The following is a 284,216-nucleotide window of genomic DNA, read 5'->3' on the forward strand; positions in this document are numbered from 1 at the left end:
GGGAGCGACGTGCACACACTGTGTCGCCAGGGCGTCTCTTCAGGGTGAACCCCATAAGGGGTGCGGGGTCAGCGTATGCTCAGTTGTGCTGACCTTCCGGGGGCTCTGGGCCCCGAGCGGCGGGGGGCCCGTCCTCACAGCCTCACCGGCCCACGGGGTTGACAGGGAGGCGTTCATGTGCTGTGCTCTCACTGTCAGTGGTGATTTTCCAGAAACGTGCCGACATTATTCAAGGAAAGCTTTAAAACTCCTGCGCAGGAGGGGGAGAGATGGGAGATCATAACAGGGCAAGATGGGCGTTTACTGTAGGATTCTTTCAACTTTTGTTCGTATTTGAATATTTTTATTATGAACGTTAGAGGGATAAAGATCTGAAAAACACAAAAGTACATTTGGACAGGTGGAAAGTGTTTGTTGAGACGGTGACTGCCTTCCTCAGATGCACACGTGGCTTCTGATCTGCCCGTGTGATCAACGCGGCTGCTGTGTGCATTTGATCTCGTGATGGTGTGTGCGAGGGATCGCGTGATGTGTGTGTGCGTGTGTGATCAGCATGATGGGGTGTGTGATCGCGTGATGTGTGTGCGCGTGTGTGATCAGCATGATGGGGTGTGTGATCACGTGATGTGTGTGCGCGTGTGTGATCAGCATGATGGGGTGTGTGATCGCGTGATGTGTGTGTGCGTGTGTGATCAGCATGATGGGGTGTGTGATCGCGTGATGTGTGTGTGCGTGTGTGATCAGCATGATGGGGTGTGTGATCGCGTGATGTGTGTGTGCGTGTGTGATCAGCATGATGGGGTGTGTGATCGCGTGATGTGTGTGTGCGTGTGTGATCAGCATGATGGGGTGTGTGATCGCGTGATGTGTGTGTGCGTGCGATCAGCGTGCCTGCCGTGTGTGCTGCAGGAGCCAGGATGTCTGCGTGGGAGTCTAGGCTCTACACACCCAGGCTGTGTGATGTTGGGCTGGCGACCTAGCCTCTCTGAGCCACATCCCTCATCTGTCCATCTGCAGAGAGCACCTGAGTGAGTTATTCATATAAAGCACTGAGAGCGTTGCCCGGCACGCGGTAAGCGCCGTGTGTTCCTTCTTTCCTTTCCCGCTAGTCCACCGGTCGGCTCCACAAAGCATTGTAGCTCCTGCCCCTCGTACGTAGGATGATATTCCTATCTGTGGAGCACGTGTCTGGCAGCTCAGTCCTGGTGTTCAGGGCTCACGAGAACCCCTCCTGCTCTAGATTAAGATGTTTTATGAGGAGCATTTACACCTGGATGATGAGATCCGCTACATCCTGGACGGCAGTGGGTACTTCGACGTGAGGGATAAAGAGGACAGGTGGATCCGGATCTTCATGGAGAAAGGAGACATGATCACTCTCCCCGCCGGGATATACCACCGCTTCACGCTGGACGAGAAGGTGGGCCTTTCGTCTTCTCTGCTGGGGCCTGGTCTGTGCACGGACGTGGACACTCAGCCCTGCGGCGGGAGGCGAGGATGCTACCTACCTCTGAGCGAGTGGCCGGCGCCACAGGGCCCCCCGCCCGCCCGGGCCCGTGCACGCAGGTCAGCGGGAGGCATCCGTCCAGGGGTCCGGCTTTGTGCGGGTCTCAGGGTCACTGCTCCCTCGTCATTTTAAGAGCATTTCAGTTGGGCCTTAACAGTCGTGCACTAGAGCCACCGAGACCGGCCACAGAAGCGGGACTAGGGTGGCTCTGAGGGTCTCTGGGTGTGATTCGGACGAATCTGAGATTGAAGCACGATTTTTGGCTGGGAACTGAACGCGCTAGGTTTAGAACTCAGGATTATGAGGCGGTGTGTGAAGAAGGGTCGCCTTGTCACCCCTGTTCCCAGCGCCCAGTATCTCTCCCTGAAAGTAACCACTGTATGTCCTTAAAAATCTCCTTAGCGTGCTGTCACGCATATCAGGCGACCGTGAGCCAGTATCCTTTCCCTTTTCCTCGGGAGGCAGCCGACTGCCGCAGGCGGGGCTGCATTTTCCTTCTTTCTGCTCGTCGTGCTTTGGGATCGTTTCGTTTCAGGATGTAAAGGGCCTCGTTCCTGTTTACAGCTGCCTGGTGTCCACTGTGGGACGTACCCTGATTTAGCCCATTGACGGCTGACCCCTAAAGATGGGTACGCCAACTGTTTCCAGTTTTTTGCCGTTGTAAACGGTGCCGTAATAAGTAACCTCACACATTCGTCATTTTGTACTTATGTGAGTGTACCTGAGGGATAAATTGCTGAAGGTGAACCCTGGATGGACAGGTGTGCACGTTTCTACTGTGACGCAGGCTGCCCTCCCTTCTAATTCGTGGGAAACCGGTACCAAAGGAAGCAGGAGGGGAGGAGGGGCACACGCCCAGGCGGGGTCAGCGCTCACGGCTGGGGTGTTTGCCGAGAGAGTGCAGGGTCAGCGCTGAGCTGGAGCCGCAGATGCTTTGGCCGCCCGAGCACGAGGCCTTCTCGCCGTGGCACCGACGCTGCCTCTCAGAAGATGGAAGAAAGTGCTAAGACCCAGGGATAAAACAGCAAGGAGCGTTAACCTCCGTAGCTGGTCTAACCGTTGCTGCTGTGTTTGCTTGTTTTCTAGAACTACGTGAAGGCCATGCGGCTGTTTGTGGGAGACCCAGTGTGGACGGCGTACAACCGGCCGGCTGACCACTTCGAGGCCCGCGGGCAGTACCTAGAGTTTCTGGCGCAGACGGCCTAGCGGTGCCCTGGGGTCTGGCGCACCCCGGCCCCTCTTGTGAAGGTCTCAGGCCTGATGCAGCAGAAAAGCAGTCGTATTCTCTTTGCTTTTGTGTTGTAGACTTGAGGCTAGGTGAGCTTTCCTCTGCGAGACTGTTGGATCAGAATACGTTTTAATGGGAGCAGCTATAGAACCGGTTTGCACGTGGAAGCACCTGTGGAGATCTGGGCAAATCCGCTCATTTTCTCTGATTCAGGATCAGTGGTCAGTGGCCCTGTGTCAGCTCATGCCTTCAGCTGCGACCCAGTGAGTTTCAGCGCCCCAAACGCAGCCACTTAGCTGCCCCATCTGGACCCGATTCTTGGACTTTAAGCAGATACCAGGCGAGGCCACGCCTGCCCTGTGCGAAGGAGTGACAGTGGATGACAGGAGTGAGCAGAGAGAAGACGCTTTTCTCCCAAAACACGGGGGGTGCCATGGGGGATGCGCGGGCGTGTTAGGGGGACCCTCGCTTGATTATGCCACGTTTCTGTTCACGATAAAGTAGCTGCCTCAGCGTTACGCTTGTGGCTTGGAGTTACCTTATGTTCTGGTACATGTGGTTCCTTAAAATCACCCCCGTTAGATCCTTTGTGGGATTGTATGTGTGTATAATTAATTTTTATTTTATCTGGGTTATTACTTGTTCCAGGTGAGATTTCTAGGTTAAACTCCCTACAGTAAATCTCTTTTACAATCAAGCCTTTGAATTTTAACAGAAACACTTGTACCTTTTTTTTTAGTTAACAATTCTGAGATACAATTATACCTAATTCGTTATAATCATAGAAAAACCCTAAATTAACCTCATATTTGAAGGGCAGTTTGCTTTAAGTATTTCTTTTAAACTGGATTAAAAATCTTTATGTTAAAAGTGATCTGTCAGGACTTCCCTGGTGGTCCAGTGGTTAAGACTCTGCGCTCCCAATGCAGGGGACACGGGTTCGATTCCTGGTCCGGTCTAAGATCGAACTGGGAGCTAAGATCCCACATGCTGCGCAGTGCGGCCAAATTAAAAAAAAAAAAGAAAAGCGATCTGTCATCACTTCCACATTGTTCTTGGGGGCGTGTCCACGGCACAGAGGAAATTCTGAATTTTAGGATTAAGGTGTGCGCTGGCAGCACGATGATAACACCACCAGCCCCCCAGGGCCTTGCGTGCTGCTGTCCTCGTTCTTCCCTTGATGGGCCTCCAGGGACGCCCCGGAGCAAGGGCGGCTCCTTCTGCAGGCCTGGCACAGCGCTAGAGAGCACGGTCCTTCGTGCGTTCACAGTCGTCAGGACGCTACGTCGGGGTCTCCCAGGAGCACACGGCTGTGAGCTGAGCTGTCCGTCTGGAGCCAGGTGCACCCGCTTGTTGAGTAAGACACGACTCCACGTGTGTTATTTTACAAACGTGTCCTCTCTTGAAAGGCATGTAGCACTTACTGGAGGGTGGCTGCGGCTGGGATGTGATGAGCCAGAACGTGAATTAATTGCCCTTGGGGGTAGCTTCACACTGGTTCACGTGTCGGCACTTTAAAGCAATGCCCGCTTTCCCCTTGTTCCTACTGAGGGTGTCTGCCGTGCACCCCGACCGTGTGAGGAGACAGCCGGGTTTGGGCCCGTGCCGTGGTTTCCGTCCAGAGGCAGGCGTGGCCAAGCCAGGAAACGGCCAACCTTGTCCTGCCTTGATCCAGGTTAAACATGTAGCAAACTGACGTTTTAGCCGCTCGGTACTTTCCCTGCTCGAAATCCAGCCTTTAAGGCTCCTGCCTTCCTAGGGTGTTCCGCTCTGTGTGCTTCGTCCGTGTGTCCTGAGTGGGCGTGGCTCCGTCGTCTCTGACGTTTATCCAGAAGGAAGGGTGGTGGGCGAGCAGGGCAGCCCCCGCCCCTGCTGCAGATAGCCTCCCGGCCAGGTGCTCCACTGACTGTCGCTAATTAGAAGCAGGTAGAGCGCTGCGGGCGTTTAGCTGTTTCTGCCCTTCAGATAAGAGTTCTCATCTACTCGTTCCGTCCACACCCACAGAGAAGTTGTAAGTATATTACAGCGAATTTCCCTATATTTACTTTCATCTGTGTTCACTCACGTACCAATGATATTACTGTATACGTTTTGAAATGTAAGCTATTTATAATCTATTGAGAGAAAAAATACAGTCTCCTTTCGGTAACAATATACATACATTACACCCCAAAAAATATTCTCAGTAGCTTTCTCTGGATAGTAAAATTATAGATTACTGGTTACGTTTTTAGTTTTGTCCATATATAGTTGATAATTTGTCTACAAAGAACACAGTAAGCTACTCGTCTGAACTCTCAACATTAAGACTCCTAAGTCGGTCTCTAACAGAAGGGAGTGTGGTGGTCTCGTCAGGACTGGAACCGGGGTGAAGCAGGAAGGGCTGCGGGGGGCTTGGGGCGCAGCCACCCCACGTCTCTCTCGGTTTGCTTTCTGGGTCCCTGTTTCTCGTGTCTTGTCCCCGGCTCCCGTGTCCTAAGTTTTGGTTGAGAAAACACGGCTGCTAGGTTGAATTCTTGCACCAAAGCAGCGCTTTAAAATATGGAAGTGTCGGATGCCGATCTTGCCAGAACGAGGCAGTCGCATGTGCGAAGCCCGGGTGCAGCCTCCTGTCTGTCTAGTGTGGCTTCCCTGCCACTCGGCCGACGCCCTTACGGGGGCTGCTCACCGGCCGCCTCTCACCCCCCACCCTCCGGTTCCCACCAGGCTCAGGAAAACCAGACGTTCACACCCGGAAGCTGGTGGCAGTCCTTAGTGAACTGCGAGGAAGCGTTCGTTCGGACCAAATTGCTGGTAAGCCCCAGACGGCTTTTCAGTTTCCTTGGGAGGAGTCATCCTGAGTGGAGGTGGAGTCAGTCTCTTTAAGGAGGTACTGATGGGGTGACTGGTAGGAACGCGAGCGGGGGCGGTGCCCAGCCACAGCAGGTGGTGGTGCGGGCTGATTGGCCGGAAGTCAGGAGCAGAGCCCCCCACCCTGCAGGCAGAGCCCCCCGACCCTGCAGGCAGAGCCAGAGCTCAGACACGCGAGCAGGACAGGAGGAGGTGGTGCCCGCGGCTGGCGGGGGGTCACGTGGAGGCTGGTGGGCAGGTGCTGAGGGGAGGGCTGACGCCTGCTGCTAACGAGGCTTAGCCCAGGTGATGGGCCTCGTCCCACCGGGGACCCCGATCCTGTGCTGCTCCCTGGAGCTCAGGCCTCGCAGGGCTGGCGGGAGTGCATCCGGGTGACGGGCAGGTGCCTGACCCTCAGTCCCGCAGGTCAGCCCCGCCGGGGAACTCGGTGCAGACGGGTTTGGGGCCTCGCTGCTCGCAGCCCACTGCCCGGGAGGGGTGGGTCTCTGCCCAGCTCCCGCCGCACGCTTCCCGGGGCTGGCGTTCTGGGTCGGGAGCTCAGAGGAGAGGCGGCGGGCGTCTCCCACGTGCGGAAGGAGCCGCGCGGTTCCCGGATGTGGGGCGGAGCCGCTCGGGCTCCACGCCAGGGCGAGGAACCGCGGCCTATATCGCTTGAAGAGGGAGCCCGTCTCCCCGGGTTCTAACACACCTCCCCGGCAGCCCGCGGGCGAGGCAGCAGCCCCTGGAGGCGGATCAGAGCAGGGTTCACGCTTACTTTGCGGGTTGCAGCTCCTCAGAAGTGAGGGCTGCCGCAAGCCTTGCCGCGGGGAACAGCCGCTCCGGAGCCGGCGGGCCGAGCTCTGTGTCTCCGTCCGTCCCCGCCACCAGCGCGGGACGCAGCACAGGCCCCGAGTTCCCGCAGCTCAGGGGCTGCAGACCAGGAGCAGGGGCCGGCAGGTCGGGTTCTGGGGGGCCCCTTCCTGGCGCAGAGGGAGAGCCAGCCCTGGGGTCTGCGGCACCGACCCCTCGTGGGCCCCTCCTGACGCCACCCCACTGCGGCCGCCCGGTCCATGGCACACTGACAGCGGAAGCTGAAGAGCTTTCCCTTGGAAAATGAAGTCAGGCTCCTCGTGTTGGCGCAGAACACCGGCCTCCGGCATCCAGGAGCGGTGGAGAGCCCTCCGCTGACCGAGGGGGCTCCCCTGGCTGCCGAGGCCGCCAGGCAGCTCAGCACCGGGACTGAATCGCACAGCCCTAATCCTGCTGACGAAGATGGGAAATCGGCCTCCAAAGATGTTTGAGCGTGGGCGCGCGCGCCCCAGCCCCGGACAAGGGTGCTGCAAGCTCCCAGCGTGCATCCTCCCGGTGTGCTTGGGGGCCTTGGGGCGGGAGGGGCCCTTCTGGAGGCAGGGGAGGAGCCTGGGGGGCTGGGGCCGCTTGTTGGCATAGCCGCGCCCTGCTGCTTTGGGAGAACCTTCGGCAGCTTCCCAGGGAGCAGGTGCTGCTTCTCTGAGTTCCCAGGTGTTCTCACGTCTCTGCCTTAGGAAGTCGTTATTTTTCGAAGCACCCTCTGAAATGCGGTAGCGGCCAGGGTCCTGATGGGAGGAGGGCACCCAGGTCGGTGGGTCTGGGGCTGGCTCGTCCTGCAGCTCAGCACCCTGGGCCTGTGTGCACAGCGACCTGTTGTGGAATGAGGTCTGATCTTCCAAGGAAAGCAGCCCTCCGCTCAGACCCCCTCCTTTGCCTTCGTCTTGTTACTGTGTTTTAATGCCTTTTATTTTCCAGGTGTAAGATGCTTGTGCTTGTTTTGCACAAACTCTTCCAAGAAATCCCCAGTTCTAAAACCCGAAGGGGGTCTCATCTGCGTGCTACAGGAGCCGAGCAAAGGATACAATGAAATCAATGCGATTTGCTTTTGCACCCATGTTTTCGGGCCCGCCCCATCGTTAATTAACCCTGATGGCTGTCTGGTGAGGCAGGACGTGGGGTGCCCCGACGTTATCGATGGCCCCTGCGGGGCACGGAGGGGGCACACAAGGACACGCTGGCAGAGCCACACTCCCTGGGGGCTGTAGAGGGTGTAAGGCAGAGGGGCTGCCCGCGCGGACCCAGAAGCACGGCAGGTGGTTTGTTCCCGGGTATCTAACAAATCCACTTTAATCCTCCCGAGAGTGCTACCGGCAGGGGTCATGGGCTGGATACTAACGACCGAAAATTCACGTCAGCTGGGAGCTCAGAGCGTGACTTTATTTGGAAATAGGGCCTTTGCAGATGTGATTGGACAGGGCGCTCGGTGAGGTCCTCCTGGGTGAGGGCGGGCCCTGAACCGAGGCCTGGGGCCCTTACAAGAAGAGCAGCCACGGAGGTAGACGTGTGAGGACCCCTGAGGACCGAGGAGGGGGCTGCAGCCGGAGCCCCCAGAGGAGCCGGGCTCACAGACGCCTGGGGTGCGCACCGCTGGCCTGCACGTGAGGTGGGGGACACGGGTGGTGTCCAGCTGCCCTGTCCGTGGTGATTTGCTGCGGCAGCTTCGGGAAACTAACCCAGTCTTTCAGATGAGACCCTGGGGCTGGGAGGGTTCAGCTTTCCACCCACAGTCGTGCAGGCGGTGAGCAAGGGCTGGCCCCAGGCCGGCGTCTCCCCAGTGCTGGGTGTGGGGAGGACCCGGCACACCCGTGGGCCAGGATGGAGCCCTGGGCACCGTCCGCACTGCTCGCAGGTGTCCCAGGTTGTCGTCCTGGTGGACGGCGCCTGTCTCTGAAACCAAAACCCTTTCCCTGTTGCCGCCGGCCCTGCTGGTCCTGCCCCAGGAACGTGTCTGTCGGTGCCCCCGTCGCTGTCCCCCGGCTCCGCTGGTCCCCGGCCCCCCCCCCCCCCGCATGGGTGCACCCGGGTCACGTCCTCCCGGAGGGATCCTTAGTTGAAGGCTCCTGACTGGTGGCCGGAGTCCACCCTGCTGTCTGGCCGCACGTGGCCACCTGGCATCGCAGTCACCCTGGGCGCCTGTGTTGTCTGCTGGCCACATCGGCGCCGTCTCGAGGGGGCATCCTCCGTGGGCTGTTCCGTCGTCTTCCTGGCTGGAGCGAGTCTCTCCCGTGCCTTCTCCCACCTTGCCCGGCACCCGCCAGATGCCCCGCTGTTGGGAGTGCCTGGGGTTGGCCGTGAGCACCAGGCGAGGGGACCCAAGGCCGTGGAAGCTGCACCGGATCACAGCGCTGGTGGCCCAGCGGACCTCGCTGAATGAGCGGCCCTCTCCCCCAGGTGGCGGCCGGGGTCTCGGGGCCGCAGCCCAGCTCCGTGCCGGCCGGGCCTGGTCCTCACGCGCAGCTGGCAGCGTGCGCTGCGTGGGGTCCAGGGCGAGTGGCCGCTCCGGCCCTGGGCGAGCCTCACGGGGACGGAGGGACCGTCCCGGGCTCCACAGGTCTATTTGAGGGAATCGTCCTGCACGGCCTGTCCTGTGTGTGCGTGTGTGTTGTGTGCATGTGCACATGCAGGTGAGTGTCACAGAACATGAACACACGCGTCGCTAACCCGAACAATTCCGAGGCAGCGTGTGAAGCCCCCTTCCCGCGATGGGCCCCAGCCACGCCCCTGGAAAACGCACTGTAGACCTTGGGTGTGGCCCCAGCACTGCTTTCCTGAACGGCACATCTTGTTAGCGTCAGCACGTGAAAGGAATGACTGACGTTTTCTCTGTGGCTCGAGTATACGGTATGGGTTGAAGTATTTGTATCCCGGACGGGGGGACACTTAACGCTGTGGCCCGGTTTTTGGTTTGGCTTTGCTTTCCGCGATCGCGAAGGGTGCCGCACACCCTTGTGGGCCGTGGGTCTCGGGCGCCTGCGGTCCAGCAGCATCAGCGCTCCCGCCAAGGCTGTTGGTGAAGCGACCCTCCTCACTCTGCTCCCCTCGCTCCTGTGTGCTCTCTCCTCCCCGGGCCCTGAGGGTTGTGGAGCCTGGAAAGCCCTGCACTGCGGCTCCCACTGCCAGGCCAGGCCTCGCCCCTCCCAGGGCACTAGCGCTGTTCCCCGTGGGCCGCTGAGGCCCCAGGATGACGAGGTTGTCTGAGTGTCCCTGTGTCATGACACCCGACCCGCAGGGACCGGCTGGCCTTCCGTGGCAGCAGTGGGAACCATCTGCAACCAGGTGTCAATTACTTTGTATTTCCAGAAATCGAGAGACAGCATAAAGGATGACATTAAAAAACCACCATTCTAAAAAAAGGCCTGGCGCTCTGCAGACACTGGTGAGTCTCCCAGGACCATCCCCCAGCCCCTTCCTCGCTCCCCTGGGACACTCACTGAGCCACGTGGTTCCTGCACCTGTTTTTCTCCAGTTCTGCAGACGTGTACCTACAAACAATGTTTGTATTTTAAAAATAAATGGCATTTCATTGTATATACAATCCTAATCTTGATTATTTGAGCAGGTTTGGGGTATGTCCATGTGGATACATGTCCAGCCCGTTCCTTTTAATTGCTGTATATACTGGTCAATTACAGAGCATGTCACACTATCACTATAATTTTTAAATCACTTTTTATTTTTTAAAGGCAAAACATTTACCAATTTTGATGATTTTTCCCCCTCTGGTTATAAAAACAACACACACACACACACAATGTGGAAAAATGTGAGGTTCAGAGTCACAGAAGGGCAAATAAAAATGCCATTGTGCTCATCCTTTTGCTGTGACTGATTTAACATCTAGTATTACTTTTCAGTCCCTTCCGTTAACATATGCACGTATTATGTAAATATACATTTCTTTTGCGTACTTTTCCATGTCATTAACTTTTTAAACATGGTCTTGCATAAACGCGTCTTAGGAATATGGGGCAATTAGTGAAACCACTCCCCTACTGTAAAATTTTGACTCGGTTGCAAACTTCTTTTCCAGAAAAGCTCATCTCTTTCTGCTCCTACAAGCCAGGTCTGGGTGTGCATCCCCACGAGGTTCATGGCTGTCAGGTCTCCCGCCTGGTGAGCATTTGGCTGGGGGTTGGGGGGGCTGGCCCCGTCTTGGACTGGCTCAGACTGGCTCGTGCTGGCTCAGTCACTCCTGGGCTCACCGGCTGCAGGGCCGTCCCAGGCCCGAGGGTGCCACAGCGGACAGGCCGCCCCGCGCCGTCCAGGACACAGGTCATGGAAGGGCGGAGGCGAGCGGTGGCAGGGGCCCTGCTCCCCCGCGGGCTGCCCACAGCATTGGCGCAGGGAGCGCAGGAAGGGGAGTGGGTGTCTTGCCAGCTCAGCTGCTGTGACAGATGCCACCAATAGTGGCTCTGGGGCCTGGATGTCCAAGCTCCAGGTGCCACAGGGCTGGCCACTCCCAAGCCTCACTCCATGACCGAGTCCGCACGTGGCCTCTCCTCCCCACCCTGTGACTTCACCTCACCTGCGTCACCTCCTCGAAGGCCCGTCTCCACAGACGGTCACGCTGGGGTGAGGGCTTCAAACTGTGAGTTTTGGGGAGCCTGTGCGGGAAGAGCTTTCTGGGCGCTTCCCAGGAGTCTGTGATGGGCGGAGGGAAAACGGAGTGCGAACTAGATAAGGTACAGCTGTTACCCCAGACCTTACAGACACCCGGGGCACGCTTCCCTCGCTGCCTCTGAGGATCTGCAAACGTGCGGAGCCTCAGCGAGCCCCGGACGGCAGGGGTTTAGTGCTCTCCCTGCCTGTCTCGACGCCCCCGGAGGGAATGGGGGTCGGGGAGGGTGCGTCCAGGATGCAAATACTGATTTACTGGGGAACCTGGAGTCCGGTTTCTGACTGGCTTGGCCTCCGCCCCCAGGAGCCTGTGCAGTGTTACCCGCTCTGTACACAGCGGACCCGGGAAGGATGGTTCCGGAATCCGAGGGGATCCGAGCGGACGCCTCCCGCCCCGCGCAGGTTCAAGGTGGAGGCCGAGCCTTGTAAACCAGCACCTCTGCCCCCCGCACCCGCCGCCAGACTTGAAGGAAAACCCTCAAGGTGAAGAAACTAAAATGGCGTATTTTGGGGCTTTTGAAACATAAGGAGTTCTGATTTTTCTTCTTGAAAAGAGACGATTTTAGAACCTCCTTGGCATCCCACAGTCCTCTTGGTGGTCTCATCTTTTTCTCCTATTTTAATGTGTAATGAAGGTGTACTTCAACAGTTGCATTGGGACCATCTGCCCAGTAGACGCTGCGCTTGTATTTTTACTTTATGTTACAAAAATGACCCGAAATACAGCTTCGCTCTGCTCTACGCAATAGATGTTTATCTCAGAGTCTTTAAAGTGAATTCCATTTTAAAGTGTATTAGAATAGCTGGATATTTAAAGGACCCTGGCCAGAGTTCTTTAGTGAAGAAGCACTCAGGTACTTCAGAGACTTTGAAAGCAGGAGTGACCGTGTAAACAGGACCGCAGACGCCCTGACCCTCAGACCTGAGAGGACAGTGTCCGCGCTGTGAGGCCCGCCCTCGTTCTGTGCAGTAGGGCCCCGAGTTCTCCGGAACCCACCCCCAGGCGTCCCCGCCCCCGCTCTCTCTGATGTGCAAATGCAGGAGGAGGAAGGACGGGTTCGTTCACCCTTCACCAGGCCGCCCGAGGTGAGCAGCACGGGCTGGGAAAGGAGCTGAGTGGACGCGGTTCGCTTTGGGCCGCCGGCGGGGACGAATGGTCTCTCTTGCCCCTTATCTATCTACCTGTGAATCCTCTAGAACATTCAGGCTCGGAGCGAGAACGGTTTGTGTTACGTGGCTCAGCTTAGCACACGAAGCAGGTCAGCTTCCAGGAATGCACAGGAGGGGCCGAGGCGCCCTGGACCCCCTCCCTCCCTTGGGTTATGTTCACCCCGTACATGCAAAAGGCCGGAGCGGCCTGGGCCTCGGCTGGATGGAGAAGGCCGGCTCGCAGACGCCGGGGCGGGGTTTGTCGGCTCGGGCGTCAGGTGGGAACTAGGCCAGCTTGAGGCACTGTGTGTTGAAGCAGTCCCCCTCCTTGCTGGCCACGGCCTCGAGCAGAGCCTGCTTCTTCTGCAGACTCCGGGACGACTCCAGCTCGTACATGGTGGTCAGGTTGAAGAGTGCGCTCTCGTGCAGGCAGTGCCGCGGGTCCTGCTGGGTCATGGCCTCCAGCTGCCGCAGCGAGTCCTTGAGTCGGCCCAGGTAGAGCAGGCACACGGCCGCGTTGTTGTTGGCCTGGAGGGGGACACGCGGGACTGGATGCGGCCTCACAGGGCCCGAGGACCTCCCTGGCCCCCATGAGAGTGCCTGATGCCGGCAGACTTGTTGGGAGGGGCGGGGGGCACGGGGTGGGGGGAGCCGCCTCTGCTCGGGTGTCTTACCACCGCATTTGCTGGGTCAATCCTTAGAATCTCTGTGAAGCATCGGTGGGCTTCTGCAAAGTTGTTCTGACCGAGGTGAAGGAAAGCTCTGGAAATAAGCAACGCACAGAGGATTAACCAGGAAAGTCAGGATGCGGGCAGGTGCGTGGCAGCAGCACTGATGGGGCAGCTTCCAGAACTGGAACCCCACAGGGAGGACCAGGCAGCATTGGCCCCTCAGGCGTCACCCGAGCCAGGTGGTGTCAGTGCTTTCCAGATATGGCAGGGGACAGGGCATTCTGGGGAGCAAACTGCACTGGGTCTGACATCTGTTAGTTTAATTCAATCCCTATCAAAATACCGATGGCATTTTTCACAGAACTGGGACAAAAGAATTTTAAATTTGTAGGGAAACACAAAAGACCCCGAATAGCCAAAACTATCTTGAGAAAGAAAACTGGAGCTGGAGGAATCACGCTTTCTGACTTCCGACTATACTACAAATCTACAATGATCAAAACGGTATGGTACTGGCACAAAAACTGACATAGATCAATGGAACAGGAAAGAAAGCCCTGAGGCAAACCCACACACCTATGGTCGACTAATCTATGACAAAGGAGGCAAGAATATACAGCAGAGAAAAGTCTCTTCAGCAAGTGGTGTTGGGAAGACTGGACAGCCTCATGTAAAAGAATGAAATTAGAGGGAATTCCCTGGCAGTCCAGTGGTTAGGACTCGGCTCTTTCACTGCTGGGGCCCAGGTTCGACCCCTGATCAGGGAACTAAGATCCTGCAAGCCCTGTGCCCTGTGGCATGGCCCCAGGCGCCCCCCCCCCAAAAAGAATGCAATTACAATATCCCTTCATGCCATACAAAAAAATAAGTAAACTCAAAATGGATTAAAAACCTAAATATAAGACCAGAAACCAAAAAACTCCTAGAGGAAATCGTAGGCAGTACACTCTGTGACATAAATAGTAGCAATATTTTTTTTGGATCCGTCTCCTAAAGCAAAGGAAATAAAAGAAAAAATAAACAAATGGGACCTAATTAAACTTAAAAGCTTTTGTATAGCAAAGGAAACCATCGATAAAATGAAAAGGCAGTCTACTGAGTGGGAGAAAATATTTGCAAGTGATATGACCTATAAGGAGTTAATATCCAACATATATAAACAGCTCATTCAGGGACTTCCCTGGTGGTCCAGTGGTTAAGAATCCGCCTTCCAATGCAGGGGATGCGGGTTCGATCCCTGGTTGGGGAACTAAGATCCCACATGCCACGGGATGCCTCAACTAGAGAGCCCGTGCACTGCAACGAGGAGCCCACTTGCTGCAACGAAGATCCCGTGTGCCACAACAACCAAGACCCAATGCAGCCAAATAAATAAATAAATACTAAAAAAAAATAAACAGCTCATTCAATTCAACATAAAAAAAGATTAAAACCTGGGCAGAAGACCTGAATAAACCCCTACTTACATGGTCGATTAATCTGTGACAAAGGAGGCAAGAATATACAATGAGGCAAAGACTCTTCAATAAATGGTGTTGGATAAACAGGACAGCTACATGCAAGAGAATCAGACTAGACTCCTAACTCACACCAAAGTAAATTCAAAATGAATTTAAAACTTAAATGTAAGACCTGAAACCATACAACTTCTAGAGGAAGATGCAGGCAGTATTCTTTGACATCAGTCTTAGCAATAGTTTTTTGGATCTGTCTCCTCAAGCAAGAGAAACAAAAGCAAACCAACAGCCAGGACGACATCAAACCAAGAAGCTCTTGCACAGTGAAGGAAACTCAGCAAAATGAACGGGCAGCCAGCCGAATGGGAGAAGATATTTGCAACTGGTATATATCAAATAGGGGTTAACAAAGAACTCAAACAACTCAACATCAAAAATACCTGATTAAAAAATGGGCAGAGGACCTGAATACACAATTTTCCAAGGAAGACATACAGATGGCCAGACACATGGAAAGATGCGCAATGTCACTAATCATCGGGGAAATGCAAACGAAAACCACAATAAGATATCACCTCACACCTGACAGAATGGCTGTTATCAAAACGACAACAAGTAACAAGTGGTGGTGAGGCTGTGGAGAAAGGGGACCCTTGTGCCCTGTTGGTGGGAATGTAAACTGGTGCAGCCGCTGTGGAGAACAGTATGGAGCGTCCTCAAAAAACTAGAAATAGAGCTGCCATATGAGCCAGCAATTCCACTCCTGGGTATTTATCCAAAGAAAATAAAAACACTAATTAGAAAAAAATACATGCACCCCTACGTTCACTGCAGCATTATTTACAATTGCCAAGATACAGAAAGCAATCTAAGTGTCCATCAACAGATGAATGGATAAAGGGGTGTGCGTGCAGTGCATGGAATATTACTTGGTCATAAAAAAGAATGAAATCTTACCATTTGTGACAACATGGATGGACCTAGAGGGCATTATGCTAAGTGAAATAAGTCAGAGAAAAACAAATACTGTACGATTTCACTTATATGTGGAATCTAAAAACGAACAAACACAGAACAGAAACAGAGTTACAGACACAGAGAACAAACAGGTGGTTGCCAGAAGTGGGGTGTGTGAGGGGAGGACAGAAACAGGTGATTAAGGGAGGGGGATATAGAGGGACAAACTTCAGGTGCAAAATAAACATGTCACGGGTCTGAAATGCACAGTGTGAGGAATGCAGTCAGTGATAATGTGAGAACTGTGTGTGGAGACACGTCATAATTAGACTAATGGTGGTGATAGTTTGAAAGCTATAGAAATATCAAGTCCCTATGTTGTACAACAGAAACTAACACAGTGTTGCAAGGCAATTATACTTCAAACAAACAGAAAAAGATCAGATTTGTGGTTGCCCGTGGAGGGGAAGGGGGAGGGGGGATTAGATGAAGGTGGTCAAAAGGTACAAACTTCCAGTTATAAATAAGTACTAGGGATGCAGTGTGCAACACGATGAACATAGTTAACACGGCCGTACGTTACATGTGAGATGATGGATGTTCAGTGAACTTACTGTGGTCCTCACTCCATGATGTCACTATGGAAATCAGATAGATCACCATGCTGCACACCTTACACTTACACCGGCTGTAAGTTAATTATATCTCAGTAAAACTGGAAGGAAAAATAAAGGAAAAATACATACCTGTTCATTAAAACCATTATTTTACCCTGCAGTCCATCCAGTTTCTGTGTTACTTTCTCTACGTCTTGAAAGTACTTTTCGGCTGTCTTTATGTCTCCAATCTGCTTTGACAAAATTATGTAGTCAGTTCAGCTGACAAACGTTAAATCTAAACCCACATACACAGTTTCCTCATGTTGTGTATCAGGCAGGGTAAAACTCTGGTATAACCATTTACTGATGATCACTTTTTGTTACCAAAAAAAAGTAAGAGCCATTTAGGATACAGCAGGACGTCAACATCTATCTCTACGTCAGCAAGTGAGTGGTTAATACACCTGCATGTTAGCAAGTCTCTTACAGTTTTTAATTTGTACCCTTCAAAAGGAATCCTGGCATAGCATTATGAAAACTAAAAATACCTCCCGACTCTGGCCAGGCCCCGGGCCCGTTCTTAAACCTGCCCGTGGATCATTTCAAGAAACCTCTGCCTTGTAGCACCCAGGCAAAATATGCTCCACAAGTCCAACTTGTATATTTGGCAAATTAAACTTGATATCATCGTTAAAAAAAAAAGAAAAAAAAAAGAATGACTAAAAAAGTACAACATTTACCTTTTGGTATAATATTACAGTCTCCCAGTCAATTATTGGGGGGTTATTTGTGACCAGTAAAATGACAGAGATCATCAAACTAACAGATTTCAGTCCTATTCTGACCCAATAATACAGAATTCTATCGTGCGAACAAATGGCCGCGCTCTTAGCGAACGGTTACGGAGACCTCCTCAGCTCCCTCTAAAATGAAGCCAGAGCCCTGGGGGTCCTGATGGCTAAACCCCCTCCCCCGTCCTGCCATCGCTGCGGACCACAGCCTGGGGGGCGGGGGGTTAAGAGGGAATCGGGTCTCCTTCTGCACGAGGAAGGAGATCAGTGATCTAAGGCTTAGACTGCAAAATACAGGAAAAATGAAAACCCTGTGACAACAAAGACCTTACGACCAGGGTGAAGGAAGAACAAAGGCCTCTGTGTTCCAGGCCTAAAGGAGCAGCTCTGGAGCAGCTGACTCCAGGGCATCTCGTTACAACACACCACGAGGTGTCTCTGCATCTGCCGAGGGGACAGCATCGCAGCTGCAGTGTCAGCGCCCTCTTCTGCACACTCACCTCCATCCCGATTCCCGGGGTCCTCCAGCCACCTGTCGGGAGCGCTTGTTCCCTTCCCCTTCCTTCCAGGGAAGCCCGCGTACTACCTCCCTGCAGCCGAGGGCAGGCGTGCCCACCACCCAGCACCAAGGGTCTGGGTTACTCTCCACAGTGAGACCCCTGCAGGCAGCACCCGGCCCCTTCACGGTACCCTGGGAAACCAGGGCCTGGTGTTTGGTGACACAAAGACACTGGCTGCACTGCTGCTGCTGTGAGTAATGAGCGCCCTTCATCGCCGACCCGGGGATCTCGAGTCCTCAGCCAGCGCCCATCAGGCTACCCTCACGGTCTCCGGCCCCTCTCTGTTGTCAATGCTGCCCCGAAAAACACCCCGCCAGGAGGAGGAAACAAAGTGGCACCATCCGCGCGTCTACCGGCCCCGCCCTCACGCACACGGTGGGAGCACCCGCGGTCCCCCACAGAGGCCTGAACATCTGCGTCCCCCGCAGTGCGCTCACTTACCCTGCATCCTCCAGGGCCCAGGGGCATACTGATGGAGATACTGACGCTCACCAGCTGATAACAAAGGTGCACCAAGCCCTAAATGTCTGCTGGGTGCTGTGCTAAGTGCTTCCCACCGCTCACAACTTCTAACAAGCTGTGCTGTTGGTCCCACTCCTTTCTTCACTCTCTGGATTAAAAAGATGAGGCTCAAAAAGGCTGGGCGGTTTCCTCAGGTCACAAAGCTAACATAACAGAATGGGACTGTCCAACTCCCAGACCACGTGCTGGCCCTCTGCACCGCACGGCCTCAAGGAGCTGGTACAGGACTTGCGCTGAAACTATTTTCTAGTGGGGGATAACGAAGGAATCTTAGAATTTTCTTTGCCACCTACTGATTTTTCTGGTCATTAGAAGGTAAGTTCACATCCTTGTATTTCTTTTTTTTTTTTTTTAAAGAATTAATTTATTTTTGGCTGCATTGGGTCTTCGTTGCTGTGCACGGGCTTTCTCTAGTTGAGGCAAGCGGGGGCTACTCTTCGTTGCGGTGCGCAGGCTTCTCACTGCGGTGGCTTCTCTTGTTGCGGAGCACGGGCTCTAGGCACGCGGGCTCTGGTAGTTGTGGCTCGCGGGCTTTAGAGCGCAGGCTCAGTACTTGTGGCACACAGGCTTAGCTGCTCCGCGGTGTGTGGGATCTTCCCGGACCAGGGCTCGAACCCGTGTCCCCTGCATTGGCAGGCGGATTCTTAACCACTGTGCCACCAGGGAAGTCCACATCTTCATAATTATTGAAACGTAATTAGGATTTAAAATCCTACTGATTTTCTAAGACTTAGAGGCAGCGTAAAAAATTAAACAATATAAAAAGGCAATTAAAAATATTGCCAAGTATCTAGTAAGCAAATAAACAAACCCAAACTAGTTATTTGAAGAAAACAACAGATAAGTGGATGAACTAATCAAGGAAAAGAAAGCATGAGTAAACAATTATAAATGTAAAAGGAGAAATAACTATAGTTAAAGTGAAATTGAAGTAATTATGAAAGAAGACTATATTTTACAGAACTCTAAGCAAAAACATATGTGAATACACAGACCAAACAGGTGATCTTCTTGGCACTCTAAATTGCCAAAATTGATGCCAGAAACAGAGAGAAAAAACCTCACGCGTGGAACACTAAAGCCATTAGTAACAGTATTAAGTTACCCAACAAATCCTAGGAGGGTGGCTGAGGCCTCTTTGAGGTCAGTTATTCAAATCTCCCAGGAACATGTAATTCCAGAGTGGCCAAAATATCCCAGAGGACAGAGAAAGCAAGCAAGCAGCTATGTTTATGAAGACAGAACACAGCTACCAAATGCTTTGAGAAGGGCATGCTCACACACACACACACACACACACACACACACACACACACGCATACGCACGCACAAACCCAGACCAATTTCACTTATAACGATAACTGCAGAGATCTGGGGGCACTTCCCCGGGGAGCCCAACGTATTGGAGGCGCAAATGTGAATACTTCTGTGGCCAGAAACGTCTCCACGGAAGCACCGACCAAGCCCCAGTCTGACCGTCAGGGTCCCTCCCCTGGGCCGTCAGGTCCATGACTGTCACAGAAAGACTGTGCTTTCATATTTCAGGGTTCCTAGATGGACCTCCAGCATACATTTCTCAAATTATGCAAATTAAGACAGAAATGAAGTTTCTGAGATCGTCCTGAGTAGTGAGAAATTAGAGCAGATACAGAGCATTCTTTTAGTACGAGAATCAGGACAATAACCGGGCACCACGAGATCCCGGGCACGGCATTCTTTACACGGCTGCCTCGTTTCATCAGCACAAGGACCCCAAGAGGCAGCCACGAGCGTCCCTGGTGCACAGAGGAGAGGATGCAGCTCAGGAGGGTGGCCAGCCCAGGGTCAAGGCTAGGTAAGCACCAAGGACAAACAGAAACCCGGGTCTTTCAGATGCTAGAACACGCGTTCTTCGACATCCATGAGTTACTCAGTGAAGGTCAAGCTTCAGAGACTGGGGCAGGGACCCCGGGCATCCTGGGAGGGACTTGGACGACACACAGGCGGCCTTCACTGTTGGGTTGTCTCTGGATGCCCCCCGGGGAGCGGCGTGTGTGCGCTTGTGTGTGTGCGCGCGCTTGCGTCTGTGCGTGGCGTGGAGGACAGGGTGGAGGTGGGGTGCGTGTGTGCACGCATTCGTGTGTGTAGTGGCCAGGAGGTGCAGGAGGACAGGACCAACATCAGTGAAGAGAACCTGGGCTCTGGGTGACCTTGTTCAAATTCCTCCTGTGGGCCTGACCTCTGGGACCTCAGGCAGGTCACTTGAGCCCCGGGAAGCCTCAGTCTGCTCCTCTGTAAAGTGGGCCGGTCACACGGCGGAGGAGGATGGCCCAGCAGGGCACCCGCTCAGGGCCAGCGCCTCCCCACATCCATCCCCCTTGCTTTGACCACCACGGATGGCCCCATCAGGCTCCCGCCCAGGCTGCGGGTGCTACGGTTGACACTCTTTGAGACTGAGGGTGCGGGGCTGAGGCACCCGCGCTCGGCCTGCGAGTGTGGGCCTGCCGTCGTGGGGAGGACAGGAGCGAGGACGGGCGCCTGGCACCCTGGCACCAAATGCGCCCCGGCTTCAGCGCCATCCCTGGCAAAGCGGGTACGTCCCGGCTTCCTGCACTGTCGGGACCATGGCTCCAAGCGGGACCTCCTTTGTCCACGCACGTGGATTCAAGCGCGCTTTGGCTATGTTATCAGCCACTTACAATAAGACTACTGACGGTTTTGTCAACACACTTCTACCTGCAACAGGGCAATTTCTCAAGGAATCCATCTCAGCGCTTCCCAGATGAAAATCTACGAAAATGCAGGTCTAGCAATTGGCTTCCTAATCACGTCAAAGCCCGGAGCACCGTCAAGCCAGGACCAAGAAAACTACCCCTTCTACAGCCACAGAAGTCTGACTTGATGTACTTCCTGTTCTCTTTCTGGAATCTACAGCATCCACGCTAAGGCGACCCCGGCCCACCCTGCCAGCCGCGCGGCTCACCTGGAGGAAGATCCGGCCAATGCAGCTCAGCAGCTGGGGCTCCTGGTGGGGGTAGTACTGGACGACCGAGCGGTACGCGTCCACGGCCAGCACGTAATCCTGCGGGGGACCCAGAGAGCATCCCAGAGTTAGGAGGAGCACGCTGTTTTACACGTTACAGGAGCGCAGGTACCTGCAGACTCGCACGTGAAGCGGGAACACGAATGCGTGGGCAGGTGGGACGTGGCACCGCCGTGAGGGCGGCAGATGGCCCAGCAAACCAGGCTCTGAGTTCTGTGTGTAACCACGGTCCTGAGCGCCTTCCTCTCCCCGGGGGGCTCTGGTTGTGCACTGAGGGCAGAGGGGCTTTCTTCTTCCAGCTTCTGAGTAGCAACTAGTATTTCACCTGGACTCACTCTTTCTTTTCTGACAAAATCCTTAATTGGTGAATTTTGTCTTGCCTCCATCTGCCAGACACAGAGACTGAATTTATTAATAGCATCTCTTAAACATTTTCTTTACTAAAACTCGAGGTAAAGTTCTTAAACGTAGACAAACATAAGCCCCGTAAAACAGCTGGGCCGGGAGAGCTCGCTGGCTCTGGCGGGAGGAGGCCATCCGGGGCACCTGGCCGTCTTGCCAGGGTCACAAGGACAAATCCCCAACAGCCCCGAGCTCAGACGGCAGGGTCACCGTCCCGCCTGCTGGTGGGCACTGTCCCGGGCTGGTGTGAACCGCTCCCTGCGTCTCCCGGGTCAGCAAACAGCAGGCCGCGCGGCAGTGTTCTCCTCACTGAGTCTTCGTAAAACCCCACAAGGTGCTTTTCTTTCTTTCGTCGTCTACGTTTTCAATCTCATGAAAACTGGGACAGGCGTTACTAGTTCGCTAACTGGGATGTTATGAAGACAGACAGACGACAAGAAACATTCCAGTTTAGCAGGAAAAAAAATGGGAAGACTCTGGCAGCTTCGAGAGCAGCTCTTCACGACGAACTGGACTTGCTGGTGCAGGTGGCGAGCCGGCAGCACCTGCCTGTCCCCCTCGGCTCCTGGCACCGCTGCCCGTGCCCTGCCCAGCGGGAGCGCGCGGGTGAGGGTGTGCCGAGAGCCCGCTCTCGGGGCGGCAGGGACCCCCGGTGCCTGGGGCCCGAGGGACGCTGAGGCCCGGCTTGGGGTCCGGCGCTGCTGAGCCCTGGACTTCTGCGGGGAGACGGGGGCACCTCGGAGCATCTGAGAATCACCCACTGTGCTGAACGTCTACGCCTCACTTCAGGTTTAGGGCGAACGAAAGGCCACCTCGCCGTTCGTGTCCGGCGGCGCCCAAGTGTCACCGGGTCAGGCCAGTGCACACGCCCCGATCCCGGCCCGCGTCTCCGGGTGGCTCTGTGGCCGGCGTCGCCGCCTGACACCTCCACGTCTCGGCGCTCCGGCCTGCTACGGAGAGGCATGCGGCCGCTGTCCCGCCGGAGCGGCGCTCCTGGGAGAGCACGGCTGGGGACCCCGTGCGGAGGCTTTCAGACGAGGCGCCGGACCCGGGTGGCAGCCCCGGGTGGCTGCAGCCTCGGGCCCGGGCCCTGGCGGTTCCAAGGAGCCCGGCCTCCAGTAAACCAGAGCGGAGCGCGGCCCAGAGCTTGTCAGCGGACGACCATTTAACGAAATCGTTTATTTACCGGAGGAAACGAGGAAATGCGGCCCCGGCTGAAGGGCGCTCTCGAGGGCGAGCGCCGTCCAGGCCGCGGTCAGGCGGGCGCGGCCCGCTCGCAGGGACCGATTGCTCTAGCTCCGTCTTCCCCCTCTTCTTTCAGCAGCTGCACCGTCTGGAGGGGCACCGAGGCGGGCGGCGCGGCGCCCTGAGTCTCCCAGATGGGCTGGGGTGCCCAGGCTGCGACAGTGTTTCAGGCACACGTTCGGGCTGAAGCGTGTGGACAGACTTCTCATCGTTAAAAAGGTGAATCAGCGTTCACGTCGCCGTAGCAGAAATGTTATTCAGAATAAGAAGCGGCTGCTGAAGTAACCCAGCGTCGCCCACACGCGAACGGAAGGGACGGGACGCGCCGGTGAGGCCGACGCTGCTGTAATTCCGGGCTCGCTCACTAGGTGGCGACAGGATGCGCACGCGTGCTGGCGCCTCAGCCGCAAAATTTTTCATTCCTTTTTTTAACTCGTGGAAATGAAAGCATAATCTAAAATCTCAAATTAAACTGCACTTGTGGTAAAAGTATTTTTGAAGCACAGTGATCTGTTCTGTACTGAGTCCCGACAACGTAGGTACAAGACTTAGTCTGGCGCCTGGTGGTATCATCACTCCAGCAGTAGACAAAGGGTGTTCTTATCCCACAATTTTCTATTAATGTGCCTTAAAAATGCACACAGGAAGCCACCAGTGGAACAGGAGACCCTCCTGAGGTGTCCCAGCCTGTGACCAAGGAGACACCGATCCGCCCGTGACCTTACGATGTGTCCTTTGTTTCTGCGCGTGAGCCGGCGAGCTCCGCGGAAGGAAGGCGGCAGTGGCCCTGGGCGGCTCCCTCCACCCGCGGGAGGGACGGGGCAACGTGTCAGGGGTCACGGTGGCAGGAAGGGAGGAGCTGAGAGAACCAGAGCGCCTTAACTCCAATGCGCTGTCCAAGGGAGGCTGCAAGTGCATCCCTTCTGGGCCTTCGTTTCAGGGGAGGTCCCCGGGGCTCGGGGGTGGGAGGGGCACGCGAGGCAGTCTGCACCCCAGGGTCACAGCGATGCACGGAAGGCAGGGCCCTGGAGCAGGAGCCGAGTGCACACCCAGCGTGGCCTTCTGCACGGGACCCACAGCTGGCCCGGGATGCGGTCCCCTCGCGGGGCTGCCCTGTCAGGGTTAGACACCAGCTCCCGGAGCCCGCTTCTCCCCTCGGCCATTTGCCTGCTCTGCTCTGCTAAAACCAAGCTCAGGAGTGACTCTGGGCTGGCCCGTGGGAGGGCCACGATCTGGCCTCTTAATGGCCCAGAAGATGTTAACGGAGCTGCTCTGGGTGTCTGCGGCTCACTGATTCGGGCAGCAGCCTCCAGCCCCTGCCGCTGGGCCCTGCCAGGGAGGCATGGATGGAGGAACAAAGGAGCGACGCCCTCGGTTCAGCCTCCTCGTCCCCCAGCCACCTCCCCGGGGGCTGGCAGTGGGAGGGGGGCGGGGCTAAGGAGCAGGTCTCCCGGGGAAGCCTGTCCCCAGATGCCATGGCCATTGAGCGCAAGTCAGGCCAGGATGAGGGAAACCACCTCCTCTAATGGGGGGAACAGAGGCCAACTCTGGGACTGAATCCAGAGAAAAACAGGAGGGAGAGAGAATTGAGAGCATGAGGAGGATTTCAATTAAATCATCTCGACCCCTGTTTGAACAATTAAACTTGGCAGTGTAAATTCTACATTCTATTGACATTTCTTTCAGTAGAAATTAAAGCACGTTTATCCCGAGTGTCTCACTGGCCTCTCTGCTCGATAACTGCCCCCGCATGCACACCACCTCGGGGTCCCAGCAGTTCCCCCCGCCCCCCACGCCCTGAGAACATCATACCTTCATGAGCAGCAGACAATTGGCCATGGAGCACGTCACCCGTCCCAGGCGGGACCGCCACAGCTGCACGGAGGCTGCAAGAGCGGAGTACGGTGAGTGCATGGGGAGCGGGTCCTGCTGCCGGCCCGACCCAGACAGATGGACGCCCCGCCCCCGTCACCCGGCTAGGCCACCGCTCCCCGTGCTGCTCAGCCCACACCTTGGGCTGTGCTCTTGGCGACCTGCTCAGCCTCGGGGAGGACAGATCCCATGAGCCGACCAGGGCCATGTCCCCAGGTTGGCACGTCCAAAAGATGGGAAAAGCCGGCCAAGACGACAGCCCTCGCCCTGCAGTGGGGCCACTCCTGGTGTGACCTGGATGGGCTGAAGGCCTCCCGGATGCAGGGCTGGTGGACGGTCACACCCCGGTGTCAGCAGCTGCGCCCTGGTAACAGCGGCCTGCCTGCCCAAGGCCTAGGTGTTGTGACCTTTTAAGTGGAAGCAACAATTCCTAACCCATCTGCCTCAGCAGGCTCTGAGGGCAGGGGGAGTGGAGCGGATGCGGGGCGGGGAGGCTGGAGAGGCCGGTGCTTGGTCAGATGTTGAATCTGCCATCCAGCTCAGGCCCAGGGAGAAGCACGTCCCAGACGCATGTGAATGGTGACCACTGGGCGAGCTTGCCTTAAGCTGACCTTCCTCCCGCTGCCGGGACCAAGGGTCAATTTTGGGATAACAGTCTCCTAGAAATGACGCTTATTCCTGGAGTGCTTGAGAAAAGGACACAAAACTTAATTGTCAGAATTAAGAACGTAACTCACTTTGCCTTTCAGCAATTAAATATACATTAGCTGCTTACACTCCCCTTATGACATCATTTTTGTGAAAAGAAAAATTCTGAATATCTTTCCTTAACCAGTGTAAAATGTGGATTCTCAGTGAACTGAATTTGATTTTGACTATCTTTGAGGACTTCCTAGTGCTTTCTTCCCCTCTTTGCCTATAAATCTGTTGATCTGCTGTGAGTTGTCAGGTTTCTGGGCACTGCTTCCTGAGCTCCAACAACTACCTGCTCTCTGCTACCAAAACACGGACCCCCCGTGGGATGACATGGCCAGACTGGGAAAGATGCTGAGGGCGGGATGTCCCAGGGCACGGAGATGCCCACGTCAGACCCCTGTTATCTACCGGCACTTACATCACTGAGAAGGACGCACGAACATCGCACCTACAGACCTGGTCTCCTGGGATTTCTCAAAGAAAGGGATCTGTGTTTAAAGCACAAACGCAGCCAGAGCTGTTGGTCCTCGAGGATGGACATCTCCTGCCTGGGATGCTTCCCCCTTTCCCATAGTCACGAGCGCGTCTGGGGTGCACGGCGCCCGGGGCCCCGCCGTGCCCGAGGCATGGGCACAGGTCTCTGCCCCGGGGGGTTCTCCTCTCAGGCCACCTCTCCTGCTTCTGGCACATCCGTCTCCTCACAGCGTGGCTTCAGAGGAAGCCCACCCCTTGCCCACATCATCCGTGCTCGCCCGTGGTCACCGACAGCCGCTCCAAGTCAGGCGCAGAGCGGGGGACCACCGAGCCCCTGGAGACCACATAAGCCCACAGGCTCATGTGCAGAGGTGCCAGCCTCTTAGGGAGGTCCCATCTGAGCTGGGTTTTGAAGCATCATTAGAAGTTCTTCTCTCTAACGTTCTCAAGAAATCTCAGCCAGGATAATCTTTTCAAAACGCAGTTCGGCCCCTGCCCGCCCAGCACTCACATAACGACCCATTTCCATGGCCTGGCCCCCGAGGCTCCACACGCAGGGCCCCGTCTTCCTTTCCTCTCCAGCTCCGCCCAGGCCTCAGGCTCCCCACGGGCGGGCGGGCCAGGCACCCACCTTGCTGTGGATGCTCACGTTGATTTCTGGGGTTATTTGCTGTAGGCGGGTCTCGGCCTGACGGGGCTCCCCGAGAGCGGGGTTCGTGCCTTATGCCAGCACCAACCACGGTGCCTGGCTTGGTCCAAGAAAGGACTGAGGAGATGAATGCATGAGAGGATGAGTGCATTACGGAGTGAGAAGGAAAAGAATGAGACAGAGAAACCTCTGGGGCCGAGCCCGCTGACGATGCCGGCTGACTGTCTAAGGAAGGCGAGTCCGGCACTGACCTTGTCTGTTCTCCGGGGCCATGCTGTTCATGCTGCCATCCTCGGCCAGGCCCTGCTCCAAGTTCGTCAGGATCTGCGGGAAATGGAAGGAAGAACAACAGAAGTGAATTTGCTTCTAGACGTTGTCACAATATACTCCAGGAGAAGCAGATTTCTCTGTATGGAAACCCATTTGTCAAGCAGCGTTTCGCAGGGACACGCTTTAAGCTTCGCTGCCCACAAGGCACGGAGATGACGGCAAACAGGGAGCTGCTCTCTGACTGGTGGGGGGTTTGGGTTTATGACGCTCGTAAAGCATCAGAGACCCCAGACGAGGGGCAGATATTCTCTGTCTGTCAGGAAAGCACCGGGAATGTTACACAAGAGGACGATTATTAACTTCTGTGAAAACATCAGGCTCGCTCCTCGAGGGCACCTGAGATGTGCAGCCTTTTTAAATGTATCAGATAAATTCTGAGCATCTGTCACTTTACATAGTTTTTACTGTTCGGCTAATAACCTTGAGTTGCTTCCTCTGTGATTTGGTTTCCCTGAAAGGAAAAAAGTTGCTACCACAGTGATCTGAGCAGAGCCTATGTTCTTTTGGAGGGCAGGGTGAGGAGAAAAACGTGTTAATAGTAAAGGCTGTTTGCAGGGAAGGAAAAGAAAGACGCGCTAAGTGAAAACGGGGGTCTCATGCTTCCCTGACGGCCGACTTCAGGCCACGTGCTTTGGGGAGACACCCCCTTGTGTAGTGGGCCACTCTGCAAGGCAGCACTGCCCCAAACGGCCCACCCTCAAGAGGCGAAGCTCACGACCAGCGAAGCAGCTGCTCCGGGCTTTCACTGGCCTCGTCCCATCCACACAGAGACAGGCCAGCTGGGCCTCCTCTGCCGCCAAGGGTCAGCGCTTCACGAAAGGTGGACGACAGTTCGCTGTGAACACGAAGGCCTGTCCTACCGTGACCACTCAGGACACACCCGGGCTTCAAAACTGTAACCTCAAAGGTGAGCTAGTTGGTCCAAACGAGGTCAAATGACATTTTTCAGCCAATCGGTCTTCTGATAAATAATCATAAAAACAGACACTGACCAGGAAAGAAGGTCTCGAAGGTACCATTGAGGAGGGACAGGAACAAAGAGAAGGACTAAGCGATTCTGAAGAAGAAACGCGGGAGGCCTGGCTCTTCCTAGCCCCGGGGGCCACGCACAGTGCAGAAGGCCCGAGGCCTGGCCCCGACTCACGACTCACGGGCTGACGGATGGGACGTGGGGGGAGGGGCAGGCCTGACAGCAAAACCAACCACAACAAAAGAGCATGAGAGAATCATCGGAAGCACAGACTCCAGGAGGGCGGGGTCGGGGAGTGGTCCTGGCCCCCTGCAGGGCCTCTCCACACATCTGGGCAACCCACCTGGGGGGCCAGTTACCTCCAGCCTGAGCTAAATTGCAGGAGAGCAGTGTCTGGGGGAGAGAGTTCCCACCCGTATGACTTCACACAGTCACAGTAACAGCACGCTGATCTACCGAAGGTCGTTTCCGTAAAGTACAGAAACGCTCCCACCCAAAGCCTGAGCTACTCGGATGGCAAACGTGGCCGCATGCCCCTCCTGTCCCTCCTGTCCAGGTGCAGGTCGGACGCCCGTGAGCAGTTCTGGGTCTGCTTCCCAGAACGACCAAGATGGGCCGCGCCCACGGCACCCATTCTGGAAGATGCTCCGGAAACGCGAGCGTGGGGTGGCGGGTCGGCAGCAGCTGGGCTCTGGGCAAGCCACGTACTTCCGAAAGTAACTAAATACTGAAATGACAGTGGTTTTGAGTGTGTGAAGATGCTGCTTGGACATGAATAGGGAGCAGCCAGGAGGAAATGTGGGCCTGGGAGACGGTTCTGGACCCGGTGTTCTTTCGGCAGGTGGGTGTGACCAGAGCTGAGAGGCTGCATCGACACCCCCCGCCCCACCTGTGGGTCCTGGGCTGTCCTGGATTGGTTCTGCGACGGGCAGCGTCACTCCAGCAATGCAGACGCCGTCAACACTCTGGACAGCAGCGGAGGGAAGACAAAGGACTCAGAAGGCCCGGGCTCGGTTGTTTTGTCCAAGGAGAAAACTATACGCCTCGTACGAATATCCCAGCTGCCTGACTCCATATGTAACCAAGACCACTTGATCTCAGGGCTTCCCTGGTGGCGCAGTGGATAAGAATCCACCTGCCAATGCAGGGGACACGGGTTCGAGCCCTGGTCCAGGAAGATCCCACATGCTGCAGAGAAACAAAGCCCGTGCGCCACAACTACTGAGCCTGCGCTCTAGAGCCCACGAGCCGCAGCTACTGAGCCCAAGTGCTGCAACTACTGAAGCCTGTGTACCTACAGCCCGTGATCCGCAATAAGAGAAGCCACCACAACAAGAAGCCCACGCCCCGCAACGAAGAGTAGCCCCCGCTCGCCGCAACTGGTGAACGCCCGCGCGCAGCAACGAAGACCCAATGCAGCCATAGATAGATAGATAGATAGATAGATAGATAAATAAAGGACCACTTGATCTCAAACAGGCAATGTGGTCACCTACTCATATTTAAAGGGAACAAACCCATGCCCTGACTTCTCTGCAGTTACCCTGGGTTTGGAAGATCACTTACAAACATTTTTGGGTTCGTGGGCCCTGGTGCATACGCATGACCCTGGACTCCGGTATTTTAAACTTCAGGTTCTGAGTCCTATGCAGGGCGCAGCCCAAACCCGGCCCTTCTGATGGGCTCCAGGCAGCACCAGTATGGGTGGTCTGGGGACCTCGGTTTGTGGGAAAGCTCTCATGGAAGGAGCCCTGGTCCTGTCCTTTGTCAGCCTGTCACGGGGCTGTGGGTGGGCTGTGGCTGTAGCGACCGCGTTTATGCACAAAGCGTCCAATCTTTGGACCCCTGGGGGCCGGCCCTAACTCAAGGACCCAAGGACTCACTAATGACCTGTGGTGTTCAGACTGAGGTGAGAGCAGGTCTCCCTAGAGGGGCTTAGATTTCTCTGGAAAGTTCTGGGACCTTCTCAGCCCTACCAGTCTCCTAGGGGACCTTCTGGAAAAAAGGCTTTTCAAAGTGAAAAGAGGCTTCTCGGAGTTGCTCCAAGCCACTGCAGGAATATTAAACACTCCCGTGGACCACGCACTGTGCCAGGTTGCTGGTCATCTAACCCACACAGCAGCCTGGAGGTGGCTGGTGACACCACTCCTCCCCAGGCTTCCACAGGCTGGTCACCCCACCAGGAAGAGTCAGGGTCACACCTGGAAACACCCGTCTGCCTGACTCCCAAGCCCCTCCAGCCGCGGCCTGTGGACACCCCCCGGCAGGGCATCACACCTTGACGCAATGCTCTCTCTTTCCATGCAGGTCAGAGAGTGAGAACCTTCGATGCCAAGGTAAACGATGCCAGGATGGAGATTCCAGACCTCTCTGTTCCACCGAGGGCTGCCTGTTGCTGGGCTATCATGCAGGTGTCGGGCGGGACCGCCTGCCAACTCGGGTGACCTTACGGCACGCTGTGGGTCACCTCTGGCACATCAGATTTCACACGGGGCTGGGGCTGCTGAGGGGTGAGGTCGACATTCCCAAGTCTCTGTTCTGGGATCTGCAACGACCCTGCCGACAGGGACGCTCCTGTCACCTCCTCCTTCTGGGCCCTCTGAGCACACCCGGGCCCAGGGATTAGGAGCCATCACCTCCCCTTCTCCACCACCTGCCCTCACTTGCCAGCCACTCCCATCTTATCTGATGAAGCCACCGTCAATGTTTTCTCTGCTGGAGCGGGCAGGACAGAGGGGCGTGGGGACCATGGGCGTCTGGTGAAGCCGGGCAGCGGCGGGCGTGGTCACGCCGGATGGCCCGCCCAGCTGGGTGCTTCCCAGAGCGGCTGGCAGGGGGAGGGCGGACAATGTCTGTTCTCTCTTCCGTTCTTAACTTCGTTTACAAGTAAAACAGTATAACCGAGCAGGTCCATCTGTTGGAATTCCTTTTTAGTAAAGATATGAACCTTTCCTAGAAACGCCCCTCTCACCTCTGCCTCATTAGGGTGTCCAACCAAGAACAGAGCAAACCGACGTCCCTTCCCGAGGGGCTCCTTCGGCAGTGAGGGTCTCTGAAGGGGCACTTCCTTACCTGGTGCCCCGAGCCGGGCTAAGGTGGGGCGGGCAGAGGCTGCAGAAATCGAATTGTAGGGCAGGGCAGCACTGAACTTAAACCCACGCGGCACGTCCCCATCAGCGGCGACCCAAACCCCACGCTGATCTGGCATCATGACGCATGCAAACGGGCTTAGAAACGTGTTCCCTGGCTCTTTGCCGACGGGACCCAGAGGTGCAGTGGCCCGCAGAGAAGCCGAGGGGCAGGGATGGTGAGCAGAGGTACCGCTGCTGTGGCGTGACAGGGATGGCTCTCCTAAGCCACGGGGCATGCTTATTTTAAATCGAGGTATATTTTGTTCTTCATCAATACCACTACATCTGAACCAAACATTTACTACTTCACCACGTGGTTCTTACTTGTCACCTTCTATTTCAAAGACAGCAGAGAAAACCCTGAACCGTTTTGTAAAGGTCATGAGTAATGTTCTGCTAAAACTGGGCCGCACCTAAAAAATCGAGAGAGTGCTCTCATCAGGTTGAATACACAGGCTCTAACCATTCTCCAGTGAATCTTCTGTATAAGGAAAAGCTCAGCTTCTTCTGAGCAAACGATGCCGGGGATTCCATAACTGGTGTTATGTCCCTCTCTGCTCTGCTTACCTGGACCCTCAGCGCCAACCTGTGTGTGGCATAAACCTTGTACGTTACCGACCGTACTGCTGTCTGAATTTTATCTTCCCTTTGCCCCGTTGTCCTCATTTAATTTTTTTTCAATAGAAAAATATTCTACTTATAAAACTAACACGTGCATTGTTAAGACCTGGACAGAGAATAAAAATGACCATTAAGCCCATTACCCACACCTCTAACGTACTGGAGTGTTTTTCCTTCAGGGCATATTACTTCCTTCACAGAGGCCGTCCTGTAATTGTAATTCTGCAGACTGGCTTGGACAGCGGATGTCACATCCTAAACACTTCCCACGTGACGGCTGTGGAGACGAGACACCCATCTGGAGCCCGTGTCGTGTCCCCACACCCCAGCCCGGCGCCCTGGGACACCCGGCTCTGTGCCCTGCTGCTCTGGTCGGGGCGGCACAGACTGGAAGCAGTGGGAGACCTCTATCCCAGTGTGTCCCTTTGCAGGGGGGACACTGGCTGCCCGGGCCGAGGGCCACCGGGTGGCAGGTGTCTGCTTCTCACCCACCCTGGCTGCCCCGGGCCCGCCCTCATCTCACTCTAGCTGCCACCCCGGGTCGTCCCCTTTCACTTGGGAAACCCGCGCTGGGGCTGAACCTGTGAACACCTGACGTGTGCTAGAGAGGCAGCGACCAACAGCGGGCTCCGAGCACATCTGCACACACACCTGCACCCGCGACAAGCGTGTGCACTTCCCAAGCACCGAGCGGGGCCTCGGCCGGCTTTCTCACTAAGGACGGAAACCTTCGTGCTCTCTTCTTTACCCCCTTCCCAGGCGCGGCTTCCACGCCCACCCCTGACCTCCAGAGCAACGAGAGACGCCACACGCGCAACGAAACCGACGGGCACAGAGCGCTTCGGGGGTGTGGACCACGCCGCTGCTTTCCTTCCGGAAATGACGCCCTGGTTTCGCTGCCTGCGTGGAGTGAAGCCCTCGATCGCCGTCAAGGCGCTGGCCGGTCGGCGGCTCCAGAGGGTAGCCCCGGCGCGGCCTCCTGTCCGCCCCAGCCCCCGTGACGACCCCAGGGCGGCCCGGGTGGGCCCTGCTCGACGCCGCAGCTGCACCCCAGCAGGCAGTTGCGTCTGGGAGGCCTGGTGGGCGCTGGCTGAGCCTGGGCCCCCTGGGTCTGGGGCGGGCAGGAGGCCAGGCCCGGCGAGCAGGCTGGGGAGGGGAAGCTGAGGCGGGGGGCCGGGTGCGAGCATCACCCTGGGAGAGACTATTTCACAGGCTGACTCATCTCCTTCCTTGCTGGACTCGCCCCCCCCCCGCCCCCAGTGAGGAGCCCAGCGCCCCCTGACCCACTGAGAGCAGCTCTTGGCAGAGGAAGCGCGGCTGGCGCTCTCTGGCACCGGAGGGTGACGCACGAGGCCGAAGCCGCGTTCCAAGGCTTCCGGGCACACGCTGCACGTGCGGGGAAAAGGGCTGCGGCGGCCGGGTCACAGCCGGCGACCTGCTCTCGTTCAGGCCCCTCGCGGCCGGACCTCAGCTGTACTTAACCCTCGGAGGCTCCGTCTCCTTGTCTGTACATCAGGCATGGCGCCGCCTTGTACAGCCGTCGTGAGCACTTACGGAGCTTCAGCATAAAGCACGGAGCACAGCACCCATCGTGTAGGCGGGAGCACTGAGCACAGCCCCGTGGCCACCGCCGCCATCACCGCCACCCCCGTGTCCGACCTCCGAGCCCGTGGCGTCAAGGGCAGCACCACGTGGCAGCAGGCGTGGCAGGCGGGCACCCGGAGACGCATGGAGAACGTGGAGCCCGCCGGGCAGGCCTTGGGAGACAGCCTTAGGGTTAAAGCCTTAGAATTCATATGCACGTCCCCTGTGACACGGAGGTGAGTGAAAAGCAATAAAAACAATCATCTGTGTGTGATTTAGAACATCACTGATTCAGTACCAATTACAAGTTTTGTTTTCCTATTTCTGGAAATAACTATTTTAACCATGTTTTAAGAGTCAAGGAAAGGAGTGTTAGACTCTAAAAAATAGCGATGACACAATTTCCCCCATCAACGGATCAAATTATAAGAGAGCAAAGTTTTTCTTTTTATCTTTTAAGCTATAAAAGCCAAAAACCGATGCAAAGCTTAAGAGTGTCAGGTGGCCTGCTGTGGCGTCCACTCTGCGAGGGCGGAAGCCCTGCCACTTCCCTGCCGGGAACACAGAGGACCCCCCAGGAGCTCCAGGAACGTCCACCATAGAGCAGCTGGGGACTGAAGCAGGAACTCGACAAGTACAAATAACCTCGTTTAAAAACCTGTCACATGCTGCCGCTCCTAACTGCTTGCTGTTACAGCTATGGAAGCCCTTCCACAGATGACGCTGCAGCTAAGCTACACAGCAAGGCTGCCAGGAGGGTAGGAAAGGCAGGCTCACTTCCAGTCTGAAGACGGAGGCTCTCGGGGGCGCGGCTGCCCGCTGCCTGGAGATGGGGAGACTCTGAACCCCACATCTCTCCTTCCCATCACTCAGTGCAGTAAATCTCATCTTCTGTTGATACAACTTGATGCCTTCCACGTAATTGTTACTTTACAACCCAGAATAACTCGGGAAGCACTTCGGAACCTTGTCTGCCTTTGGAGTCAGTATTACGAGTGACACTTGTCATGATACACTATAATTTGCTTTGATTCTGGAACATTTTAAACCATTATCTCTTTAAATGCTGCTCTGATGCTCCGTTTGACATGAAGCAGGTGCACGTAGCCTTTTGCAGGATGCGTGAGTGGTCGGGCAGCCCGGCACGTGTCCACGTGTGTGATTTCTACACAAGAGGGGACGCTCCTGCTTTTCATTTACTAATAATACCGGGAAGAAATATTTCAGGCTTCAAGCTTTGCCGAAAACCACCCACCGCCCCCCCAGAATAATTCAGCAAGAACAGTGAATTGCACGGTCACAAGGAACCGGGTCAGTCTGCCTTTCAGGAGGGGGAAGCACAGTGGTGGGAAGGGTACAGGGTGGCGTGATGTGCTTCTCGTGAGGGCGGGAAAGTCTGGGTGAGCCCTCCATCAGGAGGGGAGGGGTCAGCGGCCCAATTTGGTGCGACGGTTACCTTGCTGCAGACGGCCTTCACCCTGTGCAGCCGGTCCAGCGACTCCTGGGGGTTCCCCAGGTACTGCTGAAGCTCCGCGTGTAGGATCCGCATCGAAAAGGGGACCATGGAGCCTAGAACCAAAGTCAAAGCAGAGTGAGTCTGTTTGCTGTAACTGAGCACAACTAAGCACCCTCTCAGAGTGAGCACCCATGCAGCAGGGAATCTGCAGATGTTCTAGCAGAAGGGATGACGGAATCCCTTATGTCTTGGTAAAGTATGCGATGATGCCAATTATAAAACGTGTCTTGGTTTTCTCTGTACAGCTGTATGTTCTAGACAATGACCAAAGGAGAAAGCTGGCTGTCACTGCTTTTCCAGAGTTACGCCACAATCGTGTAGAAATTATCACAAAATGAGTAGAATGGTAGAGACCACTGCCTGCTCCAGTAAAAAAAAACAGAACACTCATGGATTCTCTGTACTCCTTTGGGATGTTGAACTCCTGTAGAAGGTTGCATAGGTCGGGTTATCGGGGAGGGAAATGAGAGAGGGTGCGCCTCGGGCCCAGGTCCTGAGGACGGAGCGTCAGCCTGACTCGGGACGTGTGTGTGTGTGTGGGGGGGGGGGGGGGGGCTCTGGAGTGAAAGTTCTGTGTGTGTGTGTGTGTGGCTCTGGAGTGAAAGTTCTACTCAGAGCTGTCCCAGCGGAAGGAAGGCATGGCAGCTGGCCTTGCAGACTCCACTGCCCAGGGCTGCCCCGGAGGGAGGGAGTTCTGGGCAGTGCCACCTCCATCAGCGTGCTGGGGGCATGAGAGCAGTGATCCGAAAAGGACTGCAGTTGAAATGAGCTTTTGCACAGTGTCTGAACGTGGCTGTGTTCTCTCAGGGTGAGGGAATCTTTCTGTTAGTGTCGCGTTCCCCTCTGACATGACTTGGATGTTTATCTGTATCAGTATATATCGTAATTTAGTAAGTATGTAAGTATGTAAATGCCGTCAAATAATCAAACAGCCTGTGCTGACTATGAACGACTTGAAGGATGTGACAAAGCCAGCACAGGGCAACCTCACAGATTCAGAAGGGGCCTCTCAATACTTAGGTCTGGACTACACTTTATTATTATTTTATTTTTTGGCTGCGTTGGGTCCTCGTTGCTGCGCGTGCACTTTCTCTAGTTGTGGTGAGTAGGGGCTGCTCTTCGTTGCGATGTGTGGGCTTCTCATCGTGGTGGCTTGTTGCGGAGCACGGGCTCTAGGCATGCGGGCTTCAGTAGGTGCAGCACACAGGGCTCAGAAGTTGCGGCGTGTGAGCTCTAGGGCTCGCGGGCTCTAGAGCACAGGCTCAGTAGTTGTGGCGCAGGGGCTTAGTTGCTCCGCGGCATGTGGGATCTTCCCGGACCAGGGATTGAACCCGTGTCCCCTGCATTGGCAGGTGGATTCTTAACCACTGCGCCACCAGGGAAGCCCCTGGACTACACTTTAAAGATGGTTAGAAGCAAGCTGTGTGACAGCTGCAAGCTGCTCAGCCTCTCTGTGCCTCAGCCTGTCCATCGTCCATCCAGCAACCATCAGCGAGGGCCTACCATGTGCCACACTGAGGTGGCTTCATGTTTGTGCTTCTTAGCTTGAAAAACTGTATGATGCTCTATGGTCTTCAGTAAGGATAGGAAGAAGAAAGGTCAAGAGGACAAACAAAACTAAGGAATACTATGGAAAATCGTTTCTATTGTGATTGTGAGCCTAGAGAAAAGAAAGATGACAATTATTCAATTTAAATGTTAGAATTTTTTTTTGATGACACTAAATAATTGCCACGTCTGAAGAAGACGGATGACTGAGTTGACATCCTGGCATCAGTCATTTCAGCTTCCTAGAAACCATTTCTTGACCGTTGGCATCACTAAAATGGGATCGCGCTAACATGGTAAGTCACACATAAGTTGTGTCTGTCATCCCTATACATCAGAGAACAGGCAGTAGTCGTTCCCACGTGGTTTAGAATTTACCTGCAGGGAGAGAATCTCTACAACACTTTAAGCTTTATAAGATAATTGCAGAAACAAAACGTCTGTGAAGTTCCCAAGCCCAATTTATAAATGAGCTGAATATATGACAAGGTGGTCGGGAGTTACTTGCTCTTTGCCCTGGAAACTGCCCATGGACCTGGGGAAGTTTTTGCATTTAAAAGAACATATGAAAATATTTCAAACTAAATGAAAATGAAAATACTATTTATCAAAATTCGTGGGATGCAGCAAAAGCAGTGCTAAGAGGGAATTTTACAGTGTTAAATGCATATATTTAAAAGACCTAAAATTAATCATCTAAGCTTCTACTGTAGGATACGAGATAAAAACAAGCAATATAAAAGCAGAAGAAAAGAAAGAAAAGTTAGAGCAGAAAGCAATGACATTGGAAACAGGAAATCAAGAGAGAAAATCATCAAAATCCAAATCTAGTTCTTTGACAAAAATCAATAAAATTTATAAAACTCTAGCCAGGCTCACCAAGAAAGAAGAGAGAAGACATGAATTACTAATATCAGAAATGAAAAAGGGGTCATCACTACTGATCACGTGGACATTAAAAGGAAAATAAAGGAATATTATGAACAAATCTATGTCAACAAATTTTATAACCTAGATGAAATGGACCAATTCCTTGAAAGACACAACCTACTTACTACAACTCATACAAGGAGAAATAGATAATCTAAATAGGCCAATATCTACTTAAGAAATGAAATCGATAAATAGTAACCTTCCAAAACTAGAAGGCACCAGGCCCAGGCCCAGATGGTTTCACTGGTGAATTCTACACAACATTTAAGGAGGAAGTGGTACCAATTCTCTACAGCCTCTTCCAGAAAACAGAAGTGGAGGGGATGCTCCCTCATTTATTCTATGAGGCCAGCATTATAGAAAAATCAGGAAAAAATCAGTATTATAAGAAAGGAAAACTATAGATGAACATAGCTAATGAACATAGATACAAAAATCCTCCACAAAATTAGCAAGTCAACTCCAACTAGATCAAATCCAACAAAAAATTAGCAAATCAAAACTAACAGTGTATAAAAGAAATTATCCACCATGACCAACTGGGATTTATTCCAGGTATGCAAGGTTGGTTCAACATTCAAAAATGAATTAACGTAACCCATCACATCAAACAAGCTAAACAAGAAAAATCACACAATAAATCAAGAGAAGCAGAAGAAGCATTTGACAAAATATACCACCCATTCATGACTAAAACTCTCAGCAAACTATGAATAGAGGGAAACGTCCTCAATTTGATAAAGAACATCTATAAACACCTACAGCTAAAAACATCTATAAACACCTACGGTGAGAAGCCAGGTGCCTCCCCCTAAGGTCCTGAATCGTGCCGAGATGCCCCTCCCCTTTTTACCACTCCTACTGAACATGCTGCTGGAAGTCCTAACTAACGCAGACAGAACAAAGACCCTTTGGAAGACCAGAAGAACGTGCCTGCAGTTCTGTCTTCTCTGGGCCCTCACACCGTCTTCTCTCCAGGCACCGTCTTCTATGGAGTAACAGACATCCCTGTCCCAAACTGTCGAGCTTTCCACCAGAGCCTGTCTGTGCTGGACTGGACTCCCGCAGCTCTGGGAGGTGGACGCAGGCAGACGCCGGCGACAGGTGACACTCCACGTGCCTCCCTGTGACTTGCATCTGGAGTTGGGACTCTATCCAGACGGCCGAGAGCAGGAAGAGAAGAGCCAGCACCGATCCTCCTTAACCACGTCACCCTTGCCCGTGGCTTTCCTGGGAGTGTCCGGGAGAAAGCCAGGGCTAAAGTGGGCAGCAGTTTCCCCCTCTTCTCTCTTGGTACCACTGGGAAGGTCTCATACTGCTTAAAAATCTCATAGAGCAGAAATCGAGAGGGAAGCACACACACAGCCTCATGACACATCAGAAAGAGGAATGCCCCTCTCTAGAAAAATATACTGTTCATACAGCCACAACAAGAAAAGCAGCTGGAGAAACGCTGTCTATTAATCCCAGCTTGAACAGGTTAACAGCCAGTCACTCAGTGGGTTTCAGGTGCCAATGCAGGCACAGGCGCTGGACGTACGCTGGTCACGAAGGGGATGTGACCACTGTTCCCAAGCAAACCCCACAACCTCGCCAGTAAAACACAACAGAAACTGTTTCAACGTAACTCAGGCCTTTCCTGCTTTTGTTTGTTTGTTTTAAAGAAATGCAAATAAAAGTACCTTTAAACTGATTCTCTCAGTCTAGCAAACCCAGCCTTGCTCTGTGTGAAGAGTCACTGGGAATCGGTGAAGCCCTTCATGCCAGAAGAATCCAGCAACATGAAATACGCAGCAGCTCCACAGCAGCCAGAAGCCTGTCTCCCCTGCATGGAGAGCACGCCTTGAAAAAGAGGGCAAGTCAGAATCTGGAAGGAAACGTATTTCCCAGTGGCTCTGTTTTTCTGGAAAGTTCCCACATATAGTCATGGCCTGCCAAAATCTAGGTCGGTATAAATACGGTAGAAGTGCTCTCATTAATCATTTAGAAAACATTAAATGAAAACACTCCTACACAATTCATGTTATCGAGTCCCCTGCAGTACTGCAGACCCACTCGGCAGCCAGAGAATCAGAGCGGGATGCACCAGAAATCACACAGGCCCCGTGCTGGGCAGCGAACTTGAAAGAAAAAGCAAAAGGAGGAATGTCAGCTTGACTCCAGCGGGGCACACAGGCACGGGACTTCCCTGGCGTGGAGACGGTCTGGCCCTCCCGCCACCCACTCGCCTGTGTGCTGGGTGGGTGGCATCCTCTCTCCACTTTCCTGGCCACCTGCCCAGCCGGACAGGGGACTGGGACATGGCCAGGCTGCTGGGAGGCCCGAGCATGCTGACGCGATGGTGCCTGGTGGACGCCCAGCAGAGCGCAGACTCCGTGGACCCTCTGCCCACGGTCAGCAGGCTCAGCTCCCCCCCTTGGGGCCTGGCAGTTCCTCTCGCTGTCAAGGCAAGCAGGACCCGGTGCCTGACTGCTGCTCTGCACTTGCTTCCCTGGACCCGGCACCCACCCCCGTCCTTCCCCGACCCCTGCGACCCTGCGGCACGCGAGGAGTGGAGCCCCTGCTTCCTCTGCTCTGCCATGAGGACACAGGTCGGGGGACACCCGTGCCTGGCAGAGAGCACAGAGTCCCTCACCTGCCACGAAACAACCCTCAAAGAGACACTTCCAACTTCAAGGCTGCATCTGAAAACAAAACACCAGCCTGAGTGAGTCCTAGACGACTTATTAGTAAAGGGGTAATTCGGTGCTGCCCCAGAGCCCTGAGGCAGGAAGGGGAATTCAGGATGGTCCATACTGCCTCTGCATGAGCCTGAAACGCTGAGTCTGATGCAGGTGGCGCTGGGAACGCACATGTCTCCCACGTTTCTCACGTGAGACGGGTTACAGGAGGCTTCGCTTGGGTGTCCTGACGATAGAGGTGGCGCCCCGAACTGCACATGTTCGTCTCTCTTAACCATCTGTTCCAGTAAACACTGGACGTGCCAGAGTTCACTAGGAGAGTGAGCAACGTGAAGAGCTGTAGGATTTGCTAACCAGCCTTCTCAGACCGAGGAAAATAGGCTTAAGTGATAAACTCGGAGGAGTTCTGGCACAGAGGAAAGTAAACTGGAAATCTAACCTAAGCAGCAGATGTTAACTCTGAGACATGAGTTAATTTTCTCATGGAAAACAAAGTAAGACATCTGAAATGTGCTGAACAATTCTGAACCACCATGTATGGTTATGTGTTGATAAAAAGTTTCTGAATTTAGTCTGAGAACTAGAAACGTGAGTTGCATGATTCTGGAGGGAGGGCAGAAAAGGACGGAGGACCCAGTGACAGTTCACCTTTGCTGACCCAGGCGGGGAGGGAGCTGATGGGAGCCAGAGGGTCAGTCAGAGTGTATGTCTCATCAGCTTTGGTCTGACTCGGTAATTCATAAGGATTAAGTTCTGAAATAAGACTTCACATGAAATCATTATAGCTCTATTAACTTAAACTAAACACACAGATTTGAATTTAGTATTAGAAGAGGCACTGCTATCTGTGCGTTTCTTAAACAACAATCAAAATGTTTTTCATTTCTAACAGAGGGATCTGTGGCTTCACAGTTTTCCTCCAGTTGCACAGAAAGCTGGAGTGAGCTGTCCTACGCAGAGGTGCACTTTGACAGCCTGAAGCTCACTTCCAACATTATGCTTTCTTTCGAACAGGAGACAGAATTCCAACAAAAGACAGAAAAGATGGTGCTGGGATGGGAAACCTTAGTGTCCTACAAGAGGCTGAAAAGAACTCCATCAGGAATGGGTATGTTAACGACATCAGGAATGGACATTTCATCTGTTTTGAAGATAAAATTTCAATGAATATGCATAACTTAAAGAGTGAACCCAAATGTAATGTTAATAATAATGTATCAACACTGGTTATCAATTGTAACAAAGGCACCAGACCAGAGCAAGACGTTCATAAAAAAACACAGTAAATGATCTCGTAATATTATCCATGGATACAATCCCTCTAAACAGTTCTCAAGAATACAAACCCAATAGGAGAAGCAATCTGTGTTAGTGTAACAATTACAATATCAAAAATAATTTGATTAAAAGCAAATTAAAGGGAGAAGGCTATTATAAACATATGAAGAATGGCTCTCAAAAGAGAAACAATGTGAAGGGTTTTGAAAAGGTACTTTAAAGCCTTAACAGGAACAGTAATCCTGAACTTGTCAACATTAAAGACAAACAAAACCCAAAACACTTATTTGGGAAAAGGCTGGCATCCGTGACCCTCTTGTTTTCTCCCCGGGAGCTGAGGTGGGAGCAGGTTTCCAGGGAGGGGTGGATGCTCCGCGGGCTGTGTAGGGTGGTACAGGGGTGTCTGTGTTCAGGGCCAAAGACGATGTGGGCAGGGAGCGTGGGGAACCCTTGCTAAGCTGACAAAAAGGTTATGTTGGTATTTTTTAGGGTTAGAAACGATATTTCCCAGAATGGGAGAAGATATTTGCAAGATTCATAACAAATAAAGGATTAAATACCTAAAATATGTAAAGAACTACAACAAATCAATAACAAAAAATAGCCCAATGGAAATGTGGGCAAAGATTATGAAGGAGTGGGTCCCCTCAGAGGAAACTGCAACAGCCAGTAACACACAAAAGCCATTTAACCCTAGAAGATGTAATGAGAGGTAGAATTTCAGACCCACCAGATAGAAGTCTTATTGATAAGACTTATTCACAGGTGGGGAAACAAAAACTTGAATACACTGGTTTTGGGAATCTAAATTAGTATAACTACTTTGGAAAGTAATTTGACCATTTCTTGTAAGATTGGAAATACGACCACCACACAGCCTGGCACTGACACTTTTAATTTATAGAGAAATGCAGGAACATGTGGCCAAAGAGAAACACGCACCACAATGCATCGTTCATTAGGGTCTGGAGCTGGAAAGATCCTACCTGCTCACCTTATGGATACAAATAATGTTACGTGGGACAAAGAGGCAAAATGAAGAAAGATACGCTCCTCATGTACATTTCAAAAGCCTGCGGTTCTCTCTGTATTGTGTGTGTGTGTATGTGTGTGTATGCAGTGGAAATGTCAAAACATGACATGGAAACACAAATTCACGCTAAGCTGCTTTAGGAGGGGATGGAAATGGGGAGCTTTAAAGGCTGAATCAATAATACTTGAGCTTATGACAAAAAAAGTCTGAAGTAAATATGAAAAACATGTTAATATTTGTTAACTATCTGAGTGCTTAATAAAACTCTTTTTTGACATTTAAAAAAATTTAATTTTTGTTGAGTAAAGAGTGGATTCAACCAGGAGGCATCCCCACATAGGACTTCCCAAAAAGGACAGAACTGGGTGGGTAAGAGTACCCAGGACGTGCGTGACAGAACTATCAAGCATCCCCACCTGCGGAAACCATTCCAGCAGCCCGGTGACATCTGGTTCCACAAAACTGTGTGTGAGGGCCCTGCGGGAAGCACAGTCAGAGCTCTAGACAGGGGCCTGCCATCCCTCAAGCAGCGGGACGCCGACAGGAAAGACAGCCTTGCCCGGCAGAGGGGACGGGTTCTCACGGGGCCGCTGAGGCTCCGGGCTCAGGCCACTGTCTCGATATCTTCTACTGGCACGACCGGCGCTGAAGCTCTGGGTTTCCCGAGCTGTGTGACAGTTACAGGTGGAGAAGCTCGGTGGCCGGGTGTCACCCTAGCGTATCACATCTGGGTGTGTCCTGCTGGGGTGTGGGGACCACACGTCAAGGAGGAGACGCGAGCTGTCTGTTCACAGCCCCCCGCCAGGGCTTCTAAACCCCACACCTGAGAATGAGCTCTGCTCACCACGCTGTGGGCAGTCTGAGATGCTTGATGCGAGCAGCTTCTGGCCCAGCCTCTCGGGCCTGGAATTACAGGGCTGAACATACAGCAAAGAGGGGAGCAGCAACCAACGGAGAGCGCGAAGAGGGAGGACACAGGTGAGGGACGAGCAAGGAGAGTTCAAGGAAGGGGGCTTCTCCAGCCTCCGGTGGCCTGTTCAACAACCACTGCCGTCATTCTTTCTTGCGAACAAGAGTGAGAATTCCAAACAACTGATTAAAAGGCGGCCTGAGTGTGTGAAAACACACACTCCCTGAAAGTAACTCCATGAAAACTGCTAGAGGGCTTCCCTGGTGGTGCAGTGGTTGGGAGTCCGCCTGCCAATGCAGCGGACACGGGTTCGTGCCCCGGTCCGGGAGGATCCCACATGCCGCGGAGCGGCTGGGCCCGTGAGCCACGGCCGCTGAGCCTGCGCGTCCGGAGCCTGTGCTTCGCAACGGGAGAGGCCACAGCAGTGAGAGACCCGTGTACCGCAAAAAACAAACAAAAAACTGCTAGAAATGTTAGAGGATTTATAAGACCACAATACTCTTCCTTTCTTAGATGAAAATTAAAAAAGAAAATTTCATGATTTTTACTTATGACTCATTATGACTTGTTATGAATATTCTGAATGGGTAAAAATTATGCCCAATATTTAAATAAAATATATTAAAGCTCATTCATAAATGTTATTTATTTGTTTATATCATTATAGCTTCCTTTTAAAAGCACATTTTAATGACCTGCTTTGCTTATACACTGGAAGCTAAAATGAAATGAATGAACCAAAATCTCACATTTAGGCTTGTTACACCACAAAATGAGAAGAAAAATGAGTAAACATTCAGCGTGTCATCATGGATGAACGTTCACACGCTTAGCTCAAGTATACGTAGGATTTCTGCCTATTCTATAATCTACCTGAGCTGCTTAGTGACGCAGGGCCACCAGCTGCTCTTTATCCCCATCCCAGTGCAATGTAATTCCAGGCAGAATCAGAAGCCTGCATTCAGTGTGTACATCCTCAGGACGAGATGTTCTAAGAGTTGAGGGGAAGGATGACAGAGCCCTACACTTGGACCCGAGGACCTGATTCCTCATTTTACAGGAAACTCGGCGTCGCCTCCGTGAACCTCTGTCCGTGAGGAGAACCAGCAGGGCCGCAGTGGCCACAGGACAGAGCCACTGGGCGATGGCCTGCGCGCTCAGAGTTCTGAGCTTTTGTCAGCAGCAGACAAAACACCTGTCGGCACCAGCTGCCAATCCCCGGACCCAGCGGAGGGTCCCGCGCTCTGCCGTGAGCGTGACCAGGCCCGGGGGTGGGGGAGAGGCCGTGGGCAGGCCGGTACGGGAGCCGCCAGGCCACAGTCAGCCACGGTGGGAAGAAACATTTTTTTCCTATGCTGAAGGGAAACATAGCTGCTCCTAACCAGAAGCATGGGAACAGCTGTCTCTTGATTATCAAGGCTGCCAGGTAGAATTTATTGAACAGAAATATCCCCACACTTCCCCACGTAACATGCCTTTAACCTTTCCATCGAACACCTTTCTACTATTAAGAAGTGGCAACAGAGACACATCCTCATTTGGGGTAGAAGCCCGCTCATCGCCTTCTGCGGAAGGGATGGACCACAAATGGCTAGGAAGTGTCAGTGAGAAAGGGACGCAGGACCTCCCACGCTGGGGGAGTAGCCCCCGGACAACCAGGGGATGCTGGGCCTCTCCAGACGAGCACGGGAGGACGTGGACGCCCCTACAACGCCAGGCACACGGATGAACCTTACGGAGTGAGAGGACGGATACAGCCCTGCTCCCCAGTGCTGGGGGCTTCCTGGCACAAGTGTGGGAGGGTGACCTTCCGAGAGAGGAGGCGGACGTGTCTGCCTGCCCTGTGCAGACACCACGGGGCCCCAGAGCAGGAAGCATGGGCGGGAGAGCAAGGCCGGGGGGCCTCCCACCCACTTCTAACCTGTGGAGCCGCCACTGCTGCTGGGGCCACACCCTGAACGCTTGCTCACCAGGGCTCCTGGCTTTGGGCCCTTCTCGCATGGTCCTCCGGAGACTAGCTGGACCCGATAGGCCACTGGCTGGTAAGAAGTTTCACAAATTTGGGGCGGGAGCCCTGCCACCCGCTTCCTGACTCCGAGCAGTATAGCACGGCTAGTTCACTTCCACTCAGTCGAGCCAACCTCATTGAGACAACCAGTCTGATTTCTGCCCTGTGGTAGGTTTTAAAACCTACCTTTTTTCCCCCTTTTCTACAAGGGGTGAGTTCCTTTAGTCAAAAAGAAGAAAAAGAATTTTTACACTAGTGAAGCTAAAAGTCTAACAGTACCTCATGTTGAAAATCCTCCTTCAAGCCTGGGAAAACTCAGGGCAATACAGACCAACTCCCATTACGTGAAAAGTGAAGATGATGAAGGATGAAGCACTGAGGACTAAGAAAGCCTAACCCCCCAACCTTCCCTGTGTCCCCCAAAGAAACAGGATCTGAGATTTAAGGAAAAACAACACAAAAAGAAGTTGAGAAACGTGTTTTCACTTCTAGTCTTCTTAGTTCATCATTTACCTACCAAGTTAAGGAAGATGTTGACTTTTGATTTTTTGAAACTTCTACAAAAATTACCATCTTTTTTATTAATTGGGCCTTTGTAGTCTCTTGTTCTGTTTTTATATTTTCTTCCCCAATCAGGCTCTGCATTTCCTGGCAACCAGGACCTTTCTTTGTCGCTCCACTGCTGCCTCCAACAGACGATGACCAGCCAATCTTACAAAAGATGGCAGCGATCTACGGTTTGTCACTGGTGAATCAAGAACAGATGAGAAAAACAGCCAGTGCAGTGATTACTACGTGCGGCCACTTCTAAGCAACTTACACATACGACCTCATTCACTCTTCATGACTCTCCAGGAAGAAGCACGATTACCACCCTGTTGTACTGATAAGGACACCAGGGCAGAGATGCCGAACCACTGGCCCAAGGTCACACAGCAGTAAGAGGAGGGGCCCGGATGTAACAGGGAGTGCGGCTCCAGAGCCCGGGCTTTCAGTACCCATGCTCATGCTGCCCCTCAGAGGTCCTTCCAAATTGTTTTACATTTAATACAAACATTCGATGGGTTTCAAACATATTTACAAGGTTCTCCACCAGGAGATGTTCATTCTGCCTCAAGGCTACTCCAGAAGGCTCTTTGTAACCGGCCCTCTCCCTTCCCCAAGTCTTATTTCTGGCCACCTCCCGACAATTACCCCATGCTGCAGCCCAGTGTCTCCAAATGATGGTCCTGACCCATTGGTGGGCTGCAACCAGACTTTTAAATAAATTAAATAAATCAGAATGGAAATTAGGAGAAAACGGCACAGAATCATTGGCACAGTATTGCTGCATGACTGTCTGTCTGTTTCATTTCTGTGTGTACGTTTGCACTAGGTCACGATACAGGATTGTTTTTTACTCCGCAGCACAGTCTGAATGTCACCACCTAATCCTCATACCAGATCTTAGTGCCATGGCACATCAGGTGCCCGAGAACGGGCAGATGGATGCGTCAGTGGGTCTGTCCAGCTCAGTGTGTTCAGGAGCCAGAGTGAGGTCACCCTGTAGGTCAAGGCCCACTGCGGGCCGCTTGTCTGATGACCAGGACTGGATATAAGTGCAGGCAAAGCATAGCACATGCAGAAGCACTGACGTTCACCCTAGCCTTACCCCTACGCCCAGGGTACACGTGAGGGTAGTACTCGTAATAGAGATCTGGCTGATCCAGGTTTCCGAAGGGCTCAAACTCCATCTCGGCATTCTGGAAAAGGCCCAGCTTCACCAGCAGTGCCAGCCTCACAAACCAAAGCTAAAAACCAAAACATAATTGAAATAATCGGTTATCTGTGTGTCACAGGGTCAGAGACTCCTATTCCCTTTTAATTTGATATTAGAGCTCGATTTCAAATACATTAAAACAAGAGCTAAACTAACTTTCTTTCTTGGCACGTTTGCATAATTACAGGTTTATAAAAACGGATTTGAAAAGGGACACCGCCTCCCGGAAGGAGAGCAGAATCCAGGGCCTGGGGTGAAGGAGGAGGGAGGCCGTGAGCGCAGGGGGAGCGGGCGGCGGAGCTGTGTCGGGGGAGCAGCGAAGGGCGTGGCATCTCGCGGGGAGGGGCATGGGGGAGCAGCCGGTTCCAGTGGCCAGAACACACGGCACCTTCAGGAAACCAGCGGAGGCCACGTGAGAGGGCAGGGTTGGGGCCTCGGAAGTGACCCAAGTCAACCTCGTTCCACCATGGAGAGAAACGAGGTGTAAAAGCAGTGACCGCGTGGTAAGGGCCGGACTGAAAAGCCGGGCACCGCTCCGAGCGAGCGAAGGCCGCCCTGCTCCGGTCCGCCGTGCGTGCACGGCCGCCTGTAACCTGGGGGCGGCGGGTGGGGCTCGCAGCTGCAGAGCAGGAAGGTGGCGGCGGTCTGTGGGACGACCGTGAAGAGGGAACAGGGGTCGGTTCACGCGGGAAGCGGAGCCCTGTCCGGGGAGGGCCACCCTGGCCGTGCGGACGGGCTTCAGAGATGAGGAAGAAAAACCTGCCCCGCTTGGGCCAGAGGCCGGGGGACGCAGCGCGTGTAACGTGGCCGTGCGCTCCTGACCGCGCCCCGCCGGCTCCCGGCGGGCAGACTGAGAACCAGGAGCACAGCCCAGACCGCTGCGCCCGGAGGCCTCCAGGGTCCCTCCTTTCACCAGCTCTTCGCGGACTTGGAGAATCTGGAGGCTGGCTCGATTTGGGGGGGGCGGTTCCTACAGAATTTCGAATAAAAGTCAGCAAACGCCCCGTGGAGAGGCGGGAATTTAAGGACTTCTGCGCTGCACCTTCTCGTCAGAGGAGCTTCCCGTCGTTCAGAACTCTCCTTTCCGCGCTCCTCCCTCCTCCTTAAGAACTTAAGGCCCTTCCAGCCCCCAGACGCTGCTGAAGCCAAGAAGGCTCAGGGCAGTACCTGCAGGGAGTCGGCGGTGTGGCTGGTCGGCAGCCCGCTCTTGCCATAGCCTTGGCCGTGGGCCGTAAGGAGCCGCCCGCACAGGTCCACGGCTGCCCTCCAGTTCTTGCAGCTCTGAAAGACACGGGGACAAGTCACCAAGGGCTGGGCGGCTCACACGCGAAGGCCTGACGGGCGTTAGGCAGGAAGCGTGCCGAGCCGGAGACGCGCTTCAAGACGAGCGAAAGGGAGTATCTTACCAGTTAACCGCTGACAGCGCGGGGCAGAATTCTCTACGAAAGCTCCCCGACCACAAATCCGTAAGGCTGCTTTCCTTTTTAGCAAGACACCTCTATCTTGTGATTTTTTTTATCAAATTACAATCGAATATTTAATTTTAATCTGTGTGCTGGGTATATCTGTATCTAAGGTCTGTGTGTGACTGTAAGTGGTTTATATGTTTAACATGATTCTATGTTCTCAATATGAAAAATAAATCAATGAACTACGCCGACGCAACATGTTCTAGGCCATGTATCCACATGCAGCGCTTCATGTTGTAACTAGAGGGATGCTGGCTTATACCGACACACGGGCTCGGGGACTCGGCCTCACCGTGCCCATCTCTGCCCTCATGCGACACAGAAAGGAGGGCCACCAGGCAAATGGGCGGGGAAACATCACCAGAGGGACCGTTTGACCCTTTAAGAAGCTAGAAGTGGATGCTGGACGCAGGCTCTCCCGACAGAACAGGCACCACCCATCGCCGCGTCAGCGCACGGCCCAGTCCACACGGCAGAGGCAGGTCAGGTCTGCGGAGCAGGGGGTGGAGCAGGGGGTGAGCACACATCTTTGCACCTGTTAACCTTGGCTCCAGCGAGGAAGGGGGACAGTAAACTGCTGTTTTCAAGGACGCACGAAGTGCTTCTTGAACAAGAAGCCGGGGGTGCCGGGGGAGCGTGTCCAGCCTGTTCTTTCCTCAGTTAGAATTCACATTTCTTTTTATGACACAGTCAGCGAGGACCAGCTCCTCGTGGAGGACCCCCCATTCCTCTTCTTCCTCTCTCACGTGCGTGTGTGCATGCCCAGCCCGCTTAGTGCAACTGGGCCGGGAAGGACGTTGGTGTGGCACGAGTCCAGGCTCCACGGTGAACTGGCCGTGTGCCCTAACGCAAGCCGCCTGCCTGCCCCAGCCACGGGCACCTCAGGCTCCTCGCGGCTCCTCGTGACCTGACAGGTCATGGCTTTTTAGTGCTGAGTGATATTCCAGCGTCTGGACGAACCACCGTTACCCATTCACCTGCTGAAGGGCACCTTGGCCACATCCAATCTTTGGCCACGATGAATAAAGGTGCTATGAACATGCAAGTGCAGGCTTCTGTGTGGACATGAGTTTGAAATTCTCTGGGCAGAGCGAGCAGCAGGACTGCCGGACTGGATGGCAGGCTCATCTGGCTTTACAAGGACCCTCAAGGCTGTGCACACCTGCTCTCCACCAGCAGAGAGTGGAGCCTGCTGGCCGCATGCCCGCTGGCACCTGCGGGGTCAGAGCCTGGATTCCAGCCGCTCTCATAGGCGTGCAGTGGTCTCTCAGTGTTGCATGGGCTTCTCAACACTTTCTCGCGTTATTTTCCTCCCGCGTTATTTTCCTCACTGGCCCGACAGCCAGCACCAGCTATCGGATTCCTGTCTGCAGGCTGCAGCTGTAACCGGATGATGCAAACCCGATTTCTTAAGATATATCTTGCAGCCTTCCCTTTCCATGATGAGGAGACTGGCACAGAGACAGCGCACCGTCAGGCCTCCTGCTCCGGGGCCATGTGCTGTCCAGCTCTGAGAGCCACTGGTCCATCCTGAGATCAGACTGGAGCCACTTCCCTCGAAACGGTCCCAAGCACGACAGAAACGATTTCCAGGAACACAGGCCTTCCACATTCTGGTGGGTAGCTCAGAATTATTTTTAGGCTGGTTAAGATAATTTATACTACAACTATCTTCAGATGCTTTCTCCGGTCTAAACTCAGTGCAATAATCCCTTTCTATGGTAACAGCGGCCGTGTATATCCTCCTTGAGCTGCAAACGTGGAAAGGGACAGGGAAGGGTGTTCCGCTGAGTTCGGACCAGCTCTGTGTGTACATCTCAGCGGGTCCCGTGTGCAGGACTTGGTGATGGCCTCTTCCTGCCCACCTGCATCACACACGCTGACCCCTCCTGCTGGTGACACTAGATCGCAACAGAGCGCATGGGGCAGTCTTCCCAGGAAAGGACTTCAGCTGAGAGCGAGGAAGGGATGACCCAGTGAGGAGGGCAGGTGTGAGCAGCCGGGAAGCACAGGAGCAGGAGGGAAGGCCCTGTGGCCCGAGGGAGGGGGGCAGGTGAGGGTGGCAGCCCAGGTGAGGACGGGGGCAGGTAAGGCCAGGCCCCTGCGCAGGCTGCCAAGAGCATGGCAACATTCTGGAAACAGTAGCCCCTGCAGTGATGAAGAGTGAATCTGAGGGGCCATGCAGATGTCGCCGCAGCATTCGGGAGGGTGCCCAGTCCCTCAGACCCTGCATTGGCCTGTGGACCACACCCACTGCCACTTGGCCCCTTCTGCAGGCTCCAGGCGGCTCTGTGCACCCTCCGAGGAGGTGGGCACTCATCTGCTGCCCGGGGACCGAGCGGCCCGCAGGGCCCAGGATACTCCGTGGTCCTGACAGGACACGCGGCCGCTGCCACCTCGGAGGGACTGTGGACCATGCCCCCTCAATGGCTTGTGACTGGTCCACAGCAAGGAAGGCTCAGAGGCTGAGAAACTTCTACAGGATGAGATGTCTATTGAATAAAATAGTAACAAAAGGGGGCTTGCATGTAGTACATCTCATTTTACTCATTATTATTAATTGATATTGAATTTTACAGAAGTTTTAGTCTGCTAAAGACTGGAAAGTCAAAAAAAAAAAAAAAAAAAAAAACACGAGAAAAACCCAAAACCAAACCCCACTGTCCTCAGTGCTGAGCCTGAAAGGCACAGCTGCAGATGCAGAAGGCAGGGGGACAAGACTGGGTGACAACCTGGGCCTCTGAGACACTCGGAGGAAAAGAAACATAAGCAGCTGGCCATGCGGCCTGTGCCCGCCAGAGACGGGACGTGGGAGAACCTGCCCGTGGAGGGTGGAGGAGCAGAGGGTGGGGCAGCGGCCGGGGCAGGGAGGACGGGCCGGCCAGTCGGCCGGGCGGCGACGCAGAACCAGAGTGAAGGAAGGTGGCGTCCTGGGAGCAGGGAGGAGACGCGCGCGGGTGGAGGTCAGATCCACCAGATGGGAGGTGAACGAGCAGCGGCGGGCAGTGAGGAGGCAGCTCTGGGGGCCTGCAAGTCGCCAAGCTCCCGGGGGCAGCACCAGGGACAGCGAGACTCAGTGCTCCTTTCTAACCATTACTCGGAGCCTTACAGAGCAAAGGCGGACCAAGCTGGAGACAGGCCAGCTGCCCACTGGGAAGGATCCTGACTGCAGACCTCCGGAGGCAAGTGCCCGGAGGGAAGGGAAGGGTTCTGTCTGGGGGTGGCGTGGGGAGGTGAAGCCATTCATTGAGGAGTAGGGGGAGGGGTGGGGTCTGAAAGAAGCAGGGATCCTTTAAAGAGGCACTGAGAGCAACCAGAAGAGCCCACCGGCACACACACAGGGGACGGGACTTGGGTCCTGGGGACAACGCGTAACCCAACGTAAAACCTGACTCCTTAGTCTTTAGCTTCCTGCGGGCTCAGGGCGGTGGCGAGCAATTAGGGAAACGGCTAACAACGTTCCTCAGGCGCCAGTACTGAAAAGTGGCTTGGGAAACACTGCTCTAGGGTGCGGTCTAGCTCACCCATCCTGCCCGCATAAAAGACAGCCTCGCATTCCAGGTAACTGTCAATTGTGACTGTGTCCTGTCTCCTCCTCTGGGTGAGGTCCTGGGGCAGTGGCCTTGTCTAGGGCACTGGTTTTAGCCTCTAATGGTATTTCTTTACTATGGCCCTTATCACGTATAGATGCTCAAAGATTTGTGAAACATGAAATAGTGAATTCATAGAACTATAAAAGGCAGTAAAAAAAATACATTAGTTAATGGAAGAGATGCAAGTCACAATTTACTAGTGAGTTGACCTTCAACAGCTCCCACTGCCCCCCACCCCCCAAAAAAAAGAAAGGAAGAAAAAAGAGGAAAAAAAGCAAATGCCATTGCTAGCCTAAGAAATGAGAAAAAACAATTTTTTAAAAAGAACAAGTCAGGGCAGACAAGGAGACATGAAAGCAAGTACATGCACATGGTACCGGTAAACGTGCACTGCTATACTGTTTCTAAAAAATACGTATTAATAGTCTGTATTAATATGTCTCAAAACTGTCCCTACTCTGACCCAGTCAGTCTCCTCCTAGGATTGATCCTAAAGAAATAATCCAAGGAGGACTGGGTCCAGGACCTGCAGGAAAAAATCCACGTGTAGGTGGAACCATGCAGTTCACACCCATGTTGTTCAAGGGTCAACTGTAATTTGGAATTGTGTTTGTATAACACAAATACATATATATATCTACCGATATTGACACAGACACACTGCATGTACACACACACACACTAAACTAAACGTTAGTACATAATACCATCATGACACCGCTTATATGTGGGATCTAAAGACAAAAATGATACAAATGAACTTATATATAAAACAGAAATAGATTCACAAACACAGAAAACAAACTTCTGGTTACCAAAGGGGAAGTGGTGGGAGGGATAAATTAGGAGTTTGGGATTAACATATACACACTACTATATGTAAAATAGGTAACCAACAAGGACCTACTGTATAGCACAGGGAACTCTATTCAATATCTTGTAATAACTTATAATGGAAAAGAATCTGAAAAAGAATATATACACACACACATATGTGTGTATATATAACTGAATTGCTGTGCTGTACACCTGAAACTAACACAACACTGTAAATCAAATATACTTCAAAAAAAATGTTAGTACATAGTAACTAAGATGTTAACCAACAGTGGTTTACGCAATTAATTTCTCTTCCATTTTTCTGAAGTAAGAACATGCTGTTTGTAAAATGAGGAAGAGAGGTCTGGGACTCAAGGACAGGCTGAACACCGGGTGGGACAACAGCCTCACAGACGCGGCCTTTACGTCCTGGTCTAGGAACGGATGGTGGCTTGTCCACCTCTGCCCCACGTGATGGGGCCCCAACTCTTACCTGATGTACAGGAACCATAGTAACGCCTGTAGAGATAACACATCATTTTTTCTACCAAGTACAGATGTGTACCAAGTACTAAGTACGGCAGCTAAAGCACGAGGGGAGAGGGTTTTTTCTGGGGTGGGTGTGTGGGGAGCTTTAGCTCTAGGACATAAGGAGCCTGTTGACTCCGTCCCAGAAAGAATGCGTCTGGGAGCAGAAATATATTAATGAGGCTATCTGATCATGGATATTTATGTATTTTTGAAACAAATAAGAAATAGTTATTACACAGCAAAGACTCCTATCTTATTTTATATCCACTATATATATAGGTACCCGCCACTAATAAAACATTTAAATGCGTAATAAAATTATCTGCAGTACTTTGCAAATATGAAGTGCTCCATAAATGATTAAAAATAGGAAAATGTATCACATAAAAAGCCTTCGGCTCTTGCTGGGATTCTTACACTAAGATATGCTTTCTATATTTCAAACCAGATCACCATTAAAAATGAAGCCAAAACCTACCATCTTATTCATTTTTTTAGTAAATGTAAGTCTTTTCAAAAGTGGCTTCTTTCCTGAGAATAGAAAGCAGACCTGTTTATGCTCCTGTTAGCTTCTTCCCACTGACGACTGAGGACAGTCACTCCCACTCCCCCTTCCTTCCCCCCATATACACAGGTTCCGCATTCAAGGACTCTACCAACCTCAGACTGAAAATATTCAGAAAAAATTCCTGAAAGTTCAAAAAAGCAAAACCTGGACTTGCCTTGCACCGGCAAAGAGTCACGTGGCACTTAGATTGTATTAGGTGTTGCCAGTGACCTAGAGATGATGTCAGGGACACGGGGGATGTGGGCGGGTTACATGCCAATACTACGCCCTTTTATACAGATGTGAGCATCACGGGTCTCGTATCCGCGGGGGTCCTGGAACCAAACCCCACGACACTGAGGGACAACTGCCAAGGAAGACTCACGCCGATACCTGCCACTCTTGACGGCACACGCCTTTCTTCGGCTGAGCCCTTTTCTGGTTAATATCACTGGCCGGTAAGTGACACGTAGTCATTTCCAAGCACGCTTACACCAACCCGGCAGCCAAGGTCAGAACGACCTACTTCCCCGGGACAATAACAACGAACAGCGCGTGCAGGGAGCCTGGGCGCCTCCTGCCCGCCTGCCGGCAGCCTGTTTGAGGACTCATCCTGCTCCACTCTGGCCACTGCGGCTCAGGCCCAGAGGTGACCAGACAGCTCCTCTAATCTCTATGTTAAATCTGATTATCTTCTGGTTTGAGAGTCAGACATGGTGGCAGAGGAAACAGAGAGATGAAATGAATTTCTTTGTATCATAATTTAAAAAGAAAAAAAGAAACAAAAAAAGGGAAAGAACATAAAGAAGTTGTTAGAAAAGCTGACCATTTACAATTTATGATTCCCAAATAATATCCTTCCTGACAGAATATTTACGTGGCTTAACTACAAGTTTACTGTGTACTTCGAAGACACTTCCAGGCACAGGAATATTTTTGTTCCCGCCGAGTGGGATCAACACAAACTGTCTTGTCCACCAGAGGCCTGGCAGCAATCAGGGGCTACTGACTGTTCCCGGGGGTTCCAGGAGCGCTGGGTGAAGGGGCTGCTACAGGAGTGTGGCCCAGGCCAGGGGCACCTTGCAGGGGCGGCGATACAGTCAGGGCCGGGCGACAGAAGCAAGCGCAGGCCAGAGGTGATGGCTGCAGGAGAGCTGTGGCCGTGGGACTGCCGCCAGGAAGGAGCTCGCTGCACCCCTCCAGCTCCCAGTGCCCCCTCTCCAACGGGGAAGCAGGCGAGCAGGGGCAGGGCAGGAAGGGCCGGAGGACAGACGCGGAGAACGTCCAGGGCTGGCACCGGGTGAACCTGGCCAAGGCAGGTTTTGCGGCCAAACTAGTTCTAGGTTTCCGGGGCTCTCCCGGTCTCAGAGTTGAGGCTGCGGGATTAGCAGCTCGTTTTCAAGCACGCACACGAGCCGGGGCCTCACAGGCAGCCTTCGCGCTTCGTTCTTCCTGCTCAGCACTGTCTGCAGATTCATCCACACTGATGAACGTGGCACTTGTGCACGTATGTCAACTGCTCCGGATATTAAGGTTTTTAATAAAGCTTTTGGCCAATACAAATCAGACAGCACATTCCTGAATATATCTTCATGAACACATACAGAGTCTTCCTAAAGTATGTGATTAAAAGCGGCACAAGCCATGGATTTTACCAGCTGCTGCTCAACTGCTCTGCAAGGCAGCCCTTCCGGTTCAGGCGCCCCGCCCACGCACCCCTGCTGACATCTGGCGCTACCAACACGATGGGGTTCACACGCAGGACACTCTTGTCTCACTGAGATTTCTGTGGTCCCAGGGAGGCTGAGCATTTTTTCCATGCTTATTGGCTGTCTGGTTTCCATGAACTGCATCTTCATATCTTTCGCCTGTTTTTCTATCGGGCTGTATCTGTTTCTTATAAATCAGACGAAGGTCTTGATGTGTATTTCAAATACCTTCTCTCATTTTTTAATGCTGTTTATGGTGTTTTTGTTGAACACAGTTTTAAATTTCAAAGTAGTCAGGTTATCGATATTTCCTGGAAGGTTTAGTTTTTTGTGTCTTGTTAAGAAGTGCCTCCCTGGCCTGAGTCTCTTCCATTTTTTGACATTACTTCACTTGGAATTCCCTTCTGGGTGTGCTCAGAAGCAGAGGTCTTTTTATTTTCCCACTTGAACGTCCAGTTAATGCCATGCCCTTCATCCATCAGTTCATTCCCTTCTTTCCCCAATAACCTGCCACGTGACGCGGCTCTTCCCACACACGTCCCCCGTGCCAATCCTGCATGGCCCCTCGGTGAGGGGACCGCCCCTGGCCTCCGTCCTGCTGCTGTGGCGGGCAAGCAGCTCCTGCTTCACTTTCACTCTTTCCAGCTCTTGTCCTTGTGTGAGTTTCCAGTGAGCATGCAGGGTGGACACCGCCTCTATTCCACACGTCAAGTGTGCGCACGTGTGCATGCGTGTGCATACATGTACGTGCGTGTGCGCGTATGCACAGACATGTGCGCTGGATGCAGGGAGGCGGGGGTTACTTCTCCAGCATCGAAAGGGTGAGCACTGCCTTCAGCTTTCGGATGCTCTTTCGCTCCCCGGACTTGCCTGAGAGGTGAGGTAGAGCCGGCGGGGTCAGGGTCCCTCTCCGTTCCTGGAAAAAGGCTGGAGGAGACAGGGCTGGCCTCTGCCCCCTCCTCTCCATCTCCCTGCACAGCTCTGGGTGGCCTGATGGGCGAGCCAGGTAGCAGGTGTGCAGGAGGGGATGAAGGAGACCCGAGGACAGGCCGGGGCAACCACACAGCATTGGCTCTAACGCCCAGCGCCCCCTTCCTTCAGGACAGCGGGACCTCAGCTCCGCAACCCGCGCGAGCCGGGGCCCGTGATTATAGGCCGCCTGCTGCTTGATGATAATTACGGATTTCTCCAGAGTGTCTTGTGCTATTTCTATCTCATTGTTTTCCACCTCTAGTTCCCATTCTTGGTGGTCCTCCTCCATTTTCAATAGTAGATGTCAGAAATGTTTTGGTAAAAAAATTGTTTTTAAAATTAGAATTTAAATATATCATGTTAATCTTTAAGTGCTGTGGAGAAAATCTTAAAAATCTCATAATTATTGTATATGACATGTAGAACTCTGATAATGAAGGTATTTAGATATGGGAAAAAGATCTAAGCTTAAATAAACATGACTTTTTTAAAACTAGAAAGTAAGATATAGACTCTATTTGAGAAACTGAACATAGGCATTCCACAACTTCCAAAAGATGAGAAAAATAGTCCAATAAAAATCACTCAAGTAACTGATAGTATGTACATAACTCTTCCTCACCCACGACTCAAAGGAAATCTTAACGCCACATATGAATGACACCACTGAAGTGATTAAAATGTCTTTCTCCAGAGGCTGTGACATTCATTTCCCTGTAAGTTAACAATCTTACAATACTCTGACATTACTTAGGAAAATACACTGAGAAACTCTTCCCTAGTCTTAAAGACGAGAGCAATTATTTTAGGACATAATTAAAATGCCAGGGCAAGGTAACGGTCTTTTTATGAATGCATTTCTCACCTTAAACAGGTCTCCTTGTTAGGACTGTTAATAAAATTTCTACTGGCCTCAAGTGTTTTCAACGTATGAAAAACAATCAAACCACCGCATACATTTATTAACAGCAGGAATAATCAAAGGAGGTAAAAGATGGCCTGAGAATTAATGACACTGACTGTGTGTGGCTCCGTGTGTCTTCTCTAAGCTTATCATTACAAGTCACACTTTGGGTACAGCCGACTGCTCACGACACTGGCCAAGTAAAGGGAACGACAGCGGCCCACTGCCCAAGGGAGACATGTTCATTCCACCAGATTCATGTGGCTGTGGACACAGTTACCTTCTAAGACCTGTAACTTCATTAACAAACGATAATGCATAGAGACACTTAAAGGTTTGCTGTTCCCTCTCCCTTTTAAAAATAGAATATCTCCACATCTTTCCTTCCCAAAGCTTCTCATTCATGGGAGCAAGTCTAGAATCACTTCAGTGAAAGAAACTCAATGAAACATTTGATTTACATTTACTAAAAACTAAACTTTAATTGGTTTCAACGTGAAAATGTCAGCAAACCACCTAAGCAAGTGTTTCTTCTTTTCTTTTTTTTAGGTCTCTCTCTGTCTCTTTTCTTTAAGCAAGTGTTTCTTATTGACCTTCTTGAGGACACAAGCTTTTGTAACATCATAAAAGATGCTGTGGGGCAGACAGTTTCCAGTGGCTCACAGGCCACCAGAAGCATCTGCCCCGCCCAGCTTAAAATGCCTGCAGAGCTTCCTATTTCAGAACAGTGTCTCTGTCTGGTGTTTGCACTTACTCCTGTTAATGAATAAAGAAAGGCTTTTGTGCGCATTTCTGGGGAATCCACTCATTTAATAATAAACCTTCTATGCCAAGTGGAGAAAACAGTATTTTAAGAAAATCAACATAAAATTATTTCACTCTAGTTATTTTTGATGAAGCATATTTAATCAAAGTATATACTGCTTCAAGTAATTTGATCATTTGAAATCATGCTTTTTAAAAATTGGACTTAAAAAATAAAAAGTACGTTAACATGATGCTCTTTGCTGCACAGGACTGGTTATCTAATCCAACAAAATTCTATTTATGTGCAAGGGCTTAGGATAAAATACTCAAAGTAATTAACTGGAGGTTAAATATTATGAAGGGAAGCAGGACTTATCAAAAAAAAAAAACCACACACAGAAAATCAAATACACTGTTACTTACAATGAGCTGTTTCAATCCAACAAAAGACTGTTCTACCGAGTTGGCGTTTAAGACCTGTCTCTTTGCTGCAGCTTTTTCACCCAGGAAGCGAAGCATTAAGTCTTTAACTGCATCTCCCTTGAAAGAATGTAAGAAAAACATGTCAGGACAATAAAATGTTAATTAAACTCAGCTAACCAGAGCCCACAGCTATAACCCAAATTTCCTTTTTCTCCGTTGGTGTATGGAGGTCAAAATGTGGTTACAGCAGAGTCAAACTTCAATCAACCAGACGCTAAGGTATCACGATCTTTAATAAAATGTGCAGTTTAGAAGGGCTCTTTCTTTTGGAGAGGAAGCAGGGAAGCACCAGCGCCTGTACCAGGCTTATGTAAGGGGCACAGCAAGCCAGGCGGGGGGCCGGAGGCGCGGGGCACGGGGGGCGTGAGCGACACCGCCCCTGGGAGAAGCGGCGTGCACGGTGGGACCCAGGCTGGGGCGGGCAGGCCTGAGCGCCCTCTGCCCGCATCCCGCCAAGCTGCCGGCCGGCCTGGGCCCCCGGCAGCCCCTAGGGCCTGGCTAGAGTAGTTAGTGGTGGCCCAGGGCACTGCCTTCCGCCCAGGGCTGCGTCTCTCCTGAGCCCAAGGAGAGCAGGGGTCCCTCCCTCTGCCGGGCCCTCCGCTCGGGGAGCGGGCTGCTCCGGAAAGGCCCCCCCCAGCCTCCACACAGGGGCTCACTCAGCCCAAGCCTCGAGTTAGACCCGCCTGCACCTGGGCTGAGTGACCGTACGGGCGGACAGATGGGCGAGGCCAGGGGAAAAGGGATCATCCACGGCCAAGTGACCCAGGAGGAACCTGGGAGGAGCCAGGACGGAGGCCCAGGTGCTCAGAGACCAAGCCGCACGTCTCACACAGGGGCAGAGATCTAGAAGCTGCAGTTCTATGATGTTTTTGCTTTCAGAGGATAAGGTGAAATACTTCAGATGCCAGAACCACAGAAGTGGCTAACTGATCTAGGAGGGATAATTAAAGGGCGGAATAAAAAGAACTCAGCCATATGGCTCCATAAAGCTTTGCACAAATGTAACTCCTCTCAGACAAGGAGCTTTATCTGAGCCAGAGGAACTGCGAACCAGGAAAGGGCAAAATCACATCTTCATGCCGCCGAGGGAAGACCCATCTAACTTCTCCATCATTGCAACCGTCTCAGTTAATAGGACCACACTGCGAAAATCTCCTGCCCTTTAAAATTCTCTGTTAGTTAACACCTGAGTTAGCAGGGAAGTTCCTGAGACACGAGCGTATGCAGAACTGACAATCATCTCACCTCTGAAAGCCCAAAGACGTGACAAAACGCCCTAACATGGACTGGCTCTCGCCGTGTCACTCAGCTGAAGGCAGTTCTGACATGGGGGTCACAGCGCCTTTGCCGCAGACCCTCCATGCTCACTGGAGCGAGGGGAGCAAGCTTCCTCCGCAGGATGTCTTGTGAGCTGTGTGGGGTGGGATCCACCTAGAACCCCAGGGGCCCCTTCCAATCAGCAAACCTTCGGGGAGGGCACCCAGGGCAGGGGAGCGTGAGGAGACTGAGCGTGAACGAGTCAGGTGCTGGATCTCAGCTTGCAGAGGGCCTCCCCCGCTGCAGCGTGGGAACGGCTTCAGCAGTGCCTTCTAAGTTTTAAAGGATGAAGTCAAAGCAAAACCCAGAGCAGCTGACTCCCAGAGCACGGGCCTCGGGCTTTACTGTCAGGAAGCCTGATGACACACGTGGTCACAGGCAGTGGTGCTGAAAGGACAGTGGCCCAGCCTCGCCCGGCGCTCTTCCTGGGCACCAACGAGAAACACGGCTGCTCCTCCCGGGAGGGCTCTGTCCTCTTAGTCCTGGGGGAGTGAAACTGCCCAAAAAGACGACATCCCAACAAACAGAAACAAAACAAACTCCAAACTCGAGGTTGTGGAGACATCGGAACCCGCATACGCCGCTGGTGGAATGTAAGACGGTGCAGCCGCTTTGGAAGACAGCTGGGATGTTCCTCAAAGTGTTAACCGCAGGTTTACTATGTAACCCAGCAGTCAGTGGACCCGCACAGTTCAAACCATGCCGTTCAAGGTCAACCGTATGTGACAACAGAAAGGAGTGGTGCACTGACACATGCTACAATTCGGATGACTCTTGAACATGTTGCCATGAGAGAAGCCAGTCATGACAGACCACGTGTCGTGTGATTCATCTGTATCAAGTGTCCAGAGAGGAGAATCCAGAGAGATGGAAAGCGGGTCAGTGGTTGCCTGGCGCTGGGGTGGGGTGAAGGGGTGGGGACTGAAAGCAAGGAGGTCTGGGGCTTCCCGCTGGGGTGATGAAAACGTTCCACAAATTGATGTGGTGATGACCGCACAACTCTGTCAAAAATCTAAAAACCACTGAATTGTAAATTAGATGTGTGAATTATGTGGTATGTGAATTGTATCTTAATTAAGCTGTAAAGACAAAAACAGATCTAAACCCCTTTCGTAGGGGGCCCTAAACAGATCGGTATTTAAGGGAAGCTGTTCAATGATACGTCAGCTTTAGGACGGCTGCAAAACGGCTTGTACTGGCCACTCCAGACCTTCCCTATCTCACACACACGTTCAACATAGGTCAGCATCCTTCACATCAGGAACCTAAGAAAGGGGAGCCAGGCCCACCTGTGAATGTGGCGAACAAACTCAGCGGCAGCAACTTCTGCTTCTGTCCATCACAGAGTGACCCAGCCTGGGCTTATCGTCCTAATGTAAACAACTAGAACATGAAAAACACGACACAACAAGTGTCTTCCGACACAGAGAAGGATGTGATCTGAGACGAGGGAGACAAGGAGTTGAGCTCTTGAACCCAAAGGCAGCTGTGGACGCAGTGGTGCGGGGGTCACACCGAGCACAGGGAACTCGCCGAGCGGGGACTGGCTGGGAGCTGGAGGGCAGCTGGCCGGACCTGGCAGTCAGAGCACCAGACAGGACGGAACTCTACAAAGAGCAGGGCTGGAAAGCCACGTGGGCCCGCGAGGGTACCGCTGAGTGGTAAACGGTGCGTGCGAAGGGTGGACAGGGAGCCGGGACAGGGCTGTGAGCTCACTTGGGGCTGAGATGTCCAGTCCAGGCGACCACTGCAGAGCGCTCTCGGACACACAGGCACTCGGTACAGGCGTCAGAAAGGTCACCCAAGTATGCAAGCTACTCTAAACTCACCCTGAGAAGCTAAAAAATAAACCTGAAAAGGATCAAAGGAATCTGCTGGCTAGAACAAAATACAAGTCTTTCTGAAGGAAGATGACAAAATATAGACACTCAACATTAGGAAATCCACAACATCCACCCTCTGATAAAAAATCACTAGACATGTGAAAACACAGGCACACGTGACTCATGACCAAAAGAAAAAGTAAATACAAATAGACTCGGAAATTACAGCACTGATGGAATCTTCAGAATAGAACTGCGCAACAGCTATTATAAATGTGCTCAAAGATCTAAAGTAAAACTTGAACAGAATGAGGAGAGAAAAATATATAGAAAGGAACTAAAGGGAAATTATAGAGACAAAAAATACAAAAAATTTACTGACTAGCATCAGCTGCAAACTACAAAGTGCAGAAGGAAAGATGAACAAACTGAAGGACAGAATGACAGAATCCCAAACTTAAGTACAAAGAGAAAAATGATTGAAAACAGAAACAGATCTTTAATGACCTCATTAGTAATATCAAGTAATATGTGAAACTGGAGTTCACAGAAGCAGAGGAGAGAGTGAAAAACAGAAGAGCTAACTGAAGAAGTAATGACCAAAAATGTTCCAAAATTGATGAAAATAATAGAGCCACAAATCCAACAGGGTGAATGAAACCTAAGCAAGATAAACATAAAAGAAAACCATGGGAAGGCACATCAGAATCAAACTGCTGAAAACCAGTGATAAAATCTTAAAACCAACCAGAGGAAAACATATACACTAGGTACAGAAGAGCAAAGATAAAAATTACTACAGACTTCAATCAGCAACGATACCAACTGGCAGATATGGAAGGACACCTTCAAAGTGCTGAAAGGAATAAAGCTGAGTCAACCTCCAAGTCTACGTGTTGTAAACACACTGCATCTCCAGCAAAAAGAGCTTTGATAGTGAAGATGAAATTTCTTCAGACTTAAAGGGGAGAGAATTCGTAGCTAGCAGACCTGCAGGAACAGGTACGTCTTCGGCCATCCGTAGGTTTCCAACACAGGGACTTAGCATGGCCCAGGAAAGGGATTTTCACAAACTGTGGGCTTCCCTGATGGGACTCCCATCAAATCCAAATTGCAGGAAGGGCGAGGGGAAGGAAAGAATCAGGGGGCAGAATCAGACAGGGTGGTGGAAAGGCCCAGTCTCAAGTCTGGACGTTGGGTTTCCAGATCCACCAGCAAGGCCACAGCATTCTGAGTCCCCACCCTACTATTTTCCCTTCACGATCTTACTACCTTTACCACTGACGTTCTGCTGCTTCTAGTTTACTTATCTCTTCTGTCTCTCTCCCTCTCCCTCCTTTACTCCCCCCCTCTCTCTCCTTACTGAACAAGCTTCATACAAATATTCTCCAACTTCCATTCTTCATTGGTTCTGAAAATTTCTGAACGATCATTTCCCCACAAACTTTCCATTTATCTCTTTAAGAACACAGGCCATCTAAGACTCTAATTAGTTAGAAATGCCGACATTCCTCTTTTGATGCTATATGGTTGGATGAAGTGTTACACGCTCACCTTCATGGCCTCTAACTTAACTCAGACTGCTATAGAAGTCACTTCATAAGGAAACAATTTAACAATTTTCCCCCAAAATTTTATCCTATAGGAAGGAATTTTTAATTAGGCACCAACAGGTGAGCAATTTGGAAAAATTTCGAGGTGTTTTAGAAAGCTGACTTAGAACAGTGCTGCAACAGTTACAGTGGCACAGGGAGAAACTTGTGAACAGGTAAATCCAACAAATGCTTGGTTGACCTCTTACAAGCCTGGTGTGCACGGTGAGTTAATAGACGTGTTCTACCCCGATCGTAAGTCCTCTGGCAAATAAACACAGCATTTCCAAGGTAAATCACACAGTTTTTCTTTTCTCTCCTGGGAATGAAAAGTTCTTTGAAGGATAGTATACAACTGAAGAGACACAGGTGAAGAAACAACCAGCACATTTGTTCTATGGGAAAGTCAAAGACATTTTAGGAACTATTCTTAATTCATATTCCAGTTTACCATGAGGTTTCCAAAACAATCACTGTGAATTGCAAGAGGTACGGAAGACACTGCCTTCAGATTTAAAGGAAGCAGAAAGGAAACACGCTGTCTCCTGGCTGGCCGCTAGTGTGGGTCCTGCCCATGCAGTGGGCGCCCCAACCCTGGCTGATCACCCAATGCCCTGCTTATTTCACAGTAGCCACCTGGAAGCTTCAAAGCTGCAGAGGAGCTATCACAGAACCCGTGCTTTTCCCTGGTAGAAAGGGCCTCCATGCCTGATTCAATCTGGGTTAAACTAGGAATGAACATCAGCACTTTGTGTTCCCAACTCAAGAACGACCAACATGCTTCACTGCAGGAGACGACCCAGCCACCCCAGGGCATTCAGCATCCCCGGCCCTGTCCGTGAAAGCTCATGTGCTCAGCCCAGCCCTTTAGGCGACCACAGTGAAATACCTCTACATGGTTCTAAATGCACCCTAGGAGCCCTGGGCCTCAGCACCCTGTGCGGAACCACTGGGTTAAGTCATCAAATCCTGAACATCAGATATCCCTGAAATCAGAGTCCATAACTGTGATTCACTGAAAAGACCCTGTGAAGGTAAATTCATGTTCAGTACATTCTGCTTGAGAGGGTGGAGAAGGGGGCTGAGGACAGTGCCTGGTGGGCAGCAAGCCCACAAGGAAGATGCGCTTAGTGAGCAAATACGCTGTAGAGACGGACGTGCAAAATATCTGGAACCTGCAGGCTTTCACTTCAGTTACTGAGAAAAACAGCCAACTGGCCTCACTTCTCCAGCAGCCACTCTACTTCTTACGGGGTTCGGCCTCACGGGGCTCAGGGCTCCACTGCCTGCACCGGGCTTTCTGACCCCGCCAAGTGTGTGGGAAGGGGGACTCCTTCCCCCGGGAGGGCCTGCTGAGGACCGCAGGGTCCTCCTTCAGTTCCCAGAGGAGAGACCCACGCAAGACCTCATGTGGCACAGACACTGTTGATCCCACCTGCAACCTGGGCGGGACAAACTACACTTGACATGCAACTGAGCTAACCTCACGTGGACGTACACACATACCTACAAAAACATTATCACGTAAGGCAAGCTACATGCCATCTTATAAAATACGAACCTCATTAAGTATTTTGCTATAACATCATTTTTATTTTTTTTCACGATAAAAATATTTATTTCAATATAACATCATTTTTAATACCTACGTAAACATTCCACTGAAAAAACAAGATGTGTCAAATGTATTCAACCAGCCTTTTGATAATGGACTTTCAGATGGTTTCAGGTTCTTTGCAATTATAAACCTCACTCTGATGGGCAGCCCAAAAGCTGGGTATTTGTACATCAGTGAGATTATTTCCTTACAAATAATTCCTAAGGGTGGGATTTCTGGGTCAAAGGATATGCGCGTTTGGACGTGCGTTTTACAACTTTACTTAAGAAAGTTTGTACCAAATTATCAGTCCCACCAGGGCTGCTTAAGCAGGCTATTTTCTCACATTCTAACAAACATGGAAAAATTATAAATAACTTAGACAACAGAAAATGTAAATAACTTTACCACCTTTGATTACTGGTAAGATTGAACTTTTTAATATTGCTATTTACTGTATGTAATATTTATATATTTTTATGACTTATTATTTTGAGGGGCCATTCGTATTTTTTTTTTTTTACCAAATCTATAAGAACTCTTTCTACATCAAGCACATTATATGTACTGCAGATATAGTTTTCCATATCTAAAAAGAGGAACGGGGATTTATCATTTACTAGAGCTCAAATGTCATAAATAAACTGATCACGCAAAGTTCAGAACTACTTCAGAGAACTGTTACGCAAATACCTTGTTAGTACTTATTTCTAAGACTCTGATTAGTACCTAAACCACATTATATCAGAGAAATCAGCAGGGTTCCAAATTACCTAGTGACATCATAAAGATTCCCGCAATCAGAATCTTTGGAACTGCTGAAAAATAAGGGTTTTTCAATCCTTGAAAGGTTTTTTACACGTGGATATACATGAAACACAAACAGATGAAAAGCAATGAGCTGCGGACACAGAATCACCAGTTCTGCTGAGAAGTATCCAGCAGCCCACGTTCGCTCTAAAGCCCCTGTGCTCTCACCTGGATGTTGTCGAACTTGAGGCCCGGCATGGTGAGGTCCTCCTTGCCCACGAACACCGTGCTGCACTGCTGGGTGGTGACTGAAATCAGCACGCTCCTGGTCGCCTCCCCGGGAATCCAGGCGTCGTTTCTCCGGTCCATCTCGCTCATGCTCAGGGCGGTGGCAAAGGGGTCCTCGCTCCCGGCAAACACAGCCTGGATCTGTGAAAACGGTTTTGGAGACTGAGGAATTTCCAGAGAAGCTGTGGAAACACCTGACTCTGATCTTTCCGTCCCTGGGGAGTAAGAAGGGTCAGCAGAACCCAGGGAGTCTTCCCCCACTGGGGTAGCGGCAAGTGAAGACAAGCTTTCAGGAATCGAAGGGCTGGCGTTGGGATTACTGACGGAGATGAAGGTGGAGGTTGTGAAGGAATCAAAGAAGTCCGAGGCCAAGGAGTTAGTGCTGGTTGTATCACCAAAAAATTTGCTCAGGCTAGGGCTCGGCTGGACCACCTGAGGAGGGGTCCTGGCGGCCGCTTCACTCACGCCGCTGAAACTGGGCGATTTCACCATCTGGGACTCGAAGCCATCGCGCAGGACCTGGGGCTGGGAGCCGGCGGGCGGCGGCTGGCTGAAGATGGTGCACATGGGCACCGGCTCGTCTTTGGGGGACGGCTGCCGGGGGGACAGCCCTGATGCCGGCCCCGCTGCGGGCGCCCTCACGTCCCCTGGGCCCAAGTCCTCTGCACCCTCGTGCTCAAAGGTGGGCAGGTCTTTCACCTCCTCTTGCTCTGGGTCTTCCTTCAATGATGCTCTGCTGTCGGGGGTCATGTCCGAGACGTCTTTAGGTGTGTCCTCTCCCTCACTTTCACCATCATCACTCAGAGCGTCCAGCGCTTCTTCATCGACGACGCTTTCCCGTCTGTGATCTGAGCCGCCTTCTGCAGTCTCCACGACATCCTGCAAACAACCCAGGTCCCCCGCGCCATCCTCGCTGTTGTTCGGGGAATCAGAGATGAGGACGCTCTCCATCATGGGCTCGTCGAGCTTGTCCACTAAGTTATTCGAGTCTTCTGACCCAAACTCGTCTCCACCGAGATCAATAGTTTCCTCATGATAGAGGAGCTGCCGCTGGTCTTCCTGGGGCCCTTGCGGAGCCATGCTCTGGGCTGGCCCCTCGGCTGGGCCACTCTGCTCGGGCGCCTGCTGCTCGGCACCTCTAGCACTCTCCATGGTCACCTGAAACAAATGCACATCAACTCATCAGCTTATATCTCAGTTACTATTACGATGATTTTATCTTACTGAAATTGTTTTTGAATTTATAAAAATGGTGAGTTCGTGTCCTTGTAATGGTGGATACACGTCATTATATACATTTGTTCAAATGCATAGAATGTACCACACCGAGAGACAACGTAGACTGTGGACTTCGGGTGATTATGATGTGTCAACACAGGCCCATCAGTTATAACCAGCGCACCATCTGGCGGGGATGTGGATAATGCGGGAGGCTCTGCCTGTGTCGGGGCAGCAGGGAGATGAGAAGCCTTTGCACCTTCCTCTCAATTTTGCAGGGAATCTAAAACTGCTTTAAAAAATAAAAGTCGGCTAAAAATGTTTATCAGTTTATCAGCTATATATTCAAATGGTTTAAAATTCAATAGCCTCCATTTCTCCAGCCATTTATTTATTTTTGTGGTAAAAGACACATCATATAAAATCTACCACCGTAATCACTGCTAAGTGCATAGTTCAGTGGCATTGAGTACATTCAGTTTGTTGTGCGACCATCACCACCAGCCATCTCCAGAACTCTTCTCATCCTGCAAAACTGAAATAAATAATACAATAAACACTAACTCCCCATCTCCCGCTCCCCTAGCTCCTAGCAACCACCATTCTCTTGTATGTCTCTATGAATCTGACTACGCTAGGGAGGGACCCTAAATATGGTATTTGTGGAATGACGTGGTATTTGTCCTTTTGTGTTTGGCTTATTTCACTGAGCACAATGTCCTCAAGGTTTACCCATGTTATTGCATATGTCGGAATTTCCTTATTTTTAAAAAACGATTATTATTTTTTATTTATTTTCTGCTGTGTCAGGTCTTAGTTGCGGTGTGCAGGCTCTTCACTGCGGCGTGCGGGCTTCTCTCTAGTTGTGGCGTGTGGGTTTTCTCTCTTTAGTTGTGGCGTGCAGGCTCCAGGGCCCGTGGGCTCTGTAGTTGTGGCACGCGGGCTCTAGTTGAGGTGCGTGAGCTCAGTAGTTGCGGCGCGCAGGCTTAGTTGCCCCACAGCATGTGGGATCTCAGTTCCCTGACCAGGGACCAAACCTACGTCCCCTGCATTGTAAGGTGGATTCTTTACCACTGGACCACCAGGGAAGTCCCAGAATTTCCTTATTTTTAAGGGCGAGTTAATATCCCATTGTACGTACATACCATGTTTATCCATTTATCTGTTGATGAACACTTAGATTACTTCCATCTTTTGACTACTATGAATACTGCTGCTGTGAACATGGGTGTACAAATATTTCTTCGAGACCCTGCTTTCCACTCTTTCGGGTAAAAACCCAGAAGTGGGATTCCTGGATCATTCATGTGGCAGTTCTATTTTTAATCTTGTGAAGAACTACCCAAACTATCTTCCATTAGTTACACCATTTTAAATCCCCACCAAGAGTGCACAACGGTTCCCATTTCTCCACATCCTCACTAGCACTAGCTAATTTTCTGTCTTTTTGACAGTAGTCATCCTAACGGGTGTGAGGTCTCAGCCTTTTCAACCCTACTCATTCTTTAAGACGCAGCTGAAGTTCCGCCTCTGCCCTCAAGCCTTCCCAAGACAAGACTACTTCAGCCTATAGTAACAACATATACAAAAATAAACTCAAAGTAGATTAAAGACCTAAATGTAAGACTGGATACTATAAAACTCCTAGAGAAACACACAGGCAGAACACTATTTGACATAAATCGCAGCAATATTTTGGATCTGTCTTGGAAGTCAAAGGAAAAAAAAGCAAAAATAAATAACTAAACTTAAAAGTTTTTGCACAGCAAAGGAAACCTTGACAAAAGGAAAAGACAACCAACTGAATGGGAGAAAATATTTGCAAATGATATGACTGATAAGGGATTAATATCCAACATATATAAACAGTTCATACAACTCAACATCAAAAAATCAAACAACCCAATTGAAAAATGGGCAGAAGAACCAAACAGACATTTTTCCAAAGAGGAAATGCAGATGGCCAACAGGCACATGAAAAGATGCTCAACATCGCTAATCATCAATGTAAATCGGAACCACAGTGAGATACCACCTTACACCTGTCAGAATGGCTATCATCAAAAAGAACACAAAAAATGTTGGCAAGGGTGTGGAGAAAAGGGAACCCTCCTGCACTGTTGGTGGGAATGTAAGTTGGTGCAGCCACTGTGGAGAACAGTATGGAGGTTTCACAAAAAATTAAAAATAGAACTACCATATGAGCCAGCAATTCCACTTCTGGGTATATATTCAAAAAAAGAAAAAACACTAATTCAAAAAGATACACGTACCCCAATGTTCATAGCAGCATTATTTACAATTGCTAAGATATGGAAGCAGCCTAAGTGTCCTTCAACAGATGAATGGATAAAGAAGATGTGGTATGTATGTGTGTGTATACACACACACACACACACACACACACACACACACACACACACACGTACACACAATGGAATACTACTCAGCCATAAAAAAGAACAAAAATTTTCTATTTGAAACAACATGGATGGACTTGGAGGGCATTATGCGAAGTGGAGTAAGTCAGAGAATGGCAAATACTGTATGATGTCACTTATTTGTTGAATCTAAAAAATACAACAAACAAGTGAATATAACAAAAAAAGAAGCAGACTCATAGGTACAGAGAACAAACTAGTGGCTACCAGCAGGGAGCGGGAGAGGCAATACAGAGGTGGGGGCATGAGAGGTACAAACCACTGGCTATGAGACAGGCTACAAGGATGTATTGCACAACACGAGGAATATAGCCAATATTTTGTAATAACTGTAAATGGACTGTAACCTTTAAAAATTGTATCAAAAGAGAAAAAAACAAAAAAAGTAACTATACTCAGCTGGTCTCTAGGTAAGATTACTTTTTTCTCTGTCAACACTTTCATCACAGTATTGCAAATTAGCTCTCTTTCCCTTTTATAGCCTGGACCACCCTGAGATCCAAAAGCAAGATTACTTTAAAGTAGGTTCAAAGTTAAACATTTTGGAGAAGTTTCTTGACCAGCATAGTCAGTTACTAATTCCCCATTTACTACATATTCACTTAATAATTATTAGCTATAAATAAGTCAAAAATACAATGAAAAGGAACGAAAGCCCCTTTACTTGTAATGTTTCACAGCTCCAATGGGAGGCTGCCTCAGGAACATCAGAGTGGACGAACCCCAACGTGTAAGGCTCTTCCTGGTCCTCCCCAGGCAGGACACGAAGACTAAGCATGAAGACCACGGAACGGCAATGACTTTGTTTAACCTTTGCAACAGCCAGACGAGACAGGCATCGGCTGCCCCAAAATACAGATGAGGACACTAAGAACCAGAGAAGTGATGGGACTCATCTGACCAGGAATGGAAGCAGGGCCCCTGACTAAGCCCCTGAGGACTCAAGTACCCCGCGCCCACACAGTGCCCGGGAGATGCCAGGAACCACTGCTGGTTAACCAGGCCCTTCTTGGAATAAAAACAGTGCAGATGATAATGCCAGATGCCCCGTTACTACGTTAATGGACACCTGTGAAAAACTGTATGATATAAGGTCCAATACATACAATTACAGGAGAAGGTGAAGAGTATCAAAACTGGCAAAATCACACAGATACCTTCTTTATATGCAGGGAAAAGTGGAGAAAAGTCTACTCTTAAAGTAAGCAGAAGTCACTGCCAGGTTAATTGGTGTGTATTACAAGATACAGAGAAAGACAGACTAAAATGGGGGGACCTAGGAAAGACTGTGCACAGATGACCTTGAGCTGCTTCTCACCAGGCAACGCAATAAGAGAAGACGCATCACTATCGAGACCCATTCATTATGCGGACTGGATCATTACAGCAAGAAACAACTGCTTAAGCAATAATTAAAGAAACCCAGATTGAAACTATGATTTTAAAAAATGTGACCTGCGAAATAGGCAAAGATTTTTAGAAGTGACAGTTCTGGAGAATTTTAGGGAAACTTACTTATTGGCAAGGGGAATGCAACCTTTCTGAAGAACAGCTTGGCAAGGAATAAAACTCTGACAAGCAATTCTGCGTTTAGCAACTCACCTAAAATTCTTGTTTTTAAAGAAATCATCTTCTGAAAGGAAGAAAGCTAAGAGGAACGCTCTTTCAAGTCAATGCTTAAGTCTGTAACTATGTTTTGATTCTCCCCAGTAACCTTGTTTCTAATCCAATCTCATTTAGAAAATCAATGTCACCTGTTTCCTAGTGACACTGTTTACACAGATGTCACCCAGCCCAGAGTAAAAATTAGATTGTTTACCTTAATTTCTGAATGGAAGCTACACATTCATCAGAAACATCGCCAAAGGACTGGGCTGAGACGCCCTGCAAGTCAGGGGTCATTGCTCGCCGAGCGCCACTGTGTCTCAGACACCAGCTACATTAAGGCTACATTACTGGCTCTCAAGGAGATGACAGAGAGGAAACTAAGTAACTGTGACACACACGCCGCTCTGGCCCCAGGAAAGAGGGCTGTCTATGGAACGGGACAGCGGTGAGAGCTCCGTCTCGGCTTTCTGACTCCTTTCACTGGAATACCTTAGAAGGTTCTTGCTCCTTTCCCTGACTCTTCTGAAGGCCCCTCTTCTATAAACAACCTTTATTAAACTGGAGTGGATACAATGTTTATAACACCTACTTCCCCTCCTTTTCTGGGCTAATATTCTGAGATTTGTCACACCCTTGTTTTTCCTTAATTTTCCACATTTGTTTCCTCAGACGTGTTAGATTTCTCAGTTTTTTCCTTAGTTTCCCCTCCCCACTTTTAACCTGAGACCCAACCCTGTAAGTGGCGTGAAGCTGTGATTCACTCATCTTTGCTGACGATGCTCTACTGGGTGACGGTTCCACAGCCTAAGATCTATTCTTCTGTTGATGGATATTTGAGGTGTTAGGTTTGTGAATCTACAGACAGTGCTGTTATGAATATTCTTGTACATGTCTCCTGCTGTACGTGTGAAAACTCCTTCATGACATTATTAAAAGTTAAGCGTGTGCGGTGGGTCATTCATGGAGAATACACCTCTTTATCAGATAACGCCAAATTGCTTTACTAAGTGGTTGTACCAATTTACACACTTAGTAGCGGTGTGTAAATAGTCTTCTTGTTCAACACATTCACCTACACTTGATATTGTCAGACTTCATAATATCAAGATGATATTAAAAATTCCTACAAATCAATAGGATTACAGAGGATCCAACAGAAAAATATTTTGCACAAATATTTGAACAAGGTGAAAGGGATACACATTTCACAAGCATGTGTCCTGTGACTTCAACAGCCATTCAACTTGATTTTTCTAGAATGATTCCACTTTACACCCATGGTTGCAGTAAAATTAAGCACCTCTTTTCACTCTCAAGAGTCCTGGTTGAGACAAAAATGGTCCCACTACTTACGTATCACGGAGGAACTCCTGCACATGGGCACCAAAAGTTATGACCATGAACGTCACAAACAGAAAATAGAAACAAAATGCCGCCCCCTTTTCAAAGCCCCCAAAATAAAAAATCTGGAAAGAACCACTGCCCATAGGTACCATAATAAATAAACAGCAGTATTTTCAAAAATGGAATACTAAACAGCAGTGAAAACGAATGAGCCATCCTATAGTGAATGCAACAATGTTTGAATCTCACACATCTGATTCTGCACCCAGAACCGGTAGAAAAATAAACAGTATGATTTTCCATATAAAGTTCAAAACATGAAAATGAAACAATATACTATTTTAGGAATACAAACACAAAAACAAGGTGATAATAACACCCAATTCGGTTGGGGAGGAGCTTGGAAGTGACAGCAAGGGGAGGTTTGATGGGGGAGGGACCCATGAGAGTCTAAGCCGCTGGCAGCACTAGTGACAGAAGACGGCGTCGGGTCTGCACTTGAACTTTGTGTTTTCCATGTATGTTACATGCAGTTTTTACATTTCATAATCTAAAAATGGAAAAGCATATGAATCTGTTCTTGATTTGCATGTGATATAAATCTTTGCTTCTCTTACTATTGATTTAATGAATTTTATGAAATCATAGACATGGTTTTAAGCCTATGTCAGCACCAAAATGCTAGCAAAGAAATCGGATTTTCTCTTTGTCCAGTTGAGTTCTTTGCACAATGAGCTTAATTAATGCCTTAAAATATTTTTAAAGTACTAACTTTAAGTGATTTAAATTCACTAAGAATAATGAAAACTACTGCTGTTCAGGCCCCCTTTCTGGACATAAGACTCTGCAATTACAAATCTTTTACCAGATTGCAATAATGTAAACCGTATTCCCATGAAAGAACTATGCCATGAGGTAGGAATCCAATTAGCACATATTTATAAAAGCCCCACGTAAAGAACACCCACCACAGATCAAGCATTTTACATGAGTTATCATAGTTAATCCTTAGGATCAACTCACAAAGCATTAGCTCCATCATACAGCAGAGAAAGTCAAGGGATTTGCCCAAAGCCACAGTACCAATACTTGATGCTGACAGGATTCCAACAGTTTTTCTGCCTCTGCTCTCCTTGTAAGGCTCCTAGACAGGTCGTGACCGAGAGCCGCAGGCGGAGGCACAAAGCGCTCTGAGTAACTGCTTGAGTCTTAGCTTCACTGATAAATAAGGTGACCTTTGAAAATGATTTAATCCTTTAGCCTCGGCTTCCTCATCTGTAAACTGGGATAATGAAGATTAAATAGCAACGGATGCCCAGGAACTTTTTAAACTGTGATGAGCTGCACATAAACATAGTAATTACAAGTTTAATGACGAAGCAGCGTGGTAACACAGTCTTGGAACGGTGAAGATCCTGTCTGAAATCACAGGATGTGCGGACTGGTGAATTTTATCCTATTTGAAGTCCTCAATCCCTTCTCCCAGCCCATCACACAGGGGCCCTAACTCGCTGTATGCCACCCAGTACAACCTTCTGAATTGACGAAAAGAAACAAGAAGTATTTAAATACAGTGTTTTCCAGTAGCTATAAAGAGATATGGCAGGTCCAAGGAAATGTTTCATTGGGGTCAAACTCTTTTGTGGATGAGGGTGAGGAAAACAGGCATATTTTAAAGCACATCTTTAAGCCTTATGCTCTTTTACAATAAAAGTGTTTTCAAATCTTCCCAGTATATGCACTCTTATCAGTCAGCTCTGTCCTGGATGCTGTCCTGGAAGGAATCAGCCAACATTTACAAGACTTACATGCTTTTACACAAACCACCGCATTTTGCCCGCACAATACTGAGTCTGGTCGGGCGAGTCACTGTGAACGTCCACCTGCCGGAGAGTAAACCAGGACTAAGAAGTCACTGAGGGCCACGGCTGGGACCTGGGCCGCAGACCCCTCCCCAGCTTTCGGTGCCAAGCATTGGGGGCTGCTCCGGGGGTGTGCAGCCAACGGCCGCCCCCGGAAGGGAAGGCCCGCGCTGCGGACCCGGCAGGACCAGCTTGGGCTTGGCGGGAGGAGGGACAGAGACGAGACCCCGGGGAGGAAACACCCTCGGAGAGGAGAGACCTCCGGGGAGGAGACCCCCCGGGGAGGAAACCCCGGGGAAAAGAACTCCCGGGAGGAGACACGCCCGGAGAGGAGAGACCCGGGGAGAAGAACCTCGGGGAGGACACCCCGGGGAGGAGACCCGGAGAGAAGACCCCCGGGGGACTGTGTCTGAGGGCCGGCGGGGCTGCGGTTAGGGACAGCACGACCCCCTCCCTACAGCCCGGGCCCTGTCCTCACCTGCCACCGGCCCCCTGGGGTTGGAGAAAGGGTCACCTACAGCCGTAACCCAGGGGGCAAGAAGGATAGAGGAAGCCGGGAAGGAGTGACTGGAATCGACGCCTCCTGAGGCTTCTGCGCCTGCGCGCGCCTGCTCCCGCGCATGCCCAGTGCAGGAGCCAAGCGCCCGGCGCGTTTCCGGTTCATGCATTGGTGGGCGGGGCGTGGGCCCCAAGGTGGGGATCGGGGGCGGGGAATGCGCGGGGGAAGTTCAGCCCTTCCCTGGGACTGGGGAGGGAAATCGTTGTGACCTTCAGAGGCAACAAACAAACCTGTGGCAGAGGGGCAGCTGGAAGGGAGATGGTTAAGCTCTTTATTTTCCTGGCCAAAGCACCCTAGAAACATTTATTTTCAGGGATTTGTCTTTGTGCCTATATGTGTTTTCAACTTTTCCTGCCATGCATCTGTACTACTGTGTAACCACATTAACGATAAAAATGGTAATAATAATACGAATAATGGCTGGGTGGATTTAATCCAGCAGTATGAAGATCCTGCATTCCTTAGCGCCGCAACTTAATCTTAGGCAAACGGTGCCGGTGAATAGGATGCCCACGTCTGTGCCTCTGCTTCCTTGATTTCTGGTGTAACCACCCAGATCTCTTCGTTCATCCAAGGATTCCTAACTAGCTTAAGTACCAGGCACAGCGCTAGGCGCTGGAGCACAACTAAGCCAAACCAGACCCAGCCAATTCTTTATTCTTATTTTTTAATGATTTAAAATATTTTATTTTTGACAAATAAAAATCGTATATATTTAAGGGGTACAACATGATGTTTTGATATCTAACCTAAGTGTCCATCATCGGATGAATGGATAAAGAAGATGTGGCACATAAAAAGAAACGAAATTGAGTTATTTGTAGTGAGGTGGATGGACCTAGAGTCTGCCATACAGAGTGAACTCAGAAAGAGAAAGACAAATACCGTATGCTAAAACATATATATGGAATCTAAGAAAAAAAATGTCATGAACCTAGGGATAAGACAGGAATAAAGACACAGATCTACTAGAGAATGGACTTGAGGATATGGCGAGGGGGAAGCGTAAGCTGTGACAAAGTGAGAGAGTGGCATGGACATATATACACTACCAAACATAAAATAGCTAGCTAGTGGGAAGCAGCCGCATAGCACAGGGAGATCAGCTCAGTGCTTTGTGACCACCTAGAGGCGTGGGATAGGGAGAGTGGGAGGGAGGGAGATGCAAGAGGGAAGAGATATGGGAACATATGTATATGTATAACTGATTCACTTTGTTATAAAGCAGAAACTAACACACCATTGTAAAGCAATTATACTCCAATAAAGATGTAAAAAAAAATTTATTTTTGACAAATAAAAATCGTATATATTTAAGGTGTACAACGTGATGTTTTGATATATCTATACATTGTGAGATGATGACCACAATGGAACTAATGAGCTTATTCATCACCTCACTTATTTCCCATTTTCTGTGTTTGTGGTGAAAACACTTGAAATCTACTCTCCACAAATTTCAATTATAGTATATTTTTTTAAATTGGAGTATAATTGCTTTACAACGTTGTTAGTTTCTGCTGTACAACGAAGTGAGTCAGCTGTATGTATACATATATCCCCTCCCTCTTGGACCTCCCACCATCCCACCCATCTAGGTCATCACAGAGCACCAGGCTGAGCTTCCTGTGCCTTATAGCATGTTCCCACTAGCTATCAAGTATAGGATACATTATTATTAACTATCTCTCCAGAACTTATTCATCTTACAGTTGAAAGTTTGTACTTTTTGATCAATATCTCCCCTTTCTCCCACCCCTCAGCCTCTGGTAACCGCCATTCTGCTCTCTGTTACAATGATTTCAACTTTCTCTTTTAGATTCCATATGTATGTGGAATCATACTGTATTTGTCTTTCTGTATCTGGCTTATTTCATTTAGCACAATGTCCTCTAGGTTCATTCATGTTGTCACAAACGACAGGACCTCCTTCATTTTAAGGTTGAATAATATTTCATTATATATATAAAAAAACATTGACCAGCTTAAACTGCTTATTCTCCTTAAATTGATTAATCAAACCTTGAGTTATTTTACAGACAGCACTGCACGTGTCTCCAGGATGACCCCCAAAGAATCTTCAGTCTACAGAACTCAAAGAGAAATGTCACTGGAGCCCTTTATGAGGCAAGAAATCTTTCACTAAGGAAAATCTGGGTTCCAGCAGCACCGGTAGTTTATATGGACTGATTTGAGGCTAACCAATCAGCTTTCAAGTTTGAAATTTCCCTAACCCCTTAAATTTCACCCTGAACCTTGGACTGGGGAGACTGATTTGAGACCTGTCTCCCATTTCCTTACTGGTCAACCTCACAATAAAGATCATTCTTTTCTCAAAAGCTGGTACCATAGTATTGTCTTCTATGGGCATAAGGCAGTGAGCCCTTGCTGAGTGTGTGCATACACACACACACACACACACACACACTCACACATATTTAGGTTGTTTCCATGTCTCAGCTACTGCAAATAATCCTGCAGTGAACATGGAGTGCAGATATTTCTTCAAGATAGGGATTTCATTTTCTTCGGATCTCAAAAGTGGGATTGTGAGATCATATGGTAGCTCTATTTTTAATTTTTTGAGGAGTCTCCATAGTGTTTACCATAGTCGATGTATCCTTTTACATTCTCATCAGCAGTGTACAAAGGTTCCCTTTTCTCCAACCCTGCCAACACTTAACTTTTAACTTTTTGGTGACAACCATTATAACAGGTGTGAGGTGATAGCTCGTTGTGGTTCATTTGCATTTCCCTGACGATCAGCGATATCAAACATCTTTTCATATACCTATTCCAGACCTCGTTATTTGAAACAAAGATTAAGGGAAGAGGGAAAAGTTAAATGGTCACACAGATGGAGGAGAGGTGCATGGTCCTGGAAACCTATGGGACCCAGGTTAGTGAAGGAGGTTCAGCTATGGGGATTTTGGGGCTCCATGCAATGTCATTCCTGTCTGCCAAAGGCATTGCCTAATGTCAAGGCAGGCACTTTGGGAGTACTGCCTGAGCGGGGCAACCTCTCCAGCATGACAGTCCTTGGAGATCCAGTGACCCCAGGATCTTCCCACCAGGCTCCCTACAGAGGCAAATGCTGCCAAACAATGCCAGTGGTTCGATACCAGGCATCACCCCAGCCCTGGCAGTGCGATCCCTTGGCCACGCCACACACACCGCCTGGCACCTGCAGATATGAACTAGCCCGGTCCCTGACTTTAAGGATCCTGGGCCCGGCCTACCTAAGTCTGACAGGCCAGACACATACCCTAGCCCCCCAACTTAACCCCTCTGTGCCCTCAACTGTCACTGAAATTTGCAGCGGCCCATCTGTAAAATGTAAGAATGATGCCTTAGCCGTAAGGCTGGAGCGAAGAACTTAACGACAATGCCTACAAAGCATGCGTCCCGGCGCCCAGCCGTCCAACGACAGCGTCACAGCCTCAGGGAAGCCATTCCCTCTGGGGCGATGGAGCAGGGAGAGGCCCGAGCTGCAGACCGCCGGGCGGCCGTAACTGCGAGCCGGGCCGGGCCGGCTTCGCTCCGCCCCCGCCTCCCTGCCGGAGTCCCCAGGCCGGTTGTCCCCTCGCGGTCCCACTCTCCGGGGCCTGGGAGCTGAGAGCCCGGATGGGAGCCAAGTGGGCATGCGCACAAGCCCGGCGCTGCCGCCATTGGCCGCCGGCGAGGAGCGCATTGATGACTCATCAGGAAACACCGGAAGTGAGCCCTACGGGAGCCGGGGTGGGCCAGAAAGCGTTCCGGTTTGGCGCTGCCGGGGCTGGAGGGAATGAATGGGCGCTGAGGTGGGGCGCACCCGCTCCGGGGACCGGCCTTAGGCGAGTGCGCCGCCGCAGCATGGAGGACGACGCGCCGGTGATCTACGGCCTGGAGTTCCAGGTGGGTGACAGGAGGGCCCAGCGACGTCGGTGCAGCCGAGGTCACTGGGGATTCGGGGGGCCAGAGGCCCTGGTCATCCAGGACGGGCCGGGGGCTTGCGTGACACACGGGGGGCGCAGCGGTTCTGCCCGCGACCCCCCGGTTTGGGAGCCCCCGCCGCCTCCCCTCAGCCCCGGGCGTTCCTTGTGGCCTAAGTCTCACCACTCACTTCGGTGTATTTGCCTGTGTACCTTTCCTCCAGCATTGGCGTTCCTGGAAGCATGCACTCTATTTTTTTCTTTTTTATGTTAAAAGAAGTAGCTGATTTTTGCACTTGTTTACTTTACACAGCTCTGTGGGCCATGGCTTTCTTGAATTTGAAGAACCATTACTACAGTAAACATAAAAGAACCGAAAGTTATAGTGGAGGTTTGGTTGTCAGTGATGTTTAAATCACTGTGGAGAACAGTTTACATAGAAGATGGGAATCTGATTATTGACCATTGACTGAAGGTAATGAGGCTTGGAGGGTAAAATGAGGCACCACTGTGCAAATAAGAGGCAGAAGACCGGCACAGAGGGGCCGTTAAAATGAGAAAATGCCAAGCACATCCGTGTTTCTGCAACGTTTTGACTTGTGTTCATGATTTTAGCTCTTTTTCTTTTTGTGTATTTAAAATTTTTAAAACAAGTAATTCTTACGAGTTGTTTAAGCAGTCAGTGGCTGAAAATCTGATTAAAAATCAGCCAGCCCTAAGCACTCCCTTTCCATCTTATCTGAGTTCTTGAGAACAACCACTTTCAACATTTTAAAAAGCGTTTCTTCTAGTCTTTACCTTCTTGCTTTTATCTCTCGATATAACCTGGCGACTGGATGGCATGGCACGTGAGGATTTTTGGCTTTTTCTATGCTCTCCTGTCTTCCTTCAGACTCCCAATATAGTTAATTACAATCTTTTGCCAAATCTATACTCAGGTTTCTCGTTTTTCTAATTACATTGTTGACTGCTGGTTCAAGTAGGGTTCCATGACTTGTTTAGCCAGCTTTTCAGGATTTTTGCGCAGAAAAAATTTGAATTTTAAGTCGAGTACCTTACCTTATCTTTGTGTGCGTGTCCTGGATTGCCTGGTTAGTGCTGTCCTTACTAGCTGTGCACCCGGTGCCGGTTTCTCCTCCCAGAGTTTCCCCTTCCTTGTCCTGCATCCCTTTGAGCCAAGTGCCCAAGTTCTTGTGTTTCTATAACCATAACCTAGATGGTCTAGGGTGTGCTGTTCCTTTCACACTTGCTCTGCAAGATGATGACTGGAAATCTGTTTACACTATAAAGACAAGTAATATATCAAATCTTGGGTGAGTTTTAGGACCCTTTTTCTTAAAGGGTGGAAGATTATTTTAAGGGACGTACAGTAACTGTGATCAAATAGCCAGTGGATCTGCTGCTTCCAACCCAATGCACGAAGACACTGCATTTTAACAGTGCCAAATTGAAGCACAAAGCCGTCTTGTAGTTTCATTCTGTAGATTTGTTGTGTCTTCAGATATTGCATACATTATTCGTTGGGGTTTCTGTCTTTGCGTCCTTCCAGCATTGGGTCTGGTTTTCAGTTCTTCCAGCTGTGTCGACTCAGGTTCAGTTGTCTGGGGTTGTCTTGCCTTCCCTCTCTAGTCTTTTCTCGCTTGTGAAGAGGTGATTGCTCCATTGAGTTCTGTAGGTGAGTGTCCGTGTGTATAATCACGGGCTCTGGCTCTTCTGTGGCAGCATCCGCCTAATGCTTGCATCTTCTGACGCCTTTTCCCGTTGTCTCCTCCCCTCCCCCTCCCCCTCCCCCTCCCCATGCCTCCTCGTGGTGCCCTTGCAGGGCTCCCTTGCTGGCCCCTAGATCATGTCCAGGGCTGAGCCCTTGCATGCAGCAGCTCGCTGTAGGCTCTGTAGGTGGAGGTGGGCCAGGCCCGGGCCGACAGGAGTTCTTGCAGCTCAGGGCTTTGTTGAGTAAACCCTTTAGCTGGCATTTACCCCGAGGCCAAGGCGTCTGGCAGAGTCCGGCTTCCCACTCCGTCCCACGGAGCCCCAGGCTGCTCCCGAGGAGATGCCAGTCCGTCCCCAGCCCTGCTCTTGTTCTTGCCCCGGCGTGTGCAGGGCACCTGTTTCTGCCACCCCCTCTGGGCGGTTCCTGGTGTTGTCCCCGCCTGTGTCTGGGTGTCGCGGCCAGCGTCCTCTGCGGCGTCTTCTCTCAGCTGGGGCCTTGGCCGCCTCGGAGGCTTTGTTCTCAGGCGCGTTTGGATTACAGATGTTTCCACATTTCACTGAAGACAGAGTTTGTGTTTGTGCTCTTCATTTTCCTTCCTGCTTTTGTATGATTTCCCAGAGTCTGAGAAGAGAGGAGAGAAGCCTTCGCCACTGTTTGAAAAGTGAGCTCCAGACTTGGCTGGGCGAGGTGTCTGGGGCAGGCGGCGGACGGGCACAGGAGCGCCAGCGGGCTCAGGTCACCTGAGATCCACTCAAGGGCTGAGGTGACTTGGAGCTCCAGGCTGAGCAGGTTCCTCTCACTCTAGTTCGCCCTCGCGCCTGGCCTGTGACCCGGGCTGGGGAGGATCCCACCCCAAACCTTGCGCTCTGCTGGCCCCTCCTCCCCGGAGGATCCTGCACTCCGCTCACCCAGCTCTGGGAGCCTGTAAGACGCTCTCCTCAGCATCACTGCTTAGCTGCCTGTTCCAAATTGATGAGGGCCTCCAGGCGAAAGTGGGTAGGAGGTCAGCCCTCCTCTAACTTCTCTCCTTTCCTGGAGCTTGCATTTCATGACTGGCAGCTTTCTGAAGCCTTGAAACAAACTCAAGCTTTTTGGTTTAGTTTCTCCAGCTGGCTCTGCAGGAGACTTGGCCTAAACCACCTGTTCTGCCGTCACTGGGAGCCATTTTCTGCTCTGTTATTGAAGAATAATTTGTTCAACCGATCAATTACTGTTGAAAATAAATAATGGTTTTGTTAAAGAACACAACTTATATCTTTATTGCTTAATTTTTGTGCCCACTTACAGTTGTTTCCAGATATACTTTGGAAGTGGAATTGTGTCACAAAGTGTACAAGAGTTGAGGGCTCTTCGTGCATGGTTCTAAATTGCCTTGCAGGTGCTCTGTACCAGTTGCTACTCCATCAGCAGTAGAAGAGGCAACTGCCTTTCTAATCTGTTAGATCCCACCTTCATACATGTGTGTGCATTTTCCTTCCCTCCTGCAGGCACGTGCTCTCACACCTCAAACGGCAGAAACAGATGCCATTCGGTTTCTGGTTGGGACGCAGTCTCTAAAATATGATAATCAGGTAACTATTTTTGACAAATGTATACATGTTAATTACTAAGCCTGTTCTTGGTTTTATAACCATTTCATTCTTGATTTTTCAAGCAACATTTGAGAAAATTAATGCCACACAAACAAAATAAAACTTTCATTGGGATTTACATAGCCAACTGTATGTGATGATTGAATTAAATAATTTAAACTTATTCTGTGTAGCATTATTGCCGTAGTTTCGTGTTTTGGTTTTGTGCGTATATAGGTTTCACCGTGTAAGTGGTTGAGAAGCAACCCAGGGTACGAGGTCAGCATCACCCCTTTGACCCCAGCCAGTGGTCGACTGCTCTGATGGCTCACAGCACTCTCTCTAGCTGAGCCTGGACGAGGCCGTAATCCCACTGCAACATAGAGTTCCAGGCTGTCGCTGCCAGTTGGTCCAGGGAGATATACAGGGTGTGACCTATGTGCTGTCCTGGCCACTATAGTGGATAGGCTGTTGGATACAAGATTGAGGTTCAGTCCACGGCTTGACACAAAAGTATGACCTTGAGCGAACGGATTAACCTTGCTGGACTTCGTCTTCCTCATCCTCAAATAGAGGTAGGGTTGTCTGCAGGTGCCGTGGATGTTGCGGAGTTGTGCACTGCCGTTGATCTTGGGGAAACGCACATCAGGCGGTGTCACGTGGTGCAGCCCGCATCCAGTTACTGTTGTCACTGGGGGGTAATGGTGTTAAAATCGCTGTCCAAGAGTATTCAGTGCCACATGGGGTGTGGTGAAATCCTCACTCTCCCATGTTGATGAGGGACTTTATGTTGGCATAGTCATTATGGCAGCTAATTTGATGGTATACATCTAGAGCTTCATAAATAAATGTTCATATTATTTAACACGTAATTCTTATACTCAAAACATCGAAAAAGCTTTATATACAAGAGATAATATTGTATTGGTGCATAGAATGGTGAAAGCACGAGAAGCGATCACATCCTGCAGGTAGTAGGTGGGATCCTATGGCATTCCCGTACTCGAGGGCAGAGTCACATGACTAGCCTGGCTGAGCCTGGCCGCTGTCGGCTGTGTGCTCCCTCACTGCACGCCTGAAAAGCTGAGTCTCCTCAGAAGCGTTACAACCTAAAAATTCTTAGGTGATTCTGTGAAATGTTCAGATTGTATATACTGTGCGATCACTATTGTGTAAAAAAAAAAAAAAGTAGATTGTTTTGCAATATATACAAATATCGAATCATTCCATTGTACACCTGAAACTGATATAATGTTATATCAATTATACCTCTATAAAAAAAGTAGATAAAGTACAAAATTGAATCTCAGCATAGAATAAAGACTAGAAATAGGTCAAAAGGGCTCGAAATTTGAGCCATAGTTATCTTCAGGGAATGTGATGTAAGTTGTTTCTTTATAATTTCCAGTTTTCTGAATATGTGTGTGTGTTACTTTCCTCCTGGAAAATGTCAGATGGGAATGATTTATTTATAAAGATAGTTAGCAGTGGCTGTCTCACAGGGCAAGAGGAAACCCGGTGACGGCACCGTGCAGCCTGGGGGTGCTGGTTGGCGGAGAGAGGGGAAGGCTAACCAGGTGACAGCACAGGGAGCTGGTGACAGGAGGCACAGCTGTTTCCTCTGGGGATGGATGGGTGGAGTTTGTGATGGGGGAGGTGTTAGAGGCCTGGGGACAGAGCCAGGTGGACGACTAACTGCCTTTTTCTCATCTACTTGTGTTTCAATTCCACCCAGCTCCGGGCCTGTACCATTGACCTTCTTGGTAGAACATCAGTTTTTATTTTTATTTTTTTTGGCTGCGCTGCACGGCTTTCAGGATGTTAGTTCCCCAACCAAGGATTGAACCCACGTCCTCAGTGGTGAACACTCAGAGTCCTAACCACTGGATCACCAGGGGATTCCTGAACATCAGCTTTTAAACTTCTTAAGAAAAGAAAGAAATTGTTATTATTATTTAATGAGGGATGCTTATAAATTTTTTCTAGAAAATATTAAAAGCTGACAGAAACAAATGAATTAAGAACAAAATGAGGTAGTGTAAGGCATTAATAAGTTACATTGTACCTGGTTTTATCAGGCAAAATTGTATACTATTTGGTTATGATACTAAGAAAGGATCAGCCCCAAATGACGTAAAGTGCTTTAATCTTCCTGAAATCTTTTTTGAAGCAAGATAATCTCGGGGGTGGGCCCAAGCATCTGCATTGCTAACCAGTGTCAGGGAGCACCTCTTATGTGGCCCTGTCATAATGGATCGTAATTATCTAAGCCAGGGGGGACATCAGCCTCCTGACAAACGTAGTTTACAGCTCCATATGCCTGTTTATCAAATGTACTCTCTGCGGGAACACTCCTGGCTTTTAGAATATGGGCTGTCGGTCCGTGGGCCTAGTGAAAGAAACATTATCATCTTAGGTGAGAGACTTTGATTCTTCTTAAAAATCAGTCTTAGAAATCCAACTTTCCAATGGTAAGGTCCAGAAAAGTTCGGTAGTTAATGGTAGTTAATGGTAACAAGTGCGTAACTCTTGGTAACCTCAGCCTTACTCCAGTGTGTAAGGCTCCTTGAGTGCTAGATGCAGAACCACTGTGTGCTCTGCCGGCTCTTTCCTTTCAAAGTCCTCATTAAGGGCTTCCCTGGTGGCGCAGTGGTTGAGAGTCCGCCTGCCGATGCAGGGGACACGGGTTCGTGACCCGGTCCGGGAAGATCCCACATGCCGCAGAGCGGCTGGGCCCGTGAGCCATGGCCGCTGAGCCTGCGCGTCCGGAGCCTGTGCTCCGCAATGGGAGAGGCTGCAACAGTGAGAGGCCGGCGTACCGGAAAAAAAAAAAAAAAAGTCCTCATTAAGCTGCTGATTCAGGATTGTAGCCTCTGGCTTCAGTTATTTTTTTCTGGCCACAGTTGAATTAAAGGGTGGAGGCTGAGGTTTATAACTTTCTCTTTACACTCTTCACCTGTGGTGGTCTTTTGGCTGTGAATCCAGACGATAGGAATGAAAGAGTGTTTCTGACCTGCTGGTGTTTCTTTTCTGTTTCCGGGAAAGGTACGTGGCCTTGTTGGGACAGTCATTCATTCACTCACTCACTCATTCATTCATTTGCTCAGCAATGCTTACTTAGTGTGGTGACAGGACTCTGATTCCTCTCACTGTGTTAAGTGTGAGACTCACAGAAGGAACAGATACATTTGTGCCCTGAGTTCAGCTTCCAGTGATGCAGTGACATAGATGTGCAGATAACTGCAGTGACACTGAGGAGAGAGGTCCAGGCGGAGTGGCACGTGGCCGGAAGGACACCAGTTTCTTCCTGGTGGCATCAGAGCCAGCATCACAGAGAAGGGGGTGTCTGAGCTGAGGCCTTCAGGCTGTGATGAGTTGTGTCACTTGCTGGTGGGCCTGTGTTTTCATAGTACTTTGGCTCATCCCCGGGGAGGGAGCCCAGGGGGAAGGGAGAGGCGAGAGGGAGCAGGGGGGCCCGGCCGCGTGCATGGACACCTGTGCCGCCGGAAACAGTCCTCACGCCCGGCGTGCATGTTTCATCTCAGACATGCATGCCTGTTCTGCTCACGTCACACGTGTGTTCCTCTCACACTTGACAGTGCTTCCCCTCACATATAGTATGTTTCCTCCCACATGTGAGACACAGGTCTTCTCGCATGTGATGTGCATGGTTCCCTACATGTGTGCCACATGCTTCCTCCCTCGTGTGACACGTGTTTCCAGAGGCACCTGCCCCCGGGAGAGGATGCCCTGCGGTGGGGGGAGCATAGCATCCCTATTTCCTTCTGTCTCCAGAGGAAGTCCGGTTGTCCCTCTGGTTTCTGACAGTGTTACTGTTATCACACGATTACCACCTGCGTTTTAAAATGCTGAGGGCCTTCTGGCTGACTGCCCCTGTCTCCTTTCCCCTGTCTCCGGCTTGCTTCCCTGCAGTGAGGGTGGACAGGGGCTTCCCCTCTGTGTCCTCTCCCGTCAGCGGTGTCGTGTGGGTCCCTGTCTGGCAGTGCTGTGTGCTGTGTGTCTGTCATTCCCCTCCTTGGACGTACTCCCAGCCGCCTCCAGCCATGAGCTGGTGAGAGAGAAAGATAATGATGGGGGTCCTGGCCTGTGAGCCATGGGGGACTGAGGGCCAGACAGGGAGTGCAGGCAGGTGGTGTCCACTGCGCCCTCAGTGGACAGGGTGGGTGCTATTGGCCCCATTTCCAAACGGAGGGGTCGGCTCTAGCAGCCACGCGGTTTCTCCCTGGGGCCCTGCTGAAACGCGGCAGGATGACCACCAAGCCACCGGCTCCCTCTCCCCGCGTCCTCCTCGCTTGCACGCGCCGTGAACTGTGAAGCTCGGCTGGGCGGGGGCGCGTCCTGGACACTTGCTGTGGCGCCCCCACGGCTGATGCCACTGTGGGAGGAGGTGCCGCCCCTGCCCCGAAGCACCTGCGGTGCCAGCTGTGACAGTGACAGGGGCATCACGTGACCTCAGCCCAGCTCTGAAACCCCGCCCTCCGGAGCTCCGCCCTGCCTGGGGAAGGAGGGGTGGCTGGTAGGGTTTCTGTCCCCCTCCCCAGCTTTGCCTCGGGCCATCAGCTCCTCCCTGGCAACTGTTAATCCCTAGAAAGCGCCCCTCACCTGAATCAGTGCTACTGAATTCAGCCCGGCTGTTCTCGTGAAAATTTGAGGAGCTGTCACAGTTGCTGGCCTTTCTTTGTCTGATGAGCTGCTTTATTTTCTGTGCCTTTAATTTTGCGCTGCCTGTGTTTGCAGCAGGACGGGCACTTCTGGAGTCTTGGTCTCCCCTGAGCTCTCCTTTGTGAGAAGGTGGGCCCTCCTGGGAGGCTGTACTCCTCTGGTCCAGCGGGAAGCTCTGGCAGAGCCCAGGGGCAGGGCTTTCGCATTGCAGGGGTTGGGTTGCTTCTGCACCATGCTTTCCCTGCAGAATCTCTCTGCATGTTGCTTCTCCCCTATTTGTCGCGTAGATGGGTGAGCGCCAGGGTGACAGAGAGGACCACTGTGGCCGGCCCTCTCTCAGCAGTCACTGAGAAGGCCGACATCCCCAAGGGGCTGGCAACGCAGCGGCCTTCTTTCCCCATGGCTCTTTTCCTTTGTAATCTTTTTTTTCTTTTTTAACGTGTCAGCTCGATTGTTCTGTATTTGTATTTTGACCGAGGACAGCTTTGCTCATGTGCCCTCTCTGCCTGCAGGTCCTGTATTTGGCCACCCTCAGAATCACTGGAGGCGTTTGTTAGAAATTCAGGTTCCCAGCCCCACTCCAGACTGAGCCTCCATTTCTCCCCCGTCCCCCTCCCGTCCCCCTCCTCCTGCCCTGCCTCCCCCCCACCCCGTCTCCCTCCCTCCCCCCCATCTCCCCCCCTCCCCCTGACCCCCGCCCCAGCCTTCCCCCTCCTTTAATGACTACAGGAATTTATGCTCCTGTTAAGGAAGCATCAGGAAGAGCTGGGTTTCTGGTGAGGCTGGATCCAGGGCAATTTCTGGAAGCGAGAAGGGAGGATCCTTAACTTTCCCCTGGAGGCGAGCTTTCGCTTTTTCCTTTCCAATTTTACAACACTTTTTTTTTTGTTTTTGAATTTTTAGGAGTTTACCTTAAGTTCAATAAGAAAAGAAGCACACAGAGGGCAGCGGCCTGGAGTCACGTGCTCCAGTGATGGGTACTGTGGACAGGGACAGCTTTCTCTGAACCCTGATTCTGCGGGAAGATGAGGGGGCTTGATTAAGATCATCTTTACAGGCTTCCTAATAAGTTTTATAACTCTGGCTTCTAAATTTTTATAGTGTCATCTGTGCCCTTAGCCCTGCACTGGTAAGTCCAACTTTAAAATTTTAATAATGGTAATTCAAAAGATATCACCTTGAGCTTCATTACAAGCTGTTGGAAGCATTTTCCAAGCTCAGCAATTGCGTAAAGAATTTAAAGTAACACTTACACACTACCCAGACAACCACACATCTTCCCCACCCTCTGAGCCAACACTAAATGTTCTGTCTTTTGTGCCCCCATAATCTTTTGCACTCACCTTAATCATAGTGTTTTCTCCACTGTAGTACTTGTTTTTGTAATTGGCCTGTAACTGCATATGTTTATGCAACAGAACATTGCTGTGTACGTTGTGTGAGCTGGGCAGAGGGTGGTGCCCTGAGGACAGGCAGTTAAGTTACCATCTCTTTCTTCCGAATCAGGAGCTGCCTGCTACTCTTGCTGCCCTGCTGCAGTGCAAAGCCCAGTGTCGGGGAGGGTGGGGTATCCCGTGCCCCGACGGTGTGGAGGCTCTTAGCACAGGCTCTGGAATCCCATTTCTAACCGAATGAACCGTGATACTCCAGCTCTGTAAACCTTGGTTTCTTCCCCTGTAGTCGTGGCTAATAATGATAGGTTATCATATTATCACAGGGTTCTTTTTAGGATTAAAGGAACCAGTGTGTGTAAAATAGCTCGATGCCTGTCGCATTTTGCATATTAGTCATTATTCTTTTGATCCCTACTTGTTTGTGGTGATGATGTCCTACCGTTCTCTCTGAGCGTACCTGGATTACAACATCTCATGAAGATGTAGCCTTTGGACCCGTCCGTGAGCCTGCTGTAGGTGAGGACATGGAAGAATGCTAGGACTCCCAAGCTTAATGATGAAGGTTAAGGGCCATAGTATCAGACTATCAGGTTAGGAGAGGTGGACCTGTTGGGGGGCGTCTTGGACTCCTTCCAACGCCCAGCCGTCTAGGGCAGAGGCTGACTTGTGTGTGCCTGAGCGGGTAAGAAACGAGCCCAGAGGAAGACCAGCTGGGATCACATACTAGAGCCTGTTTGGACCCCGCGTGCTTCTGGTCTTCACAAGAAGGAATAGCCTTCCCCAGACGGAGCAGGTCCTCCAGAGGAGCGCAAAGTGTGGGCACAGAGGTCAGAGGTCCGGTGGAAGGACGGCTCCCAGCCAGGAGCTGCAGGTGTGCAGGGGGGCTGTGCGCTCACCTGGCACCTGGGTCCACAGAGCCAGCAGAGGAGGAGCCAGAGCTCTTGTGCTCCCCCGGGTGTTGGTCCCGATGTTTCAGGGTACTGCAGAGGGAGAGCTCTGGGGAGAGGAAGAACTGTACATTTAAGTGCCTCATTTTTAAGTGTTCATGGATTTTCTGATAAGGAGGAAACGTCAAATACTTAAGAAAAAAATTTCCTGTTCACCCTAACAACACAAAAATTCTGCCTGATTTTGTGTATTGCCTTTTAGTCTGTGTTCACATATAACTTTTAGAATGTAGAAGCTGTCCACCAGGAGTATTTCCAAACCCACTGTGAAAACTACATTGGGCTATGAGTCCTGGGAGAAACTGACTGAAAGTAGTTTTAAAGATAAAAACAACAGTCATGGTTTTTAATCTCCCTCTCCCAGAGAAGGGCGGGAGCCAGTGTGTGTGCCCCCCCACTCCGAGATCAGCCCTGCACGACCCCTTGGTCCCAGCAATCCCAGGAGCTTTGTCCCTTCACCTGCATTGTATTCTCCGGGACACTGAGGCTTGGGGTCACACAGACTGTAAGTGGGAACGGCGGGATTTGAATTCTACTCTGAGTCCAGAGCGACCCCTTAAGGTACCGGGGGTTGTTTTCACATGAGGACACTGTACAAAGGAAGCAGCCGAGAAGAGAGAGGCCCTGAGCAAGTGCAGAGTGGAGATGCTTCGGGTGTCATGGAAACAGTTTTTAAAATATCATTTAATGTTTGACTGCAAAGTAGTGCATATTAATCATGAGAAATGTTAAAAATGAAAACAAACCACAAAGAAGTAAAGGAAAAGCCGCTATAATCCCACCACCCAAAGGTAACCAGTTGCTTTCTGGTTCTCTCATTCAGATGTGCTTGCTTTTTAACAGAAAGCGTGTGGTGCGTGTGTGCGGTTCTCTTACTGGTTCTTTTCCCCTTGGATATATGTTACGGACCCTCTTCCCTGAGACTAAATAGTTTTTATAGTAGAATGGATGGCTTCATAGTATTATATTACAGTCAAGTACTACAGTTTATTTGAACAATTCCCTGTTGCCAGACATTTAGGTGGCTTCTAATTTTTCATTATGACAATCAGTGCCACAGTGAACATTCTTGGATATAAATCTTTGTGCAGATTCATGATTGCAAGTATAAATTTATTTTTAAAATGTTTAATTTTATTTTTTCCAGTGACTTGACTGTTGATAAGAGAGTGAACGTGGACATCATTTCCATTCCTCTAAAAATTATCCAGAAAAGCATGGTGATAGCACATGTAACTTTTCGTTTAGTGGCTAAAATGTCATGTCGTTATAATCAATGTTATATGATCAGAAGCATTGACAGCTGTTGGCTTTGTTTTTAAAAAGAGGTTTAAGATGTGCTAACACGCAGTGCTTTCTCACCCCTTCCTGCCTCATTTCTTTCCGATGTGAGTTAAGTTGTGCCCACTACAGAGTGGGCAGAGCAGGGCTAAGACTGGGCCTCATCAGGCAGCAGTGCCCTGCCCCGTTCTCCTCCCACAGCTGTGCAGCAGGTCTGGGACAGTCTTGGCTTGGTGGCACCATCCTGGAAGACTCTGGCCCTGGCACCAGCCATGGCCTAACCAAGCGAGGCGGGGACGCAGCTTTTGGTGTCTTGTCTCTTTAGGAGTTGATGTGGCAGGGGGCAGGGTTCTGTAGCTGCAAATCGTAACAATACTTTGTGGGGATTTCACACTTGTCTTAAGTGTATACTGTTAGTGTAGTAAGAATAACTGTTAAGTAAAGATGTGAAAGCTGCATTTGATTATTATTCCTGTAGTCACTGTGTCCCATGAAGTCATGTGGAGACTGTGTGAGGTTCTGACGTTCTCTTTCCTTGTGTTTATAGATCCACATCATAGACTTTGATGATGAGAATAACATTATAAATAAAAATGTGCTCCTCCATCAAGCGGGTGAGATCTGGCACATTAGCGCCAGCCCTGCAGACAAGGGAGTGCTGGCCACCTGCTACAACAAGAGTGAGTATCCCTCGGGGTCTGTGTGTGCCCACTGTTGGGTTGGCCCGTGATGCATAAGCTGTTCCAGTCAGGGAAGTGCTGCGTTCACAGAGAAGTTGTGATACTCTGGGTAAATGTAGATTATACTAAGCGGTTATTGTAATCCAAAGCCTAAGAACTGAAGCTGGAATCATGGCTGTTCCAGGAGCGTTGACCCGGGGGAGTGGGAGTGATGTGCCCGAGGGTCTCCACGGGTGGATGTAGCTGCCCTCGTCCTTAATTAACTGCACCCTCAGGAGGGCAGCTGGACTTGCATCTTTCTCATCACCTGTCAGTACGTGCGATAGCAGGACCAGTGAATCACAGCTTCTCAGTGCACACGCGTGCTGCATGGTCACGATCCTTCATAGGCTTCTGCCCGGCCTACCGTCTGCCTTCCCGTCTCTGGGACGTTTTAGCGTTTGTGTCAGTCCAAAGCCTATGGTGCTAAACTGGCCACACGACTTCCTTAACTGTTGTTACTCTGTCGTTGTCAGTAACTAGCATTCAGATTCTGGCTTTGGGAGGAAAGGAGAAAGGAAGCACAGAGATGTGGGCTTCCACACAGAGCGTCTAGAAACTGTTTGCTCTTGAGGAATCTTGGAATTGATTTTTCTTATAAATAGCAGTGTTTAAATTATGTCTGTTTATTGCAACATGCAACCCCCCCCCGCAAGTCAGTAGAAGTCTGTGCTGTGATAGATGCACGCATGCGTGTGCACGTGTGCACACAAACACACACTCTGGAATAAATATCACAGTGGCCTTGTAAATAACTACAGAGAATTGGATTAACTCACAACTTACGTTGATAAATGCAGGTGAGAAAACCTCCCTCCACACCTTGTTTTCCTCCTGCTGAGGAGGGAGGGTGAGTAAAGCAGCATTAAATCCTCTTGCACAGCCCAAGTAGGTACTACTTGCAGGCAAAAAACTTCTTGCAGAGTTCTGTTCTCTGTCTTGAAAAATGATAGTGAATTTGCTGTAGGTTAAAGTAAACTAGACATTCAAACTCCTTTTCCAAGCAAGCCACACACCCATCTATCCTAGCTTATGTCTCTGTCATTGGAGGAGCAAGTGACAGATGTAGCTTGTTCCAGATTATCGATAGGGATCTATAACTGCTGTCAATCAGACTTTAGCCATCACCTGGATTTTTGTGAAAATATGTTCTCAGAGTCCAGGTGCTGGCAGGGAAGCTGTATTAGTAGTAAACTCTTTTAGAACTTATTCTATGTGGATGAAGATTAAAAAAAAACACTGTAGCTTTTCTTTCTGATAATTTTACAAGAAAATGCATCACCGTGGAAGCAGAACGAGGGCACGTGGGTGGGTGAGGCTGGCTCCGTGGGGCCGTGGGGCCCAGGGCCGTGGTGAGTGTGCACGGCACCGAGCAGATGGTTGGGCGGACGTGGGTCGTGGCCCCTTTTGGAAGCTCACTCACACAGTTGTGTGTAATCACTGCTCAGAAAACAGTTACGGATGGAATCGGCTGATTTAAACTGAATTGAAAGACTGGTCTCTGGGATTTCACAAGATGTGGTGAGTTTCTTTGGAATGAGGGTGCCGAGATGTCCGAGCAGATGAGCAGGAGACCCAGGCCCAGATGCCACGGATGCTGAGTTAATCTCAGTGTTTGCGCCCTAAGTGGGGAGAGCGCCGGAGACCAGGAGGCGAATGTGACCCCTCCGTGCGAACCTCTCTGTAGCTCACGTGTAGTTAGTGAGGCCCAAGGCCATGGGACTGCACAATCACTGCACGACGGTCCAGTGATTTCTGCCAGATCATCCCCAGTTATTTTCCAGCATTTCCCCGTCAAGGTGGAGGTGGGACAGCGGTGAGGAGAGGTGGCCCCACCAGAGATGGGCAGTGGGCCCTGCTTCCCAGCCGCTTCCCAGCTCTCCATCCTGGCCGCCCTGGTAGCATCTGGCGATTTCGCCTGTAAAATGGGTGCAGTTCGACCCACGCCTTTATTTGGAAGCAAGGAGCGAGGAGGGCTCAGGCTGGGTGTGTGAGGGTTTGGGGGGCCCCGGCAGCCCAGGTCTTCACGGGCGCCCGGCCTGGTCCTGCTGAGTTTCTCTGGGAGCGGTGGTGGCCCCGGCCTGGCACAGCCCGCAGGGTCCCTCAGGAGCACCTCAGCCCTGATGCCCCTCCAGCCGTCCCACCACCACGGGAGCTCCTGAGTTTGGGGCACAGAACCTTCAGGGGTAGGCGCTGGGGTGCTCGAGGCCACAGGATCAACGTGCTGTCTCTATCGAGCGTACCGAAACCGTCATTTATAGCCTCCAGTGGGTGTCGTGGTTCTGAGGGGAATGCAGACTCGCCTGCATCTCATGACCACCCGAGACGTGCGGGGACCTTTCGGACAGCACCCCGATCCCTTTAGGCAGATGCGGGCCGGTCTGCAGGTTTCCGTGCAGGATGGACCCTCTGCCTGGCTTAGGCGTGGCCCGGGGAGGATGAGGCGGGGCCTTTGTTCTAAGCGGACGGAGGCTCCTAGTGTAGCAGGAAAGACTTGGCAGTGACACGGCCCTTCCCCGGCACCCCTCCGGCAGGCAGCCTCCCAGGTCCTGGCACCGTCTCCTGCCTTCACCAAGTCCAAAGACCCCGGACGGATGGGCTGGTGTTCCTGTCCTTAGACAGCCTCCTCTCACCTCGGCCTCGCCCTCCAGTTGGAGGATCCCCGCCTCTGTCCCCGCCTGACCCGTGGAATGAGCCACGGCGGCGCCCTAGGCCCCAGTGGGGTCCTCTGAGGGGCTGGGTTGGGGCATCGGGGGAGCCCGGCTGGTCCCAGTGCCCTGGCTGGTGCAGTGAGCCGTGTCTTAGGCCTGGCCCTTCATCTCTGGCTCTGTGCCGTGCCCATGTGGGACGGTTCTGACGATGGGAGGGAGGCGCGCCCTCTGATCACTCTGAGAGCTTGTCTGTGGCCTTCAGTGGTGGGGGCTCCTCCTCCTTTTAAACACCGAGCAGAGCCGAGGTATAGCTTCGCCTGCCCGCCAGTTCCTGGGTCCCCAGAAGGAGCCAGAGGCCGTGAGGGCTTCAGTGGTCTTGGTTTTCTGTTTTTGCTTTTGTTTTTTATTGGAGTATAGTTGATTTACAAAGTTGTGTTAGTTTCTGGTGTGCAGCAAAATGCTTCAGTTATCCACATATATCTATCTATCTATTCTTTTTCATATTCTTTCCCATTATGGCTCATTGCAGGGTATGGAATACAGTTCCCTGTGCTATACAGCAGGTCCTTGTTGTTTATCTGTTTTATATATAGTAGTGTGTATATGTTAATCGCGAACTCCTAATTTGTCTCCCCCACACCTTTTCCCCTGTGGTAACCATAAGTTTTTTCCTGTGTCTGTGAGTCTATTTCTGTTTTGTAAATAAGTTCATTTGTATCATATTTTAGATTCCACATGTAAGTACTATCATATGGTATTTGTTTTTCTCTGTCTGACTTACGTCACTTAGTATGATAATCTCTAGGTCCATCCATGTTTCTGCAAATGGCATTATTTCATTCTTTTTTCATGGCTGAGTAGTATTCCATTGTATATATGTGCCACATCTTCTTTACCCATTCATCTGTCAGTGGACACTTAGGTTGCTTCCACGTCTTAGGCTGTTGTAAATAGAGCTGCTGTGAACATAGGGGTGCGTGTGTCTTTTCGAATTAGAGTTTTGTCCAGATGTGGCCAGGAGTGGGATTGCTGGATCATATGGTTCCTTAGTTTTTTAAGGAACCTCCATTCTGTTCTCCATAGTGGCTGCACCACTTTCCATTCCCACGAACAGTGTAGGAGGGCTCCCTTTTCTCCACACCGTCTCCAGCATTTGTTATTTCAAGACTTTTTGATGATGGCTATTCTGACTGGTGTAAGGTGGTACCTCATTGTAATTTTGATTTGCAGTTTTCTAATAATTAGTGATTTTGAGCATCTCTTCATGTGCCTATTGGCCATCTGAATGTCTTCTTTGGAGAAATATCTATTTAGAACCTCTGCCTGTTTTTGTTTTTTTTTTTCCTGTACTCGGGCCTCTCACTGCTGTGGCCTCTCCAGTTGTGGAGCACAGGCTCCGGACGCGCAGGCTTAGCAGCCACGGCTCACGGGCCCAGCCGCTCCGTGGCATGTGGGATCCTCCCGGACCGGGGCACGAGCCCGTGTCCCCTGCATCGGCAGGCGGACTCTCAACCACTGTGCCACCAGGGAAGCCCCTCTGCCCGTTTTTTGATTGGGTTGTTTAGTGTTTTGATATTGTATGAGCTTTGTATATTTTGGAAATTAAGCCTTTGTCGGTCTCATTGTTTGCAAATATTTTCTCCCATTCTGTAGGTTGTCATTTTGTTTTGTTTATGGTTTCCTTTGCTGTGTAAAAGCTTATGTTTGATTAGGTCCCATTTGTTTACTTTGCTTTTATTTCTGTTGCCTTGGGAGACTGTAACAGTCTTGGTTTTAATGGATTTTGCCACTTTTGGTTTATAGAGTTGGTTTGGTGAGTGACGACTTGCATTTAAGCTCATGACAGTCATTACAGCAGAACCGTCCCTGCTCCATCAGCAGCCATGAGACTGGCAGTAGCTGCAGTGTGTGTTGCTGGCAGTGGGTGTCAGACACTGTTTAAACACTTGGAGGAGCACCCGCTCATCAAGTTCGCATTTTATTGATGAAGAAACTGAGGCATCGGAAGGCTGAGTGACTTTCTCAAGGTCATGCGTCTGGTGGGGTCAGAGTTGGGATTTGAGCGTTGGATTCTGGTTCCGGGCGGTGCCCTTGACTGCCAGACAGCGCCTTTTCAGTCGGAGTTCCACACTTGAGAGGGCTGTTTAGAGCCTGCTGATCCATCCTGAGGCCACACCAATGTAGTACAAGTTTCTGGCTTTAGACATTCACTCCCATTTCATATTTTTAAATCATTATTTCTTGGAGTTTCTGTTGTGCTTAAGACATTGCAGTAAGAGCTGAGGGTGGGAAGATGTGAGACTGAGTACCGGGCTCCGAGAGCCACAGCACATCCCACAGGGCAGGTGCAAGACCACACTGATGGCAGCCCGTTCAGTGGGCGCAGCTGGAAAACCGCGTCGGGGTCCTGTCCTCGAATGTGTAGTCAGAAGTCTGTGCCGGTCCTGCAGCCAGGGCACCATGGAGGGCAGGGGGAGGGGGCAGGGGAACCGTGGCAGATTCAGAGCCCGTCCCCGGCCTGGTCCCACCGTGAGCTGCCCTGCGGCCGGTCTTTGGCCATCTCCCATAAGTGAGGGTGGGATTCACTGCCGGCTCCCCTGTCAATAATTGCCTGTGAGAACAGTTAAGTTTTAAGAGGAATCAGTATCCTTTGGGCTTGTATGATGACTCCCCAAAATACGGCCCAGGGTGACATGGTGGGGCTTTGTTGAAAGGTACGTGAGTGTGGCTTCTGTCCACCACGTCCCTCGGGTGATGTTGGGAGCCCTCCCCGCTCGCGTGTCACCGTTCCCATCCTCCCAGACTCCATGGGTCACCTGAGCAGTGAGGTGCTAAGAGTCCCTCTAGCTGCCCGTCTAGGGGTCTCCGGTAGCAGCAGATCGGAATGCGGTTGTTTCTGTTTACAGCTGCAGTTTCCCATTGATCTCTGCGTCAAATAAGAAAATAGCATTTTTTGAGTTTAAATGGTTACTTTGTGAAAATAAGCAAAGGGAGGAAGTAGGTTTTCCCGGGAAAAGAACGATTTAAGGCCCCTCCTTATGAAACCATAATTCTGAGATAAAATGGTTGAGGTTTTTAAGAAGAATGGTGTCCCTGAGGAGCAGGGAGAGAAACTAGAGTCCACAACACTGTCGCCTGCTCTGCTGAGTAGAGGAGGCCCGGGAAGGACCCTGCCCCACACGCCACCTGGTCTTTCCCCAGCACGCGGGCTGCGTGCCCCCAGCTGACACCGACTTTGTGTTTTCTGTGCAGATGTGGAAAGACTGACGCCTTCTTTCAGGGTGTAGGTGCTCAGCTAGGCAAGGGGAGAGGTAAGTTTTCTTATGATCCCGGTGCCGAGGAAGAGTGTGTTGAAAAGAAAGAGGTCAGGACATTCTCCGGGGGGAGCAGTCTCTTTGGGGAGCCCCGAGGAGCCCTGCGCCGGGTCGGCCCCTGGCCCTGCAGACATGGGAGGTCCCGGCAGTGCCAGCTCGCCTTTCCTTCTCACACCAGGCCAAGAAGAATGGGCTTGGAAATGGAAATGGTTTGTACTCCATTTAACGCTTGTAGATTTTGTGGGCTCTCGTTTTTTGTGACTAACAAAAATAGACCTGATGGGCCTCTCTTCACTGGGATAGCTGTGCGCTGACCAGTGTCAGATGAAGATGATTTCACTGGGGGGTGGGAGCCCGGTGGGTCTGCGGTTGAATGTGTGCCGTGCGTGCGGGATGCATGTGCTGCATGAACGTGAGGGTGTGTACTTCGTCACATCCTCTTCGGTCTGGGGTTCAGGTGGATATACTTCACTGGGGTCACTTTGTCTGGTGAGCGATGGGAAACCAGCCACGTGGAATGTTGACCACGGAGGCTGTTGGTTGTGATTTTGGGGTCAAGTTACTGTTTCGTTCCAGTGCTGTTTCCTTCAGGGTATGGATGTGATGAACTCTTTTTTGCCAAAAACTGCGCATGTCGTTGCTGCCTGTTCCCATGAACAGCTTATCTGTTAGTGATGAGTATGAGGTGGCCTGGCAAAGAGAAGCACCCTGTACCCACCTCCGGCTCATGTGCCACTTGCCTTCCCGCGAAGAGGAAGCAAAGCTTCTGGACGGCCTGGACTGCGGGGTGCAGGGGTGAGGTGCAGCCCATCAGAGAGCCTGGCCGGCATCAGGTGTGTGGGGAGTGGGCTCGCCCAGAAGACTGGGCTCGAGGCCCCTGCTTCACGGCTCATGGCGCTTACTGGGAAGCCGTGCACTGACGGTGGCTCTCACCGTCACTGTTACCATCCTGTTTTACCCATGAGGGAATGTGCTGGTGACGTTGACCATGACACCTGCCCTTTAATGCTAAGCCACCAGGCACCAGCCCAAGCGTTATGTGAACTATCTGGTTTTCTGCTATTAGAATTTCTCCCAGTTTATTGAGATATAGTTGACATGTAACATCATGTTAGTGTCGGGTGTACAGTGTAACGATTTGATACCCGTACGGTTAAATGCTCTTGGCGACTTTCAAATATACAACATGGTATTGTTAACTATAGTTGCTGTGCCGTACATTACCTGCCCAGGACCCATTTATCTTGCAACTTGAGGTTTGTACCTTTTGACCTTCTTCACCCAATTCTCCCACCCACACCCCCACCTCTGACGACCACCCATCTGTTCTCTGTATCTGTGAGCTTGTTCTTCTTTTTTTTTCCAGATCCCACATACATGTGGGATCTTTCTCCATTGGACTCATTTCACTTAGCATGGTGCCCTCCAGGTCCATCCACGGTGTCGCTGATGAGGATGTCCTTTTCACAGCTGAATCATACTCCACTGCGTGTACTCACCACATCTCCTTTGTCCATTCACCCATCGGTGGGTACTTGGGTTGCTTCTGCGTCCTGGCTATTGTGGGTAACTCTGCAGTGAGCATGGGGTGCACCAGCTGTCTAGATTTTAGTTTAATCCTGCTTTATGTGCACTTTCCCAGCGAGGACTTTGTTGCAGTGATTTACAGGCTGGTGGTCCTATTAGCAGTGGAGCCGGGATTTGAATCTGTGCAGCTCGGCTCCGGAGCACCTGACCCGCAGGGCTTCAGGCTTCAAGGATGTTGTTTCTGGGCAAGGATTTCACAAACATTCCTTGTTATAAAGATGTTTTCTTCCTGTTGGTTTTTGTCATAAAGAATAGAGATGTAATGGCCCCCACTTTTGAGTGATGTTTGTAATAGTGTTCAAATATTGGGGTTTAGAGGCCAATGAGGTCACAGATCGTAACACAGGCCCCCGTTATCTCTTTAGAAGTAGATTGTATTTTATAGACCCAGTATTCAGTTGCTCGTCCCAATGTCCCAAACCCACTGCTCTCATTCCTCTAGGCACCGAGTTGTGTGACACGTGCCACATGCCCAGAATCTGTTTTGGCTTCTGAGTTTTGGATAGCAGGTGAGGAGAGTTCTGACTGCTGGGGGTGCATCTGAGCCTTGCTGAATTCATCAGCCTCCTGATTTTGGGTACTGAGGGCTTGGGCAGTGAGAGTTCAGACCACGAGGGCCGCCTGCATTGTTCTCATGCAGTCATCTGATAGGAGTTAGATGGAGTTCCAGAATGGAGGGGAAGTTTCTGATTAGCTTCTTGCTTTGGAATCAGAATCCTGGATTGCTTCTTACACTCCCGACTGACCTCTTTGGATCCCATCTGTATTGTTTCTCTGTCCTCACTGACTTTCTGTAGCACCTGCAAATTTAGTATCATCTGGAAATTTAATTAATGTGCTGTTTACTGCTCCTTCCAGGTCACTAATGAAGATGTTAGATAAGACGTGGTCCCCAGGGCTCCCCACCGGACACCTCCTCACAGCTTCACACTCTGTCCTTTATCAGTGCACTTTGTTTATGGTCCTTTCTCCAGGTTTCAGGCCACGAGGGGGTGCTTAGACAAAGCCCGGTTTGAATTAATTTTTCCAGTAAGACTGTAAAAAACACTGTGCCAGATTCCTCCCTCAACTCCAGATGTGTTGTTGGCTGCGTTCTTCCACGGCCTGGCGGTCTGCTCTGTGCCCTTGGCCCCCGCCCTCTCCCCCTGCCCGGCTCTCCCCGGAGATGCAGGGAAGGGCCCGCCAGCTGCCCGGCTTTGTGAGGCCGGGACCCCGTCTCGAGGTGGTTCCTTCCATGGTGCTGTGCCCTGGCCACTGTCTCCGTCTGCCCTGGTCTCTGTGACAAACCCCACAGACGGTGGTGTGAACAATAGAAATGTATCCGTCACAGCTCTGGGCTGCGGTCTGAGATCCAGGAGTCGAGGGCTGGTTCCTCCGAGGCCCCTCCTCTTGGCTTCTCCCTGGTTTCCCTCTGGGTCTGGCTGTGTCCTGAGCCCCTTTTCTTATGTGGATGCTGGTCCTGTGGGATCCGGGCCCCACCCTAATGACCTTATCTAACCTTAATCACTTCTTTCAAGGCCGTGTCTGCCAGTATAGTCACATTCTGAGGTGCTGGGGTTAGGGCTTCAGCATGTGAGTTTTGGGGGACACAGTTCAGCCTCTAAGAGCTGTGGATTCTTTGATTCGTTGATTTATGTGAGGGGTTTGGGGAGGGGGTTCTATCCTGATTAGGTTCACAGACCGAGGGGTGAGTAACCGGCCTCCATCACTCTGCACGTTCCTGGTGTTTCAGGAGTAGATCCACCCATCGGGCCGGACAGTGGGCCTCCCTGCACACGCTGTGCGTTGTGATTTTGACTAGAGGTGAGACCTGGAAGGCCTGCCATCTATTTTAAGGAGGCATTTTCTCCGACTTGCTCATGTTGAGGCTGTTTGAGATGTGGCTGGGAGGGGTGTGGCCAGGGAGGGCGTGGCCTCGAGGGCCGTGGACGGGAGGTGTGGCGGCAGGCGCTGTGCACGCGTCTGTGGACAACTGGGCTGGGGTGGTGACGACGCTTGTGTGCTGGGTCCCCAGGAAGAGAAGAATTTCCTGGGTGGAAGGCTTTTCAGGCTGGTGCTGGGTGTGGGGAGCAGCCACTGGAAGGGCAGGTCGGAGTGATGTACCCGAGCCCCACAGCCAGGGGGGTTTTGGGGTCAGATCTGCATTTTCACGAGACCCCTGAGGGACGGGAGGGGACGGAGAAGGGGGCCGTGACACTGAGGGCCGCAGGAGGCCCTGCTCCTGCTTCTCTGTCAGCGTCATTCATGTCACTGTGTGGTCCTGTGACTTGCCAGACATAAAACCCTGTGAAAATAGTCTTTAAAAAAAGGTGCAAGTACCCTGAAATGAGAAAAGCCTTCTCGATATGCTGGTGAAATTTCAGGAAGACCAACACAGCCTCTTTAAAAATAAAAAAAAAGAAATAAAGCTTAACCCAAGATGGAGAACAAAGGTAGAAAGACGCGCACAGGGTGATGAGTTCGGGCTTTTAGAAGACTTCCATGTAATTGGCGGCCAGGTTCACTCATCCCGAGACCCCGTGGAGGAAGGGCTGGTGACTGGCAGCTGGTATTACCGGCAGCGGAATCAATCTCGCTCCCCCGCGCTCGGGAGAGAGCATCCCACATTAGGACGGGATGAATTTTTCAGCAGAGGAAGGTGAAATGTCAGGAAGACCGTAGATCACGCCAGCGCAGGGTCCTTGGGAAATTAGAACAGTGAAAGGCTGACAGGGTGGCGGTGATGAAATACGGCTGCTGCATCCACCCTGCTCTCCTGGTGAGTGAGCTGAGGAGGGATGGACAGACGGACGGCAGCCGCGCCTTCCAGGGCCCAGCATCTCAGGCCCATCGCCAGGCCTGCAGTTCGGAGACGGCCCAAGCTGTTGCTGTGACCGTGTGTGTGTGTGTGTGTGTGTGTGTGTGTGTGTGTGTGGGTCGGGGCTGGGAGTGGGAGAAAGCCCCAGGAGCCCCGTGGCGCCTGCTGACGAAGGCCCCAGGGTAAGGGTGAAGGTCAGACTCTGACGATGACCTCTTCTTGGCCTCACCCTCCCTCCCCACCCCCCAGGAGCCCACTACCTCCTCTCTCTTCCTGTCCAGGCCCCAGCTTGGGCCTTCAGTTCTCACCTTGACGGCTGTAATTTGACTCCCGTAACTAATTTTTCTAAAGCACAGATGCAGGCTCTCAGCTCTTGCTTCTCAGAAGCTGGCAGTGCTTTCCGCGAGCTGTGCGGCCAGCCCAGAGCATCACCTTTCAGTTGGGGCCCTGGGACCCTGTCCCGGCCCTCCCGTTTATCCCCCTTGTCCTGGAGCACTTAGGGGCCCTCTCTGGGCCGCCATCTGCACCTGTGAAGTGGGGGTGTAATTATGGGATCGCGGTGCCATGGAAAGGGCCGTCCCACCTGTCCCACGTCCTCTGTGAGCTTGCCCCAAACTGTCCTCCTGTCCCACTGCACGGTCCAGCGCCAGGGCTCCACTCACGCCCCGTCCACCTGTACTTTTCCAGTTCTCTGGCTGGTCTCCATGCTGATCTCTCCGCCTCAAGCATCCTTCCTCCATATCTCTGCCCGTCACAGTCCATCTCATCCCGAGCCAGCCTGTCCCCTCCACCACCGTGCGCTGGGCTGTGTGTTGGGAAAGGGCTGAGGCGAGGTCCCCGTGGGTGGTGACTCCTGGGTGAGGGGATGCACAGACCTGTGGAGAGGGCACAGAACCGTGCATGGGAGTGTGCATGTTATTTTAAAATAAACATGCGTTATTGCTTCCAGAAATGAATATGCAAGTGCATGAATCATCCTTGGTTCCAGAGTGAAACCTCCCTCATTCCACGGGAGACTTTAAGGACGGCACATGCCGCTGGGTGTGAGTGTATAGCAGAAACAGGGCCCACAGAATTCCGTACCTTTCCAGTGGCCCCTGGGCTCTGGTGAGACAGGGCAGGCAGGTGAGGCTGGAGGTGATGAGACCCGAGGTACCAGGGAGACCCCATGGGCACCAGGGCTTTTCCACCATCCGTCCTGAGAGCTCAACCTGTCGCCATTAGCAGGCCTTGCCTTGGAGTATGGAGGCAGGCATCCTGGCAAGGGGTCACCTGCGAACGGATCTGTGTGCCTGGTACCACCTGCCCAGAGCTGTGGTCAGTGGGTTACTTGGTGGGGTCGGCTGTCAGTTCATCCTCAGCTAGTGCTTCCGGGGAGGGTGACGGAAGCGGGGCTGCCGGGAAGGTGGGGGGCTGTCCACATGCCCCCGGTCTCTGCTGCGGCTTGGCTGGTCCTGCCCGGCCCTCCGCCTGCCCAAGCCCTTCTTGTCCCTCTGTTCCTTCCACACGCATGTCTTACGGCCCCTGGTTTTAGGCACGGCTCTGGCCATTAAGGATATGAAGATGGATGGGGTGTGGACCCAGCCTTCAAGGGGATTAGTCAGTAGGGACTTCCCTGGTGGTCCAGTAGTTAAGACTCTGCGCTTCCACTGCAGGGCTCATGGGTTCGATACCTGGTTGGGGAGCTAAGATGCCTCATGCCGCACGGTGCAGCCCAAAAAAAAGAGATAGAAAACGAAAGGGGATTGGTCAGTAGAGGAGAGAGAACCCCGAAGCAACGGCCAGAATACGAGGAGGAGGTGGTGGACGAGGGTCTGACGGGGCTCACGGGGTGGTGGGGCCTTCACCCGGAGGTGCCCTGCCTGCCCTTCTGCCCCTGTGTCTGCCCGAGGGGGAGTCGGGGTCCTGGAGGCTGCTTCCCGTGGGGCCCGGAGGGGCGGGCTGAGCGGAGCGACGGATGCATTAGACGTGGCACCTGCCTCTCCATCCGTTGACTTGTGTGTCTGCCGTGCGGCCGGGCTTGTGACTCGCGGACCCTTGGTGCTCTGAGGGGTGCTTTCTGCCCCTTGGACGTGAGGCTGCTTCATGGGGTGCAACTGGCTGTGCCCATCGTTTGCGGTTCCTGGCCTTGGTGTCGGGACTCGATTGTCATGGCCCTTCTTCCTGAGATCCTGTGGTTCCCTCCACCTTATCTGGGCCTCACCTATAATCTGGGGATAAAACTTCAAGTTTAATAGTGCGTTACAGGTATGCACTGAAAAAGGTGAACACGCCCTGAATGGCAGAAGTTAGCACTTGGGAGGATCATGGGAAGCGGGGGTTGGAATCTCACAAAGTGTATCCTCAGAGGGTTCCTGAAAAGGCCCATAAGTGGTCCAGAAAGTGAACTGGAAAGAAGCCTCCCCGCTCAGTGGGGACGTGGCCTGACTGCGGGTTTCTCTTCTGTGAACTCAGTTCTACGCCACAGCCGCCTGAATGTCAGTGCCACCTTAGCCTCTGTCCCCGATGCCTGGTGGCCTTGGAGGGCCTGTGGAAGTCCCTGCAGAGGCCCCAGCTCTTTTCATGGAGGCAAGACCCGGAGGGCCCGGGGACTCGTCTTCGGGGTCGGAGGAGGAGCGGCTGTGCCTTGTGGCCCGAGCAGGGCGCTCGCTCTCGGGCCAGTCGGTGGGAGCTGCAGGGCGAGGAGTCACAGCGGCTGTCGGACCAGAGACCGCGTGGACACCCCTGAAGAAGTCAGGTGTCCGTCCCTGGGGGTGTCCGGCGGACACTGGTGACCGCACACACCCACGCTACAGGGGTCCCGGGTCTGGTGGGTGACCGGACCTCGTGGTCCTTCAGTTCCTGTCCAGCCCTGCAACTCTGCGAGTTCCGCGTCGTGCCATCCCCTGGGTGTGACGGAGGGTGATGGTTTGGGAGGCGGGTCTACCCTGTCCTGAGGCTGGAAGAAAGAGGTGAAACGTAGAGAATATCAGGTGGTTTCTGGATCTCAAATACTCAACTGCCTCCTGTGCTCAAGGTGTGAACAAAAGCAGGTCCTTGGCCTCCTGGGACTATCTGTAGCTAACCACCCACAAAACAAAACTAAACAGTGTCTGTCATTAATTTCTAAAAATCTCTTTTTAAGATGTTAAAACAAGTCATTTCCAGGTCCCAAAATTGTGGAAAGCGTGTTGAATTGGCCAAATTCAGTAACTCATGCCTTTGGTAACTGACCTATGTCAGAATCACCAAGTTGCTGTCATAGGAAATTTATGACACTGAAGAATTTAGGGTCCCTGCATGAGTTTTCCATTTGCTTTTGAAAGAAGAATCAATAAAGAATCTTACTTTATTATCTTATTTATAACAGACTCCTTGACTGTTTTACGGGACCTGATCCTAGATGGAATGGCACCAGGATAAGAACTGTATGGATTTCCAAAATCTATGCACGTTTTCTGTAAAACTCTATGTAAATTTCAGATCCCAGATTATTCATCCAATAGGGAAGAGTTTTTCTGTATCTAAAAGAATTTTTCTGTATCTAAAAGATACAGAATTAGTAATTAGTATATTTTTGAAAATCATAGATTCTTTTTGAAAATCAGACTAATCTGAGAGTGTATAAGACAAGACCAAGGAGAATAAAATCCTTTGCTTCTCCTGGTCTGTCAGCAATTAAAGCACTGAAGGCCAAGAGTCTCTCCCTGTGTGACCTGACGCTTGTGCAGTGCCATGCAGCTTCCAAAGCACTTCTCACGCTATTTCAGCTGATACTTCTGGTGGTCTTCTGGTGTAGACATCGTCATAGAAGCAGTTTTATAGGTAAGAAAGTTGAGAGGAATTCATTTGCTCAGGGTCTTGTAGTTAACTCTATCACAATCAAGTTTCCAAGAGAAATCTGTTTTCCCCCCTGATTATTTCCCCCACTGTGTAGAAAACAAGACTGATTTATTTGAAAAAGAAATCATCAGATTTCAGTACCAAAGTTTAATAGATAAAAATAAATTTTAAATATTTATATACTTATGAGAGGCATCGTACCCAAGTGCAAGTGTACCCTACAGATTTTTTTATGTGTTCTATGTAATATAGTACAAAGTTACTCTAAAGTTCACATTAATTTATTATTTTAAAATTATCAAGACTTTAAAAAACGTTTGAGGACTTACTGGTATTTTTCCTCTTCCTAACAAAAACATTAAGAAGGATTTCTACAATATCCTATTCTTTGGAAACTGTTTGTGTTCTTCAGGTTCTAGGGAAGAAAACATAACAAACACCTATTTGCTATCGTCAGTCTTCAGTGGCCCCTGAACCTCTGTTCTCTGACCTGGCTCTGAACTAACAATGTACTTCTAATCTCGTCCCCGTTCTCCGACAGAACATGGTGGTCTGCTGCTTGAGGCCTGCCCTCAGTGGATGCTATTACCTGTGTGCATAGGGTGGTGGCTGGGTCCCCCCCGCCCCCGGTCCCCAGGGGGCTGTGCTAAAGACAGAATATTCTAGAGCTTGCCTGACCTCCCAGCGCAGTCCAGTTCAAGGGAGCAGACTTTTCCAAAGATGTGTCTGTATCGATGCTTTGATCCTCTCCTGGTTTGCCTCCACCATTTCCGTCACAGTTCCCCTCCAGCTAAAAAGCAGGATGGGTGTTATGAGACAAGGAGGGAGGTATGAGCGGATACATTTCATCTGCGCGCCCATGGGAGCTGTCTGTCCTGGGCCTGGGCAGGCACCGGCCACGGGGAAGCCCCTCCCTGTAGTTTTGGAGGTGAGTTGTTTTGTAGACGGTATATATAGTTGGGGGGTGTGTGTGTGCGGTTTATTCATTCTGCCGATCTTTTAATTGATGTGTTTAGACCATTTAATTTACTGGTGTGTTAGGGCTGAAGCAGGCCGTTTATTATCTGTTTTCTGTTTCTTTGTTTCTCATTGCTCTGTTTCGTTTTCTTACCTTCCTGTGGGTTACTTGAACATTTTGTAAAATCCCATCTTGATTTATTTATGATGTTTTGAATCTACTGCTGTGTATTGTTTTCTTGGTGTTTACTTTAGATACTACACTTCACATACATAACTTGTCAAGTCTACTTCCAGAGAAGTACAGAAACCTTCTATGCAGAAAGGAGAAAGCTTCTTTGCCCTCCCCACTTAAAAAACATAATTCTCTTAAGGTTTGCTCTACATACATTGACATCAGATGTGTTATGTTCTATATATGTATATATTTTTATCTGTTTGGTTTTTGTTTCTCTTTTAGTTAAAAAAATATAAATTTATTTTCTCGCATGGTCTGCCCTCTGAGCCACTTTACCTTCAGTGCCACCTGCCCTCATGCTCTGGGGCTGCTTTAGCCATTCGGGTCGGCGTCGCTGCCTCTGCGCTTGGGGACGTTTCCTTACGGCAGAGTTACAGAGTTAGAAAAACCGGAAAAGTATGGCAATTCAGAAAGTCTTCATTTTAAACCATGATACTGTTTCTGCAAATCGGATTTGAATGATGGGGTTTTATGATAATTATTCTCCATTATTCAATACAATGTAATTACATAAGATTAAAAAAATCTTCCATTTAAAAACAAGCAATAACTATTTAGTTGGGTCTCGTACTTGCCTCGTGTTTCTGTCTTGGCTAAATCACACCATTCCGAACCAGAAGGAAAGCCATGTCCGGCAATGGGATGGTGGGCTTGGACAGCAGAGGGCGAAGCTCTTCTGGGATCCCGACCGTGGTTTGCATCACTTGTCTTACATTGTTTCCCTTGTGCTGGGGACAGAACACTCAGAAATCAAGGCAGGGACCCCTGACTTATTTGGGGCTGCTCATCATCTTTTGAATGGTTTTCCTGCATTTGGGGGAGATTCCTAGGTGCTTGTCCCATTTCCCTTATGGAAATAACCAAGTTTCCAGTGTCCCTTGGGGCAGGGACCCAGCAGGTGACCCAGGCTCCTCGGGTCAAGGTGGCCATGTCAGGGGACAGCGGGGGCTCCCACTGTCACTGGTGTGGGGCTGCAGAGCCGTCAGCTGGGGGCTGGGGGTCGGCGGCAGCAGTGCTGTGGCCTCCAGGTGGGAGCAGGTCCCGGCCTGGTGTGAGCCGGCCTCCGCGATGCTCGATGCTTGGGTGACTGTGGTGGTTCCCGCTGGGCCGGTCCTGGGTATGGTTTCCAGCATCGCCCAGATGAGGGCCTGGTTCTCCGTCATGACCAACGACGCACCCTCTTGTTCATCTCTTCTTTCAATCAGCAGGGTTGGCTTGGTGGGCGCAACCGGAGTCTGACAGATGTGCTGTGTCGGTGGCGGGAGGCCCCACCCCGGGGGTGGTGACGTCAGCCGGTGGTGACAGTGACCGCTTCCCGCAGCCGAGCTGGGCTGTCTCCAGTTACCACCCCAGGTCTGCAGGGGAGGAGGCGGAGGCCCAGCCTGTTCCCCTCCCGGTCGGGCCACCCAGGCTCCCACGTGCCAGCTGCCTGTGCGCCGCGTGGCCCTCGCTGCGTCCGGAGGAGACCCCGGCCCGTGCGGAGCTCACCGTCGGACAGCGAGGATGGGCCCTACCTGGTGCCCCCGCGGCGGTGTTGCCTGGACCAGGGATGGGGGTCGGTTATGAGCCGGGGCTGCGCGGCCAGCACCAGCTCTCCCGGTGGCGACCACTCGGCCACGACGCAGACCTGCCCCTCCTGGATGTCCCCTCGTCGTCCCTGTTCCTGCCTCCAGCATCCGTCGTTTCCCAGGCTTCTCGGGACCAGCTTCCTGTGGCCCATCATTGGGCTGAGAAGACGGTCACGCAGAAAAAACTCAGGGACCAAGAGGAAAACGCTGGGCCGGGAGGAGGACGGGGTGGCCCGGCCAAGCTGATGGCCTGGATTTAGAGGAGGGAGGCCTTCTAATTCCTAAAGCCTTGGAGATGACAGGTCACCATTTACCACTCGTGTTGGAATCATTCATTTTCGTGAGTGACTTGAGACAGGTCCTTCTAGGAAGAACCGAATCCTCCGAAGTGTTGGTTTTTATTTTTTTCTCTACTTTAAAATCAGTTTTCCCTGTGATCCGGAAGTGCGGCGCCGTCCTGATTCCCCAGCAGGTGCAGGATGTCAGGCAGGGGCTCCCTCCACCCCTTGGATCCCCCGTGCTCCCACCGGACGCCCCGGCGCCCGAGTTGGACTCCAGCTGATCGAGTTCAGGGAAATTAGTTTCTTTTGCCCTGTGCCAAGAAGTTTCTAAATGCCTGGATCCAGAATCCTCCTCGAGTCACTGTGGGGTTATTCTATGCGGGGGTTTTTCCTTTCCTTTTCACCTGGAGAGTCCGTGCAGCCCGGGTGGACTCAGGAGCCCTATTAGGAAGTCCTCTTGGGTTCTGCGCTGTCACTCCTGGCCATCTCCCCGCCCTCCGAGCTCCGTGCGGGTCATGTGAGGTCCTCAGCGGCTGCCGCTCCCCCTCCTTGGCTCAGAGTCAGGGGTTCCGACTGAGCTTCTGCCTTTGTCTTTAGTCCCTTGTGTTCCTCGTGGAAGCGCCCGCCACGTCCAGCGCCCCAGATGCTTTAAATGGTGAATTTGAGTATCCGAAGATTTCAGATTGTTCATCATTCTTTGCCGCTTGTAACTTCGTTGTTGTCTAACCATCTTACTGTATCACTCTGAGCTTACATTTGGCCAGTCTTTGAACTGAAAGTGAGAGGTGTGAATTGTCAAACCGATATAATGTGGCCAGAAATACTTTCCCAAGAGTTGTTTGGTTTTTAAGCTAACAGGGTTCAGGTGTGTTCGCTCGAGGGCCTGCAGGGCGTCGTGAGCCTCGGGGTGATTACCAATCACTCGGAAACGAGCTGGCCCAGCTGGAAGGAGTGAGCGTGTCCCCGGACCCAGCGGCCTGGTCAGGAGGGTCCCCACCTCCAAGTGGCCTCCCCTTGGCCATCCGTGGGCGAGTCTGAGTGACGCGCCTCTGCCTGTTGAGAAAGGGGCCCTGTCTCCATCGCGTTCACTGCATCTTGCTAGGAACCGAGTTGCTGATCCCAGAAGGGGTGCTTAAAAAACGAGGTAATGTATCATCTTAAACAGAGTAGAAGCCATACATCCCGAGGAGTGCTGACCTCTGCTTGTCCCAGGAAACCACCACACCCCGAACGCTGTGGGAACCCGACTGAAGTTGCTTTAAATTGATTAAGTCAGCTCTCCTGCCCTCTCAGACTTCTCTCTCCGGACCTTGTACGGTATTCCTGGCTCCTCGTGGTTTTGTCCTGCTGGGTTGCCCTTCTCATTCATCAGGATGGACTCGGAGGTTTTCCACTTTCTGAAAACTCAAGTGTGCCACTGAAGACCAAGATCTCGTGTTGAAGGATAGTTAGAAGGATGTTCCGGGGCTTCTGCGGGAATTGCCGCCAGTTACGCGTTCATAGGCTTTGTTTCCTCGCTCATTGCTGCGACCTGTGGAACACGTGTTTCCACAGAATGTATGCCCTGGTGACACCTGGCTTACAGACACACCATCGGAGCGCCAGGCGCTTGTATGACGGGGCTCGCTACCTTACTCCTGACGTAAGTGGGTGACATGCAGCTTCCTGTTTTTGTCTCTGAGTGATTCTTTCTTCAATGGAGCTTGGTGTTGGCAGGCAGGGGCTGTGACAGGGTGTTGGGTGAGTTCACAGGGTCCACTTGACCTTGACCCGTGGGAAGTGGTTAGAACATGCTCATCGGAGCGTGAGGGGGGGACGCAGCCCTCGCCCATTGGTGACGCCCGGGCAGGCTTTCTAGGGACCGATTCCGTTAGTGTCAGGAAGACACGGGAGTGCCTGGAAGGCAGAGGACGCTCTGGCAGAGTTACCTGAAGTCAGCCTTTCACACGTGTCACCTGCCCTCTGGGTACAAACAGAAGATGCCTATATCGTGGGCAAAACTGTCTTTTGAGCTGACCGAACAGAACTTTGGAATTTTGACATTTTTAAACTACCTTAGCGTAACCCGGGACATTCATGTGAAGACTGAGAGGTGCGTTTTGCTTGAGACTCCCTGGGTTTTGGGTACAACTCTACGGAATTGGACTGTTCTCACTGCTAAGAATGGCACTTCCCTGTGGCTCCCTGGTCATTTGTGATCCAGCCGTGGTCGCCCCACACGGAAGCTTGCACTTTGCCTGCCGCGCGCTCCATCCTGGTGCTGGTGAATTGAAGGTTTTAGTCACAAGGTGCCATGGGGACCATCCATCTGACTGTTCCGTTGTGTATTAGTGGGACTCGAGCCCCGAGCGCCTGAGGGGCTCCAGGATCACCCACAGTCAGAGCTGGACTGAGCTGGGGCCCACGTCCTTTTGGTCCCTGCTCGCTGAGTGACATCTCAGGGACACGTAAGATTTCCTGTAAGCTCTCAGGACGTCTTTCATGATTTGGCAAAACCAGAGAAGAGCTGGGCTGCAACCGCTCTGTGTGTGTGTGTGTGTGTGTGTGTGTGTGTGTGTGTGAGTGAGAGAGAGAGAGACAGACAGACAGACAGACAGAGACAGGGGGAGAGGGAGAGAACATTTCCGTTTCTGAAATTGAAAGCCTGTGCACAAATGGTGTTTGTAGTGGGCGGTGCAGTAAAGCTAGCAGTATGCTTTGCCCACTGGGGAAAAAAAGCGAATATGTCTTTGGGCTCTATTCCGGGAAAAGGAGCTGCACGTGCGAGGAGAAGCTTCGTCAGCTCCCTGTGCCTGTGGCACTGGGTCTTGGAGCTGTCGGGAGAGCCCGTGGAACCAGAGGCACGCAGCAGGACCGCGGGCAGTGCCCTGTGGGGAAGGCGGAGGCTCGCGTAGCTTCGTGGGGAGAGGATTCAGGACAGAGCAGAGCTCCGTGGCCGTGTGCCTAGGGACATGCTGACGAGGGATGCAGCGGGGGAGGGAGCAGCTGGCACTGGGTTTGAGGCTGTCCTGCACGAGGGGCGGGGGCGTCCCTCTCACCGTGGTCGGGGGTGTGTGTCTGTGGGCTCCTCTCTTCCCCTGGGGCTTCAGCCCCATCTCCACTGCTAGTGATGGGATGGAGCAGCCTGACCCCCGAGTGTGCCCCCCGTAGAGCAGATTGAGGGGTGCACAGCTCTGCGGAGGACGCAGAGTACGCGTCACAGCCCTTGAACAGTGGCGGGACGGTCCTTTGCACAGAGCCAGTTTGCAGACACGGCCAAGACACTAAGACCCTAGGTCGTATCGGGATGACTTTGGAAGCTGTCAGTCCCTTCGGATTAATTTTTCCTCCCAGGACACAGGGAGAGCCTGACGGGTAGATCCAGGGAAGCAGGTGTCACTTGACGTTAGAAAGACTGGGCTCTGCCCCACACGCCAGCCACCAGTAAAACCGTCACAGCTAGTCCTGAACAGGGATTTCCAAACTTTTCTTTTTTAAAGACACAGAATGTATTTTTCATGTGTGTGTGTGTGTGTGTGTGTGTGTGTGTGTGTGTAGCACTATAGTATGTGTGTAGAGTGGCCAAGACCACAGCTGCTGGCCTGGCTGACAGGGTGGCCTCTCTCTGCTTGGAGTCTGTGATGTTCAAATAGCCACTACTGCATCTGATTAAATTCAAAGAAGAAACATCTTACCGAGCGCTCTGTGTGGTTTCTGTTAACTTCCCACCACGTTGCAGGAGCTCTCGAGACATCAGAAGGGTGGGGTCTGGGCAGAGTCAGAGTTGCCTGTGATAAAGCTGCCCATGACCTGATCACTGCCTAGAGTAACAACTAATTTCTCATGGCGTGGGTAGCTCTTACCTGGAGCCGATAGCAAAGTTGACCCACTGCCTGGAGACACCTATCCTAACATCTGTGAGGGCCGCGCTTCGCTGTAAGCCCAGGAGGAAGGGGCAGTGAGTATCTGGGGTGTGAGAGGGTCCACAGAGGTGGTAGAGCTGCAGTGCACGTGGTGACCAGTCCAGGAGGTGCCTGTGGACTAGGCTTTCTGATGCTCTTCTCGGAGCCCAAATGAGTGTCCAGGGGACAGGACGGCTCACCACGGAGCGTGCAGCGCTGCTGAGAGGGCAGAGCACGAGCCACTCCCCGTCTAGCCGGGGCCCTGCTCGTCAGGCGCCGCACGGGCTGCAGGGCGATTCCATCCTGTCGCCAAGTGCCCTGAAGGCCTGCCCTGACCATGGACACCACGGAGGAAGCCTCTCACCCAGGGCATGACGCCCTTTACCCAGTGTCTGCTGAACGGCCCTGGGAATTCTCATTGGAGTGGCCTGGCTGGTGGCGCTGGGGGCTGGTGGCAAGGCTCTATGTGTATCAGAATGTTCTGAGCTGAAGTCATTCAGCAAATCATGTCATGAGTCTGTAGATTCGCGATGTGGTAATTTCTCAAAGATTGTTCTGTGATGGAATGAAAGGAAACAAAAGAAGTGCTGAGAAAGGATGGCACAGGACTCAGGAAAACTCATACAGTGGAGGAAGAATACATTTTTTTATTCACCTGGAAGCCTGCATTGAACTGAAAGTTTTTATATAATTGGTTTAGAATGGCTAATCTTGTTTAATGTGAAAAACGACTCTTTTTTTTTTTTTGGTCCTATTAATGGCTATATTTTTCTAGATTTAGCGATTAGGTTTTATATTTGGTTTTAGTTTTTTTGCAAAACATTTCCCCTCCCATCTCTGCCTCAAATTTTATTATATTGACATTTGGTAAGAGTTGAATCCTTGTCTTAACCCATTGGGGCAGCTATATAAATACTGTAGATTGGGTGACTTATAAACAACAGACATTGATTTCTCACAGTTCTGGAGGCTGGAGGCCCAAGGTCAGGCCTTGGGCCTGATAGATTCCATGTCTGGTGAGGACCTGCTTGCTCACCCATAGACGGTGTCCTCAGATGGTGCAGGGGTCCGTGGTGTCTTTTACAAGGACACAGACGCCATCATGAGGCTCCACTCATGACCTGACCACCTCCCAAAGGCCCCGCCTCCTGATACCATTGCATTGGGGGTTAGGATTTCAACATTGAATTTGGAGGGGGGTGGGTGGGGCACAAACTTTCAGTCCGTAGTCATCCGGTATAAAGAAATAGGCATTACTTTAATCTCTGCCGGCTGTTGTCATCATCTTGGCAAAAGTGGCCATGATGCAGCTGAGGGCTTTTTTGGAGGTGGTTATCTGTTCATCACAGGAGCCTGGGTGGTGTTGGTAGCATCAGATGAAGCTGGGTTTGAATCCCAGCCCTCCACGAGGCTGTGTGACCTTGGGGAAGTTTCTTGGGTTCTCTGAGGCTGAGAATCGCTATTTGTAAAGGAGGAATAACACACCTACTTGTGAAGATCGTTGTGGTGACGAGGGAGATGCTTGAGGTGGGTCTCACGGTAGCTGGCTGTAAAGGAAAGCTCTGTTCATCACCATCGTGGCGCTGTGAGGAGCATCCCAGTCATATTAGGCCCACGATCCTTGTCAGCCTGGCCAGACACCAGGGTCTCCCAAGTTCCCCGTGCAGGTCTCAGCCCTCGGCCTTACCTGGAACCAGAATATTTCACAGTAGGGCCAGGCGGCAGGAGTTTTGAGCCATCCCTGAGAGGTTTTAGCAGGTAGCTAAGACCTTTTTCAGAGAGCAGGACACAGTGGACCCAAGGCCACCGCGTTGTCCAGCAGTGGGTGCCTGGGCGGTGCCCCTGGGGTGGCCGCAAGACAAGGGACAGATGGCTTTGGAGTCAGGCAGAGATCCATCTGATTCCCGACTGTGCCCTTACCAGCTGTGTGCCCTCGGCTATGGGTACGTGGCCGCACCAACTGTCCCACGTGATAATATCCAATTACGTTCTCGCCAAGGAAGGCTGGGACATGGTTGATACTTAAGAACTTTGGTTTTGCTGTTTGTAAAATGTTAATAATGCCATAATACAAAAAGAGAATAACCGGCAGGTCTGTCGTACGGATTAAAAGAGAGGCTGTGGACAGGACCTGGCCCAGCTGCTCACCCATGCGTGTCCCCTCGTGGTATCATCCCACATGCGTTTTAAACATGTTGCCCACTGAATATGCATTCATGCTGGTTGTTTTTAAACCTCTTGTCTTAATGGAAGTATGCATTGTATTTAGATAAAGCTATTTTTAAAATACATCTTTTCAATAATATTATCTTGATCTATACCATCATGCATTTAGCAGGTAGCCATCTTTCCTAGATCCTTTTGAAAGCAGATGGGTTATAAATGATAAATCTTCAGTGCCAGCAGAATCTGATACAGAGAAGGCATTCAGGTATGTAATGAAGTGTGTGCTACTCACATAAGACGGCATCCCATTTTGCCTTGATGTGAATCCTAATTACAGAAAAATTGAATTCTTGACCTCCAAGTGTCTGTGTAGTGATGCTGGGTGCGACTGTTCCCTGAGCTGTGTCCCCCGCCGTCCCCACCGCTGCGGGCACTGGTGCTCAGACCCAGCGGGAGCTCGTTCCTCGGTGTGGACACTGGGTTTCAGGGCTGTTGTCCTTGTCGAAGCCGGAGCTGCGGAATCTCGGGCGCTCGAGCAGAAGCCGAAGTTCAAGCCTGTTTTCCCTCCTGATCAGAGAGCCGAGCTGCCTCCCCACGTGTGGAGAGGTCCAACAGCCCTGGCTGCTTTCCCTGCTCCGCAGCCTGGCCTGTAGCCCTAGGAGGTGAGCTGGGCTTTCTCCACGTCCCTCTTGCTTAGTTGAGGCAGAAACAGACACACGTGGTCCAGTGGCCATCAGCCTGGTCGGTCACAGCAGGGCCGGGGACGTGGGCTCTGCCTCCCAGGCGTCCTGCGCCTGCATTTTGTCCTTTTCCGTCCCCGCCTTCCCTGGGTCCTGTCTCGCCCCTGTCCCCATCACCTTCCTCCTTGGCAAACCCTGGGGCACCTTAAATTCAGTACGGATGGCCAGATGGCAAGAGCTGTGATAAAGCCTGAGTCGGAATTAATAACCTTTACGAAATGTTCCTAAAGGGGTTCAGCTGGAGTTGACTGCTGTGGCCCTGTCTTAGGGGAAAGATTTTTCTCTTGACTGTGTTTTAGGTCCCCGGGAACTTGTACCTTTCCGAATCACAGCCCTCCGTACCTGATTGCCTACCACGTGTTAGTGGCAAAATAGCATCTTTAATATAAGGGGTCATCATTTTGTGTCCTTTTGCATTTAAAGAAGGGCTTTACGTCTCTCACCATCTTTTGAGTGCTTTATATGACACGATAACGACCGCTCGGCACTGTCCTGGGCTGTTTCCACCCGCTGGCCCTGGCCTAGACCTGTAGGTGCAGCACTGGGCCGGACGCATAAGGAAGACCGCTGCACAGGGAAGCAGGTACAGACCCTAGTGGAGAAGAGCGGCTCGCGGGCGAGGTAAAGTGAGGGAGGGTGTGGTTTTGGTTGGGGCAGGAGAAGGGAGAGCGTGCGTGCGTGTGTGTGCGTGCCACACGTGTGCACTGTGCAGAGATCTGGGAGAATCCCGCTCCAGGGGCTGCCGTGGGCCTGACACAGGCAGTGTCCGCATGTCCAGGTGCAGACAGCACGGAGGCCAGGCCAGCCGTGTCGGGAGTGGGAAGTAGCCGGGCTGCCTTGTGAGGTGGGAGGCTGGCGGGCTGGGTCCTGGAGGGCCCTGCAGGCCCAGCTCTAAGGACGGTGGGACGTGTGGCCAAGGGCAGGGGAGGGGTGGCTCGCCCATCCATCCTTTCCACGGGTATGTATCCAGCTGCTGCTTGCTCAGCGCGTGCGGGGCTTGAGGGAGCACAGGTCCTTGCGGCCTGCCCCCGGGGACGGGCCTGTGCCTCCGGGGACCGGGGTTGTGGGGTGGGGGCGGGGCAGAGCAGGGGGCGGAGTGCGGCGGCCGTGGGAGACTTGGGGGCCGTCCTGCGAGAGCTGCTGGCAGTGCCAGCTGGGGGTTCTGGATGCCCGTGATGCCTGGTGTCAGAGGAGCAGAGACACTGGTGCTTCTGGTGGAGATGGGGCGCCTGGGAGCCTGGGTGATGAGCGGTTCGGGTTCAGTGCTGGACGGGAAGTGTGCCCTGCATCCGGTCAGTGGGGCTGTGGGATGACAGGCGGGCTACCCGTGAAAACTGGGTGCGGTCGGCACCTCTGCGGGTTCAGGGCCGAGGCCCTGGCCTTGGGCTGGGGACGGGCCCTGGGCCTGCAGCGCCTGCCGGCCGGGGATGGGGAAGCTGAGGCGGCAGCGAGGGTGGGGAGCTCGCCGCCTGGTTCCTGTGCCCCCCGTTACCAAGTCCAAGCTCGCTCTGCTCGCCACACCACAGGCTGGTGGCCGAGAGGTGAGGTACCAGGGCAAGGAATAACGACTATTCGGAAAGCCAGCGAACCGGGAAGACGATGGGCTCATACCCCAGAGATCCATCTTGCCTGTGTTAGAATTCAGGCTCCTTTTACACTACAAAGGAGGGAGTACAGTCGGACACTGCCTGGTTCCCATCGGCCTCCGGAGGGGAGGTGTTACTTCCTTGCTCCTGCCGTCATTCACAGGGGTCCTGCTCAGGATGCTTGCTGGGAGCCAGACAGGGGTGTTTTAGCTTAACGCTCATGGCCTGGGAGGCAGGGTTCCCAGAGGTGGGCCATTATAGATAATTTAAGCTCATAGGCCACAGCCCTTTAATGATCAACTTGTGATGGAAGACAGAGGGTTCTTCCCTGTTACACCGAGCGCCCAGGCTGGGGCGGCGAGGACCCAGGGCCGCCCGCGGGCCTCGCCCGCCTCCTGGGCCCTGCGTCTCCCGCCCCAGTTCCCAGGGCCGCCCGCGGGCCTCGCCCGCCTCCTGGGCCCTGCGTCTCCCGCCCCAGTTCCTGCCGTTGGTTGTGGAGGCGTCGCCTCTGGGTCTTGTCGACCCCCCTCCCCCGACCCCCGTCTGCACGGAGGGAAAGGACACTCTGAGGCTGACGTCCTTTGTTTTAAAACTCAGTCTGGGACATAACCCTCCTAGAGTGCAAGAGTGGCAGAGGAGCGGCAGAGAAGAGAGGCAAAGCAGTGGGCATGCGGAGGCCGGGGGGAGGGCAGCAGAGGGGCTGTCTCCTGTCTCCCCGCCCAGCCAGTCCTGTTCTAGGAGAGAGCAGGTGGGCAGCTAAAACTGCAGAAGCGGAGCAGTGTGTGAGAGTCTTGGGCTTGGAGGGCTGCCTCTAATCAGGGGAGACGGTGGGTGTGGAGGGGCCGGGGGGAAGCCCCGTGATCACAGCAGGGTGGCTGTCCTGTCCACGGGCCGGGACGTGGTGGCCTGGGGGGATGTCCAGCCTGTGCAGAGGGTGGCGCCAAGGTGATGCCGCACTCTGTGAATTTTGGAGAGAGTCCCTCCCCCCAACCCCTCTGCCACTCTCGTCCTGTGAGAGGATGGCCAACTGAAGGCGCTGGACCCTCCTTTGAGAAGCCCCCTCCTCATAGATGTTCCATAAGTGCAGGGCCCTGCGTTGAGTAAGATGTGTCTGTTTTTTTTGTTTTGTTTTGTTTTACGGTACGCGGGCCTCTCACTGCTGCGGCCTATCCCACTGCAGAGCACAGGCTCTGGACGCACAGGCTCAGCGGCCATGGCTCACGGGCCCAGCCACTCTGCGGCATGTGGGATCTTCCCGGACCAGGGCACGAACCCGTGTCCTCTGCATCGGCAGGCGGACTCTCCACCACTGCGACACCAGGGAAGCCCAAGATGTGTCTGATTTTAGAGGTCGGGCTTCCAAGGTGGATGTGTCTCCGCCATCCTGCAGCATCTGACCCTGTCTTCAGTGGAAGCTTTTCTCTGAGATGGTGAAGGGTCGGTCCTGTCCACTGGGATCTGCGCCTTGGGACTCGAGTCAAGTGTCTGCCACCCCGGCACTGGCTGATAGGTCCAGGAGCGACCTTTGAGGAGCCCGAGGGCGGGAGGGGAGGGGAGGCGGGTCCTGTTGCCCAGCGATGACTCCAGTCAACACGTGTTCTTACGAGGACCACAGCAATGGCCTGGCTTTGTAATTGTCTTGTTTTTTATAGTAGTATTCCTGCATCATTAATGACTGTAATTTGCTCGATACTGCCAGTCAGAGAAGCAAAAGAACTTTCCAACACCCTAGCAGACCAATGATGGAAAACCTTTTTTCAGCTGTAGCATCTGGTGTTTCATGGTCATCTGTCTGTTTATTCCATGGTAACTTTTGGAGGAGTTGGGTAACTTTAATGAAAATTTCTGAAACTACTAAAGGGTCCCCAAATCTGCTTCAAATTCAGTGTTTGACTTCCTTTTCTGTTTTGGGATGAGATAGTGGTCTGTAGTTTAGAGGACCTCTGTGTCCCTTAGTTGAAGTAGAAGAGTATTTGGAAAAGAACATCCCTGGTTTCCAGTGAGGGAAGCGGGTCACGCGTGGCCCGCTTCTCCTGCGGACTCCCTTTGCCCCAGCACTGGCCCCTCCCTGTCCAGACTCACCTCCCAAGATCCTCTCTCTAACCCACATTGCAGGTGGTGGGGGGACAGCCCCAGTGCGTTAGAAAGCCTGGGTGGGGTCGCTGCTGGTCTTCTAGGAGCCAGCGAGGTCCTGTCCTTAAACCTCACAGACTGTGTGTCCAGCATTTCACAGGAACCACTCCTGGGGAAAAGGACACTAACAGCCTCAGGAGTGGCCCTGAGGTGCAGCTAATGTCGTGGAGCGTCGAGGCTGGGGCAGGTGGATACAGCCGGCATGAGCAGGAGACGGACTGGAGCTGGTCCCTGCGGGAGGGGCCTTCCTGGTCTTCTTTTCCTCTTAGGAAACCAGAGAACCTGGCTGATGCTGGGCACACAGTGAATGGGTGGGTGGATCGCACGCTGGACGGGCACCAGAGCACATGTCCACCCATCCATCCCTCGGTCCGTGCACCCAGCAAGCGCTGTCGAGCGCGTGCCATGTGCCGGGCAAGTCTCTCGTGTTGGGAGGACAGGCGTTACCTAGACACCCCGCCCACGTGGAGCTTCATTTCGTGGAAGCAGCTCTGTGTCTCTTCAGCAGGCCCAGTGCCTGGTGTCGGCAGCTTTGCTCTGGACTCAGACCTCCGGTCCGTCTGCTCCTCCCTGCTGCCGTGTCCTCGGCCGTGTCCTGGGCTGGCTACCCCTCTCTGGACTTTGGTTTCCTCTCTGCATGTGAGATGGGTGACCCGCCGTGGGGCTGCTGGGCACGCGGACGTGGTGCCTGTGCCCTGCGAGGGGCCCTGGGGGCCGCGAGGCGATGCAGGGCACCCCTGCCCTCCAGAGCACGCTGCCTTTTCTGTGCGCTGACGAACGGGCTTCCCACTCCGTGAGGTGAAAGTACATGACCCCTCAGAGGACACGCCTGGAAGCTTGACAGCCACGGCAGCTCCAGACCTGAGCTCCAGACTCTCACCCGGTGTTCCCACGTTCCCAGGACACCCCTGGCAGGAAGGCCTCCTGGACCACCCTCCTCCTGTGCGCCCATCCTGGGGCTTTTCTGAGGCCCAGCTCTGCCGTGGAGATGAGTGGAAACTGTGTCAGGTGAGGCGTTTTCAGGGTCACACGCAGGTGTGCCTGGTGACAGCAGTCATGACGTGCCCTCGAGGTTCGCCCGGAGCTTCTGGAGGGATGCAGCTGGGGTCCTCGCGAGGCCCATCTGCTCCCATGTGCAGCGGCCGACACTGGCCCTTGGCCGGGAACACTGAGCAGTGGCTGCAACGTCTGTGTGGCCTCTCGACGTGGCTGCTTGGCTTTCTGGCGCCAGGGCTCTGGGTTCAAGGGCGAGAGAGCTGAGAGCGGGTGCACCTCTCGGTCATTTTCAGTGGTGGTATGAAGTGTCTCTTGTATGTAACCAATTCTCCTTTGGTTATATTTTCAATGTTTTTCTCTTATAAACAAAGCTGTATTGAAAATCTGTACATACTCTTTTGTTCTTGTTTGAACTTTCCTTCTGGAAGCAGTGCTGGGTTGCTGGATATTTTTCCACGGCCTTCACAGCTCCTTGGTCCCTCCATGGCTGAATTGCAGGGGCTCCTGCCCTCCAGCCCCGCTGCACCCCCCGCCCCCTTTGCTGCCTCTCTCTCTCTCCTGCCGCCTGTGCTCCGCTGAATGTCCCTGCAGGTTGGCTGGGCCCTGCTCCCGTCTCATCCTGCTGCCGAGGCCGAGGGAAGCCACCACCTGAGTGTCACCTGCAGTACAGGGGACAGAGCTCCCGCCCAGAGGTGACAGGCATCGCTTTTACTCACCACTTGTGGTGGCTCCCCCAGCCATGAAGGATGCTGCAGGGAAGGAACCAGGTTCCCACGTGCAGCACTGACTGCAGATGCCACACGCGGAGGAGCGGGGGAAGGGGAAGCTGGGACACCCAGGAGGAGGAGGGGAGGGGGAGGGGGACGGGGTGGAGGATGCAGTGGAGGATGGCGGGGGGGCAGGCCGGGCAGGAAGGAGCTGTGGCGGATGACCCACGCTCGGGCACGGGGCGGCGAGGCGGAGGGAGAGCGAGGGCTGATGTGGGGGCGTGCAGACCCGTTGCCCGGGACCGTGTCGGCGGACTGGGATCTGTCAGCTCCAGCCGTTTGTTTCCCTGTCGCGTTACCCCTCGTCCAGCAGCTGGGCTGTGGGGTGCCGGTCGGGTGCCAGGAGGGAACGTTATCGGGGGTCCACCGCGTACACACCCGCCACGCGCCCGCTTCCCAGCCCTCCCTTTCAGGAGCTTTCCAGCAAATGAAAATGGCACCGTTAGACCAACTTCAGCCGCCTGCGGGATTTGTAAAGACGTGAGCGCTTGGAGATTGTCCCGTGGAAAGTGCTGTAAATGTGTAAGGTGTTGTTAAGCCTCCCAAGCAGCTTTTGTGTGTGTGTGTGTTTCGTGGAAAGATCCAGAATTTCCAAATAGTGGCCAGTTCATTTAAAAAAGACTGATGATCAGGCAGACGTGTTTTAAATTGAGTCTTTTACTTTTGTGTTTCAGAATCCCCCGCTGCACTTCCTGCATTTTGAGCCATTTTAAGTAGAATAAAGAGAGGAAAGAGGAACATTTACAATAAGAAAAAGGAAAAAGGATTATCCTTCGTTCTCACTGCTAGTCGGCAGGGGTTGTTTCCTAAGAGCGCGTCCCTGAGATGGTTCCTTCTCTCTGCTCCGCACTTTACTGGGCGGGTGAGGGCTGCTGTGCTCAGTAGCCAGGCCACCAGGTCAGCCTGCTTGTTGGTGGGGAGGATCCGGCTTCTGGAGCTGGCTCCGGCCCACCACCCCGAGTGCGGTAATGGGCACCAGCTGGGCTCCCGCGCCTGTGGAGGGGCACACGCTTCAGTGGCCGTTCCCTGGGCAACGGCATCACACAGCCAGCTGGCCCTGTCCCCAGCCCATCAGAGCGCACCCCTGCCGGGAGCCTGCGCCGCAGCCGCGACCCTCCGTAGGCTCTGACGGCAGAGCGTTTGCAGTCGGGGGTCAAGGTTAAACCCAAGGACCCCCTGTGCCGGCAGTTCTTAGGGCGCTGGCCCAGGCACACAGCCACAGCTTTGGGGCGCGCAGTCCCTGGAAGGAGCCGAGTCTGTACAAGTCGAGTTTCCGAGACGGGCAGACTCTGTGGTCTGAAGCTGGCCTGCTGGAGGGAGAGCCGGCGCCCCCTTAGAGGTGGGCAGGGAGAGGCCTCTGCGGGAGCAGCCTGGCCGAGCCGCAGGATCGGTGGTCAGGGAGGGGGGGCAGGGTCGGCGGTCAGGGAGGGGGCGCCTGGCCGACCTGTTCTCTGCCGGGCGCCGGTGTGCGGTCTGTGGGCAGGGGCTGCAGGGCGAGAGGCAGGTGGCCTGGGCGCGTTCCTGTGGTCACTCAGAGGAGGCTGGTGGCGGTGGCCCCAGCGCCGCCCACAGGGCCTGCTACAGAGACTGGGGGAGTCTGGACAGCACTGGGGCCATGGCTGTGAATGTCTCTGGCGGTCTCAGGAGTAATGGGGCGGGTGGTCCCAGCAGAGCCGGGAGGGCAGGGCTGTGCTGGAGCTCTGGGATGAGGGCCGTGAGTGGGAACCTGCGCCTTTGTGCTCACGTGGTTCCGTTCAGGCTGGTGCAGGGGCCACACAGGGGCCTGAGGGAGGAACCAGAAGGCTGGCCTGGGTGTGAGGCCTTCCGGAGCTGGGTGGGCCGCCGGGGCTCTGGGCTCGGGGCTCTGGGCTGGGAGGCTGTGGAAAGGTCATTGCCAGGCGGAGACAGCAGGGCCCCAGGGGGACGAGGGTTCTGGCCCACTCGGGGTCGAACTCTCTGGACACCCTGGCACCGTGCCACTCACGGGACCCCTTGCAGAAGCCTTCCTCCTGCAGTGCCCCCAGACCCCCGACTGGGCAGGCCGACAGGAGGGTGCCCGAGGGGCTGCGTGTTTGTCGCAGAGCGGGCTGTGACCGGCGCCTACGGAGCTGAGATGGGGGCACGGTAGTAACCCTTCCAGCTTCGTGGGCCGTGCGGACCCTTTCTCAGGCTCTTCCTGTCTCCCTTTTTGTCCCTTTTAAAATGCAAACCCATGCTCAGCTCGTGGGCCGTGCAGAAACAGGTGGTGGGCCCGACTGGGCCGGCGGGCATGGCGTGCACACCCCGGAGGAGGTTCCGGTGGGTTCAGGACCCGAGAGCAGGTGCGGCCGTGCCGGAGCTGGGAGCCGTTGTCTCTGCTGGCGATGGGGCCTGGCTGCTGGTGACCCTCCCAAGCTGCCTTGTGAGCAGAAACCCTCCATCGATACCCGAGTCTGGAGCCGAGGCTGCGTTGTCTTGCCTCCGTGACGGCAGCACACCGGACCGTGGCTGCAGTTGGTGTCACCTGCCCGATGAGCTTTGTGACGATCCACTGCCACCGTCCTGGAATCTGCTGCCTCCTCGCAGGTGCCCTGTGGGTTTGGTGTGGACGGGAGCACGCTCAGTGTGCCAGCTCTTTCCCAAGGTCAGGGCCATCTGGGCTCTTGAGGCCCGTGTGCGATGCTGCCTCTGGCTCCTGTTTTGATGGATGGGGACGTCTCACCACTGGCTCCGCTGCCCCTGGGGTGGGTACTGTGTGGGGGTCCTTCCCCCTGCCTTCTCCAGTACACCTTCAGGAGCTGGGCCCGCTGGGCCCGCTGGCCCCGCTGGCCCTTCGCGGGGGGGGCCTTGGCTGCCACCCCGTAGGTCTGACGGCTAGACGGGGGGTGTGCTGAGCCCGGGGGCTCCGTCAGCTCTCACGGGGCCCTCTCCTTGTGGCCCAGCTGTCCTGGAAAGCGCCTGGCTTCTTTGGGGGAAGGCTTTGAGGAAAACGTACAGTGTATTCTCGTGGCAGTGCTATCGGGTCTTTCCCCAGGGGGACCTGGGTTTCCCTAAAAGCGGGGGCCCTGGTCTGTGAACTGTCTCAGGAACCGAGTGAGAGGCTGTGACTCTTCACTGTGGGGACTCAGGGCAGGCTCCACCCAGACCCGAGTCTGCTGGTCACACAGGTCGGGGGCTCTTGAGGACCCGCCCAGATCTCCTCTCTCTTTTCTCCGAGGCCAGAGCCCCCAGGCTAGCGTGCTTCCTTCCTGGGCCCACCCCGTCTGTGGAGCTCACGGCCAGCCCCCCAGCCCATCCTGTCCCTGCGATGCATCTCCGGCACAGGGGCTCCTGCACTAGTGCTGGGGTGAGGCACCTCTCTCTCCTTTGTGCCTCACTGCAGGCTCCTTCCCGCGCCGGGCGGAGTAGTTCACGCAGGACGCTCTTCTCAAGCACCTAGAAGGCTGAGGTGGTTATAGGCGGGCTCACTGGCGGGCAGGCCGAGTTATGCCTGGTCGGGCGGTTGCTTGTTGCTTAGTGGAGCGGATTCTGCCTCATTCACGCTGCTCAGCCTGTGTCAGACCAGAGCCGGCTGAGGTCTCTAAAGATAGCCTGGGATTCTGAGCTGCAGCACCTGTGGCAGCCCCTCCCCCCCAGCTGGGGTCAGACCGTGTTCCCAGCCAGGCACCGCTGGCCCTTTAGCCGAGCCGACCGGCGCGGTCGCTGAGGCTTACAGAGACTCTCATCTCCTCTGAGCCCCCTAAGCCCTGGACTCGACATCCCTGCAGCAGTCCGCACACTGCGTGGGCACACTTGCAGCCTCAAGTACGCCTTTTCCACTCGTTTGCCTGATTATCTTTTTATCTCACTAAGTGCCTTTAGCTCGTGTGTTACCTGTAAAAGATAGACTAGCATCAAATTGGCCTTTAGGGCACGGCTTGTATTTTCCCTTATTTCTGACTCTGGTGCTTATGAACCGTGTGAGCCAGGGGAGGGCAGTTAGGTTCTGGAGGCCTCGGTTTCCTCATCTGTAGGATGCAGAGGCACGGTGCGGAGTTCCCTTCCCTCGGATGTCCTGTGGTCTGAATCTGCTGTGTGAAGGCTGGGCTCATTTGGCGGCAGGCCCTGCCCTCTGGGGGCTTCTGGGCACTGGAGCAGTAGTTCGGGCAGTTACATTGCAGGTCCTAACTTCAGGATAGCTTTGAAAACAGAGATAAAAGAAGAATGCCTCAGTGGTTATTACAGCATTTTCCTTCTAAAGATAGGGTTTTCCTTCTTAAAACCACCTTAGTTTCTTTGATAGCTGGTGGATGTGTGCTGAATGCTGTTGAGATTCATATAGATATGGAAATCCTTAGAGTTTCAGAGCCAATTTGCATGTCTCGATGGGTATACCTCCAGCGTTTCTCATTTAGTACTGTTTACCTTCCATTTCATCTGCCTCTGAGCATTTGGAGAGTTTCTGATAGTGCCTACCGTATTCCTAAGACCAAAAGCACACACTCCGGTGCAGTGTGTTTTGCAGGTTTGCCCATTTCTAGGGTAGGTGACGTTGGCAGGCACCTCCCATGGGCACCGAACTCGGTAACTTTCTGGTCTTCCTCAGGATAACTTCTAGCGTGTACATTTCCCAGTGAGGGGCTTCGGACTCACCTTGTACCTTGCACTGATTGAATTCCTACTTTCTGCCAGGCGCTTGGGTCCCGATTCAGAACCGCCAGCCTCCGCCCGGTGTCTGGAGCAGATCCTCCACACTTCTCATCCGTCCTCAAGGCCCTTCCTGGTCTGGTCCTCAGAGGGCTTCAAACCTCATTTCTCCCAGCTTTAATTCACCTTTACCGTATCCTAAGTAGAACCATTGGCCATTCTCCATCCTCCGAGGTCCCTGGGCCCTTAATCCTGCTTCAGGACGCCTCTGTGTCCATTTCCACGTGCCCAAACCCTCCTTGGGGCTGAGGTCAAGTAGCTCCTGTTTCCAGCACCCTTTCCTTTGATCCTCCCCGCTCAGGGAAGGCGTCTCCTTCCTTTAGCACCTCACCTGGATCTCTCAAAGCACTTGCCGATCTTGACCTTGTATTACTTAACCGTTTGATCGTGTTTTGCATCCTCGTGGGCAGCGTCTGTGTCGGACTCGGCTCTGTGCCTCCGAGTCTTCCAGTCCTTCTCTTCTGGGCTTCGGACCGGTTGGCCTCTGGGCTCGGGTGCACACAGAGAGGAGGGGCAGGGCGGCTCTCGCAGCTCTGTGTGTTGCCCCCCCCGCCCCGCTGTCGTTTTCCCAGTCGCCCTGAGTGCAGCTGCTTTGTAGCCACTGCCCATAGTGGGCTATGCCTGCCCAAGCCCACCCTTTTGTAAACCCGCTCAGGCTCTTTCTCCCCCTGCAGCCAATTGGCCATCGGCACAGGCGGGCGCTGGTGGGGGATGTGTGTTCTGTGGCCTGTGCCCTCTGGACCTGCCTGGCTCTGTGCCCTGGTGGGTACAACTAAGCTCTTTCAGGAGTGATGCTCTGTCAGTTGGTGCCCTGCGGTCCATCCATCAGGGCTCAGAAACATGGTCGGAGCAGTTTTTCAAAAGGCATGTGACTCGCTGGAAGCCTGGGGTCCCTCCGTGAAGCCGATGCTCTACCGTTTCTGCCACCATCTTCCACACCAGCAGGTCCCCCAAACGTGCATCCCAGCCCAACCTTGCTGAGAGCCCTCTGGCCCTTACCCCGCGTCCCCTTGTGGCTGGGCGGGCCCAGCGTTCCCAGGCGTAGTGGGTGGAGCGAGCAGGGCACCAGCGCAGCTCTGGAGAAACACACCCAGGTTCCTCCTCACAGAGGCGCAGGCGCTTCCCAGGCCTCTTTGTTCTCTGGGGCAGGAGAGAACGTTCGGGGGCAGTGTCCACAGGTCCTGTCCCTGAGGCCGAGGGAAGCTGTGAGCAGGTAGGGCTCCCCTGGCGCTGGGCTGATGGCCATCTGCGCTTGCCCGCCAGGGCCCACGGGCTTTCTGCAGAGGCCAGAGAGCGGATTAAACAGGGCCCTGGCGCTCCACGCCCTGGTCCTTAAAGTCGGCGCATGTCTCTGCCGCCCTTTGATGGGGTGGGAGGGCACTTTCTGAGGCTTCCACCCCCTGACCGCACAGGCCTCAGGACAGTGGGTGTTCTACCCACTGCCATGTCAGGCCCATGGAAATGACATATGTCCGGGTGGGTCTTCAGGCCCATTGGGTCTGCTGTGACCTGTCTTTGTCCATTTATTGCCTGGCCCCCAAATGTCCCCAGTCTAACAGGGGGACATGGGACGCTTTGGGTTCAGTGGACCTTGAACTGCCAGGGTGTGGCCCTGTGCCCGGCGTGTGATCACCAAGTAAGCAGCACGAGGTCCCTGGGTGAAGACTTGGGGAATCGTCTCAGTACACACCTGCCCTGGTGCTGCGGGGTTCTGACTGCTGGGCATCCGGCCTTATTTCTGACAGGGGGTCCCGTGTCTGAAACTGGCTCAGACCAGGCCTGGGTCAAGGAGCACGACTTTCAGTGGGGTTATGCCCCTCAGCCTCCTGTTCGCTCACTCTTGTTTCCTTCTACAGTTGTGTGGACTCCTGCCTGTGTGTGCGGGCAGCGAGGGCTGGGTCGGAGGGCCATCTGTTTCGCTCCTTGCAGCACCGTCTCCTGTTGTCTATCGGCCAGTTGGCCTTCCTTGGCTGGTAACCTGGCCTGTCGGTCATTAGGCTAATTGCTGGCCCCTGGCTTCTGGCAGTTACATACATACCATCACCAGGCCACTGTTGCTTTGGGGCCAGGTTTAACTGCTGGAATCAGAGAGTGGCCACAAAGCCCGTTACCAACAGGCCATGCGTCGTGACAGCCTCTCCTGAGAGTGGAATTGCTGGTCACCTGGTATGTGGGTGTCCAACCGCCAAAGTGTTTGAACTATTTTACGCTCTTTCCAACAGTCCTCTGAGGGATCTGGTTGCTCCACATCTTTGCCAATACTTGGTGGTGGTGATCATTTTTACATTAAATTTTAGCTGTTCTGGCAGGTATGTAGTGTATCTCATTTTGGTTTTGTTTTGCATTTCTCCAGTTACTGTTGATGTTGAGCATCTTTTCTGGTGCTTGTTGACCGTTCATATGTTTTCTTTTGTGAAATGTCTGATTCAATCTTCTGCCCACTTTTAAAAACTGGGTTGTCTTATCATTAAGTTGTAGGAGTTCTTTATATATTCTGGATACAAGCCCTTTATCTGGATACAGACATATGTATTCTGAATATTTTCTCCAAGTTTTGCTTCATTTTTAAAGCAGTGTCTTTCCAAGAGCAGCAGTTTTTAATTTTGATGAAGTCCAATGTCTTTTGGTGAATAGAAGTTCTTAATTATAAAGTAGTCTGTTATCGGTCTTTTCCTTTGTGATTAGTGGTTTTTCTGCCCTGATTAAGAAATCTTTGCTTATTGAAGAGTTATGAGGATATTCTACTATATCGTCTAGAAAAGATCTGTATGATTTTGTCTTTCTCATTTTGAACTTCAGTCTGTCTGGAGGTAGTTTTTGGGTGTGTTGTGAGGTAGAATGCAGCTCGTTTTTTTCATGTGGATATATTGATAGAATTGATCCAGCATCGTTTATTGAAAAGACCATCCTTTGTCCACTCCAGTAAATGGCATTTGGTTGTAAATCAGGTGACCATCTGTGTAAGGTCTCTTTCTGGATTCCATTTTCTTTCTCTGGGCTATTGATCTATCTGTGTATCAGCAGTAAATTAATATCAGGTTGTAAACCATCCAGTTTTTTTCTTCTGCATGACTGTCTTGGCCATCTGGGCGGTTCACGTTTCCATGTAAGTTTTAGGACTTCAGAATCAGGTTGTTGATTTCTACCAAAAAAAGGAAAAAAAAAAGCCATCTAGAACTTTGGGGTTCAGGGGCTCTGTACAGTGGTGAAGCGTCCCATCCGTGAACATGGTATGCCCCTCCATTTACTGAGGCCATCTAGAGCTTTGGGGTTCAGGGGCTCTGTACAGTGGTGAAGCTTCCCATCCGTGAACATGGTATGCCCCTCCGTTTACTGAGGCCTTTGCCTTCTCTCAGCAGTAGTCTTCATTTGGCACCTCTTTAGTTTGAGATATTATTGGATATTTCATTTTTTAATTCTATTGTTAATAGTTTTTCAAATTTTGTCTTTAAAATTTTTGTTGTTAATCTATAGATACCAATCGAATTTTATATGTCACCCTTGTGTCTAGCAACTTTGCTAAATTCCCTGTTTTATTTCTAATGTCTATAAGTGTAAATTCTCTTAAGTTTTCTATACATATAATCATTAGCAAGTAACAGTATTTTTATTTTTTTAATAGTGTTTATTTATTTATTTTTGCTTGTTGACAGTTTGCTTTATTTATTTATTTATGGCTGTGTTGGGTCTTCGTTTCTGTGCGAGGGCTTTCTCCAGTTGTGGCAAGCGGGGGCCACTCCTCATCGCGGTGCACGGGCCTCTCACTATCGCGGCCTCTCTTGTTGTGGAGCACAGGCTCCAGACGCGCAGGCTCAGTAATTGTGGCTCACGGGCCCAGTTGCTCTGCGGCATGTGGGATCTTCCCAGACCAGGGCTCGAACCTGTGTCCCCTGCATTGGCAGGCGGATTCTCAACCACTGCGCCACCAGGGAAGCCCCAGTATTTTTATTCTTTTCATGTTCTCATATCTTTATTTTTTTTCTTGCCATACCGAAGTAGTTGGGACCTCTGGTGTAACGTTAGCTACAGGTGGTAGCACAAAGCATTCTCGTCTCATTCCTCTTCTCAAGAGGAAAGTATTTAACTGTTCACCCCCCGGCAGTTATGTTTGCTGGGTGAGCAGGCAGCTACAGGAGGAGTTACTTTCCTGACACATGCACAGAATTCTCAGAAGAAGGAGCCGTTCAGTGGGAAATCCGCCACTAGTTGCTCCTCCCGCGCACTAGTTTCCCGCACACTAGTTGCTTCCCGCACACTAGTTGCTTCCTGCACAGTAGCTATTTTTGCTGTGTCATCTTCTGTCATGTTGTGCACTGCAGCCACAGTTCAGTTCTCATGTTATCAGTCCCATCACTTTTCAGATTAGAAATTTCTTTTTCTGTCATTTAGGGAGATTAGTATAATCTGTGCCTCTGCTGGGTGAATGTTTCGGGCATTTGCTTAATTCTTTTCAGCTTATTAAAGTTGCCAACTCTCTCTTTAGTTAGTTCTCCTGTTTCAGGAGTTCCACTGCCAATCCCATGGGCTCTACAGCAAGACTGTGGAACTGAAAATCTCAGCAAAAAAATCAATTTCTCTTGTAGGCAGAAGCTGTCGTGAACTACTTTTTCATGGTTAAAGGTGGATGTGTTAACATTAAATTTATATGTAATATACATGATTCTTTTTCCTTTAAGCTGCAATTCCATACTCTCTCAGACCCAATGAAGTATGTGGACTGAGCACTGAGATTGGGATCAGAAAGCCTTGGTTGAAACCCTGATCCTTCTACTGACGATTTGATCATGGGTAATAATGGTATTATGATAATAGTACCTGGGGAGCCAGGCATTTTGCCCGTTGTCTTCACTGCTGTATTTCTTGCTTCATTAGTTGGTGTTTAGATTGGAGGACCATGTATCTAATAAGAAGTGGGACGTTTTTAAATGTACTCTAAGGTCCTTTGTTTTCTTATTTCTTGGGGTATTCTTTCTTTTTCTACAATTCTTTCATATTCTTCACATGTTACCAATTGACGATTTAATGCTGAAGCCTGTTCATTGTTTTATTATCATTTATTAAAGACCATTTTTTAAAGGGGAAGGTGTTTATCACATATGCCATTTAGAACTAAATGGAAAGCAAATTTTGAAAGGGTTTACATTTAGGAATTTATGATTCGGTTTTTAACCACATAATGTTAAATCTGTTTCTTTTTGTTTTGTCTTTTCGTCTTATTTTGTGTCTTACTGAAAAATTGTTTTTTTTAAAAAAAAGAAAAGTTGTTTAGAGGGCAGAGACCTAGAGCCAGACAGGTTCCTGAAAAGAGGTGACCCGCGTGTCTTGTCTGTGCTCAGTGCCCCTGTCCACTAAGTGGCTGTGCGTCACCATCGGGCGCCGGACTGCTCTCCACCAGGGCTTAGCCTGTGGCATCCGGCCCGCACTCATCCCCTCAGTGGACGGGGGCCTGCGCCACCACTGACACCATTTAGCACGTACGTGTGAATGCAGTGTGTGCAGGGCTCTCAGCCCCTGTGCAAGGTGCTCTCAGAGCTTTCAGGGAAAATCCATTTAATGCCTCTCTTAGACCCCAGCTGCACCCGTGGTGATTATGTCTTTAGCTGCGCCCCACCTTCATTTCACTCCCTTTTTTGAAGAGCTGTTGAGGAAGAACAGGAGGAAATCGATTTTGAGGAAATTAAATTTTCTTCTAAAGCAGGATGATGTGTTGGAACAGGGCAGGGGAGCAGGGTCTGGAGCCGCCCGCCTGGTCGGCGTTTCGAGGGCAGGGGTGCGGGCCCGGGGCTGCGTGTGTGGGCGCCGTCCGCAGGGCAGGCGGCCACGCTCTGCTCACGTCCCTTGTCCCTCAGCTGCAGATGGCAAAGTCGTGACGTGCGCCGCGGTGTGGAGGATGCCAGCGGAGCTGGAGCCCGGCGGCCACGAGTCCCCGGAGGATGCAGCGAGCCCTGCACACGCCCTGGAGTTGCTCTGTCACCTGGGCCCTGCGGCCCACGGCAGCACTGCCTGGTAGGTTCCGCCCCTGCGTGCCCAGGCAGGCTTGGAGGCAGGCCCCCACCACAGAGGCCTCTCTGCATAAATTGCTTGCTTCCGCTCTCTCTTTAGTGCCAGTTGTTTCCCAGATGAGAGAAATCTACGGACACCCTGCTGCACACGTACTGAGAAAAGCTGCGTCCAGATCCTTTTCTTCTAAAGTCAGTCTTGCTGGGTACCTGCCGGGAGGATGGCAGTCAGGTGCCGTCCAGCACTTAAGCACCGCATTGCTTTTAACCTCATAGATACACCTTCACTCAGCAATCCTGTGCATAAATTAACTTATTTGTTACCTTGGGTTGAAGGCTTATGATGTCTTCTGTGGACCAAGTGTGGACGCCCCGTGTGCAGGTCGTGCTGTGCCCACAGCCCTCTGAGGCTTCATCCTGCATTTATTTCCCCAAGTGTCCTGTGCAGTCTCAGGACGGAGGGACGCCACCAGCATCCCTCGGGGCTCCCAGGCCCCTGGCTGCCCGCGTGCTGCGATGGCCGGATTGCTGTGCCCCCTGCAGTAACGCACAGATACTCCTCACGACGCTCATGGCTCACGTGTTGAGTTGCCGAAGCCTTGGCAAACTCAGGGGGCCGTGCTTTCTAGAAGGGGCCGTGGGAACGTACCCTTGTTATGGGTGTTGACGGTTACAACAGTAATTGTTTTGCTTAATACGGTCACACTCCCACGTGTGCGTACGTGTGCGTGCGTGTGCTTGTGCGTGCGTGTGCGTGTGTGTGCAGGTACATGAGAAAGAGCCTCCGTGTAGTCACTTCTTAGTCACCCCTACCGATTAAACAAATTTAATCCAGCAGGTATTTATTAAGCACCTGCTGCACACGCCTGCCAGGCTCCAGGGGCCCAGGGTGACGGGTCAGGGGACCTGGCCTCAAGGAGTCACGATCTCTCGGGGAGGCGGTGGTGTAAACATCTAACCGAGACCCAGGGCAGGTGGGGACCACGCTGGAGTCGTTCTGAACTGTGTGCCTGGGCCCCCCGAGGAAAGAGTCCCTAATTTTTACTAGAGGAATTGATGACGGAGTCTCTGAGGAGGTGACGTTTGGAGCTGGGGCTTATACTGGTCCCCACGGTCAGCTGCGTGTGGAGGAGGGGAGGGCGGGGGGAGCAGAGCTGGGGGCCTGCGTGGCCAGGGCCCTGGGGGGCCTCCGTCTGTCGGTCTGTGTGTGGAGGTGGTTAGCAGGTGCCAGGTCGGGCTTGTTGCTTTTTCCCAGGAGGTCGGCCATCTGCACAGAAGGGGTTGTCCTGCCCCCTTGTTTGCCCCCTGCGCTGCAAGCCACACAGCTGTTCGGAGCCCACGTCTCAGGTGGCAGCCCTGCTTCCCCAGCAAACATTTGCACGTGTGTGTGTGAGTGCGCGAGTGTGTGCCCATATGTATGTGCATGTGGCATGCACGTGTGTCTGTTCCAGGAGCTACCCTGGCACTGGGGAATGGGTGAGTGAGACAGTGCAGACCCGCAGTCATTTCGGGCGAAGCCGGCATATACAGGCGGCGTACGTGCCTTTGGCGAGTGCAGAGAGGGGTGAGCGCCGGGAAGGGACCTGCCCCTGTGGACGAGGGGATGAGGGAACGAGGGGCTAAGGGAGGGGCCGTCGTCCGCTCCCCGCTCCCCACCTGGACCCAAATGCTCCATCAGAGCTGCTGTCGTGGGGGAGCAGGCCGTGCCCGCCCATGGGCATCATTGGGAGGTGGATGTAGCGCGCCTGCACTCTCACCTGTGAAGGGAGCATGCTAGGAGATGAGTGTCGGTGTTTAGACCCGTCCTCCTCGGAGTCTCCTCGGAATGCCGTTACTCCCGATCTGCTGCTCTTGTTCAAAGTGCTTGAAGTCTTTTTTGTCATCCATTGCATCGCTCTGTGTCTTTGACCTTTTCACCTGTGGCTGCAGGTGCGGTTGTAGCAACAGCTCAGAGAGACCCTGCGTGGCCGCCCGTCTCCCCCAGCAGGGACCATGCACCACTGCCATCGAGGCAGCCCACAGCCCCACGCAGGTTCATGTGTTCCGCACCCCCGCCTGTGTGTGTGCTGAGTTCCCTGCATGTCATCACGCGTGTCAGTCTGTGTAGTCACCACCACGGTTGGGGCACAGAACCAGGATCTCTCGGGCCGCCTTGTTGCGGCCACCGCCGCCCCCCCCACGCCCCGCCCTTCATCCCTGGCCACTGCGAGCCCGCGCCACCCGGTGCGCCGTCACCGGGAGAGCATTCTGCACGTGGAGTCACGTCATGTGCATCTGATGGCGGCTTTTGCTCATCGTGCCTCCTTCCTTCTTACTCTGAGTAGGACTCCGGGTGGGGTGGACACAGTTCGTGTAAGTGTTCCCCTGTGGAGCATCTGGGTCCCCGGCTTCGGGCTGTTGTGTGTAGAGAGCCTCTGAACAGTACCCTGCGCACCTGGGTCTCCACTCTCCTGGCCAGGTACCTGGGGGCAGCCGCTGGGCCGTGCGGCGCAGTGTTTAGTTTGGTGGAAACGACTGCGCTCTGCTCCAGAGGGGTCGTGCCAGCCGTGTGTGCGGGTCCAGTCTCGGCATCCTCCTCAGCATGTGGGGTTGTCGTGCACGTTCTCTTAAGTATCCTCGGTGGTGTCAAAGTTTCATTATTAGGTAGGGAATATGAGTTTTGGAAATTTAAGTCTGGTGGATCTGTGGAGGTGAAGGACACTGTGGTCAGACATGAGGCAGTCGGTGTTCTGTGTTCACTTGCTTGCTTTCCTTTTGGCTTGTTATTTGTGCTGAGAGCAGTTCCAGGAGAGGGGCTCCCAGATGCTCTGACCATCGGCTACTGCTGGCCAGAAGGGAGTGTCCAGGAACGCCACACAGTCCCAGTGCCCTGGAGTCGTGGCTGCGCTGACAGGCAGAGGCGTGGGGCTCCTGTCCTCAGGGCCCCTCAGCCTCTCCTGTTCTGGAGCGGTGGGGCATGGGGTAGACGGCTCCCACGTCTGCATCGCCGCAAGCAGGGTCAGCTAGTGCACGGTGGGTCTCTTGTGCTCACCTTCCCCGAGGTGGCCGTAGGGTCACTGGAAAGTCACCTGTTTCTGTAGATCAGGTCTCCATTCCTGAAAAGGAGGTGAGACATTTCTCGTTGTGCTGATGGCAGGGTCTCTGGAATGTGGTACTTTGCGTGGCTGTAAATAAGGCAGTGAAGGGGCTGGTGTAACGTACCCGCCAGACCCTTCCAGGCCTGACTCCCCGGTTTCGCCCTGTGGGGACACAGGTCCCGACTTGACCCAGAGGGGCCGCCCCGTGACCTGCAGCACTCAGCTCCTCTGGGCTGAGTGTCCCCTCCTCAGAGAGGCCCTTCCTAACCATTTTCTCCGAAATGATCACTGCTCCAGCCCCACTCACGCCTTTCTGTCATTTTACCCAGTCCTATCTCGTCATAGCAGTCACCACCTCCTGACCCTCCTCTCTGCGCGTACTCCTGCGTCTTTCTCTGTAGCCTGAGCTTCCTCTGGGCAGGGGCCTGTCAGGATGCAGGCTGCGTCCTGTAGCCTGCATCAGCACCAAGGACAGTGCCTGGCACACGGAGCGCTCCGCCGGGTGCTGAGTGCAAAAGGGAGCGAATTGGGGCCGCAGAAACGATGCCGAGTCGTGACTGTGACCCTGTAAAGTGGGGACCGCTGTAGGTAAGTTAACTGTAGGCCAGAGAGAGGAGGAGATTGCGTCCAGGGTCCCTCGCTCCTCGGGGGAGTGACTGGGCCTCCCAGCTGGGCAGTCTGGCTGCAGGAGCGCACCTGCGGAACGCGGATTGGGAACCGCCTGTGGCCGTCATTCTGTGGTTTGTAAGTGGTGTCAGGCGCTGGGAGTATAGATGCATCTTCATCAGAATAAGTTTGGGGGGTGTTCACGCATATTCCTGCTGGTCCTTTCTGGATGATCAGTGTAAACGAATTCTGCTCTCGAGGGGACCCCCTCATTTTGCCGATACTAGAGTCATCATCTTTTCTGGCATGCTTCTCCTCTCCCTCCTGGTTCGCTCCTGCAGTCAGCGTGGTGATTGTGGAAGAAACGGTGGGCCTGGCGTCCGTGGCCCTGGGCTCTGCCTGCAGATCTGTAGCTAATTCACGGCATCCCTTTGGCGAGTAGGTCAGTTTGGGCCTCATTCCCTCGTGTGTAGAATGGGTTGAATTCAGGAGTCTCTGATGTTCTTGCCAGCTCTAAATTCACTGGATGCAGTGAGCTCTCTTTCACACCTGCTCAGTGCCGCGTGCCTTTCCCTGAATCTAGTCATAACTCATGACCCTCTTTCCACTCTGCCTGTCACACTGAGGTGAGGGGCACTGTCTGCTCTGCTGCTCAACAGACACACGGCCGTGACCACGCCTCTCACGTGAGGTCCTCCTGGGTGAAGTCAGTGCAGCTGGTGGCGGGCTGCCTGCAGGGCTTGGACTGAGCCATGAGGATGCTTTTACCGAACTGTGGCCTTTTCACCACTTTCAGGGCATCTCATCCCGTCATACTCCAGGTTATGTATATTAGCTGCCTTAAATCCTTTTGGAAGGATATGGGATGTAGATAAGTAAAATTAATAAAATTTTACCTTGTTATGTTAAAGACACTGAGGTGAGAGTTCGTCCTAGTGTCACACGTGTAGTTGACACTCTTTCCCTTTTCGGGGGTAGGTGAGGAAGGGCTGCTGACAGCTCCCCCTTTGTGTGCTGTGTGCTCGTTCTTCTCTGGAGTTAGGGGTCTCCCAGGGTCAGTGCTGACACTGACGGGGGGTGCGTTTTATCAGCATGTGCGGTGTCTACATGGGCACTGAGCTGGGCACGTGGGGGGCTGCAGACCCACCGAACTCTCTAGGGCCTCCTGGCATTACACTCCTGTCTCCTGTGTACACCGGCGTCTTTTGGAGCCCCGATGAAGGCGAGGTGTTTGGGGACGTGGCAGGTAAGAGCAGGAAGGAGGTGACAGTTCTCTGGCTCTGGCTCCCTATGAGGTAGGGGCTGTGTCACCGTCGAGATTGGCCCAAGGGCTGATTAGCCACCACGGGGTGATTTTGTGGCTCTCCGTCTCCTTCTGACGGTGAAGAGGCTCCAGCTGCTGAGGAGTTACGCGCCTTGGTTGTGGGTTAGTGCGTCCTGCTGGAGAGTGGAAGCAAAGTCAAGATAATGGAAACACGCACCATTTCCCAAGTGGTGCGTCAGGAGCAGTCATACAGATTGCAGTGTTCCACGGACGGTGAGAGTCTCCTTAAGGGAGAACCCACTAAAATCGGAAACCAGCAGCTTTGGGGGATGGAAGCGAAATTAGTGGCGGTCAGCGGCAGCCCCTGCTCACACACCCTGCCCCCCCAGATTGTGGAGGGGCCGCGACGGGCTGGGTTAGCCTCACTACGGGGGACGTGCCGGGTCTTTCTCTGATGTACTTGCAGATGCCCGTGACACTTGCACAGTGACCGCTGACCTCTGCTTTCTGGGGAGAAGATACCTCTGCAGTGCAGATGGAGGTAAATATCACACTGGAATGCCAGGCCGGCTGAGAGGGTCAGGAATTCCTGGGAAGCGGGTGTGCATGTTACTGTTCTTATTAGAAGAAGGAAAAAGGGCCGTAAGCTTTGGTGTTGAGCTTAGAGAGGAAAGAGAAGAAAAGAAACTTGTGCAGGTCTCCAAATACTTGAGGTGGTTTGGCCAGAAGAAAGGATTTGGCCTCCTCTCTGATTTTGTGTTTCTTCTTTTCACTTCAGTGTATAGAACAGTGTAAGTTGACTTGGGTGAATGTTACAAAGAGTAAATTCAAAGTTATCCTTAATATCTTTTCAAAGTTGTCTCTGAGGATACATAAAAAAAGATGTTTGAAATTTTCAGAGATCCTACGGTATGATTCTGCTGCCAGTGATGGTGGAAACGTCTCTGTGATTATGACAGTGTCATCACAGAAGAGTTATCAGATTTTTATAAGGTCCAGGTTTGTGCTTTCTGGTTTCGTCCAACCTAGATGTACTTAGGTGTAAGGTTTTTAAACTGGAGCCCTGAAGTTGCTTCCCTGGTTACTGGCTCACCGCTAAAGTGGTCCGCTAGCTTTAAGAGAAGCCTGGAATGAGGCCTCGCATCCCTTATGTTGTGGGAAAAGAACAGTCTGTGGTTTTACAGGACAATATAAAGATGTCTTCCTCTTTCACTTCGGCTAAAGTCTCATTTGTCAAATGGGGATGGTCGTCAGAGCCACCCTGGCGCCTTGTGAGCGTCATTGAAGCTAAGTATTAGGAAGCGGGTGATGAGGAAAAAATAGTAAAATGCACTGTACAGATACAGCTTATCTAGGAAGAGTCAGAATACGAAAATCTGAACGTACGGTGCAGAGTATACATAATTATTTATATTACAGGAGAAACTCATATTCTTTCTGAGATCGTAGTTCAAGTTTCCATTAAATACTAGGGTTCAAAGTGTGTTTCAGTTGGTTCTCTCATGAACCCAAAGGGGCTTTCCCAGAACATGCTGGGCAGACATATACCATTGTATCCAGTGGGATAGTTTAGGAGAATGTATTTTTTGAAGTTCTGTTTGTGATTATTTAAACTTGAGGTTTAAATAATTAAAAACTGTAAACCCGAAGGACCACTAACTCTGCCTGGAGAATTTTAAACTGTAGTCGATTTTTCTTCTGCTGTTTGAGAAACGGGGTGTGGGAGGAGGGGGAGAGCGGGGACAGCCAGGGCTGCTGCTTGGGGTTCGGGAGGTGTTTCACGTCAAAATGTGTCATGGCTCCGAGCCAACCCTGAACTTGCTGGTGAGACCCAGGAGCAGAAGGCTGGAGCTTCCTGGACGTGCCGCCAAGCCACACGGCGCCCACCCTGCCCTGCACTTGCCCTCTTCTCCCTGCCTTGGGTGGAGTCTGCAGTGAGCGGCCGCAGTGGGCCTGTGTGAACTTGGACTTCAGGGCTGGTACGAGTCAGCCGTTCCAGGGTTGAGGGCCCTGCACTGCCCCCTGGCTCTGCCCCTCAGCCCTCTTTGGGGCAGAAGGACAGGACAGGAGCCTCGCCCCAGGAGGGCCAGTGCAGCTGTGTGCATCCGCCCTGCGTTGTGACAGGCTCTGGGCCTCGGACGTGTCCCGCCCAGGGAGGCTTCTGAGGAGTGCAGGTCTTTTTGCCCACACACTGTCCGTGGCTGGATTCTTAGTGGGAGGGCGTGTTTCTGTTGAGCCATGCACATGGCTGATGTAAGTGTGTGTGTGCAGGTGAGCAGTGTCAGAAGAAACACAGACTTTGGACAACTAAGTCACCCAGTGCCCAAAGTTCCACAGTCGTGTGTTGTCAGAAAGGGGTACCCGGCAGTGCATAAGCATGATTCTTTCACTACAAGTATCCGTGTGTCTCGGCCACAGGAAACCTTGCATCCACGGACTCAATCACAGCGGGCTTCCTGGCTTAATGGTGTAACTCTTAAAGTGACCTTTTTTTTTAATCCTTGTAGCATTTATGAAAAGCTATCTTGTGTTCTGCTGTGATTTTTTTGACTTTTGAGCAGGAAGAAATTAACCAGATTGCCACATCTGTGTATTTTAAGAGAGAGATGTACAAACCGGGGAAATGATGTTTTACATTCTTTTTGTAAAGGGTTTTCAAAATTTGGTAACCACTGATAGAATCACCAATGACTTAATAGATTCGCTTCTGCCTTGGGGTTTTCCCTTTTTCAGTAAAGTAGTGACTGTGGGTTTCGGAATGCCCCGGGAACTAGCGGTCTTGGCCCAGCCCCTCGTGTGCTGGCTCTTTGGTTTCCGCAGCACATGCAGCCGTCTCCTGCCTGTCGTGTCGGGGTGGTTTCTGTCCTCCTGGCAGTTATGCTGCCCTGACGGCCCCACTTCCCACCCGAAGAGGCTGCAGGGAATAGGTGGGATATGTCAGTTACGTGAATTAAAATTAATTTTATATTGAGGTTGTTTTCAGAGTTTCTCAGTGTCCTTTGAGTGTCCTCACCCCAGGTGCCAAAATCCAGAGTGTGAATCATTCATTGTGGAGTCACTTACCTGAAGAAGAGAAGTGTGTGTTTTGTTTGATCAGCATGAAACCTGCCAGATGAGAACCATTGTTCCTGCCATTAGGTCCTTGTTAACTGCCTCAGAGAAGTTTAGATTTGTTTTTAATTTGGGTTTATTTGCAGAAATGGCCCATTTCTTGTGTTTTTCTCTCAGTGATTACGAAGGGATATAGAGTACGTATATTAGGTGTATGCTACTTTGTTCAGGACTTGTTAATATAATTTTATGTCCACTCACATTCACGGGTAGAGTGTGATGAAGCAGAAACGTGGATGATTTTTATGAACAAAGAAATAAACTTAGTTTGGAGTAGCAAGTATGGCAGAAATTCTGGGTTATTTTCTTATGTTTCTAGCACTAGTTTCATGGCGATGAGCCGTGACGCAGTAGAATTTCCTTTTTGTTTTTGCACTTTGCATGCTCCACTGTTCCAAGCACTCGTGGTCGTAGGGGTTGCTCCCTGTAAACTCGCCACACTTACTTTCGGACGTGTCGCCCTGGGTAGACAATAAATAGCAGCTTTGCTCAGCAGTTAGGTCCCATGTGATACATGGCGTCTCATTTGGCGACAGTGCTATGTGCACCTTGGGGACCCCCTTCCTTAGGAGGGATCCCGATCCCGTGGCTGTGTTGACTGTCCTGGGTTGATCCCACCCGGAGGAGAACACACAGAATTGGTTTGTTGCAGCTTCCATGGGAGCAGAACTTATAGGACAAAAGGCAAATATGTGAAAGGAATGAGGTGAGAGAAACTAAGAGCTGGGAAGCCAGGGTGAGGCTGACAAGGCGGGAGGCGAGGGTCTGGGCGCATCTGGCTGGTGGTAATCGTGCGGGACTGTCCACGTCAGGGACTGTCCACCGATCGGGACCCACCATCACCCTGCTCGGTGGCCTGGAAAGTGCACTTAGTTCTCCGGGTTGGTCCTCAGTCCTGCTCATGCTTGATGCATCTTTCAGTCACCCCCCCTTAGTGTACGTGTGGGGTTTTGTCTGTTTCTTCTTAGCATTCCTAATAGTGAGCTGCCCAAACTCACCCCTAACATTGGGGTTGGCAGACGCACGTCCCGATCAGAGCCTCCACCAGACGTGCCGGGTGCTGGGCCCCTTCTCGTGTTTTTAGAGCACCTCTCCGGGCTCTGTGGTGGGAGCTGGTGGTGCGGCAGCAGTGAGACTCTGGAGCGTGTCCCATACCTGGAAACGGTGTGTTTACCTCTCCTTCCATGCTCCCCCCGAATCCTCACACCTGGTTTAGACGGATCCCAGGAGAGAAAATCCATGGGCTTTCTCACCATCCCGGGATGGTTGGTGGCTTTCTGCTTAATCTAGTCTTTTTCAAGGGCAGTTAACAAACTGTTAGTGACATAACTCATATAAGTTTTCTGAAGTACCTCTTTCTTCCACTCCTTTTCTACTTTGGGCATCTCTGGTCATCCAAGTAAATACGGCAAGGTTAACTCCTGTAGCAGAGAAAAGGCAGACATGCACCCTTTCCTTTCAACTGCACGTGAGTCAGAGATTACCCACTTAAATCCCCTCAGAAGTAAATGGCCGATGTTCAGAGGCACGCCTTAATTCCTGGAGACCCTTCCGTGTGGATCTGCCTTCCTCAGGACACAGGGGCCGAGCATGAATGGCCCAGCTCAGGGGCAGATGTTGCATTAGTTCCCAAAAGGCCTTAACTCCAGCTTGCCCAGTGCTCGTGTGTGTGTGTGTGTGTGTGTGTGTGTGTGTGTGTGTCTGTGTCTATGTTTGTGCCTGCATGTGTGTGCATGTGTTGTGCGTGCACATGTCTGTGACTCAGAACGAGTGAGACGAGCTTTGGAACAGACTTGGGCATCTTTCTCACTCATCCCCCACTTCCCCTTTGTCCGCTTATTTTGAAGCTTGGATCCGAGTCCTGGCTCTGGGGTTTACCTGGTCTCTGCCTCACTGCAGCCAGGGCTCCGTGGGGAGCAGCTCGGGTGCCTGGAGCACAGCTGCCCGGGGGCTGGAGGGGGGCTGACACTTGCCTGGCAGTGCAGGGACCTACGCCATCCCTGAGGGGAGCCAAAGTTCGGGCTAAGATGCTGAGAGACAAAGAGAATGAGAATATGGGGAAGGCTTCCCATTTCATGTATTAACCTTAACACAGTGCCAAGCAGAAGCCCTTGGTGCAGGGCCTGGGCACTGGGCTCTTGAGCCTAGTCACTGGTTCCTGGGTCGGTAACTCCAGACCCTGGAAGGTTCTCAGACCCCGAGGGGGGATCAGGATGCCTGGCTCACTTTTGGGTAAAGACCACCAGAGGAAAGCCTGGGTGCTGCAGAGAGTGGGGTTGGTGATTCAGGACCCCAGCTGCTGGGAGTGAAGAGCAGACAGTGAAACACCATTAAGTTTGGGCACCTTTCAGAGCAGGTGAAGAGCGGAGTTTCTGAACACTCTCGCTCGAGGATTTTTTTCCCTTAAAATAAATCTCCATGGAATTATTTTTGGTGCATGTAAGGGTGATAATTTTAATGTTCAAGGCAAATTTCAAAGTAAGCTTTATGGTTTTTCGAAGGGAAGCTGTTACATTTGGGGTGGACAGTCTTTGTTGTGGAAGGCTGTTGGCATATTAGGGGACATCCAGCGGCCCTGGCCCTCCCAGTCATCATGAAAACCCAAAAGTGCCCCCCCCAAATACCCCCGGAGGGCAGTGCGGTCCTCAATTTAAGAGGCGCAGCTCTAACTGCATCTGATAATATATATCTAGGACTTATTCAACACCTGCTGTGTGCAGGCACTGTTCTGAATATCACCCTGATCTTCACAAACCAGTACTGTTGACTACTTGTACACTCCTCTTACCCCCACTGGACAGATGAGGAAATCAAAGCACTGAGAGATTACGGCACCCAGAGCTGGGACTCCAACTCCAGCAGGCTCGCCTCAGACTCCGAGCTGCCCCGCTGCCCCTCACTGTTCTGGGTCATCTACCTTAGATGCCGTCTGTGTTTTCAGTTGTGCGTATGTTTTGTCTGAGTGTGTTTAGTCTTTCAAAATCCTTAATTCTGAAAAGTGAGATGTTTCTTTGGTTATGTTATGATATGTTAACAAGTCATCACTTTACCTTTCTGGAAGGTTCTTCCTGTGGACACGCTTGGGGGTTGCTGCATGGAACCACTTCTCAGATGCGTTTGCATGTGTCTTGGTAAAGATGCGTGTGTCACGGGGACCAAGGCACCATAAGGAAACAGTGATTATCTGCTTTGTTTTTCCCAAGTGTGTCAACACAGTAAGTCAGTATGATTAGCTGCTTTAACTCGAGGTGGCAGGCAGTGTTCCTTCATCTCTTTGCCTAATGGTGATATTGAAGCTAAGGAGCTTTAAAACAATGAGCTCTCAGGCCTGGTCGTGACCTATGGTTCTGGAGTCAGCCCTTGGCTGGAGGCTCAGCCCTGCCTTTCACAGCCACTGCATTTGGGGCAGGCCACTCAGCCTCCCAAGTCTGTCCCCTCGTCTGTGAGTTGAGGAAGGGAAGGGGACTCCCCTCGTGGGCTGTGGTGCAGCGGACGGAGAGGAGAGCGCCGGCACCCTGCCCCGGGAGCTGCCCATCGTGCTGCTGGAACCCTAGCCCCAGGACCCAGGGCTCTCTGGGCAGACAGCGCCCTTTCTCCCCACACGTCCTCCCGGGAAGTTCTGCTGGAAGGAAGGCCTGCAGTAAGACTTCAGCTTTCCGGCGGGGCTGGGATGGTGTGGGTCAGACAAGGGCTGTGCCCAGACACTTCTGTCTCATCGAGGTCCTTCTCCACATCCGGACCGAGCACCGATGGGGCTGCGTCTGCTGGGGCCCAGATTAATAGCTCGGAGTGATTGCTCAAAGGGAAGGGCTCTGGCTTGCCTCTGGTAATTTTGTTCATGTGTATTATAAGCCTTTACAATTTTTACTTTATAATAAATGCAACAAATCTTTACTTAAGATTTCTCATCACTTGGAGTTGAAACAACAAGTCCATTTTGAGCCTTATTCAGAGAATTTTAGTTCCAGGAGCACCTAGAGTTTTCTATTATTATCAGGTGCTTTCAAAAATTAGGCGGGTCTATGGCCGGGACCTTAAGAACCTTCTCCCTCTTGCCAGGTACCTCCAGAAGTCATGGAGAGGTTTTGTTGCTCGGTGTGTGTGCATGTGCGTGCGTGTGTGTGTGTGTGCGCGCGTGTGTGTGCGTGTGTGTTTTCAAAGCATACTTCTGATGAAACGTCCTCTGTAACTAAAAGCGAACTGCTGATGTGCGCATGGTGGTAGCTCCTGACCTTCAGACTGGTAACGGCTGGAGTGATGCCACCGTAATGCCCTGTTGGAACCATCTTTTAAAGTCATCGTGATGCTTAGTCTGCTTATAGGTCTTTGAAGAGAGAAGTAATAGGTAGATGGTCTCAAAGATTTTCCCTTTTTCCTTTTTTGATATACATTTCCCAAGGAGAAGTTTTGACTTGCGTGTCAGCCTTAAGATGTTCTAAGTTACTAGTGGAAAACGTACACCTACTTAAACTGCCCAAGGATTACTTTGCTGAAATTCTTAATTCTCATTTTATGAAAGAAAAAGCTATTTTTATGACGATTCCAGTTCCTCAGGCCTGGTACCTGAGGCCAGCTAAACTCTGACGTTTTAGACTTTTATGGAGCACGTGGCCTTGTGGCTGTGGGATGGCCCCCTCCCCTGGGGTGGGGCTGTCTTCTCCCAAGTCAGACGTCTTTATTGCTGGGCAGAGCTTGGGAAGAGGTGTGCAAGCTGGGCCTTCTCAGCTGTCACCTGCCCATCTACTGGGACAGGGCCGTGGGTGACCCTCTACCAGGACAGGGCCGTGGGTGACCCTCTACCAGGACAGGGCCGTGGGTGACCCTCTACCAGGACAGGGCCGTGGGTGACCCTCTACCAGGACAGGGCCGTGGGTGACCTTCTACCAGGACAGGGCCGTGAGTGACCTTCTACCAGGACAGGGCCGTGGGTGGCCCTGTACCAGGACAGGGCCGTGGGTGACCCTGTACCAGGACAGGGCCGTGGGTGACCCTGTACCAGGACAGGGCCGTGGGTGACCCTGTACCAGGACAGGGCCGTGGGTGACCCTGTACCAGGACAGGGCCGTGGGTGGCCCTGTACCAGGACAGGGCCGTGGGTGACCCTGTACCAGGACAGGGCCGTGGGTGACCCTGTACCAGGACAGGGCCGTGGGTGACCCTCTACCAGAACAGGGCCGTGAGTGACCTTCTACCAGGACAGGGCCGTGGGTGGCCCTTTTCTTCCCTCTCTCACTGTTGTGCATTTTTCCTTGGTGTTCATTGTCAGTTGTCTGAACTCTACATAAGTGTCCCCATGAAAACAGGCTACCAAGAGAAGTTCAGTCAACTTGCTGCAAAGATGTGTCTTCAAAATTAGAATTGCCATTATCTTAACCAAACAGGAGCCACAGATTTCAGTACCAGATTTCTTGGTGTCTCTTCCAGCTATGGTGTTTCTTGTTTACTAGATATTGTGCGTTTTTCTTTGTTATTATTAGAAAAGATACAGTAAGCTCTTCAATACAGGAGTGATGTACTGTGAGAGCTTTGTGTGTGTTTTTAAACTATAAATGAGAAAGAAATTGTAGTTTTGAAATACATTATTGTGCGATAAAAGTAATAATAGCTCATTGACAGTCTTGAAGATGGTATTAGGGAGGGGCGCCCAGTCAATCAGTATTGTATTCTGTGTGAAAGAGAAATTGTGAGGGTCTCTATCGATGTCTTCAATACTCACGTGTTGGAGGACGTGAAATGAAATTCTCCTCTTTATAAGCACTTAAGAATTTCATCAGGGAAGACAGAAATTCACGCTTGTGATCAAACTGAAAAATTTTTCATCTCTTCATGGTTTCATCACAGAGACGATGTGATTTTTGTCTTTTGTTATTCAAATATGTATCAGTTAAGAAGGTTTTGGCTGCAGGTAACAGGACACTGTGGCTCACATAGGCTGAAACAGAAGGCTGTTATCTGACATCTCAGGCCTCGTGGGTACCTGAGGGCTGTGACCTCCCCACCTCCCGCCCCACACTGCTCTCAGCTCTGCCCTCCCAGGTGGTGGCAGCGAAAGACGTGGTGTTCCTCTCCAAAATCACACTGTCCACCTGTGCCTCTTCAGACCCAGTGCCCCCTTGTGTCTCTGTGGGCAGAATTGGTCAGCTCGCCATGCCTCGGGCTCTGGGAGAACCTGGCAGCAGTGTCTCAGCTCCAGCTGCCGTGGCGAAACACCACAGCTGGGGGCTTACACGACAGAAGTGTTGATTTCTCACAATTCTGGGGGCCAGAGGTCTGAGAGCATGGTGCAGGTGAGGACTCTGTTCCTGATTTGCAGACGGCCGCTTTCCCACTGTGTGTTCACATGGCAGCAAGAGAGAGACAGAGATATAGAAACAAAGACAGAGATATATAGGGAGAGAGACAGAGAAATAGACAGGGAGAGACAGAGACATACATATATAGAGAGACAGAGCTCAGGAAACTCTGGTGTCAATCTGTACTGGGCACTAATCCCATCATGGGGACCCACCCTCCTGACCTCATTAAACCCTAGTCACTTCCCAGATCACCCCCCCCCCCCCCAACACCAGGTGACTTTGGGAAAGGATGCAGACATTCAGGCCACAGCAGAGTGGTAGCCTGGTACTGCACCATGTCATTGCAGAGCTGTTGACAACACTGCTGGTGACAAAGGGCCGGGCAGAGGCTTTGCTGAGGGCCATGTGTAAGAGCTCTTGGCCTCAAGGTGGGACTCTCACACATCATGTAATGCTTGACCCCCTCCTTCTTCAGTGTCGCGTGGGAGCCCGCGGGAGACGGGAAGAGAGTCATCTCGTTGGCTGACAACCACATCCTGCTGTGGGATTTGCAGGAAAGCTCCAGCCAGGCTGTGGTAAGTAACAGGAATTATACAGTTTTGGTTTTTTGTAGTTTTTTAATTTGACCTTTCAGCCAAATTCAGAATACACTTCTTGATCATATATGTTTAGAATTTTGACATTGTTTGTGAAATAATTAATGAACAGACTGAATCATCAGTCAAAGAATTGAGTGATTGTCTCTTTCAGGCAAAAGCTGTTTGGGATTCAGGCCTCAGGGCCATGTACAAATAGGACACAGAACCCTGGACGTTGACAAAACTCCCCCTTTTGGCCATAATTTGTCCAAAAGAGTTAGCAGGATATCCGAAATTATAGTCTTCTGTTTCAAGTATAAGTCTTTTTAATGAATGGATTTTCAATGTGTATTTGGTTAAAATCACCTTTCAGGTAGGAGCAGTCATGTAGGCAAATTTCCTGGTTGTGAAAATAATGGTTGACTGTGACCCAGTGACCTTTCAGCCTGCCCTCCTTTCATTCACGTGTGTGCACGGTCCTGAGGGTGTAGCCGTCAGGCACGTCAGCCATCTGTCCACGGGGGCGCTGGAGCCCTTGCCTGCACACAGGCTGTCTCTCCATCCCATTCCCACCCGTCCTGTCACCCTCAGGTCCTGCCACCGAGGCCGAGAGTAGCTGTCTCTGCAAGTTCCCAACCAGAAGGTTACGTCTCTCTCAACAGGCCTGTTCGTTCCCAGACCTGTTTAATATTTAGCAGCAACCTTCTTGGGAACCAGTTTGGCTTTCAAATATTCATCACTTTGAATGCTTTGTCCTTCATAGAGTAAATGCTCTGCCAATTGGTATATCTTCATATATGATCCCTTAAAGTTTCCTCTTATAAAATGTGTTTTTTACATGCATTCATAATTTCATTGCATTTGCATGTCAAAGCGACAACTTTAGAGGGAAAACCAAGACGTCTGAAATGAAAGCTTCCAATGCCGCCCACTCAGCTGGGCCTGGGGCCCAGCTGCCACGGGCTCCTGAACGGCATCTCTAGGACAGGTTTCTTCAGTGAGCTCGCATCTCACCTTATCCACTTGTTCCCGGGATGCGTGGTCAGCACTTTCCCCTCGTGGTGCCCACAGTGTTCATAAAGCCTGTCTTCACCCTCTGGGTGAAGAGATGCGTGAGTGATGATTTATCACTGTCGATACATGACCCAGAAGGCAGACCCTTCACAGTATGGGGTGTCCTGTGTGAGTCTTAAAGCTGCATTGTCAGAAGGGTGTCTCCCAGGCTTCAATGTGAACTTAAGAGTATAATACTTCAGGAAAGAAATCACTATTTTTATTAAAATTAAAAAAAAAAAAGACACATCTCTGTATCATGGAGTAGAACACAAATTTCACCCAGACTTTCAAGCTCGAGCAGGGAACTCGAAGGAAACTGGCTGCCTCCAGTTGTCCTTGGGGCCCCCACAGGTCTGGGCAGACACTTGCACAGTCCCCCACCTTCCAGGGGGACTTGTGAGGCTGTCTGGGCCGGAGTCCAGGGGCCCCTCCCGTCCCCTAACTCCAGCCTACCTCTCGGTGGGGTGTTCCTCCAGACTGCACTTGAGGACAGAAAGGGACAGTGCTTTCCTATGAAAGTGCCGGGGCTCGAGGCAGGCTCGGGGCTGGGAGCCTGGGCCTGGTCCAGAGGATGCTCGGGGGCTGGCTGAGCGGCTGCCGCCCCACCCAGCAGGAGGCACCAAGGGGAGCCGGTGGCGTTAGGATTCAGTGGCTCCCAGGGCCCCGACTTTGCGGGCCCCATCCTGTCATCAAAGCGTGAACACCTCTTCAGACCCTCAGTCATCTCAAAATGATTTTATGGTGGGGTGATTAATCTGTAACTTATTTTCTGCAGAGACCAATTTCGTTTTCTCTCCCCCTTTTTTATCTGCTGTCAGCAGTTCTGTCGATACCACTTTGCGACCCTCGGCTGGAGTATTTAATACTGAAACCTTCCTATTGATTTCGACCGTCTTCATACCTGGCTCCTCTATTTTTTTTCTTATTGTTTGAGGATATTGCCGTCTGCGGTGAATCTAATCTTATGCTCACTGCATCATTACCTTTTGCAATTAAATTGGAGGCTCTCTGCCATTTATAATCGTTAGTGGAGCCCAGGGGAGGCCTGGGGCGGAGGTTCCATGGGGTCCTGGACCCCAATGAGGGCCAAGGCAGAGCCTCCCTGTTTGGGTCTGTGCGCGTGCACCTCTGGGTTCTAGTTCCTTTCACTGGCTGTGGAAAGAAGCAGCTTCTCCTGAGGTGCAGGGACGGCAGAGCGGGAGGAAGGGGGCCCGGTGTCACCCACTCAAGGTGCAGGCCTGGGGGCATTTGCCCACAGGAGCACTTCTTTGAAGGGAGAGAACGGGCTTCAAGGACACAGTGTATTTTCAGAAATTTCTAGTCCAAGGTTTACAGCGTACCAGAGGAGGCCTGAGCACAGGCAGATGCGGGAGCAGGTGGTGACCGGAGAATCATTCCATGCAGCCATGCCCGCTGAGCCCGGAGCACAGAATGTGCTTGCTGTCTGGGGACAGAGCACTGGGTGCAGGCTGAGCCCCTTGGGACCAGGGCAGAGGCGGGTTGGGCCTGGTGGTGCGGCCCGGGCTCCCCACTCCCTCACCCGTGGCCCTACCTTCCCCGGCTTCCTGGGCTCCGAGTGTGGCCACAGAGAGGAGGGAGGCTTGCTCAGCGGGCCCCCGGTCGGACCCTGCGGCGCGGTCCTGGCAGGCTGGGTGCTCTCAGCGCAGCCAAGGCCGCATGGCCCGGCCTGGGGGCTCGTCTCTGCCTCCGCCCTGATGGTCGCGGGACACGCCCATCCTCCGGACGCCCCAGGACCAGGGCCTCACTCCCGCCCCCCAGATAGCAGGGGTCTGGACAGCAGCCCTAGATGAGGGTGCGTTTCTGTCACTCAAGCCCCTGGTCCCGTTGGGGAAGCAGATCCTGGTGTCGCCTCCCTTCTTATTTGCAGGGCTAAGGTTTTTCTTTTTTCAACAGACTTTTATCTTTTAGAGCAGTTTTAGGTTCACAGCAAATTTGAGGGGAAAGTGCAGGGATTCCCCATCCCTCCCTACACAGTCCCCGGCAGACAGGGCAGTTACTACAGTGACGAGCCCACACTGACCTGTGGCCGCGCGTCTGCGGATTTGGACACGTGTGCTGACACGTATCCACCATTACAGATTCATACTTGGTGTCTTCACTGCCCTAAAAATCCTCTGCTCCACTAGCCCTCCCTCCCTCTAAGCCTGTGGCAACCACTGATCTTTTTACTGCGCCTGCAGTTCTGCCTCTTGCGAGTGTCCTAGAGCTGGGCTTGTACAGGGTGTAGCTTTTACAGGCCAGCTTCTTTCTCTAGTCACTGCAGGTAAGGTTCCTCCATGGCTTTTCATGGCCTGACAGTTCGTGTGCTTTTAGTGCCGAGAGATATTCCATTGTCTGCAAGCTTCTTCATTTTGATAAAGTTCAGTGCATGAGTTTTACAGATTGTGCCTCGGGTGTCAGGTCTGAGGACTCTGTGAACAGCCTTGGACCTTGAAGTTTTTCTCCTGTGTTTTCCCTACGGGTTTACAGTTTGCATTTTACATTTCAGCCATGGTCCATCATGAATCGGTGTTGGTAGACAATGCCTGTACCCTCTCTGGGGGCTCAGGTGAGGACAGAGTCTCGGGGCCTTCGCTGTCCTGGGTGGGGTGTCTGTCTGGAGCAGAGCAGTTGTCGAGAAGTTTCCTGTCTCTCGGGGCTGCCCTTCCTGGCCCCTGGGCTGCAGGGAGCAGCGTTCCTGGAGCTTTGGGGGTCTGTCCCCAGGGGTGTTTCTGGGTTGGGGCCCATGTGGGAGAGAAAACACAGACCCTCGACACTGTGTGTTCCTCGTGCCCCAGGGCCCTCCCTGGTCAGCCTGTTCCCCACCTGTGTTTGTTCTGTGTATATCATCCTGGGGTTTTGCTGCACTTGGTGGGAGCTGTAAAGAAAAGTCTATCTGCCCCACCCTCCCAGCCGCAGGCGTCCCTGAAGGGAATTTGAAGGTCACAGCCCTCCTCTGGGCCCCTCACTTCCCTCCCTGCAATACCTGTGATGCCTGAGGGCATGACAGCTCTTGCCTCTAATGAGAGGAAAGTCCTGCCGCCCCAGGTGCCTCAGGGGCATCGCTGGCTGGGGGCAGATGAGGGGCTGTGGGGGCTCCCTGGACCCGCTGTGCAGGCGTAGCCAGGACTCACTGAGGGGGCAACAGCCTGCCCTTGCTCACTCATTTTAAAGTAGCTCCTTTAAAGAGAGGCACAGACCTCGGATCCTGTAATCTGACCCCTCGCTTCACAGGTGAGAAGAGTGAGGCCCAGGAAGCAAGGGACTTTCTGAAGGTGGCCTGGGTGACAGATGTGGGTCTGCAGTTCAGGCCCGCTCTGCCCCGTCGTCCCACAGAGACATGTACTGAGGGCCTCTCGTGCACGTGCGCCCAGCCGACCCTCCTGCAGAGCTTGCGCTTGGAAGCTGCGTGTCTTGGATGGGCAGCCGCATTTTGTCCTGTGAACGTGGATTAGATTTTGGGAAACAGTCAAAAGTTATTTGGAGCAAAATCTAGTAAATAAGGTAGTTAAGCAAGCTTTATAATGTAAAGCTAGTTAGTGGAAACCATGTTCAAACTCTCTGAAAACTGGTTTTCTTTCTTTCTTTTTTTTTTCATTTTTATTGGAGTAGAGTTGATTTACAATGCTGTGTTAGTTACAGGTGTACAGCAAAGTGAATCAGCTATACATATATCTACTCTTTTAAAAATATTTTTAGATTCTTCTCCCATATAGGCCATTACAGAGTATTAAGTAGAGTTCCCTGTGCTACACAGTAGGTACTTATTAGTTATCTTTTTTTTTTATTGGGGTATAGTTGTTTTACAATGTTGTGTTACTTTCTGCTGTACAGCGAAGTGAATGAGCTATGTGTATACATATGTCCCCTCCCTCTTGAATCTCCCTCCCCTCCCATCCCGCCCATGTAGGTCATCACAGAGCACCGAGCTGAGCTCCCTGTGCTATACAGCAGGTTCCCACTAGCTATCTGTTTTACACATGGTAGTGTATATATGTCAATCCTAATCTTCCAATTTGTACCACCCTCCCCTTCCCCACTCCGTGTCCACATGTCTGTTTTCTACGTCTGTGTCTCTATTCCTGCCCTGTAGATAGGTTCATCTGTACCATTTTTCTAGATTCCACATACATGCATTAATATATGATATTAGTTTTTCTCTTTCTGACTTACTTCACTCTGTATGACAGCCTCTAGGTCCATCCACATCTCTACAGATGACCCAATTTCATTCCTTTTTATGGTTGAGTAATATTCCATTGTATATATGTACCACATCTTCTTTATCCATTCATCCATTGATGGACACTTAGGTTGTTTCTGCACTTAGGTTGTTTCCGTGTCTTGGCTATTGTAAATAGTGCTGCAATGAACATTGGGGTACATGTGTCTTTTTGAATTATGGTTTTCTCAGGGTATATGCCCAGTAGTGGGATTGCTGGGTCATATGGTAGTTCTATTCTTAGTTTCCTTTTTTTTTTCTTAGTTTTTTAAGGAGCCTCCATACTGTTCTCCATAGTGGCTGTATCAATTTACATTCCCACTGACAGTGCAAGAGGGTTCACTTTCTCCACACCCTCTCCAGTATTTACTGTTTGTATATTTTTTGATGATGGCCATTCTGACTGGTGTGAGGTGATACCTCATTGTAGTTCTGATTTGCATTTCTCTAATGATTAGTGATGTTGAGCATCTCTTGATGTGCCTCTTGGCTATCTGTACGTCTTCTTTGGAGAAATGTCTATTTAGGTTTTCTGCCCATTTTTGGATTGGGTTGTTTGTTTTTTTGATATTGAGCTGCATGAGCTGTTTGTATATTTTGGAGATTAATCCCTTGTCAGTTGCTTCATCTGCAAATATTTTCTACCATTCTGAGGGTTGTCTTTTTGTCTCGTTTATGGTTTTCTTTGCTGTGCAAAAGCTCTTAAGTTTCATTAGGTCCCGTTTGTTTATTTTTGTTTTTATTTTCATTATTCTAGGAGATGGGTCAAAAAAGATCTTGCTGTGATTTATGTCATAGAGTGTTCTTCCTATGTTTTTCTCTAGGAGTTTTATAATGTCTGGCCTTACATTTAGGTCTTTAATCCATTTTGAGTTTACTTTTGTGTATGGTGTTAGGGAGTATTCTAATTTCATTCTTTTACATGTAGCTGTCCAGTTTTCCCAGCACCACTTATTGAAGAGACTGTCTTTTCTTCATTGTATATTCTTGCCTCCTTTGTCATAGATTAGGTGACCATAGGTGCGTGGGTTTATCTCTGGGTTTTCTATCCTGTATCATTGATCTATATTTCTGTTTTTGTGCCAGTACCATACTGTCTTGATTACTGTAGCTTTGTAGTATAGTCTGAAGTCAGGGAGCCTGATTCCTCCAGCTCCATGTTTCTTTCTCAAGATTGCTTTGGCTCTTTGGGGTCTTTTGTGTTTCCATACAAATTTGGTATATAGTAGCATGTATTTGTCAGTCCCAATCTCCCAATTTATCCCTCCCCTGCCTTATCCCCTGGGAATCATAAGTTTGTTTTCTACATCCGTGACTCTACTTCTGTTTTGTAAATAAGTTCATTTGTACCGCTTTTTGTTTTAGATTCCACATATAAGTGATATCATATGATATTTGTCTTTCTGTGTCTGACTTAACTTCTCAGTATAACAATCTCTAGGTCCATCCATGTTGCTGCAAATGGCATTATTTTGTTCTTTTTTATGGCTGAGTAATATTCCATTGTGTATGTATATATACCACAACTTCTCTGTTCATGGACAGAAAACTGGTTTTCTTGTGAGACCCGTAAAAAGGTATTCCAAAATATTTTGAGCGGTGTCTGCATTGTTACCATAATAATACCTTTAGAGCCACAGCTCTCAGACAGCAGTCCTTTGAATTTATGTTTTAGGGTATTTGTTTAAAAAAAAGAAGCCATGAACTCTAAGAAAACATGGATTTAGTAACATATTTTAATATCATAGCTTAATAGCTGCATATGCCTTTTGGTTTTGTAAATATTGGAGACAATGAGTAGTTTTTAATCTTCCAGGTGGATCTTGGAAAAAATCATTAGATGCAGAATGGGCTGAACGGAGGTATTTAGCTAGGAAGTGTTTCCTGAGCTTGCAAAAGACTTCTTTCTATAAGAAAGAGTAAATGTACATTTAGAAACTAAGAGTGGGTGAGAAAAAGCAGCTGCTGAGCTGGGAGGGCTGACGTGCTTGTCACTGACATTGGGGTTGAATGCCTGCCGTGGCCACACAGCCTGGGGTGTGACAAATACGGAGATATTGTCTCTGCTTTTTTGTAGTTTGCCACCAGTTACAGGGGCTGTTGTGTGCAGATAAGCCTTTAATTCAAATGTTCAGGTTTTCCTGGAATAGGCTGGAGCAGGCGTGGGCCAGTGGCTAAGGGGATGTGGGGGACTGGGGACACGTGGACATAGGAGAAACACCGACAGTTGAGTCAAGTCCCACTCACAGCGTGACCTTGGGCGAGTTGCTTGGCCGTCCAAGCCCCAGCGTCCACATCTGTAGAGTGGGGCAGTTTAACAGTAACATTATGTGAGGACAACATCCCCCATGGTGCCTGGTGCGCTGCGAGCGGTCTATATAGGCCTGATGGAGGGATGCATGCACACGTGGACGGATCGAGCGGCTAGAATATGAGGTCTCCACAAGTGGATTACAACTGAGCGTCGGGTTACCCAGTAGGATCCTAGTGCAGAGGCAGGAGGTACAGGGCGGAGAAATCGAGGTGCCGAAAAGCAGTCTGTGTTTACTTGGTAATTAGGTTACTTGCCCCGCAGTCAGCAAGTGCTAATCACAGTTCAGACAGGAAGCGGCAGTGAGCTCTGCTTGGTACGGAGCTCCTGGTGCTCTGAGCTTCATTGTTCCTCCCTCTTCTTCCCTCTCCAAAGAATGACCTACAGGGAGGTCTGTCTCTCCAGCACATCACTAGTGTATCACTGGTGTGACAGAAACACTTGTTACATTCTCGTCCATCTTGGCCAAAAACTTTAAATCTGCCCTCACAACCTTTCCCGTTTTGAGTCTGGAGCCGAGGTCAAGCCCACATTTGTGGGTGTCGGACGCACGTTTTTCTCCACAAGGAGAGGTTGGGTTTTGGTGCAGCAAAGGGGAAAAGCCCTTTTAGTTCTGTTCTTACAAATAAAGTCTTGTTGGAAATGAACTAAAAATAAATTGCAAATGACCTCAAGTTCCTCACCCGTGCTGGCACCTGCTGCCTTGTGTGCATTTTCTAAACACAGGAGGACTCTGGTTTCCAGGAGGCTGCCCTCAAAACCTTCCCGTGTCAGCTCTGTGGAGCGGGAACGCCGCTTCTGGGCTGGCAGAGTCCTTGACTGGGTGTGGGAGCCGCCAGCCCTGTTGGGTGTGGGTCCGGTGTGGGCCACGTGCAGGGGAGGGGGCCCGCCTTCCCTGACCCTGGCAGCAGGGGCGGGGGCGGCAGCACCCTTTCTTCCACGTCCTGAGGGTAGCGATGGGCCTGGGGGAGTCCTGTGGAGCCCCATTCCCACCACGACCCTGGACCCACCCTGTGCGCCAGAAGGGGCACCCCGCCCCTTCTGCCCTGTCCCTGAAGGTGGGGCACAGCTCCAGGCAGTGTCTGGGCTTTTTAGGAATATCATCTCATGGAATCCTTAGAGCCTTGGGGGGCAGATTCTTTAATATCCCCGTCTTACAAGTGAGACACAGGAGAGAAAGCCAGGCCTCAGAGGGACAAAGTAACTCGTCAGGTTACTCGCTAGGCAGCAGAGCGGGGACCCAGCTCAGGGGTCCTGCTCAAAGCTCGGGCTGCCGTTCCCACAGCTGGAGGCATCCCCGATGGCGCTGTCTCAGAGGGATCACAGGTGTGTCGGTTAGAATGCATGTGGCTGCAGGACATAAGAAGTGACTTAGATAAAGAGGAGGTTTAACCATCTGCTGTAACAAGAAACATGGAAACAAAGCCCCTCTGGGGTTGGTTAATTCAGTGTCTCAACAGCAGAGGACCCAGATACTCTGCATGTTTCTGCTCTGCCGTGTCCACGTGTCACTGCTCTCCCCCGTCATGACCACAAGGTGACTGCAGCGGTTCCAGGCATCACATCCAGATTCCCACCACATCCACAAGGAGAAAGCAGATTTCCTTCCCACGTCTCCCTCAGTTTGAAAGGAAAGCCTTTCCTGGAAGTCCATCTGTCCCCTTTTCAGGCACGACCATGTGTCCAGGCCTAAACCCGTCTTTGGCAAGGGGAGCAAGCCCGTCAGCCCTGGCTCAGGGCCGTCTCAGTCCCCGGGGGTGCTGTGGGGTCTGACGGGAAGAGGGGCTCCGGTGGTGGTGGCGTCTGCTGTGTGACAAGCTGCTGTCTCCCGGCAGCTTGGGCCGGGGCATGTGGTGGACTTGCCTGCGTGGACACTTTATGTCTCTGACGCTCGAAAGCTGCAGCCCTGCTGTGGCTTCGCCGAGGCTCTCCTTCCAGGGGGTGCGGTGGCGCTCTCTGTCCCCTCTGGTCCTGCATCACCCTCAGTGCTGATGAGCACATGCTCGGTCCCGCGTCCTCTAGGCCTGCCCCCTCCCCAGGTCTGGTCCCCTGTCGGCTCCGTGGGGCTTGTTGGCAGGGGTGCAGCTTTGGTCTTTGGAAACTCATGCCTCCCTTGAGCCGCTCCTGAAGGCTCCAGTCACAGCATTTTGTTCATAGAAGGTGCCTCTCTTGCTCTTGTCCTGCACTAGTTACTCCTTCAGAGAGGATTTGGGGAGCCTTTAATCATTCCTTCTGGACTGGGAAGCACTGAATATTTCTCTTTAATGCTGGGAAGCAGAGCACTGTGTGCATCGCACCCTCTGGAGTTCTTGCTGAGTTCTGTCTCTGTCTCACCAGGAAAGCAGAAAAAGTGATTGATTAACCTTACGACTTGCACCATGCTGGCTGCCCTGAGTAGCACCTTAAAAATTGATGGTGAGATCTCTTCCAGGTTTTCATTAAAATCTACCTTGCAGACGTCTCGGCACCCGTGGGCATGGCGTTCTGTTGCCCTGGTGTTTCCTGCACTAGACTGTGCAGTGGAGCTGGAACTGGAGCTGGTCCTGTTCTGCACTGCGGCTGTGACACCTACCCTCTCTGTGAAGTAGGGGGCTGGGCAGGGGCCGCCTCTCAGCTACTGAGTTCGCCCGGAGTCTCCCCTGCCTCAGGTTAACACCTTATCAGTTACCTGTGCTTCCTAACAAATGACCACCCAGTTAGTGCTTCCCGCTGCCCACCATGGCCATCACGTGGTTTCTGCGGGGACAGTCAAGAGCCCGCAATCTCAAGTCTCTCGTGAGGCCGCAGGCCAGGTGTCAGTGGGGCTGGCATCTCATCCGAGGGCTCTACCGGGAGGACCTGCTCCCGAGCTCACGGACGCGTTTGTGGCAGATTGCGGTTGGACCCAGGGCCTGGGTTTCTCGCGGGCTGTTCCTCAGTGTGGGTTTTGGAAGCAGACAGTGCGTGTTAAGTTTTGCTGATTTAACTTCTGCTTGAGCCCGGATGGAGTCAGAGTAGAGCAAGTACAGAGAGCTTTGCTGGCAGTGTCGTTTGTTAGGATCCGACCTGAGTGCTTCGCGCACTGTTACGGATCTTCCCCGCTTGGCACGCTTCATGGTGCTTCCCACAGCAGCCTGTTCAAGAATTCACTCGCTGAGTTTACCGTGCCTGTCTTCTGATGATAGGACCTTGTGTTCATGCTTCTGAAGAGTTTGATAATGAATCCACGTGTTTGATAGAAAATTAATTAGAACACTGAATGTTGATTAGTTAGAAAATATACTGAACCTTTTTTTATTTAAGTATAGCTGGTTTACAATGTAGTGATTCACGATTTTTAAAGGTTATACTCCATCTATAGTTATTATAAAATACTGGCTACATCCCCTGTGTTGTACACTACATCCTTGTAGCTTAATTTTATACCTAATAGTCTGTACCCCTTAATCCCCTCCCCCTGCATTGTCGCTCCCCTTCCCTCTCCCCACTGGGAACCCCTCGTTTGTTCTCTATACCCGTGAGTCTACTTCTTTTTTGTTATAGTCCCTAGTTTGCTGTATTTTTTAGATTCCACATATAAGTGATGTCATGCAGTATTTGTCTTTCTCTGTCTGCATGATACCCCCCAAGTCCATCCATGTTGCTGCAAAAGGCAGAATTTCACTCTTTTATGGCTGAGTTGTATACTCAACCGTTTTATGTACCTGATTGTTGATCTTACTTAACTAGTCTTCAGAAAACTGAAATGGCGCCTGTACATGTTTCTTTTGGCTAGTTTTTTTCCCCTAAAGGAGAGGCCATAAAACTGTTTCTTGGTTGGTGCTGTCAATGTGGATGTTAAACGTCCAGCACAGCTGGAAAAGCCGAAGCCCAGTGTGGAAAAGCTCACCCTGTGTGTCTGATGCTCGTGTTTTAGGCCCATTTCAGGGTACGGGGCTCTGTGCCGCCGTCCCTCTTCGGGAGGCTGTGCCTGTCACTGCTGCGGGCAGGGCCGAGATGCCCTCTGCCCACACCAGCTCACTGGCCGTCCCTTGTGGCTGAGAGTCCAGGTCCTGCGTTGTGAGGCTCCTGCCACCGTCCCTTTCTCCTCCGTGGCTTCGCGGTGGCCGCACCGTGTGGTCCCTTCTGCGTCCTGCCTGGGGGCCGGGCCTCCTCCCTGTGACCTGTCCACGCTCTGTGCCCCCCACGTGCCCCTGAAGGCGATGGCACCCCTGATCCTGGGCTGACTTGCCTCTGCTGCTCAGATGACGAGAGAAGGAGAAGCCGTGGCCCGTGATGCAGGGGAAAAGGGGCGGGACCACTGCCCATCATCAGAGGAGCAGACCCTCCGCCGCCCCCAGCCCCTCGGCCCTTGCTGACCCCTCCCGGCGGGCTCCCCACCCGGCTGAGCCAGTCGACATCCTCCAGGAGATTGGGGGTGAGACTGAGGGTCAGTGGGGTTCCCCGTGGGGCCCTCTTGTGGGGTGTCTGGCGCGGGCGCTCCATGGGTGGCCATGAGGGTGCTGGCCTGGAGGGGAGGCACTGGGAAGGCCCTGGGTTTGGGTCCCCGACGTGGCCCTCTCTGCCAAGCTAGCTCAGGCCCGGTTCTGCCCAGGTGGCCTGAGCCGCGGCCTGGGCAGCAGGTGTTGCCAGGTCCCGTGGGAGCACCCAGGCCCTGCTGGCCGGCGGCCCCCTTTCTGTCCCTCAGCCGCTCTGTCCTTCCTGACGTCTCGCCCGGCCTCTGGCTCTTCTCGCCCCGCGGCGCTGTCCTCGGCCAGGCTCAGTTCTGCGCCCGCCATCGGGCATGCTCCACGGGCGGAGCGCTGCTGGGTGCGGCTCTGCGTGGCCACTGGGAGCTTCCTGGGGGTGTGTCCCCCTTCGAGGCCCCGCTTCCCCCGCTGAGCTGTCGGCTTGGCCGCTCTCCCTGCTCCTTCTCCCCACTCCAGGCACCCCGGGGCCTGTCTCGGGTGATGGCTGCTCCCTGGAGGCTCCCTGGCAGCTTGAATGTGAGCCCTGGGAGTGCCCAGAGCGCGGGCACTTCCTCCTTGAGGCGCGGGTGGGCACCCCTGTTTCATTCCGTCGCCGCCGTGCCTGGTTGGGTCCCCCCGGCACTAACACAACACACATGTCTCGCCCAGACCAGACTAACCCTTTAACTTTTGTGGAGAGATGAATAAGTGGTGCTCGGTCTGTAATGGCAGACCAGGTATTTTAACTGGGGTCTTATAGAACAAGAACCCCCGCTTTTCCAGGGGGCGGGCTCTCTCCTCCGCTGCCTCGTTGGGCTGTGGGCAGGGGGTGGGGCGGGGGAGGGCAGGGCTGGGGCCCAGGAGCTGGGCAGGCACCTGGGACGACACAGGAGCCGCCTGCGCGTCTCCTTAGAGATGTGACATGTCCCTCCCGTCCCTCCCCCCGTGCTCACGGGCACAGACACCCGTCCTCCTTCCTCCCGTCAGCTCTAGCCCTTCAGTCCCCGGGAGGGGGGCGTGTGCACCCGCGAGGACTTCAGAGGCCCATCATCCACGTGATTTGCTGAATCAGTGAGACAGGAAAATGGGTTTTTGGGAGAAGGATTTTTCTGGGGCAGGTTGAGACACGAAATTGTCCAGAACCGAGAGAGGCGAGCTGCCGCTGCCGGCTGGTCAGCGTGTCCTGGCTGGGCGGCCTCTGCTGCAGTGGGTGCTAGAGTAAGTGGGGCTCTCACTCGGAAGTCGTTTTTAAAGACGTGCCCGCTGTCAGGCTTCTTAACTGGGCCAGGCTCTCTGGAGCGGAAACTGGCTGTTTTCCCCAGGCTTCTGCTCCATCCCCTCGCACTGACCGCCCACTCCGTGCGCCCACCCCGGCCGGGGCCAAGTCTGGAGCCCGATGACACCCTCGGGCCTCTGTCCAGTGCTGCCGTGGCCGTGCCCGGGTCCCTCTCAGAGGGTCCGCAGGGCGAGGCTAGTGTTCAGGGTAAAGTGAAGTGAATCACGGAGGGTCGAGTAACCTGAGGACCACAGACAAGCCTGGAGCCCTCCTGCCTCCAGACGCCACCGCGTGATAGGCCTTTGTGCATAAGATCGTAGACGGCAAGCGGGAGGGCCGGTGGGGCAGCGGGGTCGGGGGCGGAGGGGGCCCTTCTCCCAGGCTTGCACCAGGGCCCGACCTCGACTGCGCTGGTGGTCTCGAGGGTCTCCACTGTCCGTTACCTGTTGGGGTTTAGTTAACCCCCGAGTAACGGACGCCGAGATCCTCGCAGCAGGGAGGGGAGGGCACACGTCTGAGCACACGTCTGGGTGGGTCGCAGCCTTTTGTCCTCCTCCACCTGGGGTTGGCCGTGCGGACCGGCGGGCCTTGTCCTTGGTTTTGGAGGAAGCCAGACGGAGCTGGTGCGTGTTGTCTTCAGATTTGAGCGGATTCTCCCTAATCCCACACTGGCAAGTCCTGTCTGATAGAGGCTCTATTAACGTGCCTTCTATTTTTTGCTGTGTTCAGTTTTATATTTTTTTTTTCCAAATAAGGTTCAAACATTCTTGACTTCTAAGGGGAGGAAACAAAGACAGAGCTTCCTAATTATTTTCAGTAATTATCTTCAACGATAGCCCATACAAGATATCCTCTTAAATGCTCTGAATAGAGTTCAAATTACTTGTCTTTTCTTCTTCCTTTGAAAACATCACCCAATTTGCAGCTGGCCAGTTCGGCGTCCCTGGAAGGGAAGGGACAGCTGAAGTTCACCACGGGGCGGTGGAGCCCGCATCACAACTGCACCCAGGTGGCCACAGCGAACGACACGGCTGTCCGAGGGTGGGACACGCGGACCATGAGGTCAGTGACGGTCCCTCCCCTCCCTGCCCCCCGCGCCCATCCACCAGGGCTCGTGTGCTGAGGCCATGTGGCTTGTCTGTGTTGGCCTCGGGCTTGTGGGAAGTCGTACGCCTCGTCCTCTTTCTCCGCCCCATCTTGAGTGCACCCGCGCCATGGGTCCTGTTCCTGTGGGCGCCCTTCGGCGGCAGCGGCGGTCTCCGGTGGAGATCAAGGTCAGGCTTTTGTAGCAGCTCAGGCCTGAGGTGGTGACCGCAGACTCTCGGTCTCCATGGTCGGCGACCACAAGGTGAGGGCTGCCGTCCCCTGGTTAAGCATGGAGCTCGACCATCTCTGCACCTTCAAGATGCACACCCATGGGGCGGTCGTAGTTTGTCATTTAAGTCATTACACACACAGCTAGTGCTTCTAATGGGACATGGGAGAGCTGCTTTTCTGTGCCAGGTGTGGCGTTGACAGCAAAGGAGTGGTGGTGTGCACACTGTTGTCATGGCAACAGGGCCCTGCAGTCTTTTTTAAGATACAGTTTATCCCCTCAGCACACCGTAATTTATCACTAAGCCACAAAGATGGATGTCGTGAAATAGCTCGTGTTGCCTTTGAGGGTGGGGACCCAGCTTTAAATCTAGGTCCACGGCCCCTCTGAAAGCGCAGGGGGTAATCAATATTCGACGTGTGTGTGTGTGTGTGTGTGTGTGTGTGTGTGTGTGTGTGTGTGTGTGTGTGTGTGTGTGTGTGTGTGTGTGTGTGTGTGTGTGTGTGTGTGTGTGTGTGTGTGTGTGTGTGTCTCTGTGTGTCTGTGCGGGGGCGGGGCGGGGGGGGGTTGTTGGGTTTCCTATCAGAAGCTGAAAGCTGTGCGCTTGGATGTCGGAACTGGAATCCATTCCTCCAGGGCCTGTGGCTATCTTTTTCCGTTTTCATTGTTCTTTGAAGGATGTGTAGATTTCGGTATCTAGATGAGAACCTTGAAGACTGACATTACAGACCCCAAAGCCAGGGGGCAGGAGGGGCCCTGGGAGGCAGCGCCCTGCTGCCCCCTGGCCTGCCGTCCCTGGGGGGGGATGGGCAGCAGGCGACCCGGGGGCTCTTCTCCTTGGCGTTGTGTCTCTTCTGCAAACAGCCTGGGTGTTGGTGCTTTCAGCGCTGCTTCTGGAATGTATTGTGCTTTTGTATTCAGATCGCTGCCCCCAGAGCCCCAGGAAAGCCTGAGTCGATACTCTCTGCCTGTGTGACTCTCCCCAGCTCCCTAGGACCTCGCCGGGCTTAATTTTATTCATTTCCCTGTTTCACTCGGAAGATCTTAAGGTTCGGGTATCTTATTTTAGGAAAAAATATTAGGCTATTGGGAAGGTTCAGGATGTAAAAACCGGTTCAAGATTTAAAAGTGGTTTGGGGCCAGAAAACCCAACATGGGAGAAAAGATGAAAAGGACTGAGGTCATCTGGCGTGAGATGGGACTGTGGAGACCTTGGTTTCGGGCAAGGGAGCTGGTTACGGGAGCAGTCCCAGTGGGAGCCGTGCAGAGCACGAGGTCCAGTGTTTGCAGGAGAGGTGAAGTCACAGCCGAGGGAGGAAGTGGAGCGGGCAGAGTGGACGGGGTGTCTCGCGGGGCCGGCTCTGGGACTGGCGGGGGCCCCTGTCCATCCTGCTGGGACACAAGCTCTTCGTCTGAAGCCACTGTCCTGCCTCAGGTGACCTGCACCTCTGGTTTGCGTTTGTGATATCAGAGGGGGTCGCTGTAGGAGATGGAATATTCTGATTCCACACCCTGCAAGGAGCAGCCTGGAGGTGGATGGCGGGGCTTGTTAGGTCTGTGTGTGCATGTGTGCCTGCACCTCTGTGCACACTGGTGCACCCACATGTGGGTGTGTACACGTGCACGCGTGGGCATAGGTGCCCATGCGTGTGCATGTGTGTACGGCTGCTGTGTGCATGCTTGTGCGTTGTGTACACACGTGCAAGCATGCACACGTATGGGCACACGTGAGCTCTGAACAGCGGTGGGGCCGATTCGGCCCCATGCCCGCCCTCGCCCAGTGTCGGCACTGGGTTGTGTGCGAGGATGAGGCCCAGCCGTGACGAGCACTGTTTCCTTCGGTGTTTCTACAGCTTTCCCAACCTTTCCTTCCTTTCTCTGTCTCCATCTCCCGACACCAACAGCGCTGTATTCCGCTTCCCAGCCCCTCCCTTTTCCTTCTGTCTCGCTGCGTCCTTCCAGACGTTGGTCAGCCTTTCTGTCCGGAGTCTGTCTCTGCTTCTCCGTGGCAGTCTCATCCCTCCGGATCGCTCTCATCCTCAAGATTCCAGGTCACACCTTTGAGCGCCGCCAACCAGCCACCCTTCTGCAGGGTCGCAGGCGTGGCCTGCGCACAGGAGCGCCCCGCCTGGATCCTGCGCTGGACGGCGTCCGGGAGAAGGTGCAGGGTGCAGTCACTGGCTTCCCTCGTCCCACCTCTTACCTGTGCCCATCCCCTCCGCCCCTGCACAGCCAAATCTACTGCATTGAGAGTGCACACGGTCAGCTGGTGCGGGACCTGGACTTCAACCCCAACAAGCAGTACTACCTGGCCAGCTGCGGGGATGACTGCAGGGTGAAGTTCTGGGACACCCGCAACGTCACCGAGCCCGTCAAGACGCTGGAGGAGCACTCCCACTGGTGCGTTCCTCGCGGCCGCTTGGGGGAGGGGCTTAGGCAATTTATTTTGCTAATTACTTCACCGTTTGGAAAGGCACAAACCAGCTTAGTTTGTGCTGCTGTGAATCATTCAATCAACCCCGTTTTATTTTTCCTAAAGGAACGCTAATTCCAACTCTGAATGTTTGTGATTCGTAAACATAGGAAAAGAAGGAAAACACTAGATTCTGTTTTCTCTTGAAATAGTGCCGGTTCAAATAGGCAAAAATGAGCATGCACAGATGTCCACGTGGCACTGTGCACAGCGCAGGGAGGCCGGGAGCTGCCCAGGGCCTGGCAGCAGGGGATTGGTCAAGTCCGCCCAGTGGCGTCACTGCAGCGGGGATGGCGCCACTCTCAGAGGGAGTGCGGGATGGCCGTGTGCAGGGACATGCAGAGTGCCCCAGACTGGCCGTTCTCCCTGAGACGCTGTTTTTACGTATATGCCATGTGCTGGCTACTTTTTGCTAAGTGAAAGAGATCGAGTCATAGAAAATCGTGCATAGTATGAGGCAGTTTTTATTCAAATAAGGCATGTTGTGTGTACATGCTTGTGTGTGCTTGTATGTATGTGTGTGTGCTTACGTGTTTGTCTCCATGCATGTGCTTGTGCATGTGTGCATGTTCGTGTGTACTGGTGTATGTATGCTTCGTGCATGCGTATGGGTGTGTATGCTTGTGTGTGTGTGCACTTGTGTGCATGTGCATATCTGTGTGTGTGTGTATTTACCACCTGAATGCTGGAGTATGGTTTGGACAGGTTCAGTGAGTGGCCGTAATTCCTGCGGTCTGGGGAGGCGCTCCGTCCCCTGGCCCCGAGCAGCAGTCCGGCTCTCCGCTGTCCCCTGGGTCCGCCGGCGGGCGGCCCAGCTCACAAGCTCTTGGGCCTAGTGACCCGGCCAGAGAGCAGCCCTTGGGAGGCTGCCCTGGGGTGCGACCTATGTCACAGGTTCTCTCTAGTCCGTATTTTGCTTCTTGGGCAGCCTTTGCCTTTAGAATTCTGGAAAGCCTGTGTGGCTCCTGAGCAGTAAACCTACCCCCTGGGATCCATGCTGCCATTTGGTCTCCGTTAGTCAGGATTCAGAAGGTTTCAGAGCCGTGCCGCGCGCCTGCCCCTGCTGGGAGCCACCCACTGATAGACGAGCGGGTGGGACCCGGCCTCCCTGTCCTCCCACAGGGTGTGGGGCGTCCGATACAACCACTCGCACGACCAGCTCGTCCTCACGGGCAGCAGTGACAGCAGGGTCATCCTTTCCAACATGGTGTCCATCTCCTCCGAGCCCTTCGGCCACCTGGTGGATGACGACGACCTGAGCGAGCAAGAGGAGAGGTGAGCGCGCTCCGGTGCGGCGGCTCTCGGTGCATGGGCGTGGCTGTGGGCGTGGCTCGGTCCCTGCGGCTGGTGTCGGGCGTGTCCACCCGCAGGCGCGGGCTGCGGGCCGTGGAGTCATGGAGTCGGGTAGGGCAGCCGAGCCGCGCCGTCCGCTGTGGCCTCTGAAACGTGTGTCTGTCCACGTTCTTACTGAGCGTCACACGTAAGGTTGTGAGGACCGTGGCCCGTCTGCAGCCCTGGGGAGTGAGAAGCGACCTCCGCCGGCCCTCGTAACACCCTGTGGGAGAGGCAGTGGCGGGCGTCCCTCCTGGCCGTGCCGTCCTGGATCGGGTCGTGGACTGGCCACCCTCGCTGGCAGGTGTCAAGGCGAGGACCTCGGGCCCAGACCTGGCCCGGCCCCCCCGCACTGCTTCCCCCGAGACGCTGGGCGCCATGCGGGAAACCTCGCTGACTGTTCCCACGGCTTCACCATGTTGGCTGAGTATTTTCCAAACTCTTTCCAATCCTAATTGCTCTGCTTGGAGGCTCTCTCTTCACAATGGGGTCGCACCCCAAGACTTGTGGGGTCCTGGGGTTCGGGGCTCACACAGGGCGGCCTGGTCCAGGGCAGCGGTGGCGGGGTGAGCCCGTGTCCTTTGTCAGCAGCGTGGGTGTAAAGGAGACACGTCTTGTTCCTGGAGTAGATGCACCTTCGTGTGCGGCGGCTGCTTCCTGTTGTGATTCAGATCGTGGAGTTGAGTCTCCCGCCTCCAGGGGAGGAGGTTCTGGAATAAAACCCTGTCGAGCTGAGTGGCCTGAGCCGTAAAATACGAGAGGGGTTTGTCGTTCTGTTTGGAGACTCTTCACACTTCTGCTGTCTGATTTCTTCCTCTGCCCACCTGAGATGAGCCTAAAATTCCTGTGTGAGAAGCTGGCTGGTGGCAGTCTACCGATTGTCTCTCTCGAGAGAAACACAATCATTTTTCTGTTCAAACTGAGTATTTAGATACAGTTGCAGCGGCTTCAGTCCGGCAACCTACCACGTGCAGGGCTTGGATGTTTTCTACTGTCCTCTCTTCTCACGGCCAAGCAGGCGTCCGAGCCCTGTCTGTACCGGGAACAGAGCTGGTGGCCCCTTCGTTGGCCCCGTGTGTTAATCCAGGGGTCCTGCCTGCACGTGGGCAGCTTCAGAGAAGCGCACTAGGAAGGAAGGCGCGTGTGGCTGGCAGGCGTGCCGGGCAACGGCACTGGTGCGAGGTGCCTCCACGGTTTCCCGCAGGCCTGCTCCTGGGGTTGGTCCCCATGTCTCAGTGAGTTCAGGAGAATGGGAGTCCCATGAGGACTTGTATGCGGTCTCTGTACCCGGGCATTTGCTGGCCACCACAGGTTGGCTTCCTGGGGGGGTCAGGCCATGGGATGCCTGAGGGTCCGAGCCGGGGGCGCATGGAGCGGGCTGTCTCCTGGGAAAAGTCCCAGATTGCTGAGAGCTCCTTGGGTAGAAAGAGCCACGAAATGGGGAGAAAAGTGCTGAGGAGGCCCTGCTGGGTGGAGAAGCAGCCCGGCATGTGGCAGGCCTGTGACCTCGGAGGCCCAGGCGGGCGGCCCGGCTCCGCGTGCTCCCACACAGGGCTGCGCACGTGAGCACCACCCGGGCAGGCGTCCCAGGGAAGGGGCTAGCGACTCTCATGTGAACGGGGTGCCGGGAGGTGTCACAGCCCAGGCCAGGGCCTGCCGGCCCCTCACCCTCGTCCTGAGCAGGGCTCCCCATGCCCACCCCAGGGGCCTGTGCCGGCCGGTCCCCAGATCCCTCTGGCAGACGTCACAGGAGTTTTGGCTGTTGTCCACTTAGCCCCATGAACGTTCCCCAGCCCCCGTTCCCTGAGCCCGAGCACGTCCTGCTGCAGAGCCGCGGAGGGAGGTGTTAGGCGGTAGGGGGCCCCCCACGAGCCGCGAGGGCCCACGGCTGGGGACGGGATGGCTCTGGGCTCCCGCAGGGGCACCCCCATTGGCCCCCTCGGCTCCTGGGGACTGCCCGATTACGCAGGTGAGAAGACCAGGCCTGCTGCCACCGCTGGGCAGGGCGCCCGCCTCACTCACGCACGCGTGTCTCTGGTGCCTTATAGGAGCCAGGAGCCTCCCCAGGACAGCGTCATTGCCACCTATGAGGAGCACGAGGACAGCGTGTACGCCGTGGACTGGTCCTCAGCCGACCCCTGGCTCTTTGCCTCCCTGAGCTATGACGGGAGGCTGGTCATCAACAGGGTGCCCCGGGCGCTGAAGTACCACATACTGCTCTGACCCGCCAGGCCGTCCTTGGGCAGCTTCCCAGCCGCAGGCAGCCGTGTGGCGGGTGTTGGCTTTCCAGGCGGAGCCCCGTCTGGGAGAGCCAGCATCACTCTGCTCTGATGCGAGCACCTGTGAATAGTGACGGAGCATCTGCCAGCCGACCACTGGCACCTGAAGCCTCCACTTGATGGAAGCGGAAACACTGTCCCCAGACCGAGCTGGGGCTCCGCGGGCTGGCCTCTGCCTGGTCACTGCCTACTTCCTCTTCTTGCTTTTAAGGCTGTCGGGAGTCTCACTGTAATTTGCTTCCATAATGTTGACTCATCTTTCTCTCAAGATTAAAAATGAAATAAAAGGAGCAGGGCCACGCTGCATGGGCTCCAGCTCTTTCTTCAGGAGCTCTGCCCCCGGTATGGCCCCATCACCCGGTCTCTGTTAATTTTCTCCGTGCTGGCCCAGAAAAAAAGGCAGATGGGCCTCCCGTGCTTCGTCCTGGGCTTGACCTGCCCATGCTCGGGCCTGGCCTGGGGGAGCCCTGACGCTGTCAGTGACCAGGGGTCTCCTGCCGGCCTTGGACCCCGTCCCCGGGCATGGTGCCCCACTGGGTCCTGTTCCTTTACTCCGATGGCATCCTCATCGCCTGGAGGTCACATGCGTGTTCCCGGGTCATGCAGCACGCTTACCTGTTGAAACCCCACGTTGTCAGGTGATCCTAAAACTCTGAGCACGGGACTCTTGCCTATTCCTCCTCCCGCGGGTCCAGGGGTCTGTTCTGGGCGTGGCCTCACCTGCCCAGGTGTTGCGTCTGTACCGAGATGGCTGTCAGGCGTAGTCCTTTTTTCACAACGGGCTTCAGCTTGAGAATGGACTCGTTCTAAACGCTGAAGCCATCTGTCGTCCCCGGAGTGTCTGTGTGGTGGTTTCTAGCCGCACTGTGAGCCCAGAGAGGCACGTCTGGGTTTTGTTTCTTTTTTTCAGGGGTAAGAGTTTGTGGGCAGAGTGGGGACCGTGGGTGAGCGGAGGACAGATGGGGCCGTGGTGGAGGGGCAGGCAGGGGGTGGTGGTGTTTAAGGCCCTTCAGCATTTCTGCTTCCAGGGAAGACCTGCGTTTGTGAGGAGTGCAAAACAGCTCTAATGAAAGTCCTCAACAAACAGGTGTTTGTTGAGCGCCTCCTGTGTGCCAGGCGCCGCGCTAGGTGCTCCAGCTCCGCAGCGACCGAGGCAAAGCTCTGGGCTCACGTGGGGTCTGCAGTCCTGCTGGAGCTGTCGGCTGCTGTAAAGCTCTGTGTATGCGTGTTTGTGTAAACAGAAGTTTTCATTTTCCAGGGCAGGCGTTGGCAAACTATAGCCTGAGGTCATGGGGGCCAAATCCCTGCCACCACCTGTTTCTGTCAATAAAGTTTTATTGGCACGCAGCACCGCCCTTACTCATGTGCTTTGCACACGTGCAGCAGTGGCCAGGCAACCTCAGCGCCTAAAATCTTTGCTGTCCGACCCTTTACAAAAAAGTTGGCAGCCCCTGCCGCAGGGTCAGCGCTGACCAGTGTAAGCACTGGGCTCTATGGGAGGAAACTGCTGCACTGCTTCCCGCGGGGCCGCGGGCGGGTGCTCAGCTTTCTCAGCCGCCCACGGGCATGGGGTGCTGTCACTTGTGCTTCCCTGCAGTGATGTGGAACGGCTTTCCGCACACTTAACTCACCATCTACCTGCGTGTCCTCTTTGGTGGAGCCCGTTTTTAAAGTTACATCGATTGTTAATTATTGTGTTTAAGTCCATTAGATTTAGAACGTTCTTTACATATTCTGGATAAAAGTCCTTGGCCAGCTGTGTAATTTGCAAATATTTTCTCCCAGATTTTGTCTTCTCTTTTTCATCCTTTTAGCAGCGTCTCTGCAGAGCAAAAGTTTTGAGTTTCGTTGAAGTCCCACTTACCCAACTTTTTTTTTTATATAGATTGAAATATTGGAATCAAATCCAATGTTAGGAAGGTTTTCTCCAATGTTTCTTCTAAAAGTGGTAGTTTCACAGTTTATATTTGGAGCTATGATCTATTTTGAGTTTTTAAAATAAGGTGTGAGGTTTTGGTTGTGGGGTTTTTTTTTTTTCTTATAGATATCCAAGTATTCCAGCACCATTTGTTAAAGACCGTAGTTCCTGCATTGAATTGCTTTTGCTCCTTTGTCAAAAGTCAGTTGGCCCTATTTGTGCAGGGCTATTTCTGGACCGTCCTGTTCTGCTAAGCTGTGTGTCTATTACTGAGGAGTTCCTGAACAACTTTATGGGGTGCTTTCACGAGCTCCTCCCTCTCTTGAGATCTTTCTGGTGCTTTCCTTTTTACACATCGACTGCGTCTTTGTTCCCCCTGTTCTGCTGCACCGTCTCCATGCCGGAGCCGCCCGGCCAGCGGTGGGAAAACAGAGAGAGGGAGCAGGGCCCCCTCCCGGGACATAGCCTCCGGGCAGTTGGAGAGGAGGCGTCCCTCCCCCAGTCCGAGGCTTCTGCAGACTGTCCCACTGCCGCACAAAAATCGCCTGGGAGGCTGGGATGCCAGAGAACAAGCCTCCGTTTTCCTAAAATGACAGGAGAGAGCTGTTCATAAGTCCTGTCCGCGTGTGGCTGCATTTTCGGAGAGCCTCCTCCATCTTATCAGGGACCGGAACTCCCTGCAACATAATTTAGCGTGTCCCTGTGGAGACGCAGACGCAGAGCAGCGAGAGAGCCAGCCTGGGGTGCAGACGTGCCGGTGACGCTGGCTGGGCTGGTGCAGAGATGCCTGCAGGTGGTTGGTTTCTGGATGGATTGGCAGATGGAGCCGTCGAGTTTACTGACAGATTAGAGTAGGTGTGAGGCCGAGAGAGGAACCAGGGAGGGCCCAGGGGGTTGGTCTGAGCAACTAGGACGGTGACCGAGACAGGAAGGACCAGAGGAGGAGGCTGGGGGGTGGGACGGGAAGATGAGCAGCCGGCTTTGGTTGAGTTTGAGATGCCTGTGAAGTGGTCAAGTGGCCCAGCCAACCAGATGCTTGGAGACATGAGACGGGTGGGGTGGGGTCCAGGCCAGGCGAGCGGAGGTGGGAGTCTGTGTTCCTGGTGCGGATGGGCGTGTGGAGCTCTGGGCCAACGGCATCCCTGGAGAGAAGACCAGAGGCCGAGCCCCAGCGTGAGGTTGGGCGCAGGGGATACAGCCAAGGGGAGGGAAGAGGCCGCCGGGAGCTGGGAGGGCCCGGTGTGTGGGGTGTTCTGGAAGCTGGCAAGCCCGTCTGCTTTGTCAGTGTCGCTGTGGGGCGTCAGGTGGGCTGAGAGCCCATTGGCCTGGCAGCATGGGGGTCACTGGGGAACCTGACATGGCAGCTGTCATGGGAAGCAGGTGGAGTGGGTTCAAGAGAGAATGGGGAGGAATAAGCCGGCAGACGTGTCGGCAGCCTGCGAACGGTCCCGCAGCAGGCAGGGGCCAGCAGGGCTGCTGTCCGCTTCGAGAATGGCGACAGCTACGTGTTTAAACGCTGGTCGTTTGCAGGACGAGAGGGGAGAGTGATCGGGCTGCGGGAAGCGGTGACGCCAGGGCACCAAGCCCCAGACCCAGGGCTGCTGCTCTCAAACCCACGGCCATCACATCATCCAGTGGGTCCCCTGTGAGTCGGTGCAGATAACAGTCGTGTTGTAAAATGTGCACACTTTCAAATACGTGACGCGGTCCACCTTGCTGACGTCTTTGTGAGGTAAACAGAGCCGTCTCTGGGTGCAGGGATTCAGCTGGGAGTGGACGGGCCTGTGGCGCTCTGCTGCAGCCTGGGGCAGCCCTGGGCCCTGGTCGCCTCCCCGTCCACACGGATCTCGTGGGCTCCCCTCCTTCACCGTATGCAGCCTGATGGCCTTCGTGTCCGGGACCAGACAGAAGGGCGTGGCAGATGTGACGATGCAGAGGGAATGTTTGCATTTTTTTTTAAATGTATACATTTGGATTTGTCAAATTTAATCTTTTTGTTTTGTCTTTTTACTATACAAAAATTTATTGCATTTAGTCAAATGTGTCTTATCCTTTTTAAATTTTATTGAAGTATAATTGATTTACAATGTTGTGTTAGTTTCAGGTGTACATTGAAGTAATTCAATTATACATATACATGTTATCTATCCGTTTTCAGCTTTTTTTCTCACATAGGTTATCCCAGAATGTTGAGCAGAGTTCCCTGTGCTGTACAGTAGGTCCTTGTTGGTTATCTGTCTTATATTTACAAAACAGAAACAGACTTACAGATGTCGAAAACAAACTTGTGATTACCAAAAGGGAAACGTGGGGTGGGGGGATAAGTCAGGAGCTTGGGATGAACATGCATGTTTTATTTCCAGCGGTGCCCAGATTGTTTCCCAAGCTAGGCCTCTGGGCCTCCTTCCATCCTCCTGCTTGGCGGGGAGCTGCGGCCGCCCAGCCGGGGCCATGGGCGCGCCGAGGGCAGGCCCCAGTCTGTGACACGTGGCAAGAGCCATGTCGTCTGGAGGTGGAAAAGCTGGGGTGGGGGAGTAGGGCTGCCTTTAAATGCTTGGTGTGCTCTTGGGGGCCTGCCACCAAGTGTCAGGACAGCCCTAAGGTGGAGTCTAGCAGAGCAGCTTTCACTGCAACAGAAGAAGCAACTTCCAAGCGGAGGTTCGGGGTCCTCCCCCACCCTCCCCCCACCCCGGGCCCCCTCCTTGCCTCTGCGGCCGGATGGGCAAACACACGGCACAGAAAACGATGTGAAGATTCCAGGAAAGGGGGAAGAGAATCAAAGGACCAAAATAAAGGAAAAAACAAGAAAAACAAAAGAATGACGAGAACATGGGCAGAGACCAGATCAAGGCACGTGGACCGGGATGGGCAAACGGGCAGCGGGCTCGGTCTGGACGTGTGTCCGCCAGGGGGCTGAGGGGACACGTGGACTGCTAGGCGCCGGGCCCTGGGGTGGGGCTGAGGAGAGCAGGGCCAGGTGGGCCTTCCGCCTGTGGCCCCTGCAGGGCTGCCCGCTCCCTGTCCTTCTGTCGTGAGGCCTCTTGCTCCTGGGTTCCCTCCGGCCGCACCCCAGGCTCACCCCCTGGAGCCCCGGTAGCGGCGCGAGGTCATGGCTGACCCAGCACCCAGCCCCACGCCTCCTAAAACACGACGCCATCAGGTCGTGAGCCGCTCAGCAGCCCAGCTGGGCTCCCTCCAGTGGGTGGGGAGGAGTGAGCACGGCGCCTCGTGGGCCTGTGTCTGGAGCAGCCTTCGGGCTCCAGGCCTCTGCTGTCTCCCTGCAGACGGCCGCCCGCCCTCCACCCATTGGCTGCACCGACTCCCCAAAAGGCCCAGGCCCAGCCCCGCATTGGGCAGCATCCTGTGTGCTCAGCACAGACTCTGAGGGTCCCTCCGGGGTCTGCTGGGCTCTGCACGGCCGGCCCCGCCTCCTCCAACCCAGCCCCGCCTCGTGCCCTGGCTGCCTCCGCCGGTTCTTCTGCAGTTCAGGCCCAGCGCATGTCCCACACCCCTAGCCTGCACCCCTCGCCTCCTGGGGGGCCCCATCAGAGAGGCCGGCCCCCCAGTCTCCGTCACAGCAGCTGCCCGTTCCCACGCTCACGACTGGACTGAGACGACCAAGAGCGTCACGCTGCACACGTTGGGCGCTGACTGAATGCGCGCAGGCTCTGCACGGACGCGAGCTGGGACGCCTGCCCGGGGCGGTGGGCCTCGCCAGTACCCGGGTCAGGCGGACCCCGAGGTCAAGGCAAAGCAAAGGTTGGCTACAGACCCTCAGTCCTCAAAACTCAAGAAATGAAACTCATTCACTGGTGGATCTAGCCTGAGATGGGCTCGTCCCCCCATTTTTTTTCTTTTTTGATGTTTTATGTTTACTTATTTTTTCACATTTATATATGTATGCTTTATAAACCGAGTCATTTTATTTTATTTTTTTAAATAAATTTATTTTATTTGTTTATTTTTGGCTGCATTGGGTCTTCGTTGCTGCGTGGGCTTTTCTCTAGTTGTGGTGAGCGGGGGCTACTCTTCGTTGTGGTACGTGGGCTTCTCATTGCGGTGGCTTCTCTTGTTGCACAGCACAGGCTCTAGGTGCGCGGGCTTCCATAGTTGCGGCACACGGGCTCAGTAGTTGTGGTTCGCAGGCTCTAGAGCACAGGCTCAGTAGCTGTGGCGCACGGGCTTAGTTGCTCCGTGGCATGTGGGATCTTCCCGGACCGGGGCTCGAACCCGTGTCCCCTGCATCGGCAGGTGGGAGAGCATGGCCAGCCAGGGGGCCTGAGACCCTGACTGAAACTCTGGGGACTGCAATGAACTGGCTGTGTACAAGTGTTGTGTGGGGAGGGCAGCTTCCCTGCGAGGTCTGCCAGTTACGGCCTTTGACATTACCCATCCTCTGGCCTGAAAATGCCGGCGCAGAATCTTGGCTTGGAGCCAGACTTCTCAGAGAGTCCAAGATCCAGTTCAAATCCCACCTCCTTTGCAGAACTTTTCCTGAATAGTCCACTGGAAGGCCCAAGAGCATGAGGAAAAGCTCCTGCAGTGTCTCCACATTGCCCAGCAGTGTGTCTTGCTCATGATGTGAGTTATTTGGAAAAAAAAACATACAAATTAAAGGAACCAAGAGGAAAAACAGACAATAGAGCAGAAGAGAACTTCAAAATCTGAAGAAAATAATCCATGCGAAGAGATGAAGAGTTAGACATTCACCCATAAAATAATTACAAGCTGTTAGAAAACAGAATTGCAACAGAAAGTGCTGCAATCAGTGTGCATGAAATGAAGGTGGAGATGCAGGTGGAAATTCGGAGATTTGTCATATTGAAACCAAGTTTCTCCATGGCTATATTTCAAGACCCAAGATTAAGGGAGATTTTATCTCAGGCAAGCTCAAAGCAATAAGCTTGTTTCTCCTGTGATCCTTGGAATTTATGGGAATTTTCAGGGTCTACAAATAAAATCTAGATAAAATGGTTAGAAAAACAACAAAGCATGGCTACTGCAGAGCAGCACCTGGATCGACTCCCACAGGAGGGGCCTTCAGGGACCCCGCTGCCCCCGGGGTCCAACAGTCCTGAATCCTGAAGCGCGGTGACCCAGGATTTCCAGCCGTAGTTTCCGGAGTCACCAAGACCACATGCTGGTCACTGTCCTTGGCTGCCCTCTCTCCTGGCACGTTCCGCCCACGTCCACCTCCCTGACTCTGCTCGTGATACCCCTTCCCCACCCAACATGCCTCTGATTGTCTTCTCGTGGTTTCCGCCTGTCCGTCCTCTGCGGCCGAGCTCAGCTCTCGCCTCTTCCCTGAGGCCGCCTGCTGTTACTCAGTCCGTGTTCATCTGCCCCCTCGAATTCATGTCGCACTCGGTCAGCCTCGAGCCTTTCCGCGCTGAGTTAAACTCCACAGTTCCTTGGACAGCCTTTCGCCCCCTGAGTGGCAGTCAGCTCAGCCAGCGCTCACTGAGCCTGCTGGGGTCCAGCAGGACGGGACGAGGGGCGCCCCTTCCGAACGCCCATGGCCCTCCCGGCCGCGTGGCCGAGCGGTGACAGTAAAGGCTCCCCAGACAGATTTCCAGGGCTCAGGCCTGGCTCAGCGCCGGCTAAGGCACGTCCTCAGGGATGCCTCAGTTACCTGTGAGTCGGATGACCTTCACAGGGCTTTGGGGGATTAAATTAATTTATCCTTATAGCCCACTTAGGACAGTAAGCGCTGTATGGGTGTCAATGGTTATCTTAATAGGAACACATATACATTGGTCCATTTCAACATAAAAGATCAGAAATTACATGATATGTTGCGGAAGGAAAATTTTTCTCTCTACCCTTTCTAGATTCTTCTGGCTGAACCTAAGAATTAAATTGACCTGAGACAGATAACCAGAGAAAATCAAATTTAATTATGTAGGTTCAGAGGCCCCATGAGAAAACCGAGACCCCAGGACAGGCTGGGCAGTGGAGGCCTGAGCCGTCTGAGGCAGCGGGGAGGGTCTGGGACTTCACAGGGGAGGAGAGGTTCACACGGAAGTGGAAAAACAAATGTTTGGTAGACAAGTGTTTGCTGGGCCACGCAGAGACAGTGGGACGTGGATGGGACTTTGGTCTCCAGGCCCTGCAGCACACCCCCCCCAACCCCACCAGTATTCTTTGTGGGCATCTCTGGTGATATTGCACTTCCTGGACCAGGCCCTTTATCTACACTCCTTTAGGCAGGAAAGGGGGGGATAAAGAGCAAGACTTCTTCCTGAGTCTTCTGCTGCTTCAAAATAATCAGCCTAAAATAATCCCCATAGTAAAAGGACACATTGTTGGGAAGGAAGAACAAAAAAGGAAAGAAGATGAATAGACAGAGATAAGTGACTCAGCACTGCTCCATGGATTTCAGCCTCAGGAGAGCATGGGAAACGCGGGCAGACCAGGGGCGGGGACTCCTCCAAGCAGACTGCGCTGACTAGGCACTCCTTTGGAGGGACACAGGCTGTCAGGGCTGCGGGAAGTTTGGTGCCCAAGGGTGACGTGGCTGAAGCTATATCACGGGAAGACGATTCCGTCTCTAGTTTCCAAATGAACCCTCCTTGAAGATGGGGCGTGCTCCTTTGTGATCAAGGCACGGAGAAGGTGCCGTTTTGTTTTTGCCTGGTTAGCTCTGCTCCTCCTTCAAGACTAAGTATAAATCCCCAGAGAGCTTCCCCGACCACTAGACCTAAAGTAGTTCCTCCTTGTTATTCTCTCTCATATGACTTCATTCTGCGCGGCGCTTACCCACGTGGGAAGTATTGATAAATGTTAATGGCGCAGCGGACTGTGTCATGGGGGCCCGAAACCTGTTCTCCGTTCAGTGCTGTCGTGCACAGTTCAGGGCCTGGCACATGGGTGCTCAAAGATTGTATGGATGGGTGGGGGGATGGGGGGATGAATGGGGGATGGGTGGGGGATGGGTGGAGGGAGGGGGGATGGGTGGGTAGGTTGCCCTGGCTCCCCAGGATGAGAAATGACTGGAGACAGGAGAGAGGATGGTGCACAGAGCTCCCCGGACTGGAATTACTGGGAGGGTCAGACCGCAGCTCGCTGGTGGGGCTGGAACCTGCTTAAACAGCCCGGGTGTTTCTTAGGAGATTCACGTGTGTGCTCATGCGGCGTGATCAGATTGCCGTGGAGGTGGGGGCACCCTGGGGACTCTGGGCAGAAGCAGGAAGGAGGCAGGAAGAGTCTCTGGTTCCCCGGAAGTTCCAAGTCATGAAGGGTGAGGGGGCCTGGGGAGGGCGCTGCAGGAGTGGGGTCTGTAGGGAATTTTATCACAGACCAGTGAGGGCTGTGTTGGACCACAACCGTGGAGAAGGGCAGGAGCCCGCTGGCCACCTGTGCCGCAGGGAAAGGAGGGTGAGGCTCTCCCTGCGTGAGCACGGTGGGAGCCTTCCTTCTACGCTTAAATATCTCGATGGAGAAGACAGTGGAATTACGACTTTCCAGGTTTCCCATGAAGCCAGAAAGCATTCCCTGGGTGTAGCTGCACTCAGGATGCACTGCATCGCAAACCGACGTGCCCAGAACTCAGCATGACCCCCACCCCCGGTGGGCGGGAGGGAGGGCTGAGGGGAGCAGCGGGCAGTGGGAGGCTGAGCTCGTGTGATCCGGTCACAGCTGGGAAGGTTCCAGGAGGAGACTGGCAGGTTCACGGCACCTGACTTGTGTGTGGCTGTAAACGGAGTCACCTTCACCCAGCGTCACAAGCGTTGGGGCCGTCAGAGCTTATTGGCCTCTTTGCTCTGCCCACCGGATGTGCCCCAGCGAGTCGGGCGACTGTCCTGTCCCCTGAGACCCCGACATCATCCCCACAAGGCCCCCAGGAGAGGCACAGCCTGGGCAGAGCAGAGGAGCGCCGGAGTGTCGGGCGTGCCCGTCGCAGGTGTCGGGTGGGGGGGTGTGCAGAGAGGCCGCTGGTCGGTTCGGTTGCCGTCCTTGGCCTTGCGTGTCTCAAGGGGCCAGCAGGGTGCGTGCACTGACCACTCGTGATCTAGAAGCTCTGTCCCGCTGCCCCCGTGACCCAGCGAGGACGTGGAGAGAATGGCGGCAGGAGGCGCTTAGAAAGCCTGGACCAAGGATGCAGGAGTTGCCTTGGAAACACCATCAGTGAGCGGGGGCAGGGGCGATGGAGGAGCAGGGACGCCTCTGGGTTTAGAGCTTGATTTCTCGCACGACTCAGAGCATGGAGGTGACTCTGACGGGATGGGACGGAGGAGACACGAATCTTTATTTGCGGCTGTGGTGGTGATAATTCCGTTTCAGGCTGTAGTTTGAGATGCTGGTGAGGCCTCAAGGGGCCACACGCAGTGAGCAGTGGACTGGGAGTGGGGGCCCAGAGGGGGGCTGGGAGACCCTGTACTCTCATCGGCACCGGGCGGTGGGCCTTCCCCAGTACCTGAGCCCCGCCCAGCGGCTGTGACAGAACTCCGCCCACGGCTGACACCTCACAGCTCTGGAGCTGGACATCCGGGCTTGGGCTCTGGGGAGGACCAGCTTCCTGGCCTGCAGACAGTGCCTCCTGGCTGTGTCCTCACAGGGAGAGAGAGGAAGAAACTTCCCTGGGTCCCTTTTATCGGGTCTCCACCCTTGTGAGCTCACCACCTCCCAAAGACCTCCTCCTTGAAGGTTAGGGCTTCAACACGTGCATTTGGGAGGAGACCGTTCATCCACAGCACGCAGGACGGGTGGACCCGTGGAGAAGAGGACAGAGAATGGAAGGCTGAGAACGTCAACCCCCAGCTCCGTCTTCTGAAGAAGAGCTCCACGGACCCGGATTCCCGGGAGGGCCAGACGCAGACATTCTGATATAGGGCAGCTCGCTGATGGGGCCGGAGCCTGCTTGAACGGCCCAGGTGTTTCTTAGACGATTCCTGTCTCCTCGCAGGGAGGGATCTGAGGAGGCAGCAGCTCCTGCAGGCCGTGTGGCAGGGGGAGGGGCCGGCCCCTGGCCAGCGCAGGGTGTGGGTCTCAGTCCCGGAAAGCCCCGGCTCCCAGGCTGCTAGGTTCCCGGGGGGCCCGCAGCAGGCGTGTGGGGAGGGACCCAAGCCCCTGGCTCTCCAAGGGCACGCGACCGGCAGCCCAGGCGGGGTGTCGTCACCCGAGAGGCCTTCAGGGACAAGCTGCTGCTCTCTGCTTGGCCACCCATCAGGACCACTCAGGGCTCACGGCTTCTCCTTGGGGGACAGGCCTTCAGTCACACGCTGGCGGACGGGGTGCTCGTCTGCGTCGCTCTGGACCCACGCAGCACGGGGCCTCTGGGTTCCGAGACGGAGGGAGATGCAGGCAGGGCACCTCGCTCCATGGGCAGCCGTGCACACGCGTGCGGGTGTGACTGAGGCCCGGGTACGGCCAGTGGCTCCTGTTCTCCTGCGCACAGCTGCGGGCGCCCCAAGGCCAGGGTGGGCGTCGTCTCCCCGGGCTGCTAGAGCAGCGTGTTCTGGGCCCTCCTGACACAGTGCGGTCGTTCTGTAAATGTCAGCGGTGGGTGGCAGCACCTCCGACTAATTGCAGGGAAGCAGGGGCTTGCCGACGCTTCATTCAGAAAATGACCAGGACACTTTTGAGGCTTGTAGTAATCAGCTGTTGTTAAAAGTGTTGGAAGCCAGTTACCAGGACAAGAGAGGCAGCATCAGGGACTTCGGCAGAATCGCCCCGTGTCCCACCCTCTTTTCTCCAGCATCACTGCTCTCCGCCAGCTAACAAACCCCCCGCTGGGCCCGCTAGGTGTCGGCGCCGCCAGGAGCCGGGGCGCTTTGGTGGGACGGACTCCCGGGGCTTAGTGGAATTCCCGCCACACGGTGGGGCGCGACAAATCCTTGGGACGGGACAGAGCCCCGTGTGGAGGCCTGGGGAGGGCCTCAGGGGCTGCGACCAGCTATAGCGATGCGAGGCCCTGTCTGCACTGGCACCCCCATGCCGGAGCCTTGGGCCTCGGGCCCCTCCTACACCTGAATCCACGGGGCCTTTCCCTGGCAGCTTCCTTCTCTTGCCTTGTTTTTTAAGCACAGTAAGAATCAGGATACTTACCTTCATCTCCAGTGACAGAACCCAGACCCGAAGTGAAGAACTCGTAGGAGCTCTTCCTGCTCAGCAGCTGTGGCGTATTTTCAGCTGTCGAAGCTCATGGCCCATCCACTCTTTGATGTAGCCGTGATGGGTTTAGGAGATTTAGACATGATTTTTTAGGGCTTGAAAAAGAAAAATAGAACTGAATATATGATAACGATGAATCCTCCGACTTCTGTGTCTGAAATCGCTTCGAGGCAGGAGCTATTGCATCGTAATTCACGCCCTGTTGTGTCTTACCGCTTAATAAGCGTGTGGAAAATGGTCACGTGCGAGCTGCCTTCCTCTTGTCATTCGGTGCCCTTTAAATTGTGCTTTGTGGTGGCTGTGGGGTGCTGGGTGCTCCCACAGGAGCCGGCAGGGGCCTGGCGCCAGAGGCCAGAGCAAACAGCCGCCACCTCCTGTCCGCGGGAGGGTTCCTGTGGGCAGGGAGCCTCCTCTTCGCTGTCCTCAGACTCAGCATCTGCCAGACGTGGTCAAAGTTGACGCCATGTCTTGCTTGCATCTCGGGTGAAAACTGCCGCTCCCACTGACTGGGGCGACTGCTGTCACCCGGCCCCGCCTGCCCCGTGCGTGGTCTTGGGTCCGGCTCGAGTGCACGGGAAGCACCGCTTCCCGAAGTCCCTGCAGTCCTCTTTTCTGGACCAGTCCCCTCCGTCCTTGGCCGTGGTCCTCAGCAGCCGGAGTGGGCCTCACGGGTTCCTTCTTTCCCGGTGGGGACCCTGGTGTCCTGGCACAGCGCCTGGCACGCGTGCAGCCACCGAGTCGGCGCCCCACGGTGCCTGAACAAGGCAGCCCGCGGGTCCACATGGGGCTCGTGTTTCCCGACATCCCTGGGAAGGAACCGGGCCCAGAGGGGCAGAGGAGCTCATGGCCAGGATGCAGTGGCATTGCCATCGTGTGGTCACAGAATGGCGAGTGGTCACTTTCTGGCCAGGCGACATGGGTGGAGTTCCTTCTCCCCTCCCGGCTTCATGCACAACACGGGGAAGCTCACCTGTGACCTCAAGGCTCTCCAGCTCCGACGCTGGCTCGTGCGCTCGGGGCCCCAGGCTCCTGGCAGGACACTCCCCGTCCTGCCCCCGGAGTGCTCAGAGTTAGCGCTAGGGCTGCTCGGGGCACGGCCGGCTTCCCCCAGCCACCCTCTCCAGGCCACAGGGTGATCTTCAGCTCTGGCCATGACCGAGGACATTGGATTGTTCCTGGGCGGCACGGCCGTCCTGTAGGACCGTCCAGAAGCCGGACCTTCTGGAGCAGCTCTGCAGTCGGCCACGGGGACCGACTGTTTAATGTTGTTTAATGTTAATCAGACAGACAGAAAAACGCAGGGCAGTGGGTGGCCGTGCTCGTGGGCGGGTCCCTGACGCCACTGGCGGGCAGAGGTGGCACCCCACCCCCAGCCCGTGCAGCTCTCCTGGGTCAGCCGGACTCAGCGATGACCTTGGAGCCCATCACATGTGCGAGGGGATCCCCCCACTTCTCAGTATCGTTCAGAGCAGGAACCGGGTGTGTACGATTTGCAGCCGGAGGGCCTGGGTCACAGCCCCTTTACTAAGTGGGACATTTGGGGGGTCTCCTTGTTCTGGGCGATAGTTTCCTCAACTGTGAAAAGATAATAATGCCCTCACCTAAAGGCGCAGGCTAAATTGTTTGACGCACGCAATGTCCTGGGACGAGCAGGTGTCCAATAAGTTGTTAATCCCCTTCCTGTCTCCAGAAGAACTGCGGGCCAGCTCCTCTCTGGCTCCGCCTCCGGACCGCAAAGTCAGTCTGGCTTCTTTGGCGGGTGTAGGGCTCCGGGCACTTCTGAACACAGGCCGGCCGTCCGGGCACAGGCACATGACCAGCCTGCAAGGGTGTGCGTCAGCCTCCGCGGGCCGATTCCTTTGGGGTTGGGACAGCCCTGCGACGTGGACTGAGTGGTGGCGTCACTCAGAGCCGTGCCCCGTGGCCCCCTGGGGAGCCAGCGTTTTACCGCCTCTGCAGTGTGTCCCGACATCAGGCAGGGTGGCAGAGTGACGCTGGCTGGGCGGGGCTGGCATGCAGGCTGACCTATGTCTCCCCAGTCCCCCCTCCCCTCAGTCCCCAGCAACCACCATTCTACTCTGTTACTCTGAGTTGGACTATTTCTGATTCCACACGTAAGTGTGATTACACAGCATTTGTCTTCCTCTGTCTGGCTTATTTCATTTAACACAGCGGTCCCCAGCCTTTTTGGCACCAGAGACAGCTTTCGTGGAAGATGGGTTTTCCATGGACCGGGGAAGGGGGGATGGTTCAGGCGGTGATGCGAGCAATGGGGAGCGGCAGAAGGAGCTTCACTTGCTCACCTGCCACTCACCTCCCACTGTGCGGACCGGACCCGTACCGGTCCACGGCCTGGGGGTTGGGGACCCCTCACTTAACATACTGTCCTTCCAGGTCCGTCCGTGTTGTCACAAATGACAAGATGATCTTTTTTAAGGCTGCATAATAGTCCATTGTATGTATATGCCACATTTTCTTTATCCATTCATCCGTCAGGGGACACTTAGGACATTTGCCTGTCTTGGCTATTACGAATAGTGCTGCTATGAACATAGGGGTGCAGGTATCTCTTTAAGGCCCTGATTTCAATTCCTCTGGGTAAGTACACAGAGGTAATGATTGCTGGATCTTATGGTAGTTCTATTTTTAATTTTTTGAGGAACCGCCATGCTGTCTTTGATAATGGCTGTACCATTTTACATTCACACCAACAGTGCACAAGGATTCCCTTTTCTCCACATCATCACCAACACTTATCTTTTGTCTTTTTGATGATGACCATTCTAACAGGTGTGAGATGATCTCTCACTGTGGGTTTAAGTTGCATTTACCTGATGATTAGTGATGTTGAGCACCTTTTCATATAGGTCTTGGCCATCTCTGTGTCTTCTTTTGAGCAATCTCTATTCAGGTACTTGGCCGATGTTTTATTCTGATTATCTGGGTGGTTTTTGTTTTTGTTTTTTTGCTATTGAGTTGTACGAGTTCTTATGTATTTTGAATATTAACCTGTTCCCACATATATGGTTTCCACGTGTACTCTCCCATATTCTGTAAGTTGACTTTCATTTTGTTGATTGTTTCCTTTGCTGTGCAGAAGCTGTATAATGTGATATAATCACACTTATTTATTTTTGCTTTTATTGCCTGTGCTTTTGGGGTCTTATTGAAAAAATCATTGCCAAGACCAATGTCAAGGAACTTTTCTCCTATGTTTCCTTCCAGGTATTTTACAGTTTCAGGTCTTATGTTGAATCTTTAATCCATTTCAATTTAATTTTGGTCATTGGTGTTGAGTCCAATTTCACTGGGTGAATACCCAGTTTTCCCAACTCCATTTATTGAAGAGACTATGGTTTCTTCATTGTGTATTCTTGTAGCCTTTGTCAAAGATTAGTTGACCATACACACATGAGTTTATTTCTGTACCATTGGTCCATTTGTCTCTTTTTTATGCTTTTGATTACCATACCGTAATAATAGAACTTGAAATCAGGAAGTGTAATGCCTCCAGCTTTGTTCTTCTTGCCCAATATTTGGCTATTCAGGGACTTTAAGGTTCCATATGAATTTTAGGATTGTTTTTTCTATTTTTGTGGAAAATACAACTGCAATTTTCACAGGAATCCCATTGAATTTCTAGACCGTTTTGGGTAGTATAGACATTTTAACAATATTAATTCTTTCAAATCATGAATACAGGATATATTTCCATTTATTTGTGTCTTCAGTTTTTTTCATCAATGTTTTATAGTTTTCAGTGTACTGAGGTTTCACCTCCTTGGTTAAATTTATTCCTGAGTATTTTATTCTTTTTGATACTGTTGTACAAAATCGTGGGAAACAAGCCCATGATTGTTTCCTTAATTTCTTTTTCAGATAGTTTGTTTTTAGTGTAAAGAAACACAACTAATTTTGTGTGTTGATTTTATATCTGACAACGTCACTGAATTTGTTTTTTAGTTTCTAACAGTTTTTTTGGTGGAATCTTTGGAGTTTTCTATATATAAGATCATGTCATCTGCAAACAGAGACAGTTTTACTTCTATTAAGTTTAGATGCCATATATTTCTTTTTCTTGCCTAATTGCTCTGGCTAGGACTTCCAGTAGCATGTTGAATAGGCATTCTTGTAGCATGAGAATGAGCATCCTTGTCTTTTTCCTGATTGTAGAAGGAAAGCTTTCAGTCTTTCACTGTTGAGTATGATGTTATCTGTGGGCTTGTCATATATGGCCTTTATTATGTTGAATTATGTTCTTTCTGCACCTAATTTTCTGAGTTTTATCATGAAAAGATGTTGAATTTTGTCAAATGCTTTTCCTGCATCTATTGAGATGCTCATATCTTTTTATCTTTTTTTTTCTGTTCTGTGGTGTATCACATTTATTGACTTGCATATGTTGAACCATCCTTGCATCCCAGGGATAAATCCCACTTGACTATGGTGCGTGATCCTTTCAATGTGTTGCAGAATTTGATTTACTAATGTTTTCCTGAGAATTTTTGCATCTGTATTCATCAGGGATACTGGCCTATAGTTTTCTTATAGTGCCCTTATCTGGCTTTGCTGCCAGGCTAATGATGGCCTAGTAAAATGAGTTTGGAAGTGTTCCCTGACCTTCAAATTTTTAGAAGAGTTGAGAAGGGTTGGTGTTAATTCTTTTTCAAGTGTTTGGTAGGATTCACCAGTGAAGCCATCTGGTCCTGGGCTTTTCTTTGTTGGAAGGTTTTTGATTACTGATTCAGTTTCCTTACTTGTTATTGGTCTGTTCAGATTTTCAGTTTCTTCTTGGTAGGTTGTATGTTTCTAGGAATGTATCCATTCCTTGTAGGTCAAGCAATTTGTTGGTGTTTAATTGCTGATAATAATCTCTTATGATCCTTTGTGTTTTTGTGGTATCAGTTGTAACATCTCTTTCATTTCTGATTTTATTTATTTGAGCCCTCTCTCTTTTTTTCTTGGGGAGTCTGGCTAAAAGTTTGCCAACTTTGTTTAACCTTTCAAAGAAACAGCTTAGTTATATTGATCTTTTCTATTGTTTTTCTGGTTTCTATTTCGTTTATTTCTGCTCTTACCTTTATTCTTTTCTTCCTTCTGCTAACTCTGAGCTTAGTTTGTTCTTTTTCTAGTTCCTTGAGATGGAAAGTTAGGTTGCTTATGTGACATCTTTCTTTTTTCTTAATGCAAATATTTTATTTTTATCTTTGAATTATCTGTACCTAGCACAGTGCTGGGGCCATAGACCTCTAACGATTGTTGTTGCTAAGTGAATAGATAGACTTAATTCCAAAAATGATCTGAACCTTATACAAAACTCTAAAAAATTTTAAGAGAATACTGTTAAACAATGGAATGACAACATTTGGGCTTATTCTTAAAATTTGGTCTATCGCAGGTGTTCAGGGAAGAGTGCCGTAGGATCTGTCTTGGCAAAGTAGTATTTGAGGTCATCACTTTAACAAACGTATATTGGACTTTGGGCTCTAGGGATATAAAGTACTAGGGATGTAAAACAAATGAAACATTGTCCTGCCTCAGAAGAGCCCACAGTTTAGTCCATTCATACAAAAACACGTGGAGGAGGAGGAATGTCAGTCAAGGGCACTCATATCCGGGGTACAGAGTCTGAGTCTAGGGACCCCGTGTCCCAGCAGTGAGGGTCCTCATGGGGACCCTGTCAGAGGAAGCGGAGATTGGAGCCCTGGGGCCCTGCACCTCCTCCAGCTGCCTCGGGCTTGCCTGCAGCCCAGATAATTACTTGCAGCCTCAGGAAGGTTCCAGGGCTGATGCTTGGAGCTCCCATGCCCTGGATGATTAAGATAAGATTAACTGCTGTGCAGAATCCTGCTAGGAATGGAGGATCTGATGGACATTTATGGCCCCTGAAGTCAGCACAGACCCCGCCTCAAGGGAATCGTGCAGACTCCCAGGGGACGGTGCCGCTCAGGCGTCCGCGCTGCAGGGCACTCTGTCTTCACGACAGTTGGGCCGCATCCATCATCCTGCTGAGGGGATAAATCTGGGTGACCTTCATGCATCCTTGTCTAAAAACTGTTAATGTGTGCTCCTTTTGAAATATTCAAGATGTTGGGTGTGATAAACTGAAGACAGGTTAAAGTGAGTTACTGCTTTATTTAAACTTTAGCTTGCTGGGGTCGTCTTATTAAGGGAAAGGACTGAAAGTGCTTAAAAATCCAATAGGGAAAGAGCATGCGGTGGTTCAAGGAATGATGTGTTGCATGTAGGGTGGAACCCATTCCAGTGCCATAAAGCAGTCGTCCTGGCGAGATCCGGACAGGAGCCTGGCCCATCATGTCTCCTCCCAAAGGCAGTGATGCAGCCCAAGTACTCCTAGAGGCCAGTGTGGGAGCTGTGGTTGGCGCTTGTGGCACCCGGGCACCGTCCAGGTGCTGCCGAGCCACCTTTCTGTCAAGCTCTTTGGACCCTTTCCTCCTTCAGACTGTGTCCCCAGCCAGCGGCCAAAGCGCCCGACAGACCAGCCTCTAAAGAGCAGACGGTCCATCCACAGCCATCCGAGTTTTGTGAAGCCCTTACCTTCAACACTCCTGCCCATGCATCGGAAGCAGACCAGAGCAGAAAGGCTCAGCTCCCGGGGCATCCTCTACCCTGGGGTGACCTCTCCCCTGGGACATCCTCCCTCCCCTGGGACGTCCTCTCTCCCAGGACATCCGCTCTGAGGGTGAGCCCCCCAGGGACCCATTGCAGAGGAGAGCAAGGTGGATTAGGACGGAGGAGTTGCTGTTGGTGTCCTCACCGCGGGGCCCTCCGAACATGCTTCTTCACCCATCGAGAGTGCAGGATTTGCTCTGCCCACCAGCGGGGTCGCCACGAGGGTCGGGGCAGGCACGCTTGTGCAGGGGGCCTTGCAGAGCTTGGGGCCTGGGCTCAGACTTGCCGCTTCCCGTCGGAGGATGACTCACCTCCCGTGTGCCTCAGTTTCCCCATCTGTAAAGTGGGGATAGTGGTACCTACTTACGTAACAGTGTCCTCAGGGTTCATGTTATAATGTATGAAAAGAGAACAGTGCCTGGCCCAGTGCAGAACCCCAAGAAGTGGCAGCTTCTTACAGGTTGTCCCCATGACAGCAGCATCACCAGGACCCTTGCTGCCCCGTGCTCGGGACGCCGATTCCTGGGGAGAGCCCACCCATCCTGACGAGGGCCTGTGTTACCCAGGACTGGCCACTGCGCTCTCCCACCTCTAGCCCTCACACAGCAGCCGCCCGGAGCTTGTTATACTGAGCGTCCTAAAAACTCCCCTCCCTGGATTCCTCTGAAGTGGTGTGTGTAATGGCCCCTCCTGTCACCGAGCGGAATTCATTTCCAGGTGGAAACGACCAGGGCCCTCTCCCCCGACTTCTCCTGTGGTGGGTGAGCTTTGATTTGCATTTGTAGTCGCACACTGGCATATAAATGTGCGTGGAAGCGCTGCCTGGGGCCCAGGCCGGGGCCCTGCTAGACGCGGCTGCTCTAGGGAAACGGCCTTACAGCCTCGACGGCCAGTCCACTCTCCCCGCTTATCTCAGCCTCAGTCCCTTAACCAGGTGTCGAGGGGTCAGTGATTCGTCCATTCCCTCGACCAGCATTTGCTCAGTGCCCGCACCCAGCAGCCCCGGCACCACAGCCACCAGCCGGGGCCCGGGCGCTGGGGCGGGGAGAGTGGGGGGCACGGGGCTGCTGCTCAGCCAGGGGGACACACACCCCATGTGTCACCACCTGCCCTTGGCACTGCTCAGCGCCCTGCAGCGCGGCGGGCAGGCAGGCACCTGTGCCAGGCACAGGGCGGCAGGGGGTGACAGAGTCCCTGTCCCGGGGCTCACAGTCTAGCGACCAGGACTCTCTCCTTGACCCCGCTCTGCAGGCCCCCCTCAGCTTTTCAACTAGCCCTCAACTTTTGGGCCTCGGTATCCATCTCTGCGTTGTCCGGTCACAGCAAGAGTCCTCCTAAGTTGGTCTAGCGGGAATCGCCCCATCTGCCTATCTAATGGGATGCCTCCTCCCGCAGGTGAGGGTCCCGCGTCTGCCTGCAGCGAGAACGCTGCTGGGTCCAGTGCCCAAATTCCCTCCTCCTCCCACATCCCTGATGGCTCCTCTGAGTAATTTTCCAACCCCAGCCGCTCCTGGGCTGTGAATCCCCACGTGCTTCCATGGTTCTGCTTCTGTACTGACGCCTTTTTCCTCCCATCTTACTCCTGAATAAAATCTGTTTTTATCATGACATCCAGCTCTGGCTTTTCTTTGACAGTAGAAGCAAGCAACAGGCTGGCGACTGTGTGATTTAATCCTAAGCAGAACTAAAATAAGATAAAATATCAAGGGTTTCAGAAGAGGTAAAAGATCGGCAAAGAGGCCAGTGATGGCACTGGGAGAGGCCTGAGGGAAACAGGGAGCTCGAGAGACCGAGGCTGCGCTGGGCGCCGCGCGGCCTCGGGAGATGCGGGAGGACGGGTGGTGCCCATGGGGCTGTGGATGCCAGGCGGGCGGGTTGAGCTGCACCCACGGTGGCCACTGGGGAACCAACGAGAGGGTTGGCGTGTGTGCGCACCAGGCTAGGCGCAGGATGTGAATTTGAGGACATTCCCTGAGCAGCTGTTCAGGGTTGCCTGGAAAACAACGAGACCAGCCAGAGGGCTGTGTTATAATAATGGGTAAAGTGGAGTCTATAGGGGTCGATTTGCAAGGCTGGAGAGGAGACCAGGTGTCCATCCTGGGGTGGGGGGGTCGGGAGGCGCACGGGGGGCCTTATCTCCCTGGAAGACGCTCACCCCAGCTGCTTTTGTGGTTATAAAAGTGCAGCAGAATTCAGTCTCCGTTAGCCCCGCCACCTGTGTAACTCTGATCACTGATGTTGGTGACTGTGGCTAAGACTCGGAAGAAGCGCATAAATTAGTTTAAGATGTTTTAGGGAACATGTTATACATGTTCATCTGCTAATTTATTGAAATCAGGAATTCGCACAAGGCCGCTGAGTTAACTGTCTTAAGATGATCCAATCAGCTGAGCTCCCTTCCGCCGGCCTCCCCAGTCACCAGAGTTTACTAACCCACCTTTAACGTTATAACCACAAAACTAGCACCCACGTGATGTAAACTGTTATCGTGTACAATTCAATACCTTTTTCCTTCTCTCCCCTTCCAAAAGGAAGATAGAGAATTCTGATTTATTTCCTTTTCCTTCTGTGTATAAACTATGTTTTTCTGTTTATTTCTTATAAATTTATATTTTATTTTTGGCTGCATTAGGTCTCTGTTGCTGCGTGTGGGCTTTCTCTAGTTGCGGCGAGTGGGGGCTGCTCTTCGTTGCAGTGCACGGGCTTCTCATTGCGGTGGCTTCTCTTGTTGCAGAGCACGGGCTCTAGGCGCGCGGGCTTCAGTAGTTGTGGCACGTGGGCTCAGTAGTTGTGGCTCGCGGGCTCTAGAGCGCAGGCTTCAGTAGTTGTGGCGCACAGGCTTAGTTGCTCTGTGGCATGTGGGATCTTCCCGGACCAGGGCTCGAACCCGTGTCCCCTGCATTGGCGGGCGGATTCCTAACCACTGCGCCACCAGGGAAGTCCCTTTTTTCTGGTTTTAAAAGGAAGAGAATTCTGATTTGCTGCCTTGGAACGAGCCAAAGAATAGAACCTACAAATTTGGAGCAAACTCTGGAGATTACAGAGTGAGGTCGCCGACCTTGTGCAGTCAGTCCACTGAAAGTACCAACAGTGACCTGAGCTCTTGTGTGGAAGGACGTTTGGGATGGCGTTGGGTGGGACGGAGGGGTCTGTTAGTGAGAAACACTCAGTCCACTGCGCCTGCTGCCCGTCCTCTGCAAGGATGGTGCCCACGGTGGTGACCCTCACCTTTCTCTGGCCGCTGGACGGGGCTGGGGGTAAAGGTGATAAAGTGAAGGGAGCTGCCTTTTCAGAAATAATGTTAAAACTTTCTAGAGTAAGACCCTCTGCCCAGGGCCATTCCCACCATCTGTGGGAAGTGATTTCAGTATCAGCTCCGTCTAAAAGCCTCGCTGTTCTTCCTTAGGTGGGTCCCCTGCTTGCACAGCTGGCAGTAAGTCGGGGACATGTGTCGGCTCACACACATAATAGTGCATCTTCTGAACCCTCTCCGCTCAGGAATTCCCCAGTACTCCCCACACCCCAGTCCTTTGGCTGGAAAGTTCTGGTTCCTCTGAGCCTGAGATTCAATCCCCACCCCGCCTCACCCCATGCACTGTATTGCACTTTCACAGAACTGGGGTAGTTTTTCGGGCAAATGGCAAAAGAAAAAGAAAGAGGAAAGGTGAGCAGGATGCGCCCCCCAATCCTGTGGGACACAGGCCCATCTTCCCAGTCTGCCCCGGACAGGTGGGCTTTCCGTGGCATTTTAGGAGCTCCCACCTTGGCTGTGGCTGTGGCTTCACGATGGAGCTGCCTTGGAGCAGGGCCAGGAGAGGGAAGAGGGAAAGGACCCTGGGCTCCCCCAGCGCTCTGCCTCTCAGGTCCCCCTTCGCACGTCCTCTGGCCAGGAGTTACTGTACTGCTCACCGAGAGTTCTCTTTTTTAAAAAAATATTTCTTTATTTTTTTTGGCTGCATTGGGTCTTCGTTGTGGCATGTGGGCTTTTCTCTAGTTGTGGCATGCAGGTTTTCTCTCTCTAGTTGTGGCACTCAGCCTCTCTCGTTGAGGCGCGAGAGCTCAGTAGTTGCGGTGCACGGGCTTAGTTGCCCTGCGGCATGTGGGATCTTCGTTCCCTGACCAGGGATCGAGTCTGGGTCCCCTGCATTGGACCACCAGGGAGGTCCCTCACCGAGAGTTCTGAGCCTCAGGCTGCATTAGGACAAAGCCGAGATAAAGGAGGGAAAGGACCGAGCAGCTGGCCCCTGTGCTGACCACTCCTCCAGTTTGGCTTCCCCCCCAGTCTGCCTGCTCTTGGCTACGTTTCAGGGGCCCCAGACACTCTGTTTGGATTCCGTCTGGGCTTCCAGCTGTGGTCAGTGGAGGGACGGCTCGGGGTGGACCTACTCCACCTCGGCTGGCACCAGAAGTGTCTTGTTGTCTTTGTTAAGAAGGAGAAAGGGAAGGAATGAAAGTGAGTCTGGGGGGTAAGCAGATTCTCTGTAGAAACAAGTGGGGCTTGTTTCTTTCCTCGTGGGACTTTGAAGTTCTGTGTGCGTTGGCATGAGTTATTTTTCACGGTTTCCTCTCCTTCAGTGTTCTTCCTGAAGAAGGTGGATGCAGTTGGCAGCAGAAGTGTGGGGATGAGACAGTGGATGTGCTGTTCTAGGTGCAGAGGCTCACCTGTGCTTGTGCACACCTGCATTTCTGAGGATTTTACAGTTCCTCTGGCCGCGTGATTGGGGCCAAAAGTGAGAGCAGCCCTGCGTTGCGTTTCTCCCAGGACTCGCCCTAAACCCCCTGTGCTGTCCTTCCTGCTGTCGGGCTGTGCTCACGGCTAGGTGAACGCGGAGGTCAGCAAGGCCTCCGTGGCCACTCTGGTCAAGCCACACGTTGGAGGGATCCCGGTCCCTGGTCCCTGGGCCTCGTGGGCCTGTGACGTGAGTGGCGAGTGGGTGTCACTGGGTTAAGATGCTGAGATGTCTGTTGTGCAGTCAGATTTTATATCCCGACAGACACAGTCTTAACGGGCAGTTGGAAGCTCTCCCTGGCTTGACACTGAGGAAATGTCAGACTTTTGATGCATTACTTTCCATCTCTCGTCTTAGTTTAACCCCAACCAAATGGGGTATATTAATCTGAGCCAATAGTCTTACATTTTTTCTTCGCACAGCAATGTTGAAAGATAAGTCGAAGCAATCTCTGGAAGATTTTGAACTCTTTGGGGGAAGGACTCTGTAAGACAAGGTATTATTATTATCGTAATTTTGAGCACCACTCCACCAAGTACACAGAGAAAAATTATTAATCATAGTTAATCATATTAACTTGAACAGAACGTGAATATTGTTTTTGCCATTGAGATCTGCAGATAATTAAAAAGCACGGTGCTCTGCCTCCCGATCGCTACCCTCCCCCTTGATCACCGCGGTGCCCTTGAATTGCATCGTTCACGGGCACTGTGCCCACGACAGCCGTCAGGACCCAGCCCAGGAGCCCGAGACGTGGATGTGCCTGGGGAGAGCACAGTGCGTGCGGCCCGCCCCTGCCGCTGGGAGACGTGGGTTAATTAAACAAGGAGGGTATGGTGGGGAAGCCCGCACTGCCTGCGATTTGATTAGTGAGACAGTTAAAATGTTTGGAAGCTTCTTAAAGAAACCAGGTGGTACAAGTGAGGGGAGTCGCTCACCCGCGTGGTCACGTTAGAAGCAGCTACACACGTTCGGCTGAATTCGAGGCGTCCTGGGAAATGTCCGCCTCTACCCTCCCACGATGGGAGGCCGGGAGGGCGATGCTGCAGGACGTCATTGCTCGGGGGGTGGCCCTCAGTCCTGGTGACCTGTAGGTCCCTGGGGAGTTCATTCTGTGTCCATCTCCAGGCCCAGCCAGACCTACTGGGTCAGAGTCTCTGGAGATAAGCGAAGAAATCTGGGCTCCCCCCCTTTATTATTATTTAGCTTTTTATTTTGTTGTAGTTGTAGATTCACACTGATTGTAAGAAATAACTCAGAGAGGGCTTTCCTGGTGGCGCAGTGGATAAGAATCCGCCTGCCAATGCTGGGGACACGGGTTCGAGCCCTGGTCCGGGAAGATCCCACATGCTGCGGAGCAACTAAGCCTGTGCGCCACAACTACTGAGCCTGTGCTCTAGAGCCTGCGAGCCACAACTACTGAGCCCGCAAACCACAACTACTGAGCCTGCAAGCCACAACTACTGAAGCCCGTGCGCCTAGAGCCCGTGCTCTGCAACAAGAGAAGCCACCACAATGAGAAGCCTATGCACCACAACGAAGAGTAGCTCCCGCTCACCACAACTAGAGAAAGCCCACGTGCAGTAACGAAGACCCAATGCAGCCAAAAATAAATAATTAAAATTAAAAAAAAGAAATAACGTGGAGAGACCCCACCATACTCCTTACCCAGCTTCCCTCAGTAGGCACATCTTGCAAAACTACAGTCAATCTCTTCCCAAGATGTTGGCATGGATACGGCCCCCCCCAGTCTTGTTCTGGTGCCCCTGGTTTCTTTGTGTTCATCTGTGCTTGTGCGTATCCAGTTATATGGGGTTTTACCCTGTGTGCACCCACCAGATATGGCACATTTCCATCACTATCTCCAGCGCCCAGAGCACCTCTGGGGCTGTGGGAAGGACCCCATAAGTCTTTGCTGAATGGACCATTTGGCACCCAGTGGTGGGGACTGTCGGCTTCTGTGCCAAATCAGAGTGATGAGGAAGCACTTGTCAAAATATATGAGACCCTGGAGACATCAAATCAGGCCAAACGGTATGAAGCGATGTGTGGTGAACAGCGTCTGACAGCGGGGGTTCTCTTGGAGTGTGTCTGCGTGTGCGCGATGTGTGGTGAACAGCGTCTGACAGCGGGGGTTCTCTGGGAGTGTGTCTGCATGTGCGACAAGAAGCAGACGTAGGTGGGTCTACATTCCATCATTACATTTTAAAAATACTCAAAGCATCTCCAGGTAGCCCACTGGGCTACTTGTATTGAGTTACACTGAAGTAGGGGACAGTGAGTGGACGTGTCCCCCTGCTCCCAGGGAGATGTTCTGGGGATGCTAGGATTTGGTCTCTGGTTGCCACTCACCAGGGAAGGGAACTCCTGGGACACGTGTGAGAGGCTTGTTCAGTCACCCCGGCCTCATGTGGGTTTGGACCAAAACAACTCAAACTTGGGTCCTATAGGAACAGGGACTGGAGCACAGACCTCCGTGTCCTAAATGTGGCCAGTGTTTTCCCAGCAATGGACTCCTTGTCTTCTGCAACTGAATGGGCAGCTGACAGTAACGTGGCGGCAGTGTGGTGGCAGCTTGGTGACAGCAGGGAATTTGGAAACAGCTCTGATGTGCTTGAAAGAGCCCTGCCTCTGGAGCCAAGCAGACACAGGTTCTAATCCTGACCACACCACTTGTCCCAATAGTCAAAACTCTGTGCATCAGTTTCCTTGTTTGCATTTTTAACGTGATGCTCCTTCTTTCCTGAGGAGTAAGAAATGAGAGAATTTATGAAAATGACAGCGCAGTGCTTGGTATGTAACTGGATGAGTTCAACGAGTTTTTGACCCTCAGCTGATGGAAACCGGAAGTTACGGCCCAAACGTGGAGCGGCTGGTCCAAAGCAGGGCGAGAACTGGTGTGAGTCGGCACAGGTGCTGCTGGGACGGAGTGGGCTCTGCCGCCACCCGAAAAGCGGAAGAGCTTCAAACGTAGTCGGGATGACAGTGAAGGTGGTTATTAATTCTCTCTCAGTGAGGAAAAGGAACTCAGGATCCTAGGGGGAGAAACTCCGTAATAAGTACATGCCCCAGATACGGTTCAATAAAAACAAGGGCCGGTTTTGAATGCTTGGCTGCCTGTGAGAAGGGAAAACCACTTGAGTTTGGCACTAGGAACCCTCTCCTCTGAGTGGAGGACGTCTGCCCAGAGGCAGTGCCGGCTCCAGGGCGACAAGGCTCACGTGTCCGTGGATGCCGGCCTGTGGGCGGAGCAGGTGCAGGTGGCTGCCACTGGGCAGCTCCCACCCTCCTGCATCTGTGCAGGCGGGTCCCTGAGAGCAGGTGCTGTCCGGTGTGAGTGAGATGATGCCGCCTCAGCCCGGCCAGGCCAGGCCACGGGACCACCCGCCCGGCTGGAGCCCAACTGCCGCTGTGGTGGTGTCACGAGGGCGGAGCCTCACGATGGGATCCATACCCTTATAGGTGGGACCCCGCGAGCGCCCTGCTCCAGGTGAGGACACAGCGAGAACACGCCATCCAGGAACCGGGAAGCGGGTCCTCGCCAGATGCTGCTCTGCTGAGGCCTTGGTCTCCGTCCTCCAGCCTCAGAGCTTATGTTCCAGCCCCAGCGGGTGGTATCTTGTTACAGCCGCCCGAGCGGAAGAGACGGTGGGGGAGGCTTTTATAATCGATCAAGACATGAATGTCAGCACCTTATTTCTAGTTTATAAAAATTAGGTAATCTTTAGAATGAGGTATGAAGTTTCTTTTACAGTTAATTTTTTTTTAAGTGGTTACTTTTTTTTAAAATTTTTTTTTTTATTTTTGCTGTGTTGCATCTTCATTTCTGTGCGAGGGCTTTCTCTAGTTGTGGCAAGCGGGGGCCACTCTTCATCACAGTGTGCGGGCCTCTGACTATCGCGGCCTCTCTTGTTTCGGAGCACAGGCTCCAGACGCGCAGGCTCAGTAGTTGTGGCTCACGGGCCTAGTTGCTCCACGGCATGTGGGATCCTCCCAGACCAGGGCTCGAACCCGTGTCCCCTGCATTAGCAGGCAGATTCTCAACCACTGCACCACCAGGGAAGCCCTACAGTTAATTTTTTATTCAAGAAGCATTACTCTATAGTTGATCTTGTGCAGCAAGGCAGGTATTTTCTGGGGGAGGCAGAGCAGCCCATGCCGCTATCCCCGCTGACCAGGAAGAGCCCAGGCTCGGGCACACCCGCCTGCAGCCCCGCCAGCTGCCCTCCCTCCCCACTGGCCACCAGGGGAGCCCCTCCCGCCGTCACTGGCCATCCTGTCCTCAGTGGGACGGCGTCCCACGCGGCGACAGCCTCCGCGAGACGGGCGTTTCTTTGCACGTGTCCCAATGCCATGCGAGCAGCAGTGTCATTGGCACCTCTGGGGCTGGTGCTCACGTACGGGCAAAGGACATGCCGCCATCCCCGCCCTGTCCTTACTCCCTCGCCACGCCTCCTGGGCTACGGAGCCACTGCTGCCCCTTGGCCTGGTCCTGCCAGCCCTTCCAACCAGCTGAAGCTCCCTGTGGAGTGACGTGGAGATGGGTGATCACTTCAAAGTCCTGTGGTTATTTAACAAGGGCTGGAGGGGTGTGGTCGACCTAGCAACCCACCAGACCAGGCCAAGGTCGCATGAGTGTACAGAGGCCCTGACCCCGGGAGGGCCTGAGTGCTGGCGGTCACCGTCACATAGGATGGGGGGCCTTGGTGGCGGCGAGGAGGGAGCCATGGCCCTTCCTGGGACTCCAGGACTGAACGCAGCAGAGAAGTCTTCAGAGAAGAGGTGACATCCGACATTGTCGCCTGAGGACAGGCTGGTGTCCCCAGGGGAGCAGACCCGAGGCTGGAGGAGCTGGCAGGCCGAGCGGAGCGCCCAGGGGCCCGGGTAAGTGCGAGGCCCCCCGAGATGTGGTCCTCGCCTCTGGGAGCCTCGGGGAGAGACGGGAGGGGCCCTGGGCGCTGAGTCAGGCGAGGTCTGAGGAAGAAAAGGAGTTTTCGGGAAATCTTCTTTCGATTGGCCGAAAATGCAGCTGTGTCCTTGTGATTTTAGTTGAGAAAACTTGGGCTGGGGCCGAGCACGGGGCGTCTGCAGGGAACCCCTGGCTTGTTGCAGCAGTGGAGTGGAAAATCGTTGCCGGATGCAGTTGCATATTTAATAAAGCCTTCTCTTCCCCTTGCAGCCGTCAGCCCGTGGCCCCCCTGAGCTCAGAAAGGTGTACAGAGGGCATTTGAAGGTTACTTGGCTGTTGCTGTAATGGAACAGAAGAACATGTATTTAGTCGTTAAAAATGTAAGAGGCAGGAAGGAGCTCTCAGAGGGCCCGTGCTGGTCAGGTGAGGGGTCGGGAGGTCGGGCCGACGTGAGGCCAAAGGGGCGGGAGACAAGGGCGGAGGGGGCTGCCGTGCGGGCCCGTCCGCGAGGCTCCCGCACTCGTGGGAGGACGAGGCCTGTCCTCCCCACCCGCCTGCAGGTCCCCAGCTGGCTCTCCAGGCCTGTCTGTGTGCAGAGGCCCCGCCTGGAGGAGCTGGCAGCCCCGGGCATCGATCTCCCTGCAAAGGCACGGAGGCGTTCCCGTTCCAGGGACGTTCGTTCCTCACAGTAAATCCAAGTCAGGCTCTGAGAGATGGAGCCCCAGGAATGAGGCCATGGGCAGCTCGATGTCCCAAGTGGCGTAAATCACCAGAGCCGGTGACATTTTCCAGATGGAAACCGGGAGGAAGGGCCAGCCAGGGAGGGGACTCGGGGACCAGCTCAGCGAGGTTCGTGGGCAGCAGGGAAAGTGCTGACTCGTCTGTCCTCTCCGAGGGCAGGGGTTGAGGGCCAGGGGTCGGAGGGCGCCGCCGGCAATCGATGGGGGTCCGTGCACCTCGAGGCTTTATTGAGTGTCTTCACTTATTGATGCTGCTTCATCTCACTGAGGGTTCACCCGGCTGATAGAAAATAGCGTAAAACAGCGTGCTGTAAATAAGTGATGAGGCCGGGTCTGGGGAGTGAGGGGAAGGGAGGGTCGGAGGAGGGACGCGGGAGAAACCCTGTTATCTTCCTTGCCGCCTGGCGGTGGGGACACAGATGTGTCCACGCGTCTGTCACGTGCCCACCGTCCTCAGGGTGCTGTGCGCGTTGCCTGTCTCATCTGTGCGCTGGTCCTATGGGGCTGACGCTGCTCTCGTTCTCCCCAGAGGCGCAGGGAGGTCTACACCGTTGCCACACACCCGGCCACACGCTGACCTGATTCGGTCTATACCACCTTCCCCGTGCAAGGTCCCCAGGGGCAGGGGCCCAGCTCAGTCCCGCATCCCCCCTCCCCCCATCCCGCTAAGTGCCTCGCCAAGGAAGAGCCCACAGACGGTGGGGGGCAGGATGACTGAGTCCCGGTCCCCTGGGGATCAGGCGGTGAGTCTGGAGGGACGTTGCCGCACTGTCCCAGCACAGACGCGCTTCCCCCCACCGAGGGCCTGCCGTCCAGTGACCTTCCTGACAACCCTGCGAGGTGTGCGCAGGCAAACTCCATTTACAGTCAGGTCACCGGGGCGCGTGACTGACTCGTTCCAGGTCACGTCACTGGTCGGTGCAGAGCTGGGAGTCGAGCATGCACGGCAGTGGAGCTGTCCTCGTGGACACCCTCCTGGGGCTGAGTCATCGAGAAGGAGCCCGTCCTGGCTTCAGGCAAGTGTCCACAGCAGACAAGGACCGTGGGGACACGAGAAGGCCACATGGAGGCCGGCCTGCACAGGTGGCCATGGGGCCCTTTCCTGAGTGCCAGGCCATCCTCCCATCCCGGGACATCCTCTCCCTCGAATCTTGGCCGGCCTTGGGACGCTTGGACGGCTGAATGTGCTGGACTGACACCGAGCCAGGCCTCACCACGAGCGGCCTGGCAGCCCTGCGTTTGCTCTGGGCGTCTGGCTCCACTCTGCCCGCTAGAGAATGACACCATGTGGACACAGGGAGATGCCATCAGAGGAGGGTACATGTGCTCCGGGACAACCCCGTCCAGACCCCACAGATGGGAGGAGCCACCCGGACCCTCCAGCCCAGTAAGCCGCCCGGCCAACACCGTGTGAAGTGAAGACAAGCCCCGTGCAGTGAGCCCGGCCGGAATCCCTGACCCTCGGCATCTCGAGCGATAATCAGTGTTTGTACGAAGCCACTAAATTGAGGAGTGATTTGTAAGAGGTAACTTAGCCCCCCACGAGGTAACTGCGGGGGGACGGCAGGCAGATGAGAGTCGGGTGGGGGCTGAGGCTGGCGCCCAGGGCACAGACGGACGGTTAAACCTGCTTGTGCACGGCCTGCTGTGGGTTCAGGGTGCGTACAGGTCCTCACCGCTGCCCCGGGGTCCTGGGGGCGGGGGAGGGAACTCGGAGGACCAGCGGGCATCGAGCGGAAGAGGAGAGTTAGGCTTCCGAGGACTCCTCATCGGAAAAGGACAGAACATGGCTCCGGGGGAGGGTCGGCACTGGCAAGGAGCCCGGAAAGGCTTTCAAGCTGTCCCCACCCAGCCGCCTCTGCCCCCGGACCAGCAGGAGGCGGCGGCGTCCGGGGGCCACAGGCCAGGAGTGAGAGCAGGCCAGTGGTGAGGTCTGGACTCCCCAGCCCTGCCCGGCAGCACGCACGGGACGCTGCGTTCCCTGGGACCCGCGGGGAGCAGGGGAGACGCAGGCCCCCGCTTCCACGGAGGAGCTTTCTCGGCAGGAAGGCAGTGTTGTAGGCTGGAGACAGGATGCTCTTCACATGGCTTTTACTCTTGTTCACGTACCGTGCCGCTGCCCCGGGAGGGGAGCAATCGTCTGCGTGAGCGATGCTCCCTGAAGAAGCCGTGGGGTTCACAGCAGCGCTGCCGAGGTGTCTGAGTAAGGAGCTGTGTCCGTGCGAGGCTGCGGGTAGATCTGCCTCTTTCCGGGTAGATCTTTCCGGGTTTGGAAATCAACTGGGTGCCGCCAGAGCCGGTGAGAGACAGAGGATGACCTTGAGTGTGTGGGATCCAAGCTTCGCGGCCCTCCCTGCAGACACAGGGTGAGGGCGGTGACGGGGGCTTGGGGTGTCCCTAGTGCTCATTACTGACGAGGACGGTTTCAAAGGTAAAACTGAGCACGTGCTACAACATGGATGAACCTTGAAAACATTATGTGAAATAAGGGAAGTCAGACAAAAAAGAAGACATATGGGATTTCATTGATACTAAATGTCAAAGAACAAAAGGCAAATAGACTGAGAAAAAAGTAGATTAAGAATTGTTATAACAATAATTATTAATAATTAATAATTAATTATTAATTAATAATTCAAGAAGCTCAGAGTCCTTGAACCAACAACAAATTGGTTAAGAAATTCTAGATGAGGATTTCCTGGAGTTTCGGTTTTGTTTCCTTTTTCTGTTTGTGTTTTTTTTTTGCGCTACGCGGGCCTCTCAGTGTTGTGGCCTCTCCCGCTGCGGAGCACAGGCTCCGGACGCGCAGGCTCAGCGGCCATGGCTCACGGGCCCAGCCACTCCGCGGCGTGTGGGATCTTCCCGGACCGGGGCATGAACCCATGTCCCCTGCATCGGCAGGCGGACTCTCAACCACTGCGCCACCAGGGGAGCCCCGGTTTTGTTTCCTTTTAAGGAGCTTAGCTTCATTGTCATCTGAAGAGTGTTCTGCCAGTTGCCTGACGGGGACCTCGGCTGTGTGTGGCGCCGGTCGCTGCTCCTCTCCTGGCCTCTCTCCTAGGAATGCGGCTCCACCGCCTCCCCTTGTGAGGCATAACATCCTTGACAGCATCGCAGCAGCTCTTCCAGAACACGGGGACCTGCCACCTCCCGGGAGGCCAGGCCCCGAGCATCACCTTTGACCCTGAATGCAGCCTCACCACCTGGAGCACATAAATTTTAAAAAAACATTTATTTATTTGTTTGGCTGTGCCGGGTCTTAGTCGCGGCATGCGGGATCTAGTTCCCTGACCAGGGATCGAACCTGGGCCCCCTGCACTGCGAGCGCTGGAGCGCATAATGAACCTTCTGTTTCCTCATCTGTAAAGTGGGGTAATGATAGCTACTACATAGGCTGTTCTGAGGTTTAAATGAAGTTAAGTCCTCGGTGAGCCCGCACTACTATCCCTGACGTGTAATGAATCCTCATCAAGTGCTCCGTCGTTCTCGTTGCTCCTCCTCCTAGCCTATCAGCCTGCTGCCTCTGCCGTGATGTTGCACACAAGCATATCATCCCCAAGAGGCCCTGTATCTAAATGCCATGGCGCTGACCTTGTTGGAGGAGATCCGTGTTGAAGGAGGGCACGAGGCAACCTGCTGATCCCGCGTCCCCCGGCGTTTCCATGGGCATATCCGCCAGCTACCTCATTTCAGCCAGTGGCGTCATCTGGGCTATAACTTTTGTCTCTTCTCTCGTAAAGTATGCATTTCACATGACAGCCAAAAAGGAAAGAAAGAAAATCATCAGTGAAGAAGAAACGTTGAGACCTGAGGGTTCTGCAGGGCTTGGCATTTTCTTACGAGCCCTTAATGCTCCTACGAAATGAGTAGATTTCACGACTCTAGGTTTTATTTCTTTGCTGCTGTAGGGATTATTCTCATCTGACAGAGGGGCGTGACAGTCAGCGGGAGGGCGCAGGGTTGCTGTTAAAAACAGCTTTATCGAGATATAATTTGCATACTAGAAAGTTCACCCGTTTCAAGGGCACAGTTCAATGAATGCTAGTATGTTTACAGAGCTGTACAGCCAACCCCAATCTAATTTCAGGACTTTGCCGTCTCCCTGAAAAGTAACATCAAGCCATTTATACTCCCTCCCCCGTGACCTCAGCCCTAGGCAATTATTAATCTACTTTTTTCTCAGTCTATTTGCCTTTTGTTTTTTGACATTTAGTATCAGTGAAATCCCATAATATGTCTTCTTTTTTGTCTGACTTCCCTTACTTCACATAATGTTTTCAAGGTTCATCCATGTTGTAGCACGTGGCAGTATCTTCTTCCTTTTTAGTGCCAAATAATATTCTATTATATGAATATACGACGCAGGCACACCTCGGGGATATTGTAGGTTCGGTTCCAGACCACCCTAATATAGTGAATATTGCAATAGAATGCGTCACAAATTTTTTTGTTTCCTAGCGCGTGTAAAATTTGTGGTTACGCTATCCTGCCATCTATTAAGTGTGCAATAGCATGTCTAAAAGAACAATGCATAGACCTTAATTTAAAAATACCTTATTGCTTGAAAATGCCAACTCTTATCTGAGTCTTCAGTGAGTCCTAATTCTTTTGTAACAGTAACATCAAAGATGTTGTTCACAGGTACCATAATAAATACAGTAATAACGGAAAAGTTTGAAATATTGTGAGAATTACCAAAGTGTGACACAGAGACGTAAAATGGGCAAACGCTGTTTGCAAAATGGCACCGATAGACGTGCTCGGTGCAGGGTTGCCACAAACCTTCAATTTCTAAGAAACACAGTACCTGCCCATTTTATTGGAGCGCAATAAAATGAGGTCTGCCTGCATCTTGTTTATCAGTTCACCGCTTGATGGACATTTGAGTTGTTTCTTCCACTTTGGGGACATTGTGGATAAAGCTGCCGCTGACACAGCATACAGGTTTTTGTGTGGACGTGTGTTCTCATTTCTCCTGGGCGTATACTTAGAGCAGAATCGCTAGGTCACACGGTAACTATGTGCTCGATATTGTAAGACACTGACCAAGTGTCTTACAAGCGGCTGCACCGTTTCCATTCCCACCAGCAACGTACGAGGCTCCAATTTCTGCACATCCTTGCCAACACTTGTCATTTTCCACGCTTTTGGATGATAGCATCCTGGTGGGCGTGCTGTGGTTGCTCATTGTGGTTTTGATTTGCATTCTTCTGATGGCCAGTGACGGTGAGCATCTCCTCACGTGCTTCTTGACCATTTGTATGTCTTCGTCAGTCAGATTTCTGTTTTACAAGTCCCGTGAACAGGGTGCCCTTCACACCTCCCGTGGTGGCGGTTCCCAGCTGGCTGCCAGCACTCCTCCTTCCCGGCGGGGCTCCAAAGAAGGCAGCGGGGGCTGGGATGTGTGCTCCCACCTGGACACACGCGGGGACCCTGCGGGTTCCCTGGGAGGCCCATGAGGCAGTGGGCATTCTCGCCATTTTGTGCGGGAGGAAGCCAAAGCTGGCCCCAGTTTGCTCAGGGCCTGGGTGGTGGGCCCTGGCCTGACCTCACAGCCCACACTCTTCTCATGGCTGCGAGTCCAGAGGCCTCGTAAGGGCAGGCGTTCAAATGGCAAGAACGCCTTCCCCGTGATTCTGCTGGTTAAGACCTGGTCTTCTTTTTGAATATTTTTGTCACCGTAAAATGCACCTGATAAGATGTACCATTTTAACCATTTTCAGATGTTACAGGTCCGCGGTGTTATGTCCATCCGTCCACAGGGTTGTGCAGCCCTCACCATCATCCACCTCCAGGACCTTCCATCTTAAAAACCCGAGACTTGGGCTTCCCTGGTGGCGCAGTGGTTGAGAGTCTGCCTGCCGATGCAGGGGACGCGGGTTCGTGCCCCGGTCTGGGAAGATCCCACATGCCGCGGAGTGGCTGGGCCCGTGAGCCATGGCTGCTGAGCCTGCGCGTCCGGAGCCTGTGCTCCGCAACGGAGAGGCCACAACACTGAGAGGCCCGCGTACCGCAACAAAACAAAACAAAACAAAAAGGAAACCTGAGAGTTTGTGCCCACAAACCCTAACTCCCCTCCTCCCCCAGCCCTGCCCCCTCCGCCCTATTTTGTGTCTCTACAGGTGTGTCTCTTCTAGGGACCTCGGGTAAGTGGAACCACGCAGTACCTGTCTTTTTGTCACTGGCTCCATTCTCTGGGCATAGTGTCTTCAAGGCCCATCCACGTTGTAGCGTGCGTCAGATTTTCTTCCATTTCAAGGATAAATACTATTCCTTGGCAGGGATGGGCTGCACTGTGTTTATCCATTTGTTTATCCGCAGGCATGGGTCGCTTCCACCTTCAGCTCTTGTGAATACTGCTGCTCTGAACACGGGTGCGCAAACGTGAGGCCCTACCTTCAGTTTTTTGGTGTACCCTCAGGAGTGGAAATGCTGGATCGTCTGGCAGTTCTGTGTTCAGTTTTTGTTTTAGGAACATCCATACTGTTTTCTCCGGTGGCTGCACCGTGTTGCATTCCCTTCGGCTGTGCATAACAGATACAGACCTGGTTTTCTATTTAGGGCTGGAAGGAAAGGGTGGACACAGGCCCATCCAGGAGTCCAGGAGCCACAGTCTGAGATCAGCCTGTGAGCTCCCGGGCTCTGGGGAAGACAGTGAGCGCTCAGAGCAGGGCAGGTGCCTCCTGCCCAGGTAGTGGCAGGTCCCAGGGTGACAGCAGGTGAGGGAGCGGGGCGGTGTCGTGCAGCGTTCAGCGCCGGCCGTCTGGATCTGTCTCCCTGCGGTGAAGAGTTTAGTCCGTTGTGTGTTCTCGAGCGGATTGGTGGGGTTGAAACTAGAATCACACGGTCTCACCCGATCCCTTTTCCGAACCCGGGACGAGGGGTCAGCAGCCCCCGGCGGGCAAGCAAATCCCGCTGCCTGGGAAGGGAGGCGCTTCAAGGCGCCCTCGGGGCCCCGGCCCAGGATGGGTGTCTGAACCACGGTGCCTCTGTGTGTGGGAGGAAAGGAGGGTTAAAGGACCCATGTCTGCTCAGAAGTGGGTTTGCCCTTAACTGTTTCCCAGCCTCAGTTTAGCTGGCCAGCGGGGCTCGCTTGGCGCGGCAGGGCCGGCCTCCAACCCCGACGCTGCGCTCGGACCGCTGGCTGCGACGCGGTGACCTGCCAAAAAGCCTCGGGTCACAGCTGGGGATGTCGCATTTTGTTTATCTCTCCAAGTGAGGTGGGTATCGTGGGATTGGGTGGCTGACACTTGCAAGGAAACTGGAGTCGTTCTAGTGATTGGCTGGGTGCGCGTGTGTATGCGTGTGTGTGTATGTATATGTGCACACGTGTGCATGTGTGTATGTATGTGTTTGCATGTATAAGTGCGTACATGTGTTTGTGTGCGCGCGCGTGTGTGCGTGTGCGTATGCGTGTTTGTATGTGTGTGTGTGTGTGTGTACGTGTGTGTGTGTGTGTGTGTGTGTGTGAAGTTTGTACTGACTGTGCTTGGACAGGACAGAACCCAAAGAGGTAAGTTTGTCTTCTCAGCTGCCTATTTTCTCTCCATTTTCCGTTTTACCGTTTCAACAAATCCCCGTGACGCTCGGCGCCAGCCCGGCCCGCAGTTTGGATCCCGACAGTAAGAGTGGGCAGGGGCCTTGTTCTGGAGACAGCACAAGGCAGACACAGCCTCGGCCGCGCCTTCCCACGGGCCCCAGGCTGCCCAGGGCTGTGGGCCTCGCCCCCGCCCCAGGGAGCGGCTGATTTTCTGAGGTGGAATTTCCTACACTGGGGAAACAAGAAAAATTTAAAAAGGAAGGGCAGAGAGAAAAGGACGTGGTTGACTTCAAGGTTTCAAGTTAACGAGCTTCCCACCGACTTCTGGTCGGGCAGAGTGTGTGTTAGGGAGCCATCAGTGGGCAGGTCCTCCAGGGCTGCCACTCCCAGCAGCTCCCCAGCTGACCTTGTGCAAAGATTCTCCTTTATTCCAATTATTGATTCTTTAAGGGCATCTAGTGATGATGTAAGGAAGCTGCTGACTCAGTTTCTGTGCCACTGATGGCGTGCTAAAAAGTCACATGGCACCCGACAGCCTGCATCCCCGTGCCTGAGCCCCCCGCCCACTCCAGGGCCCCCCCGCACCGGCTCTGCCCCCCACTCCGAGGGCCCCGCCCTTCCGGCTCTGCACCCCCTGTCCCCCCTCCCCCTCCCTCCAGCCCTGCGCCCCTCGCTCCTGGTCTGTGTCTCTGGTCTAGGTTTCCTGCCTCCGGGCCTGTGTCCTTGCTCTCCGTGTACCCAAAGCACATTCCTCAGCCTTTTCATGTCTCGATCCTGCCTGTGCTCTCAAGACACATCGCAAATATCATTTCAATGTCTAATAACAGAGCGATCTTTAAAAAATGGAAATCAGATCACGTGACTCTGACGCTTAAAACCTTTGATGGTCTGGTTGCACTTGCAGCCCAGCCCTAGGTGCCCTGCGTCCAGGCCCCGCCCTCTTGCTGGTGCCCACGGCGTCCCCGCAGGGCTCCGCCCAGCCTGCCCTGGGCCCTTGCTGTCCCTTCGCCTTGGGGGGTGCCTCCCCCAGTTCTCCGCGGGCCCAGCTCTGTCTCCAACAGACAAATCTGAGTTTCAGCGTCACAGGATCTCGAGGAGCCCCTTCCTGACCTAACCCTGCGGAAGGCAGACCAAGGCCCCGAGACGCCCACCCCCAGCCCCTGGGCTGTGCAGCGCCCTCAGGGTCTCTGCAGAGGGGATGGAGCTTCAGAAGGGGAGCAGCGAGAACGTCCTGGGTTACCCGACCCGGCGGGACCACCAGTGTTCTCAGAAGTGGGAGGGGCATGAGGGTGAGTCAGGGGCGCCCTGTGACGGCCTCTACCTGCGTTGCCGGTTTGAGGCTGGCGGAAGGGGCCACGAACCCCGGGATGCAGGCGGCCTCTGGATCTGGGAGCGGCCTCGCAGGGAACGGTTCCTCCGCAAGCATCCCGAGAGGAGCACAGCCCGCCCGCGCCGGGGGTTCCGCCTGGGCTCCATGCATCCGTGAGGTAAGGGTTTGTGGTTTAAGCAGCTGCGTCTGTGGTCATTTGCTGTGGCAGCAACAGGAAACCAAGTGGTCCGTTGTCACCCTGTAATCCCACCCCTCGGCCGGCTGCGTCCTTATGGCTCTTGCTTCCGAGCTAAAGGGGTCGTTTCTGTGCACGTGTCTGTCTCCCACCTCCACCGCAGCCCCCCAGCTAAAGGTGGACCCGGGAGGGTGGAGCGTGGTGACAGGGACCCCACGGCAGCCATGCACTGAATGAGAACAGGAGTGAGTGGCTTTTTTCTGATTTCATAATGTTTCATTTTTGTAATAAACCTGATTCTTTAACATACAAGTACATATGACTTGTTAAATCCCTTTATGACGTCCCAAGTAAACTTACAAATGAAAATAATCTCTTTTTTTTTTCTTTTTAAAACCTGCATCTCAATTTTTGGTTCAGAAATGCAGTTGCCTTGTCCAGGGGCCACTCTGTGAGCTGCCTTGCGGGAGGGAGGGAGGGAGGGAGGGAGGGTCCAGACTCTGACGGGTCCGGTCCCCGTGCCTGTCCCCGCACGCCTGCCAGTCAGCCTTCGGCCTCTGGTAGACAGACGCCCGGCTGTCCTCCCGACGCCCCATCGCAGGCTCCTCTGCCTCTGACCTGCTTCCTTTGGACGCTGCTGGTGGGGCGGGTGGAGGCTCCCATCCCGGGGCCGTGGCTCGGCCTGGTGACCTCAGCTCCCCGTGGGTGTGTCTGGTCCCCCTGTAAGGGCCCCGTGTGCCCCCTTGACAGCAGCTCCATCCTCGGGCTCCTCCGGGCTCTGAGCGCGGTTGCCCGGGGAATAATTTCAGGGATAGAGTGCTGTCTGGTAGCTGGCTGGTCTCCGTGGGATTTAAAGGAGCAGACGGCTTGGAATTTAGGAGAGGGGGCGAGGCTGCCGTATGGGACAGTGCTGTTTCTTCCTGGGAGGTGCATCCTGTGAGGCAAACGCCAGCAAATGAAAAACCAGTTCTGCGGAGGGAGGGATTTTGCCTCCGAAAGACGAAATTCCTGAAGCTAGGAAACATTCCAGATGCAGCTGCTCTGCACCATGTGTATATGGTATGTATACAGTGTGCCCGTGGGAGCACACACGGAGCAGTCGTTATGGGCACGTGGAGGACGTCAGGCCCAACGTGTCCTTTTGCTCGCGGTCGCTCCCGTGTCTGTTAGAAACTCCACAAGGAACAGCGCTGTGACTGTGCCCTGTCTGGGCACTGGTGCGGCTGGCATCTCCCTGGCGCATCCCTGAGTCCTGCAGAAGGAGCTGGGACACGTCTTTATGACTTACGGCTGGAGGCTGGAGGCCCAGGTCAGATGGGGAAGGATGCTGTGCCTGCCAGGGTGTTTGGTTCCCGGTATGGCTGGACCGGCTGAGTGGAGGCCACGTGCCCTCAGCTGTCCCCTCGTCACCCAGCGGCTCCGCCGACTGCTGCCTGAGCTCAGACCAGCCTGGCTCCAGGGCCACCATCAGGCGTCTGTATCAAGGAGTCAACCTTTGTTTCCAATAAATCACATCCAAGACAGCAGCCCAAGGACGTGGGCCCTTATTTCCTCTCCTAGGCTGATAACAATAGACAATTGATTTCCTGTCTAAAGCTGGGTACTCCAGCGAAATTAAAAGAGTCATATCTCTACGGAAAATAATATTGTAATCTCGTTCACCCCATCGCCAGCAGGAATCAAGCATTTTATGTTTCTGGTCCTCCTGAAGCCTGAATCAGCCTTTCATTTCCTCTCTGCCTGTTCACACCCCACTGCTTCCGGGATTCAGGTCGTGATCTTCACAACCCCTGTGTATGGCCCGCACAGCCTCCTTATTGAGAAGATACAGCGTAGCTATGTGTGTAAGCGTTGGCTCATCTCACAGATGAAGGATTTTGATAAATTCACATAATCTGGCCGGGCCAGGATCCTTAGATGGTGGAAGGGGCAGGAGGGAACCTCAGTCCTCTTGTCCAAATCCTGTGACAGTGGGACACACCCCTGTCCCCCTCCCACTTCCTGCTGTCTGCACACTCGGGCCCCTGCCTCTCCGCTACCCTGGGAGCAGAGCTTGGCCCGGCCCTGCCTAAGCCCTCTGTGGTCCTGGTCGAGGGAGTGGCAGGAGTGACTGAATCCATCATCCATCCTTGCTGCCTCGGCGTGATGGTCACCGAACTCTTACCTGACGATAAGCAGGGTCCTGACCAGGAGGGCGTTGATGGGGGGATCTGCCAGTCAGAGCAGGGGTCGGGTGGGGAGCAGATGGGAGAGGCCGTGTGCAGTGGCCCCTTCCCGCCGTCACCCAGCACCCGGGGCTCCGACCACCTCCCTGGAGCCCTCCACCCTGGGCCTCAAGCACGACAGACCTGGGCTAACTCCGGCAAGGTCGCCTGTAGAGCTTTCGTTTCTTTTTCTAAAAGGTGGGGCCATGGCTTCCCTCCGGGATGGCTGTGATGAGATAGCGCGCGCGCGCATCTTCCGTGGTGTAACCCTTGTCCTCCTGTCACGTCTTCAATCACACAACAGGCCATTTTGGGGACCAGACAAGCTGCTGCCTAGGTGGGTGGGGTGGGTGGGGAGAAACGGAGGAGGGAGGTATGGGGGGGCGGTCAGCACCAGAAACAAATGCCTCCCCCTTGGGCTAGATTTCCCGTCAGTTGCTGCTGTTCGGTGATTGTAAAAATCCTTCCAGTTCTTGCCGAGGGCACGCCTTCCTCTGCAGCCCCGGCCTGCTGGTGCCCGCACAGCACTCTCCGGAGTGTTTGGCATCCACTTGACTTTGGGGTCAGCATCTCGTGGGATAAATCATAGCAGCCCCAGATCGGTTGTCAAGGTTTGGCTGACTCATCTGGGAGGCTGGATTCATGTGCCATTTCTTCTTCTTGTCGCCATTCTTTCTAAGGAATGTGGTGTCAGAATTTTAGTGCCTCGTATCTCCTACAAATGAGGGCAGTGAGCTCGCAGGGCGGGAGCGGCGGTGCTTCATGTCCTGCAGTTTAATTTGCTGGATGCAGCTCTCGCCTGTGAAGCCGCAGCAGCGGGACTCAGGAAGGGGAACTGGGAGGCCTTCCCCCGTCACAGCCGCAGCGCGGGGCCCGGGGCGCACTCCTCTCGGACACAGCACTCATTCTCGTATTCACGTGGATTCTGTAGCCCTAATGAGGAGATGCTCTTCCTTAGAAAATATTTTTTAATGTAAAGAAAGGATGACATTTATTGGAGATACTTTAGTTTTTTTGTTTTGTTTTCTGGAGGTTCCCGTAGATTGAAGGCTGAGGGTAGAGGAATTCCTAATCTTAGGCCAGAAATTATTTCTGCCGCGACCTGTTTATTTTCACTTGGGTTTGTGGAGGTGCTGTAGCCCATCGCATTGACCCCCAAATGGAAGCTGACCCCTCTCGGCTTTTTGAGGACTTCCGACTCTAAAAACTGCTGCCTTTCCCAGTTTTCCAGTTTTGCATTTCACCACTCTCTATCCCCTGCCTCCCTCCCTCCCCTCCCCTCCCCCTTCCCTCCCCTCCCCTTCCCTCCCCTCCCCTCCCCCTCCCCTCCCCTCCCCTCCCCCTCCCCTCCCCTCCCCTCCCCTCCCCCTCCCCTCCCCTCCCCTCCCCCCTCCCCTCCCCTCCCCTCCCCCTCCCCTCCCCCTCCCCTCCCCTCCCCTCTCCTCCCTCCCCCTCCCCTCCCCCTGCCCCCTCTCTCCCTCCCTCCCTCTCAGGTTAGAAACACTTTATTCCCTCAAGGTGATAGGTCCATCTACACTCTCCACAGCTACTTCACAGTTGTTTTGCCGCTTCACTCTGAGCCCTGCAGTGGGTGTGCATTGTGAGCGCATGTGGGTCTCATTTATGGTCCCCCCCCACCCCGCCCCGCCCATTAACTCATTTCCTTGCGCCATTTCTCTTTGTTATGTCATGCATGCTTTTATAGGACTTACCCAGGCGCCAGGTCCTCTGCTGAGGGCTTTGCGCGTACTGACCTCTTTGATGTGCACAGCAGACTCTGCGGAGATGCTGTCACCCTGGCTTTAGTGATGAGGGAACTGGAAAAGAGAAGTCACACAGGCCGCTCAGGGCCACCTCTGCGAAGGTGGAGTCAGGGTCCCGCCCCAGCAGCCAGCCCTTGCCTCCGGATGCCAAACCACCTGCGTGCTGACTGCTTGGACCAACTGGCCATGTTTCTGGGCCTCTCTGTGCCCTGGCGCCTCAGCAGGGAGGATCCTGTGGGCCTCCAAGTCATTATTCTTTGCTCCCTTGCTTCTCCTTACTTTCCCTTCTTCTAGGTGGCCTGTATGATCAACTCTACAGAAACAAGTCCACTGGAATTTTCGTCCATTGCGCCAAATTCATAAGTTGGTTTGGCGAGCGTGTATGTCTCAGCATGGGTCTTCTGCTGTAGAATACACTGTATTTAGCCCTTGGTCCAGATCTGTCCTGTGTTGCTCTGCCTGGCTTGCGGCTTTAGGCCTTTGAGCTCAGTGTACGTGTTGTGGGGTTAACTTCCAGATACTCAATTTTACTACTGTAAATGGGATTCTTTTTCCATTTTGCCCTGTTAAGGCTGGCATGTAGGAAAGCTATTGCTTTTTTATGTTTATGTTCATGGAATTTAAAAAATTAGTGCATTTTTGATTTTTTTCAGGTAGACAATCATATCGTATTTGAGTAATGTCAGTTTTGCCTCTTCTTTACCAATTAAAAAAGGGCAAAATTATCTATATCTTCAATCTTTTAAAATCTGTTTTGCTCCTTCTCGTTCTGTTGTGTGGCCGCAGAGTGTTGGCCACAGTCGGCTGCCTTGTCTCCCCCTTGCTTGCTGTTGGGTATTGGCCATTGGCTTTGCGGTGTGAGGATGTATTTTTAACCTTGTCAAGAAAGTATTCCTCTTCTTTAGCTTATTAAAAAGTTTTCACAAATGGTTTTCACCATCTATTGACATCATCACGGTGCTTTTCTCCTTTCCTTTGTATTTGTGACGAGTGATCACTCAGTATGAAAGGACTCCTACCCTGGATCAGTCCTTACTTTGTTTCATGTTTGTAGCAGATGTACTGTTGTTAACACACTGCTGTCGTATTTCACATATAATTTTTGTGTCTGTCTTCATAAAGGGCATCTGCCTTTAGGTTCCTTTTCAACCTGTTTTTGCTCGTGTCTCTAGGATATGCTGGCTTTGGGAAATGAACGATTGGGAAGCATGCCATCCTTTTGTGTTCTCTGGAAACATTTATCTAGCATGGAAATGATCTGTTCCACAACAGTCAGAAAACCTAGCCTGTGAAATGTCTGGGGCTGGTAGCTTGCTCGAAAAAATTCGTGAACAACATGTTCAATTTCACACAGCTTTTTGCCATTGCTTATTGATTCAATTGTGGTGACTCATTTTCCTGGAAAAGAGAAAAGCATATATTGTCTAAATATCGACATTAAGAATGAAACCTGTTTATCGATCTTGCCTACATAAATGGAGGGAATTGGTACATTTATTTTTTGACTTCACCTTCTTTCTCCTGTGTGTCTCCCCCTTACATTGTCACCAGGCTGTTTTTTACATTAAATGTTTTCCCTTTCAAGAAATGCACAGGACAGGTGCATCTAATTTATAACAATGATCCAGAGTTTGATGATGTGGCTCTAACGCCACCCTTTGCCAATATTTGAGGGACTTTCTCCTTATGTCTTTGCTGGTGGCCTGGCGTGCACTCCTGAGGACAGGCCCGTGGGTGTTGGCTCTGAAACCTTGGCTGGGTATAGAATTTTGGGGTCACCAACTTTCCTTAAGACCCTGAAGTCCCTGCTTCACTTTTTTCTAGTGTTTACTGTTGTGGGAAGGAAACTGAGGCCAGGCTGATACTTGTTTGTAAAAAGAAACCTATTTTTTAACACTGGATTGCTGAAGGAAGCTTTATCCACAAAATTGGATAATTTCTCCGTGTTCTGACATGGATCTCGGAATCAGTTGTCACTGACATGTGGAATGTCTGTTAAGCGTCCAGATTTGTTTGTTTCAAGGACATTTTCTTCCGCTATAGCTGCCTCCGTTAGGAGGCTGGGGCGTGTGAAAGGGGCCCTGCAGCCCACGTGAATGTGGTGCCACGATGTGTGTGAGAGCTCCGCCCTCCTGAGCGCGACGCCTCCTCCCCACGCCCGGCCTCTCGCCTTCCCGTGCGATGCTCTGGGGCGGCCAGTCTCTGCTCTGTTCCTCACAGGCACTGCACCCCTAGGAGAAGGCCCATGTCTCCTGAGTGATGGCTGGTTTCTTTCGCGCCCCCGGTTTTACCGTGGGAGTCAGTGACTCTGCGGGTGGGAAGCAGTGGTTTCGGGATTGCATACAAACTCTTCTGATTAGCTGCCCAGATTAACACCAGTCGCCCCTGCGTTCGCCGTGCCGGCGGCCCCGCTGCCCCGGTGGGATGAAGGCTTCTGCCTCTGGTGCCCTTTCTCCCGGGAGCGGATGGAGCCATCGTGTCACCTGCTCCAGCTCGTCCCCTAGTGCGACCCCACCTGCCTTCTGTCTCCGGAAAGCTGTCCCGATGCCTGTGGCCCACTTATGGCTGCTGTCCCTGAGCCGCGCTCTAGTGTGGCCTCAGGGGTTCCCGTGAATTCTTATCTTCATGCAATAGAATTTTGGGAGTGAACAAGGAAAATGCACATGCCAGTTCGACTGTCTTGAAAAAAGAACTCGGTGGGGCAAGGGTTATTGGGAGAGATGGAGAAAGAGGCCTTTGGAGAGCAGGGAACGGCTTGGACTGAGATGTCGGCTGCGGTGGCCGCCCAGCAGAGCGAGCCATGCCCTTTGGGGGCAGGAGGTCAGAGGACCCTGCAGGGAGGGGGGAGGGTCAAGGGCAGATTCAGCTGCTGTCCGGGACTGAAGAAGCCGCTGCTCTGGGTCAGCCTGCTTCCCGTTTCTCTAATCCCCTCCCCCTGCTCCACATTCGGAAGATTTTGGCCTGCGCTCAGCTGGTAAAATACGTGATTGGATCCCAGCTACCCCGGACCCTCACATCTTCCTCTGAAAATATGGGAGGTAAATTAGGTAATTTTTGTTTTTGAATTGATGTGCTACTCAGGCTTCCGACTTATAACTTAATTGTGCTGCTGTAGGTAACTTCCCATTTTTCTCTGGATCCATTTGAATAAACTTTGGGTTCTGTCTCAGTATTAGCCAGAGGAAGATTAAAAAGTAAGCCGGAGAGTTTAGTAGCTTTGTAACAATAGCATAAAATGTGGAATAATGAACTGTAAATGCGTCTAATTACATACATAATGCATTTGTGTAATTGTCAAGTAAGGGGGCGCGCTAATGAATCCATTATTTTTAATTGTAGGACGCTTGACTGTTTCAGAAATATAATTGATTGTAATCAAGAATCAATTAAATGTTGATAGTGATTATGTTTATCAAGTTTAAATACATGACATCATTACACCATAGCTGCTTCAGGAAGAAGAAACTAGAATGAGGTTGTGATAAGTGAAGGAGGAATAGCTCTTATTTATGCCAGCAGCTCAGCAGCGGTAGCTGCACAGTAATGAGGTAGAAAAGAGATGCTCTTCGAGGCTTATCAGTCAAGGCTGATGGGGGCAAACTCCTCCAGCTGTGAGCTCGTCACATCCTGAAGCCGAGCGAGCAGGTGTCTGCCGGTGGGGTGTTTGGACGGCAGCCCTTTGAGGTGAGAACCACAGGTGCTCCGTGGGTGCAGCACGGCCGGGCCCTCACCCCGTGCTGTTCCTGGCGAACACTGTGATCCCAGGACTATTTGGGCTCTGTGAAGTGGGTGGCGTCTGTCTCGGGTGTCCTACTTCACTTAGGATGTTCAGCGCAGGCAAATTCGCTGCCGGAGGTCCAGGCATTGGGGAAACGCACGTAAGCGTGTGAGGGTGTGTCGGAGGGAATGACTAGTGATCGTAACGCGAGTCTGCGAGCCCCTCTGTGCCTGGGACTGCATCCCATTCGTGTTTGCCTTCCTAGTGCCTGCCGCACAGTAGGTACTTTACAAATGTTGCGTGAGTCGTTAAAGAACTGTTCATGATTTATTAGGCAATTAGGACATTGCAGCTAGGTGGCTACTTTTGTCCTCAATCTGCCACTTGACTCACCCACACTCTTCCCCTCATTCACTCATTCATTCAATAAATATTTACTGAGCATTTGCTATGTGCCAAGAACTGTCCCAGAAGTTTAGGATCTTTTGTTTAACAGGATAAGACAGTCCTTACCCTCCTGAGTTCATAGTACATAAAGGGAGCCAGGTAATTGAACAAGTCATTGCAATAGGATGACAAGTGCTCCTGGGACTTGGAGGGACTGACTTGTCCCAGTTTGCACAGGTGGTGAGTGGTAGAGCCGGGTGGAGCGATTGCTGGGCCTGTGTCTTCACCACCAGGCCACACGGTGTCTTCTCTTTAGCCTGATGTTGGGAACCCCTCACAAGGTTGTGCTTTCAGTGGACATTTTTGTTCACAGGGCCGGGCTAATAAGTGCTGGAGACACTTACCCTTCAGTGTTTGGAAACTTTCTCGCATTATTTCTTTGTTAATTTCCTTCTCTCTGCTCTTCTCTCTCTTTCCTGTGCTGCTGCTTTTTTTTTTTTTTTTATGTTGGATCTCTCTTTTTTTTTGATGCTCTTGTCTCTCTTTCCTGTGCTGCTACTTTTTTTTTGACGTTGGATCTCCTGAACTGATTCTGTAACTTTCTTGAATTTTCATTCCCATTTTCTACCTTTTTAATTTTGTTCTACTTTATAATCCAAACTTATTATGGTATCTTCAATATTTGTTATTCTGCTTTTTAATTTCCAAGAGTTTTTTTCTTTTTCTCTGAATTTTTTTTTTGTATAGCATAGTGGTCTCATTTTACAAATTCATTTTCTGTTCTTTTCTTGCTGAGCAAATTAATGATAGTTTCTTTTAAAATTTTTCTTGTATTCCTGTTTCTAAATTTTTCCAATTTCCACCCCAATTTTATTGAGATATAATTTACATACAGCACTATGTAAGTTTACATTGAACAGCATAATGATCTGACTTACTTAAATGATGCAGTGATTAACCCAATAGGTTTAGTGGATGGTCCACCATCTAGCTCATCACCTCACATAGATACTATATATATATATATATATACCATCTCACATATTTACTATATATATATATATCATCTCACCCAGATACTATATACATATATCATCGCACATAGATACTATATATATATCATCTCACATAGATACTATATATATATATATCATCTCACCTAGATGCTATATATATAGCATCTCACATAGATACTATATATAGCATCTCGCCTATATACTGTATACATATACATATATCATCGCACATATATATGTATATCCTTGTGATGATAATTTAGGGTTCACACTCTGTTTTTTTCTGAGTTGAGTTTTTTGTTTGCTTGTTCTGGGTTTGTCTGTTTTGTTTTTGTTTCTGATGTTAGAAGTTTCCCTCAAATATCTGGCCATAATCAGCACTTCTCCTCGTGTCTACGAACGGCTCACTGAAACCTGATGGCAGCTTTGTGGGCCTGGTAGGTCTTGGTGGGTGGGGAGCTTTGCCGCAGGATGTCAGTTCGGGGGGCCAGGGGTTTTGTCATGGAGCCCCGGCTGACAGAATTGGCAGGGCTTTTCCCCCAGGCTAGCCAGCTTCCTCAGGGAAAAATTCCCGAGACTTCTGCCGGGTGTAAACCTTGATGTCAGCATCTGGAAGAGAGGTGGAGGAAGGGGGCCACCATCCAGAAGCATCCAGTCTGCATCTCCTACCCCACCTCCCTCTGGTCCCTTCTTGAAAAATTTAGTCCTACAGACATGAGGCGGGTTGTATGAGGCAGCTGTGCACGCCGAGCAGGGGAGCAGGGCGAGGGGGGGCCGTGGCGAGCAGGGCCCAGGCGGGGGGGCCAGGCCACGCAGAGTCACCTCCTACGGATGCCTGGCTTTGGACATGAGAAGCCGACTGTGAGGGGGGCAGCACTGTAGCCCCCGAGGTTCAAGGGGTGGTTATGAGAACAGCGTAACACTTCCGTCTGCCCGGCGCCTGGCTGTGGAACTCTGTCCTGGGGAGTCAGCTTCCTTTCTGGCTATCAGCAGCCCTGTCTGCAAAACAAGGACCTTGCTCTGCAAGGGCCAACTGTAGTGAGCGCCTCCCCCACCAACTCTAAGGACACGTGGCAATGTGCAGAGGGCATTTAGGTGGACTTGGGCTCCCTCCCTGTCAGTGTTCCTTGTGAGTAACCATGGGAACCCCGAGCCTGAGGGTCTCAGGGCTGTTGCTATGACCTGAGCTGTTTGGGGATCCAAACCACTTTTTCTTAAGAGCCAACTGTACCCCACCCCAGAAGGCAAAGCTAAGCACAGTTGAAAACCAGTGACCCATTCCTGCCTCTCCTCTGCCCGTCAGGCACAGGGTCTGGCTGGGGGCCTCCGGACTCGGGCTTCTCCCTCCCACCCTCGAGCTCCCCCTCCAGGGACCCCTGGGAGCAGCATCCTGACCCTGCTCCCAGTATAGTGCCCCTCAAGGCCTGGATTGCTGAGGGAAGGGCAGCTCTTGGGAAGTGACTGATCCCCAAAACACGTGAGCTCAGCATCTCCCAAGGTGGCCCAGGGACCAGCAGAGGGTCAGGGCTGCTTAAAAATCCTAATTCTTCGGCCTTGCCTCCAAGCGAGTGACTAAGGGTCTCGGCCGCGTGGGGCCTGTGTCTCTATTGTTAATATTTACTGTTTTTTTTTTTATTGAGGCAACGTTGGTTTATAAAATTAGATAAGTTTTGTTTATATGACAGCATATTTCTACTTCTGAATACCCTACAGGGTGCTCGCCACCAAAAGTTCAGCTTCTGCCCATCACCATACAGGTGACCCCTTCACCCGTTTTGCCCTGTCTCCACCCCTTCCCCTCTGCTGACCCCTACTCTGTTCTCTGTACCTACATGTTTGCTTTGGTTTGCTTGCTGTTTATATTGCACATGTGAGTGAGATCATACGGTGTCTGTCTTTCTCTGTCTCACTTAGCATAATGCCCTCAAGGTCCATCTGTGTTGCTGCAAATGGCAAGATTTCCTTCTGTTTTTATGGCCGAGTAATATTCCATTGTGTGTATGCACCGCACCTTCTTTCTCCATTCATCCATTGATGGGTGCCTCGTTTGTTTCCATCTCCTGGCTATTGTAACTAGCGCTGCAGTGAGCATGGGGGCGCATATATCTTTCCAAATGATTGTTTTTGTTTTCTTTGGAAAAATAAGTAAGTAAGTAATAAGTAAGACACCAGTTTAAGCCAGAAGTAGAATTGCTGGGTCACGTGGTAGTTCTGTTCTTAATTTTGTGAGGAACCACCGCACTGTTCTCCACAGTGGCTATGTGACAGTTTACACTCCCAGCGGCAGTGCAGGTGGGCTCCCTTTCTGCACACCCTCGCCAACACCTGTGGTCTGAGAGCAGGTCTGTTAGCTCGTGAAGCTGCTCCCGGGCTGACTCACACCCAGCTCTTCCTGTTTCTGCTGAGAAACGGTCCCTGCAGCCCTGAGCACCAAGCACGGTGTCGACACAAAGCCCACTGTTGAGCGAGCGGCTGGGAGGACATGCACATGCGTGTGCATGTGTGCACACACACACACGCACACACGCACGCACGCGCGTTCACAGACACTCTCCCAACTGGATGTGGAGCAGGCTGCCTCCAAGGGAGGGAGAAGCTTCCAAACGATGAGAGCTTCACTGGCACGATTTCCATGACCTTGAACAGGTGCCCCAGCATCGCGCGGCCCCAGGTGTGTGGAGACGGTGGGCCTTTGAAATCAGCATGAAATTGTGGAAGCGTTTAAATTCCTTATTATAGTTTTGATGGGTGCAGTCTTCTGTCTAAACTGCGTTTCGCTAGCTGGGGCAGTGGCACCGTTTCCCAGAGGCATTTCCTTCCTGCAGAAACGCTGGCCGTGGGGTCCAGCCTGGACTTCGTGCTGCGTCCGCCTGTGCTTCAGGTCCTCCCTGGACCGACCGTGTGGGCTTCCGGCTTGGCTGCGCTTCCTGTTTCAGCATCTCCTGTGTGTCCTGTGCTGGGGCCGCTCCAGATACCAAGGCTGCTGTTGGTGGGGGGCCTTCCGAGTCCTCCGTGAGCTCGTTAACTCATCCGGGGTCACTTAGTACTTCCCATCTCCCGGGCAGGTGTCGGGCGCGGGAGAGCAGAGGCCCCCAAGACGGGATCTGTGCTCCGGGCGGGGGCTCACGGTCGGAGGGAAGGCGAGTTCTCAGGACCGAAAGCTGAGCCGTGGCCCACGGCCCCAGGGAGCCCTCGACAGCTCTTGTGAAGACAGTGGTACTATTGACTCTCAGCGACCATTGTTTCATATTGAAACGAAAAGAATCCATGGTTTTAACTAAATAAAATGAGCCGGGAGCCAATTATTGAAGATCGTACTGAAACCTGGCAAAGCTGGACTTTCATTCCATGCCCCCCACCCCTCAACTCCCCACCGACTGTGCCGGGTATTTCTGGGAATTGATAAATCATGAATAATGCATGAAAACGCATTTTTACAGGAGTAGGGAAAAAATGAAATGTCTCCTGTGAGGCTACCTGGAGAAGACAAATATGTGTAAATAAAATGTACGTGAGTCATAAAGGAAAGGTGCCCTGAAGCCGCAGCTGTGAATGTCGGTGCAGTGGGCCCCGGGGAGGGTGCAGGGACCCAGAGCAGGGAGTGGGCCGGTTTGTGGAGGCAGCGGGGACGGCGGGGACCGTGAGACCGAGGTGGGGAGTCGCCAGCACCGTGGTGTCCATCCTCGCGACTCCCTGGAGTCTGGCCGGGGCCCCTGATGCTGGGTTTCTCTGCACGATCGTGGGAATCCTGTGCAGTGCGGGACCGCGCTCCCCGCTGGGTGGACAGACCAGACCGTGCCGACCTTGGCCCAGATGTGGCGGCCCCTGGACGGCGGCCGCCTGCCCTGTCCCCCCACCTCCTCCCTGCTCTGTGTCTTCACCCTCCTGCTCCCCTGCTTCTCTTGCTTCTCCCGCCTGGTCCTCCCCTACCCCCGTTCATCCTCTATTTGTGGTCTGTTCTTTCTTGTTTCCCTCTTTCTTGCCTTAAAGTAAGACACCAGTTTGAGCCAGTGGCGGACTCGCTCTGAAGCTCCCTCCCTCCAGCTCCAGTGTGCCCCCCATCTTTTCTTTCAGCATCTCCGCTGCCGCCCTGCCCCTCGCCCTGGCTCTCCAGGTGTGCAGAGTGGGACGCAACCACGGCCAAGGAGAGCTCAGGCGTCACGCCAGGTCGCCAGAAAGGCTTTCATGCACCGCACACATTTCCAGCCGCTGCTGGTGGTCAGATGTGCCGACCTAGATGGGGCAAGTGCACCAACTGGACTTGACAGCCGGCGTTGCCAGCGTGGTGCACATTACTCCTTGGGGTGACCTCTGAGGAGGCGTGGGATACTCCTTGGTGGCCGGATCTTCTGAATACGTGCTTTATCTTCCCCGGGGAGACGGTGCTTGCCCTCAGCCTCTGCTCACCTGCTGATGAAGGCCCAGGGTGCCTGTCAGCCGGCAGCCCAGAGCCTGCGCCCTGTCTCTGGCCGGGAGCGTGGCCTTGTGTTCGATGTGGCCAGAGCCGATGTAGACCAAAGGCTGGTAACACAGTCCTGGGTGGGGGAAGGCCAGAGGTGCAGACTGCGTACTCGCCTGGACCAGCCTTCCTGACGTTTTAGAAGATGAGCCCCCTCGATCACCTCAAAACCTTTCAGCACACCCTCCTCAGCGATTTGTGGGTTATCTTCAAACACTTGCTGATTGAGGAAAAAAGCATAGATAAAACTACCATGCATCTATTTATAGTTCTAAAATGGAGGCATGTTTTATAAAGTACAGCAGCATCTACGCACATTTGAATACAGTGTTAATTTAGTCTGTGGCTGTTTCCCGGAGTCACACGGGTTAGTGGAACCTCACAGTCACTCCCAGGTCCCCGAGGGTGTGATGTCTCTGAAATCTGCAGGTTGGAGTCTGTTGCTCTAGGTGCTTTGAAAGCTCTCCGTAGATGAAGCCAGACCAACGAGGACCTGCCTGGGGATTGCGTTTTATCTACCCTCCGTTCCCTACAGAAAACTTCCTCTGCTGAGCTGTGCTCTGCAGTGATGTTATTGCCCTGAGGGACACCACGAGAGATGGTGCCTCGGCACCTATCTGCTGTAAGAAGATGTTGAGGTGTTATCATTTCGTGGCTTAGACAGGGTTCCTGGTTGCCAGCGATCATAGCTGAGCTGGGTGAAAGGAGCTGATTAAAGGACGTCGGGAGAACTTCTGCTTTGGGCTGTGGCAGAGTAACCGGTCCTGGACTAATCCCCCCACCCCCCATGTTAAACAGCTATAAAATCGGACGACATTTATGCAAGGCCTGTGTTCGGGTGTGGACAGCAGGCAGGGCGAGACTGTGACCCCAAGTGGGGGAAGCTGATGAGGTGAGCCCGTGCTTGCCCTGGTGTAAGCTTCCCATTTGGCCCAGAAAGCTGGAGTCCAGAGGCGCACGGTGATCCCACTGGGCTAGAAGGCAAAGGTCAGAATTTGGGGAAGCTGATGCCCTTGGGGTCAGCAGGGCGGGGGCCGGGGAGGAGGGAGCCGTGCAGAGGGGCACCCCGGGGTCCACGCGTGGGCTCTTCCTGAGATCCTAGGGGTCCGGGCTGCGCATGCCCGGGCCAGACCACATGGGGCCTGCCGGGGAGTGGCTCCTGTGGGCGGGGAATGGGACAGAAATGCCAGAGGCCAAGCAGTGCCAGGGGACGTTTGGGCCCAGGGTAGACAGAGGCTGTCAGCCCCTCACGAGCAGTGGTGAATGTGTGTTAATAGAGCCAAGCACAGGGGAGGGTCTCTCCCCAAAGGAGAGCAGAGACCCTTGCCTTTGTCTGCTTTTCCCTCCACCTGAGAGTCAGCCCACGGAGGGCGTGTGATGGGGGCTCACCACGGGGAGGGTCAGGGAGACAGGAGAGGAGCCCCCCAAGCGGGGCTGAAGTGCAGAGCACCGTGGCCTCCCCTCTTCCCAGCCCGGGGCCCGGAGCCTACATGGGTGTCTCCTCAGCGGCCTCGCCAAGTTATCTCCTGGCAACTTTCTCAATTTGTTATAGAATTGCTGTAGGAATTAGATTCCTTATGGTGAAAATGATGTTTATTCACCATGAAGGTTAAGAAAAACAGCCCTTGAAAGGGAATGAGCTTTTGTCAGAGGAATTTTTCTTTTTTTTAATGAACAGGATTGTGTTTCCACAATTGTGCATTTTGCATGCACGTTTTTCATAAGAGAATGAGGACTTTTCAGAATAAAATGAAATCCTTTAATTAGAAGACATTGAAAAGCAGAATGCTCCCCTCTGCCTGTGTCCCCTTGAGGCCTAATAACAGGTGCACAGATTGCTGGGTTTTCTACTGGAAATAACTTTGTCGTCCAGGAGCTGCAGGCCACGCAGCTTAGAAAGAACGAGGTCGTCATAATGGTCTGGGTCGGGACAGAGGCCCAAGCTGTGCGAGCTCAGCAGGTTTGTACCAGGACGCCCGTGGTCTGACGCAGGAGGTCCGCAGGCCGCAGTCGGACCCCCGTGGTCTGACGCAGGTGGTCCGCAGGCCGCAGTCGGACCCCCGTGGTCTGACGCAGGTGGTCCGCAGGCCGCAGTCGGACCCCGTGGTCTGACGCAGGTGGTCCGCAGGCCGCAGTCGGGGAGGAGACGCTGGGAGGATGGTTCGGAGGCTTTGACGGCTTGGAGAAGAGGGTGACCGTGGAGGAATGATGGGGTCCTGACTGATGGAGTGGGGTGGCCTGGGGGCCACTCTAGACTAACTGGACCCAAAGGGAAAATGAAGACCCCATAGGCGCAGTCATTCGCCGGATCGGTGGGTCTCAGCTGGGGGCGATTTGGGGGCGATTTGGGGGTGATTTTGCTCCTTTGGCGATGTCTGCAGGTGTTTGATCGTCGTGGCTGCAGGGAGGTGCTGCCGGCATCCAATGGGTAGAGGTGGAGGATGCTGCTAGACATTCTACAGGGGCTGGGCTGGCCCTACAACAGAGAATCGTTGGGGCTAAAATGTCGCCAAGGCCACTGTCTAAAGCCCAGAAATCCTGACATGCAGTCCAGTGTCTTAGCTAGAAGTTTCTGGTTGACTAAGGAAGCATGTGCACACCCGCCTAGGACTTACCTGGGAAACTTGAGAGGCACACAGTGTGCTTCCGCTGGCCTGGCGTCATGGGTTTGGTAAACTAACGGCAACGTTTAGTCTTGCTCTGCTAGGGCAACAAGGGGAGCATCAAGCTCTTCTGGTCCACGTGGGAACTGTGTGCAAACAGAGAAGCAGACTCGATTTCAAGGGTGACCACCTTCTGGCTGCTGTGCGCACAGCTCATCCCTGGCCCGCGGCAGCCATTGTCCGTCTTGGGGCTCCTTCTTGTTCAGCTACCAGATGCTCAAAGCACCAGCCCACAGCCAGCACTGACCCAGCGGAGCAGCCGGATGCAAGGAGAGCTGGGGGTCCCACTCCTACTGTCCCTGAATGAACTGGAATTGCTGGAAAGACAGCCTCGCCCCCACGTGCCTCTGTGGTAGCCAGCCCTCGACACCTGTTATTCACCTCTCAGACCTCATTCTTGTTTTAAAGACAGTAAATATGGGGCTTCCCTGGTAGTGCAGTGGTTAAGAATCCACCTTCCAATGCAGGGGACACGGGTTTGATCCCTGATCCGGGAAGATCCCACATGCCACGGAGGAACTAAGCCCATGCACCACACTACTGAACCCACGCTCTAGAGCCCGCGAGCCACACTACTCTGCCCACGAGCCACAACTACTAAAGCCCGTGCGACTAGAGCCCGTGCTCCGCAACAAGAGAAGCCACCGCAATGAGAAGCCCGCGCACCACAACAAAGAGGAGCCCCCGCTCGCTACAACTAGAGAAAAGCCCGCGCACAGCAACGAAGACCCAACGCAGCAAAAAAAAAAAAAAAAAAAAAAGTCGGTAAATATAAAAGTACCCCAGGAAAGGGTCAATGGAAACTCTTATTAACCTTTTATCCCTTCACACGATTGAGCCTATCGATTCCAGGCCATATTGATCATTGGCTGAAGCCGAGAAGGTTTCCATATTCATCGTTGGCTCTAAAGACTGGACAGAAAATTCCTGCCGAGTGCGTGGCAGGCTTGGCTGGGGAGAGGAGGGGGAGGGTCTTGAGGGTCCTGGGAGGTGTGAGGCCTGAACAGGACTCGGGGCAGGTGGCTGACAGCAGCCCGCAAGGGCAATGCCTGACATGGCACCTCGTGCTTGGGCTTGTTCTGGGGGCCCCAGGGCAGAGCTGGGGGACGGCAGGAGCTTCCCGGAGGCGGGGTTGAGTGTAAGGGGAGCTTGTTCATGGTCATCGCTGGGGGGCTCGGCCAGGCCCCCGAGGCAGGAGCTGGGGCTGGACCAGAAACCTCCTAGGATCCATTTTCCCCGGAAGCCCGTCATCCTAGAAAACCGAGAACTCCAGAAGGGAGTTGAAGATTGGTGACTCCACTGGTAGGTCCTGTCCCAGTGACCTTCAGAGTGTTTTCCACGTCTAACCTCTCTGCAGCCCTCCTGCTGCGGCTCCTGTTGTCCAAGCCACCGCTGTCTCCTGCCTGGACACGGCCATGGCCTCATGTAGCCCCAGGTGGCCTCCACTTGCGCCCCTCTTCCAGTCTGCTCTCTGGAGCAGGACGGCTTCTCAAATCGTATCTCTGATCGTGTGGCTCTTTGCCCAGACCTCTCAGCGGCTCCGTCACCTGCGCTCCCTGCCTGCTTCCTCCCGGTGCAGCCCTTCTGCTCGTTACTTGACGATGCTGAGCCTGTGTGTCTTAGATCTTTGCTTTTGCTGTGGCCTCTGCTGGCAGGGTCTCTCCTGTCTGTACGCAGCTCATTTCTTCAGTTCACTTAAGCCTCTCCCGGGTGTCATCTCTTTAGAGAGGTGTTCCATCTCAAACCTCTGTAGTTCTCTTAACTCTTACGCTTTTATTTTATCAGCACTTGAAACCACATTATTCAATTAACTGATTGCTTTCTGTTACCTGCTTCTGCACTAAATCCTAAGCCCCACGTTGGTGGGAACTTTATCTTTTTCATCCATAGTCCTGGTCACTAGGGCAGGGCCTGGGACTTGGTAACGCTAAGACAACATTTGTTAAATAAATGACTGAATCATCAGCAGAAGGATAAGAAAAAGAGATAAATAAATTAACTTAAAGAATAAAATTTAATAAAATGAAATAATAAAAATTCATCAGTAAGTTCAATAACATAAAATCAATGTTGTCCAAATGCTTGGATGGGTGGGGGTCCACAGCAGATGCTTGGCTACAGAGAGTTATGTCAGTTCCAGGATAGTGGGCCTGAAGGGAAGGGCTGGAAAACCCACTGGTTGGTTTGGACACCCCCCCTTTATGGGAAACAGAGTGCGTAGAAGTGCATGGCCTGGAGCACTTGGTGCTCAGAGAACAAGGGGATTATCCCAGAGAACCTGGGAGTTTATGCTGGAAGCCTTCAGTCACTGTTGGGTGGTATAAATGAGAACAATTTGGAGATGGATTTGACAACATCTAATAGAGATAATCCAGTAATTCACCTTCTAGGTTTCCACCTCCAGGGAAACTCTTACACATATGCAGGAGGAGACATGCAGAAAACCATGTATTGCAGAATTACTTAAAATCACAAAAAATCAAAGCGATCTAAATGCCATTGATAGGTAAATGAATAAGTTATGGTATATTGAGAGATTAGTTTTATAGTAATTAAAATGAATGAGCCTAAATTCTCTCTTTTTCTCTCCACATATATGTGTTTATGTGTATAAAGGTAGATAAATTTCAATAATCTAATGGTGAACTGAAGAAAGCTAATTACAAAACAGTTCCTACAGCCTGATCTGTACGTATGCAGTGCTCGTATAAAAACATGTTTGGAGCGATACTTGCCAAATTCAGGATAGTGGTTAATTCTCAGGAAGGGAGGGTTAAGGACACTTCGAGGTAAAAATGAAGGTTCAATTGTGTCATTGATATTTAAATATTTGTTCTTTTAATATAAATCATATATGGCACAATGTCACCATATGGTAGAGCTGCATGGAGGATACTTGGGTGTTTTTAATTTCATTCTCTGCACGTTTCTGCATGTGTTTAATTTTTCATAATATGTGACTGATTTCCAAATGGGCTGAAATAAGTGGATACAAACAGGAAATGGTATTATTGTTCTCCGTAGATTCTTTTAATAGTGGTTCTCTTTATTTGAACTCCCAGGCTGATCTCACAGCTTCGAAGTTGCTTTTGACTTCATAGCTGAGTCCTGTCCGGGTAAATACCACTCACTTTTGAGCCTTTAAGAGTCCACGAAAAGACCAGCCTCACATTCGATGCAAAGTTCTTCTCTCCCAGGCTGTTCTGGGGCCTGGAGCCCTCCAGCAGGAAGGGCCTTTCTTTCACGCTGCCTCCTTTGCTCCCTGCTTCTTGCTTTTCCGGATGATGGGGGATCAGAGATCAGGTGGCAGAAAATTGTTTCACGTGGCTGAGCCCGCCGTGTGGTCTTTTGGTCAATAGCCTCGGTCGTTGCTGGAATCAAGGTGGTGTCAGGGATGCTCCAGCCCCACTTGCATCTTCAAGATTTCTAGGACAGGAGCAGACCCAGGCCTTTGTTTCACACATGTCCCTGCACTGCAGGGACACGGCCAGTGCTGTCTAGAACCTTCCTCTGTGCTTTGCCTGGCGGCCAGGCTGGGTTCAGCTGGTGTCCAGCAGGGAGCAAGAAGCCAGAAGCCCCTCATGTAGGTGCCCCAGCTCCTCCGGGAGCCCTCCTTGCTTGACTTCAGGAAATGGGGATACCCCTCCCCTACTTCACAGAAAGAGGAGGGAAAAGCCCTAGAGTTCTTCCTTAAGGACCCTCTACTCAGATGGACTGTTTCTCTGGCTGCCACCAACACTCCTATTTCAAAGAATTCCTTTTGAATTTCTGTTTTCTCTTTATTTGGTCTGGTTGAGATAATGGGGTGAGAGCAGCTGAACCTGTTCTTCTACTTTTCAGTAAGTCCAAAATTCAGGACACAAGCAAATTTCTGTTCAACATCCTGTGACAAGGAGAAAAAATAGAGCCTGACTATGTAAAATGGCTGAGAATGTTAGGGGAGGATCCATGGCAATGAAAATAACTAGGAAAGCCCTTAGGTTTAAGAAAAGATGACTATTTGATCACATATGTTGAAATGAGTAATGAGAAAGCCCAGTTAACCCTGAGAAAATAATTGTATTTTTAACCCTTGGACACAGGATATTTGATTATATTCAATTTTTTTTCTAATTCTTTGATATTTTCAAAATAAAGACACATATTTAGATTTTTAAGGTGCACAAGTAAAGAGACTGTGTATTATAATTTTGTCATTTTTAGGTAAATAAGGTGGAAGTAACTCTAAAGATGCAATCTTAAAGACTCACAGTGATCCATGTGAGGGTATTTACTCAAGTGTAAATATGACTTATTTGGACAAATACTTCTTTCTCTACACAGAGAGACACCCACTCCTTTGGCTTAAGCTGGAAATGGTGATTCCCGTTTGTTACCACAATTTAGCATTTTCCTACCTGCTTTTGGTTCTCTCTCCAAGTCCCCTTCCACAGGTTAATTTCTTAGAAATCTTGGTGTATCCTAGATCCAGCCTGTCTTACTAGAGGGTAATTTTTAGTCCTTAACTTCTTTTCTGTTAAAAAGTTTTCCCTGGACTGAATAAGATTGGGAATAATGCAAGGATGTCCACTTTCACCACTCTTATTCAACACAGTACTGGAGTTTCTAGCCAGTGCAATAAGACAAGAGAAAGAAATAAAAGGCATACAGATTGGAAAGGAAGAAATAACACGGATGACATGATTGTTTGCACAGAAAATCTCGAGGAATCTGTCAACTCTCCCCACCCCCACCACTCTTAGAGCTAATAAATGAATTCAGGAAGGTATCAGGTTACATGATCAGCATGTAAAAGTCAATCACATTTCTATATACCAATGATAAACATGTGGAAATCAAAACTAAAAACACGTTACTATAAATCTCTGGAAAGAAAATGAAATACTTAGGTATATATCTAACAAAACATATACAGGATTATATGCTGAAAATTTCAAAATGCTGATTAAAGAAATAAAACAAAGCCTAAATAAATGGAGAAACATACTGTATTAATGGATTGGAAGAGTCAATGTAATAAAGGTGTTGTTTCTACTTAAACTGATGTATAGGCTTAACACAATTCTTAACAAGTTCCCAGCAAAGTTTTTTTTTTTTGTAGATGTAGACAGCTTATTTTAAAATGTATGTGTAAAAGCAAAGGTTCTATAATAGCTAAAACAAGAATTTTGAAAAACAAGAATGAGATGGAGGAAATGCTCTACCTGATGTTAAGGCTTACTATACAGCTACAGTTATTGAGACAGTGTGGTATTGGCAGAAGAGTAGACACAGAGATCAGTGGAACATAACAGAGGTCAGAAATAGACCCACAAATATGCCCATCTATTTTTTTTTTGTTATTGAGGTGAAATTCATGAAGCAAAAATTTTACCATTTTAAAGTGGACAATTCAGTGGCATTTAGTACATTGAAATTGTTGTGCAACATCCACCTCTATCTGCTCCAAAATACTTCCATTGTCCCCAAATAAAATTGTTACCCCTTCATCCCAGCCCCCAGTAGGCACTAATTTGCTTTCTGTCTCCATGGATTTACCTATTCTAAATATTTTATAAAAATGGAATCATACAGTTTGTGACCTTTTGTGTCTGGCTTCGTACACAGCACAATATTTTTGAGGCTCACCCACATTATAGCATATATCAGAATTTATTCCTTTTTATGGTTGAAGACTACTCCATTGTCCAGCTATCCCACAGTTTGTTTATCCCTTCATTCACTGATGGACATTTGGATTGTTCCCACCCTCTGACTATTGTGAATTGTGCTGCTGTGAACAGTCTTATATACGTTTTTGTTTGAACACCTGCTTTTAATTCCTTTGTGTATTTACCTTGGGGTTGAATTGCTTGATCATGTAATAATTCTATGTTTTACTTTTTGTGGAACCGTTTGGCCTCATTTTAAAGCATAACCAGCAATGTGTGAGAATTCCAAGTTATCCACATCCTTTCCAACAATTATTTTCCATAGTTTTGATTACAGCCATCTTTGTGGATATGAAGTGGTATCTCATTGTGATTTTGATTTGCATTTCCCTAATGACAAATGATGCCGGACATCTTTTCATGTGCACCAATCACATGTATGTTGGTGTGCTTGATGGTGTCCCATAGGTCTCTTAGGCACTGTTCATTTTTCTTCATTCATTTTTCTTTCTGCTCCTCAGACTGGATCATGTCGATTTAGCTATCTTCAGGTTTGCTGCTTCTTTCTTCTGCCTGCACGTGCACATCAATTATTTTACGTTTTACCTTCAGAATTTTTGAATCCTATTTGTAATTTCTATCTCTTTATTCGTATTTTCTATTTATAAGACATCATTTTCCTAGTTTCCTTTAATTCTTTGTCTATGCTTTTCTTTAGCTCTTTTAGCTCATTTAAGACAGATAATGTAGAGTCTTTCTCCAGGAACTGCAATGTCTTGTAGGGACGCTTTTCTATTAATTTCTTATTTTCCTGTGAATGGCTACACTTTCTTGTTTCTTTGCAAAAATTTCATAGTTTTTTGTTGTTGAAAACTGGACATTTAATATATTATAGTGTGGCAACTTTGGAAATTACCCCCACCCCCTGGCCAGGGTTTATTGTTGCTCTTGTTTGGATTGTTTGATTTAGTGACTTTTCCTAAGTATTTTTTGTGAAGACTATATTCTTTGTCATGTGTGGTCACTGAAGTCTCTGTTCCATTATGTTAGTGGTCTGGGAGTGATTTGGCAGAGATTTTCTTAAATGCCTGCAGCCACAAACAAACAAACAAAACAAACCTCTCCTGGTCTTTGCAGACTGGCTGTGTGTCGGAATACTCCTTCAATGCTTAGTGAGGCCGTTTACAGCTCTGCCGTAACTGTCACTTCCTCTTCTTATGGAGCCTAAACATCAGGCAGAGGTGGAAGTGTAGGGTCATCTCAGGTTTTTATGAGCATGTGTCCAGCCCTGCATGTGTTTGTGGACTTTGAGGTTCCCTGAGATATGCAGGAGCTTTTCAGATCCCTCATTCCCCCAAATGTCTCCTTCCCCAGTCTCTTCCTTCCAGGAGTTTTTGGTGTGTCTATTGATTTCCATGACGTGCATCCCTTGCTCCAGATGGCTGCAGATACCACATGTGCCTTTAAATACTTTGGACAAATATCACCTGGGAGTTGGGTCATCCCTGGGAGAGGCCCAAGGCAGTGGAACAAAGGGAAGCCCTTGAGCCAGTCCTTCAGGGAGCCGCTAGGAAGGTGAAATATGGCCACAGTTCCTTGAAAATGAGGTCCATGTTGCTCTCTGGGGGCTGCCACCTTCACAGCCCTCACTGAGCTGGGGAGTGGCAGATGGAAGCAGGTCAGTTAAAATATCACAATGCTCTTTTACTGAAATTCAGCAAAATTACTGAAATTCTTTCTTTGTTAAGAAAGAAGTTTCACGTGGGTGTTGTAAGTTTTTGATTAGATTCCAGAGTTTCCCAAAAAGTCAACCTGACTGTTTTTGCCAATTTAATCATTGCGTTAGTGGTGAGATGGGGTTTGGGATTTCCCTACTCTGCTGTTTTTGGTGGCATCTGAATTTTGACAAAGGTGCAAAAGCAATTCAATGCAGAAAAGAAAGCCTTTTTAACAAATGGTACTGGAGTAATTGAACATCTTTATGTTTGAAAAAAAGAAATCTGATCAAAACCTCATACATTACAAAAATTAACTCAAAATGGATCACTGACTTAAATGTAAAATGCACAACTATACAATTTTTAGACAAAACCAGAAAATTTTAGGACCTAAGACTAGGCCGAGAGTTTTTAAAGTTGACACCAAAAGAATGAACCACAAAGAAAAAATGGATAAATTGGACTTCATCAAAATCTAAAGTTTCCTGTTAGGAGAACAAAAATGACAGACTGAGAGAAAATATTTGCAAACCATATATCTGAAAAAGGACTTGCATCTAGAATATATAAACATCAGTTTAAAAAACAACAACCACTACCACCAATCCACCTAGAAAATGGGCAAAAGACAGGAATAGTCATTTCACTAAAGAGCCTAAACAGATGGCAAACAAGTTTATGAAAAGATGCCCAACATCGTTAGCCATCGAGGAATGCAGATGAGACCACAGTGAGATTTCACTGCGCCCCTATCACAATGTGTGAAATAAAAAGCTGACGGGCTTCCCTGGTGGCACGGTGGTTGAGAGTCCGCCTGCCGATGTGGGGGACGCGGGTTCATGCCCCGGTCTGGGAGGATCCCACATGCCGCGGAGCGGCTGGGCCCGTGGGCCATGGCCACTGAGCCTGCACGTCCGGAGCCTGTGCTCCGCAACGGGAGAGGCCACAACAGCGGTGAGAGGCCCACGTACCGCAAAAAAATAAATAAATAAAATAAATAAATAAAATAAATAAAAAGCTGACAACACCCACTGCTGCAAGGATGCAGTGAAACAAGATACTGGTGGGAATGTAAAAGGTGCAGCTGCTCTGGGAAACAGTTTAGTTAAAAAACTAAACATGCAGCTCAGTATCGTAGGAGCCAACAATTGCACCCCTGGGCATTTATCCCAGAGAGACAACAACTGCTATTCAGGCCAGAGTCTGTACACGAATGTTCACAGCCGCCTCATTTATAATAACCAAGGAATGGAAACGCCTAACTGTCCTCCAGTGGGTGAACGGTTATTCACAGTGGTGTACCATGCCGCGGAGTACTACTCAGCAATAAGAAGGGACGAACTGTGCTTTCCTGCAACAGCCTGGTTGGATCACAAAGGAACTATGCCGAGTGAAAAAAGACAACACACTCCCCCCGACAGTGTATGTAGAGCTGGGGACACTGAATAGCTCTGTGGAGCTACTGATAACAGTTTCCTGGTGGTGACACTGCACTGTCGTTATGCAAGGTGTTACCTTTGGGGAAAACCCGGTGACTGGTGCGTGCGAACTCTCTGTACGTTTCCCGCCAACTGTCTGTAAATCTACAATTACTTCAAAATTAAAAAGTTAAAAAGAAGAGGTACATTTCCTCTGGCCTGGATCTTTCGTCTGGACAGCATTATGATCAGAAACCTATTGTTCCCTGAATCCGCCTCATGTCACCCCACCTCCCAGTTCCTGGGTCATGGTCAGCCCCCTGGAATGCTCCTCCTTTGGTCCATCTTTCCAGATCGTCCTCATTCTTCAACCTCACTCAGCCCTGACCCCTCCTTTCCATGAAGCCTTCACTCACTTGCTGGAATGTGTTTTGTTTTCAAGCTTCCTCTTCTGATTAAACTGATAATTGTAGACTTTTCTAAACATATGTTTTTTATCTTAAATATTGATGGTGTCACAGAAGAGAACAAAAGAAATCACTAACTAGCCCCGCTTAGGCATCCCTCGTTGACATTTTCTTTAAAAATTAAAATATTTGCACAGGAACAATATTTTGAAATATCTTCGTTTACCAGCTCTCTTAGGGGAGCTGGCTGCTCTCACTTTTCCCCGTCCTCCATCCCTGCTACAGCACGAAGCCCGCGCACCCCTGGGAGGGAGGTGGGTATCCCATCCGGAAGCTGACACCCGACAGGAAGAGGAAGCGGAAGAGCTTCCCTTGGGCAATTTGGGAGAAAAGGGAAGGTGGAGGGGCTTCCCTGGTGGCGCAGTGGTTGAGAGTCCGCCTGCCGATGCAGGGGACACGGGTTCGTGCTCCGGTCCAGAAAGATCCCACATGCCGCGGAGCGGCTGGGCCCGTGAGCCATGGCCGCTGAGCCTGCGTGTCCGGAGCCTGTGCTCCGCAACGGGAGGGGCCGCGACAGTGAGAGGCCCGCGTACCGCAGAAAAAAAAAAAAGGGAAGGTGGAGGTTGTGAGACAGCAGGGTCCATGCTTCCACACGCTGAACCACAGGAGGTCAAGGTGCAGAGCCTTCCGGGTAAGTGCTGGGGTCCCGAGAAGTGGGCTTAGAGGTCCTCGGAGGAAACCGAGGTCTGGACCGGAAGCCCCGTGTGACTCTGCACCGCGTCCAACCACAGAACGCGTCAGTTTTCTTCCCGATACACAGGTGTAAAGGGAGAAAATTCGCCTAGTTCAGGATAACACAGAATACAAAGTAAAACCCCCTTCCCCCTCGTCCATCTCACCAAAGGCACCTACTGAGTTCCTGTGATTCTTTCCCAAAGAAAACTTTCACTTATTTTAAAAATATTTAAATGGAAAAAGGTAATCTACAGCACTGTCGGTGCCCCACTTGCCTTTTTTCCTACTTAAAACATCCTGGGATTTTCCCACATTGACCCTCCCACCTCCTTTACTTCTCTCTCTCTCTCTTTTTTTTTGTTTTCACGTGGGCCATTTTTAAAGTCTTCTACAGTGTTGCTTCTGTTTTATGTTCTAGTTTTTTTGACGGAGAGGCATGTGGGATCTTAGCTCCCCGACCAGGGATCGAACCTTCACCCCCTGAACTGAAAGGCGAAGTCTTAACCATTGGACCACCAGGGAAGTCCCTCACCTCCTTTATCTCTAATGACTGTAGATATCCACCTCTGTCCTCTATTTATGGACACTTTGGTGGTTTTAGTGTTTTGCTGTTTCAAAAAACGTTGCAATGAATATCTTTCTTTTCTTCATGTACATTTTAGCAACCATTTCTGAGGATATGCATAGGGTAACACGGACAGTTGGATCAAAGGGCATGAAAATTAAATTATTTTAATTTTCCTTTTTTTTTTAAAGAAAAGGTAAGTTACGTTCAAAACTAAAAAAGTCAATTTGATAGTCAGAGAGTAAAAAGTAAACCCCTTCCTGTATAGATCCTGGCCCCTCTCTCCCCTCAAAGAAGTCATTATTATTTCTCTTTCCACAACTTAAGTTTCCTTAAAACGTGGTCACGTGCTTAACACATTGTACTTGATAAATAATTCTCAGGTGCTCAGAGACATAGATTTTATGAAAGTAAAAAACTGAGCAAGAAAGACACCCCTGAGGAGGGTTTCGTCCCTAAATCTGGACCACGCGGAATACCCAGGGGCAGGTGAGGAAAGTGAGGCGAAATAACCAGCCCTGCTTCTCATAGCTGAACTGCCTGCCTCCCAGCCTCAGGGGTCCTTGGAGGCCTGCGCCCAAATGAGCTACAGATTGAGTCCTTACGCTTAAATTTCCCAGGCCTGAGCACCGAGGCCGGCCCGATCTCGGCTCTGGTTAAGAATTCCGGCCACCTAGCGGCTTGGACAGGAGCCCGGAGAATGCGCTGAAGCGTTGTGTGTGTGCCGGCACGAGGGACGCTGTGCTGCAGCAAGAAGGGACTTCTGACAGCCTGGTGTAGGGGGAATCGGGGGGGCTGTCCAGAGCGCGTCCACTTGAGATCACTTAGCTTAGGACAGAAGCCCTGCCTTGCTTTCAGCTCGTCCGTCCGTGTGTGTGTGTGTGTGGGGGGGGGGGGGGGGGGGGGGGAGAGAGAGAGAGAGAGAGAGAGAGAGAGAGAGAGAGAGAGAGAGAGAGAGAGAGAGAGAGAGAGAGGGAGAGGGAGTGTCTCTGGGGACTAGGGAGCCGGCAGGCCGGGAGAAAGAGAGATGAAGGGCCCGGAATTTGTTTAGCGCATGCGTGCTGGGTGCCTCACATCCGCATTTCACTTAGTTTTATTTTTATTTATTTATTTTTAATACTTACTTATTTATTTATTTGGTTGCGCCGGGTCTTAGTTGCAGCATGCATGTCAGATCTAGTTCCCTGACCAAGGATCGAACCCGGGCCCCCTGCACTGGGAGCACGGAGCCTTAACCACTGGACCGCCAGGGAAGTCCCTCTCATTTGGTTTCTATTCGTGACCACCTCTCTGTGGGGCAGACGTGACCTCTGCATTTAGGAACGAGAGGAGGGAGGCCCCCAGGGCAGGGATGCAGGTCAGCTTTAGCTCATCACAGAGGTCACCTGCGAGGTATCACTATGCTCTGTTTAAGGAGGTGGGTGCAGGCAACCAATGTGGAGAGGTTTCCAGAAAAGCAGGTCTACCAAAAGTTTGGGTCCCGCGGCTCCTGCATCCCCACGCCGTCCCCACGAAGGAGTCGCTGTTTCCTCGGTACCGTCAGCTTCTCCCCGAGGGCCTGGCGCTCCCTGAACAGTCAAACTCTGGGCTACATTCTGATGCCTGTGGAGAGAGGGGCTTCTCCTAGTTTGGGGAACCCTCTGTGGGAGGTCTGGGGATGCTGAGAGCACACAGAGGTTGGGTGGTTAACCGAGGGCGTCCGGGCCCCTGGACGTGGGGATCCCCAGAATGAGCGGTCCCCCTCCATCAGCCCTGGCTGGGGAGGGCAGCCTGTGCCCCGAGCTGAAACAACTTCTTATTTGGAAATAAGCATGTGGTACTTTTAGAAAAGTGGAAAGACAAAAGCTGCAGGCCGGAGGGTTGAGGCCCCCAGGGGACCGTGAGACCACACAGGGGTACAGTTCTGCTGCTTTTCCTTCTCTCCGCCCATTGTCTGGCTCTGGGTAAAGCTGGGCTCCCTGGAGCGCTCCAGCCCGGGAAAGGGCCCGGCCTACACCACGAGGAGGGGTTCCGAGAGCGGGAGGCCGGGAGGGACTGAAGGCTGGAGGACGGCGCAAAGGTCACAGCAGATGGTGGCGGCCAGCCCTCCCTGCCCTGGTCGGCGTGCTGGTTGTCTCCTCTGCAAGCCTCTCTCGTCAAGGGCAGCTACTGGTATTTATTCTGCGGGCTCTGGGAAACAGCCTTTGTTCCTCCTGGCTCTGGAAAAGTGGCCTTAATCCAAAGTGATTACTCTGCCGCGCGCTCAGATTTGTTCTTTGGTGATAGGCCGTCCTCGTGGCCTGGATCTCGGGCTCACGTTACCCAGCCTGTTGCAGAGGCCATCTGTCTTTCCATTCCTGGGCAGACAATGACACGGAGGGCTCTTTGTCCTCTGCAGCTTTTGTGTGTGCGCGTGCGGCACTGACCTCCGTGCTTCATCTCCACCGCAGTTAAGGGGAGCCGTGAAGAGCACAGGGGTTTTAGAAGCAGCCAGGGCAGAAGGAAATTGCCGTCCCAGGGAGGGACCGCGGCGTCCCCGAGTCTGTCTTTCCCTTCTTGCCATTTGCAGCGGTTCTGGCCGCGGGAGTGGCCCATGCGCGCGGGTCACACCTGCGTGTCGTCTGGACCAGGACACGCCTGGCCGGCCTCCCAGGAATCCATTGTTTCTCCTGGCAGGCTTGCTGAGGATGTGCAAGGCCCTTCTCTGTTGCTGGGGGCTGGACGAGGGGTCCTCCCCTCCCGAGAGCCTCTTCCTGGCACAGGGCAGGGGTACAGGATTTGGGGGGATCGCCGTCTCCCCTCCAGCATCTCCTTTGTCTGGAAGGGACGGTGCAGCTGCTGAGAAGCTCGTCTGCGATGCTTTAAATCTTGCTTCTCTGTCGGCCACGTTGCCTCCCCCTCGCTTCCGACTGCCTGCCCCCCATCATTTCCCCTCTATTGGCATGTATTTCAGGCAGGAGACAGGAAACGAAATGGCTCCATTTCACCGAGACGAGGCATTGATGGGCAGGTGTGCACAGCCATGTTCCGTCTGTTTGGAGCAATGAGGAGAATTTCTTTGGTCTTTGTATCTCTGTTCGACATGAGGCTTTTACTGTTTTGCACTGTATGAAAAATAAAATTTCAAGTGAACTGCAGTTTAGCTGTGACTCCATTTTTAATTGCTTAGAATTAGCACTTGATTTGCCAATTATCTGTGACTTTGGGGTAGTCTGTGCTAAAACGAGGGACCACTCCTGATTATGTCAGTAATGGAAAAAAGCAGGACTGCCCACGGTCTCATGATGGAAAAATCCCCAAACCGCTGCACCTGCACCTTGCGCTGCATTTCATCCTCCTGTTTAAGTGCAAACACGCTGCCCATTCTAGAAATTCGCTTCCCAGAAGGAGCGGCATTGTGGAGACTTGATCCAGGAGAGGCTGGGAGCTGCCTGAGTGCCCGTCACGGCCGGTGCCCCCTCCCCGCCAGCCCCAGGTTGGCCACGAGCTTGCCCCGCCCTGCTCCGTGGCCTCGTTCGCACCTTCTCTGGGGGCAAGAGGAGATCGGTTGTTTATATCTTACAGAGCGTGGAGTCGGGACACTGGTCTTCTCATCCATGCTCTTCCTCACTTTCCTCGCTTATAAAATGAGCTAAGGAACTGAGTTCCAGGCACCAGGGGAGTGGAGACTCAAGGGTGTGAGTGATTTGTACACGCCCTACGCTGGCACCGCGGGGCAGGGGCCAGGTCCACATCCGTCCGGCTCCTGGTCAGTAATTCCTAACCGACAGTGACCTGCAGTCTCCCCAGTTACGTCGACTGAAGGGCTGCTCCCAGAAATCAAGTACATGCCTCACTTACACTCGTCCTACTGCTTAGAAGCCATGGCTGTGAACCCCTTGGAGCGGAAGGTGATTCCCCACAGCAGTAGCATCCTGTCTTGTACGTGTTGAACAAAGGAGTTGATGAATTAATTTAAGTGTGGATTGTTTTCATGGCTGGTGGTGCTGGGCTACCGACTGTGCTGGGAGAGCAGGCACACCGCCCTGGACGGCGCCCCAGGGGTTGCTGGACCGCACTGGTGGCAGCAGCCCTGGGAATGTGCAGTCCACAGGCACAGAGAGAAACCTTTTTCTGGAAGGCTACAAGTATTATCACGTGAGTGTGGTTTCTTCTCCTGCGTTGCTGGTTCCTCTGTGCTTTGATGAAAGATCGCCTTTCCCTGTGACTTGTGGTGTGGGTGAGATCTGATGTCAAGGAGAAGAAATTAAAGGGACAGAGCACTTCGTTTTGTGGAGGGTTTGCTTTCTGCCTCTGCAGAGTTGACGCCATCCGTATGGTCCGGGGAGGAAGTAGTTCTCTTGTGGTTTGACAGTAGTCACGGCTGGACGTGCCTGGCCCACAGGCACTGATCCATCTGAGGGGACGTCCCCGAGAGGATGGAGGGCCTTTCCACGCGCCGAGATGCTCTGTGAGGGAGGTGATATTTCAGACCTCTTTCTATATAATTACCTGTTATTTTCACGGATTAGATGTTGCTTTTCTTTGAGAAAACATTCATAGTAATCTAGGTCCCCCTCTGAGTTCAGCAATAATTAAAAACACAAAATAAAGGCAGCTGCCTTCGGCAGTGTTTCCTTGGTCCTCAGGATTCAGGATTGATTCTGCAGCGGCCTGGCTCCGCCGTGGATGGCAGACAGTCTGGAGTTCATCGAAACGTCTTCAGTCAACGCCCGGCATTGCAGCTCAGTGCCCTGTGGTGCAGCGCACGAGCCAGCTAGGGAAGCATGAAAGGCGTGGGGGTTTCACCAGCCCCAGAGCCTCCCTGTAGGGTTAAAATTCTGTTACACTTGAGCTGTAGTTACCATCGTCAAATAATAGTGCCTTCTATCAACTCTTATGCTTTGGTGTTTCAAAACATTCAGTTTCAAGAAGGTCATAGAATTTCTTAATAGACAAAGACCGAGGACCTATGTGAGTGGAACCCTCAGTTTACCAGCAATATTTGAAAAGCTGTAATTTTTAGGGAAAGAATAAAACTCATGAGGCCTTCATATCACAACTTCCTCCCTCTCTCTCTATTTCTAAATACTTTCAGGGGATGTCTTGCATTCAGTATGAATCTATTATTTCTTTATGTTTGTTCGACTCCAGAAAGGATTCAAGGTGGCTTACAACGTTAGATCATATATGAAATAATGAAAATAATAATAAGTAAATAATAGTAAATAACAAATTAATAATCACAAGAAGGAAGAATAAAAATACCTTTTAGGATTTGAGAAAGTTGCTAAAATTGGCTGCTAAATTTTGCTGTCAACTTTTCAACAGCAAATGAGAAGGAATAAAGAGAGTAAGAATGAGAGGTTGAGTGACAAGGAGAAAGAATGTGAGTGCGAGGAAGAGAGGACGGAAGGGCTGTCCTCGAGATGCAGAATTCTCACTGCCTGACTCGTGATTACCTGGATGGAAAAGCTGGTTTGGGATCTTTCACTGCAGGAGTGTGGCTTTTAAATGATGGACACTGGTGGGCTTCCCTGGTGGAGCAGTGGTTGAAAATCCGCCTGCCAATGCAGGGGACACGGGTTCGAGCCCTGGTCCGGGAAGATCCCACATGCCGCGGAGCAGCTGAGCCCGTGTGCCACAACTACTGAGCCTGTGCTCTGGAGCCCGCGGGCCACAACTACTGAGCCCATGTGCCACAACTACTGAGCCCACGTGCCACAACTACTGAAGCCCTTGAGCCTAGAGCCCGTGCTCTGCAACAAGAGAAGCCACCACAATGAGAAGCCCGCGCACAGCAATGAAGAGTAGCCCCTGCTCGCCGCAACTATGGAAAAGCCTGCGCGCAGCAACGAAGACCCAACACAGCCAAAATAAAATAAGTCGATTTATTTTAAAAATGTATTTAAATGATGGACACTGGTTAATATAAGCGAGAACGTTATCAGCTGTGGTTGAAATCAGCAGGATTTGGTGAACGGACTGGACACAGGGCAAGAGAGACAGAAGCCAAATTCATCTTTTGACTGGTTTTTACGGAGGTGGGGTCCTCGCGCCGTCTGTCGGCCCTGTGGCCCTGGACACCCACACGGCTGACGTGAGCCTGGCGCAGGGCTTCCCCCGAGCCCCTCCCTCCCTGTTCTGTCCTCGCCTCCTCTCCTGTTTCTTTCCCGAGTTGATTCTCACTGCGTGTTCAGATGATGGTGTAGCTGGCCTATCCTTTGGTTCGATATTTGCAGGAAGAGCCTCAGCTCAGCCCTCCGTGCCCGGCACAGTGCCACGGGCTTTATGCACGTCAGTGCATTTCATCCTCACAATAGAGGTTTGTGCCTATGCACAAACCGTGCAAGGCAGGGGGTGACTGGAGTCCTGTTTTCGAAGATAGTTCTAGAAATGGTGTGAACTAGGGTTTGGGGAAGGAAAAGATGGTCACTGTGGTTTGAAATCTGCTGAAGGAGTTCCGGCAGCATAAGGTCATGACCTAGAGCACAAATCCTGGACCATGTACCTCAGGTTCAGTCCTGGATCTGGTGCTGCCTTGGTTTCCAAACCTCTGTGCCTCAGTGCCCTCATCTGTACCCCAGGGTTGTGTGGGGCTGAGAGGGCCAGCTTGTGGAAGGCTGCCGGAACAGGGCCTGGCACCACCAAGCACTAGGAATGGAGAAGCTGGTGGTGGTGTCACTGTTTTTCTTATTAGCTTGGTAAATCCTCCAGGACTGGCTGTAGTCGGAACCTGGAGAATGTTATCTGGAATAACACGGGTCACAGTATTTATTCACTATCACTGCCAGGTGTTTTCATGCTTCCTCTGTGTTTTAGCTTTTGTGGCCCTTTGCAGCCACTTGGGGCAAAATGAGGACCTCCTTGGTCGGAATAGTCTCAGGAGATTTTGTAGTTTCTCTGGCACTTTCGTGGTTCTCAAACTTTCAGGTGCTTCAGAACCCCCTTGAGGTCTTGTTGAGCTAGAGATCGCCGGGCCTTACCCTAGAGGTTCCGAAGCAGTAGTCAGGGGTGCTGCTTGAGAACTTGCATTTCCAGTGTGGTGCTGGTAGGCTGGCCAAGGCCCCCACTTCAGAGGCACAGAGCAAAGGTACTGAGAGCAGTGGATTGGGACAACAGGGAGGCTCCTGGGGGACGCGGCCACTCAAAACAAGGTGGCGCGCCCACGCACGGGGAAAAGAAAGACACAACGGCTTCCTGCCCCCAGGACATCACTTCCAACCCTGTTTCTTATTTTATTTTATTTTTAATTAGGACAAATGCATATAACATAAAATTTACCACATTAACTACTTTTAAGTGTACAGTTCAGTAGTGTTAAGTATATTCACGTTGCTGTACAACCATCTCCACACCTCTTTTCATCTTCAAAAGTGAAAACTCTGTACCCGTTATGGAGCAGCTCCCCACGGGCCCCTCCTCCAGCCCCTGGAAGCCACCGTTTTACTCTGTTTTTGTGCACATGGCTCCTCTGGAAGCCTCGCATGATGGAATCCTGTAGTATTTGTCCTTTCGTGTCTGACTTATTTCACTGAGCCTAAGGTCCTCAGGGTCCATCCATGTTGTAGCGGGTGTCGGAATCTCTTACCCTTTTAAGGCTGAATAACGTTCCACTGTGTGTACATACCACATTCGTTTACGCATTCATCCGTCCATAGACACTTAGATTACTTCTACTTTTTGGCTTTTGTGAAGAGTGCTGCTATAAACAAGGGTGTATAGATATGTCCTTGAGACCCTACTTTTAATTCTTTGGGGTAGATACCCAGGAGTGGAATTGCTCGATCCTATGGTGATTCTATGTTTCGTTTTTTCAGGAGCCGCCATGCTGTTCTCCACAGCGGCTGCACCAACTTACACTCCCACCAGCAGTGCACAAAAGTCCCAACTTCTCCACATCCTCTCCAGCGTGTGTTATTGTCTGTCTTTTGATGGCAACCATCCTGGTGGGTGTGAGGTGGTGTCTTCCTGTGTTTTTTTTTTTTTTTTTTTTTGCGGTACGCAGGCCTCTCACTGCTGTGACCTCTCCCGTTGCGGAGCACAGGCTCCGGACGCACAGGCTCAGCGGCCATGGCTCACGGGCCCAGCCGCTCCGCGGCATGTGGGATCTTCCCGGACCAGGGCACGAACCTGTGTCCCCTGCATCGGCAGGCGGACTCTCAACCACTGCGCCACCAGGGAAGCCCTCCCTGTGGTTTGGATTTGCGTTTCCCTGACGATCACTGAGGCCGAGCATCTTTGCATGTGGCTTTTGTCCACTTATGTACCTTCTTTGGAGGAAGGTCTAGTCAGGTCCCCTGCCTGTTTCCAAGTTAGCTTTGTTGTTGCTGTCGTCATTGTTGCTGAGTTGTAGCGATCCTTATATGGACTATAGATCAGCCCTGCCTTGAGTACTAACACCAGCCTGGTGCCTGGCGGACCTGCTTTCTGGTCTTGCCTCTATTGGTAAATAGTTCTGTTGCCTCAACTCTGGCTTCTCAACTGCCCCCAGGAATGTGACAACGTCTGAAGCTATCTTGGTTGTCACGGCCGGGGAGTGCCCTTTGAATCCAGGGGTAGAGGTCAGGGATGCTGTCGAGCCGCCTGCAGTGCACAAGGCGGCCCCCTCACAACAGAGTTACCCGCCCGGCGTGGCAAAAGCGTGGAGGTCGAGAAGCCCCTCAAGGACTCGGTTTCCTCACCTGTACAGTGGGAGGGTTGGACCATGCGCTCTGGAAGGCACGTTGCTGTTTCGATCCCTCATGTATTCGCTTCCATCCTCTGCATCAATGAGTAAAACATACCCCTACAGGTCCTCCTAAGCCTCCAGTGGGTGTTTACGGTCTCAGTTTTCACTCAGCTCACACCAGCTTCTCGGCTCGGGGAGCTCTGGCTCACTTTGCAAACAGCTGGTGTGGGAACAAGAGCCACGTCCCCTTGGAGGGGCCCGAGGACCACATGGTGGGAACAGCAGGGGGCTGGGGTCACGGGGCCAGGTTCAGACCCTCGCAGGCCGAGCAACTCGGGACAAGTTTGCCTCTCTCTCCCTTGTGCATTTCCAGCTGATGCCCGTTCCCTTGTGGGGACTGAGACACGCGTGGGGCCGGGCCCTCGAAGTCTTCAGCAATCCCTGGACCCTCTGACTGCAGCGTCCGGTCTCCAGATGGAGATGGAACGACAGGACGTGCAGAGGGAAGGTGCTTGCTCACGTTTGCCCAGTGACTGAATGAATGAAGGCGCCTGCTCTGAGTCTTCTTGGGGCAAAAGAATCCAGTTACTCCATGGCTTCTGGAAACCTGGTAACAGTGACCACAATACACAGAAATTCTGTTCTGTTCTTCATTCCCATGCTCCCTGGTGCCGCATACACAGAAAACAGCCCCTAAAATTTGTCACTTCCTTCGCACAGCTTTCAGCCGTCGGGGGCAGCTATCGGGCCAGGGGAGCCCAGAAGGTCTTCGTCTGCGTCGTGACCTGGACCAACCCTCCACCGTCCTTCATAGCGGCCCTGCCCGGGGCTGTCCACATGCACAGAGCTAGGTGGTCGGGGAAAAGCTCCTTTTCGTTTAGACAGAATTCCTCAAAGATTTTCTTAAATGGTTTCTTTCCCGAGAGCGGCTGGAATGTGGTCATTCACTTAAATATTTACCACGGGGAAAATTTCCTACCAACGCAGAATCCCATTTGCTGAGGGGTCTGAGCCTCGAGGTGGCCAGCCCTCTCCTTTACAGTTTGGAGTTACCCTTAAAGCCCCTCTCAGAATAGGGAGCTCATGGGGCATCCGTCTTAGGCAAATTGGGAGGACAAAGCCAGGTGTTGTGGAAGGAAGCCCACTACCACTTGGGCCCTCCTGCACCGTCTCCCTGGGTTCCAGCCAGTCTGCAAGGCAGGGCTCACCCTGCCCTTGACAGGTGTGAGGACTGGGGTGCCGAGGGGTGAAGTCGGCTGTCCCTGGGGCAGTGGGAGGGAGTCCCATCTCCCGACTCCTTAGCTGGGTGTCCTGCCACCTCCTTTCAGTTATGGGACATTTGGGGCACCCTATGGTCAGGGAAGCTCCCTGACTGACGAGAGCCCCGTTCTTGCCCTGGATTTATGGGAAGAGGGCCTGGTCAGGGTGTTTTTCTGGTGAGATACCTAAAATTCGCTGTTGGCACCCACAGTTTCTTTTGAAATGTCCGGAGTCCGTCATAATAAAGCAGACGCCCTGGGAGGTGGGCTGGAGTCACGCCTCACCCTGCTGGCTGGGAGTTCAGCTGGATCGACCTGAATGGGACCCTGGTTTGGGGTGAGTTCAGGTCCCGGCTCTCTTTGCTCACTGACCACCTGGGACCTCAGGCAGGTCACTCAGCGGAGTCTCGGTTTTTCCGCCTGTCAAATGGGGGCAGTAATGCTTACCACCCCGCCCCCCGGGTTAGGAGGAGTCAGACGACGTCGCGGATAGAAAGCACTTGCCCGGAGCCTCAGACCTTCCCGGTGGCTCCTCCCCCATCAGCTAGTTCTCAGGGCTGATTCCCTGCACCCCAGCGCCTGTCCCGGCTCTCGGAGTCACCTGCCCCTCCAACTCTCGGCTGCCGTCCCCGGCTCTCCACTGGGGCCGACTCTGGCCAGGCCTGACCCTGTCCCTGAGATCCGCGTGGCCTTCCGGGCCCGACCTCTGGGGACTCAGTCCGCACATTTGCACGTTTAACCTGTGTGAGTCCTGGTGGGTTACGGTCGGCTGTTGAGGAGGGGCCGTGCTAGGGTTTAGGGCTGGAGGCTGGCGGGGATGCTGGAGGGTGGAAGCGGAATCTCTGCAGCGCGTGTGGTGTGTTTGTGGGGCTGAGCCCAGAGCTCCCTGCAAGCTGACTTCGGTTCCTTGCACGCAGATGGCTGTGTTATGGGGCCTCGCCTGCCTGTTTGTTCTCCTGTTCTCTGAACGTGGGTGCTGTGTGGACCTAACAGTGCGGGTCTGGGGGAACAGAGCGTGCTGTGGGGAAGGACCGGGTCTTCCAGGCAGTGGGTGGCCTGTCTTCCCACGGAAGCACCGGAGTTGAAGGATGGGGCCGTTGCCTCCAAGGCTCTCCCGACTGATGGCACAGAGATAGAGCTGTTGGTATCAGAAGGGTGTGTAGAGATCAGGTCCTCTGCACCCGAAGTACAAAACAGAAATGTCGACAAACAAGTGGTTTTTATGAGGGTTCGCTTAGCACTGTAAGGTAGAAAAATAGAGATACAAAACATTTTTTAAGAAGTCTAATTTCTGACCTGACGGTTCCCGTTTAAATACTTTATTACTTTTTAAAATTGCTTTCAATGTTCTCAAGAAAAATTATCCCTACAGTGACAAATGGCTTGTTTGTCTTCGGATCCAATTGTGCTTAGAGTTAACTGATAAAAGGGTTTGGGTTAATACCAGAAAGTCTTGGAAAAATGTGCTTTTCTCTAAAGCAATTATGCTTTCCTTTTCCACCTTGCATCACCAGACGTGACCATCACGGGGCATCGTAGCCTCCTTTGCTGTCTCTTCATCCCTCCTCTTTTCTGGGATGTGAATATTGCCGCCCCTTTGCCCACATGGAGGACACACACACCCCATGAAGCCGGCGGGTGGAACCCAGGGGCGCAGGAAAGATTTTGGGGTAACGATCACCTCCCTGGAGGGCTCTTTAGGAAAAGAGAAAAGCCACCTCGCAGATGATTTCCACCCTTCTTTGCGCTGATGTGGCCCGCAGCTGGTTTGTCCTCCTGGACGTGGGCCCCGTGGCCTCACACACGCCGACTCCTATCCCTCTTCCTCCCCTGCCTCCCACTTTCCTGGGCAGTGTTTATACGTGATTTTCTGCCCTAAAAGGAAAAGTGAGAAGAATTTTCCCCAAGACATGTGGTGAGAAAGAACGCAGGACTCAGAGCCCAGGGGCAGCCATGCCCTTCAGCCGCCTGGCTGTCCTGCCCGTTTAGATATTTCAGCACATGAACATCCAGTGGGGGTCCTGGGAGAGGAGGCTTGTGGGTGTTTGTGGAAAACAGTCGAACTATCTGATATTCCTTGTCATTTCCCTCTGTGATACCAACCCCCCACCCCAAAAAATAAAACACTGTAACCAATGAACAGAGAGGGTTGCTGAGCACCCAGCTCTGCAAGGACTGAGCCGTCAGCCACTGCCGTCGCTGGCAGCGGGGCACCTGGAGAGGGATTCAGGGTGAAATCAGGACAAGGCCTCTGTGCTTTGGACAACAGGCCCCTCAGGTAGTTACATGTCTATCTCAGGAAGATTTTAATTCTTGCATCTTCCCCTACGTAGAAAAGCACTAAATCATTAACCCGAGTTATCTTCTCTCTGCGACTAGCAGTGATCTTTTACCAAGATGTGTGCTTGACCACACGTTTTTCCAGGCCAACAATCATATATGGACTGGCCTCTCCCTCTTCTTCTTGGGAGCAGTTCCCTCGGAGCTACTGAGAGGCTGTCTCCTGGGCTGTAGTCTGCAGTAGGACCCTGAATAGAGCTTAAAGTCTCAGTTCTCCGGTTGTGTGTTTTTCTTTTTTTTTTTTTGTGGTACGCGGGCCTCTCACTGTTGTGGCCTCTCCCGTTGCGGAGCACAGGCTCCGGACACGCAGGCTCAGCGGCCATGGCTCACGGGCCCAGCCGCTCCGCAGCATGTGGGATCTTCCCGGACCGGGACACGAACCCGTGTCCCCTGCGTGGGCAGGCGGACTCTCAACCACTGCGCCACCAGGGAAGCCCTGTGTGTTTTCCTTTAAGCAGACAACACCCATCCACACACGCGTGCGCACGTCGGGGGAGCGCCCCGGACCACCCGCCTGCGAAAGGCAAGGAAGTTACAGGCCCTTGGAGCTGGTCGGATCTGGGGAGCGATGGATGGAGCTCCGTCCATCGTCTCCACGCTGCTGCCAGTGGCGGCAGAGACTGGATGGGGGTGGGTTGTGGAGCTGGGGTCGCCTGGCTGTCGCCATCGCCCCCGACTGCAGGGCTCCTCGAGGCTGAGAAGTCACGTGCCATCACTGTTCGTGCCTTCACTACCAACCCTTGTCCTGGTGAGTGGTAGAGCCTCGAAAATCTTGAGAATTCATAGTTTGTTCGCTGGTGGGGTGTGCATTTCCCCGCTGCCCTACTGTGTGTCACCGCCGCTCTGCCCTGAGCCGGGGGCAGCCTGGAAGGACTGCACCGTCTGGCCCATCCTTGACGTCCAGTGACGGAGCGCCCAGCGAGGAGAGAGGGGTGGGTGGATGTCCTTCCAGCTCCTTCCCAGCCAGGCCGTGATGGAGGGCACAGCACCGACCAGGCAGCGTCTCCCTGGCAACGGCCTCTCCCCTGGCCCCCAGGGCCGAGGGACCACTGTCACTAGCCCCTGGGTGCCTCCTCAGTCTCTTTTGCTCCCTTTTAACCTGTCCACATGTTCTGGCAGTGCCTTTGGTAGTCTCCTTTTAATCACCCCTTTGGAATGTGCTGGTCACTTTGTGCTGGGATCCTGACCAGCACGATTAACAGCGCTCTGGCTGTGGTTTGCTTTCTTCAGAAGATGCCTGTTTCTACTCCTTTGAGAAATAGATTTAGGAGGTTAGTGAGGAAACAGTGTCCCCTCCAGGTAATGTAGCCATTCCCTTCTGGGCTTGAAGCACAAAATCTTCCGGTCCTGGGAGCCGCCCTGTCTTGTGCTGAGAAGGTGCCAGGACGGTTGGTGATATAAGTCAGGCAGCATTGCTGCCTTGCAGGGGCTGACGGTCCGGGGTGGAGCGAAGTCTGAACACGCGTGCTTCCATGGACTGTCCGCACGCACCGCCTTCTGTGGCCGCCGTGCTGTGATGAGCTAACCCCGCCGTCCTCTCTGGATCGGGCACCTCTGGTAGGCAGGGTTGGGTGTTATTCGTCTGTGCCCTCCAACAACTACTGAGGACCCGGCTCCCAGATTTGCACCCAGGAAATGTTTGCTGAATGAATGCTGAGTCCAGGAGATGCTGACACTCAATTCCACTTCTTTCGGAGCTGGGGCAGACCCCACAAAGAAACGTTCGGGTGCCACTGCTGCACGCGGTTTCCGTTGTTAGATCTCCAAAACCCAGGTTTTAACAGACTGGGTATCATCTGCCTGTCAGAAACAGCACTGTGTGATTTCCCTCTCTGAAGCCAGTTTACCAATATAACCTGCGATTCATGGAAGTGACAAAGTGAAATACTTGTCACTGCTTTTAAACGTTCCGTAGAACCTAAACCCTTAACAGTGGAAGGTTGCCAAGAATGCGAAGCTTTTCCGAGTGTGTCGTATTTGTCAAGCGGGGTGTTGCGATATGAAAAGACTGCCTGTTATGTTAAAGGAAAACAACTGTGTAAAATGAGCATAGAAGTTCTCCTATTGTTTCTGATCATGGGTAATATCGTTTATGTTTTCATTTTAGATACTACAAATCCATATGTGATTATCACTAACAGTAATTCACCATGTTCAAAATCAAAAAAGCCTGTCATTTCCTATCTTGCAAGCCCCGTATCTTTAATTTGGGGTTGCTGAGTGAACTGCTCTGCTGAGCTGATAGTTTAACTATCTTTTCCACTGGACGAAATGATGAGCGTTTTTCAGTCCGTTGCACGTTCATTAGTGGCTTTTCACTCCTGCTGAGGAAAGGCGTGCCCATACATGTTCATTTAGAAAACTCATGCCAACGTTATAAGAACTGAAGTTAGAGTAAACAGAATTTAGAAAAGTAGAGGGAAGAGGTAAGGGAGTTGGGGTGGGGGAAACCAAATGAAAACATCACCGTCATCATTACTGTCACCGTCATTACCCTTTTATCACCACCACCACCACCACCACCACCACCACCATCATCATCACTACCACCACCACCACCATCATCACCACCATCACCACCACCACCACCACGACCACCATCATCACCACCATCACCACCACCACCACCACCATCATCACTACCATCATCATCACCACCACCACCACCACCATCACCACCACCACCACCACCACCACCACCACCATCATCACCACCATCACCACCACCACCACCACCATAATCACGACCATCATCATCAACACCACCACCACCACCACCACCACCACCACCACCACCATCATCATCATCATCGTGATAAAAATAATGATAAGCTAATGTTTACTGATCACTTACTCTGTGGCAGGTGCTGTGAGATGTGTTGCTTGTAATAGATTTGTTTTGCTCTAACCTTTTAAGGTAGGTAGATTCTTATCCCTATTTTATAGATGAGGGATGTGACGTATAAACGGGGAAGATTAAGTAAATTGGCCAAAGTCTGTCACCTAGCCAGTGGTGGACCTTGGATTCAAACACAGCAGCGTGACCCCAGAGTTTGTACCCTTAATGGTTAAGCTACGGTACGGTATGTGGTGCAGGTGTGCACATGCTGGCATCTCATTTGTATCACACCTTACAGTGAGGCAGGTTGGCCAGGTGTGAATAGCCCCTCTGCTGCAGCAACCAACCAAGGCACTTAGGGACATCTACTGTTTATTTTCTTCTCTCTGTGTAACTTCTCTTCTGTGAACGATCTTGTTCTGCTCCAACACTGGCCTGGCCACCACCTTCTTTCCTTTGCAGCGGGACAGAGCATCTTGATGTCCACAGATGCACGAGGTGGTGAGTTTTTGCCAGCCTGGACCTTTCCTCTGGCCCCTGGCCACTGCTATACAAGCATGCTGGAGGGATGTGTGGAGGAAAGCTGAGTCCTCTGGGCTGGCCCGTCCCAGACCAGACAGGGGCAGGCAGAGGTCTCAGGAGCACAGGCAAGTCCAGCCGAGATCAGCAGAACTGCCCAGCAGACATGTAGACAGCGAGCAGTATTAGACGGAGGTTGTTCAGAGCACTGAGTTTGGGTGCTTTGTTACACAGCGCTGTCATGGCAGTAGATAACAAATAAAACATATAACTGGAATCTTACAACACAGGAGGGGAGGGGCCTCATGAAACAGCAGAGCTGGGGGGTTGTAGGGACTGAGTGAGCGCAGCAGGGAGGGCCTCTGAGCCTCTGCTGGGCTCGCTTTGCCCTGAGCTGCCCTCCGCACCCTGGTAAAGACCTTCTTCCTCTTTCTCCCCATCATGCTTCCTCTTCAACCTGATGCCCTACATTTATTTTCTGCTCAGACAATTGTTAGATTTTCAAAAGCAGTTACAGAAGGGTTGAGAAAGATGATGTGGTGGGAAAGGTGAGCCCTGCCAGAGGATGGCCCATCTCCTTCTCACCTGCACAGAGGCTGATGTTAGCACAACCAATGATTCCCTGGGACGTGGTGGTGCTGGTGTGCAGAGGGATACCCAACAGGAGTCATGTCGCTGATACACCTCCACTCAGGTTCTGAAGAGCTGGAGGAGTGCCTTGGGATTTACTTGTCTGTGCAGAGTTGTCCCTGGAGCTGGGACTCCTCCCATCACCTGCACTCCCCAAGATGTCTTCCTGCCTGGATTCTCTGTGCCCCAATCGCAGCCCGGTCTCAGCTTTACGACGGCAGGGACCCAATGGAAAAGGGGATGCAGAGGGTTCTGATGACCAGAACAAGGGCAGAGCTAGTGAGGGACAAGCCAGAGGCAGGAGCCTAGGACCTCGCTCCCAACTGGGGCTGAATTGTCTGCACGGACCGTGGTCCTGGCAGAGTTTCTGGGGACTCCGCTTCCCTTTGCCCTCTCTGACCCTGGTTCTTTCCACCTCCATTTTTGTGGTCGTAAATTCCTAGCACATGAGACCCTATCAGTTACAGAATCAATTACACTGGGGGTCGCAGAGGTGAAGGCAGAACAATTCCTGCTGAGATGACCTCTGTGTGAATACTTAGTTTATCTTGAAAAATAGAGGCTATTCTGAAATCCTCTTTTAAACTCTGTCAGAAAGCTACCTAAGGATACCCTCACTATTTTGCTCCCCGGAAACAGTCACCCTGTTGACACTTGCTGGTTTACGGGACCTACTGGAGGGTGGTGTTGGTACCAGCTGCTCGTCTTCCAGCTGCTGGCTTCCTGCGGGACATGCAGCTCACGGAAAATCTCAGGTGTGTGGTTTATTTGCAGCATCTAAGCTTAAGAAAACCTGGGGTGTCAGGGTGCCGGCTTCAGGCTGTCCTCCCGTCTCCCCTGCCCCCACCTCCGAGCTCTGCTCACCTCTGCTGGGCTTCAGTCTGAAACGGGCCTCTCTAAGGGTCAGTGAAGTGGCTACTGGCTGCCAGGTATCACTCAGAGGCGAGAAGCAACGTTTCACGTTCGTCCTGCCCAAAGTCCGAAGGCGGCTCTGCTTGGCCTGAGTTGGGTCACATGCCTGCAGGAAGCAAACAGCGTCGGGTGGGTGGGGGTGGAGGTGAGGGGCAGGTCCAGCGTGGGCTGCACCTGGACAAAAAGGATGGGGCAGGATTATCTGTGGGGAGGGGCTTTCCCCATAGGAAAGAATTCTGGCTGGGCAACAACACATGTTATTTCAAAAGGGACCATCTTTTTAAAATAAGGAATTTAGAAGGAGAAATACTCTGAGAAGTGGGCCCCAAATACTCGTTTTGGGTATCCACGAAAGATTGAAGTATTTTGCAAGCAGAAGGACAGGACTCTGATTTGATTTAGAGTACAGGATTTTCACACTAACGATCTTCAGAAGGTTTCGTGATAATAATCGACCATCAGTGGGTATCCATTAAGTCCCTGGCCCTGTGTGAGCTTCCTGATCGATCAGAGCGAGATGTGATTCCATCCCTAAAAGTTGTGTAAATAACTATACCACAAAAGAAACAACTGTGAAGCATATGATTCAGGCGGTGATTGTTGGCCAGCATCTCTGCCGTATTCTGTTGGCGCCGTGGAGTTGAGGGTGATGGGGGATGCAGGCCCGGCAGCCCCGCCGATGGCCCTGGGAGAAGGTGAGCTCCGAGCCAGACATCGGAGGCACAGGGCTGGTCCGGGAAAGGTGAGCCCCTTCTGCAGGGCTGTGCTTGGCCTCTGCATCCTGTCCCTACATGGACGGTGGTTTTCTTCCGGCGTGGTCCATGCCGTGCACTGACTAGGATTTTGTTCCGCTCTGTTTCGGCTTCGTCATAGAACGCCACGCTCCGGCGTGATGCCATGCTTAGCGTGGTCCCTGGGTTTGCATCACATACGTAACTCAACCAAGGTGTCCTCACTGCCAAAGTTGCCTCTGTGAGCACTTCTTACCGAGAGGGTCCTTGTCCAGCGACAGGGTCCTGTCTGGTGGGTAGGGGTGGAATGGGGTCCTGTCCTATGGGTCAGGCTTGGGGAAACGAGTCCTTTGTTTTCAGCATCTCGAGGTGAAGTAGCCTGACTCTTCTTCGTTGGTTGTGTTGGATCAGTCCCCTAAGCAGTGTTTTGGGCCAGTTCCATTTTGCAGGGAAACTAGACCTGATAGCCCAGAACCGTGTTTGTGTAAAGAAGGAGCTTGTCCTAGCCAGGCCTGGATTCTTGCAGACGTAGGTTACGGATAGTCGCCAGAGGATGATGACCTCTGACAGATAAAGGTGACTTGCAGACATTCTGTCAGCGTTTTGAAGTAGGAGCAGAGACCCGGGTAACAGAAGGCGCTGAGGGGCCGGCAGGTGGGAATCAGGGGGTCTGGGCGCCGGTTTCGGCTCTGATGCTATGTGATGGGGGCTGGTTCATAAAACGATCTGGGCCTTGAAATTGCTCATCTCAAAAGTGAAGGATTCTACCGGGCCCTTTTCCCCTGAAATTCAGTGTTTTCATGACATGAGCCCCACCTAAGTAGGTCAGTTCCATGTAACCACCCGCATGGCTTATTTTCTTCAGTGTTAGAGTACAAGTCACTGTCGGAAGTTCTCTGAGTAAAACATATTATAACACGTATTATCTTCATTCTCTTCGTACTGTTAGTGACGTGACCACAGGCAGTCGGTGCCCCTGAGGGAGGGGCCTCTGGGCAGTGGGCACCGGGCTCTCCTTACGCGGCTGTGTGGCCCAAGCTCACACCTGCCTGCTCCAGGACCCGGTTTCCTCCTCTGTACCCCGGGGTGGGGGGCCAGGCCCATGACCCCCCAGGTGCTGTCCCACTGCCCCCCCCAAGCCTCTTGTCCCCTTTGTCCTCACGTGTCCAACCAGCTACAGTCCTCCTTCGCTGGGGTTTCTGATCCCTCCCTGTTATCCTAAAGGAAGCACAAAATTCATGTATGTTTCTTTTTAAAAAGAAAGTGAATCAAGATTATATTTTATTTGGATGTACATATGTGTTATGGAAATACGTTCACACTTAATTGAGGGAAAAAGGGAGGTAATAAATTGTATGTGTGCTGTGAGCCCATCTTGGTAGAAATATACCGACTTGAATATATTTGCAGGGGACAGTCTGGAAGGAGAGATACCGGGGCACTGAGATTTGGGGTGGCCTACTTGACTTTTGTGTTGGTTGTCTGTGTTTTCTACTTCTTCTGTGACGATAATGGCTTATTTGGGGAAAATTGGGGGAACTGAAGCGTATTTTGTTCATTTTGCAGCGTCCTCCTCCTGGGTCATTGAGGCATAGTGAGGGGTCATAAACCAGGTTAGTAGTAATCTGTATGGAAGGGTGAGTTCCTCGTCACCCACGGATCTCCACTGGGAGTGACAATTCCTTCGAGAACCTTCCTGAGCCGAACTCATCCTCCCTGGCCCCCTCCCCTTCCCCCCACGGGTTCTCCTCCATCGAGGAGTCTGCAGAGTGTGGTCCCCACCGCCCCGCTTCCAGCAGTGAGCAGCGCGGAGCATCTCCTCTGGGGTGGGCTCCCCTCCCCTCCTAAGGCTTTCTTCCCGACAGAAGGCTCCTCCTTTCTACATTCTGACCAAAGCAATGAAATGGAAGGCAGTAGCTGAGTTGGCAGGCCTCCACAGTCCATCAGACGTTCTATCTAAACGTCTAAACGTTTAGACGTTTCTATCTAAAGTACTCCTGGCCAGGCCACCCGGGGCCCTCACTACTGTGAGAGATGTGAAGTCAGGGACCCTCTTACCCATCTGGGTTCCCCAGCACTGGCACGAAGCCTGCACACAGTAGATGCTCAGTAAACTCTGAAATACTGTTGGAACAACCCCGGAGGGGCTCTATTTTACGTGCCGTCTACCTCTTTCTAACCTTACGTTGTGGAAAATTTCATATAGACTCAAAACAGAGAGCCCCTCTGTCACCTCCATCACCTACCTTCAACCAGTACCAGCATTCCAGGAACCTTATTCCATCCACCTACCACTTGTTTTCTTTTGCAAGAATATTTTCAAGGCAATCCTAGATATACCCTTTCACCTGTAAATATCAGTACTTCAATATGTAACTTTAAAAGATACGGATGTTTCCAAACATGATCACAGGATGGCACCTGCCCTGGCTGCCCCTTGGAGATAATTTGCTATAATTTTGTATCTGTAGAGACAAGGGCAAGTGGGAGAGGAGGGGCCCGTTGTGAGGAAGTTGAGTTTGGGTCAGTACGTGGTCCTCACCCTACTGCTCCGTCACTGGGTGATTTTGGTTGAACTCTTGAGTTTCTGGGCCTTGTTACTTGATTGTTAATGTGAGAAGAGTAACCTTGTGTTTGTCTGAGGGCTGAGGAATGGGGCAGGTGTTTTAAACCACTTTTGGGGCTTAGGTCAATGATTCTTTGATGTTCAAGGGTCGCCAGCAGGAGTGGGCGTGGGCGTGGGTTCCGGGGGAATTTCGGTTCTGTTGGATCAAAGTGCACTTGTGACAACACAGGCCGGTGTCCAGAGCAGAACCAGGGCAGGGTTTGAACCACAGGCCTCAGCTGTCCCACAGGGAGAGGGGCTTTTGCAGTTCTGGGAGCCCCTCAGAGGCGGGCATCACAGCCGCCTTCTGTGATTTATCTCGTGTCTGCCAGCCCTGACTGAGGCATCACTATGGCAACAGGATGGGAGCAAGCAGGTTCACGAGCAAGGTGAGGCGCACCTGAGCGGCCGTGGAGGCATCTTTGGTGTTTCCAGGTCATGGAGCTTCTATTGTTGAAGCAGTGTTAACGCACCTTGTTCTTTCCCCTTAAGGAGTGTTACCCGCATAAAACACGATGAAATAGGGCCCCAGAGGGATGGTTCAGACTAGAAGGTGCTGTTGTGAAGCTGCAGAGCCTGGTCTGGTGCTTCTGGGGGTCCAGCAACCGGCTGCCCAGCTCTGAGGCCTGCGCCGTTGTCGGGGGGTGGGACCCCAGACCACACATGCATGCACGCACACAGGCCACACACACACAGAGCACACCACACACACACACACACACACACACACACACAGGCGATACCACATACACACACACACACACAGGGCACACCACATACACACACACACACATACACGCCACACCACATACACACACAGAGAACACACACACAGAGGCCACACCACACACACACACAGACCACACACACACACAGACCACACACACACAGACCACACACACACAGGCCACACCACGCACACACACCACACCTATTTAATTCACATAATCATTTATTCAACAGATTATTCAGCAGATTTATTGAGCACCTGCTGGTGGTACTGTTCTAAGCCCTGGGGACGCAGCAGTGGGAAGACATTAAAAACCCTTGCCCCATGGAACTTCCATGCTAGTTTATAGCCCATGTCCTCGTCCTGCTGGGCAGCCTGACTTTGTGGGCTGCTGGGACCCTCACACCAGAGTGGGCGCGCACGCGGACAGCCCCAGGGCTGTCTCCAGAGCTTCAGGAGCAGCTGTCGCAGGGGAGCCAGGGTGTCCGCCTGTCCACGTCCTTCCCGCCTTGGTGGCCCGCAGGTCTGGGGACGGCTGTGTCCTGTCACCCGGGGGCTTTCCCACGTGCCAGCGATGATCTTATACCTCGGGGCGCACATCTCATCATTCCCACTCGACCAGCAGCAGCTGGGCCTCCAAGAAGCTTCAGTACATCTCACTCAAGGTCACAGTGCTACCCAGAGGGTGGAGGGGACCCACACTGACCCAGATCAGCCTCTCACCCGTGGGTTCCACACCCTTGACCGCGGCAGGTCCTGCCCATCATTTGGGGGAGGAGAGGCTGCCTATCCCCTCCTCTCCCCCCAATCAGAGCCATCTGACACCAGAGCTGCTTAGATCCACCTGCTACCCTCAGGGCAGACACACAACTGCCCTCCAAGGGTGGGTGGGGTCTGGTGGCCAGGCTCGGGAGACATAGAGAGAGGTTGGTGAAAGGTACAAACCTTCAGTTACGAGCTGAGTAACATCTGAGGATCGACCCTAGAGTGTTGTGACTACAGTGGGTAACAGTGTAGAGTATAAATGAAATTTGCTAAGAGAGTGGAACCTAAATGTTCACCCCCCCAACCCAAAGGAAAGGTAAATATGTGAGGCAGTGGAAGAATTAATGAACTCGGTGGTGGGAATCCTTTCACAAAGTATATGCACATCAAATCGTCACACTGTACAATTTATATATCTTACAATTTAATTTGTCAATTACACCTCAGGAAAGCTGGACAGAAACCCCACCAAAATCTTCCCTTCAGTTTCTTAAGTTCTGTTTTATGATCTGGCAGTGAATATACGTACGAAAACAGTCAACAAAGAAGAGATTCTGTCTTTGCTTCTAAATCACTAATAACGGAAGATCCAGGCCTTTAACCTAGAGCCCCGGTAAGATCCGTCCCTCCTGCTCCGCCCTTGACTGTGTTAGCAGCTTCGGTGCAGACAGCAGAGCGCGCGCTGTGTGTCCGGGCCTGTTACCTAGCGGCTTCGGTGCAGACAGGAGAGCGCGCGCTGTGTGTCTGGGCCTGTTACCTAGAAACAGAAACAGGAAGAATCTTTACATTCTTCTCCTGAGTAACTCTGATGCACCCCAGACAATCACTCTTGCAGAGGCTATATCACACCGACCTTCTTCGTGGGCTGAGAGCGTTAAGCCCTGACGCCTGATACCGGAAACCATTTCCCTGCTGTGCAGGTGCTGGCCCGTACCTTCTGGGCAAATTGGGAAATTGTCATCCCATCATTTCCCGGGCGCTTCATTCTCTCACAGAAGCCTGGTTGAGAAAGGATGCAATAGACATTTAAAAATTGGATTTAGGGAGGGCTCGGTTCGGTGAGTCCTCCACACATGCACTGATTCATGAGCAAAAACCACGACCAAGCCTATCTTTGTTCTGACGACTGGGCGTCTCAGTTGAAAAAAAATGTCTCGGTGAAGTAATAATAAAGCTAATTCCTTGGATTTTTAAAAATCCTCACATTGTTATGGCTTAAGAAATATAATCTTCTTTTTCAAAAATCTTTCTTAGTCAAGTAAAGACTTGTCCCTTCTCTGTAGAACGAAAAGTTCTTTGTTCACAACTCAGAAGCGCTTAACCTCTCTCGGAGCCTCTTGGAGGCTGACAGGAAATCACGGGGGCTCATCTGCTTTTGCAGGGATGGGGCACAGACGGTCACTCAGGCAAATCCCCACAGGAAGGTGTCGACGCATGAGAAAAGCAACTCAGGTACCAGCAAGGGGGATTGCTAATTTGTTTTCGATGCATGTTCATTTTCATAATGTGCTTCATTTTCCCTGGCTTCGACGGGCTTTTGGCCTCTGCCATGAGGCATAGGCTCTCTTCCCGACAGTTCAGGATGGGCCCTTGGTAGTGCTTGTCTCTGGAGAAGAGTACATTGTTTGAGAAGGTACTCGAATGCCCTGGTTCTTCCGTGTTGATCGGGACCCATCCCCGCGGTCCTTCTGAGCATAAGCCTTCCCTCTGGGCGTGTAGGGCGGCGGAGCAGGACACCCAGATTTGTATCATGTTTCTGCTGTTTCACCAGCTCTGTGGCCTTTGTGGTTCCTTAACTTCACTGAGCCTCAGTTTCCCGTTCTGTAGAACGTGGCTCACGATCTGCCTTGTGGGATCCTTGTGTGGAGGAATAAGGGACAGATCTCTCCTGCACCTGCCCTAGACCCTGGCTCTGGGTAGCACCGTGCTTCGAAGCTTCAGGCCTCGTGGGCAGGAGAGTGGCAGGGACCCCAGCACCCTGCCTGCTCCTGGTAGGACCTTCTTGTCCTAAAACCCAGGGCCCCACCCACGGTCTGTCTTGCAGATTCACAGCAACCCCATCGCTTCCTGCTTCCTCCTTCACTTCGTTCCACACGAAACACCTGGGACGTCCAGGTCACCCGTCACCTGGTTTCTCAGCCCTGGGCCTCGGTACCTCCTTGATCTCATCTCCTGTCACCTGCCAACAGGCAAAGAGGTGACTTACTGTGTCAGCAGGGGAAGTTGACTTGGTTATCAATGAAGGTTACCCCCCAAGAAGGGGTGAAGGGAAAACACACCCGGGCCCTGGGGACCCACTGAGCATCTTAACCCCCCGGGGGGTAACGTGAGTCAGCAGGTGCAGCAGCCGGGACCTGCGAAGGCCGGCAGCCCAGGCTCAGACCGTCGGGTGTGAAGGCCAGGCCACCCCAGCCACAAGGAGATCGGAGCAGATGGGGTGTGGCCAAGGGAGAGGGACGTAGGGAGACAGAGGTGCCCATGACACCTGGGACCTGCTGCAGCGGCTGGGACTGTCCATCCATCCTCCCGTGCGGAGCCTTCACAGCCACTGCGCGGCCACCCCTGGAAGACTTGGTCACAGAGCACTCGAAGACCCAGGGCCAGACCCGAGGGAAGCCAGGCGCAGCCTCTGGTGGACACGTGTCACGCCTGGGCTCCCAGCCCCTTGGCTTCATTTCCGTTTGCCGCTGGAGTGAAAGCAGACACCTCCGGAGGTCTGCGGTGCTCACCCTCCCTGGAGGTCAGAGGCTGCAGCGCCCAAGCCCCTTCCTCTGGCGCCCTTTGCAGAAAGAGTTTGCTGACAGCATCTGGACGATGGGGAGCCGTGGGGGGCCTTACATGGCCGGGCCATGGTCAGGTGCGTGTGCTGGGCCAGGAAGGGGGTGGCCTGGCTGTGCGACCTCAGAGTGTTGCAGCGGCCTCAGGCAACTGAGCAGGAGATGCAGGAGGTGCTGGGCTGTGCAGGGGAGGAGCGTGTGGCAGCGTGCACTCATGCTCACACACACACACACACAAATCTGTAACACGCACACGCATTCATACACACATAGACATGTATACATACCTACACATACACTCGTGCACACACACACACACAAATCATAACATGCACACATTCATACACACATAGACTCATACGTACCTACACACATATACACACGCACACACACATGCATACACAACACACACATAAACACACACACACACTCGTGCACACACACACACACACACACTACAGGGCAGCAGCTGGGGGGTCTCTGCGGCAGGGATGGTCTCTCCCGAGGCTCGTTTCCTGACTGGAGGCTGTGATGGTCGTTGGGGGAACTTGAAATTCAGGGGCTGTTTTCTGGCCTAGTAATGAACTGTCTTGTGCTGTGCATTGCTCTTCAATGTGCGTGTTAGTGCATCTGATAAACGCATCTGATTTCCACCGGGGACACCTGGCACGTAAGAACGGGCCCAATTTTAGAGGGCTGTGAGTGTCACGCATGGTTTTGGCTGTTAAGCAGGCCTGTGGCTTCAGGAAAACACTTTCAGATCAGTGGGTGGGCGTATGGTACCCATGGCTGCATAACCAGTAGGAATGGACGTTGCGTTTCATCACAGCTGGTGGCGGATGTGGACCAAGAGACCACAGGTCTGGGCCGGGACGCCTGAAAAGACCAGGATGGTGCTTCTGGAGGGGACTGCTGACAACGAGCCACCGTTTATTGATTGTTTGGTCCCATGCATCTTGTAAATGAGGAGCCTGGGAGGAGAAAAATGCCTGTAAATTCCACTCAAGACCCTCCTGAGTTCTGTTTTATTTCAGTGCTGCTTGAAGGAGCACTAGGTGTAAACTTCAGTCCGCTTTCTTCTTAGCTTTCAAACTGGTAATACTGTTGTCCCTTTTCTTTTCTTCCTCACTTGTGTACGTTCTCAACTTTTCTTATTTAGAAATTATTTGATACTATTTGAAATTTAATAACATTAACAAGTATCATAGGCTGCTAACTACTTTATCTCATCTTGACCAAACTCTAAGCACATTTTCACTTCTTATTCTGTACACGAAGTCTTATAAGGGCAATTACGGCCGGGATTCCTAAACTTAAGACAAGGAAAAATCTTTATAAATATTTTGGAAGTCTTTGGTTAATTTGTAATATGGTAAAAAAAATGCCCCAGACATTATACTAGACCATTGGAGTTCGAAAATTATAAAAAAATACAATTAAAGTATCCATCTTTATTTTCATGCCACAAGAGGTAGTCCACCACTGTCTGCCTCTCTCTTCTTAAACTGAATGCTTAGTGAAAATAAGAGTTCTGCCCCTTTGCTTGGCCACCCATAAAAATAAGAGCTCTGCCCCTTTGCTTGGCCCACGTCAACATTTGTGAGTGAGATTGGATATGTGATTGCTGCAGTTAATATTTTTGCAGTTTTTGCCCACATAATTATTTGATATGACTACTTTAAAGTTTTTGAGGCATTAACTATTTTTCTGTTAGAAAGACTATGCTCTGACCTTGTGTGTGTGTGTGTGTGTGTGTGTGTGTGTGTGTGTGATAATTTTATGGGGTCTTGACCCTCCAGTTCTTGGAATTGAGGATAAAGGAACAGCTTCTGTTGTGTGGGTCTCACCCCCTCTTCCAGTGTCCCCCCACCCCGTGTCTGGTTCTGCTTCTTCTGTCTGGGCTGCATCTTCACCCTCTCCCCTCCTCTGCGTTTTCTCCTTAGATCATGGCATTTGGTCCCCTGGCTGGGCGTCTGTCTACGTACTGATCCCTTTCTCCCGCCCCGACTCTCCCCCAGTAGCATCCTTACGGACTCCCCACCTGGTGTCCGTGGGCATCTGGGAGCCTCGCCCACGGGTCCCCTTCACTCTTCCTCGTCTTGGTTGTCAGTACCATGATCCACCAGGTTACTTAGGGCAGAAACATGGAATCACCCTTGATCCCCCTTTTCTCTCATCTCGACGTGCCGTCTGTCCTGTGGCTCCCCCTCCTAACCTGCGCTGTCTGGGCTGTGCCCACCCTCGCCCTTGGCCAACATGAGCGGGAACCCGGCCCCCCGTAATAGCGTCCTAACAGCCCGTCTGCAGCTACATCCGCTCTCCACGAGGGAACCGCAATTATCTTTATAGCGTGTAAACTACTTCCCGTCACTGCTTCTCTTAAAACCCTCTTAATAATCTTCTCTCCCACTTGGAATAAAATCCAGAATCTTTACCCGAGACCTGGCGTAGATTTTTCCTTAAAATTCACTGGGCGACTCTAGCTCTGTCCACTAAGCATTACCGTTGTTGTTATTATTATTTTGGTGTAGCTTATGTATCAGTTGTTATATTGAGGTGGTACGATGTGGAATCATATTGGTGGTCTGGCCCTTACGTATCTGAACCATTCAAAGGATCCTCTTGAGGTACCTTCACAGACGGTATTTCCTTGAGATTTGTAAGGGGGACCAGGGGCTTGTGGGAAATTCTTCTCTGCATTTTAGCTGGAAGTGTAACCTGTGTGTCCTGGACCTGTTGGTTGGACTGGGGGAAGCCTCGTCCTCAGCTCCCTTTGTCTCCTGGTCCCCTGGGCTCTTGCCCCGTGGCCTCCTTCTCTTCCTTGAGCACCAGGATCCTTCCTGCTTCAAGGCTCACCCTCCTCCCTTCCCCCCGGGCCAAGCCCCCAGCTCTTCCCAGAGAGGCTCCTTTTCACCCTTTCGGTCCCTGAGGTTAGACGCCACATCTGGGGTATATAGTACCAGGACCTGTGGCACTTAGAGGGACATGTGACTCCCCCGAGATTAAGCATCTTCTCTGTTTAGTCGTCAGTGGTTGTGACCTTATCAGGGGCCAGGGGATAACCTATGTCAACAGGACAGCTTGGTCCGCAGTAAATAGTGGGCACCCACCTCCTCCTCTTTACTGACCCTCTTGTCTGCTTACCGAACACTAGGCTCTCTTATGGGCTTGTTGTGAATGTTGCCTGACCCCCAAGGCTTCCAGGCACCGTGTCATGATCAGATGATTCAAACCTCAGGAAAGAAGGGTGCCTGCCCCCCAGCACTGGAGACAGGTGGGTAAAGAAATCATCGCGGTTCTGGTCTGTTCTGGGGATACGGGTGATGTGCTCTGGGAACATAAATGGGATGATTTTTAATATCTGTCCTATATTCTTGCAAGTTTTCATAATTAGCCATGAGACTATAGGTTGTTTAGTGATGGAGATGCGAGAGAATCAATATTTTAAAAAACATTTAAAATCAACTAACGCGTGGACTGATTTTTTATTTTTATGTTGAGATCATTGCAAATCCACATGTAGTGGTGAGAAATCGTACAGAGGGATCCTGTGGACACTTCACCTGGTCTCTCCCAGTGGTAACGCCCTGCACAACCACAGCACAAACATCACAGCTGGGTGACTGACAGCGGTACAGGCAAGATACAGAACATCACAGCAAGGATCTGCCTGCTGCCTCTTACAGTAACATCTCTTCCCTCGTCTCCACTCCCTCCTTCATCTGTGCCAACCACTAACCTCTTTTTTCCATTTTCATAATCTTATTACTTACACTAATTTATGTGAGTAGAATCAGACCTCTTAGGATGGGCTTTTTTCACTCTGCATAATCCTCTGGAAATTCATTCAATTGCTCTTTGTAGCAAGAGTTTGTTTCTCTTTATTGCTGAGTAGTATTCCGTGGTGTGGATGCACTAGTTTGTTTAACTATTCATTCACTGAAGGACGGCTGGGCTGTTCTCCAGTTTGGGTTATTATGGATAAGCCCCGTGAGTGTTCACGGACAGGTTTTTGTGTGAACATAATTATATTAGTCTAGCGGCACCATGGTAACAAGGCACCACAAACGGGGATGCTTAAAACAACAGAAATTCATCCTCTCACGGTTCTGGAGGGTAGAAGGCTGAAGTCACAGTGTCAGCAGGGTTGTTTCTTCTGGAGGTTCTGCCGGAGAATCCGTTCCATGTCTTCTCTGAGCTTCTGAGTTTGCCTGTGGTGCTCGGGGCTCTTGGTTTGGAGACCATCCCTCCAATATCTACTTTCGTCTTCACCGGTGTTCTCCCCTGGGCGTGTCTGTCTCTTTTCTCCTTACAAGGCCACCAGTGCTATAGGACTTCGGGCCCACCCTCATGCAGAATGACCTCATTTTAACCCAGTTACGTCTTCAAAGACTCTATTTCCAAACCACCCTAATCCAGTTTGACCTCCTCATAACCAATTATGTCTGCAAGGAACTTATTTCCAAATAAGGTCGTATTCTCAGGCACCTGGGGGCAGACCTTCAACATAGCCTTTGGAGGACACAGTTCACCCCACAACTAGGGTAGCAGCAGCGTCCAAGCTGGGACCTCGACTGCGTGGGCAACGTCTCTCTAGCAGCAGAAGGCAGAGAGTATTTGGGGAAGGGTCCTGGCCGCAGGAATAGGACTTAGGGCACCATTAAAATGGTCTCAGAAAGAGTTGAAGTTCTGAACCAATGAGTGGGGTTTGGGATAGATACCTTTGTCTCTATACAAAATTTTGTGTCCAAAATTCAAACCCTTTCTTTATTTTACTGCCCCGTGCCCCCCTCCCCCAGAGCCAGGCGTCTGAGCTTTGCACACCGGCATTCCCTGTGTGTCTTCCTGTCCAGTGGGACACTGAGTTCTCATCGCCATCTGTGATGGAGGCAGAGTGGCTGTGCCTCGGAGCTGGTGGGAGCCGGGTTTGTTTATGTAGATTTTGTTTTATTTTAGTCTTTCCAGTGACTGCCTTGGGGCTTTAGTTTTCTGCCAAGGGCAGGAGAGAGAAGCCTTTATTGCTTAGATGTAGGCATTTGAGGTAAGACGTGAGCAAACATCACCACGTAATGCGTGAGCCCTTCCTGGCCGCTCACCTGGGCTGGGTCTGCGTTTTCACTGCGAGTCAGACTCGTGTTTCCTCTTTAATTCCACAGCTTCATTTAGTTTTTGAAAAATTCTTTCCCAATACATTATGCTATTCTGGTATATATTCCTTTCTTTTGTGATTTTTCTGAGCCTAGACTACAGCAAAGAAGAAACACTCAGCTGTGATGATGAATCCACAGGCACTTGTATCCTTATAACTCTTCTACGCTAAATACAAGTCAGCATCTTTCCAAACCACATGTGGGAAGTAGAGGGCCGGGAAAAGGACACGATCATCAGTCAGATCAACAAGCTTAATTAAATGTATAAATGTGTTGGAGTTGAAGAGGGTGTTTAAGGTGACCGAGGAGCCCTGGTGGAAACACGTGTTCGTTCTCTCTCAGAGCATCGGGAGACGGAGCTCCGAGGCCAAGAGCGGGTGTGGCCCGCCCTGCAGGAGCCGCATGGAGGGAGCCCCGGCAGCCCGATGCCCTGTGACCCCATGACCCCAGACCCACATTCTCCCCAAAACTTCCCAAATCCTCGAGCCCCAGTGGAGCTTCCCCCTGGGAAGGAGGGTAGCCCCTTGCGTCCCCCCGGGGCCAGGCCTCCTGGAGGTGCTCCCTCCACCCCCTGCCCTACCCCCTTTGCTCCCATGCCCCCGGGAGACGTTTTTCCCCATGTTCCCTGGATCCCCTCCCCTCCCTCTGCTACACCACTGTTGATATGGTTGGGAAACCCCAGATAGTGGACCATTCAGCAGCGACAGGATGCACCACTGCCAAGGTGGTCCAGGTACCGAGAGTCACCGTGTCCAGAGTGGAGGTGACAGGGCCAGTGGGCAGGGCTGGCCGAGCTAATAACAGCAAAAATGTCAGAGGTGCCTAGTGGCAAAAGACATGAGCTGTTCTGTGCGTGGACGCAACATTTCGACAGGTGTGTCAGAGTGTAGTGTTAGTTTCAGGTGTACAGCAAAGTGATTCAGTTATACATGTACATATATATACATATTTGTGTCTATTCTTTTTCAAATTCTTTTAGGTTTGAGAATTCATTTAGGTTATTACAGAGTATTGAGCAGACTTCCCTGTGCTATACAGTAGGTCCTTGTTGGTTAACTTTTTTGTTGTTTTTTTAAACTTATTTATTTTATTTTTGGCTGTGTTGGGTCTTTGTTGCTGCGCACAGGCTTTCTCTAGTTGCAGCGAGCAGGGGCTACTCTTCTTTGCAGTGTGCGGGCTTCTCATTGCCGTGGCTTCTCTTGTTGCGGAGCACGGGCTCTAGGCTCACGGTCTCAGTAGTTGTGGCTCGCGGGCTGTAGAGCGCAGGCTCAGTAGGTGTGGCTCGCAGGCTCTAGCGCGCAGGCTCAGCAGCTGTCGCCCACGGGCTCAGTTGCTCTGCGGCATGTGGGATCTTCGTGGACCAGGGCTTGAACCCGTGGCCCCTGCGGTGGCAGGCAGATTCTTAACCACTGCGGCAGCAGGGAAGCCCTGGTTATCTATTTTAAATATAGCAGTGTGTACGTGTCAATCCAAACTCCCAATTTATCTCTACCACCCACCCTTCCCACCGGTAACCATAAGTTCGTTCTCTAAGTCCGTGAGTCTGTTTCTATTTTGTAAATAATTTTGTTTGTGTCATTCTTTTTTAAGATTCCACATACAGGCATGTAAGCATGTATCTGGAGAAAAACATGGTTTGAAAGGACACACGCACCCCAGGGCTCAGCGCAGCACTGTTGGCGGCAGCCAGGACCTGGAAGCGCCGCGGGCGCGGGCGGAGGAGTGGGAATGAGGATGAGGCACGCATGCGCAGTGGAGCGCTACCCTGCCGTAAAGGAGGCGCAGACGCCCTTGGGCACCTGGCTGGGCCCGGGGCCGTCCTGCTGAGAGACGTGGGTCAGACACAGAAGGACCCGGCCATCTGATGTCACGTGTTTGCAGAGCCCAGTGTCCCTAAACACTCTTTTCTCCAGCGACCTTCGCACTCGCGGCTCCCAGTGACTCCCGCACCTGTGCAGTGTGGCTCCTGGCCCCTTCTACCGATGGCACGGTCCCTGCGCTCCCTGCGGACCCGGGGCTCCTGGGAGCCCCCCGTCCCCCATCCCTTTCACGCGTGTTTGCTGGAGTCCAGACGGCACCCTGCCATGGGTCTCCTTGTGCCGCATAGGATGTGGTTCTGGGCATCTTTATCCGCGTCCAGAAGCCCGTGGTGAGGCAACCAGGCTTAACCCCACCCCTAGAACGGACCCAAGTAGGAGCCAGGCCTCCCCCATCACCACGGAGTTGTCAGTCTGTCGTGTTTTCCCTGTGGTCCCTCTCCACCCCGTCCTCTCCTTCAAGCCATTGTCTGGTCTGAGCTCGGGGTGCGGGGACACCCCAGGATGGAAGGCGGACGTGGCATGATTCTTCTGGCTTTTTTCCCTCCCCCATGGATAAACCTCGAGTGGGCAGAGGAAGTTGAGAATTTGGGGCACAAACAGTAGGGGGAATGAGGCTTTATCCCAGGATGGAAGGAGATGTACGAGGCTTGGGAGGTTAGAGGGAAGAGAGAAAATTTGGGGGGGGGGAGGTGGTCTTCAGAGAAGGCGGGGAGACCCTGCATCCGATCTCGAGTGCTCCTCCGGAGGGGCCGGCGCACCGGCGAGACCACGGCGGTTGCCAGGCTTTCCTGTCCTCACTCGGTCTTCGAAGCTGCAGAGACGGCCCTGGAGTCACCGGGGCCGCAGTGGGGTCGCCCCAGGGAAGGCCTGGGAGGAAGGGCAGTGCAGGGCCAAATAGCCTGGCCCAGGCCCAGCCCAGTGCCACGAGTCGTGATGTAGTGACCCAGGAAGAGGAAGTGAAAGGCAAGAGGAAGTGAAAGGCTCAGAACAGAGCTTAAACAGTTAAACTGAAGACAAGAAAAGTGAAATTCTGTCATTCTGTGTTGGGGGGCTGGCCTGTGAGGAAGGTTCTCCGACCGCAAACCCACTGTCCAGATGCAGCCTGTCCATCACGCCTGTTCCTTCCAGTGCCGTCCCTTCCCAGATGCCGGGTCCTCGCCGTCACCCGTGCGTGGCACAGCGCCCTCCGTGCCCATGTGAAACTTGGGAGGTATGCAGCGGGGGAGTGGTCCTGCGTTACAGGACCTCTTGCCCCTTCGACCCAAAACTGATGTAAAAAATGAAGTCCGTTAACTTAAAAAGCATACGTATGGCTGCCGCCACATCCTTCCTGACCTGCTCCGCCCTCTCCCCGGAGCAGCCGCCATCTCCTGGGGGCGCGTGGTCTGTGAGCCCAGCGTCCACCGGCCTGCACTCGGAGCTCCCTATTCTTTTTCTTCCTTCCTTCGGTCCAGTCTGCAGCCTGGCCTCCCAGCCCAGCTCCCCGCTTCTGAGCCATGCTGAGAAGTCCTCTGGTCTCACTTGCGTAAGGAACAAGCACGTCTGCCCAGGGGAGAGGTCGAAGCCCCCGGCTCCATGCTCTTCAGGCGGGCTGGTCCACACTGAAGGGGAACCGGCCTCTCCACGTCTCCATCTCGCCTTCCATGTCAGTGTCCTGGGGCCAGCGCGACAGAGTACCACACACTGGTGGCTCAGAACAGCAGAGCTTTACTCTCACGATTTTGGGGGCCGGGAGCCTGAGACCCTGGCTCTGGCAGGGCTGCACTTCCCACGGAGGCTGCAGATGGGGCCCCACTTCCCAGCTCCATCCTCAAGGCCAGCATCTTCACATCTCCCCCTGCTCTGTCTTTACATCACCTTCTCTGTGTGTCAGATGGCCCTCTGCCTCTCCCAGAGGGACACCTGTGATTCCCTTCAATGCTCACCCGCCTGGGCAACCCAGGCTGCTCTCCCATCTCGAGATCCTTATCTTAACCACACCTGCAAAGACCCCTTTTCCGTGTAAGGCCACATTCACAGCACCGGGGATTAGGACCTACTGTTCCGCAGGCACACTCAGCCTGCTGCACCCTCTCACGGGTCTGACGTGGGCGCTCTGAGGTTGGGGTGTCGAGTGGGGATCGGCAGGGCTAGGAAAAGTCGCTCTGGGCTGCGTGGACTGGATGTGATTCTGCTTTGGTGCCTTCAGCCTTTGGCAGATTCTCAGTGTGTGTGAGTGTGTGAGAGTGTGTGTGAGTGTGTGTGTGTGTTTTAAGTGTTCTTAGTCGCTTGTCTTGCCCACTGGGAACATCTAACAGGAGAGGCCTGGAGGCCCAGGATTTAATAGGGCTGGCTCGTAGGCAGGTCAGGTGATGGCTCTGCGCAGCGCTTGTTCATTTTTAAGACATAAATAATAATAGTAACACACCTGCTATTTGCTGTGGTACCTGCTGCAGGCCTTCTGATGGGCACTGCCTCACCTTTCAGGCCACCTGCAGCCCCTGCGGACCTGGAGCCTCCCCGACCACCCGACCGTGAGACCACTGGGCGGCCTCCCTTAAGAATTACTATGAAATGTGCTTTACATACACGAGTGCGTATAACTTACACGTACAGTTTGAAGAGTAAACTGTACCCGCCACGAACTTACCTGAACGTTGAAGGACTCGGTTTACCCTGCGTCCCTCTGCCTCAGGGGACAGGTAATCCATCGTCTAAGTTTTGTGTTACACGGTTCCTGCCTTTTCTTCGAAGGGTAACAGTCTTCAGACTTTCAGTTGTTTGGTTTTGCTGAACTTGATCCACGAGTAAAGTGAATGATTCTGAGCGAGTGCATCGTGGACTTGCCTTTTTCCGCTGAACATTTTGCTGCTGAGATTCATGGGTATTGTTGAACAGAGCTGTGCTGGACTGTTTGGGGTGTCAGGTTGTTACTGGGGGACCCCGCTTCTGTGCGTGCTGCAGGGGCTGGGGAGCGGGGAAGGGTGAGTGGGAGCTCGGGGGCGTCGGGGAGTGACTCCTGCGGGAAGGTGGCCCGTGTGAGGCCCACCGGGGTTGCCACCTGGTGCTCACTGCGGCGGGCTCCTGCCCTCCTGCAGAGGCCGGGACTCGGGGCCCCGTCTTCAGTGTCGGCTGGAACGTGGACCAGCTTGGCGTTTTCTCAGGCCCTTTAGGAGGCCCAGGCTCACCACCGGGAAGTGGCCTTGGGCTGTTAGGGGCTAGGTTAGCGTTTGCCCAGGTCTGTGTAGGCCCAGGCTGAGGGCTAGTTGAGAAGCCAGCTTCGAGGGGCCTGGCTGGGCTTTAGTCGAGGGAGTCTGTCGACACATGTCAATACCTATTTACATTTATACCGTCTTTTTATGGTTTTCAGTGAGGCTGCATAATTCGCTCCATGAGAGCCTTGAAATTTTGATTACATTTCTTACTAGGGATCTTTCTTCCTTTTGCTATTTAAATAGCATCTTTTCGTTTCCTACTTTTTGAAAAGTTAAAGCCTACAGGAAAGCTACCAGAACAACACAGCAGACACTGACATGCCTTCACCCAGGTTCAGCGGCTGTTAGCATCTTGCCACGCCTGCCCCTTCTCTTTCTCCCAGCTTTCTCTCCCTCTCTGTCCCTTCCCCGCCCCATATATGTGTACATTTTGCCAACATCGTAGCACCTCACTTCAGCTTACGTTAGCTAGGAACAAAAACATAAACACAACGTAATTATCACACTTGGGAAATTTAACCTTAATGCTATTATCCAATACGTAATCCGTATTCAAGGGCTGCCGATTTTCCAGGCATGATATTCATTGTAGTTTCTCTGTCTGGTCTGATTTAGGAGCTGATCAAGGACTACACTCCGCGCTGAGCTGCTCCTGAGACGCCGAGCTGCCGGCTGGACAGCAGACTCACGCTGCCCGGTGAGTGCCCAGGTGACCCGTGGCCCCCGTCCGTCACACAGGCCGCCACCTGGTGTCAGTTTGTCTCACTACTGGCGTGGGGGGCTTGCCCGCTTGGTTCAGGTGCCAGCTGCCAGTTTCCTCCATTATAAAGGCATCTTTCCCTGTTGGAATTAATGAGTAATCTGGGAGTGATTCTCTGAGGCTTCGTGAAATCCTGTTCCCCCACATTCTTGCACCTGGTGGTTTTAGCTTCCACTGCTAAATCTGTGCTGGAAGCAGAGCAGTGATTTTCTGTTCGATCGTTTCTTTCTTTTCTTGTTATCAGCATTCTCCTACCCTGAAGACCTTCTTCCCTACTCTTACATAACTTTAGTATCGGAATAGATTAATGAATTCTTTTTACTTCCAAGGATTACAGTCCACTGTGTCATTATTCATTTTGTTGTTCAAATTATTCCAAATTCAGCCCATGGGACCCTCTGCAAGCTGGCTTCTGGGTCCTTTTTTGTGTCCCAATCAGTGTCCGAGAAATAAGTGGTATCTTTTAAAAATCGCATTTTCTGTTCGTTGCTTGTGTAAGTGATTTTGCTGCATTGATCTCGCATCCAGCAACCTTGCTGAACTCTTCAACTAGTTCTGAAATGGTGTCTGGAAATTATTTTGATTTTGTGTATTGACAGCCATACCCCTCTGCATGATGACAGTTCAATTTCCTTCTTCCCAATTATCTTTTTTATTTCTTTTGTTATTCAGCCGGCTAGACCCTCCTGTACAAGGGTAGTTCTGTATAGAAAGACACGTGCAAGCAGTAAGGTCCTCTAACTTTGAAGTTGCGGCGTGACCTGTGATGTTTGCTCTGGGTTATTGGTGGCTATCCTTTCCCCCACTAAGGAAGGTCTCTTTTTTTAATCACGGGGTTTTAAAAAATCTCTAATGGGTTTGGAATTGTACCAAACAATTTGTTTGTGCATTTGTTAAGACGGTTATACATTTTTTCTCCTTTAATATATTAATGTGGTAAATTACAATAATACTGTTGAATGGGAACCATCCCGCATTATTGGTATAAACCTTACTTGACATTTTCAGTATATGCTACACCTAGTTTAGCAATATTCTGTTTAACCTTTTGGTGTTTGTACACGAGACCGGCTTCTGTTTCTCCTGCGCCATATTTCTCTCTTTTTCATGATCTCGTTGTCTGAACCCACTTATATTTCAGTAGTGTGTGTGGCGTGTGTGTTCTGGTTGTGGGTGGATGGAGAAGTGAGCGTGTATAACCTGAGCCTCTTTCTCGCGGGCGTCGAGGGGAGAGTCTGAGACACTCATGTGGTTCCTTCCGTGGGTGCATCTCCGTGCAGGTGTCCAGGACTTTGTAAGATCGGCCACCATAACCCTGAGGGCCCGTCCAGGGACAGGCGCAGACCTCATAGAGCCAGGCTGGGGGAGGAGTCGCGGGAAACGGGCTGCCGCCTGGGGGTCTCCTCACCAGGGACCTCCCAGCCCTGGCCCCAGAGGGCTCGGTCACATCCAGGTGCCCTTGTGTGCCTGCCAGTAGGGCCTCTGCTCCCTGCCCCGAGGGCCTCGAATCCCGGATTCAAACGCGAGGTGAGGGAGGCAGGGAGGGGTCCGAGGACCCCGCGGCGGGGAGAAAGGCGGGGTGGGCAGGGCCTTTTCAGGCCTGGGTTCTGTTCGCCTCCTCCTCAGGGATCCACAAAGGAGGCACCTCTGGCATCTGAGAATTAACCTCCTGTCTAAGACCCTCGTTAGAGTGGTCTGCAATTCTCACCTTAGTGCCTCTCTACCAAGTATCCCCTTATACCCCAAGGGCTTCTGCTTTCTCAACTGGAGCTGTAGGACTGGGCTCTTGGGCGCTGACCAGGGGGATGCAAGCCTCGCTGCTCTGGACGGGGGTCTCCCCCGCAGCAGGAGGGTGCGCGTGTGACCGTGAGTGCAGGGGATGGAGAGCACGCACGCGAGTGTGAATGCATGTGTGGGAGCACAGGAGTGAGTGTGTGTGTGCACGCTGTGAGCATGCGTGTGTGCGTGTGTCCGTGCGCGTGCCTGTGCACATGTGTACGTGTGTGCGTGCAGCAGTGGCCGGCCCCACCCTGCGTGTCTCCCCCGCGCCGCCCCTCTCCCCAGCATCCCCTCTGCAATCCGGCCTGTCGCTGTCCTGGAACGCGCCCTGCTTCCCTGCTTCCCTGCCGTTCTGCATTGCTCTTTGTGTCTGCGAAGTCTCTCCTCTCTGCGCTGCTCTCAGAGCTGAAATCCCCCTCTGTCTTCAAGATGCAGATGAAATGCCTTGTTCTCCCCGATGGATCCCAGCTGGGGATAAACATCTCTTCCTCTTTGAAGACTTAGCCCGTCTGCCTTGAATTATACATGTGCCGCGGAGGGCCCCTTCGGGACCAGGATTATGACTGATTTATCTTCACGTTTCTCCCCGTCGCCCCCTCCACCCCAGTACCTAAGGCAGTGTCTGGCATGTTGAAGGTGCTCAAAGATTATTTATTAAAGCGGATATTAACTGCTCCTCCTTATTTGTGTGTTTAGTGAAATTGTTCAGTTCAGGGCTAAGGGATGGAAGCTTTGGAGAGAAATGGGAGCGTTCTGCCTTACGCCTCGAGGCTAGAGAAGTCCCAGCCGCTTTCATCCCACCTCTCTTCCCCACCTTGCTCTGGCATCTCCCCACTCTGCTTCCACCTCAGCTGTGCGGTCCCAGCCCCCATCAGCTCGGAGCGCATGCACATGGGATCCTGCACAGATGTGCCAGGGTGTTATGAGAAGCTTCAGAGCAGTGCTCCCAGATCGGGGCGGTGAAATGCCATTAGCTGCGTTCTCATGCCTGTCACACCTTCCAGCAGAATTAGTGGAGGGGCTTGAGAAATGATTCCTAAAGCCTGCCATGCCTCGAATTATCCCAAGGGTGCTGGAAGTTTTCAAAGCAAAGTTAATTGCAATTCCTGGTAATCACACACGTATTTAATGCCACACCACACTGAGTCTAAGATGCGTGTTACAAAAATCGAAGTGTCAGAAGTCTGGGAAGACTGGGGTGCAGAGCGATGGAATTAGCCTCCTCTGAGAAAAGGAAAAAACCCCCAGAATAGTCCGGCTTGACACTCCTGAGAGTCCGAGAAGCCCCTGTGTGGTGAAGAGGAAGCCAGGGTCCAGGAGACCCTTGGGTCCCAGCGGGCGCCTGCTGCAGCCCTTCTGAGCCGTGGTCCCCTCGGATCTCAGGTGGGCTGGTCTGAAATCCCAAGGTTTCGATGTGTATGTTATGATTATTGTATTCAGTCATATTTACACTTATTTGGTGCCTATGGTGTGCAAGATTTCCGGAAAAACTGATCATACGGACCATTTGTATGACATCTAAACGTGTAGAAGCAGCTTCTGTGTTTGGCCACTTCCCCTTTCCTGCAGCCTCACCTTTCTCGTCTGACTGCCCTTGACCTCCAGGCACCCGACGCTCACTAGCCCCATAAAAACCTCTCTCTGAAGTGGCGGAGGCATTGTTTCCCTCTAAGCGCTCTGCCGTCTTTACTTCCTTGTAGCCACCCTCTGAGGCACATGGGCCTCTGTCGTCCCCCATTCAGCGGGGTCACGGGGCTCACGTGACGTCCTCCGCTGGTCTGGGCACTGCTTTGTCCCCACCCTCCAACTGAAGGAGGGCGTCCATGCCTTCCCGAGGCTTGTCACTGTTTCCTTGTGTGATGTAAACCAGCCCAAACCTGGAGGCTCCAGGCGCTGCTTCCTCCGCGTCCCATCCCTGCCTCTGCTGGACGGTGTCCTTTCCGCTCTGCACGTTCTCGGTTCCCACCCGTCCCCGGGCCTGGACGTGTCCCACCTTCCTGCACCCCCAGCACCAACTTTCCCTTTCATGCTTCATCATCGCGTGTCCTCTGCTTCCTGCTCTAGACGTGGGGTCTTCGTTCAAGGTAAAGTGACCCATCTAAGTTGCCGTCCAGTTGGGACTCTTTAGGGAGGTCACGGGAGCACTACTGGTGATTCCTCCAGAGCAACAGAGGCAAACAGTGCCTCACCAACCACACTATGGGGACGCGCCCTATTTAAGGGAAGGGCATGTCGGGGTCAGCTCTGTTTATGGGGACGCGCCCTAGTTAAGGGGGAGGGCATGTCAGGGTCAGCTCTGTTTATGGGGATGCGCCCTATTTAAGGGAAGGGCATGTCTGAGTCAGCTCTGTTTATGGGGACGCGCCCTATTTAAGGGAAGGGCATGTCGGGGTCAGCTCTGTTTTTCCCACGGGACTTAGAACACGGCTTGGAATATTGGGGATGGTACGCCCATTATAAGTATACTTGTCAAATGGGTGGAAGAAGGAGCATGTTGCCAGAACCAGGAGGATGTGTTTTTACTGTGTGCTTGCGCCGTGCCCGTCAGCAGCCGTAGGATGAGATGGTGTTGCGGCAATTAGTGTTGTAACTGCTAGAGAAACGGAACAGCGTGCACCACGGGGGGTGGCATTTTCCGTAGCAAGGGGACTTCCATCTCAATGCCTTGGACCACGGGAACTGGAATTCACTGACCTCTAGACATCCACTGGGCAAATCAGCAGATTGTCAGAGTCTTAGCACTGGGGGTGGGGGACCAGAGAAGCCTCCCAGTCAAAGACCCCATTCTCTGATAAGGAAACTGTAGCCCAGACAGAGGATGGAACACTCAGACCTCCTGGATCCTGAGCCGGCACATTTCCTGTTAAAACTGTCTAATAAAATGATAAATGTCGCTGTGGTCTGATATACGGATTGTGTTGATGGGGTATAATACAGAATCACGGCAGTGCCCTTCAGTGTGGGCAAATAACTGGAAGAGACGTTGATTAGGAAACGTGTTCGCACTTCGCATGTAGGGAAGACAGAGGAGCACTTCTTGAAGCGTAATTTGTACCGTTAACAGCGTAACTTATGACAGCTGGTTTCTGAATCCCGGGACTCTTGACCATGATCAAGTTTCCCAGAGAATGTGGTGCGTGCACGTGTGTGTATTTGTCTCTGGGGCCGGTGTGTGTGCTCATACGTCGCCTGCCTAAAGAGCTGAAATTATTATGAACTCTCATGTGTCTTACCAGTGTACGGCGCTTGGCTTCTGAGTGAGCTGTCTTCCATTTTTGATCAAAATAGCCACACCCTTGACCAGCCTCCTTCTGGCTAGGCTGCCCAGATGTACTTTAAATCCCCTCTTTTAGCCCAGCGGGGGCCCGGGCAGGAGCCGGGAGTCACTGCTGGATTAGTTGTTAAGTGGCACAAATCAGGCTGACCTCTTCCTGCGGATTCCTGTGCCAAGGAGAGCTGATCTGCAGGGCAGTATTCTCAGCAGGAAGACCTTGGGTGCAAGTGGTCCAGGCTCTTCCCTCTGAGCGCCATCTTTACTCACCAGGTCAGGTGCGCATGGCGGCCGGGTGACCGCCTTTGTCCTCTACGTCACTCACCGCTAACCACGTCGGAGTCCAGAGAATTCTTAGCATACTTCCTAAGAATGCTATGCAATTGGGTAATCACGTCCTGCAAGTGTCTGATCTACTTAGGGTCCTGTAAGAGGGTTGGCAGGGAAAGAGTCAAAGGTAATGGGTTATGGCGTCTCTCCCCATGAGGATCTTACCAGAGGAATCGGAGACAGAAAATGCACACATTTTGTTAAACTCTGAAGGTAACGCAGGGAAACTTGAGTGGAAGATGAAGGAGGGAAGCTAAATCTTAGAATTCCTGTGCCAGCACCAAATGACGTACATGAAAGTGAAAAACAAACATTGCAAAAGTATTAACTGGCAGTGATCGAACGGCGTCTCACTCATACACTTTGAAATGGGTGTTGGACAGCAACGGAGCATCACTCTGACAGCCCCGCGCCGGCTCCCTAGCCCGAACCTGCCCCAAAGCAGAGCAAGGGAAAAGGACGACTCAGTGAAATACTAGAATTTTACTACACACCCAGTGTGAAGGAAAGCCCGTTGCGGGGGTGAGCAGGCAGCTTGCTCCAGCAACAGATAACACGTGTGCAGAGGCACTGGGGAGCCAGAGGGAGGACGGCGGGTACATCTCACGTGTCTTCCCATATTCTGAGTTCCAAGCAGGATAGACGAAGACAGATGTACTTAGGGACGCTGTTACAATATTAAGGACAAAGAGAATCTTACAACCTGAGGGGGAGGGGACGCCAAATCACCTACAAAGGAATAACAATAAAAATGGAAGCTGTCCCCTCATTGTCATCACCAGATGCAGGAGACGATGCGGGGACGTCTTCAAAGGGTTGAGAGCAGGTGACACAGTGGTCCCCTGGTATCCCAGGGGATTCGTTCCAGGACCCCCCAGAGATCCCAGAATCTGAGGGTGCTCAGGTCTCTTGTATAAAACGGCATAGTACAGCTCACCCTCCACAGCCTGGGTTCCGTCCACATCTGCAGATTCACCACCAGCTGCAGATTGATCTGAGGTTGGTTGAATCCAGGGGGCCAACCGTACTTCACTTAAAACGTGATTAGCTTTCACAGTGCGGGCAACATGACAGCATCTTCAGACACACAAAAGGGACCTGGTAAAAGAGCTACTAAAGGATGTACTTCAGCAAGAAGACAACCAAACCTAGGTGGAAAGAATTGGCAGAAAGCAGCAATAGTGAGTAAAGAAATAAGCAAATCACATTGGTATGGAAATGTAATAGATACTTTTCATAAATATAATGCATGATGGACTGAAACTACTGGACAATAATAACATGGAATTTGCGAGAAGGAATTTACAGGAAAATAATGAGTTCATAAGTGTCTCTTATTTGGAGGGAGTACATGGAGACTGACCAACTTTGTATTTCGTTAGAAAAATGCAAAAGGTATGCAAATTAGAAAATATAAAGGTAATCACTAAAATAATAGAATGTAATATAAGACTTCCAAGTAGAAGAAAATAAGGATTGAAAGAAAATGATTCATCTAAGAGAAGGCAGAAAAGGAGAAGTCAAATGAAAAATTCGAAAACAGTAAATGGGAAATACAGAATAAGGTGGTAATAGAAATATATCAGTAATCACAATACCTGAAACCATAAAATTCACATATGTTTTGTCTAAAAGACAGAGACTTGATACAGAAAAACCTGCTATATGCAATTTTGAGACATGCTTGAAGCTTAATTATTAAATAAAATACAAGGTTGAGAATCATGGGAAAATGTACACAGAAAAATATTAACTGAAGCAAAATTAATATAACTAATATGGAATGAAATACATTTTTGGGGAAAATTATGGGTAAAGTGGATCATAAAAGAAACAATCTATCAGTAACTGACCACAGTTACAAACTTGTATGCACCTAACTTTATTTTTTTATTATTATTTTTTAATTAATTTATTTTTTTGCGCTACACGGGACGCTCACTGTTGTGGCCTCCCCCGTTGCAGAGCACAGGCTCCGGACGCGCAGGCTCAGCGGCCATGGTTCACGGGCCCAGCCGCTCCGGGGCATGTAGGATCTTCCCGGACCGGGGCACGAACCCGTGTCCCCTGCGTCGGCAGGCGGACTCTCAACCACTGCACCACCAGGGAAGCCCCTACACCTAACTTTATAGTCTTGCAAAATATATGACAATATTCAGCAGAACTACATGTAGAAATTGAAAAATCCATAATCAGAATGGGAGTTATTACAAGTGTTTCTCAGAAACTGTTAGATGAAGTTGATAAAAGTAAAATTATAGATTATTTAAATAATACAATTAACCTTGATTGTATACACACACGTCAGCAACAAATAGAGGATGTACATGTTCATTGATAAATAAAAGATTAAAAAGTATTTATAACTGGCCCAAAAGAGAATTCTCAATAAACCCAAGGAATTTATATAATAAAAACCGTCTTTGCTGATAATAGTACAATAAAATTATTGATTAAAAATGAAAAGCTACCTATGCCCCCTCTAAAACCGTATATTTGGAAATCAAACTTACATTTGTTAAAAAGTCGCAGTAGTCATGATACGATCCCATTTACGTAACATTATGTGTGTGTGCACGTGTGCACAAGGACACAGGAAGGACAATTATCAGCAAGTAGTAGATGGTCATTTCAGAGTGGTGAAGTTTAGTTCTTTTAAAAAAACTTCCTTCATTAGTTTTGACTTAGTCATTGTTTCCATAGAATATGGTTTATTTGTAGAATTTTTATTGTGAAAATAACTCTAGGTTTTTATGTTTTAAAAATAAAATTGAAATATGAAATGTTTTGTTTTGAACAACAATGAATGCGCTATGCAGCTGAGTAGCTGCGGGACACTCAGAGCCTTCAATGTACACATTGAAACACGATTACTTAATAAACAAGTGTTCAGTTGAAGAAAGTAGAAAATGAATAGTTGAATAATTTCCAAATAAAGTGTAAGGGAGAAACTGACAAGTACAAAGGCGAAATGAAAATAAAAAATTAAGGATCACTAGAGATGGCTTAAAAATTAGTTCTTCCAAAAATCAAAATGAAAATATTAATTCAAACAAAAAGAGAAAAAAGTGCATACAAACCGACATTAGAAACACACAAACGCACATAGCACATAACTGCAAATTCCGTGGAGGTCACAGAGGGAAGGGAGGGCGTGGGCACCTCTGTCTTGCGTAGCCCTGTGTGCCTGGTTGTGGGCACTGTGGGTCGGAGAGGAAGCACAGTGCCCCCGGGCTCACGAGAAGTGCTCAGGAACCCAGCGGGGTACGGAGGGCAATGACTCATTTGCCCGTTTGTCTGGGCCACGAGCATCTTAATGCATCTCTGGGCTCCCGTAAGCCTCTCGTGACATTTAGGTGGTCTATTACACACGTTACCTGAGAAACGTTTGCTGATGCTGGCATCGCCCTAGTTTCTGTTTGGCTCTGAACACTTGATCAGAGCCAAGCTCAGGGTGGGCTCACGGCCCCTTTCTTCATCATCCCTATTTACAAATCAAATAAGTTGAGATTCCCTGGTCTCCAAATTCCAGCTCAGTGTCTTCCGAGCAGGAGTGGGTGAGCACAGCTGGCGTGAGGACACCCTGAAGCGAGAAGGAGGAAGACTCCAGATACCTAAGCAGACGCAGCCCCGAATATCCTGGCCGGCAATCTAATCGCTCCTTGTGAATTGGTCCCAAGAGTAACCAGCGCATGAATATTTCAAGGATTTCATTCTGCTATTGATTTGTGGCCTGTCAGTATTCAACCGGTTCATTTAATTTGATGCAAAAACATAAGGAATAGGGAGAAAATCAGTGTCTGTGCAGGGAGTCGGGCAGAGTGTGTTCACGGTTCGAGAGAAAAAGCTTCGTCACCTACCGGCAGGGAGGAAGCGTGAGGGCCTGAGCCGCTCCCGCCCTTAGCTCTGCGGGGTCACTTCCCCACCCCGGGTAAGGTTTTGAGAGAGGAGAACTTTATTCCTTTGCTGAAAATGATGGAATGAGTTGTTTATGCACAAAAAATTCTGAATTAAGAGAAAGGGCTGATCATACCCAGGCCAATGTGACTGGCCAATTTTTAACAGCGTGTTTTCCAAATATAACTAGCTCTTAAAAAAAAAAAAAAAAAGGCTTCTATCATAGCGCCTCCCCCGCGGCCCAAAGCTCTATGCTTGAGCAGAGGGTAAATACTTTGGGCTCTGGAGAGTTGAAACTCCAAAGGAAGCTTGCAAATTTACACAACAGGCAGGTGATTTGACCGTTTCTTTGATTCTTCTTTGATCTCTGCTATTTATTTTTCAGTTACTTTCTAGATTATTTTTTAAAGTTTGACAAGATCAATAGTAATAAAAATTCTATTTGACTGAAAGTTGCATGATTCCCAAACATTTCCCCTCTTCCCTTATTTCTAACAAGAGATGGCTTGTATGACATCAGTCCCCAGGTAAAGTTTTAGCAAAGAATCTACTACGTTCCTTTGAAGGAAAGAACTCTCTCTTGACAAAATGGTACCAAATTCCCATTTAAAGAACTAAAAACATGTGTGCATGAATAACAACTCTTATGTGCAGATAGAAACATTGCTTATAAATGCAAAAGCCTGGTGCTCTGAACTATGCCTTGAGAGAGGTAACTGGTTAAATATGTGTTTTTTCCCATAAAGGTGAGACAGTCTAGCTCTGGGAGGTAAGCTAACATCTAGGAAGACAGTTTCTAAGGCAAAATGATGAGCATCTCAGGTGGACAGAATTCTAAGCTGGCCCCAAGATCCTGCCTTATGCAGGTGTACAGACCTGCATAATCTCCTCTCCGTAAGCATGGGAGCACCTGGGACTATGGTGGGATTGTCACTTCCCGGATTAGGTTATGTCATAAGACAGAGGTGATAGGATACTCACTGCCATGACACCTTTACATTATGTAAGACTCCAGCATCACAGAGTCTCCTGCTGGCCTTGAAGAACGGGCCAGGTGTGAACTGCCCACGCAGGGGCCATGAACCAGCACCCAAGAGTGATGAAGCTGAGAGTGGTCTCCAGTTGACAGCCAAGGGAACGAGGGACCTTGTCAGACAGCCACAAGGGGATGGACTCTGTCAACAGCCAGAGGGACCTGGAGGTGGTACTTCCCTAGCTGAGCCTTCAGATGAGAACACAGCCAGTGGACATCTTGATTCCAGCCTCAGCAGACCCTGAGCAGAGGGCCATTAGGATGGCTGAACTCCTGACCCGTGGAAACTGCGAGATAGAAAATAGATGTTGGTGTGGGCTGTGATGCTCGTGCTACTTGTTACACAGCAATAGGAAACAAATACACGATCCAACTGCTCAAAAATAAGAGGTCTACTGGACTTTAAACAAATTTAGCTTTAATGTACTACATTAGCCCTATTCTATTAAGGCTCACCATTAAACAAATCTTAGGTGTAGTCAATGGGAAGAACCTAGTGCCTCATGATCTGGGCCACCCCCCCCCACTTATTTTTTTTAATTTTTATTGAAATATAGTTGATTTACAATGTTGTGTTTCAGGTGTACAGCAAAGTGATTCAGTTATCCATATAGATGTGTATTCTTTCTTAGATTCTTTTCCCTTATAGGTTATTACAAGGATATTGAGTATAGTTCCCTACTGTGCTGGACAGTAGGTCCTTGGGCCCCCTCCTTACCTTACGCAGTCCTCTACTTACAGGAACCCAGAGAAGTAGCTGTCTTGGCCAGGACAAAGTCAGGCTTGGTTTTAGCCCTTCCCCTCCGTGTTCATGTGCCCAGGGGTGGGCAGGAGGTGGCAGAGCCCTGGCCTTCCTGGGGCCCTGGGGCTTCCTCCTCTGCGTTCGTGGTTCTGCTGAGTTGCCTCAGCATCGCGGGTCCTTTAGGAAAGGCGCTGACCGAGGCCGTCAGGTTCCTTGCATCCATGGTCCGGCCCTCGCTCTGGAAGAGCAGGACGGACGGGGCCGGGGAGGCTCCGGCTGCCGCAGCCTCGGCCTGGCCTCCGCTCGCGAGGAGGCTTTGCTGGGAGGAAAACTCCCTTGGCTGCTCTCGGATGAGACGGGAGCAACGAGCATTGCTGAGGGGGGACGGCGACCGTTTGGCGCTTATTGTCATTAAATTGTCAAAACAATTTTGCACCTTCCGTCAGGAATTGTTGGTGGTTTTTAGAAAGGGGAGGCCACCTGGAGGACAGGGCTTGAGGCCAGGTGGCTGGCTTTCTAATCAGCCTTCCTCTCCCTACCTCGCGACCCAGTCACTTGGTCACCTTGGAGGGAAGGGCGGTTACCCTTCCAGCCGCGGGCTCTGTCCTGGGGCCTTCTCCGCAGCGACATCTGTGGGGGGCAGCTGGTGCCCACCTCTGCAGTGATCTCGCCTTCGGCTAAGGGATTCCAAGGCTCTGGCTGCACCGAGAGCCCCAGCTGCTCCCCGTCAGTGGATGCCCACCGGCCCCTCCCGCTTCCCCACGGAGGCCCTTCCCCAGTAAACTCCAAGCCTTGTCTTCCAGCTCCCGAGACAGGTTCTCGAACAGACCCCTCTGAATGTCAGCAGTCCTCGTCTGAAAACAGGGATCGCGGTGGCCGTGCAGCCGTGAGAAACCACTGACCTTCGCGGCGGAAGGTGCTTTCTGCTGGGCTGGGCATGTAATGGGATCCAGTAAATACGCGTCTCCTTTCTCTGAGGGCTAGAAGCCGAGCCCTCTGTGTTTGTTGAATAGGTACATAAAGTGCCTTGGCCGTCCCCTTTGATTTTAAGGAGAAAATAGAAAACCACCTTCTTGGGGGCGTCTCCGCTCACCAGCATTACCGAGGCTCTGAAGAATTGTTAACTGTGGAGTGGAAATACTCAGATCGGATTAAAAAAACACCTTGCAAGACAAATTCTAACACTGTTAATGTTTTCGGAACATATGGTAGTTATTAATTGCCGCTGCTGATGCATTTGGGGAAGCAGTGACCGCTTCCTTGGAGGCGTCTTGCAAACACCAGTGAGGCGGCATCCCGTCCCTGGGCACCGAGGGGCTCTGCTCCACGGCTTCCCTGTGGCTCGCTGCCCACGGGCTGGGGGCCGCTCAGTGGCTCTTCTCCTTGATTTTCCTTTATTAGAGATCAGATTAAGGCCAGGGACAGAGTGCGGGTCCTTGCTGCTGTCTGAAGGGAATTGCACTGTTCTCCTCTTCGTAGGAATGAAAAATAACGTAAAATTGAACAAGCCACGTCCGATTGCGGCGGTGGCTGGCGCGCAGGGCGCACACCGTGCAGGCCTCCCTGCACCCCTGCACCTGGAGCCCCGCTGAGCCGCGGGCGCCAGCAGGGCCGCGAGCTCCCATCAGCCCGCAGTCACGGCTGGTGGAGCGCTTAACTTCACCACCACCTCTACAATTAAAACACAGTCTGCTGAAAAACGAGAAGAAGTGAGGTTGCTGCTATCCTAAGGTCACGTGCGAGTAGGCGGTTTCACTCCCTGTTGTCCCATCGTAGAGGAAATGACTGACAGACCTCAGTGTGTACACAAGGAAAACGTGGGTTCTGAGCTTGGAGCCGGCCAGGCTCTGGAGGTGCCGTGGAGGCTGGCTGGCCCTGTGAGCCGAGGAAACCCTGCCTCTGGAGAGTCCCTGGGACGGACCGCGCTGTACGGCAGAGAGACGGGCATGGGCTGGCAGGGCGAGCCGGGGTCCTGCGCGGGCACGAGGCCCTGTGACAGGACGGCCCTGGTCCCTGCTGAGTTTTTGCCCTCTCTTTCACGCTGGGGTTCCAGATGACTTGGAAATCTGCTAGGTACTTTATTTTATTTGATTATTAGTTTTTAATTGAGGTGTACTTGATTTACAATGTTGTGCTGGTTTCAGGTGTACAGCACAGTGATTCAGTTATACATATATCTATTCTTTTTCAGATTCTTTTCCCTATGGGTTATTACTAAAGATTGAGTAGAGTTCCCTGTGCTCTACAGTAGGTCCTTATTGGTTGTCTAGTCTATGCATAGAAGTGTGTATCTTTTAATCTCGAACTCCTAATTTATCCCTCCTGCCCTTTCCTCTCTGGTGCCCTAAGTTCGTTTTCTATGTCAGCTACTTTATTTTCAGTGTGTTATAGTAAATTGCAGTGGAATAAATACATCGATTGATTCTAACCTCATGTATTTGGAATGTGTGGCTGTCAATCTCAATTTGCAGATGTGCGAGGAACGCGCAAAGCAGTGTCTCACGAGGGCATCCTGGTGGGCAAAGACTGTGTCTCGTTCCCTGTGTGTGAGGTGCCAACACGAGACCTGGCGATGCTGAGAGCTAAGGAGCTGTGCGGGTGCCCCAGTGCTGGGGAGTTAGAAGTTAAGTTCTAACCCTGGCTGCACCTCTTCCTCATTTTATGAAATCGGAAACGTTACTTAATCTCCCTCTCTGAGTTTCTTTCTCTGTAAAATGCGTACTTTTACAGAGAATAAGAATACTTCACACTCCGTGGATTTACTGTGAAAGGATAAATGAGTTGGGGCTGGCCAAGCATTCAGGATGATTTCTGTTATTTTTATTGTAACAACAGGAAACCAGGATATCGAGGCTTAGACGTCCCAGGTCCTGCTTGTGGAATCTGTCTTTGGTCGGACTAACAGTCGGGTACAGGGTTTGTGGGGCTCTGCTTTATCTTAAACAGAGCGTTGGGGCCTTTTGCCGCCGTCTGTGAATTGCTTTTCTTTCAGTATGAACTGAAATAGGAAAAGCAAAGTCGAATGAAGGTGAACAACTGTCATTTGTGAAACACCCAGCACAGGAGCTGTTGGCTGGCTGGACCTGAGTGGTCCCCAGGCAGGAGAGGGGGCGCCTTAGCATCTGAGAGACCTGGGACCAGGCAGCTAGCCCTCCTGGCTTCCTCTTGTACAAAGGGAGGGTCTGGTGGTCTTGAGGGTTAAGTGAGATGATTATGTAAGGTGGTGGATGCCTGTCAGTGAATGCCCTCTCCTCCCTTCATAGGTCTGAGCTTGACACCCGCAAACCATTTGGACTGTTTTGACGAGCTTGGTCAGTAGTGACAAATAGACACAGAAACGGGAACCGCCACAGCGTCAGCCCCAGACGAAGCCAGCGGGGGCCTGACCTCAGAGCTTTGATGCTCAGGGGTCCCAGCCCAGGGGGCCGCCTGGTTTGTGGAGGCCCCAACCTGAGGCTGAGCTGGGATTCAGGTGCGTGGGGCAGGTGCCCTCTCTCCCAGCTCCCACGGAGAGGTTTCCTGGGCTTTTTGGCTAAAGGAGGATGAGGGAAGGGATTCTGTGCTGCCTGAGTATAGGAGGGTGCTGGGGTCCATCTCTGCAGGTGGTGCCTGGGGCCGGTATGGACGCTTCCTAGTAAGACGGCTGAAGTGAGGCTGTGGAGGTGTGTCCTAGGGGACTCGGGGTCACGGGAAAAGCTGTGTGGGGCGCGGGGGTGCTGGAGAAGCTCGTGCTTGTGGCTGTGGTTTGCTGAGAACCAGCAGACAGGTGCTGCCCGGCCCTTGGTCTCTGCAGGGGAGGTCCTGGAGTCCTGGGGAGGCCAGGACCTGACATGACGGCTACGAGGCTGTGGGACTCCACGTGAATGTGACCTTGGGCTGGGGAGCCTGGAGATCCTTGCGCTGAAGCTCCCTTCTTTCTGGAAGTATTAACTCGATTAAGAATTTTAAAGTAATGGTGGTGAGTAAGACAGTGCAGGTGTGTGCAGGGGGTTTAACTGAAAAACTCGCTGACCCTCACAGCCTCCTGCAAGCTAACAATACCGGTGGGGACAGCCCCCCTTTCTGAATCCTCATGGAAACACAATTTACATATAAACCCACATAACTCACATAAAAACACAGTTCACATACAAAAACACATATACATATGCATATGTATTTTTTCTTAGAAAAATGGGATATCATTAACATACTCCAGCTTTTTTCCTTTGTGATTGGGACAGCGCTGTATCCAGTAGGTACAGAGGGAAATACAGAATGAGGATTTTGGTCTCGGCTGCTGTATTTTTCGCTAGAGCTGCTCTAACACGCCGTGTGCTTCAGCGACAGAAGTGTGCTCCCTCCCAGTTCTGGATCCAGCAGTCCCACCTCAGGGTGTCTCAGGGCCTCCTATCCCAAACCTCTCTCCCAGCTCCTGGGGGTCCCTGGGCCTAGGGCAGCCGTACTGCAAACTTCACATGGCCTCTCCCCGTGTGTCTGTCTCTGTGTCCACATTTCCCCCAAACTTTTTGTTTCTGATACGGAGTTTATTTAAAATCATGCTAACCTGTGACATAGGCATTTGGAATAAAGGACTGGAGAATGAGCTGAATGGGTCTGAGAAAGCATCCAAAACGGCATCATTTTATTGCCAGGAAGCTGAGGCCGTGAGGTGAAGTCCACCGCCCGAGTCAGTGTTCGTTGGCAGTGGGTCTACGATGAGAATTTAGATTCCCTTCTTCCTACTCCAGTGCCTCTGCTTATGACAGATGCTTGGCCTACACGGGTCAGAATCCTAGGTCCCTCTTCTCCAGCTTCTACGGAGAGGGCAGGATGTGGAGAGGAAAGGCAAGGGAGGCTCCGCGCCTGCATCCTTCCACACGGGCCTCTGTAGAATCTTGAATTCATCATTTCTTCCCATTTCCACTGCCATTCTGTAGTGCTGGCCCAACGCCTGCCCAGAAGATTCCTGCAGGAACTTCAAAGCTGGTGTCCACATCTCCCCTTTTTATAAGGACACCAGTCACACTGGATTGGGGTCACCCTACTACTCTGTAACGTTGTCGTAAGTAATTACGTCTGCAAAGACCGTGTTTCCAAATAGGGTCACGTGCTGATATACTGGGCGTTAGGACCCACGTGCAAATTTGCGGGGACCCGCTGGAAGCCATAATTGCCGCTGAGTGTCCCTTCCTGGTGCCTGTGGCAGGAGCTGAAGGCTGCCCTCACCCCCTCCCCGCGGGCACCTCCTAGCTCATTGTTTTCCACGCTGGTCCTCTCTAGCCTGGGGCGTGAAATCTGATCCCTGGGGACGGGGACTGCGCTATTTTCAATCCCCTTGTTGGCAGCTGGTTCAGAACAGGCCTGTGACACAGCTCTGACCACTGCAATTCGATGGCCCGTGTTCTGGCCTTTGGGCATTGTTTAGGGGGGCTGGGGTCCTTGTCACTCCAGTCTCCTTGTTGCCATGAGCAGAGAAGCCTGAGGGGGAAGACGGGTTTGCTGGGGCACCGGGGTTCAGTGATGGGAAGCCCCCAGCACCCTGCCACCTCTTGTTCTGGAGACAAAACATTTCTATCTTTGAGCTGTTTTGGGTTGCTTGGACTTTTGTAGCCTGAAATATACTAATTAATAGCATATTAATTAAATATACTAATTATACTAATTAATAGAGTATGGATGTAGTATTTATTCAGCATTCAGGGTGTTTTTTCTCACAAGCAATTTCACACTTGGTATTATGCACACATCTGTGTATCTATGCATCTAAATACAGATGTACATACACGTACCTGTGTCTAAACGGCTCATCCTGCTGGGGGCTTTCGGGGGTGAAATGGCTGGATCACAGGGCACCTGCCATGTTAAGTGAGGTGGGTGTTTCAGGACAGCTTCCCAAGGCCAATCTCTAATCGGCAAATCTGATTGTGTTCGTTTGCCTGCATCCTCACCAGTACTGGAATTCTTCCAGTTTTGAAGCAGTTTGGTTCATCTGACGATAAGTGTGTATGTCTCTCCTTTCTCTTCTTCTGGAGAAGGCGAGTGTCCTTTCACACGGTTACACGGAGCCGTCCTAGTTCCTCTTTCCTGAATCACCTGTTCAAATCTTTGCCCATTTTTCTTTCAGTTGGATTCCATGCTTTCTCCTTGCTT

At 52.1% G+C, this 284,216-nt stretch overlaps 3 protein-coding genes across 11 annotated transcripts in view; 2 read left to right on the plus strand and 1 right to left on the minus strand.

The window, feature by feature from the left end:
- The window catches only part of ADI1 (acireductone dioxygenase 1), a 12,597-nt gene extending 8,988 nt beyond the window's left edge, over nt 1-3,609 (plus strand). The window contains exons 3-4 of the mRNA XM_019943340.3: nt 1,241-1,420; nt 2,594-3,609. Of these exons, the coding sequence (XP_019798899.1) occupies nt 1,241-1,420; nt 2,594-2,713 (300 nt within the window). The 3' untranslated portion in view covers nt 2,714-3,609. The remainder of the gene's footprint in view (nt 1-1,240; nt 1,421-2,593) is intronic.
- Nucleotides 3,610-10,086: 6,477 nt separating this feature from the next.
- TRAPPC12 (trafficking protein particle complex subunit 12) lies at nt 10,087-74,646 on the minus strand. 5 transcript variants are annotated; one of them, XR_012325833.1, is made up of 14 exons: nt 74,512-74,646; nt 65,501-66,718; nt 58,134-58,250; nt 47,587-47,700; nt 46,312-46,450; nt 34,210-34,322; nt 26,369-26,441; nt 26,100-26,234; nt 24,239-24,312; nt 20,720-20,818; nt 16,032-16,132; nt 12,875-12,962; nt 12,389-12,728; nt 10,087-11,075 (listed from the first exon to the last, which is right to left on the minus strand). XR_012325833.1 is itself a non-coding variant. In XM_073791624.1 (14 exons), the coding sequence occupies exons 3-14, from the start codon at nt 66,710-66,712 to the stop codon at nt 12,486-12,488; spliced, it is 2,508 nt and encodes an 835-aa protein (XP_073647725.1). In that variant the 5' UTR covers nt 66,713-66,718; nt 73,980-74,054; nt 74,512-74,610; the 3' UTR covers nt 10,087-12,485. The 5 variants fall into 5 exon arrangements, 3 of the variants coding, with proteins under 3 accessions (XP_073647725.1, XP_019798898.1, XP_004316620.1); XM_073791624.1 differs by adding an exon at nt 73,980-74,054 and having other exon boundaries at nt 10,087-12,728; nt 74,512-74,610; XM_019943339.3 differs by having other exon boundaries at nt 10,087-12,728.
- Nucleotides 74,647-78,328: 3,682 nt separating this feature from the next.
- On the plus strand, nt 78,329-166,908 carry EIPR1 (EARP complex and GARP complex interacting protein 1). 5 transcript variants are annotated; one of them, XM_033838059.2, is made up of 10 exons: nt 78,330-78,486; nt 81,702-81,785; nt 90,638-90,770; nt 130,808-130,964; nt 145,787-145,886; nt 160,107-160,243; nt 162,729-162,896; nt 164,092-164,244; nt 164,606-164,728; nt 166,350-166,908. In XM_033838059.2, the coding sequence occupies exons 1-10, from the start codon at nt 78,445-78,447 to the stop codon at nt 166,522-166,524; spliced, it is 1,272 nt and encodes a 423-aa protein (XP_033693950.1). In that variant the 5' UTR covers nt 78,330-78,444; the 3' UTR covers nt 166,525-166,908. The 5 variants fall into 5 exon arrangements, with proteins under 5 accessions (XP_073647728.1, XP_033693951.1, XP_033693950.1 ...); XM_073791627.1 differs by lacking the exon at nt 162,729-162,896 and having other exon boundaries at nt 78,329-78,486; XM_033838060.2 differs by lacking the exon at nt 81,702-81,785 and having other exon boundaries at nt 78,329-78,486.
- The last annotated feature ends 117,308 nt before the right edge of the window (nt 166,909-284,216 follow it).

Source organism: Tursiops truncatus, chromosome 14, assembly GCF_011762595.2.
Source record: "Tursiops truncatus isolate mTurTru1 chromosome 14, mTurTru1.mat.Y, whole genome shotgun sequence".
Classification (NCBI taxonomy): Eukaryota; Metazoa; Chordata; class Mammalia; order Artiodactyla; family Delphinidae; genus Tursiops; species Tursiops truncatus.

Excerpts from the sequence above, each read along its gene's own strand:
- TRAPPC12 (XM_019943339.3), bottom strand. The coding sequence starts at position 66,712 with ATGGAGAGTGCTAGAGGTGCCGAGCAGCAGGCGCCCGAGCAGAGTGGC. Across the intron at positions 47,701-58,133 it reads TTGGATTGAAACAGCTCATT|AGCTGCAAGAACTGGAGGGC; the intron begins GTAAGTAACAGT and ends CGTGTCTTTCAG. Across the intron at positions 26,442-34,209 it reads TGAAGGCCGTCTGCAGCAAG|ATCCTGACGAACTTGGAGCA; the intron begins GTAACCGTCGCA and ends CATTTCCCGCAG.
- EIPR1 (XM_033838059.2), top strand. The coding sequence starts at position 78,445 with ATGGAGGACGACGCGCCGGTGATCTACGGCCTGGAGTTCCAG. Across the intron at positions 78,487-81,701 it reads TCTACGGCCTGGAGTTCCAG|GCACGTGCTCTCACACCTCA; the intron begins GTGGGTGACAGG and ends TCCCTCCTGCAG. Across the intron at positions 164,245-164,605 it reads CTGAGCGAGCAAGAGGAGAG|GTGTCAAGGCGAGGACCTCG; the intron begins GTGAGCGCGCTC and ends CCTCGCTGGCAG.